At 52.0% G+C, this 278215-nt stretch overlaps 12 protein-coding genes, 1 long non-coding RNA gene and 1 pseudogene across 22 annotated transcripts in view; 8 read left to right on the top strand and 6 right to left on the bottom strand.

The window, feature by feature from the left end:
- The window catches only part of Lonp1 (lon peptidase 1, mitochondrial), an 11956-nt gene extending 9431 nt beyond the window's left edge, over positions 1-2525 (bottom strand). The window contains exon 1 of the mRNA XM_075942603.1: positions 2088-2525. Coding sequence (XP_075798718.1) covers positions 2088-2492 — 405 coding nt within the window. The 5' untranslated portion in view covers positions 2493-2525. The remainder of the gene's footprint in view (positions 1-2087) is intronic.
- Positions 2526-9005: 6480 nt separating this feature from the next.
- LOC142832420 (small ribosomal subunit protein uS5 pseudogene) lies at positions 9006-10288 on the top strand (annotated as a pseudogene).
- A 17775-nt stretch (positions 10289-28063) lies between these two features.
- Catsperd (catsper channel auxiliary subunit delta) lies at positions 28064-80957 on the top strand. The gene is made up of 23 exons (XM_075942820.1): positions 28064-28093; positions 28241-28317; positions 29366-29438; positions 33587-33704; positions 37398-37462; positions 43093-43206; positions 54654-54737; positions 60539-60689; positions 61874-61972; positions 62598-62680; positions 63526-63702; positions 64558-64671; positions 66769-66858; positions 67614-67672; positions 71314-71392; positions 72199-72251; positions 73236-73310; positions 74948-75076; positions 76644-76833; positions 77049-77206; positions 77744-78041; positions 80123-80243; positions 80713-80957. The coding sequence occupies exons 1-23, from the start codon at positions 28064-28066 to the stop codon at positions 80955-80957; spliced, it is 2682 nt and encodes an 893-aa protein (XP_075798935.1).
- Positions 80958-83054: 2097 nt separating this feature from the next.
- Positions 83055-85388, bottom strand: LOC142832818 (uncharacterized). Its single transcript, XR_012907278.1, has 2 exons — positions 84686-85388; positions 83055-84183 (listed from the first exon to the last, which is right to left on the bottom strand). It is a non-coding gene; the product is annotated as an uncharacterized LOC142832818 (long non-coding RNA).
- A 166-nt stretch (positions 85389-85554) lies between these two features.
- Positions 85555-137014, top strand: Ranbp3 (RAN binding protein 3). 4 transcript variants are annotated; one of them, XM_075942597.1, is made up of 17 exons: positions 85614-85734; positions 97730-97785; positions 110509-110709; positions 114920-114956; positions 115037-115108; positions 126477-126542; positions 126902-126994; positions 127970-128097; positions 130389-130502; positions 131678-131781; positions 131937-132012; positions 132706-132808; positions 133014-133123; positions 134011-134131; positions 135322-135464; positions 135804-135996; positions 136079-137014. In XM_075942597.1, the coding sequence occupies exons 1-17, from the start codon at positions 85713-85715 to the stop codon at positions 136120-136122; spliced, it is 1683 nt and encodes a 560-aa protein (XP_075798712.1). In that variant the 5' UTR covers positions 85614-85712; the 3' UTR covers positions 136123-137014. The 4 variants fall into 4 exon arrangements, with proteins under 4 accessions (XP_075798715.1, XP_075798716.1, XP_075798712.1 ...); XM_075942600.1 differs by lacking the exon at positions 110509-110709 and having other exon boundaries at positions 85555-85734; XM_075942598.1 differs by lacking the exon at positions 126902-126994.
- Positions 137015-137147: 133 nt separating this feature from the next.
- Caps (calcyphosine) lies at positions 137148-138294 on the bottom strand. Its single transcript, XM_075942602.1, has 5 exons — positions 138216-138294; positions 138021-138121; positions 137758-137935; positions 137468-137674; positions 137148-137369 (listed from the first exon to the last, which is right to left on the bottom strand). Exons 2-5 carry the CDS (start codon positions 138101-138103, stop codon positions 137268-137270), a joined length of 570 nt encoding a protein of 189 aa, XP_075798717.1. The 5' UTR covers positions 138104-138121; positions 138216-138294; the 3' UTR covers positions 137148-137267.
- Positions 138295-139471: 1177 nt separating this feature from the next.
- Vmac (vimentin type intermediate filament associated coiled-coil protein) lies at positions 139472-143024 on the bottom strand. 2 transcript variants are annotated; one of them, XM_075942593.1, is made up of 2 exons: positions 142104-143024; positions 139472-141178 (listed from the first exon to the last, which is right to left on the bottom strand). In XM_075942593.1, the coding sequence occupies exons 1-2, from the start codon at positions 142292-142294 to the stop codon at positions 140866-140868; spliced, it is 504 nt and encodes a 167-aa protein (XP_075798708.1). In that variant the 5' UTR covers positions 142295-143024; the 3' UTR covers positions 139472-140865. The 2 variants fall into 2 exon arrangements, with proteins under 2 accessions (XP_075798708.1, XP_075798709.1); XM_075942594.1 differs by lacking the exon at positions 142104-143024 and adding an exon at positions 141830-142079.
- Positions 143025-143053: 29 nt separating this feature from the next.
- Positions 143054-146670, top strand: Ndufa11 (NADH:ubiquinone oxidoreductase subunit A11). 2 transcript variants are annotated; one of them, XM_075942595.1, is made up of 4 exons: positions 143054-143270; positions 145517-145609; positions 145761-145883; positions 146519-146670. In XM_075942595.1, exons 1-4 carry the CDS (start codon positions 143138-143140, stop codon positions 146629-146631), a joined length of 462 nt encoding a protein of 153 aa, XP_075798710.1. In that variant the 5' UTR covers positions 143054-143137; the 3' UTR covers positions 146632-146670. The 2 variants fall into 2 exon arrangements, with proteins under 2 accessions (XP_075798710.1, XP_075798711.1); XM_075942596.1 differs by having other exon boundaries at positions 143060-143234.
- A 20471-nt stretch (positions 146671-167141) lies between these two features.
- LOC142832252 (3-galactosyl-N-acetylglucosaminide 4-alpha-L-fucosyltransferase FUT3-like) lies at positions 167142-174727 on the top strand. The gene is made up of 2 exons (XM_075942592.1): positions 167142-167192; positions 170457-174727. The coding sequence occupies exon 2, from the start codon at positions 170468-170470 to the stop codon at positions 171554-171556; it is 1089 nt and encodes a 362-aa protein (XP_075798707.1). The 5' UTR covers positions 167142-167192; positions 170457-170467; the 3' UTR covers positions 171557-174727.
- Positions 174728-179215: 4488 nt separating this feature from the next.
- On the top strand, positions 179216-181223 carry LOC142832251 (3-galactosyl-N-acetylglucosaminide 4-alpha-L-fucosyltransferase FUT3-like). The gene has a single exon (XM_075942591.1). The coding sequence runs from the start codon at positions 179216-179218 to the stop codon at positions 180302-180304; it is 1089 nt and encodes a 362-aa protein (XP_075798706.1). The 3' UTR covers positions 180305-181223.
- Positions 181224-186328: 5105 nt separating this feature from the next.
- Positions 186329-194962, bottom strand: Nrtn (neurturin). Of its 2 annotated transcripts, none has more exons than XM_075943576.1 (3): positions 194592-194962; positions 187245-187426; positions 186329-186842 (listed from the first exon to the last, which is right to left on the bottom strand). In XM_075943576.1, exons 2-3 carry the CDS (start codon positions 187411-187413, stop codon positions 186418-186420), a joined length of 594 nt encoding a protein of 197 aa, XP_075799691.1. In that variant the 5' UTR covers positions 187414-187426; positions 194592-194962; the 3' UTR covers positions 186329-186417. The 2 variants fall into 2 exon arrangements, with proteins under 2 accessions (XP_075799691.1, XP_075799689.1); XM_075943574.1 differs by lacking the exon at positions 194592-194962 and adding an exon at positions 191967-192093.
- A 2824-nt stretch (positions 194963-197786) lies between these two features.
- Dus3l (dihydrouridine synthase 3 like) lies at positions 197787-202287 on the top strand. Of its 2 annotated transcripts, none has more exons than XM_075942587.1 (13): positions 197787-197989; positions 198557-198842; positions 199373-199870; positions 200177-200218; positions 200417-200479; positions 200610-200726; positions 200883-200948; positions 201030-201140; positions 201304-201400; positions 201517-201592; positions 201699-201887; positions 201979-202107; positions 202182-202287. In XM_075942587.1, exons 1-13 carry the CDS (start codon positions 197895-197897, stop codon positions 202252-202254), a joined length of 1842 nt encoding a protein of 613 aa, XP_075798702.1. In that variant the 5' UTR covers positions 197787-197894; the 3' UTR covers positions 202255-202287. The 2 variants fall into 2 exon arrangements, with proteins under 2 accessions (XP_075798702.1, XP_075798701.1); XM_075942586.1 differs by having other exon boundaries at positions 200327-200479.
- A 24-nt stretch (positions 202288-202311) lies between these two features.
- Positions 202312-204406, top strand: Prr22 (proline rich 22). 2 transcript variants are annotated; one of them, XM_075942589.1, is made up of 3 exons: positions 202312-202430; positions 202898-202960; positions 203309-204406. In XM_075942589.1, exons 1-3 carry the CDS (start codon positions 202379-202381, stop codon positions 204388-204390), a joined length of 1197 nt encoding a protein of 398 aa, XP_075798704.1. In that variant the 5' UTR covers positions 202312-202378; the 3' UTR covers positions 204391-204406. The 2 variants fall into 2 exon arrangements, with proteins under 2 accessions (XP_075798704.1, XP_075798703.1); XM_075942588.1 differs by lacking the exon at positions 202312-202430 and adding an exon at positions 202611-202817.
- A 3953-nt stretch (positions 204407-208359) lies between these two features.
- Rfx2 (regulatory factor X2) lies at positions 208360-274238 on the bottom strand. 2 transcript variants are annotated; one of them, XM_075942584.1, is made up of 18 exons: positions 274090-274223; positions 239374-239465; positions 236340-236429; positions 234783-234853; positions 233942-234203; positions 228771-228845; positions 224828-225009; positions 223848-223967; positions 223095-223210; positions 222670-222788; positions 222336-222448; positions 221712-221866; positions 220586-220683; positions 219093-219242; positions 218238-218446; positions 211149-211302; positions 210771-210813; positions 208360-209487 (listed from the first exon to the last, which is right to left on the bottom strand). In XM_075942584.1, exons 2-18 carry the CDS (start codon positions 239455-239457, stop codon positions 209375-209377), a joined length of 2154 nt encoding a protein of 717 aa, XP_075798699.1. In that variant the 5' UTR covers positions 239458-239465; positions 274090-274223; the 3' UTR covers positions 208360-209374. The 2 variants fall into 2 exon arrangements, with proteins under 2 accessions (XP_075798699.1, XP_075798700.1); XM_075942585.1 differs by lacking the exon at positions 228771-228845 and having other exon boundaries at positions 208361-209487; positions 274090-274238.
- Between the last annotated feature and the right edge of the window lie 3977 nt (positions 274239-278215).

Here is a 278215-nt window from a genome sequence, read left to right as displayed (position 1 = left end):
TTTGAATGAGAATGGCCCCACAGGCTCCTATATTTGAATGTTTGGTATCAGTCATAGGAATTGTTTAGGAAGGCTTGGGAGGTGTGGCCTTTGTTGGCTGTCTGCCACTGGGGGTAGGCTTTGAGGTTTCAAAAGCCCATGCCAGGCTCTCTCTGCCTGCAACTTGTGGATCAGAAGCAAGTTCTCGGTCACAGTTACAACGCCATGCCTGCCTGCCAACACCTTCGCCACCGTGATGCTCACAAACTACCGCATTAAACGTAAGCAAGCCTTGGTCACGGTGTCTCCTCACAGCAATAGATGGTAACTAAAACAGTGGCTCATGTAGCCAAGAGTAACTCTGAGCCACTGATGCTCCTCCTTTCACCTGAGCACTGGGGTGACACGTTGTTTGTGTGACGCTGGGGCCATCACCTCACGCACGCTAAGTGAGCATTGCGCCCAGAACCCCGGCAGCCCAAGCCACCTCTGTACAATCCCCAGCTGAGGAGAGCCCTTAAGCCTGGCAGCTGCAGACATGAAAGCAGTTTTGCTAACAGATCCATTCACTGCTCCCAGGAGCCCGCTGTAGTTCTCTGATGGAAGCTGCTGGCTAGTCATCTATAAGGTGATGACATCAGAAAGCCATGTGCCAGTGTCTCAAGGCTGTGCGTGCCCTTGATGGCTTAGCTGTGTGTGGCGGACAGCAGAAGAAATGTCTCTTTGCTCTGCTCCCAGAAGCCGAGGAGTAAAGGGAATCCAGAAGGGGCCTCCAGGGCAGTCCTGCAGGATCAGAACCTTCCAGGCATGGCTAGCCCTACAAGGGTCACAGGAACTGTGTCTGGGACTGCCTCTAAGCGGCAAACTGCAGAGGCTTATTACTCAGTAACTCAGGACTATGAGGACACCTGTGACCCCAGAGCTGGGGTGGTGGAGAGGCCGGAGGACCAGGGGCTCAAGGCCAACTTCAACTATATAGCAAGTTTGAGGTTAGCCTAGAACACATGAGAGCCTGCCTCAACCAAAACAAAAAAGCCGGCACACACAGGCCTATGCGTGACTTCCACCGCAGCTCTCCGATTTGGAGAGTGGAGCCTCTATTATATCCACTTTCCAGATGAGGGGAAAAGAGGCCATCGGAAGCAACCTGCAGATAGGTAACGGTGCCATATCATCTTACAGGGTTGGCTGGAAAGTGTGTGTCCTACCAAACAGGCAACATAAATGATGGGCCTTGGAAACATGGGAGAGGAGGTAGATGGAGGAGCAGCCTCTGAGCCTCCCCACATCTACACTGCTGAGGGGAGTTTGTGGGGTGGATATGGCAATGACTCATTGTATGACCTTGGTACTAGGTTAACTGATAACCACTGGCCTCCCTGGACTCTGATTTCCAAGTTTAAAAGGAGAAAAATAAAACATAAAGGCAGTGGGGGTAGGCAGCTGATTAGGAAATTCTCTACTTTTAAATGTCTCTGCTTTCGGGTGATTTCATCATCCTGTTCTCTCTCCCTGCCTCAAGGCTCAGCTGGGATCAGCTTCCTGCACTGGAATTTTCCTCCCTTAGGTAAAGGCTGTTCTTACTTTCTTCTTCAGGGTGGATATGAGGTGGATGTCAGGGACACTGCTGAAATGCTGTCCTTTTCTTCTTCCTTTGGTATGCCTCTCAAACGTCAGTCATTCCCGCTTTCTCCTACTCCTAGAAAAAAGGCCCCAAGGCCTGAAACTTTGTATCTCATAACTGTGCGTGATACAAAGTAACTAAGGGAGTAAAAACTTAAGACGCTTGCTGGCTTGGGCTACACGAGACCCTGTCTCAAGACAGAAGATATAGACTCTCTCAATAAACAACAGACGATTGCACAAGGGAGGCTCAGAAGGTGGTACAAAATGTTCGCCAAGATGAGAGGAAAAGAACTGTAGTCTGCTGCTAGTCGGCCTGGGATTTCTATCACCGAGGGTCCTAGATTCACGGACCCAAGCCCACACTGTCTCAGGTACTGAAGGAACCGAATAGGGGAGAATGTCCAAAAGAGCCACCAAGGACTCTGGCATCCTCCTGCCTCAGACTCCCGAGTGGTGAGGGCCGGGCGCGGCGCTCTCTTTACCTCCACGATCTTGATAAAGCGCGGGAATACCGGGTTGCGGGTGATGGCGATGAGCGGCAGGTGCGGAAACACATCCGGGACGGTCATGGGCGCGAGGGCCGTGACGACCGGGCCGTCCCCGCCGCCCGCCGCGGCCCCGTCCTCCGATCCGCCCTCGGAGGTCTCGTCGCCGCCGCTGCCGCCGCGGCCGCCCGCGTCCCACAGCCCCCGCCACTGACCCGCGCCAGCGGGGACGCGGCCGCCGAGCGCCCAGGGAGCCGATGTGTCGCAGACCCGCCGGCCTCGGCGCAACCACGACCCGGACGCACTCGGGACGCGGCCTCCAGTGACGGCCAGCAGCGGCCGCCGCAGAGCCCAGCACCGCGCAGCGGCCCACAGCCGCACGTAGCCTGTGCTCGCCGCCATGGAACGGCCATACTGAAGGCGCACCGCGCCCACGTCATCTCTGTGCGTCCTGTGGCTGCGCACGTGACGACGCGCGCGTGCTTCAGGCTGGGAGCCCGGCTTGGGGGAAGTGGGCGTGGTCCACGGGGGGCGGGCGTGGCCAGGGAGCCGACCGGAGGCGGGGAAGGGAAGACATAGAGGTGGGGGCGTGGTCCATGGCGGGGGCGGGGCCTGCAGTTGCCCGAGCTGGGGGCGGGGCTCGACGGAGGCCGTTCTAGAGAGCTGTTTTGGAGGAGGTGGACAAAAAGGCAAACGCACCTTAGAACCCCGGAGGAAGAATGACTAGGGGAAGGCGGAAGTGGTGTGTGGTCCCGATGACGAACGCCTTACTGGGCGGGGCTTGGAGGAACTGGAAGCAGGGGCGGGATCGAAGGACGACTCAAAGGGCGGGGCTTTGAAAGGTGGGGACCAGAGTCTTAAAGGGGTAGGGTGGGATGAGACTGGTACAGAGCACCCCTGCTTTAATACTTTTTTTTTTTTTTTCGAGACAGGGTTTCTCTGTAGTTTTTGATGCCTGTCCTGGAACTAGAAACTTCTTATTCTTGTGCACTGGTGATACACGATACACAACAACGGGTTCCACCATCTTCACCTGTGGAGAGATTTGGCCTCTCTTTCTAGTTGGCACATGGCAGGCCTTGCACACGCATGCATGCTTGACGACACCTGTGTGGACAGACATCCACAGGGCACTTACGAAAACACTGAAGCTTCTAGGGAGCATCCCAAGCTACCCCGTGCGCATACTCAAGCTCTGTAAAGCAGCTGGTAGAATTTATGCTTGCCCAAAGCCCTGGTTGCACCACTGCCTGTCGGAATGCACATTCTATGCAGACTTCCTCAAACTCATTCGTGCATGCTCACGAATCTGACTTACGGAGCTGGTAGCCTGGGTATTCAAAATGTGCATGCTCTTCCTCCATATTGCTCATGCTCTCTCCTTCCACTTGCCTCTGCTTAGACCCATTGGGCCTTTTTCGGGGATTTTGTTGCGCACGTCCAAAAGATCCTGTTGGGGCCTTCACACCAGGTGCGCATGCACAGACTGGGGGTGGGGCGCGAAATGGCCTACCCTTAAGTTCAGTGCGCATGTTCAGACTCTTCCTCGAGCTCCTTGGCAGTTGGAAAACCGGTGTTAGCTGCGGACGAGTAGGCAAGATGCTGTTGTTGATGCTGGCAGCGTTGGCCACTGTGAGCAGAGCTCAACAACTGTGCCAGTGAGACTGCCTAACCAGGATGAGATGCAGCTGGGGCTGGGGCGGGGATGGTGAATGCTGGAGCCGAGGGGTGCTCTCCAGCCTCGTGGTAGAAATCAAATTTGACACATCTTCTCCAAGCACAACACTAAAACCCAGTGCTGGGTGTGAAGCCAGGGTCTTGCGCATGTATAAAACCCAAGTTCCTCGTGCAGTCTGAAACCAGTTCCACAATCCATCCAAAAGCTGCTGGCAGCTGAGCTTAGTTAAATGCGTGCTGGGAGGTGTGCTGTGCATGGTGCCATGGTAGTGGCGTCTCTGATCACTGCCATGCGATGACTTTTCTGTGTGTTGCTGAGTGTGCCCTAGGGACCTCGGTTCTCTGACCCTGAACACTGACTCATCACTAGAGTCCAGCAAGGCACTTGTTTGATGTAAAAAAAAAAAAAACAACCAAAGTGGGGGAATTTAAGAAATACTTGCAAAAAAGCAACTGCTGAACTTTGACTAGAGGTCAGCGTGCAGAGATCTGGCCCAGTATCTTAGAACCTGGGTGAAGCCTGGGTCACCTCCAGCACCACAGACACTTGACGTTCTGTGGGAAGATTGGACGATGTAGGCTAGCCTGTCTCTGAATAACCAGGGAAAGGAGCTTGGGGTGGGGGGTCCTCAAGGAAGACCACCCAGTAGCACCAAGGCCCTGGGTTCCATCCCTAGAACTGTGTGCATGGGATGGGGTGGGAATGGGTAAAAGTCAAGGAGCCCAAAGAGCTTCAGGTCCCCTGGGACTGGAGATACAGACAGGTGTGAGCTGTCAGGTGGGTGCTGGGAATTGAACCTGGGTCTTCTGGGAGAACAGCCAGTGTTCTTAACTGCTGAGCCATCTCTCCAGTTCTTGAATTTTTGTTGTTACTTATTGATTTTTGAGACAGGATTTCATCTTGTTGACCAGGCTGGCCTCAAACTCACAGAGAAGCACCTGCCTCTGCCCCCTGAGTGCTGGGATTAAAGACGTGCTCCATACCTGGGTAATTAGTTAAACTATTTGTGGATATTGGTGTCTGTGTGTGTGTGTATGTCTGTGTGTCTCTGTGTGTGCGTCTATGTGTGTATGTGTGTCTGTCTGTCTGTGTCTATGTGTACGTCTGTGTCTGTGTACATATCTGTGTATGTGTGTGTCTGTGTGTGTGTGTTGTGTGATACTTTCAATGTGTTCTGACAAATAAAACTTGCTTGGAGTCAGAGGGCAGAGCTAGCCACTAGTTAGCCATAGAGGGCTGGAGGTCTGTACAGAGAGGAGACAGAAGTGATAAGGTGGGGCAGAGACAGGATCTTGGTCCTTTGGGATGGAGGAATGGAAGAAGTAGGAAGCCACCCCTTCCTTCTCCACAGCTTCTCTGATCCTTCAGGCTTTTAGTGATAAGATTAATTAGATTTACTCTTTGTTTGGCATCTGACTTCTGGGGCACAGGCAGGCCACACAGGAGCAGCACCCCAGAGTCAATGCACCGCTGGCTGGGTTTTCCTTTTCTTCCCCAAGCCCTCTGGGATTTTTCTCTACAGCAATCTCCACAGGCGCTTGGGCTCCAAACACTGCCAGAGTCAGCCCCGCCCCACTGGGTTCGCTCCCTCCCATGGACCCCCTCTTTGGGTTTTTGCTGTACTAGGTATCTTCCTTGACACCTACTCAGGCTTCCACAGTGGGGAAACCGCACACATCGGCTCACAGTACACACTAGCAGCTGCACCACCTGTGTTCCCTGTCAGACCGCAGTCAGCCTCACTCAGCGCCATCGTTGTCAGCAGATTTGGTAAGACAATGGGGAAATTTTTTTTTAGTTTATTTAACTTTATTTTATGTACATTGGTGTGAAGGTGTCAGATCCCCCAGAACCTGTTGTTGCAGACAGCCGTAAGCTGCCATGTGGGTGCTGGAATTTAACCCAGGTCCTCTGGAGTAAGAGGCAGTGCTCTAACTGCTGAGCCATCTCTCCAGCCCCCTGATAATTGGGAATTTTTAAAGGGGGGATTAGTTTTTTGAAAAGAAGAGTTTCCCCCCACATTAAAAAATGGAAAGCACTATAAGGATGGAGTCTCTGTATGATTCCATGATAGATGATGGGGAAATGAACTTAAATAGGATCCACAAAAGGTCAATTTAAACATTAATTGGTTTTGTAATTCTTATTTTATCCCTAAAAAAGTTAGTGGATATGAGCAATGTTGGAGCCTGCCCCAACAAAGTCAGCCAAGGCTCCTAGAAGGGGGCGCTGAGGCTAAAGAAATGTTAGATTGAGAGAAGCTGAGGCAGAAAACACAGGTCAGATAGATTCAGGGGACTGCCAGCTTACTCTGGACAGCCCCAAGTTTATTTCACAGCCTGCTTATATACAAAAACAGAACACAGCACAGCACAGTAAGTCAGTATCTGACCACAAGACCATTCTTGTCTTTGCTCAAGCAGTTTCTTCTATTTGGATGTGCCCTAAGGTTTGGCATCAGCAGTATTCTTTCAACTGGATAGTGTGTTCTTTTCTCATGGGCAAAATGCTCTTTCCCATGGGCTTATTCAGAACTTTCTCACCGCCCTCAAGGATACTGGAGAGATACAAGGATACAAACAGAGCAGGCAAGCTTGAACTCAAATGGCTATAGAACTAGAATGGACTCCAGATGGAAACTGAGTCACTTGTGAGTTACCACAGAGTGTCAAGATACAGACCTTAGAAAAAGTTACTAAAACAGATAATAGAGATATTCAGACAAAGACAGAGGAATTTAAAGGAGAACCAACCTCACCACTACATTATAAAATTAGAGAGGAACAGCCCAAGGTTTTCAAACAAGCGACCTTTATTTACCCAGCTGCCTTATAGGAACAACTGCAAAATGACAAGAATCCCCAAGGCTGTGTAAAAGCTGAGTGGAAAAGTTAGTTTTGAGGAGATTTAAAGACGTGAGAGTCCCATATGGCATGCATTCACGTTTTGTGAAGCTGATGTTAAATTCATAGTCAACTAGTAACAGAATTGTCCCACAAGACTGGAAAGATTTTGTTACAGCAGTATTGGAGCCTAGTGGAGGACCTGGTGGAAAGATAAGGCTAGGACCATTGATCACCAAAGTAGGGATAGAGGTATTGAAATGTCCCAAGACCAACTTCTTGGAGAGGCAAATGATGCTGATGTACAAAGACAGTCTCTGTATGATGACCACACCTTGCCTTTATGCCATGAAGCAGCTTTGAATGCTTGGGACAGAACTAAAGAAGACAGAAAGAGAAATGAGTCATTTACAAGCTAAAAGGAAACTATCACTGTTTGTTTTTGTTTTTTACAAAGATTGACTTCTGTTGTAAATAGAATGATACAAAATTCAGAAACTAGATGAATAATAATCGAACCTCTGGATTTTTAAAATGCTAATTCACAATACAAGAGGAAAATTAAGCCTTTAAAGGCAAGATCAGCACCTAAAGAGGAATGGATCCAATTTACAGTCAATATTGAATGTCATAACCATGATGATAATTGGATAGGACAGGTGATTTCCAGAGGCTTGAAGAAAAAATGTCATGTGTTTTCATTGTGGCATACAAGGTCACCTAAAAAGGGATTGTAGACAGGGCTTTCCTAGAAACAATGTTTCTTCTAATCCTAACAGAAGGTCCTTGCCTTCTGGAGTATGTAGAAGGTGCAGCAAAGACCGACATTGGACCAATGAATGCAGATCAACAAGGGACAGACAAGGAAACCCTTTGCCATCAGGAAATGCCTTGGGAGCCTCTCACAGGCCTCCATATCAAAGTTGGTTCAGTCATTCCCTGTCACCGTGGGGGCAACTTCTCCCCAGAGCAATTAGAAGACCTAATGCCTGTTGTAAAAAACAAAAAACAAAAGCAAAACACATACTGCTGTGGATGATGGAACATAAATTTCAGGAGAAATCATAAAGCAAATATTTTGGCAAATGCCTATAAATAATCAGAGATAAACCTTAAAAATATGTATAAAGGACATCGTATTTGAAGGTCTTGTAGACACAGGAGTAGATGTAACAATATTTGCAGAGTCTTGACATTCAAATTGGCCTCTTCAGTACATAAATGTTGAGCTTTTAGGTTTTCTGTGGTGATTCTAGAAGGAAAAATGAGACTTTATCAATTATCAGGAATATACCTGAAATTGTACAGGAATTTCCTCTTTATGGACAGAAAATGAACATTGGCAAAGAGCTTGCAGTAACTTTTTTGGAGAGATTAACAACAAATATTCAAAAAGTAAGAGACTTTGGCTTTATAAAGAGAACTAACTGGATCCTTCCTCACATTGTACAGGACACACCAATAACCGGAGCCCCTACATTCTGTACTGGTGTAGGAGGTCCTTCTGCATTTGTGTTGCTTTCATTGGTCATTAAAGAAGCCTTGGCCTAGTTGATAGGGCGGAACTCAGGTAGGCAGGGAAGACAGAACAGAATTCTGGGAAGAAGGACAGTGTGGCAGACGCCATGATTCTCCTGCCTGAGACAGATGCTGGTTAGACTCATGCCGGTAAGCCACAGTCAAGTGGCGATACACATTAATGAGATGGGTTAAACTAATATGTGAGAGTTAGCCAATAAGAGGCTAGACATAATGGGCTAGGCAGTGATTTAATTAATACAATTTCTGTGTGATTATTTTGGGTATAAGATAGCCAGGCAGCCGGAACAAGGGGCCCCCGCTCCTTACTACACTATACTGATGCAAATAAATCAGGAAAAGCAGGTTACAAATCAGGAAATTTGGGTAAAGTGGCCCAAAGCCCTTATGATTCTGTATAAAAGTCAGAATTACATGCTATTCTCATGGTATTATTAGATTTTTCAAACCTCTTTTTTAAAATAATTTTTTAATATTTTTATTTATTTATTATGTATAAAATATTCTGTCTGTGTGTATGCTCGAAGGCCAGAAGAGGGCACCAGACCCCATTACAGATGGCTGTGAGCCACCATGTGGTTGCTGGGAATTGAACTCAGGACCTTTGGAAGAGCAGGCAATGCTCTTAACCTCTGAGCCATCTCTCCAGCCCTCAAACCTCTTAATATACTTACTGATTCTCAATATGCAGAAAGAGTAGTTTTACATATTGAAATTGCTGAATTTATTCTAGACGATACAGAATTTATTTTCTTATCCAGTTACAAGAAATAATCAGAAGTATAAATCATCCTTTATATATAACACAGTCTAGATCCCCTATGGGTCTACGCAGCCCTCTAGCACAAGGTAATGATGAAATTGATCCACTATTGGTAGGAAATGTGCTAGGAACTTCAGAATTCACAAGAAACAAGGCAATTGCAAGTGTTTGAAAAATAGATTTTTTCATCACTTGGCCACAAGCCAAGGAAATTATAAGGAAATATCCTACTTGTTCTTTGTACAAGTAAACTATACTAACTGCAGAAAGTAACCCAAAGGGTACTCAAAGAAATTAAATTTGGGGAAGTAGAAAAAAATCAAGATTTCTTGAGTAAATTGGGAGCATGGGGACTATGGGAGAGGGTTGAAGGGGAGGGGAAAAAGAAGGGAGGGGAGCTGAGAAAAATGTATAGCTCAATAAAATCAATAAAAAGGAAATTAAATTTGGCAAATGAGTGTGTGAAGATAAACACAAAAAAAGAAATCCCACACTAGCTCAAAATTGAGTATAATAAAGGGTTAGCTTCTTCTTCTGGAAATCACCAAATGGCGGGTGGTGCCCGTACAGCAGAGGGTCAGGAGGACCTGGGAGCCCAGGATTAGGAGGCTGTGGCGGCTTCCACGGAGGATTCGGCAGCGGTCTTAGGGGCCATGTTCGTGGGGGGCTTGCAGAGGTAAAGCTGAGGACAAGGAGTGGATTCCCGTCACCAAGCTGGGCCGCCCGGTTAAGGACATGAAAACCAAGTCCCTAGAGGAGATCTACCTGTTCTCCCTGCCCATTAAGGAATCCGAGATCATTGACTTTTTCCTGGGAGCTTCCCTAAAGGATGAGGTTCTGAAGATCATGCCGGTGCAGAAGCAGACTAGGGCAGGCCAGCGGACCAGGTTCAAGGCTTTCGTCGCTATTGGGGACTACAATGGTCACGTAGGTCTCGGTGTCAAGTGCTCCAAGGAGGTAGCCACTGCCATCCGAGGGGCCATCATCTTGGCCAAGCTTTCCATTGTCCCTGTGCGGAGAGGCTACTGGGGGAACAAGATTGACAAGCCCCACACTGTTCCGTGCAAAGTGACAGGCCGCTGTGGTTCTGTGCTGGTGCGCCTCATCCCTGCCCCCAGAGGCACTGGCATAGTCTCCATTCCTGTGCCCAAGAAGCTACTGATGATGGCTGGTATTGATGACTGCTACACATCAGCCAGGGGCTGTACTGCCACTCTGGGGAACTTTGCCAAAGCCACCTTTGATGACCCCCGACCTCTGGAAAGAGACTGTGTTCACCAAGTCTCCTTATCAGGAATTCACTGACCATCTTGTGAAAACCCACACCAGAGTCTCCGTTCAGAGGACCCAGGCTCCAGCTGTGGCCACCACATAAGGGCTTTTATACAGGAAGTGAGTAGATTCACAGATTGCCATCCTCTGCACAAATGGGAACAGCAACCAAGTCCGGCAGCCAGAAGAGAGAGCGTGCACAAGTTTTACAGCTGCATTTATAGTATATGAGACCACACTCATGTGATCTGGTATCTTAAAGGCTATTGGCTGAAGGAGTTTCCACAACACCTCCCCCTTTCGTCTAAATAAGAGAATTCTAAGCCTAATACAAAACTATATACAATAAGAACAAATATCAAGTATAAAAATTAGAATTACAACCAACATAAACAATATTAAGCAAGAAACATATGCTAAATGTTTCAATAGTTATCCAGTCCTAAGGAGTCTAAGTCTTGTGTTATAAATAGCTTGGCTGAGTCATGAGATGAAAGTAACTATGACTATCTAGTCTTCAACCCCATCGAAGACCTGAGAAGGGAAATAATATTACCTGAGTAAATAGGAAGTGCAATCAAGCAAATTCCAAAATGTGGAGTAAATGACAGAGACAACTGCCTACCTGGGCGATCACCCAAAGTCTAAATTACAACATTGGAACAACCAACTTCGGCTAAGGCCTAGAGTAACTGACAGACCATTTTCAGAGAATGGAAAATTTTTCAAAACTGTCTTACTCTGTCTTGGTAAGATTTGACAGTCTTTTTTCTTGTATCCTGCTTGGTACTGTGAATTTTGGAACAGGCATGAGCAGTTCCTTGCCCAAAGGCCAGTTTTGCCAAGAAGAAAACAAGCTCCAAGTGGAGTGTCTTTGGTGTTCAACATTCTCTTGGGAATAGATTGGTGCTGCCAGGAGCAATCATGTTTCATGTCAACAGAACCCTAAGTTATTTAAATGCCATATCCTACAGCTCTGTGAAGTGGTTGAAGATTACCTGTCTGTGTGGAATACAATCTCTATGTATCAAAAGAACCTGATTAGTCTAGCTATAAGTGTGAGAAACATGGATGATATTGACCTATAATTCTTAATAACTAGATAGCTTAAAGACTAAGATTTCATATTAGAATATTAAACAATCTTTAAACAATCTTGCAACAAATGAGGACAATGACCTCAAAATATAAACAATGTATAAATATCTTGATCAGAAGTACAAATGTATAGTGCAATATGATAAAAATATCCAAAATTGTATCAATATACAAAATATCTTAAGCAGAGGTAGAAGCATGCATGCATACAATATGACAAAATAACTTTGTCTAGGTATACAAATATTGTAAACAAAAATAGGTACATATTCAATATGACAAATATTATTTGTTATAATTACTATTATTAGTGTGAGTAAGCTCACACTAATATACCTATTATTCCATCCAAATTTCCTTTTTTCTTATTTTTTTTAACAAAAAGGTCCCTGAGCCTATATAAATTCTACCCCAGCCCCCAACCCTATACCAGTTATAATCAATCTCTAATGATGTCCCTAACCCTGAGGACAAACTTTGTTGGGACATGGGACTTTGTCTTCTAGAATTACTTCTACCTGTCAAGGGGACTATGTTTATTCTATGGGATCCTGTGACAGTAAAATGATGGTTATGTTCCAAGGTTACTGTCTGGTATAATTGCCAATAGTCTCTGAGTATTTGGTAGGGAATTTCTGAGGTTCCTATTTGAAGTTCTGGCCAGAACATTAGAAGAAAGTGTGCCATTTCAGCTAACCAAGTCGGAACCATCTTGGGCAGCTGGTACCCAAAATAGGTCTTAAAGTACTGCTATCAGCATCATGACATCATATGAACCAGGTGGAGTCGTTGTCATGGGGCTCATCTTCTTCCTGGAAATTTTAAAAATTACTACAGGAAAATTTATGTTCATTGTAGAAAACATAAATATTATTTATATAGACATATATTCAATGGAAAGTACGATGGAGACAAAAATAGCAATGGAGAGAAGTAAAATATTTCCTAAATTCTTTTTTCTGTCTCATACCAGATGGCTCCTGACATGAGACAGAAATTTTCTTTTAACAACATGCTTGGATTTAGAGAAGGATAGCCACTGTCCAATTCCAAAGCCAGCTTTGATTTTTAAGTGAATTGTGATTATTATTCTACTGGGCAGCAGATATATATTCAGAGATTTTTTTCCCTGCAGATAACCTGTCCTCATAAGTCATAATTCTCTTTGGTGATCCTCTCTGGATAGTTATCTTATTCTCTTTAGGCACCCAAGCATCCAATGTCTATTGACTTTTTTAAAAAATATTTTATTTATTTATTAATTATACAATATTCTGTCTGTGTCTATGTCTGCAGGCCAGAAAAGGGCACCAGGCCCCATTACAGATGGTTGTAAGCCACCATGTGGTTGCTGGGAATTGAACTCAGGACCTTTGGAAGAGCAGGCAATGCTCTTAACCTCTCCAGCCCAAATGTTATTGGCGTCTATTGACTTTTTGAAGATGAGTATTTTCCTGAAAAGACAAAAACAGAACCCTGCCCCAACCCTTATGAGGTTTTCTTTCCACCTGTATGATTGTCACCATTGTGGGTGAGCTGTCATTTCTCTTTCTCAAGAGATTTCTCTCTTTCAAACTGAATCTTTATTACTTTTGTTGGTATCCATAGTTTTCTTCTCCTGTGGAAACAAGAGCAAAACCCCTTCCCCAACCCAGTACATCTCCTGGCTTCCATTGTGAGGTCAGCACATCCTTGAAACACACTGGATGATTTAATCAATTCATAAGTTTTTTTTTAATTATCCAATGTCTCTCTGCTGCCATTGTTCCTTTCTCATTAAGGTTAAGAAAATTCAAGGTTAATAAAACATTATGTAATCTATTTCTGGGGGTATTTTCCATCCCTTTCTTTTTGTTTATTATATCCTTTATACTTCAATTTGATCTTTCTACAACTGCCTGACTTGTAACATGCCTTATATTATAATAAGCAAAAACCTGTTTCATTTTCTTAGACGCATATGCTGGGCTATTGTGTGTATCTTTATTTGTGCAGGTATCCCCACGATGGCCTTAACTTCTAATAAATATGTGATTTCTGAACCACTCTTTTCTGAGCTCAAGGCAGTTTCCAATTGCAAACCTGAATAAGTGTCAATGGTGTGGTATACATATTTTAATTTTCCAAATATTATAAAGTGGAATACATCATCTTCCAGTTTTCATTCCTTTGAGTGCCTTTTGAACTACTCCTTGAAGATAACAGTATTTGGTTATAGAAAGAGCAAGTAGGCCGGGCGGTGGTGACGCACGCCTTTAATCCCAGCACTCGGGAGGCAGAGGCAGGTGGATCTCTGTGAGTTCGAGACCAGCCTGGTCTACAGAGCTAGTTCCAGGACAGGCTCCAAAGCCGCAGAGAAACCCTGTCTCGAAAAACCAAAAAAAAAAGAAAAAAGAAAAGAAAAGAAAAGAAAGAGCAAGTAGGACATCTTCTATAATCTCTTTAGCTTGTTGCCATGTAATAGAAAACTCTTTCTATAAACCTTTGCTATTAACATTAGGTTTCTTATGAAATTCTGAGGTCTTCAGCACACTTCCAATCAATAATCACTCATTTCTGTATCACCTTGAGCTAGAGGTGGTAGACACGTATGAGATCAGAAGTGTGTGATGTATATGAGACAAAGCCTATTCCTGATTATGTCTTGAACCTGAATGAATAATGAAGTCAATTCTGTATCATCTGGTATAAATTCAGTGGTTTCAATATGCAAGATAACTCTTTCTGCATATTATGAATCAGTAACTATATTAAGAAGTTCTTTAAAATCCCTTAGTACCATGAGAAAAGCATTTAGCTCTGCTTTTGGACAGAATTATAAGGGCTTTGTTCCACCGTACTTAATTCTTCTAATCTGTAATCTGCCTTTTCTGATTTATTTGCATCAGTATAAAATTTATGGGCTCTAGTTATTGGTACATCGCATACAATTCAAGGAAGAATCCAAGTAGTTATCTTTATAAAGTGAATTCTACCACTTTTGCGATATTTGCTATTAATTTTTCCCAAAAAATTAGCACAAGCTCTTTGTCATGGTTCATCATCTTCCCATAATTTTTTAATTTCATCAGTAGTAAAAGGCACTATAATCTCTGCTGGGTCTATACCTGCTAGTTGATGAAGTTTCAATTTTACTTTTCAGAGACATTTTCCACATAGGTTTTTAATTTTCTAATTGGTTTATGTGGTAAGAAGATCCAATTTTAAGACAATATCTTCCCTCGACATTAAAATTCCTCTAGGCAAAATTCTGAAAGGCAATATGACTAGAATACAAGGAAGGTTTGGATTCAGCCTATCCGCATGTGCCTCCTGTAAGTTCTCATCAATAGCAATCAATTATTTTTCTACTTCAGGTATTAATTTTCTGGGACTATTTAAGTCTTTGTCACCATCTCAGGTTTTGTTTAAATGAACTATTAGATCAAATGTTATCCCAACAGCCAGCTGTAGACTGGAAATGTCTCCTCACAATCTTTCAATGTCATTAATATACCTTTTAAATCAATAACTGTAGGAGGCCATCCTTTTGGCAACAGAGAAGGCAGAGGAATTCCAGATTGTAGAGGGCCCATAGGTTGAATTACCTTATTGACAGCTCTTAGATCTGTCACCATTTTCCATTTTCTAGATTTCTTTTAAACAACAAATACAGAAGAATTCCAAAGGTTGGTTGATTCTTCAATACAGTGAGCATCTAGTTGTTCTTGTACCAGCTATTCTTTTTTTTTTTTTTTTTTGGTTTTTCGAGACAGGGTTTCTCTGTGGTTTTGGAGCCTGTCCTGGAACTAGCTCTTGTAGACCAGGCTGGCCTCGAACTCACAGAGATCTGCCTGCCTCTGCCTCCCAAGTGCTGGGATTAAAGGCGTGCGCCACCACCGCCTGGCTGTACCAGCTATTCTAAAGCCTGCAGTTTGTCTTCTGTTAAAGGTCATAGTTTAACCCATATTGGTTTTTTCAATTAACCACTTTAAAAGTAGGATCATTAGTACCTCCAAATGTTTGCTAGTTGCTTTGTGTTCTTGTATAGCTTGAATGGCTGGTGACCTTTGTTTATAATATCTTATAATATCCTTACCAGTAACATGAGTTTTGGGGGCTGCAGAAATGTTTATCTGGGTATTCCATTGCTGCAGCAGGTCACGACCCCATAAATTCACTGCGAGATTAGCAACATATGGCCTTAGCCTCCCTCTCTGTCCTTCTGGCCCTAGGCATTCAACCCATCTTATGCTTTGTTTTACTTGAGATAGGGTTCCAATTACTATGAATTGAGCATCTGCCTCTTGAAGAGACCAATTCAGATACCAAGATTCTGGAGTAGTGATAGTCACATCTGCACCCGTGTCCAGTAACCCCTCAATTACAGTGTTATTTATACACACTCTTAGTTTTGGTCTTTGATCATTCATAGAAGTCTGCCAAAATATATGATTCCTATTTCCTATTGAAATTTGATTTATCCTCCATGTTTATTCCATCGTCCAGAACAGTGTTTTGTTTTGTTTTTTTTCAGCAAGCAATGGATTTTTTAAATTTTACTAGTGAGACATGTCCTCTACAGTGACTGGGAATGGCTAGACTACATTTGACTTGGGGACTTGTGAGAGGGCCCGCAAAGAGTTTTCCAATGGTATTGGGTTACCTTGTCTGTTTGTTGATCTACATTCATTGGTCCAAGGTCAGCCTTTGCCACATCTTCTACATAAACCAGAAGGCTGGACCTTCTATTTTTGCCATTCCCAGAGGAGATATTATTTCTAGGAATTCCTAGTCTACAATCCCTTCTCAGATGTCCTATTCTACCACAATTTAAACATTTGGCATTTTGATGTCTCCTCACACCTTTGGGAATACTTCTCCCAACCAAGCCTCAGTATTATAGTCAAATGTCTCAATGTTCACTGTATGCAGGATTCATTCATCCATTTGTGCTGATCTAACCTTTAAAGACCCAAGTATCAAAAAACAAAAGACCCAAGTATCTTTTTGCATTCTAAGATGGCATTTTTAAAAGCCAGAGATTAAGAGTACTCGTATAGCTTTTGGGCCTGTTACTCCTATTTGTATAGCATTAGTTAATCTTTGTAAAAGTCACTAAAGGGTTCACTAATTGTCCCTGTTTAACCCTAATATATGATCCAATTCATTTTCCTGGTCTTGAATCCTGTCTCAAGCATTTAAGGCTGCTGTGTGCCATAGGGACAAGATGAGTTCATCGTAAATGCCCTTGCCAAGAACTTGATCTTGGGAAGTCTCAAGTTCTTTTGCTTTTCCCTGTTGTTCTAAACTTTTTGCTTCTTCTTGCCAATAGTATTTCCACAGTAGTTGCAGCCCATCTTCTAGGACTGCTAAAACTAATTGAAGCCAAGCATGTGGGTTAGCCTTATTGCTGGAAACTCATTTCTTTACCATCTCCTTAACAAATGCTGAATGAAAGCTATAAGATACTAATACATGCCTAATTTCTTTTAGATCGTCCATACCTATATGTATCCATCTACCTTCTTTGGTTCCTTTGGGCATTTAGAACTTGATGCTTTTTCAGAGGTGATTACAGGGTAGGAAGCTAAAACCATCTCTGACTCTGACATGTACTGGTGATGTTAAACCTTTTACCTTCTCTCCCTGCCCATCAGCTCCAATAATTTCCTCAATCATTTCAAATCTTTTTACTACTGTCTGAATCTCTTGGCCTGTATATATTTCTAGCCTCTGGTCCTCATTCTTCGCATGTGATTCCAAGGTCTGAAGATTTCCTTTTTTTTGTTAAAGATTTAATTATTTATTATGTATACAACATTCTGCCTTGATGTATGCCCATATGCCAGAGGGGGGCGCCAGATCTCAGTACAGATGGTTGTGAGCCACCATGTGGTTTCTGGGAATTGAACTCTGGAACTTCGGAAGAGCAGCCAGTGCTCTTAACCTCTGCACCATCTCTCCACCCCTGAAGTTTTCCTTTACAGATAACATCTCATCCTTGGACAATATTTGAATAGCATGCAGATTGCCTTCCTGGAGAGATATTCTATCTGCTAACTTATCATAACTTTAAACAGATGTTGATTGTCAAATCAACAGTATGAATTCTTTCAGATAATTTCTCAGAACAGTTTGACGTGGATTAAATTTTGTCTGTCAAATTAATGTTATCCTTTTTTAATAGTAATAAGTTTTTCAGCTAACTTTTGATTTTCAATGGTATTAATCCTGTCACCAAGCTATTCATTATTAGTCTGTAAAGACTGTATCATTTCTGAAAGTCCCTGATTCTTAGCTCTATTATAAAACCATTTTCTTAAGCATATAATATGAACACTAAAACTAAGTCCCAATATCCAATAAATGGATGTATTAGAAAACCATATGAGCCTTGTAGAATACCATCCATAGTATAAGCAAAATGTTATTAACTTCCTAAATGGTGATGTATAACTTTTTTTTTTTTTGGTTTTTTCGAGACAGGGTTTCTCTGTGGTTTTGGAGCCTGTCCTGGAACTAGCGCTGTAGACCAGGCTGGTCTCGAACTCACAGAGATCCGCCTGCCTCTGCCTCCCGAGTGCTGGGATTAAAGGCGTGCGCCACCACCGCCCGGCGTGATGTATAACTTTCAAATTCCTTTTTTAAAAACATTTTTAAAGATTTATTTATTTAACACAATACCCATCAAAATCCCAGCAAAATTCTTCAAAGACCTCAAAAGAGTGGTACTCAACTTCATATGGAAAAGCAAAACACCCAGGAGAGCCAAAACAATCCTGTACAATAAAAGAACTTCTGGAGGAATCACATTACCTGACTTCAAACTCTACTACAGAGTTACAGTACTGAAAACAGCCTAGTACTGGCATAAGAAGAGACAGGAGGACCAATTGAACCAAACAGAAGACTCGGATATCAATCCACACATCTTTGAACACCTGATTTTTGACAAAGAGCCAAAATATCAAATGAAAAAAAGAAAACATATTTAACAAGTGCTTCTGGCATAACTGAATATCAACATGTAGAAGAATGAAAATAGACCCATATCTATCACCATGTACAGAACTCAAGTCCAAATGGACCAAAGACCTCAACATAAAGCCAGCCACACTGAACCTTACAGAAGGGAAAGTGGGAAGTACACTTGAACACATTGGCACAGGGAACCACTCCCTAAATATAACCCCAGCAGCACAGACACTGAGAGAAACAATTAATAAATGGGACCTCCTGAAACTGAAAAAACTTCTGTAAAGCAAAGGACACAGTCAACAAGACAAAATGACAACCTACAGAATGGGAAAAGATCACTAACCCCACATCAGACAGAGGTCTGATCTCCAAAATATACTCAAGAAATTGGACACCAAAAGATCACATAATCCAATAAAAACAAATGCAGTACAGACCTAAACAGAGAACTGTCAACAAAGGAATCTAAAATGGCTGAAAGACACTTAAGGAAATGTTCAACATCCTTAGTCATCAGAGAAGTGAAAATCAAAACAACTCTGAGATTCCATCTTACACCTGTAAAAATGGCCAAGATCAAAAACACTGATGACAACTTATGCTGGAGACGTTGTGGGAAAAGGGAACACTCCTGCATTGCTGGTGGGAGTGCAAGCTGGTACAGCCCCTTTGGATGTCTGTAGTAATATGAGCAGTGGCAGGGCTGTGTCCCCAAAACCCCAGCCGCCTGCCCGGCTAGCTTTACCCGAAATAATTACACAGACACTGTATTCATTTAATCACTGCTTTGGCCCATTTCTATCTAGCCTCTTCTAGGCTAACTCTCCCACCTGGACTAGCCCATTTCTTATCATCTGTATAGCACCGGTCTTACCGGGAAGATTCTAGCCTAAGTCCATCCTGGGTCGGAGCTTCATAGCGTGCGTCTTCCCTGGAGCAGGTAGCATGGCGTCTCTCCTACGTCTGCTCCGGAGAGGAGAGCTGCGGAGTCTGACCTCACTTCCTCTTCCTCCCGGCATTCTGTTCTGTTTACTCCTCCCACCTATCTCCTAACCAATGAGAGCCAAGCAGCTTCTTTTATTTTAACCAATGACCTTCCTCCATCATTTCCCCTTTTTCGGTTTAAACAAAAAAAGGCTTTAACTTTAACATAGCAAAATTACATATAACAAAACAGTTATCAAGTAAAAGTTACATCAGAAACATTTATACATATAGCAAAATTGACCGTAAATCTCTATCAATAAAGCAAAATCTATACTAATGCAAATTATTCATGTCTATATCATATCCCCCTTTAAATGTAAAAGAACATTTATAAACTATATTTGGGAACATGGGCGCAGTTTTTTCTCTCCAAACTGCTTCCTGCTGAATGGGGGCGTCGTTAATTAGGTCTTTCATGGTATAACCTGTGTGCCAGGGTCATCTCAGTTGGCAGTTGAGCGAAGCAATTTTCTGAAGATGTTCACAGGAACCCTTCAGGAGGACGTGGTCCATCATACCAAATCGGAATTGAAGAAATGAACAGGGTCTCATCCTCTGTGAAAACAAAAGAAGACTCTCTCCAAAGCATCATATCCTTAGACCCAAATTCTGAAATCGTAATACCCTTATATCCATTCTGGTTTAGCTTGGCAGCCCATGTAATGAAATGTCTCTCTGTACTTAGCTCCTTCACAGTCAAAAAATTTAAAGAAAACACAATAATACATAGAATCCAGACTCTCTGTGAATTTTCCATTTTTACGCGGCTTATTTTTATTTATATCTATAACTATCTGTACTCTGTCTCTTTAAAGACTTTACTTTTACTTTTTTCTTTTTACACCATTAACTTTATTCTCTATATTCTTTTTCTTCTCTCTCCCAAGTCTACATACATTCATCCAACAGTGTCACTCATTTAGTGGTCTGAATCTGTCCTATTGTGAATCTGTAACATTTTTTTACTATCCAGGAGCACTTTTGATTTGCGCCTTTAAATCACCAGGCGCTTAAGAATCTAAGCTGTGACATTCCTAAGTTAACTTTTTGCTTTTTGAGCGTATATCTGTAGACCAGGCTGTCTTTGAACTCTCAGAGATCCGCCTGTCTCTGCCTCCCAGGCATTGGGATTAAAGGTGTTTGCTACTACACCTTGAACTCACAGAGATCTGTTCGTCTCTGCCTTCTAGGCACTGGGATTAAAGGCGTGTGCTACCACACCTTGAAGTCACAGAGGTTTACTTTAAGAATTTTAACTTTTAGTCTGCATATATTTTTAACACAGTTTAAACCATTCAGAAATTTTCTCTGTCTTTGAATCTCTCTTTACTGTATATCTCTCTTTTTTTTGACCACAAGAGCCTTTAATTTACCAAGCAATCTCAGTAGGACTATAGGCGTGGCTTTGCCGGCTAAATGTAGCCCATTCCTTAGCTTTCAAGCCTCATGGCTGAGGTACTGGCTGTAGCCATGTTTATAGCATTTCAAGGTCCCTGCCAGCCAGCGAGCTACAACAGACAACACTCAAGTCCTCTCTCTGTAGCCGACCCTCCTGCCTCAAACAGTCAGAGTTTGCCCTGGCAGGATGGCCCAGAAAGCCGGCATTTTTAAATGGCACAGCTTTTTTCCTGCTACGGCTGAAAACCGAAAAGCATGTGTTCAGCTTTTCGTCAATACGGTTTAAGTGTTTCGTGGCAGGACCTCTTAATGAGCTGCAAGCTTTGCAGCTAAAGTTGAGTCAGGAAGCCTCTTGGGGCTACCAGGTAGGAGCGGCACTCAGCATTTTAATTCTGAGACTGAGCGTGCAGCACAGAAATTCTTTTCATCCAAGTTACATCCAAATCTGACACGCAGAGCACTGTGCAGTCTGAAAACACGTCTCTGTATGGCAGCAGGAATCCGCCATGCTCTTCCGCCTGCCTAAGCCTGATTCTGCCTTCTGCCCAGGAGCAGGCGGGGAGCTCTGAGTCATCGTCAAGGTCTCAGAGCACTCTCCTTCCCATCCCAAGCGGGAACACAAACATAAAGCCAGAGTTTGCACTGGCGGCACAGCCCCAGGAAGCCACGCTTTGAAATGACACAGCGGTTTTTTCTGCTGCTGTTGCCGAATCAGGAAATCTCTCTACAGCACGCCACCAATAAACAGCAAAAATCTGTGTTAAACTCTCTCTCCATTATTTTTAAGCCTTCTCAGGTTTTTTAAGTGGGTTTAGTCCATCACGTGGGGTGCCATTTGTAGTAATATGAGCAGCGGCAGGGCTGTGTCCCCAAAACCCCAGCCGCCTGCCCGGCTAGCTTTACCCGAAATAATTACACAGACACTGTATTCATTTAATCACTGCTTTGGCCCATTTCTATCTAGCCTCTTCTAGGCTAACTCTCCCACCTGGACTAGCCCATTTCTTATCATCTGTATAGCACCGGTCTTACCGGGAAGATTCTAGCCTAAGTCCATCCTGGGTCGGAGCTTCATAGCGTGCGTCTTCCCTGGAGCAGGTAGCATGGCGTCTCTCCTACGTCTGCTCCGGAGAGGAGAGCTGCGGAGTCTGACCTCACTTCCTCTTCCTCCCGGCATTCTGTTCTGTTTACTCCTCCCACCTATCTCCTAACCAATGAGAGCCAAGCAGCTTCTTTTATTTTAACCAATGACCTTCCTCCATCAGATGTCAGTGTGGCAATTTCTCAGAAAATTTGGAAACAACCTTCCTCAAGACTCAGTAATACCACTTCTGGGTATATATCCAAAGGATGCTCAATCGTGTCACAAGGACATGTGCTCAACTATGTTCATAGCAGCTTTATTTGTCATAGCCAGAACCTGGAAACAACCTAAACTTCCCTCGACTGAAGAATGGATAAGGAAAACGTGGTACATTTACACAATGGAGTACCACACATCACAAAAAAATAATGACAGCTTGAATTTTTCAGGAAACTGGATGGAGCCAGAAAACATTATTTTGAGTGAGGTAACCCAGACACAGAAAGACAATTGTCACATGTACTAACTCATAGGTGGTTTTTAAACATAAAGCAAAGAAAGTCAGGCTACAAACCACAATTCCAGAGAACCTAGACAACAAAGAGGACCCTAAGAGAGACATACATAGATATATTCTACATGGGAAGTAGAAAAGACAAGATCTCTTGAGTAAATTCGGAGCATGGGGATCTTGGGGGAAAATTGCATGGCGGAGGGGAGAGACAGGGAGGGGAGCAGAAAAAATGTAGAGCTCAATAAATATCAATAAAAATGTATAAAAAAGATTTATTTATTATGTATACAGTGTTCTGTCTGTATGTTTGCAGGCCCAAAGACAGCACTAGATCTCATTATAGATTGTTGTGAGCCACCATGTGGTTGCTGGAAATTTTAACTCAGGACCTCAGGAAGAGCAGTCAGTGCTCTTAACCTCTGAGCCATTTTTCCTGCCCCTCAAATTTTTTTTTCTTTCTTTCTTTCTCTCTTCCTTCCTTCCTTTCTTCTGTCCTTCCTTCCTTCCTTCCTTCCTTCCTTTCTTTCTTTCTTTCTTTCTTTCTTTCTTCCTTTCTCATATTAACTTACCTCTGTTACCAGTTTTTGGTAAATTGTTATAGGTGTAATAATCTTTATTGGCCCGCGCGTGTCACAGCTGCTGCCACGGTGCAGTGAGACGCAGTCTGCTGAAGAACAGTCCTGTGCCACTTTGGTTCTGCATGTTGGTGCCTGGTTAAATACTGAAAAATATGCTTTGCTTTTTGCTTAAGAGCAATTAAATCAATTTCACGCACAGAGAGAGTTTTGGATCACAGAGCCCAGAACTCGAAAACCAGGAGCTGCGCAAGCACTGCACAAGTTGCTGTCTTTCAGGGAAGGGGGGCATCAGGGGTTATGTATTTAGAGATGACTCACAAATCACAGTCCTCTGCAGGAACTGAATCCAGCATCCGGAAGAGAGACCATGCTCAAGCTTTATGTCTATAGTATAAGAGGCCATGCCCAAGAGGGCTGGTATCTTAAATGCTATTCACTGAAGACTTTCCCACAGGAGTGTGTTTCATTTTGCAGAATTTGGGAAATTAAAATATGTACAACATAACATAGATACATATTCAGGATTTCCATGGACACCCGCTCTGAGTTCTGAAAAGATTTTGTAGTCTCAGTTTGTTAGAAGTTATGGCCATTTTGGATATACCTGTACAAATTAAGACTAACAATACTCAAGCATATTTCTCTAGTAAAATGAAACATTTTTTAATATCACAACATAAAGCATATTTCAGGTATACCACACAATCCTACATGGCAAGCACTTATAAGAAGATTAAATCGAACTCTAAAAGATATGATTAATAAACAGAAAGGGAGGACGCGGCGCTGGTGCACACCTTTAATCCCAGCACTTGGGAGGCAGAGGCAGGTGGATCTCAGTGAGTTTGAGGCCAACCTGGTCTACAAAGCAATTTCCAGAACAGCCAGGACTGTTATGCAGAGAAGCCCTGTCTTGAAAGACCAAAAAGGAAAAATAAATAAACAGGAGGGGTAATAAAGATACATGAAAAATAGAATGTACAATGCTTTATTAACTTTAAATTTTCTAAACGCTAATGAGAAAAAATGACAGCTGTGGAGAGACATTGAATAATAGAAAAAAAGAGCTGAATTAAACCAGCCTATATGACCTCAGAATGGAAACCAGGGTACGTGTTATTTTGAGGAAGAGGTTTTGCTTTTGTTTCCACAGGAGAAGAAAAGCTATGAATACCATCAAAATTGATGAAGACTAGATTCAAACAGGAGAGACTTCGTGATTAGAAGAGGTGATAGTTCATCAAGCAATGTGACCATTCAGTTTAAACCAACTTAAAAAACTAACAAATGCTTTTCATTTGATCAGATATAACCTGCCAAAAAAGACTCTCCAAAGTTAGGGTTGGAGGAGGGTTTTATTTTTGTCTTCCAGGAGAATGAAGGCACACAGCTAAGGAATCTGAAGATCACTGGACAAATGAGACACCTGAATAAAAAGAACAAATCATCCTGAGAAAATGTCCCAAGACAAAGCATAAATTGGCTTTTTGGTATATCACATTTCCAACAGGATAAAATTTTATAAATCCTCCCAAATGTTTGTTTCTGCTGTTTCCTACAGACATACAATACAAATGGCCTTTTTGTAGTCCCAGTTCAATTAAAAATTAATGCTGCCTTTGGAGTTGGAGAATGACTCTTGCCTTCTCTAAGCCCAGGCATACTTGTTAAAAGAAAATCGAAAATCTCTGTCTCATGTCAGAAGGACCACCTGATATGGGACAGAAGAAAAAACAAAATTAAGGGACTATTGCCACTAATCTCATTATTCTTTGGTTTTGACTCTTTAAAACATTTTCAAAGATTTATTTATTTATTTATTTATGTGTGTTTGTATTCAGTGTTCTGCCTAACTGCCAAAAGAGGGCACCATATCAAATTATAGATTGTTGTTACTATGTGGTTGTTGGAAATTGAACTCAGGACCTCTGGAAGATCAGTCAGTGCTCTTAACCTCTGAGCTATCTCTTCAACCGAAAACATTTTTTAAGGTATAAATTTTATCTCAAAATTTATATGTATATATATATATTTAAATATATATATATTAAACTTTTGGCATGATATTAATGGTCAATAGAACACTAATTCTAGAAGGTGGCTCCATCTAGCTTCTTGTACATGATTTTGGGTGTCTCTATTAGGTAACTAAGAATTAAGTTTTTGTACTCTGGATTATATAACGAATTATGATCCTTTAACCTCTTCAAGATCTGCTGCGTATACATTTAAAATGTTTTAAGTTTTCTGCAGTGCACCATGGCCATGCCTAACGGTGACCTTTGAAGTCTCCAGAAGGAGAATGGGGCCCTGTGATGCTGAATCCCCTGGACCATGGTAAAGTCAGTACGCTGACAACAACACCCAAAGTTGGGCTGTGGGCTACAAACTGCTCGGGAGAATCAACCCCATACAACAGGAAATAATTTTAAGAACACAATGCCCTCATTCCCAAGAGGTGGGGTGAGGTTTTGGTAGTTCGGGGGTTATAAATATTTGTCATCATTTAGGGAGGTTGGATATAAGTTGTTATTGGTAATGATCAGGAAAAATGTAGAAATAATGAAATTATATTCAGGAATCTTGTTCTTAAATGAAAAAGAAGGGATATAAAAATGATAGGATAAAAGGGTATATTATTGAATATACTTTTAAACTAAAAAAGCAACTACTAACCTGAACTATTTAACATTGGTAATGATTTTTATATATATTGATCAAATTTGAGATTTTTTTATACTAGATATATGTTTTGCTCTTAAGAATTTTGTATATTGATACAAATTTAAGGTTATTTTTGTTAAACCATACTGTACATACTGTATATACTTAAATAAGTTTCTATTCATTTAAGGTATTGTACCTAGACAGCTCATTTTATAATGTAATGTAAATTTCTAGTCATTGAAATTTATTCTACAAACTATTTAGGATAATAAGAAATGCATGTTAGCAGTTAGTTTCCTATTACAATCAAACTTGTCATGTGAGATATGTTTTCAAGGTCAGACAGATGTATTTTAGATGGACAGGTAGTCTTCAAGCACTTCAGATATCTGCAGAATATAGCATTTAATATGTTTTGATAATATAAGTGTTTTCTTTTATGACAGTGAGACATGTCTGCTCCTAGTAATACCAATGAATCTACCTCAGTAAAGGTGATGGGCATCAAAGAAAAAACTCCATGTGGAGTTTACTTCCTTTGTGGCAAAAGTTAGCCACTGGGCAAGAAACTGCCCTTGCCTCGACTGCTGACAGTGTGCTGTCCTAATTGGATAAGCAGGACACAAAAGAATGTTACTGCTGAACTTTGCCAAGACAAAGCAGGACAGTACATCAAAAATTCTGCTTCACAGAAAAGTCTGTCAAATATTCTAGGCTTGTAAGTCAAAGATGGATACATCAATGTCACAGAGAAACCTTGGGTGGCTGTCCAGGTGGTCAGCTCTGTCGGTCATTTCTTAGTTTTGGAAATTGTTTGCTCTGCACTTCCTGTTTACTCAGGTAATATTATTTCCTTCTCAGGTCTTTGATGCTGTTGAAGACTAGATAACTAAAATTTTCCTTGTTAAAAAAAAGTCAGAAAAGAAACTCACAAAAGAGGTGTAAATTGTATAAAGTCGAGAGACATAAAATGATAGTTCTGGATTGGTGATCCAAGTTAGGATAGAAAGTGAATTAATAATTACACTTTGGACTCACCAAGATAGGATAAAAATGGAGTATTTCCTCTGTATTTGTCAAATGCAAAGTACTGGACATTGTTAATGTAGTTATTGCCTTTATGTATCTATATATAGTTATCGTACTTGTTGAATATAGTTTTTCTATGTTAGTTAAAGCCTTCACTTTTTATTTAGACATAAAGGGGAAAATGTTATGTGATATTTTTATTGTGTTCTGACAAATAAAGCTTGCTTGGAGTCAGAGAGTGGAGCTAGCCACTAGCTAACCATAGAGGTCTCTGGGTTCATATAGAGAAGAGACAAAATTAATAAGGTGGGGCTGAGACAGGATCTTGGTCCTTTTGGTCTCAGACCTTTTGGATGGAGTCACAGAAGACGTAGGAAGTCACTGGTGGCCACTCTAATGCTCTCTGATCCTTCAGGGTTTTACACCCGATATCTGACTCCTGGGTTTTTTTTAAATATTTATTTATTATGTATACAATATTCTGTCTGTGTGTATGTCTGCAGGCCAGAAGAGGGCACCAGACCTCATTACAGATGGTTGTGAGCCACCATGTGGTGGCCGGAAATTGACCTTTGGAAGAGCAGGCAATGCTCTTAACCACTGAGCCATCTCTCCAGCCCCCCTGACTCCTGGTTTTTATTAATGAGATTAATTAGATTTACTCTTCATGTGCGTGTCTGTGTATGTGTATCTGTGTATGTATATGTCTATGTGTGTTTCTCTATGTGTCAGTGTGTATGTGTGTGTCTCTGTTTGTGTATGTTCTGTGGGGGCGGGGGTGTCTATGTGTCTGTGTATGTGAGTGTGTCTGTTATGTGTCTGCGGGTGTGGGTGTGTCTCTGCCTGTATATGTGTTTGTCTGTGTGTGTGTCTGTGTATGTGTCTGTGGGTGTGTCTCTGTGTATGTATGTGTCTGAGGGTGTTAGTGTGTCTATGTGTCTGTGTCTGTGTATGTCTGTGTGTGTTTCTCTGTGTGTCTGTGTTTGTATATGTGCATGTATGTGAAGTCAGAAGAAAACTTGCAGGTGTCATTTCTCTTCACCCGGACAAACTCAGGTTGCCTCCTTTGCCGCAAGCTCCTTCATGTAGTGTGCCATCTCACTGACCCAGTCTTTGTGTGAGCCCTGGAGTCTCTGGATTCTCCTGTCTCTGCCTCCCACCTGTGTGGTAGGCATCGGTTGACTGAGCCGCAGCACCCTGGCAGCTGCCACACTGCTCAGGGGACTGTGCAGGAGTTGGCTGAAGCACTCCTAGAACTCTCGGAGATTACATACCGTGCAGTATGTCCAGGGGCGGCATGGTGGGAGAGGCCACGATGGCTCAGCAGTTAGCGCTCTGACTGCTCTTATAGAGGACCCAGGTTTAGTTCCCAGCACCCACACAGCTGGGGACCTGACACTCCATGTTGGCCACTTTGGGCACTGCATACAGGCGGAGCTCAGTGAGATACAGCCAAAACACCCACGCAAGAAAACTATTTAAAAATAGAATAAATGAGATGTCAGAGCATGATGGTTTCTATGTCTTGATCCCTCTAGGCAACGCACGGTGAGGACCGGAAAGATGTTCGGTTCCAGTCCACCACCTGATGGGGTAGGTGGTTCCTCCCATATCCCTGTTCCCTGTGGCTGTGTAACAGGTGTTCCTGGTGTTAGTTTTTCCTTCTCTTGACCTAGGTGGCCCAGGCTGAGGTCCTGAGCTCTGGGCCTCCTCCTGACTGACAGGTCTGTGTGTCTGCAGGTCATACTATCCTATGCCTTTCTCAACCCATACGTGCTCAGGAACTTCTGCAATAGTAACATTGCCCTGTACCTCGGGTGAGTTGCTTCCCTGCCTACTTTCCCCTTCTCTGCCCCCTTCTGACCCTCTCCCTCTCCCTGCCCTTCCCCCCCTTTCCCCTGTCTCTCATTTTTCAAAACCCAACCAATTCTGGCCCAAATTGTTAGTCTGTGTCCCACAGAGTATCCCAGCTGGGCTGGGTATGGATATAGGAAGACCTGAGCACAGTCAAAATCTTGCCACTCAGGGGACAATATGCCAAGCCCGTGGCTTCCACCAGTCACAGGTTTAAACATTTTTAAATTACATTGATTTATTTGTGTACTTATTGTGTATTTATTGAGTGTACATAGCACCTATGTAAAGATCAGAGGCCAATTTGTGGGAGTCGCTTCTCTCTTTCCATACTGTTAGTTCTGGGAATAAAACTTGGGTGGTCAGGCTTGGTGGCAAGCATGTTAACCACCCTGCCCCATCTTACTACTCTGGGCTTTGTTTTGTTTCTTCAAGACCGGGTTTCTCTGTGTAGCCCTGGCTGTCCTACAACTCACTCTGCAGACCAGTCTGGCCTCGAACTCACAGAGATCTGCCTGCCTCTGCCTCCCGAATTCCGGGACTAAACGCGTGCGGCACCTCACCCAGCACCATGTTCTTTTTTTGTAGACAGACTCTGATTTGGTTTCCCAGGAATCCCTCAAGCCTGCAGCACCCACAGGCCTCAGCCTCCAGAGTGCCAGAGTGGATTGCAGGGTGCACCACCACTGCTGGTCACTGGTTGTTAACAAGTTTAATTCTTTGTTTATCTGTTTGCTAGTTTTTCGGGACCGGATCGCATGTGGCCCAGGCTAGCCTGAAACTCTTGATCCTCTGGCCTAGTCTCCAAAGAGCTAAGACAGCAGGCAGTGCAATGCCACAGCTGCCTTGTTTCATCGGTGGCTATTGTGTCTCTATGCAATTGGAAAAAAAATTAGGCAGACACAGTAAAACATTATTCTGGGAGACCCTGGGGTGGCAGGGAACATGGAAGGAGATGGTTTTAGGCTTGTCCAGCCTGAGAAGCTGACTCTACCTTTTTGTTGGTCATAGGACGACAATTTTCATAACCATGGACAACTTTGAGAGCAGCCTCCCGCCACTTGCCATTCCAGGGCATTTAACGGTAAACACTTCCCCAGCTGTGCCAGTGACAGTAGACACTTCCCCAGCTGTGCCAGTGACAGTAGACACTTCCCCAGCTGTGCCAGTGACGGCAGACACTTCCCCAGCTGTGCCAGTGACAGTAGACACTTCCCCAGCTGTGACAGTGACAGTAGACACTTCCCCAGCTGTGACAGTGACAGTGACGGCAGACACTTCCCCAGCTGTGACAATGACGGCAGACACTTCCCCAGCTGTGACAGTGACAGTGACGGCAGACACTTCCCCAGCTGTGACAGTGACGGCAGACACTTCCCCAGCTGTGACAGTGACGGCAGACACTTCCCCAGCTGTGACAGTGACGGCAAACACTTCCCCAGCTGTGACAGTGACGGCAAACACTTCCCCAGCTGTGACAGTGACGGCAGACACTTCCCCAGCTGTGACAGTGACGGCAAACACTTCCCCAGCTGTGACAGTGACGGCAAACACTTCCCCAGCTGTGACAGTGACGGCAAACACTTCCCCAGCTGTGACAGTGACGGCAGACACTTCCCCAGCTGTACCAGTGACAGTAGACACTTCCCCAGCTGTGACAGTGACAGTAGACACTTCCCCAGCTGTGCCAGTGACAGTAGACACTTCCCCAGCTGTGCCAGTGACAGTAGACACTTCCCCAGCTGTGCCAGTGACAGCAGGCACTTCCCCAGCTGTGACAGTGACAGTAGACACTTCCCCAGCTGTGCCAGTGACAGTAGACACTTCCCCAGCTGTGCCAGTGACAGCAGGCACTTCCCCAGCTGTGACAGTGACAGTAGACACTTCCCCAGCTGTGCCAGTGACAGTAGACACTTCCCCAGCTGTGCCAGTGACAGTAGACACTTCCCCAGCTGTGCCAGTGACAGCAGGCACTTCCCCAGCTGTGACAGTGACGGCAGACACTTCCCCAGCTGTGACAGTGACGGCAGACACTTCCCCAGCTGTACCAGTGACAGCAGACACTTCCCCAGCTGTACCAGTGACAGTGACGGCAGACACTTCCCCAGCTGTGACAGTGACGGCAGGCACTTCCCCAGCTGTACCAGTGACAGTGACGGCAGGCACTTCCCCAGCTGTACCAGTGACAGTGACGGTAGACACTTTGTCAATGTGACAATGACGGTAGACTCTTCCCCAGCTGTGACAATAATGGCAGACTCTTCCCCAGCTGTGACAATGACCGTAGACTCTTCCCCAGCTGTGCCAGTGACAGTAGACACTTCCCCAGCTGTGCCAGTGATGGCAGACACTTCCCCAGCTGTGACAGTGACAGTAGACACTTCCCCAGCTGTGACAGTGACGGTAGACACTTCCCCAGCTGTGCCAGTGACGGCAGACACTTCCCCAGCTGTGACAGTGACGGTAGACACTTCCCCAGCTGTGCCAGTGATGGCAGACACTTCCCCAGCTGTGACAGTGACAGTAGACACTTCCCCAGCTGTGACAGTGACGGCAGGCACTTCCCCAGCTGTGACAGTGACGGCAGGCACTTCCCCAGCTGTGACAGTGACGGCAGACACTTCCCCAGCTGTGACAGTGACGGCAGACACTTCCCCAGCTGTACCAGTGACAGCAGACACTTCCCCAGCTGTACCAGTGACAGTGACGGTAGACACTTTGTCAATGTGACAATGACGGCAGACACTTCCCCAGCTGTGACAGTGACGGCAGACACTTCCCCAGCTGTGACAGTGACGGCAGACACTTCCCCAGCTGTGACAGTGACGGCAGACACTTCCCCAGCTGTACCAGTGACGGCAGACACTTCCCCAGCTGTACCAGTGACAGTGACGGTAGACACTTTGTCAATGTGACAATGACGGCAGACACTTCCCCAGCTGTGACAGTGATGGCAGACACTTCCCCAGCTGTGACAGTGACGGCAGACACTTCCCCAGCTGTACCAGTGACAGCAGACACTTCCCCAGCTGTACCAGTGACAGTGACGGTAGACACTTTGTCAATGTGACAATGACGGTAGACTCTTCCCCAGCTGTGACAATGATGGCAGACTCTTCCCCAGCTGTGACAATGACCGTAGACTCTTCCCCAGCTGTGACAATGGCGGTTGACTCTTATCCAGTTGTGACTCCAAAGGAATTGGACTCAGAGGTAACTGTGGGTTTTAGGTCTGTCAGCTGCTAGGCCTTTACAGGACACCCTCTGAGATGTTGAGTCACAGGAAGCCAGAAGAGGGGGCTTTCATTCCATCATTTCATTCTACCCTTCCCTCCTCTCCCCTCTCCTTCCCTACCCTCCTCTTCCCCCTCCTCTACCTCACCTCCTCTCCACTCCCTTCCCTTCCCCTTCCCTTCTCTTTTCCCTCTTCTTTCCCCACTTCCCCTTCTCTCTCCTCTCCTACTCTCCCCTTCCCTTTTCTTCCCCCTCTTTCCCCACCTGCTCTCCTCTCCCCTCTCCTTCTTCCCTTCCCCCGTCTCCTTTTCTTTCCCTTATTTTTCTCTCATCCTTGTAGTTTTCAACCTTCCTCCTTTTCTGTTCTCCTTCCCTTAAAAATGTTTATTTGAGATTTTGTTTATTTTTCTTTTATGCATATGGTGTTTTGTCTGCATGTCTGTCTGTGCACTACGTGCATGTCTTGTCTTCAAGGAGACCCGGAGTGTGCACTGCATCCCTAGAACTGGAGTAAAAGGTGGTTGTGAACCTCTGTGGGTGCTCGGAACCCAATCTCTGCCACCTGCAGGAGTGGCTTGTGCTCATGACCACTGAGTCTCTCTGCAGTCTCTCAGGGGAGTTCCTGCTGAGAGAAAAGGAGGCACACAGGTTGGCAGAGCCCAGCTTTGCCTTCCTAACTCAGCATCTGGGCAGTTGCAGATCCAGTTCCCAGTGAGGAAGAAACAAGTGAATTACTGACTGAGGAGACGGCTCTGTGAGCAAGTGAGGCCATGTCTGCAAACCCCCAGAATCCACAGAGAGGTGTGTACTGCAAACCACCAGAGTCTACGGAGAAGTGTGGTCTGCAAACCCCCAGAGTACACAGAAAAGTGTTGTCTGCAAAACACCAGAGTCCATGCAGAAGCGTGGTCTTCAAACCACTAAAGTCCGTGGAGAAGCGTGGTCTTCAAACCACCAGAGTCCATGGAGAAGCATGGTCTTCAAACCACTAACGTCCATGCAGAAGCGTGGTCTTCAAACCACTAACGTCCATGCAGAAGCGTGGTCTTCAAACCACCAGAGTCCATGCAGAAGTGTGGTCTTCAAACCACCAGAGTCCATGCAGAAGCGTGGTCTTCAAACCACCAGAGTCCATGGAGAAGCATGGTCTTCAAACCACTAACGTCCATGCAGAAGTGTGGTCTTCAAACCACTAGAGTCCATGCAGAAGCGTGGTCTTCAAACCACCAGAGTCCATGCAGAAGTGTGGTCTGCAAACCACCAGAGTCCACGGAGAAGCGTGGTGTGCAGAGGACATGGTGAAGTGTGGTGTGCAAAGGTACACCAGAGTATGCAGAGGCAGAGAGAGGATGGGCCTGGAGCTCTGAGCACCAGCCATACAGAGAACTCCAGGTTCAGTGAGACCTGACCTTGGAATAGGAGATCAGAGGAAACTTGGTGGTTAGAGCATTGGGCTCAATCCCCAGCACCCACAGGTGGCTCACACCACCGCTACTCCAGCTCCAGGGGTCTGACACCCTCTTCTGGCCTCTGATATGCCCAAAGGCATGTGCCAGATACACATAAATGCAAATAGAGAACCTTTTTTTTTTTAAGATTTATTTATTTATTAAGTATACAGGCCAGAAGAGGGCACCAGATCTCATTACAGGTGGCTGTGAGCCACAATGTGGTTGCTGGGAGTTGAACTCAGGACCTTTGGTAGAGCAGGCAGTGCTCTTAACCACTAAGCCATCTCTCCAGCCCAAATAGAGAACCTTTTTAAAAGTTGAATTTGTACCAAGCAGCGGTGGTGCACACTTTTAATCCCAGCACTTGGGAGGCAGAGGCAGGTGGATCTCTAAGATCAAGGCCAGCCTGGCCTACAGAGCGAGTTCCAGGACAGCCTGGGCTACACAGAGAAACCCTGTCTTGCAAAACCAAACCAAAACAAAACAAATGTAGAATTTGCTTTGTGTGTGAGTAACTCCATGTCACAGCGTCTGTCTTTATTCTTAGACGGGATTGCCATCGGTTACAAGCGCATTCTTTGCTCCTGGTTCAATTCTACTGTTCGTGGTGAATAGGAAAGTCTTCATTTACAATTACCGTATGGACAGCTGGAGTGATACTAACGGTTAGTGGTCCCCCATGCCTGAAGCATGTCCCCCGCCCCCTACAGCTCCGTGACCTCTGTGATGTCCCTGTTCCTTTTCTGAACTTGGTCTGGTTTTGTTTTGTTACCGAGTATGTGGTCAATTTTTGCGAAGGTTCCATGAGGTGCTGAGAAGAAGGTCTATTCTTTTCTGTTTGGATGGAATACTCTATAGATGTCTGTTAAGTCCATTGGAGTCATAACATCTGTTAGTCCTCTTATTTCTCTGTTCATTTTTTGTCTGCTTGACCTGTCCAGTGGTGAGAGGGGAGTGTTGAAGTCTCCCACTATTAGTGTGTGGGGTTTAATGTATGATTTAAGCTTTAGAAGTGTTTCTTTGACATATGAGGGTGCCCTTGTATTTGGGGCATAGATGTTCAGTATTGAAATTTCCTCTTGATGGATTTTTCCTGTGACTAATATGAAGTGTCCTTCTTTGTCTCTTTTGACTGATTTTAGCTTGAAGTCTATTTTGTTAGATATTAGGATAGCTAAACCTGCTCGTTTCTTAGGTTCATTTGATTGGCATATTTTTCCCCAGCCTTTTACTCTGAGACGATGTCTGTCTTTGAGGTTGAGATGCATTTCTTGTATGCAGAAGAGAGATGGATTCTGTTTTCGTATCCAATCTGTTAGCCTGTGCCTTTTTATGGGTGAGTTGAATCCATTTACATTAAGGGATGTTAATGACCAGTGGTTGCTATGTCCTATTAATTTAGTTTTCATCGTTGGTGATGTTAATTTGTGCATTTTTTCTTCTTTGGGATTTTCTGTAATGAGATCATCAATTGTCTGTGTATTTGTTGGTGTAGCCATCTTCCTTGGGTTGGACTTTTCCTTCTAGTATTTTGTGTAGGGCTGGGTTTGTGGTTAGGTATTGGTGATATCTAGATTTGTCATGGAATATCTTGCTTTGTCCTTCTATGGTGATCAACAGTTTTGCTGGTTATCGTAGGCTGGGCTGGCAGCTGTGGTCTCTTAATGTCTGCATAATGCTTGACCATGACCTTCTGTGTTTCATTGTCTCCACTGAGAAGTCAGGTGTAATTCTGATAGGTCTATCTTTATTTGTTACTTGGCCTTCTTCCTTTGCAGCTCTTAATATTCTTTCTTTACTCTGTATGTTTAGTGTTTTGATTATTAGGTGGTGAGAGGACTTTTTTTGGGTCCAGTCTGTTTGGTGTTCTGTAAGCTTCTTGTATCTTCATAGGCATATCTTTCTTTAGGTAGGGAAAGTTTTCTTCTGTGATTTTGTTAAATAAAATTTCTGTGTCTTTGAGTTGAACTTCTTTCTTCTCCTCTTCTATACCTATTATTCTAAGATTTGGTCTTTTCATGGTGTCTCATATTTCATGGATATTTTGGGTTAAGCTTTTGTTAGATTTAATGTTTTCCTTAACTGATGAGTCTATTTCCTCTATTGTATCTTCAGCGCTTGAGATTCTCTCTTCCATCTCTTGTATTTTGTTGTTCATGTTGCATTTGTGGTTCCTGATCTTTTTCTCATGATTTTTGTTTCTATGATTCCTTCGGCTTATGTGTTCTTTATTGTTTCTATCTCAGTTTTCAAGTCCTGAATAGTTTCTTTTATATGTTTGAGTTCTTTTTCTTGGTTTTCTTTAAGTGATTTGCATATATCTTTCAGTTTTTGTTTATTTTTTCTTCCATTTCTTTAAGGTAATTTCTCATTTCATCTTTAAGAATTTCAAACATTCTCTTGAGTTTATTTTTTAGATCATTTTCTTCTGGTTCATCCATATTTGGTTGTTCAGGTCTTGCTATTGTAGGGTCTTTAGGTTTTACTGGTATTGTGTTTTTCTTTGTGGTGTAGCGTGTGATGTTACCTTTTCTACTCATCTTTTCCTCTAATAGGTATGGTTGGGCTGTTTGAGATTCTGTTGAATAATCTTCTAGATGCCAGTGAATCCAAAGGTCAGATGGTTGTTCCTCATGGTACAATCAGTGTCACAGTTCCAGTTTCCCTGTTGGTTACTCCTGTTCCTGGAGGTAGCTCAGTGCTCCTGTGCTTGGCTCTGCTCCCTTGGATTTTGCTGTCTCAGGCCTACTTTGGCCCAGGCTGCTGGCTTTGATCTGTTTCTGTAAATCTTGGTCTGGATATCCTCCTGCAGAAGTCCCAGGCTTGGAGTTGGACCTGTTGTGGTGGAGATCACAGACTCTGAGTCAGGTCATTGGCTCAATCCTAGTCTGTCAGTGTCCCATGACTGGGTTGGCTCCTGGCTTCTGCTCCTGAATTCTGCTCCTTGTTTCCTCAGGTTCTCTCTGTCCTAGCGGTCTGGTTTTGTTTTAGAGACAGGGACTCGTGCAGCACAGACAGGCCTCACCCAGTTAAATAGCCAGAATGACCTTGAGTTGGTGGTCTCTGTCCCCGTCTCTGCGGTGCTGGGGTGGTAGGAATGGCGCCACCATGTATAGTTTATGTTGTGCCGAGGTGGAACCTGTGCCCTGTGCAAGCTATGTAGGACCTCTGCCCTGAGCCTCAGCCCCATTCCAAAGTTTGGTGGTTTTTTCCTTTTTATTGTATTGTATCAGTGTTTGCCGCATTTGTTTAAATTTATTTATTTATTTATTTATTTATTTATTTATTTATTATGTAAACAGTATTCTGTCTGTGTGTCTGCCTGCAGGCCAGAAGAGGGCATCAGATCTCATTTCAGGTGGTTGTGAGCCACCATGTGGTTGCTGGGAATTGAACTCAGGACCTTTGGAAGAACAGGAGTTCTTAAATGCTGAGCCATCTCTCCAGCACCCATTTGTTTAATTTTTAAAGATGTGTTCTCTGTCTTACCTTGCCTGCCTAAGGCATCTGACTGGTCTAATAAAAAGCCAAATGGCCAATAGCAAGGGAGGTATAAGTGAGACTTCCAGGCAGGGAGAGTAAGGATGAGGAGGAAGAATTTAGGCTGAAGATAGAAGAGAGACATCAGGGAGATGCTAGGGACAAGCCAGTCAGACATGGAGGAAGCAGGGAAGTAGGACACCCAGAATGAAGGAAAGGTAAAAAGTCCTGAGGCAAAGCAGGTTAAATTAAGATATAAGAGCTAGTGGACAAACCTAAGCTAAGGCTGAGCATTCATAGTTAATAATAAGTCTCCATGTCTTTTTTGGGGGGCTGGTTGGTAGCCAAAGGAAAACTCCAACTTCAGGGTCCCCTGGAACTGGAGTCACAGAAATCTGTGAGCTTCCGTAAGGGTCTCTTCTGTGAGAGCTGTGGTTCTCTAACCACTGAGTCATCTTTCCAGCCCCTGTGTTGTTCTGAGAAGGACCTAACTCCATAGGGCAGGCTGGCCTCAGATTCACAATCCTCCTGCCTCAGCCTTAAGTCGTAAACTAGCAGGCAGGTGCTACCATGCCTGGCCTAACACTTAACTTTGGAGAATTCAAAATATGCAGCCAGGTGTGTTGGTCCAGGACTCTCAGCCCAGCATTTGGGATGTGGAAGCAGGAAGTTTCAGAATTTGCTTGTCAACCAGGGATGGCTAGTCAGTTGTAGGTCCATGAGATCCTGTCTCAAAAACAGAAAGAAAAGTCACAGCTGCCTATGGCTCCACCTCCAGGGAACAATGTCCTCTCCTGGCCACTTCAGGCACCTACGCTGTGCATACACGCATGCACACATATTTACAATGTAACTCTTTTAACTTATCTTCCTTTCAGGTGTAAAAACTCCTGTCTCACATATTAGTGGCGACAGTTGTTGTTATAATAACAGATTTTGCCTGGTAAGTTGGAATCTTTCATTTAAATAGAGCATTCGAGCCTAAGTGCAAATACTTAGAAATGACCTAGGAACCCATAAGTAGAGGTAGCCATAGGTAGTGTCACTTACCCATACTCAGAGGAAGGCTGGACCATGAGGTAACTTCCCTTGGGATTGACCAGTCAACCCGACTGAGTTGCATCTTCCTTTATTGTTGTGTGTTGGGATGCTTTCTTGGTTTTTGAGGAAAGGTCTCGTATAACCCAAGCCAAATATGACTTTCAACTCCTGATCCTCCTGTCTCCACCTCTAAGGAGCTAGGAGGACAAGCATGACCTGAGCACTCCCTTACACTGCCCGACACAGTTTTTGTTTGTGTAATAGACAGGTAAGTCTGGGGGCTGGAGGCAGGCAGATGTGAGCTGTGAGGTCCAGGCTGGTCTGGTGTTCATAGTAAGGTCTAGACTAGCCGGGGCTACCTAGAAGTATCAAGGACTGGGAGAGGCAGGCAGAGAGAGAGAGAGAGAGAGAGAGAGAGAGAGAGAGAGAGAGAGAGAGAGAGAGAGAGAGAATGATTGTCCCTTAGCACCCAGCTGGTGGTCAACACTAGGCAGGATGGCTCAAGCCCCATCTCAGGTCCACACTGCAGTGGCTGTCATCCTGGAAGGTGGTCTTTCCAGCCCCCTTCAGCTGATCTTTCAGCTTTCCCATTCCTGCTGCCCTGCTGTGCCCGGAGAGGGTGGTGTGAGCGTCCTGCCCTTTGTTCTCAGCACCTGGTGCCCTCTGTAAATGGCTGCCTGAAAATAGTGTTTATTTGGCTTTGATAGAAACATATGTTTGGAAGTTGTCAGTGGAGCTAAAGGATAATATTGGGGTCCCACAGCCTTGTGACCCAGAGTTTCCTGCAGGCTTATCAGGCTTGGAGTCCCTCCTCCTGCCCTGAGGGTCTCTCACAGGTGGGGGTGGTGTGGCATACCTGGGCAAGCCCTCTGATGCTTATTCTCCCACCGCACTCGCCTAGCGCTTCCTGGCAGTGAAAGCTGCCAGCAGGAAGGAAGCTTCCCATTAATTTGTTCTCTATCTGTGACTAAGGTGTGTGGAATCTTTTGCAATAGGATCATGTCAGCTAGGTCTAGTAGATGACCAAGAAGCCTGTATTGTTTGGGGCCTCAGGGCCTCCCCGAACAATGGCTCATGTGGAAGCCCCCCACATCTGGCATGAGGCTTTTATGCAACACCCAACAGCTTCAAGGGGTGGCAGTGTGCATGCCTGTAGGCTCTCTTCCCCAATAACTTTTAAAAAGTCATACACACACTTTTTAATTTATTTACTTTTATTTATTTATTTATTTATTTGAGACAAGGTTTCTCTGTATGCCCCTGGTTGTTCTGGAACTCTCTCTTAGACCAGGTTAGCCTTGAACTCACAGAGATCTGCCTGCCTCTGCCTCCTGAGTGCTGGGATTAAAGGCGTGTGCCATCACTGCCTGACTCAAAAACAATTTTTTAAAAGTTAATTGAAACTAGGGTTGGTGCCCAACTCCTGCAATCTCAGTACTCAGAAAGCTGAGGCAGGAGGATAGCCATGACTTTGAGACTGACTAATCTTGGCAAACAGTGAGAACCTCAAATAAAAAAAAACAAATTAAACAGATAAAAGGAAAAACAAAAACCAAGAGCAAAGACCAGCCAAGTGGTTCAGTACGTAAAGGTGCTACCCAAGACTGACACCTGAGCTGAGTTCCCAGAAACCACATCAAGGTGGGAAAAGAGAATCACCTCCACAGAGCTGCCTTCAACCTCCACAATGTATGCACGAGAGAGAGAGAGAGAGAGAGAGAGAGAGAGAGAGAGAGAGAGAGAGAGAGAGAGAGAAGGCAAACAGGCCTGATCACAGCCTGTGGTCAGGATCACAGGAACCATACCAGTGAAGCTGGCATTAGAGACTCCTGAGGGCAGGTTCATACCGGGTGGAAACCGTGGGAAGGAGTGCAGTCAGGCGCATGGGGCAGCTCAGCACGGGATGTAGTGGGAAGCCAAAGGCTCGTTTACATCAGAAATGATGATCCTGAGGTCGTGTTGAGAGCACTGGGCAGGCAAAGCAATTGATTTTATTTGAACCTTGCTAAGTCTGGCATCAGCCTAGAGAAGAGGCAAACGGAGCTGCCAACGTGGTGTGCCATACTGTGGGATAGCCCTTCGGAACACTGTGAATATGTATTACTCTCATTGGTTAATAAAGAACGAACTGGCGTTAGTAAGATAGCCAAACCAAGGATTCTGGGAAGAAGGGTGGAGTGAGAGAAGTCTCCAGGAGACAAGGGATCAAGACAGGACGAGCCATGTGGCGATACATAGATGAATAGAAACGGGTTCATTTAAGTTGTAAGAGCTAGTTAGTAATGAGCCTCCAAGCTTTTATATTTAATAAGCCTCAGTGTGGTTATTTGGGAACTAGCAGGCAGGACAGAAACTTCTCTGACAGTAAGACAAGGGTTTTGATGTCCTGACACCCTTTCCTTGCCGGTGAGTTTCTCACAAGGTGGGTTTTCAGGGAGGGCCCTTCCTGAGTACCCATCCCACTGTATCGGGACACAAGGCTCAAAATGTCTCCCTTTCTGAGGAGTGGCATAGTCCCGTGACAGACTGCCTGTGGTGATTCAGCCCAGGGGCGAGCTGAGAGGTCCAGACCGTGCTAGAGCTGCGGAGGCCGAAACTCTGTGGGGAGCTCACAACACACCTAACGCTATTTCTTATAACTCACTGCTGGATTTTACCTTTAATATTTTTAGACTGTGGTTTACTTGGGAGGGGAGATCACTGAATCCCCCGAAAGAAAATCATGGAGAAAACGTGTAAGGGAGGCGCAATGAAATCCCGGAACCAGAGCATGGCCCCAGGAAAGTGAACAGCGGGACTGGACGGGGATTCGTGTGGAGATTCTGTGAAAGCCCACTGCGTGGGGGTCTCTGAGCTGACGCGGGTGGTTTGGGTTAACCAGGACCCAGACACAGTCTGTCAGTGTGGCAGTGGACAGTGGGGGATGGGAAAGTGATGCTATCCTGACGGAAACTTGAATCCGGGATTCCTGAGGAATGCTGACTTTAAGTTTCTGTTTATCTGGTAGTAATCTGCCCTGGTTTGGGCCTGGGCCGCCATCTTAGGCCACTGTTAATAGCACTGTCATTTGTGGGGTGGGGGACACCTACTCTGTGACTGAAAGACCCTCGGTTTCAAGGGCGTTTGGAGATACCCCCAGACTCAATAAACCAGGCCAGTGGATGCAATCAGCAAGAGGCTTCTTTAATGCTCACAAGCGCTTGTGGGTGACCCAGCAGCTCCCGCCAGCTGAGCACCCTAAGCAAGGTCTCCAACCAGCATTTATAGGATTTTACAGGTTACATGATGGGGGAGCATAGCAACAGCAATTTCACTGGTCCTTTAAATGGCGGGCTTAGGTCATCCTGGGGACAGCATGGGGGAGCATAGCAATCTGACAGTTTTGATAAGGTACCCTAGGGGCTGAATGTTTTTTATGACCAGATGCAACCCACAGATACCCTGTTCTGGCGCCAGTTGTCCATAAGGGAGACAGTGTCTGATCCAAAGGTCACATATCTCTGTCTCCTAAAGGTTAACTCAGTTCACATCTGTCGTTTATCAGGGATGGCCAGGACACTACTCTCAATTTGTAGGGAGAAGCTCTGGCCTTGTAAATAAAACAGCCAGTTGTAAAATGACCTAAGCTTCCCAGACACCTGAGAAAATAGCTCACTGTGAATGAATGATCCTTGATCTGCTGAGAAAGCTGCTGACAGTCTGTTCTCATTCTCCTCTACATTCTTATTTTTGGAATCTATATTTTTATTTTCTTATTCTTGGACGCTTCAGTGACCTATGCAGAAGAAGCTATTGTCCAGAAATGTCCATCTCCACAGAACTGTCCTCCATTCAGCCCGCTGATAGGCACACTCGGCCTCCTGGAGATCACCCGTCTCTGTAACTTCATTGTTTTAACAATTTGTCATAGTGTGTAGACGGACTTTTCTTTCCCGCCCGCCAGTTCCAAATAACCGACCCAGAGACTTCATATTAATTCTATAAATGCTCGGCAATGGCTCAAGCTTGGGACTGTTGGGTCTGTGAGTGTTCCCATACAAGTCCACCATTCACACAGGAGATCAGCAAGTTGCGTCTATTTAGTGCGCCTGTGTGTGTGAGGTCATTGACCTGCAGTGAGTGGTGCCGACCCAGGGGCAGTTCCTGGGCCGGTGATGTCTGAAACGCGGCTGGTTAAGCACCAGCTGTACCAGTGCGCTCCTCAGAGGCTGAGGTTTTATCTTTGGGCACAAGTGTGAGCAAGTCCAGACATGATCCAGAAGAGGGGGCCTAGGACTTGTTCTTGGGACACTGTGGCACCCCCTTGAGCCTGAATGTAATCTGTTGATAAATGGCGCTTTGTTGGAAGAGATGCCTGTTTGTCCCTAAATTCAGGTGTAAAAGCGGGAGAGATTAACCCCTTCAATTACTAGCTAACTCTTACAACTTAAATTAACCCATTTATATCCAGCTACACCGCCACGTGGCGGCACAGCTTCACATCCTGCACCTCCTGTTTCCCCTCTGTGGCTGGTGACTCCTGACTCCGCCCCTCTTCCCGGAGCCCTTAGTCTGGTTCTCCCTCCTAACCTTATCCTGTCCAGCTTTGGGCCAGTCAGCTTCTTTATTTAACCAATTATAGTGACATATATTCACAGAGTGTAGAGGAATATGCCGCAGCAGTTACTGTCCTATTGTCTGGCATGAGATACCACGGCCAAGGCATTTACAGAAGAGTTTGTTGGGGTTCACACGTTCAGAGGGTGAGTCCAAGACCGTCAGGGTGGGAGCATGGCGGCGGGCAGGCACGGTGCTGGAGCGGCAGGTGAGAGCTCCTTATCAACAGGCAGGAGAGGGAGAGGGAGGGAGAGGAAGGGAGGAAGAGAAAAAGGCTAACCGTGCCTGCTGTGGCCTCAAAGCCCACCCCATGCCATACCTCTTCCACAAAGACCATACCTCCTGACCCTTCCCAAGCAGGTCTGACAATTGGGGACCAAGTGTTGAGACAGATGAACCTGGGGGGCACTGAATGTGAGCATGGCAGAACAGCCTTGCAGCTCTCGTCTGCATTAGAGACCCTCACAGTTCTGGGTGGGCGTCGGTCCCACACCCCTCTAAGTGCTGAGTAATTTGGTTGTTTCCCTTTTGACTGTTAAAAGCAACATTGTGCCCAGCACTCTGCCTCAGTCATGTGCTCCCACTAGCTAAATGGGGTGCGTAGGGTAACCCAAGTGGTGAGACCGCGTCTCTGTGGGGGGTGGGAGCAGAAGGCCCCTGTGAGTCCTTGTGTATAGGTTCCCATGTAAGCTCAAAGTTGTCCCGTTTTTGGATTGGATGCCTGAGGATAGGTCAGTGGAAGTCATCCTCGGGTATGGTCAAGGATGACCTAGAATTCCTGGTCTTCTTCCCAAGCTTCAAGATGTGGGCATACACCAGCAACTGGGTTTCTGTGGTGCTAGGATGGCAGCCGGGGCCTCCTGCGCTCTTGGCAGGCCCTCCACCCAATGAGCATTGAACATTCTTGTGACGTCTTCCGTGTGTTCCTTCCCCCAGGAATTAGCAAATAGGATTTTTGTGTATTCCCGTGGAGGCTCGCTGCCTGAGACCGAAATATACTTCTCTGACAACGGAGGATTCTCGTTCCAGGACATGAACAGTGACATTCTGGTAAGTGGCTGGGGAAAGGGAGTCAAAAGCCTGAAGTGGAGGCGGCTCTGGGAGGCCCCACCCTCCTGGTTCAGTGGGTGATTAATGCTGAGGACAAGGAGGGTCACCTGCTTCGGTACTGTGGCCATAGTCAGTGGCTCCTGTAAGTGACCCCCAAGTCACACTCCTGCAGGCCGTCCCGATAGAACTCGTCGGATCACCTGGCACAGCCTAGAGTCATCTGGGAAGAAGCCACCATTGAGAAAACCCTCTGCCAGATGAACCTGTGAGGTGTTTTCTTGCATGACGATTGATGCCATAGATATGGAAGGTCTCTGCGCTCTGGCCAGTGCTGCCCCAGGCAGCTGCGTGAGCTGTGAGGAGCAGCCATTATCCAGTGAGATAAGCCCTTCTCCTCTCCTGGGCTGCTTTTGGTCATGCTGTTCACCAGAGCAGGGGAGACTCGGACTGAGGGAGTCACCTAAGCCAGAATTTTGAAGTTAGAAAGAGGATGGTGATCACTGGGAGGGGACAAGAGTGGGTGATGGGGACATAAAGAGTAGCTGACTAAAAACTAACAGGCTTCCCAGTGGACAGTGGCGCACACCTTTCATCCCAGCACTTGGGAGGCAGAGCCAGGCAGGTGAATCTCTGTGAGTTGGAGGCCAGCCTGGTCTACAGAGCGAGTTCCAGGACAGCCAGAGCTACACAGAGAAACCCTGTCTCAAAAAAAAAAACAAAAAACAAAAACAAAAAAAAAAACAAAAAACAAAAAACCAGAAACAAAAATGAACAGGCTTGGAAATGAACAGGCTTGGGCATGAAGCACCTGTAGTCTTAGCCACTGCAGCATGCACAGCAGGAGGATTACCTGACTGCATGAGTCAGGGTTTAAAGACACATACACACACACACACACACACACACACACACACACACACACACACACACACACACACAGGTACACTGGCTGTTCTTCCAGAGAACAGGTTCAATTTCCAGCACCCACAGAGGGCTCATATCCATCAATCCTCCAGTCCCAGGAGATCCGCCACCCTCTTCTGACCTCCACCAGTACTGGGCATTTGGTGTGCTGTGGTGATATTTTATTTATGCTCTAGCAAATAAAGATTGCCTGAAGATCAGAGGGCAGAACTAGTCACTAGTTAAACATGGAGGCCAGGCAATGGTGGCATACACTCTTGATCCCGGCACAGGAGGAAGAAACAGGAAGAGATATGGCTGGGCAGAGAGGAAGTGGGAAGGCAGGGTAAAGACAGGAGCTTGGCCCTTTTTGGGTGAGCAGTTGGCGAGGTAAGGTCTGTCTGCAGCTTGTTTGTCTCTCTGATCTTCCAGCATTTACCCTGATATCTGACTCTAGGTTTTTATTATTAAGGCCAATTAGAATCTGTGCTGCACGCCTTTAATCCCAGCACTCGGGAGGCAAAGGCAGGCGGATCTCTGTGAGTTTGAGACCAGCCTGGTCTACAGAGCTAGTTGCAGGACAGGCTCCAAAGCCACAGAGAAACCATGTCTCGAAAAACCAAAAACAAAACCAGAAACAAAAGCTGTGTCCATCAGGACCCCAAGAGGTACCTGTCTTAGAGTCTATGGTTGCTATAACAACACACCTGGGAGTGGACGATAGATGAGAAACAGAGCCCACAAAAGGCTAAGAAACACAGAACAGAAACTCATATCTCATGATTCTGGAGGCTGGAAAGTCTCAGTTCAAGGTACCTGCTGGCTCTAATGCCAGGACGGCTGCCCTCTGATGCCTGGTAATGCCAGGACGGCTGCCCTCTGATGCCTGGTAATGCCAGGACGGCTGCCCTCTGACGCCTGGTAATGCCAGGACGGCTGCCCTCTGACGCCTGGTAATGCCAGGACGGCTGCCCTCTGACGCCTGGTAATGCCAGGACGGCTGCCCTCTGACGCCTGGTAATGCCAGGACGGCTGCCCTCTGGTGCCTGGTAATGCCAGGACGGCTGCCCTCTGGCACCTGGTAATGCCAGGACGGCTGCCCTCTGACGCCTGGTAATGCCAGGACGGCTGCCCTCTGGCACCTGGTAATGCCAGGACGGCTGCCCTCTGGCACCTGGTAATGCCAGGACAGCTGCTCTCTGACGCCGGACGGACGGCTGCCCTCTGTTTCGGAGTGAGGTACAGGACAGGAGAGCGAAAGCATGTGAAGGCCTCGAAACTTTCCGTGAGAGATTGCTGTGATTTGAGTTGTGACGTGTTCCCCAAGGTCTTGTTTGTTTGTTTTTACTTTTTGGGGACCTGCCACCAAGCTCTCAAATAAATAGAGACATATTCTTACTTATGAATGCCCAATCTTAGCTTGGTTGTTTCTAGCCTTCTTTTCTAACTCAACCTATCCCCTTTCTCTTTAACTCCATTTTGCCTCTGGGCTTTTACCTTTCATTATTTTAAGTGTCTTTCTTTCTTACTTACTCTGTGTCTATGTCTGTGTGGCTATGTGTGGCTGTGTGTGGTTGTGTGTGACTGTGTGTAGTTGTGTGGTTGTGTGTGTCTGTGTGTAGTTGTGTGGCTATGTGTGGCTGTGTGTGGTTGTGTGGTTGTGTGTGTCTGTGTGTAGTTGTGTGTAACTGTGTGGCTATGTGTGGCTGTGTGTGGTTGTGTGGTTGTGTGTGTCTGTGTGTAGTTGTGTGTAACTGTGTGGCTGTGTGTGGCTGTGTATCTATGTTTGGCTGTGTGTAACTGTGTGGCTGTGTGTAACTGTGTGGCTGTGTGTGGCTGTGTGTGGTTGTGTATAGCTGTGTGGCTGTGTGTGGCCGTGTGTGGCTGTGTGGCTGTGTGTGGTTGTGTGTGGCTGTGTGTAGCTGTGTGGTTGTGTGTGGCTGTGTGTGGCTGTGTGTGGCTGTGTGGCTGTGTATGGCTGTGTGTGGCTGTGTGGCTGTGTGTGGCTGTGTGTGTCTGTGTGTAGCTGTGTGGCTGTGTGGCTGTGTGGCTGTGTGTGGCTGTGTGTGGCTGTGTGGCTGTGTGTGGATGTGTGTGGCTGTGTGGCTGTGTGTGGCTGTGTGTGGCTGTGTGGCTGTGTGTGGATGTGTGTGGCTGTGTGGCTGTGTGTGGATGTGTGTGGCTGTGTGGCTGTGTGTGGTTGTGTGTGGCTGTGTGTGGCTGTGTGGCTGTGTGTGGCTGTGTGTGTCTGTGTGGCTGTGTGTGGCTGTGTGTGGCTGTGTGGCTGTGTGTGGTTGTGTGTGGCTGTGTGTAGCTGTGTGGCTGTGTGTGGCTGTGTGGTTGTGTGTGGCTGTGTGTAGCTGTGTGGCTGTGTGTGGCTGTGTGGTTGTGTGTAGCTGTGTGGCTGTGTGTGGCTGTGTGGTTGTGTGTGGCTGTGTGGTTGTGTGTGGCTGTGTGTGGCTGTGTGGTTTTGTGTGGCTGTGTGTGGCTGTGTGTGGCTGTGTGTGGCTGTGTGTGGCTGTGTGGCTGTGTGTGGCTGTGTGGCTGTGTGGCTGTGTGGCTGTGTGTGGCTGTGTGGCTGTGTGTGGCTGTGTGGCTGTGTGGCTGTGTGTGGCTGTGTGTAGCTGTGTGGCTGTGTGTGGCTGTGTGGCTGTGTGTGGCTGTGTGTGGCTGTGTGGCTGTGTGTGGCTGTGTGGCTGTGTGGCTGTGTGTGGCTGTGTGGCTGTGTGTGGCTGTGTGTGGCTGTGTGGTTGTGTGTGGCTGTGTGTGGCTGTGTGGCTGTGTGTGGCTGTGTGTGGCTGTGTGTGGCTGTGTGTGGCTGTGTGGTTGTGTGTGGCTGTGTGTGGCTGTGTGTGGCTGTGTGTGGCTGTGTGTGGCTGTGTGTGGCTGTGTGGTTGTGTGTGGCTGTGTGTGGCTGTGTGTGGCTGTGTGTGGCTGTGTGTGGCTGTGTGGCTGTGTGTGGCTGTGTGGCTGTGTGTGGCTGTGTGTAGCTGTGTGGCTGTGTGGCTGTGTGGCTGTGTGGCTGTGTGTGGCTGTGTGTGGCTGTGTGGTTGTGTGTGGCTGTGTGTGGCTGTGTGGCTGTGTGTGGCTGTGTGTGGCTGTGTGTGGCTGTGTGTGGCTGTGTGTGGCTGTGTGGCTGTGTGTGGCTGTGTGTGGCTGTGTGTGGCTGTGTGTGGCTGTGTGGCTGTGTGTGGCTGTGTGTGGCTGTGTGTGGCTGTGTGTGGCTGTGTGTGGCTGTGTGGCTGTGTGTGGCTGTGTGTGGCTGTGTGTGGCTGTGTGTGGCTGTGTGTGGCTGTGTGTGGCTGTGTGGCTGTGTGGCTGTGTGTGGCTGTGTGTGGCTGTGTGTGGCTGTGTGTGGCTGTGTGTGGCTGTGTGTGGCTGTGTGGCTGTGTGTGGCTGTGTGTGGCTGTGTGGCTGTGTGTGGCTGTGTGGCTGTGTGTGGCTGTGTGGCTGTGTGTGGCTGTGTGGTTGTGTGTGGCTGTGTGGCTGTGTGTGGCTGTGTGGCTGTGTGTGGCTGTGTGGCTGTGTGTGGCTGTGTGGCTGTGTGTGGCTGTGTGGCTGTGTGTGGCTGTGTGTGGCTGTGTGGTTGTGTGTGGCTGTGTGGCTGTGTGTGGCTGTGTGTGGCTGTGTGGCTGTGTGTGGCTGTGTGGCTGTGTGTGGCTGTGTGGCTGTGTGGCTGTGTGTGGCTGTGTGGCTGTGTGTGGCTGTGTGTGGCTGTGTGTGGCTGTGTGTGGCTGTGTGGCTGTGTGTGGCTGTGTGGCTGTGTGTGGCTGTGTGTGGCTGTGTGGCTGTGTGGCTGTGTGTGGCTGTGTGTGGCTGTGTGTGGCTGTGTGGCTGTGTGTGGCTGTGTGTGGCTGTGTGTGGCTGTGTGGCTGTGTGTGGCTGTGTGTGGCTGTGTGTGGCTGTGTGGCTGTGTGGCTGTGTGGCTGTGTGTGGCTGTGTGTGGCTGTGTGTGGCTGTGTGTGGCTGTGTGTGGCTGTGTGTGGCTGTGTGGCTGTGTGTGGCTGTGTGGCTGTGTGGCTGTGTGGCTGTGTGTGGCTGTGTGGCTGTGTGGCTGTGTGGCTGTGTGGTTGTGTGTGGCTGTGTGGCTGTGTGGTTGTGTGTGGCTGTGTGGCTGTGTGTGGCTGTGTGTGGCTGTGTGGCTGTGTGTGGCTGTGTGTGGCTGTGTGGCTGTGTGTGGCTGTGTGGCTGTGTGTGGCTGTGTGTGGCTGTGTGGTTGTGTGTGGCTGTGTGTGGCTGTGTGGCTGTGTGTGGCTGTGTGTGGCTGTGTGTGGCTGTGTGGCTGTGTGTAGCTGTGTGGCTGTGTGTGGCTGTGTGGTTGTGTGTGGCTGTGTGGTTGTGTGTGGCTGTGTGGCTGTGTGTGGCTGTGTGTGGCTGTGTGTGGCTGTGTGTGGCTGTGTGTGGCTGTGTGGTTGTGTGTGGCTGTGTGTGGCTGTGTGGTTGTGTGTGGCTGTGTGGTTGTGTGTGGCTGTGTGGTTGTGTGTGGCTGTGTGGCTGTGTGTGGCTGTGTGTGGCTGTGTGGTTGTGTGTGGCTGTGTGGTTGTGTGTGGCTGTGTGGCTGTGTGTGGCTGTGTGGTTGTGTGTGGCTGTGTGTGGCTGTGTGGCTGTGTGGCTGTGTGGCTGTGTGTGGCTGTGTGTGGCTGTGTGTGGCTGTGTGGTTGTGTGTGGCTGTGTGGCTGTGTGTGGCTGTGTGTGGCTGTGTGTGGCTGTGTGTGGCTGTGTGTAGCTGTGTGGCTGTGTGTGGCTGTGTGGTTGTGTGTGGCTGTGTGGCTGTGTGTGGCTGTGTGTGGCTGTGTGTGGCTGTGTGTGGCTGTGTGGCTGTGTGGCTGTGTGTGGCTGTGTGTGGCTGTGTGTGGCTGTGTGGCTGTGTGTGGCTGTGTGTGGCTGTGTGGCTGTGTGTGGCTGTGTGGCTGTGTGGCTGTGTGTGGCTGTGTGTGGCTGTGTGGTTGTGTGTAGCTGTGTGGCTGTGTGTGGCTGTGTGGCTGTGTGGCTGTGTGTGGCTGTGTGTGGCTGTGTGGTTGTGTGTGGCTGTGTGGCTGTGTGTGGCTGTGTGTGGCTGTGTGGTTGTGTGTGGCTGTGTGTGGCTGTGTGGCTGTGTGTGGCTGTGTGTGGCTGTGTGGTTGTGTGTAGCTGTGTGGCTGTGAAGCTTTCCCCTGGTGTTTTCCTCCCATATATTGATTGGAGATGGGCAGGGGTTGGCACATGGTCGGGATAGGGAATGGTCAGTAAAGTCCCATAGGAGGGAATGGAGGTGATAGAGTAAGGGGCCGAGCAGGTTATCAGGGAGGAGTGAGGGTTTAAGTGAGAGACAGGGTTTAGAACCCCATACATGAGTCCTGTAATTGAATGACAGTAGAGGAATGGTGTCTAGCAACAGAGACGTTTGGGTGTTCCAGACTTGGGGGTCTACCTGGTAGGTTGGCAGAGGAACCAGTAGGGTGGGTGTCTAGGAGGAGGAGAGGAGCAGCTGGCAAGTCTGGGGTCGGGCAAATGGGGGGAGCAAAAAAGAGAAGCTTCTACTTTGGCTAAAAGATCCCTTCCCAATAAGGGCGCAGGACAGGTTGGCACCATGGAAAGGGGGCGAGTGAGAGGAGCACCCCTGAAAATGCAATTGAGAGGTGGGTAAGGCAGGGAGACGAGAAGGGGAGATGGGTCCCCAAAATTCTCTCAGGACCAAGTATGTGGTACCAGTGTCCAAGAGGAAGGAGATAGATCGCCCTGATACCGTGATTTCTACCTGGGGCTCCCTGTCAGAGCTGACAAGAGAGCCCAGGTCTGTCCAGTCGTCCACAGCCAGGCCCAGAAGGCTGGCTAGAAGGTGGTCTATGTCTGATGTCCCTGTGCTACGAGTGTTCCTGAGGGGCCCCATGGGGATTAGGGCAAGCCCAGGCCCACTGACCTTCCTGACCACATTTGAAGCAGGGGCCCAATGGTCCTTGAGCCCCAGAGGCTGTTGCTGAGGCGGGTTGGATAGCCTTGACCAGCATTTGATATTTTTGCTTAGACTTTCTCATTTCTCCCAAGGTACACACCTTAAAGGCCAGTGCTAGGACTTCTGCCTGGAGGGTTAGGAGCCCTCTCTTTTCTGCAAACACTCTGGGGGAAACTCTGAGAAAAGGAATAGCTCACAAGGAGCTGCCCTCCGGGTTTTCAGGGTCTAGAGTAGTGTAGTATAAGAGGGCCCCTGTGGGGCCTTCTAGGAACTGAGACGGATTTTCCTGTCTGTCTCAACTATTTCCTGAAGTTTTTCACAGTTTACTAACTTAAAGGCAGCCTTACAGAGACCCACCAAGAGGCAGGCTGTAACCTGATCTCTAGTATTATTATCCCCTTGGGGGTCGCAGTTGGGGACCGCCTCTGCCCCACCTGGATGGGGGTCGCGGTTGGGGACAGCCTCTGCCCGACTGGATTTGGGTTGCGGTTGGGGACCGCCTCTGCCCCACCTGTGTTGAATTCATTTGATGGACCGATGTCATCTGCCTGCCCCCAAACTCCCTGCATTACAGTGGATTGTTAGCTAAAATCGGGTCCTTCCGTCAAAGAGACAAGGATGTAACAGATGTATTTGGGAATCCTGACCCAAGGGTGGCACTCTACTAGGTTAATCAAACAGAGACCCTACTTTTCACTGGGTGTTTGTTTGTTTGTTTGAGATAGGGCTTCTCTGTGTAACAGTCCTAACTGAACAGGAAATCATAGAGATCCGCCTGCTTCTGCTTCCGGGGTTGCTGGGACTAAAGGTGCGTGCCACCACTGCCCAGCTTTAATTGTTTTTTAACACAGGGTCTCGTGTAGCCTAAAATGGCCTCAGAGGCACCGAAACACCTGGAGTCCACCAAGGAAGGAAAGCACAGCAGTCCTCTGGGGTTTGTTTGTCCATCAGTGAGCCCAAATTGCAACGCTCCCCTTCTCTCCCTGTGTATCTGTTGGTCTAGCCTGTGGTTACTAGTCTATCTGTAGTCTGCCTGTTGTGTCTATGCCTGCTTGAATGACTGTCCCCACGTCATTCAAAATCTTAAATCCTTGCCAGGCGGTGGTGGCACACACCTTTAATCCCAGCACTCGGGAGGCAGAGGCAGGCGGATCTCTGTGAGTTCGAGGCCAGCCTGGTCTACAAGAGCTAGTGCCAGGACAGGCTCCAAAGCTACAGAGAAACCCTGTCTCGAAAAACTTAAAAAAAAAAATCTTAAATCCTTAAAAAAGATTTTGCTCGGTATTTATTGAACAGTACAGAAAGCAACCTGGGGAAGGGGAGAGGTTTGCTCAGGTTCTGGGCTTGTTTTAAAGACAGGCTCTCATGTGTAGCCCAGACTAGCCTCAAACTCACAGAGTTCTGCCTGCTTTTATCTCCTAAATGCTGGGACTGAAAGTGATCAGCAGATGCTGATAGTACTGTATCACCTCAGATGAAGATGCTTGCCAGTGGGCAAAGGATTCTTTACAGAGATCTCTGACAAGCTTTACAGGCAAGCAGTCATTTCCTGACCCCAGGGGCTCTTCCACACGTGAGCATTCCCAAGCACTATGCAAAGGCCACTCTGATTTCTGTGGCTATCTGTTGTCAGGGTTTGCTTCTGACCTGATGACATTACCCTATGTCAGGGACATGGGAGAGTACACGATTTAAGATTGTAGCTATGGCTGGGCATGGTGAAGCACACTTTGAGTGTGGACATGCCATAAAAAAAAAGAAAGAAAGAAAGAAAAAAAGAAAAGAAAAAAGAATGCAGCTACCCACCTACCACACATGGGAGCCCTGAGCACAGCAAGGCTGGCTTTACATGGTTCTCTTAAAGGCAGGTTGAACAGACAGGCCGAGCACATGGGAGGACAGCAGTCTTAATTCTTCTCGCTGTTGTTCTTGAATTTTTGAGACAAGTTTACTCCATGTAACCCTGGCTGTCCTAGAACTCCCTCTGTAGCCCAATTTGGCCTCAAACTCAAAAATGTGCCTGCCTCTTCCTCCTGAGTGCTGGGATTAAAGGGGTGTGCCACTAAGCACCCTTAAGTTTTAAGGACTTCAATGTGTGTTATGAGCTTGGCTGTGAGGTCCAGCAAAAGTTCAGTTTTGGGGAGGGGGTCCAGAGATAATTTCATAATATTGTATCACCTCAGACACGAAATCTTGATCCTCCACCTCCTAAGTGTTGAGGTGATATGCCAGCCCCACCCCCGCCAACTTGGTTTATGGGATGCTGGGCATGGAACCCACGGTTTTGAGTTTGTACAGCTACTGAACCCCAGCTTCAAGCATTGGATACCTTCTGTCCAGTCAAAACCTGTGCCTGGAAAGATGGCTTCCTAGCTCAGCACTCTGGCTGTTGCTGCAGACAACCTGACTTTAGTTCCTGCTGCCTTTATCAGGCAGCTCCCAAACAGACACAACTCCAGCCCCAAAGGACCAGAACCTCTCTTCTGGTCTCCAGTGGCATCTTCACCCACTCACACATAGATACACACACATAATTAAAAAAGAAAAAGTAAATCTTTTAAAAATATCTGCATCAGGCTGGAGAGATGTCTCAGAGGTTAAGAGCACTGGTTGTTATTCCAGAGATCCTGAGTTCAATTCTCAGCACGCACATGGTGGCTCACAACTGTCTGTTAGGAGATCTGCTGTCCTCTTCTGGCCTGCAGGGATACATGCAGAGAGCACTCAAACACATAAAGCATATAAGTAAATCTAAAACATGTATCTTAGAAAATGTGGGGCTGACAGATTCAACGCAATGCCCATCATAATCCCAGCAAAATTCTTTAAAGACCTCGAAAGAACGGTACTCAACTTCATTTGGAAAAGCAAAACACCCAGGATAGCCAAAACAATCCTGTACAATAAAAGAACTTCTGGAGGCATCACAATCCCTGACTTCAAACTCTACTACAGAGCTACAGTACTGAAAACAGCCTGGTATTGGCATAAGAACAGACAGGAGGACCAATGGAACCAAGTAGAAGACCCGGATATCAATCCACACATCTTCGAACACCTGATCTTTGATAAAGAAGCAAAAAATATCAAAAGGGAAAAAAAGCATATTTAAGAAGTGGTGCTGGCATAACTAGATATCAACATGTAGAAAATTGAAAATAGACCCATATCTATCACCATGCACAAAACTCAAGTCCAAATGAATCAAAAACCATAAAGCCAGCCACACTGAGCCTTATAGAAGAGAAAGTGGGAAGTACACTTGAACGCATTGGCACAGGGAACTACTTCCTAAATAGAACCCCAGCAGCACAGACACTGAGAGAAACAATTAATAAATGGGACCTCCTGAAACTGAAAAGCTTCTTTCTGTAAAGCAAAGGACACGGTCAACAAGACAAAAAACAGCCTACAGAATGGGAAAAGACCTTCACTAACCCCACATCAGATGGAGGTCTGATCTCCAAAATATACAAAGAACTCAAGAAATTGGTCACCAATAGATCACATAGTCCAATAAAAAAAATGGAGTACAGACCTAAACAGAGAACTCTCAACAGAGGAATCTAAAATGGCTGAAAGACACTTAAGGAAATGTTCAACATCCTTAGTCATCAGAGAAGTGAAAATCAAAACACCTCTGAGATTCCATCTTACACCTGTAAAAATGGCCAAGATCAAAAACACTGATGACAACTTATGCTGGAGACGTTGTGGGAAAAGGGAACACTCCTGCATTGCTGGTGGGAGTACAAGCTGGTACAGCCCCTTTGGATGTCAGTGTGGCGATTTCTCAGAAAATTAGGAAACAACCTTCCTCAAGACCCAATTATACCACTTCTGGTTATATATCCAAAGGATGCTCAATCGTGCCACAAGGACATGTGTTCACCTATGTTCACAGCAGCTTTGTTTGTCATTGCCAGAACCTGGAAACAACCTAAATGCCCCTCGACTGAAGAATGGATAAGAACAATGTGCTACATTTACACAATGGAGTACTACACAGCAGAAAAAATAACGACAGTTTGAATTTTGCAGGAAAATGGATGGAACTAGAAAACATTATTTTGAGTGAGGTAACCCAGACACAGAGAGACAATTATCACATGTACTAACTCATAGGTGGTTTTTAAACATAAAGCAAAGAAAACCAGCCTACAAACCACAATCCCAGAGAACTTAGACAACAATGAGGACACTAAGAGAGACTTACATAGATCTAATCTACTTGGAAAGTAGAAAGTATAAAAAGACAAGATCTCCTGAGTAAAATGGGAGCATGGGGACCTTGGGGGATGATTGAAGGCAGGGAGGGGAGAGACAGGGAGGGGAGCAGAGAAAAATGTAGAGCTCAATAAATATCAATTTTAAAAAAATGTGGGGCTGAAGAAGCAGGGAGATATGAACCACAGAACTGGGTATGTAGTGTGACTGGTGTCACACCCTGTCCTCATAGAAGACAGCTGCTGTAGCTGCTCTGTCCCAGAGGCAGATTTGCTGTCCTGAGCTAGACAAATGATGTAGATTATATCAGGGCTAAATGTCTCAAATGATGAATGTGTTACTATCACCAAATCTCATTCACACACACCGTTTGTTTGTTCCACAGGAAAGGTTTACGGGAACGTTAGGAGGCATATTCTACCTCAATTCCCTGTCTCAGGTGGGGATACTCGTGGTTAAAGACAAAAAGGTAAGTACAGCGTAGTATGTGGATGGAGCTCTCAGAGACTTGGGAGCAGAGCTGGGGTGGAGGGGACATGGCGGTCACAGCTCTTTGGGATTTTTAAGTTTATTACTTTCTTGGTTTGAGATAGGACCTCACATAGCCAAGATTGTCTTGAATTTCTCACCCTCCTGTGTCTGTGTCCCAAATATTTAAAGGACATGGCCTGCTAGGCAGGTAGTCTGAGATACCCCGATCCTTCCATTTGTCTGCCCCTTCGGGAACCGCTTGTGCATCTCGTCATCTGCCAGCTAACCAGCTAACCATCCATCCACATACCCACCTACTCACCAATCCATCATCCATCAACCATCCATCTACCCACCCACCCATTAACCAACCCACTTATCCACCCACTTACCCATCTATCCTCCTACCCAATCAAAATTCCATATACCCACCCACCCATCCATCTACCCACACATCATCTCTCCATCCGCCCATTCATTCACCTACCATCCATCTACCCACTAATCATAGTTAGGGTTTCTATTGCTGTAAAGAGATGCCATGACCATGGCAACTTTTTTTTTTTTTTGGTTTTTTGAGACAGGGTTTCTCTGTAGCTTTGGAGCCTGTCCTGGAACTCCCTTTGTGGACCAGGCTGGCCTCGAACTCACAGAGATCCGCCTGCCTCTGCCTCCCGAGTGCTGGGATTTTTTTGGTTTTTCGAGACAGGGTTTCTCTGTGGCTTTGGAGCCTGTCCTGGCACTAGCTCTTGTAGACCAGGCTGGCCTCGAACTCACAGAGATCCGCCTGCCTCTGCCTCCCGAGTGCTGGGATTAAAGGCCTGCGCCACCACTGCCCGGCTCCATGGCAACTTTTATAAAGGGAAACATTTAATTAGGGATGGTTCACAATTTCAGAGGTTTACTCCATTGTGGTCATGGTGGGAGGCATGGAAGCATGCAGACAGACATGGTGCTAGAGAAGGACCTGAGAGTTCTACAACTTAATCTGCAGTCAGCTGAAGTTAATTGTGAACAACCAGGCAGGCCTGAGCTTCTGAGACCTCAAAGCCCACCCCCTAGTGACACAGTTCCTTCAACAAAGCCACGCCCACTCCAACAAGGGGACACCTTCTAACAGTGCTACTCCCTATGGACCTATGTGGACCATTTTTTTTTTTAAAAAAAATGATTTATTTTTACTTTATTTCATGTGCATTGGTATTTTGCCTGCATGTTATGTCTGTGTGGGAGTCAAATTCTCCTGGAGATGGAGCTGTGAGCTACCGTATGGGTGCTGGGACTTGAACGCAGGACTTCTGAAAGAATAGCCAGCACTCTTAGCTACTAAGCCAACTCTCCAGCCCCTATATAGGGGACATTTTTATTCAAACCACCACACCACCCACCTACACACTCTTCTACGGATCCATCTATCCATTCGTTCACCTACCCATCCACCCACCCACCCACCCAAGCACCCATCTATCCACCCATCCACCCACCCACCCATCCACCCTCATTGGGGATCCTTTGCGGGTCTTCATAGCTAATCCATACCCCTGGCCAAAGCAGAATATTAAAGGTGATTTTCTGCCCCCTAACTCTCTACCTAGTACTTTTTTAAATTGTTCTTTATTGAGCTCTACATTTTTCTCTGCTCCCATCCCTGCCTCTCCTCTCCATTCTTCAACCCTTCCCCAAGATCCCCATGCTCCCAATTTACCCAGGAGATCTTGTCTTTTTTTTTTTTAATTTATTATGTATACAATGTTCTGTCTGTGTGCATGCCTGCAGGCCAGAAGAGGGCACCAGACCCCATTACAGATGGTTGTGAGCCACCATGTGGTTGCTGGGAATTGAACTCAGGACCTTTGGAAGAGCAGGCAATGCTCTTAACCTCTGATCTACCTCTCCAGCCCAAGATCTTGTCTTTTTATACTTTCTACTTTCCAAGTAGATTAGATCTATGTGAGTCTCTCTTAGTGTCCTCATTGTTGTCTAGGTTCTCTGGAATTGTAGTTTGTAGGCTGGCTTTCTTTGCTTTATGTTACTCCCTTGTACCTGTTCTGGTGGAGATCGTTGGCTCTGGATCTGGTCACTGTGTCAGTCTGATCTGCCCGTGTTCGGACTGAGTTTGCTCCTGGCTTCTGCTCCTGGAACTTCTTGTACTTTTCTTTTCCTCACCCCATGATCAGCCCTTGGCCTGTGGACTGGGAAAACTGCAGGTAGTCTATGTTCAGGACTCCCTCGACACGGGTGCTCACTGTGGTCGGCACCCTTAGGACTCCCTCCACACAGGTGCTCACAGCGGTCGGCACCCTTAGGACTCCCTCGACACGGGTGCTCACTGTGGTCGGCACCCTTAGGACTCCCTCGACACGGGTGCTCACTGTGGTCGGCACCCTTAGGACTCCCTCCACACAGGTGCTCACAGCGGTCGGCACCCTTAGGACTCCCTCCACACGGGTGCTCACTGTGGTCGGCACCCTTAGGACTCCCTCCACACGGGTGCTCACTGTGGTCGGCACCCTTAGGACTCCCTCCACACGGGTGCTCACTGTGGTCGGCACCCTTAGGACTCCCTCCACACAGGTGCTCACAGCGGTCGGCACCCTTAGGACTCCCTCGACACGGGTGCTCACTGTGGTCGGCACCCTTAGGACTCCCTCGACACGGGTGCTCACTGTGGTCGGCACCCTTAGGACTCCCTCGACACGGGTGCTCACAGCGGTCGGCACCCTTAGGACTCCCTCCACACAGGTGCTCACAGCGGTCGGCACCCTTAGGACTCCCTCCACACGGGTGCTCACTGTGGTCGGCACCCTTAGGACTCCCTCCACACGGGTGCTCACTGTGGTCGGCACCCTTAGGACTCCCTCCACACGGGTGCTCACTGTGGTCGGCACCCTTAGGACTCCCTCCACACGGGTGCTCACAGCGGTCGGCACCCTTGACCCATTACTGGGGCAGCTCCATGAGAAAAGCTGAATTGGGGCAGGAGCGATTTGGACTTGCAGGTCAGCTCTCTGTAGTCAGCTTGGCATGGTGCTGCATGTCTGCAGGCCTTGAAGAGGTAGTCGGCTCCTGCATGCAAGGCCTGGAACAGCAGGCTGCCCATACCAGAACAGGGATGCTCAGTTAGTCTTTCATGCTTTGTGATTTCCAACATCCTGAGCCCCATGCTTCTGCATCCCAGATACTGGGCACAGTCAGCCAAGTGCTCAGCGCGTAAGTATGAGGACAGAGTTCATCTGCCACATACAGTCCCAATCGGGATGGCTTGCGCTGGAATGCCAGAACATGGGACGTGGAGGCAGGAGGATCCCCAGGGCCTGTGGGAATTGTTATTCTTGTTGTCTTTCTTGTCTTGTCTGCGGGGTTAGAGAGTGGAGACGTTATGCGAGACACACGGCCGTGCGGGGTTAGGAAGGAGACACGGACACGCGGCAGTCCCACGTGGGTGCACTTTAATGGGGGAGGGATAACAACAAGTAAGGGACGGGTGTGCAGAGACGAAAGGAGAGAGAGGGAGAGGGGGGGCTCGTGGCGACCCCCGCTTTTAACGGGGAATGCAAGGGCGTCTGGGAGAAATGCCCTGTGCCTTTGTGGCTTCCAGTCCAGGGGGATGCTGGGAGCTGTAGTCTGCAAAAGGAACAACAGGCATCAGCCTGGTCCATGCCAGTGAGGGACTCTGCCTCAGAAAAGAACAAGGCAGGGAACAAGACACGATGGCTCACACATCCGTGAGCACAAGGCCAGCCTGATTTGTGTGGTAAGAGCCTGTTCCTGGCACCCACGTCCCGCGCACAGCCCACGGGATCTGTCTTCTGCCTAGTCTGCACATGTGACAGACACTCACATAGAAGTTTACATGTGAATTAAAATAGTTCATGCCTGTGATGTGATTTCAGCAGGCCCACCTCCTTTGCACCCCAGTGGGGCGCCGTGGGTAGCCCCTGGAAGGCTTTGATCCTACTCCCAAACTTCTGCTTCCCAGTCAAGTGTGGAGCAAACATTCTTGCTAATGCTTTTCTTTTTTATTGTTTGTTTTTTTTGTTGTTGTTTTACCACCATGCTCAGCCTTAGCCTTTTCCCCACCACCACCACCCCGCTCCCCACAAGACAGGGTTTCTCTGTGTAGCCCTGGCTCTCCTAGAACTCACTCTGTAGACCAGGCTGTCCTCGAACTCAGAGATCCGCCTGCCTCTGCCTCCCAAGTGCTGGAATTAAAGGCATGCACCACCACCACCCGGTGATTTTTGCTAGTTTTTAGAAAATGTTTACTGGTGTATTTTATATATATGAGTATTTGCCAGCGTGTTTGTCTGCAACACATGTCAGCAGTGCCTGGTGCCCAGAGCAGCAGTGCTCTCTAGATTCCCTCTCCTGGGACACCATACACAAATCACAGCTAACCAATGTTCTCCTTGTCAACGTTGTCAGTCTCCCACTCCAGAAAGGGAACCTGTGCAGAGAGAATAGCATCCAGACTGCCCTGGAAGGGAGCAGGGTGTTCCCAGGGCAGGCCTACTTCCAGCTTTCTCAGCCTCAGGGTTGTGGGTGTACTTCAGGTGCCTGGAGCATCCTCACTGCCCCTCCATTCCAGCTTACCCCAAATGCCATCTCACAGAGCCATCACGGACCCCCTCCCCAGTATCCTGCCCTATCGCTCCCCTAGGGCACAGACTATGCAGGGGGAGGAGCTTGCTTCCTTTCCAGTTTCCTTCTACAGCTGTGGCAAACACTTTGACCAAAAGCCATTTTGGGTGTGTGGTGGTTTGCCCCTCCCAAAGGGAGTGACACTTTTAGGAGGTATGGCCTTGTTGGAGGAAGTGTGTCACTGTGTAGGCGGGTTTTTGAGGTCTCATATATGCTCAAGTCATGCCCAGTGAATCAGGTGACTTCCTGTTGCCTACGGGGCAAGACCCCTCAGCTCCTTCTCCAGCACCACGTCTGCCTACATGCCACCATGCTTCCTGCTATAACAATGGGCTAAACCTCTGAACCATAAGCAAGCAATTAAATGTTTTCCTTTAGAAGAGTTTCTGTGGTCATGGTGTCCCTGACTGAGACAGGGAGGACAGGGTTTATACGGCTACACTCCCGGGTCACACAGTTCGTCACCAAGAAAAGTCATGTTTGGAACTCAGGGCAGAAGCATATTTCAGTGAGCTGCTGGCTCGTTCTTGCTCAGCTTTCTTAGATGCCTAAAACCACCTACCTAGGGAATGACACTGCCCATGGTGGCTGGATCTCCCGCCTCCATTACCCTAATCAGCACACTTTCCCACATTCAAACCCAGAGGCCAAATACTCCCTCCCCAGGGTGCATGGAGGCTGATCTTCTCAGTGACATCCACTGACCCTCAGGGCCAGAGAGGTGGCTCAGCTGACAGTTAGTGTGGATTCCCAGTCTTGAAGAGGACTTGAATTTAGTTCTCAGCATCCATACTGGGTGACTCACATGCACCCATAACTCCAGTTTCCTCTGGCCTCTGTGGGTACCTGCACTTATATGCACATACCCCATACACACACACACACACACACACACACACACGCATACAATATGTATTTAATTCTTAATAATTTTAATCATTAATTTTTTTAATTCTTAATAAGAACTACTCTCCATTACTTCCCCCTTAGTCAGACACTGGGGAAGGTCTTTGAGGATCACGGGAGGGCTGAGGCTGGGCAATGTCCTTGACCTCTCGAAGTCCCTGCCTTAATACCACTTGAGGGTGCTGGTTGAACTGAGCAGGATTGTCCCAGTGGATTTGGGCCACAGTGACTTGGTTGCGTCTCTTACCTCAGGGTACATTTTACTACCTGGAGCACCCCCTGAACAACAGTGAAGGGATACCTTTTAAGTACAATGAGTCTCTTGACGTCATCATCAAGCCAGGCCAGACGGGTTTTCTGATCCTCTATGGTCAGTTAAGTCTGATGGTGTCCCCCAATGCAGGTGAGCCACACCCCACCTTGACCTCCACCAGCGGGGATGGATTTAGACTGGAGACCCCAGATGTTTGTATGTGCACACGGAGGTCAGAGTTGCTCATCAAGTGCTCAATTATTTCCTTCATTTTCAAAGAATATAATTTTACCCATCCTGGGAATGGTCAGCAAGTCCCAGGGATCCCCCTGTTTCTGCCTCCTTACTGCTAGGATTAAAAGCTGGGCTAGACTTTTAGAGAGATGCTATGAAGGTCTGAAGGCAGGCAGGGCTCCAACCTGACCAAGCCCCCAGCCCCTCTGTGGGGATTCTAGGCAGGGGCTCCACCCTGACCACACCCCCAGCCCCTCAGTGGGGATTCTAGGCAGGGGCTCCACCCTGACCACACCCCCAGCCCCTCACTGGAGATTCTAGGCAGGGGCTACACCCTGACCACGCCCCCAGCCCTTCAGGGGGTAAGGGGGAGGGAAGGGATTCTAGGTGGGGCTCCACCCCTCACTATGCCCCCAGCCTCTTAAATTAATTTGGTATAGAATCTCACTAAGTTGACTAGGTTTAGCCTTGAAGTCATTTTGTAACCCAGGCAGGCCTAGAAGTCTGGAACCTCCTGGGTGCTCCTCCTCTCCTAGGTTTTAGTTTCCTTGACATCAGGGATCCATATGCATGCACACACACGCACATACACACACAAACACACACGCACATATACGCACATGCACCTATACACGTGCACACACACACATGCACTCACATATGCATACATACATGCACACACACATACATGCACGCACACACAAACACATGCATGCGCGCGTGCACACACACACCACACCTTGCTGATTGGTCATCAGCCTTGAGGCAGTTTTATTCTTGGTAGATTTGCCCTGTGGCGTCCCCTTCATGAACACAGAGCATTTGCTCTCTGTTGGGTCCAGTTGTCACTTTTCAGAGCTCCATTACCAAAGAGACTCAGATGGGTCGCCTTTCCCAGAGCCCACGTGTTTCCTGGGGTTTGAACAATCAGGTGTCTACTGGGTTTTTCTCCTTGGGTTTTTGAATAGCAAACCAAAGGCAACTCATAAAAACTCAGTGAAGGCAAAGGAGACATGGTGTGGGGGCCATGCAGGGAGGCACAGAGGCGTGGTGCATTTGCACGGGACACATGTCATAATTGTCTACCTGTCCCCTCCTAGGCCAGATCATGCAGGCTGTAGAGCTGTGGAAAGGAAAGAGACTTCTCTTCACCGATATCTCCTCCTCCGGTGGCTTCACCGTCCACAGCGTTGCCTCGAGTATGTGGCCGAACTGTTGCTGGCAGTTTGCTTTTATCAAGCCTCTTGCCTCACTTCAGCCACCCCCCCCCCCACCCAGGATCCCACTCCTCAGCTTGGCTGTGATTGGCCTGCGACCCACTGATGCTGGGTGGGGTTGCAGTGAGGGAGGGATAACTGATCTTTGACTTTCGCTGTTTGTTGTTTGTTTCTTTTTTTAAAAAAATATTTATTTATTATGTATACAATAGTCTATCTGTGTGTGTGCCTGCAGGCCCGAAGAGGGCACCAGACCTTATTACAAATGGTTGTGAGCCACCATGCGGTTGCTGGGAATTGAACTCAGGACCTTTGAAAGAGCAGACAATGCTCTTAACCGCTGAGCCATCTCTCCAGCCCCACTGTCTGCTTACTTCTTGCAGCTGTGGGTGTGAAGATGTTTGCATGTGCACCTGGGTGAGTGTGTGGAGGTCAGAAGACCTATGCAAGTTGAGTCTAGCCTTCTGTTATGTGGGTCCTGGGAATTGAACTTAGGTCTTCAGGCTTGGGAGCGAGTATCTGTACCTGCTGACACTTCACCGGCCCCTTTGCTTTGCTCCTTTCCCAGAACCCGACCTCATCTTTGCTTCTGCTTTCTCTTTCCCAGATGTTTTTGAGTTGGCTGTGTTCACACACAGCAATCATCTGTACTACGGAAGTCAGAGTTACCTGAAAACCTCCGTAATCCAAGTATGTCTGGGTCCTCAGCCACAGCTGTGATGTGAGCCTTCCTTCTTAGGCCCCAGTCCCTCGTCGAAGCCTGAGCATCCCACTAGGGAAATGTTTTGTTTTGAGGCCAGGTCTCGTGGAACTAAGGCTGGACTGGAACTCCACTGATAGCCGAGGATAACAGTGTAGTTCCCATCCCCGAGAGTGCTCCAATGGTAGGCAGGCACCACCATGCCCAGTTTTGGGGAATTCTGCATATGGAATCCAGGGCTGTATGCATGCTAGGTGAACAGTTCTACTCACTGTGACCTACCCTACACAGTTACAAACAAATTATTCAGCACCAGGTCTCAGGTTCAAACCCCCAGAGCCACAAAACAGAACAAAGAAAAGCAGTGAAATATACATATGAAGCCACTGGCTTGTTGCTCCGGAGAAAGAGGATGCTTGCTGTGGCTAAGGTTCCATTCCAAGCAGCGTTATATTCGCACATAAGCAGCAACCAGAGCCTGGGCGGGGGCGGGAGATCAGAACGGTCCCCACCACCAAGCCTGATGACCTGAGTATGAAGCCTGGGACCCACCTGGTGGACGGAGAGAGCTGCTTCCTGACCAGTTGTCCTCTGCCCTGCACTGTGTGAGCTTGTATACAATAAGTAAATAGAATAACATTTTGTTTTTTAAAGTAGTAGGCTGGGCATGTTATACTGAGTCTACTCTTCATCCCCAGTTCTCGGGAGGGTTGAGACAGGAGGATTGCTGTGTTTGTGAGGCCTTCTGGGGCTACTAAGACCCCGTGGAAAGAAACAAAACGAAAAGAGAAGCAGGAAGGCGAGGGTTGGGCCTCAGACCTGGCTTTGCCCGCAGCTGCCGAATCCGCCTTCCTGGAATTCACTAACGGGCATCTCCTTCACGGACACTGGCATGCTGGAGTTCCTCACGCCAGTGCAGGACCCAAAGGACCCAGCCTTTGACTTCGAGAAGTGCACCGTGAACGTGCAGGCCGTTCTCATGCACCCCAAGTTGGATATTGAGCCATGTAATGTAGGTGACTCCGTGATCTAAGTCAATTCCCAGTGACCTTTGTGGTTATTTCTTTCCGGGGTGGGTAGCTGGTGGCACTGTGGATGCCACCTAGCACCTCATACAATGGAGGAGAGTCATGGTCCAGTAAGCCACTCCCTGAACCCATCTCTGCCTTTAGAGTAGGGGAAACGGAGAGAGAAAACTTGAGCGAGAGATGGTGGTAGAGGTCCGTCATTCTAGTTTCTTGGGAGGTTGCAGTAAAAGGATTTCAAGTTCCACTCAGCCTGTGCAACTCAGCAAGACCTTGTGTTAAAAGAAAAAGTGAATATGAGGCTGGGGCGTGGTCAGGGTGGACCCCCCCCTAGAATTCCCCAGGGGGCTGAGGGTGTGGTCAGGGTGGAGCCCCGCCTAGAATTCCCCCAGTGAAGGGCTGGGGGCGTGGTCAGACTGGAGCCCCGCCTAGAATTCCCCAGGGGGCGGAGGGTGTGGTCAGAATGGAGCCCTGCCCAGAATCCCCCAGGTAGGGGCTGGGGGCCTGGTCAGTTTGGAGCAGCTGCTTAGCAAAATTAAATATCAGAGTACAGGTTTAGTTCCCCCATATTGCAAGATACATGGGGGAAAAAAAGGAGGAGGAGGAGGAAGAAGAGGAAGAAGAAGAGACGAAGATGACAACATTCTGGAAGGACTTGGTTCCTGTAAAAGTGTGGTGGAGATGCTTGTCTACATCAGGTTCTCTGGGGACACAGGGTCCAGCTATGGCTCTCAGCATGAGGATAAGATTCTGTGCCTAATATGCCACATAGCCCACTTGTCCTTTGCTTCTGGAGACGGGGCTGGGAACAGTATTTCCTTATGTGCCATCCTCTTCCCCAGATGGAGGTTCTGGAAAGCACCATGGTAAATAAAATGTTCACAATAGACATGAACACCAAGCTGGATCTGTCTGCCCTCATGATACCCCGGCGGGGAAAGACCCCCATACCACTGGTGAGTATAGGCCAGCCTGCACACTCCAGCCTGGACCACAGGCTCCATACTCCACAGTGCTGCCAGGCCACAACCCCAGAAGTCCTTGTTTGTTGAAACTTCCTCTCTTCTCTCTGCCCCCTCCACATTCCTATTTCTCTTCCTTCTTTTCTCCCTCTTCCTTCCTTCCCTTGTCCATCTCATTCCCCATCTCCACCTTCTCCTCCACTTCCTACATCTCCTCTTCCATCTCCTCCATCTCCTCCTCTGTCTTCTCCATCTCCTCCTCTGTCTTCTCCATCTCCTCCTCTGTCTTCTCCATCTCCTCCTTCTCCAGCATCTCCTCCTCAATCTCCTCTTCCATCTCCTCCATCTCCTCCTCTGTCTTCTCCATCTCCTCCTCTGTCTTCTCCATGTCCTCCTTCTCCAGCATCTCCTCCTCCATCTCCTCCATCTCCTCCTCTGTCTTCTCCATCTCCTCCTTCTCCAGCATCTCCTCCTCAATCTCCTCTTCCATCTCCTCCTCCTCCATCTCCTCCTCTGTCTTCTCCATCTCCTCCTTCTCCAGCATCTCCTCCTCAATCTCCTCTTCCATCTCCTCCTCCTCCATCTCCTCCTCTGTCTTCTCCATCTCCTCCTCTGTCTTCTCCATGTCCTCCTTCTCCAGCATCTCCTCCTCCATCTCCTCTTCCATCTCCTCCATCTCCTCCTCTGTCTTCTCCATGTCCTCCTTCTCCAGCATCTCCTCCTCCGTCTCCTCTTCCATCTCCTCCATCTCCTCCTCTGTCTTCTCCATCTCCTCCTTCTCCAGCATCTCCTCCTCAATCTCCTCTTCCATCTCCTCCATCTCCTCCTCTGTCTTCTCCATCTCCTCCTCTGTCTTCTCCATGTCCTCCTTCTCCAGCATCTCCTCCTCCATCTCCTCCATCTCCTCCTCTGTCTTCTCCATCTCCTCCTTCTCCAGCATCTCCTCCTCAATCTCCTCTTCCATCTCCTCCATCTCCTCCTCTGTCTTCTCCATCTCCTCCTCTGTCTTCTCCATGTCCTCCTTCTCCAGCATCTCCTCTTCCATCTCCTCCATCTCCTCCTCTGTCTTCTCCATCTCCTCCTCTGTCTTCTCCATGTCCTCCTTCTCCAGCATCTCCTCCTCCATCTCCTCCATCTCCTCCTCTGTCTTCTCCATCTCCTCCTTCTCCAGCATCTCCTCCTCAATCTCCTCTTCCATCTCCTCCATCTCCTCCTCTGTCTTCTCCATCTCCTCCTCTGTCTTCTCCATGTCCTCCTTCTCCAGCATCTCCTCTTCCATCTCCTCCATCTCCTCCTCTGTCTTCTCCATCTCCTCCTCTGTCTTCTCCATGTCCTCCTTCTCCAGCATCTCCTCCTCCATCTCCTCCATCTCCTCCTCTGTCTTCTCCATCTCCTCCTTCTCCAGCATCTCCTCCTCAATCTCCTCTTCCATCTCCTCCATCTCCTCCTCTGTCTTCTCCATCTCCTCCTTCTCCAGCATCTCCTCCTCAATCTCCTCTTCCATCTCCTCCTCCTCCATCTCCTCCTCTGTCTTCTCCATCTCCTCCTCTGTCTTCTCCATGTCCTCCTTCTCCAGCATCTCCTCCTCCATCTCCTCTTCCATCTCCTCCATCTCCTCCTCTGTCTTCTCCATCTCCTCCTTCTCCAGCATCTCCTCTTCCATCTCCTCCTCCTCCATCTCCTCCTCTGTCTTCTCCATCTCCTCCTCTGTCTTCTCCATGTCCTCCTTCTCCAGCATCTCCTCCTCCATCTCCTCTTCCATCTCCTCCATCTCCTCCTCTGTCTTCTCCATTTCCTCCTTCTCCAGCATCTCCTCCTCCATCTTCTCCTCCATCTCTCTCTTTGTCTCTTCTTCTGCCACTCTGGGTTCTTCCAACAACCCCCACTCTCCCTGTTTTTCGTGACATCCTGCTATGTCTTGCAGCTCAGTGGTCTCAGTTTCTGAGGCTGCAGCTGATAGGCAGATATTCCCGGTGAGTGTGCTACAACCCAGAAGCTTGTGTGCATATGCAACTTGTCTGGTCTGAGGGTGAATAGGGTTCCCCTGGGTATCTGTCACAAAGGGACAGCTGTCTGTGTGTTATGTCTTAGGTGATGGTCAGCAACCCTCACTCCCTGGGCTTCGAAGCACACACCAGCGAATTTGGCAACACGTTCGACGGCAACATTAAGCACAAATTGGTGTGTGTCTGTGGCCATGGCGGGGGGGGGGCTTGACCAAATCCCAACAACACTCCGGGCACTGCTTTTTTGTTTGTTTGTTTTGTTTAGTGTTAGTGAGACACGGTATCCCTCTGTAGGCCAGGGAAGCCATAGAATATGTTATCCCGCAATGGCTTCCTAAGGGCTGGACACGGGGAGTGTACCACTAACACCTGACCCTCCATGCTAGCATTTCCTTTGTGCCCAGACTCCTCTACCCTGACAGGCAGCTACCACACAACCACACACACACACACACACCCTGTCACACAGGAGAGGCTGGGGTGCACCAGGTAGACGGAGGGTGAGAGCTGAGTTATCTGGGTTCCGGTCAGGGACCAGGTAGGGGGCCAGTTGTCCCCCCTGCACCTGTCTGCCTCAGAGTCATGGCAGGACTTGCCTGTGGTCCCTAGGATCAGCCTACACGATGTCACCTGAGCAGGCAGGACTCAGCCAAACCCACACTTCAGGCAATCCTCGTGACATGAGATGTCAGTGAGGGGCGGACAAAGTTGCAACTCATAGGGGAGACCAAGGATTGGGCCATGAGGGTTAGAGAAGGTTTCCCTGTGACATAGAAATAAGACATAGTGGGGCTGGACAGCTGATGGGCCCGCCAGTCACCCTTCTCTTACTAGCCCCGTCCCATTTGGGGGTGACATCTGTGCGGACCCCTGCTGCAAATGGCTGTCTCTCTGTGTGTCTGTCTGTTGCTGTCTCTGCCGCTGCTGCAGGAAATTGAACTCCGACAGCAGCACCACTGGGAAAACGCGGACATTAACTTCACCTCCAGGTACTGACGGTCTCAGCGCTTGAGGGTCGTCCCTGCTCCTACCTACAGGAGCCACGGTGGGAAAAGTAGGGCTGAGTTCCAACACTACCTCTGGAACACTGTGATCACATTAGCCTAAGTTCTCCATGGGGACAGGGCCTAGAGCTGGGGAACAGTCGCCCAGGAAGCCGGCGACTCTGGGTCTCATGCCCAGCACCTCAGGTCCTGAGTGCCACGGCATGTGGAGAAGTGGGAGCAGGAAGGTCGTGAGTTTGAGGTTAGCCTGCGCAGATGAGTATGTGTGTGTCTCTGTGTCTGTGTGTGGCGGCATGGTATCATAGTCTGCTCTCGGATACTGTGGGAGACACCATGACCAAAAGGAACTTGGAGAGGAAAGGGTTTATTTGGCTTACACGGGCTGACCACAGTCCGTCCTCGAGGGAAGCCGAGGAAGAATCTGAAGACAGGGACTGATGCAGAAGCCATACAGGAGCGTAGCCTCCGGGCTGCTCCTGGGGACTCAGCCGGCTTTTGGTTTTGTTTGTTTGAGTTTTTGTTTTTCTGAGATGGTGTCTCTGTGTAACAGCCCTGGTTATCGTGGAACTCATGCTGTAGACCAGGATGGCTTCGAACTCAACAGAGATCCCCCTGCCTCTGCCATCAGAGTGCTGGGATTAAAGGTGCCCACAACAGTCCAGCGCTCAGACTGCTTTTTTTTTTCATGTTATCATAGCATTTAATTTGGGCCTGTAAGTGCAATTGTGGGGTTTTTTTTAATGCAGTTACTTATAATAGTTATCTTTTATTTTATTTTATTGATAGTTATTGAGCTCTACATTTTTCTCTGCTCCCCTCCCTGTCTCTCCCCTCCCCCTTTTAATCCTCCCCCAAAGTCCCCATGCTCCTAATTTACTCAGGATATCTTGTCTTTTTATACTCTCTACTTCCCATATAGATTAGATCTATGTATGTCTCTCTTAGTGTCCTCATTGTTGTCTAGGTTCTCTGGGATTGTGGTTTGTAGGCTGGCTTTCTTTGCTTTATGTTTAAAAACCACCTATGAGTGAGTACATGTCAAAATTGTCTCTCTGTGTCTGGGTTACCTCACTCAAAATAATGTTTTCTAGTTCCATCCATTTTCCTGCAAAATTCAAGCTTTCATTATTTTTCCTGCTGTGTAGTATTCCATTGTGTAAATGTATCACACTTTTCTTATCCATTCTTCGATTGAGGGACATTTAGGTTGTTTCCAGGTTCTGGCTATGACAAATAAAGCTGCTATGAACATAGTTGAGCATGTGTCCTTGTGGTATGATCGAGCATTCTTTAGATATATACCCAAAAGTGATATTACTGGGTCATGAGGAAGGTTGTTTCCTAATTTTCTGAGAAATTGCCACACTGACATCCAAAGGGGTTGTACCAGCTTGCATTCCCACCAGCAATGCAGGAGTGTTCCCTTTTCCCCACAACCTCTCCAGCATAAGTTGTCATCAGTGTTTTTGATCTTGGCCATTCTTACAGGTGTAAGATGGAATCTCAGAGGTGTTTTGATTTGCATTTCTCTGGTGACTAAGGATGTTGAACATTTCCTTAAGTGTCTTTCAGCCATTTTAGATTCCTCTGTTGACAGTTCTCTGTTTAGGTCTGTACTCCATTTTTTTTTATTGGATTATGTGATCTTTTGGTGACCAATTTCTTGAGTTCTTTGTATATTTTGGAGATTAGACCTCCATCTGATGTGGGACTAGTGAAGATCTTTTCCCATTCTGTAGGCTGTTGTTTTGTCTTGTTGACTGTGTCCTTTGCTTTACAGAAGTTTTTCAGTTTCGGGAGGTCCCATTTATTAATTGTTTCTCTCAGTGTCTGTGCTGCTGGGGTTCTATTTAGGAAGTGGTTCCCTGTGCCACTGGTTTTTGATTCATTTGGACTTGAGTTTTGTGCATGGTGATAGATATGGGTCTATTTTCATTTTTCTACATATTGATATCCAGTTATGCCAGCACCACATGTTAAATGTGCTTTCTTTTTTCCATTTGATATTTTTTGCTTCTTTATCAAAGATCAGGTGTATTTGAAGATGTGTGGATTAATATCCGGGTCTTCTACTTGGTTCCATTGGTCCTCCTGTCTGTTCTTATGCCAATACCAGGCTGTTTTCAGTACTGTAGCTCTGTAGTAGAGTTTGAAGTCAGGGATTGTGATGCCTCCAGAAGTTCTTTTATTGTACAGGATTGTTTTGGCTATCCTGGGTGTTTTGCTTTTCCAAATGAAGTTGAGTACCGTTCTTTTGAGGTTTTGAAGAATTTTGCTGGGGTTTTGATGGGCATTGCATTGAATCTGTAGATTGCTTTTGGTAAGATTGCCATTTTTACTATGTTAATTCTGCCTACCCAAGAGCATGGGAGGTCTTTCCACTTTCTTGTGTCTTCTTCAATTTCTTTCTTCAAAGAATTAAAGTTCTTGTCATACAAGTCTTCCACTTGTTTGGTTAGAGTTACTCTGAGATATTTTATGCTATTTGTGGATATTGAGAAGGGTGTTGATTCTCTGATTTCTTCCCCAACCTTCTTATTATCTGTGTACAAGAGGGCTACTGATTTTTTTGGGGGGGGGGTTAATCTTGTATCCTGCTGCATTGCTGAAAGTGTTTATGAGTTGTAGAAGTTCCTTGGTAGAATTTTGGGGGTCACTTATGTAAACTATCATATCATCAGCAAACAGTGACAGTTTGACTTCTTTTCCAATTTGTATCCCCTTGATCTCCCTTTGGTGTCTTATTGCTCTAGCTAGGACCTTAAGAACTATATTGAATAGGTATGGAGAGAGTTGACAACCTTGTCTTGTTCCTGATTTCAGTGGAATCGCTGGGAGTTTCCATCTAGTTTGATGTTGGTTGTTGGCTTGCTGTATATTGCCTTAATTATATTTAGCTATGTTCCTTGTATCCCTGCTCTCTCCAAAGACCTTTATCATGAAGGGATGTTGTATTTTGTCAAATGCTTTTTCGTCATCTAATGAGATGATCATGTGGTTTTTATTTTTCAGTTTGTTTATATGGTGGATTACGTTGACAGATTTTCGTATGTTGAACTATCCCTGCTTCTGTGGGATGAAGCCGACTTGGTCATGGTGGATGATGGTTCTGATGTTTTCTTGGATTCGATTTGCTAGTATTTTATTTAGTACTTTTGCATCAATGTTTATAAGTGAGATTGGTCTGTAATTCTCTTTCTTAGTATTGTCTTTCTGTGGTTTGCATATCACGGTAATTGTAGCCTCATAAAAAGAGTTTGTCAGCCTGATTTCTTATATACCTGGTTGGCAGCCCAGCCTATGAGCCGTATCTCCAGCCCAGGCTGCTTTCTCATACAACCAGGACCTACTGAGGGGTGGCACCACTATCTGCTGAAGCTTCCCACATCAATCACTAATCAAGTAAATGCCACACTGGCCAATCTGATGTGGCAAAATCTCAGCTGAAGTTTCCTCTTCCTGACTGTGTCAAGTTGACAGCCAAAAGTATTCCTGGCAGATCCTGGCAGGTGGACAGCAGAGGATGGGGAAGTACCTGGGCATGCGAATGGATGGTCGGCAGGGTGAGCGCGCCAGCATCACCGTAATGCAGACCTTCCATCCCTAGTGTCCCTGTTGCTTCGCAGCATCAAGCATCACAGCGTCTCCTCCCTGACCGTGGACATAGCTGACAAGACACTGGCGTGTGTGGACCTGAAGCCCCTGGTATGTGCCGAGTCTCAGAGCTGGTCCCACCACCCTGGGTGGACTCTGGTTCAGAAATGACCCTGATGTCCTGATTGCTGGGGTCACTGTTGCCATCTCAGGGAATCCCTCACAACCCTCTGGGGGAAGTGCTCTTTCTCACTGGGCATCTCTAGAATTTTCTCTGTCCAATTTGAGGAACTACAGCTTCTAGATCAGTGGTTTTCATCCTCCCAGACGCTGAGACCCTTTAACACAGCTCCTCATGTTGTGGTGACCCCAACCATACAATTATTTTCATTGCTATTTCATAAGTGTAATTTTGCTACTGTTATGAATCATAATATAAATACCTGTGTTTTTTCCAGTGGTCTCAGGTGACCCCTGTGAAAGAATTGTTTTACCCCATGGAGTTGCGACCCACAGATTAAGACCCACTGTTCTAGGTGCTTCCAGAGACTTGAAAATGAAATGCCTGCATGCAAGAACTTATGCGTCCTTCATCCACAGCCTCGTCATTCACAGTGGGCGGCCGTGGGAACCAGTAGACGGATGGGGAGAGCGTGGCCCATTCATTCGGTTGATATTATTCAGCTGGGAAAAAGAACACAGTTCTTACCATAATCCCAGTGTGGGGGACTGTGTGCTTTTGAGGGCGGGGATGAAGAGCTAGGTGTTTGCTGTGGGTGGAGCCTCGACTTGACACCGAGAGCCACTGTGTGGGAATCAGGCTTGGGAATGTGTCCCAGACAACGTTCCTCGGCAGCAGGACTGACGGTGGCTCTTCATGGCTTGTTTGACCACTTCTCCGCCTCTGTCCCTTGCAGACCACACTCATTTCAATCGGCTGTGACCAGTCCAAGAGGATTATTGTGCAGAAGTGAGTGTCACAGCCCCGGGGATAGGGTAGGCAGGGCAGGGCCGGCAGAGTCGCTATAGTGAGGTGACATTATTCTATCTACTTTTGTATGTCTTTAGTAGTTCCATAATAGGGGATTCGGGGCCTGGAGAAAGCCATTAGAACAACAGCTGCTCTTGCAGAGGACCGGGGTTCGGTTCCCAGCAACCACATGGTGGCTTACAACAGGTCCAGGGGACCTGACACACTCACATGATATCTGTGGGCTCTGCACACACATGATGCACAGACAGACATGCAGGCAAATAAATAAGCAGACATTTAAACACTGAAATATTGAATTTAGACTATGTTATTAAATGTTACATTTAAATATTAGCATCAAAGTTCTGCATATAATTGACAGTTGTGCTACAAATTAAAACACTGAAAACAGCAAATCCCTGGAAGTAGCCGTCCATCCTGAGCCAGGAAGAGGTTGGCTAGTGGCATGCAGAGGTGTCCATGCTGTGCTCTGGGGCCCTAGTGTGCATGACCTGAGCTTGTTGATGAGGTGATACCGTGACCTTCCTATGAAGATCTGTTCTTTCTTGTGTTAGACTGTTTTTACTCTGTGTGTGTCTGAGAGTGAGTGGGTGTGTGAGGAGAGTTGGTGTGGGTGTGAATGGGAGGAGAGTATTGGTGTGTGTGAGTGAGTGTGGGGGTGCAAGTTCTCTCAGAGTCCAGAAGGCTCAGATCCCCTGGGGCTGGCAGTACACACAGCTGGGAGCCCCTCCCCCACGCGCACCATCTCTGCAGCCACAGGTTTTAATTTCTAAGGAAGGATTTGGAACCCTCCCTAAGGTGACTACAGGCCCCCACCCTCCACCTCCACAGCTGGGGCCAGTGCCCCACCGTCCCCCTCCAGCTTTTGTGTCCGTTCCCCCATGCCCACCCACCCCTCCAGCTCTTGTGTCCGTTCCCCCATGCCCACCCCTCCCCTTCACCCACTTCTCTCCATTACAGCAAAATCTCTGCTTGCTCCATGGGGATCCTCGACCCGGTGGAGCTGCAGGACAACTACACTTACATCATTGAGAAGTAAGTGGGGTGTTGCCCACCTCTTGTTCCTCCACACCCTGGGGATAGAGACGCCCAGGAATGAGGAAGAGTGATTTAAAACTGGGGCCTGGCCCAGGGCAACCGTGCAGTCGCAGGAGCTAGCGGGATGCAGTGGTGTAGGGAGCCCGCACATTGTGCCAGGCACTGAAACCCATCAGGAAGCCTCTCCTTTTTTAATGTGATACTTTGAGTCAGAGCCAGGCCTTAGCACTGACGGTAAGTTGTCTCATTAGCTATGTGTTGCTATGGTAAGACATTGTGACCAAAAGCAACCCAAGGAGGAGATGATGCAGAGGCCATGGAGGAACGCTGTTTACAGGCTTGCTCCTCATAGCTTGCTTGGTTTGTTTCTATTTGTTTATTTATTTTTGGTTTTTCGAAACAGGGTTTCTCTGCATAGCTTTGGAGCCTGTCCTGTTACTCACTTTGTAGACCAGGCTGGCCTTGAACTCAGAGATCCGCCTACCACTGCCTCTGAGTGCCGGGAGTGGGTGAGTGTGCACCACCACCGCCCAGCTCCTGGTTTATTTTCTTAAGCCCAGCTGCCCAGGCGCGGCATGTGCCTGGGGTGGGCTGTCACTCGGGAGTGTTTCTCTGATGCAGTCCCACACTCACTCCATCTTAGCAGTTTATAGACAACGGAGGTTTGTGACTGAGGCCCTAGAGGACGTAGTCTAGGTGCTAACCTGAGCCCCTCCTCCGTCTCTCACTGGGGTTCCAGGTGGGGCTTCTCCTGACCCACCAGAAGGGCAGATATAGACCAGCAGTCCCCACACACCATTGCTGACATGGGGCTTACATGTCTGTGGATTTTAGTAGCCACTGGTGGTCCAGAGCCAACTGAGGGACTTGGGAGAGAGAAACACTGTCCAGATGATGCTTCTTCTACACAGCCTGGTCTACAGAGCTAGTTCCAGGACAGGCTCCAAAGCCACAGAGAAACCCTGTCTCGAAAAACCAAAAAAAAAAAAAAAACAAAAAAAAAAAAACAGATGATGCTTCTTTATTCAGTGTGGCATGTGACAGAAAGAGGACAATTTGGGTGTTACTCTCTTCCTTTCAGCGTGTAGGTCCCATGAGCTAGGTGGCCCCACTGTGTCCCCTCACCGCTTTAGTCTGGGCCTCTGTGTAGCTGTCAGCTATTGGCTGGGGCCCCTCTCAGGAGACTCTTGAGCTTGGCTTAAAATGCAACACACGGGCACACACACAGGCATACACACGGGCACACAGAGACAGATACACACAGATAGAGACATTCTCATACATACACCGTGTACAGAAACACATAAATGTAAACCTGAGGAAAAGACCTTTGTATGTCAGTCCTGGCATGAGAGGACCCAGCAAAGACTGCAGCTGCCAGGACCTGAGTTCAGATCCCGGGACCTGTGATGTAAAAACAAAAAGCGGGGCGGTGGTGGCAGTGGTGGCACTAGGCAGGCAGAGGCAGGTGGATCTCTGTGAGTTGGAGGCCAGCCTGATCTACAGCGTGAGTTCCAGGCCAGGCTCCAAAGCTACAGAGAAACCCTTTTTTAAAACAAACAAACAAGCAAAGAACAAAACAGTGGTGGGGCAGTGGTGTGGGCTTCAGTCACCACGTCATTGTTTCTCCAAAGGGAAGCGTATAAACCAGTGAGCCATGAGGCGGAGGCCCAGGCTGACTTACTCGTGTACTACCAGTACAAGGAGCTGGGCTGCCCTCGCCTGGTCTACTACGACAAGCCATGGAAGCCCGTGGTGGAACTGTAAGGCCCCAGGCTGTGCCAGCACCCCACCCCCAGCCACCCCTTCTGCCCCGCCCCCGCCCCACCCCCCCCACACCCCATCCCACTCAGCCCCAGCTATGGAGCCCAAAGCTAAGGAAGCTTGGCCCAGGTCTCCGTGTGAGAAAGGCCTCTATTGCCACGGCCTTGGCTTGACTTGGCAGGTGTACACAGCAGGCCTTCTGACTTCTCCTTTTATGGTTCATATCATGCCAGCCTCTAACCCACGATGTAGCTGAGGCTGGCTTTGGGCTCTGCGTATTCCTGCTGCAACCCTCCAAGTGCTGGCATCTCTTGTGCCATCACACCCGAATACATCGTCTCCTTCTGACCCCATCTGTGCAGCCTGTACTCTCCCAACTCTGTCCTTGCCCGAAGCAAGGTCTCTGTTTCTATGAGTGGTTGTGGGGTTTTGAAGGATGAGCAGGAGTTTGTCAGCATATATGATAATTGGAGGCACAGCTAGATAGAGACTAGCAACACTCAGAGACAGGTGCAGTCACACACACCTATGATCCTTGCATTCAGGAAGCTGAGGCAGAAGGATTGAGAGTTTAAGGCTAGTCTGGCCTACACAGCAAGACTGTCTTAAAGAGATTATCTTGAGTTGGGTGGTGATGGCACATCTTTAATCCCAGCACTCAGAAAGTTGAACGTTGGCGGACTTCTGAGCAGTGCATGACTGACTGCTCAAGCTTCTTTGTGGAACGGGAGCTTCTGCAGTCCCTGGAAGCAGTCATCCCTGAAATCTCTGGAGGCTCTGAGGACCAATGTCACCACGGGCTCTCTTTGGAACATGACTGTGCTTGTGCCGCTTAGATGGCTTCCAGACAGTGTCCCCTATAGCGCAGGCTGGCCACAAACGTCCCCCCATGCTTCACCTCCCCAGTGAGGTGACCCTGGGTGTGGATGAACAGGCTTCTCCACAGCAACCGCGACGCTGTGCACCTGCTCCTACACTGGGCCTCTCAGGGAGCAGTGTCGTTCCTGAGGCCAGGGCTCTTCTTCCCCTCAGAGCCTAACCCTGCCTGTCAAGGTTGGTTCCATGTCTGTGTGTCCAGATGGTTTTGATCCTCAACTGCCAAGGCAAAGTCAAGCCTAAAAAGAGAAGCTTGGCTCAATATTCAGATGACACAGCCCTCAGATGTCAGGGTGCTTCCGACCTTAGGTGCAGACCTAAGATTTGGGGAGGTATCCACAGACATCATCCAAAACCTCTCAGGGATGGATAGGGTGCAGGAGTTCTGTTTGCTGGGGCCAAATGGTAGAGTGCTCGCTTGGCTTCACAAAGCCCCAGATCCCGTTCCCAGCACCCCATGAACCTGTCACCCCAGCAGTGCAAAGGTGGAGACAGGGATCAGGAGTTCAAGGCCAGCCTGGGCTACAGAAACAATAAACAAAACCCAAACACACAACATCACAAGCTTATCCCTTTTTAGGAAGGACCCTCATTCCTAGTGGCTGGATCCCTTCCCTCTACTTCTCTCCCATTCTTTTCCCACACCTTCCATCGAGGCGTGGAACCCCGCTGCCTCACCTTGTGTCTCAGGTGGAAGGACGAGGATCTAGAAGAAATAATGAACGCTGAGTATGTGATCAGTGAGGTCAACGGGATAATGACCTATTCGTACTCCCTGACGGCCGCCACTGCCAACTGCCGGTCACAGCCTCAGAACTGGAGCGCCATTCGGGCACAGTGGGACAAGCGCACAGGTCATCCATCCCTCTGGAACAGAGAGGTAGGCAGGATCCCGCCCATGCTGTGTCTGCCGGCCACCCCATCACTGCGGAGCTGGAGGCTGACGGACCCACTACAAAGCAACTTGGAGGGCAGTCTAGGCTGTATCTTGCCAGGAGTCCCAGGAAGGGTGAAGTAGAAGGTTGGGAGGGTTAGGAGGACCGAGGGCCAGCATCATCCGGAATGGCATCCTGTATCCTTCTCTCCTTGCCCCAGAACTATGTCAGCTGTCACGACGACAACGATGACAAGCCCCTGCTGTGGCCAGAGGTCGAGTATCAGATCTTAGGTGGCCAGACAGACAATAAGGTTATTTTTGGTCAAAGAAATGGAATCTACATCTTTCTTCTCACGGTGGTGGATCCATACTACAGGTGAGCGGAGGGAACACTGTGGCTGGGGGGTGTCAAGGAGAAGTGACACACAGGTTTGGCGACAGAGCAATCTGGCAGATTCTGGGGATGGTAGTGTGTGTCTGTCACCCCAGCAATGGGGAGATGGACAGACACAGGAGGATCAAGAGTTCAAGGCCATCTTTGGCTACAGAACTAGTTTGAGGCCACAAACTGGGCTACAGGAGATCATGGTCAACTGTGGGCTGTGGCCGCATAAGGGTGGTCATCCGCCTGGCTTCCTGGATGCTTGCCGGGCTGCAGGCTTTCACTTCCTCCCTCCCCTCGCTGAGTCTGTTGGTCCTCCACGCCCCTGACCTCACTAGGCTCTCTCACTGTCTGGCAGCAGCCGAAGTTCAGCTATCCTGTCATGTTTTTCTTTCAAATGGTGATGTAATTGTCCTTAGTCCCCTTTCCTCCAAACAGAAAAACATATCTTAGTACCCATGCACAAGAGAAAGCTGGCCTTGTGAACAGGAGTGGGGACCCAGGACAGTCTATGCCCACTGTTCCCTGCAGCTACTGCAGCCTAAACACCGTATTCAGTGTGTACGTGTACGGGGCCTTACCCATGGCGATGTTCCCGCCGGTGCTCAGCATCATGCTGCTGGTGGTTACAACACTACTGAGCATATGGCTAGCCTATGCCATCCCCAAGGAGCTGAGCACTGAGAGGGGCCAGCGCTTCAAGAACTTCTGGTACTGGCTGTTCCATGGCTGCTTTAAGATCTGCAACTGTTTCTGGCTGTGGGACAGACTGAGACAGTGTCTGCGCTCCAGGAAGGTGAAGGACCAGCCAGGGGGACTCCCAAGCCAGGCAAGATAGACAGACGTTGAGAGACAGCCAAACACATAGGGGCTGCAGGGAGGGACCTCTGACCTCCATGTATGTACATATTGTCTCCTGCCCCAATAAACTGTTAACAATAGTGACCAGACAGTATCCCTGGCAACCCGGTGCTCCACCCCCTGACCACACCCCCAGCCGTCTTTATATATCAAAAACAAACATGTTTGTTCCCACACTAACAAGATTTTCCCATCCTCCAATGTTAACCTCCAGCACAAATATGTCAAATATGTTTTCCCCCAACTTTTACATCAAAACATCTTTTTTTAAAAAATATTTATGTATGTATGTATGTATGTATACAATGTTCTGTCTGTGTGTTTGTCTGCAGGCCAGAAGAGGGCACCAGACCTCATTACAGATGGTTGTGAGCCACCATGTAGTTGCTGGGAATTGAACTCAGGACCTTTGGAAGAGCAGGCAATGCTCTTAATCACTGAGCCATCTCTCCAGCCCCTCAAAACATCTTTAAACGAAAAACAACACTTAGCATTTTTTTTCTAGCTTGGCCAAATTGGGCCAGGTACATTCTGTCTTTACAAATCTAAAAGGTGATTGACATGAGCACACCTTTTCAAGAACAACCATCTCGGGCTGGAGAGATGGCTCAGAGGTTAAGAGCACTGGCTGCTCTTCCAGAGGTCCTGAGTTCAACTCCCCGCAACCACAGGGTGGCTCACAGCCATCTGTAACGAGATCTGCAGGTATACATGCAGACAGAACACTGTGTACATAATAAAATCGTGAGATTACAGAGTGTCTCTGCAGGTGCCTGGGATGGGATCAGGTAAGAAATAAATCAGGGTGGGGCGGTGGTGGCGCACGCCTTTAATCCCAGCACTTGGGAGGCAGAGGCAGGCGGATCTCTATGAGTTCAAGGCCAGAACTAGTTCCAGGACAGTCTCCAAAGCTAAAGAGAAACCCTGTCTCAAAAAAAAAAAAGAAAGAAAGACAGACAGAGATCCTCCTGCCTCTGCCTCCAGAGTGCTGGGATTAAAGGTGTGTGCCACCACCACCTGGCTGAGAAACCCTGTCTTGAAAAAAAGAGAAGAAAGAAGTCAGGAGTCACCAGGCTTGTACATGGGACTTGGGAGATGTCTCTGTCACTGTTCTACTGTTATGAAGAGACACCATGACCAAGGCAGCTCATTTCTTTCTGTTTTGGTTTTCTTTTTTTTTTTTTAAATGTGTAGACTAGGCTGGCCTCGAACTCATGACCCTCCTGCCTCTGCCTCCTTCAGCAAATCCTACTGGCGTGAGCCACCACAACCGGCGGGTTTTTTTTGTTTTTGTGATAGGGTTTCTCTGTGTAACCCAGGCTGTTCTAGAACTTGCTATGCAGACCAGTCTGGCTTTGAACTCAGAGATCCGCCTGCTCCTGCCTCCTGAGTGCCAGGGTTAAAGGCGTGCACCGCCACCACCACCTGGCTCCAAGGCAACTCTTACAAAGGAAAGCAGCTGAGGGTTTGCTTACAGTGTCAGAGGCTTAGTTCATGATTACCACCACGGTGCTGGAGAGCAGCCAAGAGCTACATCCTGACCTGCCAGCAGCAGGCAGAGAGACCCTTTGAAATCTCAAAGACATACCTTCCAACAAGGCCACACCGAATCCTTCCCAAACAGCTCACCAGCTAGGACCCAATCACTCAGATGTGGTTCTCCAGCCGTTGTCACGCACACGCGCACACCGTAGATGTCTTTCTGGTGGGAAGCTGAGAAAATGCGGGTGTATTGAGGGGGTGGAGGGAAGGAAAAGGCCGCATGGACTTAGGCTCTCTCAGTTCTCGATGGCTCTGTAAACCCACAGCTGTCTGTGAGCCGAGGCTGGACCCCGTGAGTGGTGTCTAGCATGCACCAAGCCCCGATGGATACCCCAAGCACCTGAGCTGAGTGTACTAACACATGCCTGTCATCCTGGCAGGAGGCAGAGGACAGGCCTCAGCTACATACTGAGTTTGAGGCCATTCTGGGTCATATGAACCCCTATCTCAATAATTACTATTCTGTCCGTGCAATCGTCAATAGTGTTGAAGTTCTGGAGGCTGTAGCCAGATTCTGGGCATTTGGGGTTGGACAGTGTGAAGAAACTTGGCTCTCGCCTCACAGGGCAGAAGAAGACTTTTTCTGGAGTGGCATGTGACCGCGACTCAGGGACACAGGTTTCCACAGGTGAGCTGTTTCAGGAAGTGTCAATAGTAACAGGGTAGGGTTGTCACAGTCCAGCGCTTCTCGGGGACATTGTTGTGAACCTCTGCTGCTGTGGGCCTGCGATGACATCATTCTTCGCATCGGGACTGGCAGAAGCCAGGGCCTGCTTCTGCATCTCCAAAAGCTCGCCTAATCAACACAAGGCTGTCAGTGACACACGGGCGAGGAATGAAAGGCCGCGAAGGGATAATTTGACTGTGAACCTGCACCATTCCAGCCCTCCGCTCTCAGGTCCCGGGCTAGGTTTCCTTACCAAGCCCTCACTAAGATCCCAGCGGGGCTAGTTCAGTGAACACGTGATGGAGAGGCAGGATTGCCTGGAGGGTGTGTGCATCTTGCTGCAGCGGCCCAACTCACCATTCATTCCTCCTCAGATTCCAAACCCTAATATTCCGAACTGACCCGAGGCTCCCTTATCTCCCTTGAACAGTACACCCTCGTCCTGGGGGATTTTGGGGTCCAGGAAGCTCTCCAAGGAATCAGGGAGTCCAGTTAGACACGGAGCAATCCTGGTGCGGGCAACTACAGCGCCTAGAGATGTCGCCCAGAGACCTGGGCGAGGCCTCTGCGTGCAAGCGCAGGCCGTTGGGTTCGGATCCCCAGAACCCACACGGAAGCAGCACTGGGGAGTCAGTGGGAGACCCTGACAAGAAGCTAGAGGGCGGGACTGTATGATCTCAGGCCTGTAGTTTGGTCCCAGCACAGCTGCGGGATGGGAGCGCACGGGAGATCCGGGGTCTGCCGGACCGGGTGCAATTCTGCACGGCGTGGGAAAGTGAGAAAGACACCTGCGTTGACGGGTACAAACACGCACGCACACATTCATGCGCGTGCACGCGCAATCGCTAAAATCATCGCAGTTCTCTGCTGCCCCCCAGTGGTCATGTGTGCAACCCTCTTCCCGGAATTTGTGCAGGCTTGGAACTGGACCGATTCTGTCCAGCACAGGAGGCTGTGAGGCAGGAGGATCACCCACAAATTTGTGTCAGTCTGGGCTAAAGAATGAACCCTGAGCCAGGCGTGGTGGCGCACGCCTTTAATCCCAGCATTTGGGAGGCAGAGGCAGGCGGATCTCTGTGAGTTCCAGGACAGCCAGGACTGTAACAGAGTGAAACCCTGTCTCAAAACACAAGGAAAGAAGGAAGGAGGGTGGGAGAGAGGGAGGGAGGAACTTTGTGTCAGAAACATAACCGAGGGGGCTGGAGAGATGGTTAAGAGCATTGCCTTCTCTTCCAAAGGTCCTGAGTTCAATTCCCAGCAACCACATGGTGACTCGTATGTCTGTTGCCCTCTTCTGGCCTGCAGGCATACATATAGACAGACTATTGTATACATAATAAATAAATAAGTAAATAAATAAATAAATGAAAAACACAATCGAGAATGAGGATAAAGACCACTATGCAGGCATGCACCCGGCACCCTGGGCACGGGCCCTGGGAGAGCAGGACCATCTCCAGCTACATAGGGAGTAGAAGACCAGCCTGGGCTACATGAATCTCTGACTAATAAATTAATAATAGTTAATAATGGGACAAATTTTCCCACAAAAGAAGGAAGCCATGTCTATCTCTCTTCAGTAGGAGCTATCCTCACACGCTACACACCGAAGATGAGCTGTATTGATTGTACTCAAGATAAATGGATCCCCATTTCTGGATGAGAAGAGGGTGAAAGAATTTACCCCCCCCCCAAAAAAAGTAGCCTGCTTTTAATCCCAGCACTTGGGAGGAAGAGGCAGGCGGATCTCTGTTAGTTCGAGGCCAGCCTGGTCTACACAGTGAGTTCCAGAATAGCACTTGGGAAGACAAGACAGAAGGACTTTGAGTTCATGACCAGACTAGACTCCACTGTGAGAGTTTCTCCCTGCCCCTCATGTTTGTAGAAGTGTCCCTGAAGATCCAAAATACTCAGTAAGCTGCTTTTAGGTGTCTAGTCAATATGTGAGGGTAAATTTAGGCCTGACTTGCCACCCCTTCCTCCTTCCTTTCAGGAATGTTTACATTTGTTTGTGTGCACGAGAGTGTGTGCACACACACGTGTCTGTGGAGGTCGGAATACAGTGTGCGGGAGTCAGTTCTCTCCCGGCATCGTCTGGATCCCAGGGGTCAAACTCGGGTCCTCAGCCTGCGGCCTTGACCTGTGGAGCCCCTCACCAGCCCCTTTCTTACCTTGCTTTGGTTTTGCAGTGCAGGGCACTCAGTCCAGCCATGCGTTTCTTGCTTTGGTGCAGACTCTCTCTATACCTTGAAGCTGTCCTGCACTGGTATGATAGGCGTGGCCTGGGATCCATACCCTCTTCTGGGTGATGCTGACACAGTGGTGTGTGGACCACACCTAGGAAGGGGCAGGTGCATGGAGAAGACAGTGCCCTCTGCCACTGTGGGTACACAACAAGCAAACTTGGAAGAGGCTACAGACCCGCAGTGTGTGTGTATGTGTGCGCACATGCTTGCAGAGGCCAGATGACACCATCGGTGTTGTTCTGCAAGTACCACCCATCCCATGTTTGTTTGTTTTTGTTTTGTTTTTTAGCGCAGTCGGTTTTTTCTTTTTCTCTCTTTTTTTTTTTTTTTGGTTTTTCGAGACAGGGTTTCTCTGTAGCTCTGGAGCCTGCCCTGGAACTAGCTCTTGTAGACCAGGCTGGCCTGGAACTCACAGAGATCCGCCTGCCTCTGCCTCCTGAGTGCTGGGATTAAAGGCGTGCAAGGCGTTTATGTTTCATGTTCTTTTTTTTTTTGTCCTCTTGAGCCATCACAGAACCTCCAAAAATTGATTAGAATTTTGCTTTATTGATATAGATTTAATTATGTTTCATGTTCTTGTTGGGAGCATAGCACGAAGGTCCTTGTGCCCCAGATCTCCTGAGAGACCAGGAATGTTAAACAGGCAGGACTCATTGACGGTCTTTCTGACAGGAGAGATGAAAACCTGCTCTTTCTTCCAGAAAGCTGGGAATCGAAGTAATCAACAGCCTGATCTGCATCATCTGTTGGTCCACATCAAGCTCCTACAACCAAGGCTGGAAGCGCCAATAGCCCAGAAGACCTCCAGACTAGGCCAGACCGTGGGTCCTTAAGCTAGTGCGGGTACCCTGTCTCTGGAACCCATCTTCTTGGAAGAAATGATGCGTATCAGCTCCCGGAAGTCTGATCCAGGTTGACAGAGTCAGTCTGCACCTGTTTTCATTCTCATCTCTCCAGGCAGTTCATTTCCCCGTATGACACCTGGAGGGATCCCCTCGTGTTCTTCATGCAGATTTCCACGATTCCTGAGCCTGCTACTGTGTGCGGGACAGAGCCCGAATGCCTAGGGAGGGCAAAGAAATGGGGGCAGTTTGGGAACAGGCAGTGCGAAGGGTCTGGATCTCAACTGTGTTTGGAGACGAAGGGCTCAGGCATAAAGATGGTGAGAGATGAGTAGTAGTGATTCTAGAACCAACCCTATTCAACGTGATCATGAGCTCAAGGCGCCATTTACAGAGCTGAGAGAGTAACAGAGCCAAGCCTAGAAGCCCCCAGAGAGGGACTGGGAGCGTGGTTAGGGTGGTGCCCCCTCTTAGACTCTCCCAGTGATGGGCTGGGGGCGTGGTCAGAGTGGAACCCACTGCCTACACTCTCTCAGTGAAGGGGTCTGGGGGCGTGATCAGTGTGTGTTTTGGGGGAGGTCTTCTAGAATACCCCACGATAGGGCTGGGGCACCTTGTGGAAAAACTGGGTTCTTGGAAAACAATCCTTAGCACTGTGAAAGCAAAGCACAAAACCAGGACTCAGTAGTAAGAGCAGTTGCCACTTTTTCAGATGGCTGGACTTGGTTCTCAGCACCGACACAGTTGGCTGACAGTCGTCATCTGCAGTCCAGTTCCAGGGCAGTCAGCACCCTTTCTCAGCTTCTGTAGTCACTGCAGAGTGCACAAACATACTTTCAAGCATTAACACTCACACACATAGAAATAAATCTTTTTCAAAAAAACCTACAAAAAGGGCTGGAGAGATGGCTCAGTGGTTAAGAGGTCCTGAGTTCAATTCCAGCAACCACATGGTGGCTCACAGCCCTCTGTGGTTAGGTCTGGTGCCCTCTTCTGGCCTGCAGACGTGCACACGGACAGAATATTGTATACATAATAAATAAATATTTTTTTTTAAAAATAAACCTACAAAAAATTACCTGGTGATGGTGGCACACGCCTTTAACCAAGCACTTAGGAGGCAGAGGGAGGCAGAGGCAGGACAATCTTGAGTGTAGGCCATCCTGGTCTACAGAATGAGTTCCAGGTCAGCCAGAGCTACACAGAGAAACTCGGCCTCGAAAACCAAAAATAAGTTGGAAACAAAAACGATAAATTTGTAGTGTTGATATATTGCAGTTTCGAGACATACAAACAAATTAACTAACAAACCCACCTTGCCCAAGGGTTTTGAGTGTATTTTAAAGATGGTGGACGGGCGGCCAGTCTCCCGTCTCTCTCACAGACATCCATACTGATGCAATTTTGATGCCCGGCTCTTTTGTTCTCTTTCTGTCTCTCTCTCTTTCTTTTTTCTTTTTCTTTTGACAGGGTTTCTCCGTAGCTTTTGGTTCCTGTCCTGGAACTAGCTCTTGTAGACCAGGCTGGCCTCGAACTCACAGAGATCCGCCTGCCTCTGCCTCCCGAGTGCTGGGATTAAAGGCATGAGCCACCACCACCCGGCTCTCTTTCGTTTTTCGAGACAGGGTTTCTCTGTGTAACAGTCCTGGCTGTCCTGGAACTCGCCTTGTAGACCAGGCTCCCAGGCTGGCCTGGAACTCACCTGAGTGCTGGGCTAAATGTGAGCGCCAAGGCGCTCAGCCAGATGCCCAGGCAGGCTGAGCAGACTTCCTTCGCGCAGCCTGTGTCTGAAGCCCGGGGGTCAACCCTCCCACATAGCTTTAGCAAAGCCGTGTGAACGGGATTGGCTCCTGACTCGGGGAAACTGAGGCCTGAGATACCGGTCAACCCTGCGTGCATGTGAAAAGCGCCTCACGGCCATAAGGAAGGAGTCACTTAGAAGTCAGCCTCGGCTGTCACCAGAGAAACAAACAGGCAAAGTAGCGGGATCGAAGTCAGCACCTCAAGCAGCGGCGCGGCACCCGTGCGCATGCGCGAAGTTCGGACCCGCCCCTCCCTTAGCATCCTGCCAACGCCAGGACCTGAGAACCGCCAGCAGGCTCGCTCTGCCTGCGCGCATGCGTGCCGCGCTAGCCCCGCCCCCTTCTGCGGGCGGGAAGAGGCGGCGGGCGGAGAACCGTTAGTGCGCAGGCGCGCGACCGGAGCGAGAGCCGGTAGGAGCTGCCCTCCTCCTCGCCCCAGCGTCGGCTGGTGGAATGCGCAGGCGCAGGAAGTCTTCGCAGAAAGCAGGCCGAACCCGGGGGCCGGGCGCGGGGCCTTGTGGGAGGGCTTAAGGAAGTAAAATGGCGGACCTGGCGAACGAAGGTAGGGGAGGCGCCGTCGGAGGCCTGCTGGCGGCGGGCGGCAGGGGGGCGGGAGGTCGAGGGAGCCCTAGAGCCGAAGGGTGAGCGCCTCAGGCTGCGCGAGTCCGGCCTCATCCGGCCTGGGGACCCAGCGGGCCCCCCTCCATGGCGTCCGGTTCTCGGCTCGGTGCCTCGCGGTAGCGCCGGCTTCTGCCTCCGCCCGGCCTCGAGGCTCCTGAGCCCCTCCGCGACCGCCACCTTAGGCCTTTCCGCCTCGTAGGCCTTCCCGGGAGCCCAACGGGCAGGAAAGGCGGCCCCGTGGTCTCGGGTGGGGCGAGACCTCGGGGCCTGCTCGCCAGCCCAGCGCGCCACGCTCCCTTCCCCGCCCCCCTCGCCTGGGGCCCGGGCCTCCGTCCCCGGCCTGGCCTCAGGCCCGGCTCCCGGTCATCCCACTACGTCCTCGGCCACCCCGACCTGTGGCCTGCATTTCGAGCTCTGCTCAGACCCGAACCCTGTCCTCCTATTCCTGCCATTGGCTTCCATGCCCTTTGGGGTGCAGCTCATGTCCCCTAATTTGGGCTTGGCTACCTGATCTGCGGGTCCTCATTGCTTCTGTACATCCCTTTTCTTTTGCCCTGTGAACCCTCCCCGGTGGGGCTCTGACTCCCCATCTGAGCACTTGGGGCCATGTCACACTTCCCCAGTCTCACAGTCGGTCGCCCTGCAGCCTGATGCTCTCTGATGTTCTCCCTTTGGGGCTGCTCCTGGCTTGTAGTTTGGGGACTTCAGAGGTCTATTTTTAGCTCTGTCCGTTCTCACTGCACAACTACCGGCAGGCTAATCGCAACAGGGACCTGGTTCTTCACCGTGCAATATTCCTTCCTGCTGGTGATATGTGGCCTGGGGCTTCTATAGAAAATCCAGGGATGTGGGGTTCTTCAGAGAGCACACTTGAGCCTGGTGGGTAAAGCAATGGGATGGTGTCCAGACTGTGGAGGTAGTGTTTACACCTGCAATACTGTCTATCCAAGCCTTGAAAGGTGGGTGTATGTAAGTCGCTTGAGGCAGGTCAGAAAGCAGCGCTGTGTGAACCAGGGCAGCCTGGACTGAGGCCCCACTCGGGTCTATTTTACCATGGTCTCATTTATAAGAAGCCTTTGTGGGTGTAGGGAGACCAGAGAACTAGAGGTTGAAGCGGCATACTCCGGATGTGTTTTAAAGCCATACTTCTTAGCCGGGCAGTGGTGGCGCACGCCTTTAATCCCAGCACTCGGGAGGCAGGCGGATCTCTGTGAGTTCGAGGCCAGCCTGGTCTACAAGAGCTAGTTCCAGGACAGGCACCAAAAAAACTGTAGAAACCCTGTCTCGAAAATAAAAAAAAAAAAAAAAAAAAAAGCAAGCTATACTTCTTTCAAAAATGGTTAGGGTTTTATGTCTGGTGTTTTTTGTTTGTTTTTGAGACAGAGCCTCACAGAACCCATGCTGCCCTCGAACTCACCTTATAGCTGAAGCTAGCCTTGAAGTCCTGGTCCTCCTGCCTCCACCTCCCAGGTGTGCAGTACTGCATGGGGGTGGTGTCACGGAGATCCCCTTTAGGATTGGTCGTGTCCTGCCTGGAACAGAGTTTCCTCCCAGAAAACAGGCGGTCTCTCAATGGGACCTTCCCTCTTAGCCCAGAACCACCACCACTGTTTCCATGGGGTGTCTCCCGCTGCACCTTACCCAGAAGCTAGAGTGACTCTCCTGCACAGGCCTCCGTCCCTGCCTGGAGCCTGAAGTTCCTGCTCGAGCAACCCCCCTCCGCCCCAGCCCACCTTGGTGGTCTGTCTTCACGCTCCTTTACTCTTGAGGAATTTCTTGGCTACCTATTTTCCTTGGTGGCCACCTTTGCTGTTCCCTCTGCCCTGCTTTATTGTCCCATTGCGGCTGTCAGTCAGCAGGCTAGGTCGTGCTCCGCTGGAGCTGAAGCACTGCCAGGGCGGTAGTTCTTCCTTCCCCATCATTCGCGGTTCTAGAGCAGTGCTTGGTACAGAAGCCATCCGAGAGCTAGCTGTTCTGTGAGCAAGGACCAGGGAAGGAGCTTGTTGGTGAGGGTTCTCATTGAGAGGGGCCTTGGAGCAATTTAGGTTTGCTGCCCCTGGGGGCTGTGTTTTCTTGTGGCTTTCACACAGTAAATTGCCTACTTGGTTGTAAAATTGAAATGGGGAATGTTTGGCACTGAAGTTTGTGCCTTGGAGGGGCTGTACCCACCTGCTGTTTTGTCCAGACAAGAGTCCTGTCAAAGCCAGGTCCAGGAGGTGCATTTTTGTGCCTCAGATCTATTGTTTCTGAATCAGTCACTGTGTTTCCAGAACACTCTGTCTCTTGGGCATGTTCCCAGCATGGTGTTTGATGTCTTGTCACCTTTGTAAAGTAAGTGTGTGGTGTTGGTTTTGTTTTGAGACAGTGTCGTGTAGTCCAGGCTGGCCTTGAACTTGCTGTGTAGCTGAGGATAACCTTGAACAATTAATGATTCTGCCTCCATTTTCCTAATGCTGGGAAGACAAGATGTGGCTGGCATGACGTTTGTTGGGGATGGAGCCTAGGGCTGTGCATACTGGGCTAGCGCTCAGTCCCTTAGCATTGGCTCTGTTGCCTGTGTGTTTTGAAGCTATGGAGTACCTACCCCATAGTCATGAGTGCCCTAGATTCTTAGTGCCCCCTGTTCCCCGCCTTCCCCTCCCCTCCGTCCATTACATTTCTCTGCCGTGGGCCATCCCATTGCAGGCATTCTGAGGTAGTGTCTCTCTTAACATGACTAGGCGGTCAGAGTCATCTCACCTGCTCTCCCCATCCCTCTTCAGTTCATAGATGCTTGATTTCCATCCAGTATGGCGCTTGGGTCGCCCCATACCCCCAGATCTCTGGACCTCTGGATCCTTGCACTATCAAGGGCAGGCCAGCATGCAGAGCCCTGCTCTGTGCAGCTCGGGTGAGGTGCACCATGCTCGCATGTAAGGAAGCAAGCATCCTTAGTTGTAGTCCAGTGCTGCATCCTGCAGGCTCTTGTTGCCATGGTGATCTCATAGAAGGACCGGCAGCATTCACAGCCCTTCTGTGGAACTTCTGTAGTTCATGGCTTTGAGAAGTTCCCTTGCACTGCTTCTCTCCTGGGAGAGAGACAGAGACTGGAGCAGGGCTTTCCCACTCAACTCTTTGTCCTGTTTTGGGATCCCTCATCGCTGGACAGGAGGGTGGAAAAGACAGTTTGATTGTGGTGCAGGAAGGGAGATAGGAGATGACACAGAAGATTGGTACCCAGCAGGACCAACAGTGGCCTCCAGCTATTCAGTGGCCAGCTGTGTGTGTGCGTGGTGGGAACAAGGAGCCATCTTGGGCTAGATAGTGCTGTCCTGTGCACTTGAGGTTTAGCAGCACAATAGTGTGACCAAATGCACTTACTGGATACTAGTAGCACACCCCATCTTCAGTTTCCTGCCCCGGGGTCCTGACTTTCTAAAATACTTCCATACAAAGCCCCACCCTCTGAGTTGGGGTAGCTGCAGAGTCATCCCCCAGGGGGGATGGTGGGCAGTCTCTACCCTAGAGCAAACCAGGCTAGTGCTCTTATTTTGCTCTGAACTGAGGCCTCAATTTCCCCACTAGCAGGTCACAGCCCCCATCTCATGGCATTGTGAGCATTGATGAGGCTCTGCCTGTGACAGTAAGTGCTCACTGTCAGCTGGTGTTCCCACCCTGAACCCCCATTTCAGACATGGGCAGGTCAAAGGCTCAGAGGAGAAAGGGACAGAGGAAAGGAAGAAAAACACTGGGTGTGATTGGTGGGACTAGGGTCTGTCCACAATATCCGTCACTTGGGTGGGTGGAAGAGAGGAAGTAGTGAGTCTACGTTGTGGGGGTTCTACTCCACTGAGATGACCCTGGCTAAGTGGTTCATGGGAGCCCAGAAAGTACACCTCTGTCCCCTGAATCCTGTCTGCATGACCCTGTAGCCCAGGGCTTCTCAACCCAGGCACTGTGAACACCTGGGCTAGACTCCTTGGTTATGGAGGGTGCTGCTCCAGGCATTACAGGTGTCCAGTCCTTAGTTGTGACAGCTGTGTGGCCTCAGATGTCACCTGTGACCCTCAGAATTGGGCTTGGTGCCTAGCCTCTCTTTACCTCCTTTCATGGCCTACACTTAGCCTTTAGGTTAAAGGAGAGAGCAGGACTGTGCTGGCGTTGGTGGATGTGTGTCCTGGGATTGTGTGTCTGGCTTTGACTCTGCCTCTCTGGCAGAGGTGGAGTGGTGGCAGAGGGGCTGAGACAGTGTCGTGTGTCAGGAGCCAGTCGAACTGCCTGTGTTCAGTGGGGGCTGAATTGGAGTGAATGGAGGCAGCTAAGCTTGGAGAAGCTGGGCCCAGTGGCCCAGGCCTGTTATCCCAGAACTTGGGAGGCTGAGGCAAGAACATCACAATTTCATACCAGCCTGGGCTACATGCTTAGTCATTTCATGGCTAGCCTGGGCAACTTAGCAAGATCTTGTCTCAAAATTCAAAAAGGAACAAAAGAATGATGTTCAGAGCGGAGACAGGAAGGGAAGGTGCAGATCATTTCTGGCTTGGCGGGCAGCTCTCCAAGGCACTTCCCAGCCGCTGGCTGTCACTGCAGGTTTGTGCCAGTGGCTTAGGCCCCTCCATCTGTTCTAAGGGCATTGGTTTCTGCTTCCTCTGCTCAGGCTTCTACTTGGGCTGCCCTCAGTGTGGTGGGGAGAAGTATCACCCACATTTCTCCTCTGTGCCCAGGCACCCAGAAAGTTGAAAAATCTCCAGAAATCCACTCAGGCAGAAATTGTCACCTTACCTGGGGCCCAGTGGAGGGGCCACTCACTCCCATTGGGGCTTCTGCACGTGTTTTTAATTAGGAAGTGGCCGGAGATTCTGTAATTTCAGGGAAAGCTTCAAGTTTCTGACTTGTTTTGAAAATGAGGAACCAGTCTGGGCCAGCTTGCACATTTGAGGTTTGACAGATGCTACCTCTTCCCTAGAGAGACTGAGGACTCGTGGATATCTCAGTCCCTACCGTGCTGCTCTCCTTTCACCCAGCCCAGCCTGCATGCCCTGGTTAAGTGTTCTTTAACTTCCCAAGGGTCTGTGGTGACTGCAGGGTACCATCTGTCCTTGTTTTGCTACTGCTCAGAAGGCGGCAGCCAACAGGCTTTACTGTGTCCAGGGGCCCAGGACCACTGCAGGGCTGCAGTCACAATGACCTCACCCAGCTCCTGGTAGCTGGGACGACAGGCTTGTGCCAGCGGGCTCAAATACTTTTCTTTTTTAATATTTATTTATTATGTATACAATATTCTGTCTGTGTGTATGTCTGCAAGCCAGAAGAGGGCACCAGACCTCATTACAGATGGTTGTGAGCCACTATGTGATTGCCGGGAATTGAACGCAGAACCTTTGGAAGAGCGGGCAATGCTCTTAACCACTGAGCCATCTCTCCAGCCCCTCAAATACTTCTTAAAAAGTTTAAAGAGTGTATACAAATGTGTGTGCGAATACACACACACACACACACTGATGGGGTGTGACTCTGAGCACTTGGTTGGCAAGTACAAAGGCCCTGGGTTCACTGCCAGCACTAGAAAACTTGGTTACCTGTTAGCCTTACCCTAGGTGAATTTTAGTCCTTCCTCATGGGGCGAGGGCCTCAGTAGCCAATGCCCCTTCTGTGCAGGTAATTACAGCCTCGGGTCCTGCACTGGCGTGGCACTGGGGCCTGCTGCTGCTGCAAAGCTTGAGAGCCTGGGTATCTGGAGCCGGAGCTTGTGTCCTGGTGGCACCCCAGGGTGTTTTGCCTGGCCTAGCCAGCAGACTCCCATCTCATCTCATTTCCTGCATCTGGATGCTAGGCAAGAAGGGGAGCTGGTGGTAGGGTGTGGGACAGCCATTCTGAGTGACTGGCCCCTTGGAGTGTGGGACTACATTTGGGTCCTGCTGGCAGCAAATCGAGATACCCGTGTTCCCTGTTATACTAGGGGAAAGATGGGGCTGTTGCTGGGGCTAAGTGTAGGATGATTGGCAACTTCTGTGGCCTCTCCTCCCAGTACATCAGTCATGCCCACTCACTCTGTCATCAGAACTAATTCCTTAAGGTCTGGGTCACTTCTGATAGAGAGCTAGCAGGTTAGGGGAGATCTAGTCACCCCAGAGATCTGCCCTGCAGAGGCTATAGCAGAAAAGGAGAAAGGTGTCCATACGCCAGGCTCTGCTGGGTGATGCCATCTGCCCTAGTCAGGTCTGATTAGGACAGGGACCTGACCTGCTTTCTTCCCATGATGTTGACTGCGTGTGGTGGAGCTGGGGGTTGATAGCTCCCTGGGCCTGGACTTTGGGCAGTGATCCGCCCCATCTCCACCAGCCACACCCACTAAGTGTCATGAGCAGCCCTTTGTGGCATTGAGTTGGAGTCATACCATGGGGCAGCTCCCTTGTCATCCAGGTGTGAGGTTTCCTGCCCTTCTTTTCAGTGTCTTGGCTATTGGCAGCTCTGTCAGTGTTGGGTCCCTCCCGTGTCAGAAGTGCAGCCCTCTCGCCTCCTGGCAGTGCTCAACCAACACCTCCTTCTGTGTTCCAGGGTGACCAACTCTACCTAGTCCTTCTGTGGCCCAAGACTCAAGTGACTTCCATGAGAACATGCCCCTCTTTGCATATAGCTACTCTGTAGTTGCTCGGTTCTGGCACCTACAGGCTCTCAGTACATCTCACGGCCCCTCAGAGTCTGCCACAGGCCTCTGGGATTTCCAGCCAGCAAGCAGTGCTTCAAGCGTATCATTGTAGGATACCGAAGGCTAGCAAGTGCCTTTGCACACATGATCCACGTTTCTAGATGGCCTCAATGTTTTGTCATGTGGTCTTGAGTGTGATTGCAGTGACAGGAATCAAGTGACATTGCCTTGGAGCTTGGAGTGGATCCCTGTGTTCTCGAGCACTGAACAAAGCTCTTAGTTACCCTTCCCTGTTTCAGGTCTCAGACTCACCCAGGATCCAGGTGGTTGAGGTGGCCTTGGACACACCCATACCCCCACTGCCAGCCTCAGACAACTGCCCCAGCACCACATATTCCAGAGAACTTGCCTTCCAGCTGGGTTACAGGGGCTTTTCCCACCAGCCTTCCCTCACTTCACTTCACCATGTCTGTGATAGGCCACGCAGGCCACATTCCTGTGTTTGTTAGGCTGGGGGACTCCATGTCACTTCCCTTTCTTCCCTTTTGTGATCTCTCTGGGGTTTGGCCAGACTCGGTGTGAGCAGGTTCCTCCCTAGCTGTAGGGACGGTAGGGTGGAGGTGGTGACATATGTGGGGCATCCTCAGGGTCTCCTGACCAGAAGCTGAGCCACTGGGCACAGGCTTCACTCACCCCAGAGGCCAGTCCACTGTTGCTGTTGGTACTCCAGTGGCCAAGGCCTCCTAGACTCTCAGGAGTTGGCCACACAGTGCAGTGAATTAGCCACGAGAAGGAGTGACAGGTGCTCCTGTGTCAGCCACAGGTCTTGTGCTGCCTCCACTGTGCTGGGTTCTTATGGTTCTTATGGACCATATGTGCTGGTTCTTATGGACGGTGTTCACATAGAGCACAAAGCGAAAATCATTCTAGGAAAAGCAGGTGGCATGAAGAGTGCATGACCCAAGGAGTGCCCCGCCAATACCTCAATGGGGCCCGCTGGGAACTTTCTGAGAAGTCACAGGAAGATGTTTCCAGGAGCCACCCTCTTGGTGCAGGGCTAGGAAACCTGAGACACATGGGCCAGAGGCCTCATTCCCCACCACAGAGCTCAGAGAGGACCAGCACCGACAAGTGAAGACTTGTACTGTGGGGTTTGCCTCTGCTCAGTGCAGAGTTGTTCACACGACAGCTGCCTGCTGGCAGTTGTCACCGTCCTCACTGGATTAAAGCAGCTGGCACAGGGCCCAGGGTGCTGAAGGGATATTTGCCGATGGTGTTTGAGGATAAGAAGGTGGAGACACGTGGTGTTGGCTTGTTGGCAAGGTGCTGAGCCCTTCAGTGACTGTCCAGCTGCTGTGGCTGCCTGGCAAATGAGGTGCCATCAGGAGGCAGAAAGGAAGTATGGGTTCCTTCCTCTTTCCTTCTGCCTGTCTTTGCTGTGCTGTGGTAACCCCGGCCCAAAGCTCCTCCTAGGTATCTGTCCTCTAGGGTGTTAGGTGATAGATGCTTTGTTCTGGATGCCACAACTCTAGAGGAGGATGGAGGGGTGACCCACCTCCAGAGGCCTTGGGGTCACAACTAACACATTGAGGCTGGCTGTACAGAGCCACTAGCAGTTTGGATGAAGCGCTGGAGGTTTGGGGGATTCCAGAGAGGATATGTCTGCCGTGGATGAGCAACAGAGGCCACAAGAAGACTCAAGACAGCACCATGCAGCCAGCTACCTGTACCAGGCTGCCCTCTCACTCCCTTTTGAAGATGTAGCAATGGGTTCCAGCAAGCCAGGCCTTGAGGCCAGGTGGCATGGATAGGATGGCTTCCCGTCACCAGTCCCAGATGCAGAATTCACTGGCCAGGCTTCTTGCTAGGGTGACTTGGAACCTTGAAGCCCACCACACTGGGCACAGGTTTGTGTTTGATATATAGCAGATGTGAGTGCTGTGCCCATCAGCTCCTATAGCTGCCTGCCAAGACCTGTCCTGCGTGCTGAGACAACACAGCATCTACCCCTTCCTCATAACAAACCAGAGCAGCTTCCCCAGCCTGTGAACTCCATCCCTCTGGAGACCCAAGCCCTCAGTCATTTAGGGCAGAATTGCATAAAGAGCGGAGAGGAGGGGCTGGTGTCCTTCCTGTAGCCTCCTGGGCAGTGTGTCAACTCATGGAGACTAAGATGCCCATGAAGCCAGCAGCTGTTTTGCTGGGAGTCTGTAACAGCTGTGAAGCTCTATGGTGTAGAGGATTCTAGGCACACTCCTGTCCCCCAACATTGGGTTCCTGGTGTGCCTGCAGCCTGTCTTCCTGCCTTAGCCTCTGTCCCTGCTGTACTGCCCTGCGGAGGAAAGCCAGGGTGTCTTTCAGTGCTCTGTCTGCATGTGCACCTACAGGCCAGAAGAGGACGTCAGATCCTGTGGTTGTGAACCATCATGTGGGTGCTGGGAATTGAATTCAGGACTTCTGGAAGAGCAGTCAGTGCTCTTAACTGCTGAGCCATCTATCCAGCCCTTTTTATTTTTTTAAGAGATGTTTTAATTATGTGTGTTGGTTTGTACACATGACAGCAGTGTTGGTAGAGGCCAGAAGAGGATGGTGGGTCCTCTGTAAGAGCAGGAGTTGTACCCAGCTGCTGAGCAGCTCTCCAGTACTCAGGACAGCTCTTCCAGTGTGTGGATCCGATCATGCCAGCAAGCATCTTACCCCACTGAGCTATTTCAACAGCCAGCCTTATTTGTTTTTGAGGTAGTCTCATGTATCAAGTATTAGCCCAGGCTGGTCTTGAACTCCTGATCCTCCTGCCTCTACCTCCCAAGTGCTAGTTAGAGTGCAGGTGTGTGGTTTCTGCATCTTTGTGCATGCTAAGTGGATGTTGTACTCATGGAGCCACGTGCCCTGCCTAGAGAGTGGGTGGGTTGTAGGTGTCATACATTGATTGATGTGCTGACCACAGACCTATTGGGAGCTTGGAAGGCTGGCTTGGTGTCCCTGGGCTGATATAAGCCAGACTCTGAGGGAGCTCCTGTCTCTATGGGAGGCAGTGTGGAGCAAGGCAGCCAGCAGGGGCCTGTCTACCTGGTGGAGCTCACACCCTAGTTGCTTGGAGGCATGGTGGCTTTGGCTATCTGTCACACCTGGGACCTTGGGAAGGAAGGTCTGTGATGTGGGAGTGTCATATATTAATCTGTTGATTTCATTGGTTAAGCAATAAAGAAACTGCTAGGCCCATTTGATAGGCCCACCCTTAGGTAGGTGGAGTAAACAGAACAAAATGCCGGGAGGAAAAGGAAGTGAACAGCTCTCCTCTCCGGAGCAGACGCCTCAACGCCATGCTCCCCACTCCAGGGAAGATGCACGCCATGAAGCTCTGACCCAGAATGGACTTAGGCTAGAATCTTCCCGGTAAGACCGGTGCTATACAGATGATAAGAAATGGGCTAGTCCAGGTGCGAGAGTTAGCCTAGAACAGGCTAGGTAGAAAAGGGCCAGGCAGTGATTAAATGAATACAGTTTGTGTGTTGTTATTTCGGGCATAAGCTAGCCGGGCAGGCGGCTGGGGTGTTAGGGACGCCGCCCCTGCCGCCGCCCCTATTACTACGGGTGGTTTCAAGTCAGAACCAGGCCAGGGTGGATCTGGTGTGCGCTGTTGTCCCTAGCTGAGCACGCCTCAGATTCTTGCAGTTGTTCTTAGGGCTCTCTGTGCCTCGCCCCAGGGGCCTGACACATGCCTGTACCTAGGGAACACATTGCCCCTCAGTACTGAGGGACTGTGCTGGGGCTGCAGTCCTGGGAGTAGGTGGCAGGTGCACCTGCCTATCAGCCTCACACGGGGTCTAGGGACTGGAGTGCCAGTACTCCATGTTGTAGGTGCCCTACTTCAAGGTACCAGGAAGTGACAGGTGGCTAGGCAACCCTAATAGACTGTCTCTTCTCATAGCTCCAGTCATGTCTTCATGAGCCAGTCTTTGGGGCCGAGGTGCTGTTCTCAGCAAGTGTGGAGAGAGGGTGGCTTGAAAGGGACCAAGGTGGACAGTGTGTTGGCTCCTTACACATCTCACTGGTGCGTGTGTGGAGGTGGAGCTGGGGCTGGGCATTGGCCCAGCTGCTCAGCTGGGCACAGAGGTGCTGACAGGGCTCCAAGAACCTGGTACAGACTCTGGTGAGCTACTCCTCTGCCCAGCCTCCTCGTAGCTCACCACACCTCCCCTGCCGTCATTTGTGTTGGCTATGGTGGAGGAAGTGTGAGCCTGGCTGGAAAGTATGCCATTTTATGGTGTCACTTGGGCTTCATCTTGGGCTGTGCAGATAGACCAACACAGATGGTTATGGGAACACTGGGCGGTGGGGACCGAGGTAGTGAAAATGTCATCCTTTAGGCTACCTGCTTAGAATCTATGGTCCTGGTGTTCTTTTCTCTAGGACTGGGTGTGGGTATGGGTCTTGCTGTGTGTCCCTCCTTAAGCTTGCTCCCTGATGGTGGCCTTGTGCTCCTTTCCTCTCCATGTCTTCTCCATGTGCGCCAAGCATGGACACATACATATCTGCCACCCCAAGGACTGTGGCTTTCTCTGGCACTGTGCCCATATAGTGCCCAGGCCTACTTCTACACAACCTGAGGGCTTGTGGTGCTCATGAGAGTTAGCCTAGCCACAAGGACATCACCAGTCGCACATCCTGTCCCATCAGGTGCAGACCCTGCCACTGTCTGCCTCTGGGTAGCACACATGCACTGCTGTAGGAGTCCTTTTTAATTAGCACCTCTGGGCACCAGGTTGGTTGGGTTTCTAGGGTTGCTGTCAAAAGAGCAGGAGCCTAATGGCCAGCTGCTTGCTAGTCGAGCAATGGTGCACACCTTTAATCCCAGAACTTGGTGGGCAGGGGCAGGAGCATCTCTGTGACTTTGAGATCATCTTGGTCTACATAGCAAGGCTCTGTCTCAAAAATAAAACAAACAAAATCCAAGTTGGTGCCCGGTTCTTAGGCAGGAATCATATGATGCCCTGGTGCCTTGTGCCCCACCAACTTCTTGAACCCTGTCCTGCATTCTTGTCCCAGTAATACGCATGCAGAAAGGGACAGGACCATGTATGTCACTGAGGGGCTCCACATGCAGGTGCCCCTGACAGCCTCTGAGCAGCTGGGTGTTCTATGAGCTGCTTTTAAATGTATTTTTGTGCATGTCGCATGTGTGCGTGTTGTTGGGTACCTGCGCACACACTGGCATATTTAAATGTGTGTTTAGCTGACTAGAACTAAGAGCCGTGTTGACCGTTCAGATCTAGCATTGGGAAAACACTGATGTTTCTCTTTGCAGAAAAGCCTGCCGTCACGCCGTCCGTCTTTGTGTTTCAGAAGGACAAAGGACAGAAGGTAAGGGACCACTGTGCTCTCTATACACCTTCCTCAGACTTGCTTTACCCCCTGAGAAGCCAGAGAAGGCTTGGCTGACAACCAGAGCATGGGCTTGTGACAGGTCTCCAGTGTTTCTCCTTCCCCATCCCATCCCATCCCATCCCATCCCATCCCATCCCATCCCATCCCATCCCCCTGTCCCAATATTGTGTTCTAGAATTGTCTCCCTGTCCTGGGAAAACCAGAGCAGAGGGACTGTTCGAAGGACAGAGCTTGGTGAGTTGAGGAGTAGCAAGTACTGTGCACATTTTGGGGTACATGTGGCATACATTTAACCTACAGTCCCCATTCTACCCCCAGCACCCCAAGAAAGTGTTCTAGTTGACTGTCCCAGCCCGGGCATGTCACAGCATCTTACTGTCCCTGCCTCTTCTCCCTGTCTGTGGGGCTGGCTTCTCCTTCTCTGAGGGCATATCACCCCAGAGGCCATGTGCTGCATGTCTAGTGGGCACTGTGTGTGGGCCTTTCCTACTATGGAGAGGCAACAGCTAAGGATACCACTGTCCACCTGACTGCCCTTCTCAAGGCCATCCCTTTGTAGTCTCCTGGATGTGGCTGTGTTCGCGGTCAGAGGCAGTCAGGAGACAGAGGCTGCTGGTGGCTCCCAGCCTGTGTGACTCCTGTGCATTTGCATCCTGTTGGGAGACTGGGTAACCACTGGGGGCTGCTGCTGGCCAGATAATGATGCTTTGTTGCCACCACTGCTCTGTGGGTCTGTGCTCAGGAGGGCAGCCGCTGCCTGCCCCACCTCCATGCCTGCCAGGGAGACGGTGGTGTTTAACCACTCGGCCGTCTGTTCTGTCTTTTGCTGAAGCATCTGGAGGCCCCAGGAAACTGCTGGTTTGTTTTGGTGACAGAGTGCTTTTCAAAATGCCATGCTTCCTTCTATCCCCAGCCTGGTGACAGCTGTGCCCTGAGGTCAGAGTGGCGTGAGGTCCATTTGGGTTGTTTTCTGTCCAGTGTTGGTGGTATCTGGACTTTTTGAGACCCTCCTGCAATTATGTGCCAGACAGCTTTAGTTGGCTGTGTTGGAATCCCCCCTCCCCCCAGTTTCCAGCTGTTCCTCTGCTGCTGTGTGCACAGACCCACGGTGAGTGTAGGTGCTACTAGGACAGCTTGGTGACTCTGCAGTTTGTGTGCCGTTGCCCAGTATTCCATATGCAGAAGATCCTTGCTGTCTTCCTGTGGAGGAGGAGGCCCCCAGTAGGAACTGCTACAAGCCTGGAGCCAGCGGAATTCAGCTCTGAAAAGGATGCTAAGGGTCTGGCAGCTAATTTTGAGCACATCCATCCCGTAATGTCATTGTCCCGGGGAGTCACATAAGATTACTGGTTTGGGGGGCTGGAGAGATGGCTCAGTGGTTAAGAGCATTGCCTGCTCTTCCAAAGGTCCTGAGTTCAATTCCCAGCAACCACATGGTGGCTCGCAACCATCTATAATGAGGTCTGGTGCCCTCTTCTGGCCTGCAGACATACACACAGACAGAACACTGTATACATAATAAGTAAATAAATAAATATTTAAAAAAAAAAGATTACTGGTTTGGGCTCAGTTTCTCCAAGAGGTCCACATGACTGGCCTTAGGCTCTGGCTTTGGTACCTCTGAATGTGCCATGTGTTCTTTCCAAAGCCATGGGCTTCTCAGTGCTGCTTCTCAGTGTGACCACCAGGCAGAAGTGATGGCTAGAGCCAGCCTGAGCTACACTTTGAAGGCGTGTCCTTATTTTGTATGCAAGTACTTCTGTGCACCACAGTGTGTTTTGTGGAGGCCAGAGGAGGGTGTTGGGTCCCCAGAACTGGAGTTGGAGGTGGTTGTGATCTGCCTGATGTGGCTACTGTTACAGATAACATGCCTTCCCCGTGAGGAGTCCCTCCACACACTTAAGAGTTAGTGGAGGGACTGGCTCTTTACCAGAGCTTCTCCTGCTCTGGCTACTGCTCGAAGAGCCGCCTACTAACCCACACCTCAGACTCATGCATTCCACTTACATCCATCATCCTTAGTCTCCCTCAGGGCCTGGCCCAGGTCAGACTTTGAACAATAAACAGGAGACGCAAGTCTGAGCATTTGGGTAGATGGGGGATTCTCACAGCAAAGATAGTGCCAGAAGTATTTCTTAAGTACACCATGTTACTTGGGTCATCCTGCCTACCTGTGGAATTAGGCTTTTCTTCAGAAGAAAGAACCAGGGATTTTGGGGAGGCCAGGACATGGCATTGGCTGTGGCTGTGTTGCCCCTTGAGCTGTCTGTAGAGCTGTGTTCCTGCTCAGTCCTTGCAGCCTAGCACAGGGTCTGCTTAACCTAACAGGCCTGGCTGCTACTCCTCATTTCTGCCTGCCAGGAGCGTCCACCTCTCATTACTTGTGCATCAGTGGCAGTGGTGTATTGGCTTTGTTGCCCAGGGCAACAGGTGGTCACCTCCTGCTGTTGACTGGAATAGGCAGTCAGCCTGCTCCTGTTTGTTTTATGGGTGTTGTTTGTTGCTGTCACTTGGTTTTGGAACGAGGAGCTTCTGTGCCAGCTGAGCATCTAGTACCAAAGCAAAACCCTAATCCAAGCTTTTAGTAACTTGCTTATTTATTTTTATTTTATTTTTTTACTCTGTGTAGCTTTCTTTATTTTCTATGAACAGTGAATATTTCGGGTGGTTTTGTTTGCTTACTTGTTTTGTCTTTTTTCGATATTTTTTGAGCTCTACATTTTTCTCTGCTCCGTTCCCTGCCTCCCCCCACTCCCCCTTCAATCATCCCCCAAGGTCCGCATGCTACCAATTTACTCAGGAGGTCTTGTCTTTTTCTACTTTCTACTTCCCATGTAGATTAGATCTATGTAAGTCTTTCTTAGTGTTCTCATTGTTATCTTAAGTTCTCTGGGATTGTGGTTTGTAGGCTGGCTTTCTAAAACCACCTATGAGTGAGTACATGTGATTATTGTCTTTCTGTGTCTGGGTTACCTCACTCAAAATAATGTTTTTTAGCTTGATACATTTTCCTGCAAAATTCAAGCTTTCATTATTTTTTTCTGCTGTGTAGTACTCCATTGTTTAAATGTACCACATTTTCCTTATCCATTCTTCAGTCGAGGGGAATTTAGGTTGTTTCCAGGTTCTGGCTATGACAAACTAAGCTGCTGTGAACATAGTTGAACACATGTCCTTGTGGCACGATTGAGCATCCTTTGGATATATACCCAGAAGTGGTATTACTGGATCTTCAGGAAGGTTGTTTCCTAATTTTCTGAGAAATCGCCACACTGACATCCAAAGGGGTTGTACCAGCTTGCATTCCCACCAGCAATGCAGAAGTGTTCCCTTTTCCCCACAACCTCTCCAGTGTAAGTTGTCATCAGTGTTTTTGATCTTGACCATTCTTACAGGTGTAAGATGGAATCTCAGAGTTGTTTGGATTTGCATTTCTCTGATGACTAAGGATGTTGAATATTTTCTTAAGTGTCTTTCAGCCATTTTAGATTCCTCTGTTGAGAGTTCTCTGTTTAGGTCTGTACTCCATTTTTTTTTTAATTGGGTTATGTGATCTATTGGTGACCAATTTCTTGAGTTCTTTGTATATTTTGGAGATCAGACCTCCATCTGATGTGGGGTTAGTGAAGATCTTTTCCCATCCTGTAATGATGGAGGAAGGTCATTGGTTAAGTAATAAAGAAACTGCTTAGCCTCATAGCTTAAAACATAGGTGGGAGGAGTAAACAGAACAGAAGGCTAGGAGGAAGAGGAAGTGAGCTCAGAGAGACGCCATGCTCCCCTCTCCCGGGAAGATGCAATAGCTCTGCTCTCTGAGGCACACACGATGAAGCTCCGACCCAGGATGGATGTAGGCTAGAATCTCCCTGGTAAGCCACCTCGTGGGCTACAGCAGATTATTAGAAATGGGCTAGTCCAGGTGCGAGAGTTAGCCTAGAAGAGGCTAAATAGAAATGGGCCAAGCAGTATTTAAATGAATACAGTTTGTGTGTTGTTATTTCGGGCATAAGCTAGCAGGCAGCTGGGGTGCTGGGGACGCAGCCCTGCCGCTCCTATTACGACACTGTAAGCTGTCGTTTTGTCTTGTTGACTGTGTCCTTTGCTTTACAGAAGCTTTTCAGTTTCAGGAGGTCCCATTTATTAATTGTTTCTCTCAATGTCTGTGCTGCTGGGGTTCTATTTAGGAAGTGGTTCCCTGTGCCAATGTGTTCAAGTGTACTTCCCTCTTTCTCTACTATAAGGTTCAGTGTGGCTGGCTTTGTGTAGAAGTCTTTGGTCAATTTGGACTTGAGTTTTGTGCATGGTGGTAGATATGGGTCTATTTTCATTCGTCTACATGTTGGTATCCATGTAGGTAAATACACTAGTTAAATGTGCTTTCTTTTTTTCCATTTGATGTTTTTTGCTTCTTTATCAAAGATCAGGTGTTTGAAGATGTGTGGATTGATATCCGGGTCTTCTACTTGGTTCCATTGGTCCTCCTGTCTGTTCTTATGCCAATACCAGGCTGTTTTCAGTACTGTAGCTCTGTAATAGAGTTTGAAGTCAGGGATTGTGATGTCTCCAGAAGTTCTTTTATTGCCCAGGATTGTTTTGGTTATCCTATTTTTTTTTGTTTTTTTTTTTCCTTTTCCAAATGAAGTTGAGTACCATTCTTTCAAGGTCTTTGAAGAATTTTCCTGGGATTTTGATGGGCATTGCATTGAATCTGTAGATTGCTTTTGGTAAGATTGCCATTTTTACTATGCTAATTCTGCCTACCCAAGAGCATGGGAGGTCTTTCTACTTTCTTGTGTCTTCTTCAATTTCTTTCTTCAAAGATTTAAAGTTCTTGTCATACAAGTCTTCCACTTGTTTGGTTATAGTTATTTTATGCTATTTGTAGATATTGTGAAGGGTGTTGGTTTTTTGATTTCTTCCCCAGCCCATTTGTCATCTGTGTACAGCAGGGCTACTGATTTTTTTTGGGTTAATCTTATATCCTGCTACATTGCTGAAAGTGTTTATGAGGTTCTGGTAGAATTTTTGGGATCACTTATGTAAACTATCATGTCATCAGCAAACAGTGACAGTTTGACTTCTTTTCCAATTTGTATCCCCTTGATCTCCCTTTGGTGTCTTATTGCTCTAGCTAGGACCTTAAGAACTATATTGAATAGGTATGGAGAGAGTGGACGACCTTGTCTTGTTCCTGATTTCAGTGGAAACGCTGGGAGTTTCTCTCCATTTAGTTTGATGTTGGTTGTTGGCTTGCTGTATATTGCCTTAATTATGTTTAGGTATGTTCCTTTATCCCTGCTCTCTCCATGGCCTTTATCATGAAGGGATGTTGTATTTTGTCAAATGCTTTTTCGTCATCTAATGAGATGAACATGTGGTTTTTATTTTTCAGTTTGTTTATATGGTGGATTACGTTGACAGATTTTCGTATGTTGAACCATCCCTGCTTCTGTGGGATGAAGCCGACTTGGTCATGGTGGATGATGTTCTGATGTGTTCTTAGATTCGATTTGCTAGTATTTTATTTAGAATTTTTGCATCAATGTTCATGAGTGAGATTGGTCTGTAATACTCTTTCTTAGTATTGTCTTTCTATGGTTTGGGTATTGGGTAATTGTGGCCTCATAGAAAGAGTTTAGCAGTGTTCCCTCTGTTTCTATTGTGTGGAATAATTTGAGGAGTATTGGTATTAGTTCTTAAAGTCCTGTAGAATTCTGAGCTGCAACCGTCTGGTCCTGGGTTGTTGTTTTTTTTTTGTTTTGTTTTTTTGTTTTTTTCTGTTGGGAGACTTTTGATAATTTTCTATTTCTTCAGCACTTATAGGTCTGTTTAATTTGTTTATGTGGTCTTTATTTAATTTTGGTAAGTGATATTTATCCAGAAAGTTGTCCATTTCCTTTAAGTTTTCCAATTTTGTGGAGTACAGTTTTTCAAAATATGACCAGATGATCCTCTATATTTCTCCGTGTCTGTTGTTATGTCTCCCTTTTCATTTCTGATTTTGTTTTTTTTTTTTCTGCGCGCTGTCAGGACCCTCTGATTTTGTTAATTTGGATATTCTCTCTCTGCCTTTTGGTTAGTTTGGATAAAGGTTTATCTATTTTGTTGATTTTTCTGGAAGAACCCACTCTTTGTCTCATTGATTCTTTGTATTGTTTTCTTTGTTTTTGTTTTGTTGATTTCAGCTCTCAATTTGATTATTTACTGCTGTCTAGTTCTCTTAGGTGAGTTTGCTTCTTTTTGTTCTTAAAGTTTTCAAGTGTTCTGTTAATTCACTACTGTGGGATTTTTTTTCAGCTTCTTTATGTAGGGATTTAGTGCTATAAACTTGCCTCTTAGCACTGCTTTCACTGTGTCCCATAAATTTGGGTATGTTGTGTAGTCATTTTTATTGAATTTAAGGAAGTCTTTAATTTCCCCCTTTATTTCTTCCTTGACTCATTTATGATTCAGGTAAGCATTGTTTAATTTCCATGTGTTTGTGGTTTTTCTGGAATTGGTATTGCTGTTAACTTCTAGTTTTAAACCATGGTGATCAGATAAAAGGTACATTGGGTTATTCCAATCTTTTTTTTGTATTTGTTGAGGTTTGTTTTGTTACTGAGTATGTGGTCAATTTTTGTGAAGGTTCCATGAAGTGCTGAGAAGAAGGTATATTCTTGTTGTAATAAGGGGCGGAGGGCTATGTTCCTGGCACCCGGCAGCCCGCACAGCTAGTTTTATACCTGAAATAATTACACGGAAACTGTGTTCTTTTAAACACTGCTTGTCCCATTAGTTTTAACCTCTTATTGGCTAGCTCTTACATATTGATCTGACCCATTTCTAATATTCTGTGTAGCACCACGAGCTGGCTTACCAGGAAAGATCTTAACCTATGTCTGTCAGGAGTGGGAGAATCATGGCGACTGCCTGACTTGCTTCTTTCTCCCAGCATTCTGTTCAGTCTACTCCACCTACCTAATTTTCTGTCCTATCAGGGCCAAGCAGTTTTCTTTATTAGTTAACCAATGAAAGCAACAGATAAGACCCACCTCCATCATATTATTTTCTGTTTGGATGGAATACTCTATAGATGTCTGTTAAGTCCATTGGAGTCATAACATCTGTTAGTCCTCTTATTTCTCTGTTCATTTTTTGTCTGCTTGACCTGTCCAGTGGTGAGAGGGGAGTGTTGAAGTCTCCCACTATTAGTGTGTGGGGTTTAATATATGATTTAAGCTTTAGAAGTGTTTCTTTGGCATATGAGGGTGCCTTTGTATTTGGGGCATAGATGTTCAGTATTGAAATCTCTGTTGATGGATTTTTCCTGTGACTAATATGAAATGATCTTCTTTGTCTCTTTTGACAGATTTTAGCTTGAAGTCTATTTTGTTAGATATTAGGATAGCTAAACCTGCTCGTTTCTTAGGTTCATTTGATTGGCATATTTTTTTCCCAGCCTTTTTACTCTTGAGACGATGTCTGTCTTTGAGGTTGAGATGCGTTTCTTGTATGCAGAAGAGGGATGGATTCTGTTTTCGTATCCAATCTGTTAGCCTGTGCCTTTTTATGGGTGAGTTGAGTCCATTTACATTAAGGGATGTTAATGACCAGTGGTTGCTATGTCCTGTTAATTTAGTTTTCATCATTGGTGATGTTAATTTGTGCATTTTTTCTTCTTCAGGATTTTCTGTAATGAGATCACCAATTGTCTGTGTATTTGTTGGTGTAGCCATCTTCCTTGGGTTGGAGTTTTTCTAGTATTTTGTGTAGGGCTGGGTTTGTGGTTAGGTATTGGTGAAATCTAGATTTTTCTTGGAATATCTTGTTTTGTCCTTCTACGGTGATCGACAGTTTTGCTGGGTATAGTAGTCTGGGCTGGCATCCATGGTCTCTCTTAATGTATGCCTAATGCTTGACTTTCTGGCTTTCATTGTCTCCACTGAGAAGTCAGGTGTAATTCTGATAGGTCTATCTTTATTTGTTACTTGGCCTTCTTCCTTTGCAGCTCTTAATATTCTTTCTTTACTCTGTATGTTTAGTGTTTTTGATTATTATGTGGTGAGAGGAATTTTTTTGGGTCTAGTCTGTTTGGTGTTCTGTAAGCTTCTTGTATCTTCATAGGCATATCTTTCTTTAGGTAGGGAAAGTTTTCTTCTATGATTTTGTTAAATAAATTTTCTGTGCCTTTGAGTTGAACTTCTTTCTTCTCTTTCTATATCTATTATTCTAAGATTTGGCCTTTTCATGGTGTCTCATATTTCATGGATATTTTGGGTTAAGCTTTTGTTAGATTTAATGTTTTCTTTAACTGATGAGTCTATTTCCTCTCTGTTCTCTTCAGCGCTTGAGATTCTCTCTTCCATTTCTTGTATTCTGCTGTTCATGTTGCATTTAATGTTCCTGATCTTTTTCTCATGGTTTCTTTTTCTATAATTCTTTCAGCTTGTGTTTTCTTTATTGTTTCTATATGTTTGAGTTCTTTTTCTTGGTTTTCTTTAAGTGATTTGCTGATATCTTTCAGTTTTTGTTTGTCTCTGCCTCAATTTCTATAAGGGAATTTCTCATTTCATCTTTAAGAATTTAAACCTTCTCTCTTTTTTTTCTTAAATATTTATTTATTATGTATACAATATTCTGTCTGTGTGTCTGCCTGCAGGCCAGAGGAGGGCACCAGACCCCATTACAGATGGTTGTGAGCCACCATGTGGTTACTGGGAATTGAACTCAGGACCTTTGGAAGAGCAGGCAATGCTCTTAACCACTGAGCTATCTCTCCAGCCCCCTAAACCTTCTCTTGAAGTTATATTTCAGGTCATTGCTTCTGGTTCATTTATATTTGGTTGTTCAGGTCTTGCTATTGTAGGGTCTTTAGGTTTTACTGGTATTGTGTTTTTCTTTGTGGTATAGTGTGTGATCTTACCTTTTCTACTCATCTTTTCCTCTAATAGGTGTGGTTGGGGCTGACTGAGATTCTGTTGAATAATCTTCTAGGTGCCAGTGAATCCAAAGCTCAGATGGTTGTTCCTTGTGGTACAGTCAGTGCCACAGTTCTAGTTACTCCGTTAGTTACTCCTGTTCCTGCAGATAGCTCAGTGCTCCTGTGCTTGGCTCTGTTCCTTTGGAGTTTGCTGTCTCAGGCTTATTTTGACCTATGTTACTGGCTTTGATCTGTTCCTGTAAAATCTGGTCTGGATCCCTTCCTGCAGAAGTTCCTGTCTTGAAGTTGAACCTGTTCTGGTAGAGATCGCTGACTGCTGGGTCAATCCTGGTCTGCCAGTGTCCCAGGACTGGATTTGCTCCTGGCTTCTGCTCCTGGTGGAGCTTGTTTCCTCTCGCTCTCTCTGTCGTAGGAGTCTCCACTCTGTTCCACTCTGTGGAATTTGTTGCCCAAGGTGGAGTTCCTTGCCTCAGGGCAACTTTCACCTGTAAATCCTGATCTGGATTCCCTCCTTCAGAAGTCCCTGGGTTGGAGTTGGACTGAAAAAGTTTCTGGTTCCAGTCTACTGCCTGGGAGTCCCAGGCTTGGGTGTGCCCAGACCCGCAGAGGACCTGCTTACTTCCTCAGAGGTCCCAGACTCAGGCTTGGACCCGCAGGGGTTCCATGTTCCTGCCTATTCCCTTTGATGTCCCAGACCAATGCCCTAACCCACAGAGGTCCTGGCTCAAGCCTACTCTCTCTCTGAGGTCCCAGACTCACGGCTGACCTCTCCGAGATCTCTGGTTCCTGCCTATTCCCTGGGAGGACCCAGGTTCACTCATGCCCAGGCTGACAGAGGTCCTGACTCAGGCCTAATTCCTGGGTCTAGACTCATGCCTAGACCCCCGGGGTGTTGGTTTAGGTCTTCTTACTTCAAGGTCCCAGATTCCCTCAGACACTCTGGCTCACTTGCTCAGCGGTCACTCCCTGTACCTGTTCCAGTGGAGATTGCTGACTCTGGATCTGGTCGCTGGCTAAATCCTGTTCTGCCCGTGTCCCAGGACCAAACCCGCTCCTGGCCTCTGCTCCTGGTGCTCCCTCTGTCCCAGGCAGCCAGCTCAGTCCCACTCCGGCTCCAGCAGTGATCACAGACTCTGAGTCCAACTTGTTTATTTAGTAATTAATAATTACTACTTTTGTTTAGAGACAGGGCCTTCCTTCACTTTATAGTCTTGGCTGGCCTAGAACTTGATATTTTGAGCAGGCTGTTCTGAACTCACAGAGATCTGCTTGCTTCTGCCTCCTCCCCCAGGTGCTGGGATAAAGGTGTGTACCACACACCTGGCTTATTGTATTTGAGAGTAGAAATCTCATGCTTGGGGGCAGCGAAGGCCCAACAGTTAAGAACATTAGCCACTCTTGCGGAGGACATGGATTTAGTTCTCAGTGCTCACATGGAGATTCACAATCATCTGTACTACGTTCTTTTCTGGCCTCTGGATTTATGGTACACATATTATATGCAAGTCGACACACATGAAAAATAAAAATGAAACCTTTAAAGAAAGAGTCTCATTGCCAGGCAGTGTGGGGCACACCTTTAATCCCAGGACTCAGGAGGCAGAGACAGGATCTCTTTGAGTTTGAGACCAGCCTGGTCTATAGAGTGAGTTCCAGGACAGCCAGAGCTACACAGGAAAACCCTGTCTCTAAAAAACAAAACAGCAAAAGTCTCATGGTCTGCTGACTGAGCTGAGTGGTCTGTCTTTCTTTTTCTTTCTTTTTTTTTTTCATTTATTTTGTAGTTTATTTTAAGTGTGTGTTTTGCCTACTTGCATCCAAGGAGGTCAGAAAAGGTGTCAGGTCCCCTGGAACTGGAAGTTTATACAGTTGTGAGTTGCCGTGAGGGTGCTGAGAGTTGAATCTAGGACTTCTGGAAAAGTAAGCTGAGTCATCTCTCCAGCCCTGTGGTCATTACTTTTAATACAGAATCTCTTGTAACCCAAGGGGTCTTTGAACTTGCTGTGTAACCCGGGCTAACCTTGAACTCTTTAACTGATCTTCCTGAGTGGGAGTGTGTTGTGGGAGCTGGGAGTGGAACCCAGGGCCTTCCACGTGTGAGGCCAGTGCTCTGTGATGAGCCACAGCCCGGTTTTTTATTTTATTTTGAGACAGTCTTGTGCTGTAACCTAGGCTGGAGTTCAAGCTCTAAGTGCTGGGGTAACAGTTGTGCACTCCCACAGACTCCAGACCTTTGATACCTGAAGACTCATACCAGACTGGCATCACATGATCCTCTTGCTCTCCTCTGTCCCATGCCTTGGGGATGCTGTTTGTGAGGCTTTGTGTGTATGTGAGGGAGCTGCTTCTCTTTCTCTGTGCTGGCTGTGTAGCAGGTGATAGGCTGCCGCTCTCGGTGGTGTCCGCTCGCAGCACCTCTAGTGGTAGCTCTCGGAAGTCAGTGCCACTCAGGCCCATCACTGGCTTTGGACATCTGGTGCTTTGGACAAGCTGGACCATATGGTACTTTAGTGTGGCTGTCCCTGAGGAATACAGGGGCCAGAAGACGGTGGCAGGCTGGTGTGATAGGGCTCAGTACTGGAAACAGGTGGAACCTTTCTTGTCTTTGCCCTGGCCCCCAAGAGCCCACTGTGCGCCTTCCATGTGACTCTAGTAGCTGGCTCCCACTTTCCCAGAGAGGTGTTAAATCTCACTCTAAGAGTAGCAGTAGGTGCTGGCAGTGGCCATTATGCTTCTGGGAAGACCTTGCCCAGGAAATTGGTGTCGTCCCTTGATGATGCTCAGATCTGAGCATGAAGTGACCTTGTGTAGAGAAGCTTTGTAAACTCTTCCTGCCCCTCTGGGCCAGGGTCTCATTATATAGCCAAGGCTGGCCCAGATCTCCTGGTCCTCCTGCCTCTGCCTGCGAGTGCTAAGATTATAGGCTTGTGCCACCACACCTGGCCTTAGGGAGTGTGATGGAGCTGTTTCCTTCCACAGGGTTCTGTGTTTGTTGTATTTTCTTTTGATGGGGGTCATGTTTCAAAGTAGCACCCATGCCACATCTAATGATACAGTCCTACGTCCCAGCCACCCGGGAGGTTGAAACAAGAAGGCCTCTGGAGCATAGGACTCAAGGTGACCAGGCATCACAGCAGGACCTTGACTCAAGTCCCAGCACAGCTCTGTGGGCAGGTCACACCCTCGATATTGCCTTTGTTTCTGCAGTCAGCCACAGGCATTTCAGTTACAGCTGAGAACCAGCTGGTGGGCAGTGCTGTGTGGGGCTTGGGGCCCTGGGCCACTGTGGCAGGGCATCACCTGTGATTAAGAGTTGGCCACAGATGCTTGGCCTGGATGCCCGCAGAGTCCCCAGATCTACCTCCAAGGCTGCCAGGCATTAGCTTTTGCATTCCTTGGCCCTTGCCAAATAAGCCCACACCCAGGATGTATGGGATGAGCTTGGGAAAACCAGAGGCCAAAGAATCTGTGGATGTCCTGGCCCCTCTCCCCTGTCCTGTCCTGTCCTGTTCTGTCCTGTCCATTGACAGCATTTTAATGTTTAGCTGGAGTGGCAGGATCCTTGGGATTTAATCTCTAATAGCATGTCTACTTCCTTGTGCCAAGAGAGGGGTCTCCTCATGCTGGGCCCACCATTGTTCTAAAAAGGAGGCTCAGACCCTACCTACCCAAGAGCCCTATTCATGGGAAGGCCGAGGTAGGGACAGGGACCCTCCCCTTCCCCACAGTGTGGCCTTTGTGTACATTGAAGGAAAATTGTCTTTTTTGCCCCCCAGTCCTCCACAGAGCTCAAAGACTTGCCGGAGTCGGGAGAGGAGCCTCGGGGGGAGGCGGAGGCGCCCCGCCCTGATGCGGGGCACCCCGAATCTGCTGGGGAGTATGCCTTAGATCCTCCTGCCCCTGCTAGCGCTTCCACCAGCTCTCCTCCGCCCCCTACTCCTGCAGCCCAGCCTCTTTGTGTGCGAGAACTGGCAGGGGTAAGTGTCCACAGCCCAACCAGGTCCCAAGGCCCTATTCCGTTAGCCCCTAAGCCACCCAAAGCAGCTGGGACTTATTTGGCTCATTTTAGTTATGCCACTGACCAGACAGAGGGACTGAGCCCACTCTTGACTATAGCACAGTGAGAAATGGGAGATTGGAGGAGCCCTGAGAGGAGCTGGACAGCACTATTACCTTTCCAGGTTACTCCTTGTCCCTTTGGCCACCTCCCACTTCTCGTGAATCTGAGTGTTCAGGTTTAAGGTCTTAGGAACCTAGAGGCTCTGGAAACTCTGAGCTTGGGCTGCAGTGAAGCAGGAGGAGAAAAGCCCCATCCATCCTTCGAGCATACGTGCAAGGCGTGGGTAGATGGGTAACTTACACCTTAGTGGCTGAAGTGACTGCTTTGAAAGACAGTGAGAGCTGGGGAGGTGACTCAGTAGATAGGAGCATTTACTGTCAAACCAGAATGACCTGAGTTCACATCGCAGCACCCATATCAATAGCCAGACATGACTGCCTGTGCTTTAAAACCCCCAGCATTGTGGGAAAAAGGGTGAGACAGAGGATCTTGGAACTCAGTGGCTGGCCAGCCTAGCCCAAAACGGTGAACTTCAGGTTCAGCGAGAGATTGTTTTAAAAATAAGTTGGAGAGGGCTGGAGAGATGGCTCAGCCGTTAAGAGCATTGCCTGCTCTTTCAAAGGTCCTGAGTTCAATTCCCAGCAACCACATGGTGGCTCACAACCATCTGTAATGAGGTCTGGTGCATACACAGACAGGATATTGTATACATAATAAATAAATAAATATTTAAAAAAATAAGTTGGAGAGCGCACAACAACTGTCCTGAACTGGTCTCCACATGCAGGCACACTCCAAGTTAGATAAGAAGAGGCTAGAACTGTCACTAAGTCACCAGGTGTGCGATAACAGCAGGCCTGAGTGGTCCCCATCTTCATGCCAGCTGCGACCCCCCAGGCCCAGATCATGCTGGGAGAAGGTTTAACCAGGGTGAAGCTGTGGTCCTGCCCTGTCATTTGAGGAGTCAGGGTGTGAGGGGAAAGGAGCAAGATTTACAGTGTGCACGGGTGAGGAGGGAAGAGTCCTCTGTGATGCAGAAGAGGGGTGACAACAGAAGCCACATGGATTGGAGTGCTCCACTTTTACTCTGGATAGAACCCCCTTGGGAACTGTCCAGAAGCCTCTGGTCTGTGCAGTCTCTGGCTGAGGAGAGCAGCCTGGCTTTGCAGCCACCCCAGAACCCTCATGACAGCGGCTGCTCTGCAGAGAGAGGCGCCTTGTATGGCGACCTGGACCCACAGAGCCTGGCTTCTTGATTCTCACGGGCTGCAAACTTGAGCAACATAGCCCCCAAATGATCCAGGGAAAGGGGCCTCCAGATTAGGGGAGCAGGAGGTACCTCCTCCCCCAAGTGATCACAACTTCACAGTGCCTGGTGCAGCACTGTCATACCACTTGGTGACAGCGCTGAGCCACCAGGCCAGTGTAGAGCTCTCAGTGGGGAAGCTGGGCTGGCTGCCAAGGGTGTCTCGTGGCTGGCTCATTGCACAGACATACTGTAATTTGGGTCAGTTGGGCTGTGAATCCAGTTGGGTGGAACCTGAACCTGGGGATACCAGGCTGAGCTCACCAGCCTCTGTACAGAGCTGGCTTTCATCTTGCTGTGCTCTAAGTCTCAGTTGAGAGAGCCACTTGGTTACCCAGAGGGCTCCTTCACTTGTCTAGTCTGTCTGCAGTCCATGCCATGCTTCCTGGGTGTGTAGGGCGAGGGTGAGCCTATAGGATGAGCAGTTGTCTGCCAACGGCTGTGAGCAGCACCCACGTGCACTTAACTCTAGAACACCAGCCTTGGGGACAGCTTTTTGTGGTCTTGAGGGTGACCTCGTGTGTGTCTGTGTGTGTATGTTTAAGTTATATATAATTATACACACATATGTGCACGCTCTTTTAAAATGCTGTATACATGTGTGGGCCAGAGGTACATGTGAGTTCTGTGCTCAGATGGCAGAGGCTGGGTGTCCCTGGAACTGGGGCATGTGGGTGCTGGGAACTGGACCCCATCCTGTAGAAGACTAGTGAGTGCTCTTGACCACTGAGCCATCTCTCCAACACTGAGGGTGGCATCTCTAATGTGTCGGGTCAGCTGGCCACCTCCACAGCAGCCAGAGTGGCTTGTGTGTGCTGCTCATCTGCGCCTGTTTGCCAGCACCAGCTAGGTTCATGCTCTTTCTCAGCAGGGTCTCAGGTAGCTCAGGCTGGCTGTCGACTCCTGTTTTTCCTGCCACTGCCTTCCACCTCCTGCTTCTGTGGCTCCTGAGTTCCTGCTGGCATAACTGAACAAGTCCACAGATTCAGCGAGCATTACTCTGCGCCTCTTTGCCCATGTGAGGTGGTACGGGAATCAGTTGGACGCTTGCCTGGCCTTCCTCCTTGGCTCCCTGGTTAGTGAGGCAGATGCCTCATCCAACCTGTGTCATCCTGGAGCCCTGTCCTGGGCTGTTTCCTCCCCTCCGGGAACTCCCGTCCCCACATGCACCCTCGGTGATGTCTCAGATAGATCCCTTGATGGAGCTGAGCAGCCACAAAGTGGCCATGACATGTGAGGATGTTAAGGGCTGTTTTCTCAACTGTCCGCAGCTGTCCCAGGTGTGTGTCTGTGATGCAAGGCCTTCACCACTCACCAGTGCCCACAGAGTCCCCAGGGTGACTCACCCTTGCAGTTTGAGCATGGATACAGCAAGGTAGCAAAGAGCGTTCTCAAGGCATCCCAGAGAGCAAGAGTAGGCTTTAGGGCTCACAAAAAGTATGGCTCCCAATATGTTCTAGGTTGTAGGCCCTTGCTGGTTCTCTGAGGTATAGAGTTCACTGGGCAGGTTCCCGGCAAACGTCAGTTGTGTGGCCAGGTGCCAGTCTGGGATGCACTTGGTCCAGTGGGATAGTACCCCAGGTCAGGGTCTGTGTCCTACAGGGGTAGTATGAGCATGAAATTTGCTGTGGGGTTGGTGCCCTCCTGGGGGCAAGTGGTGGACTCACATGATCAGGCCCCGAGCTACTCCTTTTCTCATACCTTATCACGTGACCCCAAGTTCTGCAGAGCCACTGAGCCCTCAGCTCAGCACGCTTTTCCTGATATCCTCTGCAGCCCCCAAAGATCTGACATCATATGAAAGGCAAAGCCTGGGTTAGTTCTGGTGATGGACTCTTAGGGTAGGGGTAGGGAGCCAGTACTTCCTGGGGATCATTGTCCCTGTCTTATGAGTGAGAACTGGGAAGGAGAGGTGGTCTTGCTTCTCTGACACAGACCCGAGCTATCAGCTCATGCTGAGGAAAGCTCCCAGGTCTGTTAGAGATTTTGCTGTGTGGCACTGAGTAAGTGTTCACCCTCTCTGGGCTTGCTGCTCCAGACTCCAGCACCCTGCCTGTTTGCGCAGTTCCTGGACTGAGCCAGTGTTTACATTGTTACAGGATTATAAGCAAAAGGGAGCAGATGCAGCCTGTGAGCCAAAAGCGCTGGCTTTCTGGCCCTTTATGGGAAAAAACGGGCCAGGGCCCGCTCTGCGGGAGGGTCTCTGCTGGCGCTCACCGTCTTTGGGTTTATTGATTGCTTCGGTCGTTGGAGCATTCTCTTGTGTCGTCTCATATAACCCTCGGAAACTTCTTGGAGCCATCACCCCCCTTTTGGCTCAGTTTGGGCCCAGGGCATTTGGGGACCATAGGGAAATGGGATTTGTGCCTTCCTAAATGGCCAGGATCTGCCAAGGGTGCATGTCCACCACTGGCCTTTGCTTCTGTCTGCAGGGTCTGAAGGGCGACATAGTGGACCCAAGAGAGAACTGTGTTGGGCAGGAGCTGGGGAAGGCCCCTGGCAGCCTGGCACAGCCTTGAAGCACTTTGGCCCAGACATCAGAGTTTGCTTGTACTGGAACCGACAGCCCCTGAAGCAAGCATGCACATGTGCTGTAGAATGTTCCAGGGCAAGGATGGGAGCCAGTATGCTTTTGTGCCTAGGCATTCACATGAAACTTGTGTGGGATGTGCCAAGGGCCATGCTAATGCTCATGGCGGGCCAGGGTGGGTTGTACTGGAGGGGGGCCATGTGAGGAGCGTCCTTAGGGTAGGCCACGGGGAGTTGCAGGCACAGTCTGGGACACAAGGGGCCTCTCACCACTTCTGTGCTCTCTTTGCAGAGGTCTGCTGGCAGCTCTAGCCCAGAAGCCGGAGAAGGTAAGGTAAACTCTCTAGAACATTCGACCGCCCTGGAGCCAAACCAGAATGCTCCCTGACCCTGCCCACTCTGTGTCTAGATTCTGACCGTGAGGATGGAAACTACTGCCCTCCTATCAAGCGCGAGCGGACATCCTCTCTAACTCACTCAGGTGAGTGACCCCCGTGTGGGTCTGGGGCCCATCTGGGCTGAAGGAAGCTGACACAGTTGCGCTAAGGTGGAGTTGGGAGGTTCCTTGTCAAACCCTGTGGGGACACCAACCATGAATGTCACTGCCTCTGCAGGGACATGGTCGTTGCTGTGGACTGGAGGGGACGGTGTCCCCACCCATCAGGTATCATGTGTGCACTCAGGCAGAGCCAGGGGCTGTCACTTGTGCTTTCAGCTGCGGCACATGGTGAGGCCAAGGGGGCAGCATCCACATGAATGCCAGCCTCTGGCTCCCAACCAGTGCGGGAAAGAGGCTGATCTAGGCACAGAGACTCTGGAAATGCTCTGTTGGAGGCTGGCAAAGCCCAGCAGCCCGCTTACCCATAGACACTCTTGGATCTGATGTCTGCTGCCCTCCAGGGTGTGGTCTGGTGGCAGGGCCTGAGTCTCCATCTGTGCTGTGAGGGGTGTCACCTAGACCACACATGTATACAGAGGTCCATCTCCTGTGCAAACACAGCTGGAAGATGTGGTCTGTGAACACTGCTTTCCCCTTCAGCTGACAGACCTGGATCCTCTAAAACAACACAGCTCTTTGCTAGAACTTAACCCAATCAGAGAGTCTTTTTTATTATTATTATTATTTTTTATTTTTTTCACTTATTTTACATACCAACCAGTGTCTCTTCCATCCTCTCTTCCTGTTCTCTCCTTCTACCTCCCATCAATCCCTCCTATCTACTCCTCCTCTGATCAGAAAGGGGTAGTCCTCCCATTAACAAAGCCTGTCATATCTTGTTGAGGCAGGGCCAAGCTCTTCCCCCTGCATCAAGGCAGGGTGAAGCATCCCTGCATGAGGGATAGGTTCCAAGAAGCCAGCTCATGTGACAGGGACAGGTCCTGATCCCACTGCTAGGAGCCCCATTAACAGACCAGGCTACACACCTGTCATCTATGCAGAGGGCATATGTTGGTCCCATACAGGCTCCTTAACTGTTGCTCCAGAGTCCATGAGCTGTCTCTCTGTGAGTTCAAGGCCAGCCTGGTCTACAAGAGCTATTTCCAGGACAGGCACCAAAGCTACAGAGAAACCTTGTCTCAAAACAAACAAACAAAAAAACCAACCCCTCCTCCTTCCTTTCTTCAGCTGAGCTCCCGGAGCTTGACTCAGTGCTTGGCTGTGGATCTCTGCATCTGCTTCCATCAGTTAGTGGATGAAGGCTCTCCCTTGACAGTCTGGGTGGTCGCTGGTATGACTACAGGAGAAGGCCAGTTCAAGCACCCTCTCCGCTATTGCTAGGAGTCTTAGCTGGGGTCATCCTTGTGGATTCCTGGGAATTTCCCTGGTACCAGGTTTCTCTCTAATCCCAAAATGGCCCCCTCTGTCGAGATATTTCTTTGCATTACTCTTCTCCCATCCCAACCCCAACTCCACCAACCTAATCCTTCCCCCTCCCATTCTCTTCCCTCCCCTTCCCCACTACCAGTTTACCCAGGAGATCTTTTTTATTTCTTCTTCCCAGGGAAATCCATGTGTCTCTCTTAGGGTCCTCTTTGTTACCTAGCTTCTCTGGGGCTGTGGATTGTAGCCTGATTATCTTTTGCTTTACATCTAATATCCACTTATGAGTACATACCATGTTTGTCTTTCTGGGGCTGGTTTACCTCACTCAGGATAATTTTTTTTTTCTAGATCCATCCATTTGCCTGAAAATTCATGATGTCATTGTTTTTTACCGCAGAGTAGTACTCCATTGTGTAATTGTACTACATTTTCTTTATCTATTCTTTGGTTGAGAGGTATCTAGGTTATTTTCAGGGTCTGGTTATTACGAATAATGCTGCTTTGAACATAGTTGAGCACATGTTCTTGTGGTGTGATTGAGCATCCTTTGGGGGTGTGTCTGTGTGTGTGTGTGTGTATAACCACATACACACACACACACACGATTGCTATAGCTGGGTCTTGAGGTACATTGATTGCCAGTTTTCACACACACACACACGATTGCTATAGCTGGGTCTTGAGGTACATTGATTGCCAGTTTTCTGAGAAACCACCATACTGATTTCCAAAGAGGCTGTAAAAGTTTGCAAACCCCCCCCCCAGCAGTGGAGGAGTGTTCCCCTTACTCCGCATCCTCTCCAACATAGGCTGTCATTAGCATTTTTGATCTTATCCATTCTGACAGGTGTAAGATGGAATCTCAGAGTCATTTTGGTTTGCAGTTCCTGATGGCTAAGGATGTTGAACAATTCCTTAAGTGTATCTCGGCCATTTAAGATTGTTCTGTTGAGAAGTCTCTGTTCAGATTTGTACCCCATTTTTTAATTGGAGTATTTGGCATTTTGATGTCTAGTTTCTTAAGTTCTTCATATATCTTGGAGATCGGCGTTCTGTCAGATGTGGAGTTATTGAAGATCTTTCCCATTCTCTGGGCTGCCGTTTTGACTTGTTGACAGTGTCCTCAGTTTCAGGAGGTTCCATTTATTAGTTGTTGATCTCAGTGTCTGCTACTTGTGTTATAGTCAGGAAGTTGTCTCCTGTGCCAATGTGTTCAAGTGTACTTCCCACTTTTTCTTCTATCAGGTTCAGTGTGGCTGGCTTTATGTTGAGGTCTTTGATCCACTTGGGCTGGAATTTTGTGCATGGTGATAGATATGGATTATTTGCATTCATTTACATATTGACATCTAGTTGTACCAGTACCATTTGTTGAAGATGCTTTCTTTTTTTCCATTGTATAATTTTGGCTTCTTTATCAAAAAATCAGGAATTCATAAATTTATGGATTTATGTCAGGGTCTTCTATTTGATACTATTGATCCATCTGTCTGTTTTTATGCCAGTACAATACTGTTTTTATTACTGTAGTCTATAGTAGATCTTGAAGTCGGGGTGGTGATGCCCCCAGAACTTCTATATTATACAGGATTGTTTTAGTTGCCCTGGGTTTTTTGTTTTTGCATATGAAGTTGATTATTGTTCTTTCTTTTTTTTATTGATATTTATTGGGCTCTACATTTTTCTCTGCTCCCCTCCCTGCATCTCCCCTCCCCCTTCAGTTCCCCAAGGTCCCAATGCTCCCAATTTACTCAGGAGATCTTGTCTTTTTATACTTTCTTTTAAGATTTATTTACTTATTATGTATACAACATTCTGCCTCCATGTATGCCCGCACGCCAGAGGAGGGCACCAGATCTCATTACAGATGGTTGTGAGCCACCATGTGGTTGCTGGGAATTGAACTCAGGACCTCTGGAAGAGCAGTCAGTACTCTTAACCACTGAGCCATCTCTCCAGCCCCCTTTTTATACTTTCTACTTCCCATGTAGATTATATCTTTTTGTTGTTGTTGTTGTTGTTTTGTTTTTCGAAACAGGGTTTCTCTGTGGCTTTGGAGCCTGTCCTGGAACTCGCTCTGTAGACCGCTGGTCTCAAACTCACAGAGATCCGCCTGCCTCTGCCTCCCGAGTGCTGGGATTAAAGGCGTGCGCCACCATCGCCCTATCTATGTAAGTCTCTCTTATTGTCTACATTGTTCTCTAAATGTCTAAGTACTTTGGAATTGTGGTTTGTAGGCTGGCTTTCTTTGCTTTATGTTTAAAAACCGCCTATGAGTGGAATTTCTCTGATGGCTAAGGATGTTGAGCATTTCCTTAAGTGTCTTTCAGCCATTTTAGATTTCTCTGTTTAGGTCTGTACTCCATTTTTTTTATTGGATTATGTGATCTTTTGGTGTCCAATTTCTTGAGTTCTTTGTATATTTTGGAGATCAGACCTCTGTCTGATGTGGGTTTAGTGAAGGTCTTTTCCCATTCTGTAGGCTGTTTTTTGTCTTGTTGACCGTGTCCTTTGCTTTACAGAAAGAAGCTTTTCAGTTTCAGGAGGTCCCATTTATTGATTGTTTTTCTCAGTGTCTGTGCTGCTGGGGTTCTATTTAGGAAGTGGTTCCCTGTGCCAATGCGTTCAAGTGTACTTCCCACTTTCTCTTCAATCAGGTTCAGTGTGGCTGGCTTTATGTTGAGGTCTTTGATCCATTTGGACTTGAGTTTTGTGCATGGTGATAGATATGGGTATTTTTTTTCATGATTATTGTTCTTTCAATGTCTGAAGAATTGTTTTTGGAATTTTGATCGGGATTGCACTGAGTCTGTAGATTGCTTTTGGTAAGATGGCCATTTTTACTATGTTAATCATACCTATCCAAGAGCATGGGAGATTCTTTTCATTTTCTGATGTCTTTTTCAGTTTCTTTCTTCAAAGACTTAAAGTTCTTGTCAAGCCGGGCAATGGTGGCGCACGCGGGAGGCAGAGGCAGGCGGATCTCTGTGAGTTCGAGACCAGCCTGGTCTACAGAGCTAGTTTCAGGACAGGCTCCAAAGCCACAGAGAAACCCTGTCTCGAAAAACCAGAAAAAAAAAAAAGAAAAAAAAGTTCTTGTCAAACAAGCCTTTCACTTCTTTGGCTTTGTTACCCCAAGATATTTTATGTTATCTGTATCTGTTATGTAGGGTGATGTTCTCTGACTTCTTTCTTAGCTTCTTTATCATTTTATATGATAAAGGAGAGCTACTGATTTTGTTTGTTTGTTTGTTTGTTTGAGTTGATCTTGTATCCTGCCACATTACTGAAGGTGTTTGTCAGCTGTAGGAGTTCCCTGTTATAATTTTTCAGGTCACTTACTTTGTACTATCATATCATCTGCAAATAGCAAAAGTTTGACTTCTTTCTTTCCAATTTGTATCCCCTTAATTTCCTTTTGTTGCCTTATTGCTCTAGCTAGAACTTTGAGTACTACATTGGATAGATCTCTAGAGAGTGGACAACCTTGTCTTGTTCCTGATTTTAGTAGAACTGCTTTGAGTTTCTCTTAATTTAATTTGATGTTGGCTGTCAGCTTGCTGTATATTGACTTTATTATGTTCCTTGTATCCCTGACCTCTCCAAGACCTTTATCGTGAAGGGATATTAGATTTTGTCAAAGGCTTTTTCAGTATTTAATGAGATGATCGTGTGTTTTTATTTTTCAATTTGTTTATATGGTAGATTTCATTGACAGATTTTCATATGTTGAACTATCCCTGCATCTTTGGGGTGAAGCTGGCTTGATCATGGTGGGTGATGGTTCTGATGTGTTCTTGGATTTGATTTGTCAGTATTTTATTGAGTATTTTTACATCAATGTTCATGAGTGAGATTGGTCTGTAATTCTCTTTCTTAGTAATGCCTTTGTGTGGTTTGGGTATCAGGGTAACTGTAGCCTCGTACAAAGAATTTGGCAATGTCCTTTCTATTTCTATTGTGTGAAAAAATTTGAAGAGTATTGGTGTTAGCTCTTTGAAATTCTGATAGAATTCTGTGATGAAACCATCTGGCCCTGAATGACTGTTTCTATTTCCTTAGGGGTTATGTTTTTATTTCCTTAGGGGTTATAGGTCTATTTAAATTGTTTATCTGGTCTTGATTTAATTTTGGCATGTCATGTACCTATCCAGAAAATTGTCCATTTCTTTCAGATTTTCTAATTTTGTGGAGTAAGATTTTTGGAGTATGACCTAATGATTCTCTGGATTTCTTCCGTGTCTGTTGTTATGTCCCTTTCCATTTTAGATTTTGTTAATGTGTATGTTCTCTCTCTGCCTTTTGGTTAGTTTGGATAAGGGTTTGTCTATCTTGTTGATTTTTCAAGAAGAACTAAGTCTTTGTTTCATTGATTCTTTGTATTCTCTTTGTTTCTAATTTATTTATTTCAGCCCTCAATTTATTTCCTGTCATCTGCTCTTCCTGGGTGAATTTGCTTCTTTTTGTTCTAGGACTTTCAGGTTTACTGTTAAGTTACTAGTGTGAACTTCTTCCACATTCTTAATGTAGGCACTTAGGACTATGAATTTTCCTCTTAGCACTGATGTCCCATACATTTTGGGTATCTTGTGCATCCATTTTCATCGACTTATAGGAATGTTTAATTTCTTTCTTTATTTCTTCCTTGACCCAGTGGTAACTCAGTTTTCATGAGTATGAAGGTTTTTGTAGTTTGTGTTGTTATTGAACTCTATCTTTAAGCCATGGCAGTCAGATACAGGGGGTTATTACAGTTTTGTGTGTGTGTGTGTGTGTGTGTGTGTGTGTGTGTGTGTGTGTGTGTGTGTGTGTGTATGTGTGTGTGTGTGTGTCTGTTGAGGTTTTCTTTGTGACCAAATATGTAGTCAGTTTTAAAGAAGGTTCCATGAGGTTCTGAGATAAAGGTATATTCTTTTGTATTTGGGTGAAATGTTCTGTAGATGTCTGTTAAGTCCATTTGAGTCATAACATCTGTTAGTTCCCTTATTTCTCTGTTAAGTTTCTGTCTGGCAGACTTGTACATTGGTGAGAGTGTGGTGTTGACGTCTCCCACTGTTAATGTGTGGGGTTTGATTGTGGTTTAAGCTTTAGTATTGTTCTTTTATGAATGTGGCTGTCCTTGTATTTAGGTCATAGGTGTTCAGAATTGAGACTTCATCTTGATGGTTATATGAAATGTCCTCCATCTCTTTTGATTAGTTTTAGTTTGAAGTCTATTTTGTTAGATATTAAAGTAGCTACACCAGCTTACTTCTTAGGTCCATTAGATTAGAAAATCTTTTTCCAACCCTTTACTTTGAGGTAATGTCTGGCTTTGAAGTTGGAGATGGATCCTGTTTTTGTATCCCTTCTGCTAGCCTGGATCTTCTTATTGGCGAATTGAATCCATTGATGTTAAGAGATGTTAATGACCAATGATTGTTAATTCCTGTTATTTTTTGGTTTTGTTGGTGGTGGTAGTGTGTGTTTCCTTTCTTTGGATTTTTCTGGTATAAGATTATCTATTGGATGTAGCTAGCTTCCTTGGATTGAAATTTTTCTCCTAGTTCTTTCTGTAGGGCTTGATTTATGGCTTGATTTAAATCTGGTTTTGTCATGAAATATCTTGTTTTCTCTGTGGTGATTGAAAGTTTTGCTGGGTATAGTAGTCTGGGCTGGCATCTGTGGTCCTTTAGTGTCTGTAAAACGTCTGTCTAGGACCTTCTGGCTTTCAGAGTCTCCATTGAGAATTTGGGTATAATTCTGTTAGGTCTGCCTTTATATGTTACTTGATTTTTTTCCTTTGCAGCTCTTAATACTCTTTCTTTAATCTTTATGTTTAGTATTTTGATTAATATGTGCCGAGGGGACTTTTTTTGGTCTAGCTTATTTGATGTTCCGTAAGCTTCTTGTACCTTCATAGGCATTTCCTTCTTTAGGTTGAGAAAGTTTTCTTCTGTGATTTTGTTGAATATGTTTTCTATGCCTTTGAGTTGGAATTATTCTCCTTCTTCTATCCCTATTATTCTTAGGTTTGGTTTTTTCATGGTGTCCAGGTTTCCTGGATGTTTTGTGTTAGGAATTTACTGGATTTCACATTTTCTTTGACTGATGAACCTGTTTCCTCTATCGTATCTTCAACAACTGAGATCCTCTCTTCCATCTCTCGTATTCGGTTGGTGATGCTAGAATCTGTAGTTCCTGTTCACTTCCCCAGATTTTCCATTTCTAGAATTTTCTCCATTTGTGTTTTCTTTATTGTTTCTATTTCAGTTTTCAAGTCTTGAACTGTTTCCTTCACCTGTTTGACTATTTTGGCTTTCTTTAAGGGATTTATTGATTTTTTTTTCCTATTTTTTTTGTTTGTTTATTTGTCTTTTCCTTGATTTATTTAAGGCTGTTTTCGTGTGTTTGAGCCGCATTGGAATGTTCAGGTCTTCTGCTGTGGGATCTCTGGGTTCTGGGTGCCATATTGCTCTTCTGGCTGTTGAATGTACTGTTACACTGGTGTTTGCTCATCTGTTCTTCAATTGGTGTGGTTTGCACCTTGCCTGTATAGTCTGCTGGAGTTGTGGGAGAGGGCTGGCCGTGGGGAGCTTGTTGAGCTCCGTGGGTTGGGTTGCAGACTGGGTCTGGGTGGGTCGCAGGGGTGCTGGTGCAGCCTGGAGGCTTACAGGCTGCTAGGGACTGCCTTGTATTTTTAAAAAACAACAGAAAACCAAGCTGAGGCTTAGTGAGTAGTACACTTGTCTAGTGTGCAGGAGACCCTGGGTTTGGATCCCAGGAGTGTATAAACCAGGCATGGCGATGAGCACCAGTCAGCGGAGCACTCGGGACCAGGCAGTTGTGCTCTTTGGATACTGTGTCCCCAGGTTTCTCTGCACCCGGCTTGAGTCCAAGCACTGCCTTTAGCCACAGCTGAGGGGCACACAGGGCAGCCTTTTTTGGTCTTTTCTCTGTAACACCAGCCCTGAGACGTCCTAGGCTATAAACGATCTCCCTAGTCAGGCTGACAGAGGCGGTATAAACACTGAAGCTCCACAGGCATTCTGATGCTTTGTGTGGTGTCAATGGCCGCCGAAGGCCAGGCAGCCGTTATAAGAGCATTGGCCCTACTTCCATGTGTGACCTCCCTTTCTGGTCTAGAAGCCAGATTCTCTAATCATCCTTGGCTTTGCCCTGAAGAGCTAGAGCATTCAGGGCCCTGACCTCTGCTGCCTCTGGTCCTCGTCCTGGTGGTCCATCCCAGGGTGGCAGGTGTTGCTTCTGCTCTATGAGGAGGTGCGGTCCAATTCCTGATAGCCAGGCCCCTCCTTGCCTTCACTCCACATCTAGAGCATAGTTGCCCTGCAGAACAGGCATCCCAGGCCCTTCCAGCTGCACACACCTTTGGTTTGAAGGCCCCATGCCAGTTTGTGGGTATGTAGAGGTAGCACAAAGGGGATTTGTAGCTTTGCGGTTGGCCTGCCTTGATTCTGTGTGTGTCTGTCTTTGTATGTGAATGCTGAAGATGCAAACTCAGGCCTTAGACTTGCAGGGCAGGGCTTCCTCATAGGAGAGTCTTCAGACCCAGGGCTGACTTTTGGGGATCCACAAGAGTGACTTAGTATCTTGGGCACAGTTTCCATACTCTCTCTGGTGTTACTACTGTCCATCTTTCAGTCGGGGCCCTGTGCTTCCCCAGCATGGTCATGCTCTGCCCTGGGTAGGAAGCTCTCGTTCACCCCACTCTTCTGTCCCACCTATAGCCCCAGAGCCTTCCCTCCCTGCCCTGTTCTTGGGTCTTGGAGCAAGGCGGATATAAATCTGGATCATCTGCTTGAGCTGGTGGCTTCTGGGCTGTCATGAATCTGATGCGTGGGTGTCAGCAGTCTGAACACTCCTAGTCCCTTTACTTTTGGTCCTCCCAGGGACTTTGCTCACCACTCCATCTCAGCCCTGGAATCTGCCTTGCTTCTCTGTTTGGGGTGTGGCCTCTAGAACCAGAATCTTGGTGTTCAGGGTACCCTGCTTGGCCCTGTTCCTGGGCACATGGAGCCCACACTGATAGGGTTCTAATGCCCTAACCCTTTTTCCTGACATGAAGAAGCCTGGTTTCAGCCAGACGTGGAGGCATCCATTCTTTTTTGCTTGTTTGTTTTTGTTTTGTTTTTCGAGACAGAGTTTCTCTGTAGCTTTGGAGCCTGTCCTGGAACTAGCTCTTGTAGACCAGGATGGCTTCAAACTCACAGAGATCACCCGCCTCTGCCTCCCGAGTACTGGGATTAAAGGTGTGCGCCACCACCGCCCGGCCTGTCATCATCCTCTGCTCTTAGGAGGTGGAGGCAGGAAGATCAGAAGTTCAAGGCCATCCTCAGCTACACAGTGAGGAAGAAACCCGGTTCTGCCCTTCATCCTCACATCATGCCATCCCAGCCAGCCGCATCCTTGCCCAGCCCACAGCCATGTCAGCAGCTGCTCTGGGAGCTTTGCCAGTCTCTGGCCAGCCTGGCTCAGTCCCCAGTGTAGTCCCAGTTAAGCAGGGATCTCCCTTGGGTGAGCAGTTTCCCCCATCAGCCAGCACCCCTGCCTCTCAGGTAGCATATATCCAATAGCCAGTTATGTGGGAGGGGGTGAAGCTGGGTTTTCCAGGTCCCAGGTGAGTCACATACAGCAACACTGTTAGCAAAATGAGTCTCCAGAGGACCTGAGAAGAGCCCTGGGTGTCCCTGTGGATGGGGCCGGGGATAGAACTCTGAGCCTCCACTGCTCATTGAGTGTTGACAAGTGTCTGTCCATCTGGTCATAGTGGTACCCTGCGTGAATCCCTGTATCCTAGCACAGTGGCCACGCTAGTACACCAAGCTGGTGCAGGTGAGTGGCTGCAGTCCCTATGGCCAGCTGTTGAGATTACTTCTGTAGGGAACAGGACCCTGAGAGACCTATGGCCAGGACACAGCTGCCCAAAGCTAGCCTTTGGGTTTCAGTTAGACCATTTCTGAATTTAGTCTCTGGTTTGAAAAGTGTGGTCCAGCACTCATCCTCTGGAAGCTTCCCTGCCCAGCTCCATGGCTGGCTCTAGTGGCCCCTTTGTCACACATGCAGGTCATGTTTGGCTTGAGTGCTGCTCTGACTGGGTGATCCCCAAGGCAGCCCTTGAACTTTTCTGTGTGGCCAGTTTCCTGTCAGTGTTCCCAGTGTTTAGCTGTCAACCCCAAATAAGCTCCATCCTCATGAGTCCTGGCTCCAGTCCCCCTCAGTGTCCTCCCTCCTCAGCTGCAGGCATCACGAATCCCCTTCATATTTCTGAGTCCACCACTTCTGAATATTCCCCATTCGCATTTCCAGCACTGTGGGACCTTCTGTTCACCTAAGACCTAGACAGTTTCTTTTTCTGTGTATGTGGAGCACCATGTTGCAGGGGTGCTGGTGTTCTCACCTGTGCCTGTCAACACACTGTCATCGTTCATTGCCCCAATCTCACCAATTGGGCTGGCCCCGCTGGCCAGAGATCTCTGCCTGCACTGTGTGTGCTTTTGCTGGTGTATGGGGATCTGAACTCAGGTCCTTGTGCTTGCACAGCAGGCACTCTACCCACTGAGCCAGCTCCCCAACCCGACGTTTTAGGGTTATCTTCTGTTGACCTTTTCCCAAGGATTTTGTTGTTTGATTCCATCAGGAGGATCATGGGTATGGGAGGAGGGGGTGGAGTCTGCATTCCCCATGCCTGATGATTGAGCCTCCAAGACTGCCTGTGACCTGTGCATCTTCCCACACCTTCCTGTCCTGGGTCAGGTTAGACCAGCTGGCACTGAACTCCAGGCATGTCCTGGGGGCCTGTCCAACAGTACCATCACTCCCTCCCCTGGGAGGAAGAGCCAGGCCAAGTGAATATGTTACCCTGCCTCAGCATCTTCAGCCTCCAGGTCTCCTGGGCTGGTCTTGCTGCAGTCACACCTCTAACCCGGGGCCTCCTACTTGCGCGACGCAGCCTAGACCATGCTCAGGGTCTCAGACCCACTGTGCTCCCTGTTTCTCTGAGCTCAGCTGTGTCTTGTGCTTGCAGAGGAGAAAAGCAGCAGCTTCCGGCTGAAGCCCCCAACGCTCATCCATGGCCAGGCGCCCAGTGCAGGTAGGTGACGTTGCCAGGCCTTTACCTAGCCCCAGGATCCTTGCTGCAGGCCCCAGTCTGTCTACAGGGACGTAACTGACATAGACACAGCTCTGAAAAGCTGCTCAGACCTGCGGGGACAGGGTGTCTCCTACCTGGGAACTCACTGTGACCCTGCACCAGCTATGGGCATCTCCCCTTGCACTGGGTCAGCTCTCAGAGTGTAGCAGTGACCTGGGCCTCATCACAGATCCCAGTGGCAGGTGACTGTCACTATAGAGAAAGGGCTGGTTTTGAGTGTGGCCTCCCATGCACGACCATTGGAGTTGATGTGCCCTGGAGCAGCAGGGACAGGGTTCCTAGAATCCACTGTGTTCCAGGTCTGCCCAGCCAGAAGCCCAGGGAACAGCAGCGTGGTGTCCTCCGCCCAGCTGTGCTGCAAGCCCCACAGCCCAAGGTGCTGTCACAGACGGGTAAGGGACCAAGTCACAGTCTGAAGTACAGAGGCGAGCGGTTCCTTTGGGCCAGCTCCATTCTGGAGAGCCAAAGTAAAGGAATGGAACGCTGCCCACCTCTCTTGTCAGCCTCCCAAGCCGTGCTCTGTCATCCTTGCAGAGCAGTTTCCAAGCCACCTGGGGCTCGCTGGGTTCTGGTCTTGTCATTCAGAGCTCAGCAGTGACCTAGGACCTGACTCATGCTGACTCCAGTGCTCAGAGCCAGCCAGATCGACAACGCCATAGCACCTTCGAAGATTCTTGTCTTGTTTTGTCCCAATTTGGGGGCCAGCAGGATGGCCCAGCATGTCAGGGTGATTGCCGTTTTGTCTTGGTTTAGTTGGACTTTTGTGACTCAGCATCTCAGTGTGCAGCCCGTCTGCTCCTGGACTCACTCTAGCCCGGAATTCTCAAGCATGGGGTAGTAGGCACGTGCCACTGTGCCAGCTCCCTTCTGGCTTTGTGAGTGTGTGCATGCACAGACGGGCTTTCTCCAATTGCACAAGACCTGTCTTTGCTAGGTTTTCTTTTGCTCATCATTTTCTGGAAGCCAGTTCTTGTTTGTGTCTTGTTTGGGGAGGGGAATAGTACTGAGGATGAAACCCAGCTCCGTGCGTGCCGCCTGCTGGTGTAGTATATCCAGAATAAAGACAGCAGCCCCTCATGTGGGAGCTTTGGGCATGTTTTGTTTTTAATCTAAGAATGCATGTTTTTTTTTTAATGTACCCCTGATTGACATAGAATTTTCCATGTTGCTCTGTCCTTGAACTCATAGCTCTGCTTCCCAAGTGGAGGGATTAAAAGCACTTACCACCATGCCCTGCCTAAGATGAATGGACTTTAGAAGCCTCTTTCCAAAGGAGCCTAGACAGAGCCCAGCAGCTCGGGCAGCTGCCAGAGGGCTGAGGAGGGGATGCATACATGTGCCACCTGCCAACTCTCTCCCTTTTGCAGTCCCCAGTAGTGGCACCAATGGGGTCAGCATGCCAACAGACTGCACAGGACCAGCCACGTCTGCATCACCAGAAAACCTCACACAGAGGAGCCCCTCCGAGTCTGCCGAGGGGACAAACACACTTGAGGTTGGTGGGTCATGGGATTGCTGGAGTGGGCTGCAGCTCCAGGCCTGGTGTGATTTCTGCTCAGGTTCTCCAAGCCTAGACGCCTTAAGTGGTTCCTAGCGCTTGGCCTGCCTGGGCTTGCTCAGTGTCCTCTGTGCACAGTGGAACACAACACCCAGGAGGGGCCTGCAGAGGCTCCCAGCATGGGGCTAGGCAATAATGGAGAGGACAGCAGAGAGCCAAGGAGGCTCAGTCCTTTGCGGGGATGGTGCTCCTGTGGCCTACCCACTTCCACAGGGCCCCTGCTAAAAGTCCTCTCACACCACACCAGGGACTGAGACCTTAGCCACTGGACACCTGGCATTGGTTGGTGGCTGTCAGTCAGTCAGGATGGGCCCCACTACCCAAGAGCCCAGGAGCGACTTTTGTGGCTTTGTCCTCACCACAGTGTGTCTCCAATACAAGGTCCTACGTGTGTCATCTCCCCCTTACCCCACTCCCAGTCACAGATGGGCCCTCAGGTGCACGTATGGTGGTGCTGGGGTGTCAGCCCTGGAAACATGAGGGGAGAGGGCCCTGCAGCCCAGGGTTTCAAGGCCACCACCCCTGCCCCACCTGCTTCTCAGGCTGTCTGCTCTGCTCTTGAATTTATCCATGTGGCGTCACAGTCAAAGCCACATGGGGACATACTCATCCCGCTCCCACAGCCTGCTTCTTGTGAGTGTGACTGAGACACAGGAGGGAAATCAGGTGCACTGTTCCAGCCAGGCTGTGCCAGCATCCAGATCCACTTGAGTCACCCTCTGCAGTGCCCAGCCTGTCTGCCACAGTGCACGCCCCTCCCATCCCTTAGCGGAGGACATGCTGGTCCACCTCTCCAGCAGGCTGGGTGCTCAGTGCTAACACTGATCTGACTCTGGGTCTGTCCCTGTGGCGCCCAGATTTCACCCCAAGGCTCCACCTTTCCGATGGACAGGATCACCGTGCTTATTGTCCCTGATGTGATGAGAGCAGGCAGAACCCTTCACAGCATTCCTGGCCACATGTCAGACAGGAGGGCTTCTTGACTCTGTGAACCCTGAGACTGGGACTCCTCCATGCGGGTAGAAACCCTGGTAAAGTGACAACAGACCTGGGGACTAGTTCTCAGTAGGGTGCCCAACAGGGATATGGAGGACTATGCATACAAGCCATGCTCCCTGTGTAGGCGTAGGACCCATGGCAGAGCAAAAATGGAACCAGATGTATAGTGTCAAGCCGGGGGGGGGCTATTGTTCTCGTGACAGTCTCGCAGAGAGCGCAGTTAGCGCTGTGCCACCCTTCCCACCACTGAAGGCTGCTGCCACAGGAATAGTGGGGCTCCAGAACTGAGAGCACCACCCACACACCTTCCATGTGCAGCCAGGGCGTCAGCCCAGAGGTCTCCTGGCAACACTCCAGATTCCCCTCATCTGAGCCACATGGTTGAGCAAGTCCCTGAACTCAGGGAGTCACACTTGCAAGACAGTATTTAGAGGGACCAGTGACAGGACTTAATGGACTAAAACTGCTTGTTGCAAGCCTGATGACCTGAGTTGAAGCCCAGTGGAGAAAGAGACCAACCAGTCCAGGGAGTTACCCTCTGGTTTTCATGTGCATGCACACACATACACACACACATGCTTGTACACACACATAGTCAAAGAAATTAATTTGGAAAAAACAAAAACATAAGTTGGTGTAAAACAGTCCAGGAAGCTGTGTTGGAAGTGTGGGAGTGGCCTGCCATATGAGGTCCCCAGCCACTGGCTCTGTGCACCGTGGAATCTCACATCTGTGTCCCACACCACACCATTTCCTCTCACGACTGATGGGGGCTCATTTGGTCTGTCTCTTGGTAGCTGATGCCCCATTTCTAGTGTATATCAGGACCCTTGGTTCTGATTCTGGCTCTGCTGGCACCAGGGTATGGTGACGTGTCTGGCCCCGCTGACAGCCAGTGTCCTCATTCCTGAGTAGAGTCCCCGGGAACAGGTTCTTAGAAGTGCCTTCTGAGCCCCAGGCAGACTGCCTAGGACCAGAAGCCAGTCTACTGCTCAGAGGGTGCCCTTGGGTCTTGAGCTCTCCATATCTACCCTCTGTCAGCTCCACTGAGGCAGGGAACTTCTGGTGTTGGACAGCTGCCAGGCTTCAGGGCTTTCTCTAACGCTCCTCACCCCAGGAGAATCTATCATAGCTGCCAGCCATGTGCGCGCCTGGCTGACTTCAGACTCCTGGACGTCCTGTTGCCATCGCTTCTAAGTATGATTGGGTTCTTTTCTTATTCCCTGTAGGAGAAAGTGTTTCAGAAAACCCCACGTGGCACCTCAGAGGAGGGGCACTGTGAAGAGGAGCAGGCGGCCCCACAGGCCTTTGTGTTTGGACAGAACTTGAGAGACAGAGTGAAGGTATTTGCTGGGTGGATGTGGGACAGTGGAACTGCAGCAACCAGTTCTTAAGGAGAGTGGCCTGGGGTACCCGCGACAGCCACACATCTACCCAGACATCCATTGCCCAGGGCACCGTTCCACTGAGAATCCCTCCCCACTCTGAGGTAGTGTTTCATGTGGCCCTGGCTAACCTCAAGTCCTAGGATTTTGGGCTACCTCAGGTCATCTTTCCAAGAACAACACTAAAATGCTGGTTGCGTGATTGATTTGGCATGGGTTTGATTTGAGATAAGGTCTTGAACTCACTGTGTGGCTTTGGATGACCCTGGACTGATCCTCCAGCCTCAGCCTCCTGATTGCTGGGATGGCAGTTGTATACTAGCCAGCCTGGCTTTGTGATCTGGGCCCTGGGCTCAAGCAGCTCCCAGTGGGGCGACCACAGAATCCTCAGCAGAGCGGTCAGACTGCTCCTGGAAACCAAGTCTGATGCCTGCAGTGCCGGAGCTTGGGGTCTGGGGCAGTTCTCAGTACCCACAGGACCCAGGATGCCCCTCAGAGAGTGATTTGGCCTGGGCTGCACAGCAAGACCTTTGTCACCACATTGAAATGCTCCCCCATGCAAAAGACTCCAGCACACCTTCTGTCCCCTGCCCTCTGATAGGCACCTCCTTCTTGGGGCTGGGCACCCATCAGGCACAGCCATGAGCCAGGGTCGCAGGATCTTCTAGTGTCAGGAGTGACACCTACATCATGGCTTTTAACAGAACCACGGAGAAACTGTGGTTGTCATGGTACCATACCGCCATTATATGGCTGGCTTCTAACAAGGTAGAAAAGCTCTTAAAGCTTTGCGATCCTCTCTGCAGGTTTCTCTTCCCCACTTATTTTGAGTGCAGCCCAGACCAGCCTTGAGCCTCAGCCTTCTGCAATGTTGAGATGACAGGTGTGTGGGTCCACACCAGACAAGATCTCACTGTGTAGCCCAGGCTGGCCTAAACTCTTAGGATTCTCCTGCCTCTCCCACCCAGTGCTGAGATTAAAGGTGTGCACCACCACACCCATCTTGTCTTTGTGTCTTCACCACTGTGTCAGGTGTGGCCATGTTGGTGGCAGATGTACCTTGTGCTCAGTGCATCCTCAAGGCAGGACTTGTCAGACAAGACCACGTGAGCAGCCCTTCCCTCTCTCTGCAGTTAATGAATGAGAACGTCGCTGTGGCGGATGCAGACAGCACTGCGCATCCCAGCTCAGAAACACCTACTGCAACCAACTACTTTCTGCAGTACATCAGCTCCAGGTGAGTGCGCTGTTGTGCACACATGCCACCAGGACTCTCCATCTCGAAGAGAGGTCCAGCTGGCCTGTGCGGCAGGCTGTGGGCCTGAGGGGGCGGGGGAAGACAGGCATTTGTGTGTGCCTGTGGTGCACACTGACGGTGCCACTCCTCTCCAGTGCAGACAGCTCAGCCCACAGTACTGACACCTCCAACAAGTTTGTGTTTGGCCAGAACATGAGCGAGCGCGTCTTGGTGAGTGGCCCTGGCTGGCACTGTTATCTACTTGGGGGCTCACAGCATGTGGCTGTCATGCTGTCTCCTGTGGAGTCAGGACAGGATTCTCAGGTACAGGAATGAGAAAGACCAGCTCCAGCTCACATTCGCTACAGGCTTCTGTTGCCCCTCAGAGGCTACTAGGGGGCCAGCTTCACCCTGTCTTTACTCTTCACTGACACAGGCATTCCTGTGGCCAGCGCCACAGCTGGCCCCAAAGCTACACCACTGAGATAGGTGGCCTGTGTCCCTGTTCACAGAATCAGCCATGCCTGCCACTTCTGCAGGACAGGGGCAGCCAGGATAGCAGGCGCATGCATATTCCCTGCTTCTGAACACTCATAGCCCAGGACTCAGAGTCTAGCCATCACCCACTCCTCTCGGCCATTTTCTCCCTCTGGGTGTGCGCCCAGCCCCACCATGGTGTCCACAGACTCTGGTCATGCCCCTGGCACCTGGTACGGTCGCCATGCTGCAGCTTATTCCTGTTGGTCTGCCACAGCGTGTGGTCCTGAAAGGAGGGCCTGATTAGGAATGGCTGTTGAGGACAGGCCCCTGCAGGGTGCTCAGGTTTCAGGCCTCCGGGAAGTGCTGAGCAGCCGTCCCTGCTGGGCCTCTCACTCTGTCCTCAGCACCCACAGCAGCTCCGCCCTGGCACGCTTGTTTCCTCAGAGCCCCCCCAAGCTGAATGAAGCCAACTCAGATGCCAGCAGGGAGACTACGCATGTCCAGTCAGGGTCTGAGCCATCGTCCCAGGAGGCTGCCCCCAAGAAAGGTAGGGCACAGCTCTGCACACACCTCAGGAGACTCCCGACCACTAGGCAGGGACAGCTGTGGCCCCAGTAGATGTGAGAGGTTGGCTTGAAGTGCCTGGGATGGATGGCGGGTGGCCATGCTCTGCTGACCAGGACAGGGCTCCTTGGGTCCCCAGGAGCCCCAGGCCTGCTGACTCGGTTGTGGTTTTGGGTCCTCTCATGCAGAGTCACTGGCCGAGTCAGCCGCTGCCTACACTAAGGCCACAGCGTGGACATGTTTGCTGGAGAAAGTGGAGGTCATCACGGGGGAGGAGGCGGAAAGTAATGTGCTGCAGGTGAGAGTGAGCGTGCTGAGCAGGGCGGCCAGGAGTGGGCTGCGTAGCAAGACCTGACTTCCAGAACAGCCAGTGAAGGCAGGGAGACGTCTGTGAGTTCAAGGCTAGCTTGGGCTACTGAGAGGGTTCCAGGACAGTCAGGAACATTTTTGCCTAAACCAGTTGCACAGCCATTGTCACAATTGGAGCCCCGTCCAGTGAGCTAGCACCCTAGCACCCGCAGGTCTTCCCCTTGCCTCTGGGTTTCCCAGTTCTGAACACTTCTGGGATTCTCCGAAGTGTGGAATTTTGCCCTGGTTTTGTCACTGAGTTTGGCATCCTAGGTCGGTTGTTTCTGTTCCTGATTGGGTAACACCCCAAGGGACTGCATGGTGCCAGTGAACTAGTACTCGGCCCTTTCTGCTTTGGAACCCTCATAGGCAGGATGACACGTGCATGTTTGTAAGGACATTCACTTGCTTTCTGGGTCGGCAGTGGAAGGGACTGCCATGCTGTTGTCTTCCCAAGCACTGTGGGATGTCCCTGCAGCCGGGCAACTCATAGCAACACCCAGCACTCATTCCCGTGGCATCTCTGTGTGTTGGGTTGCCAGAGTTCTCATTGCTTATGCACTTGGGCAGGGTACATGGTTCCATAGTAGAACATAGCTTGCCGGAGCTTGGCTTCCATTCCCAGCACCACAGAAACCGAAACACATAAAGAGATGACTGTGCATAAAGAACAAAGCTGGGTGCTGGCTGGCAGTGTCCTGACTATAGGACTGGTAGGCAGGTGGGGTAATGAGATACCCAGCATCATTGGTAGCTTTGGTTTGAAGTGGAGCTTGAGTTTGGTGGGGTACAGAGGGTGGGTACCCATACCCTGCTCACTGACCCCATGTGTTACAGATCCAGTGTAAGCTGTTTGTGTTTGACAAGGCTTCACAGTCATGGGTGGAGCGTGGCCGGGGACTTCTGAGGCTCAATGACATGGCATCAACTGACGACGGCACGTTACAGTCCCGGCTGGGTGAGCACTGGATAAGGGTAGACCCTCCTAAAGGTGGCCCTGGGGTCATACCAAACCAGAAGTGTGGGGGCCACAGCTGGGACAGGGCATGGCTGTGAGCAGGGCCCTCTGGCTGGGGCCTACTGCTCCTGCACACCCACTCTCTGCTCAAGCATCCTTCATGGAAACAGTACAGCTCGGAAGCAAGGTGGCGGCAGGAGCATGTCAGCCTGGACTGTGAGTCCTCAGAGCAGCAGGCACTGCTCCAGTGTCGGTCAGAGCTGCCCTCCTCCTGTTGGGGCCTTGTGAACATGGTCTCTCTGTAGCCCAATCTGACCTGGGATCCACTGTGAGCTCTTCCAAAGAAATGGGGAACTCCTGTCCCATTTGGTTACTTTTCCCTTGAAAAGTCAACTTAAGCCCAGAATTGGGAGGTGAGGCAAGAGGACTGCTGTGAGTTCAAGGCCAAACCCAAAACAAAAACACAAAAGTTGGTGGAAGCATTTATAGTACTGCTCTAGGCAGTGACCTGTGACCCTGTGCATATGGGGTAGTGGGGACTTGTTGTTCTTTTTGTGTTTGTTTTATTTTTAAAATTTATTTTATGTGTTTTGCCATGGGTGTTGGGTCCCCCTGGAACTGGAACTACAGACAGTTGTGAGCCACCATGTGGAAATCGAACCCTGTTTCTTTGGGAGAGCACTTGGTGTTTTTTTGGTTTTTTTTTTTTTTTTTTTTTTTGAGCCTGTCCTGGAACTCACTCTTGTAGACCAGGCTGGAACTCACAGAGATCCACCTGCCTCAGCCTCCTGAGTGCTGGAATTAAAGACTTGGCCCACTACTGCCCAACACAGTCAGTACTCTTAACTACCGAGCCATCTCCAGCCCTAGTTTTTTTTTCCCCCCATAACAGGTAGCAAGCCAGGAACTACCTGTATGATGCTTGTTCCTGGAGCCTCAGATGAGCTCCTGGCCTTGGGGGAAAGGGAGGATGGGGCTCCTAAGCCTGACTGGGTGGGGAGAGTTGGGATCCGCCTCACACACGTAGTGCGCTTGGGCTTGAGGTGGGAGCAGGTGGTCTCCATCTCAGGAGGGCTCTGTGAGAGCATGCCTGCCCTGTTCCAGACCTGCAAGGGCATGGCTCCCCTGGTCTTCTGGAGGTGGGCTGCAGGTTGGGGCACGTGTGAAGCTAAGTGGCCTCCTTACTGCAGTGATGCGGACCCAGGGCAGCCTGCGGCTCATCCTGAACACGAAGCTGTGGGCACAGATGCAGATGGACAAGGCCAGCGAAAAGAGCATCCGTATCACAGCCACGGACGCCGAGGACCAGGGCGTCAAGGTCTTTCTGATCTCGGTGAGCTCAGGGGAAGGCTGGCGTGAAACACTGGCTCAGTGCTGGTCACTGTCCTAATGTCACAAAGCAAGGACACAAACCTCCTCCCTGGGCAGTTCCCGATAGCTGTGTGCACACCATGCTGTCCCCTCTACTACACATGTGCAGGGATGACAGACCCCACTCTGACCTCATTGTCCAGCCTGACTCTCCAGGGCCTTCCAGCACTTGTAGTCCCTTGTCAGAGAAGTCAGCTGATCAGGCCAGTGTGGCCCAGCGGCAAGCCAGGGTCTACATGTGTGGATGCTGCCCAGCCTGGCTACCAGCTACACACTGCCACCTCACACACTGTCTCCCCAGGCCAGCTCCAAGGACACTGGCCAGCTGTATGCAGCCCTGCACCACCGCATCCTGGCACTGCGTAGCCGGGCTGAGCAGGAACAGGAGGCCAAGGCTCCCGCACCTGAGCCAGGGGCCACACGGGCCACCGAGGAGGAAGACAGTGATGAGGATGCGGTGCTAACTCCCTCAGGGGTCACTCCCTCAGGAGCCGGTGAGCAACACGGGGCCTGTGGGAGGGACTCCAGCTGGCCACAGTGGCTGTGCTGGGGCTGAGGGACCCACTCTTCCCACAGGCGCAGGTGATGAAGGAGATGGCCAGACTCCTGGGAGCACATAGCAGCGGAGCCACTGCGCCAGGCTGCTGCTTTGTCGTCTGTCCGCTGCCCGTCCCTCCCTGCAGGCCGCGTCATGGTGGTGTCTATTGCTGGGGTGGCCGCAGGCTGGATCCGCGTGTCCCCTCTGCAGCAGACGGGGATGCCAGGATGCGGCTTGGGACTCAAACCTCATCATATTGATGAGCAGAAAGAACGATCCCTGCCCTCCTCCGATCGAAAAGGCACATTGACACTTGTCACAGCTTCCGCTGGCTCTCAGACCTGGCCTGGTCACCCAGCCTCGTGGTGACCAGCTCTCCCTCCCTGGGCAGCAACAGTTCAAACTCTGAGCTCAGCGTTCTATTGAGAGCAACCTGCTGTCTGCTCAGCTTCCCACTCTGCCAGGTTCACATGGCTGATGCCTCTTTCATTTCTGATGGCCTGGCTTCCGAGGACCTGGGTGAAGCTGCTCTTTGGCTGAGCTGACTTGATGTCCGTGTGGGAAGCGTCCGGCCCCCACAGCGACTCCCTAGGTCTGGGCCTGAGAACGCCTGTCTGGACAATGCTGGCCCAGGAGGGTTCCTGTGCTCTTGTTCACCTGCACCACCTGGGCCTCCCTAAGCAGCATGGCCCTGAGGGATTGACCATCTAGGGCCTCTGAAAGGCAAAGGGCCTGTCCTCAGGCAGAAGGTGACACCCCCACCATAGACTATGTGGTTCCATCTCTGCCCGGGCCACACCCGGGGAGCCAGCAAGGATACCAGAGCTGCCTGGCAGATGGGTCAGTCACGCTGCTTCCAGCCTTAGCCAGTCAGTGACAAGTGACTCCAGACGTCGCCCATGTGTTTTGGAACATTTATGTAAGATTGTCATATGAAATGTATTTGAGAACTGCATTAAAACTTTTAACTAAAACCCCGACCTCCCGTGCACCTGGCAGCCAGACAAGCTGGGTGTGGCCAAGGGGGGCCCTGATGGGGTCAGTGCTCAATCCAGCCAGGCCTGCGGGTGGCCCTGCCAAAGACCTGGTCCAGCCGGTTCTTCAGCCTCCCATTCTCACATATTCCCCTCCCTGTGTCTAGTTGGGGCCCCAGGACAGTGGTAACAGTAGCAGATGTGTCAGGGGACTAGGCTAAGGGCAGTTGTCAGGCAGCTGAGGGCTACAACATCAGAGGCGCCAGGCATTGCTCACCATGGCCACGAACTCTGAATCAGTGTCCACTGAAGCGCTGAGTCCCCTGTAGTAGTCTTGGAACTCGGCCAGTGTGACCTATGGGGGGGGGGGACGACAGGCTATGAGGGGGGGAGGGCTATGAGTGGGACCCAGGCCAGGGAAGCTGCCCTGTGGAAGGTACCAGGTGAACACACCTGCCCATCCTTCTCAAATGTGTCAAAATTGTCGAGGAATTGATGGAGGGCCTCATCCTCTGTCCACTCTCCACTGCGCACCTTAGGGTGAGCGTGGCCAGAGTACACCCCTCGCAGGTCGTCCACAGTCACCACACCATCCCCTGTCTGGTCCAGCTTCGCAAAGGCAGCTGCAATGACAGCTTCTCGGGCCTTGGACATAGGGGGCTGTAGAAGGGGACAGTGACTGAGGGGTGCTGGGGCTGGCCACTCTCACTGGCACCCCTCACAGTGTCTGAGGCCAGCCTCACCTGTAATGCCCGCAGGAACTCCTCCAGGTCCAGCGTCCCACTGCCATCACGGTCCCAGCGCTTGCACAGTGCCTCTGCCTCTGCCTCCCCCACATCCAGCCCCAGCTGTCCCAGGCCCTGCCTCAGCTCCTCTGCATCCAGGGACCGGCTGCCATCTTTGTCCAGGCGGCGGAAAAACCTGGGGAGCAAGATATCAAGTTGGATTCCATTGATGGGAACCGCCAGGCCAGAAGGTGCTGAGAATACCGGGCATGAGGGCTCACCTGGCCAGGCCCTGGATGCCCGAGGCCCCTCTGGATAGACACTGGGCTCTCATCCTTTCTATGGTGGCATTCACGGTATCCATTATGAGCACAAATGAACACTGCAGAGACAAGAACTTGCAATGGGTTTCTGTACTCGGCTGGCCTGACAGAGCTGCTAATACCACACAGCCCAAGATCACCCCAACCACTCACCTGGCTTGCCTGTGTCAGGGTCTGGCCCGTGGAACTCCAGGGAGGTCTGTGCGTCCTGCCTGGCACAGCTGTTGCTAGGCAATACAGATGGCTCTGGGGACAGGGAGGGGCCCGACTGTAACTCTTTCTGCGCCAGATACATTAGCTTGCCAAGAAGGGCAGGCACTGTGACTGACTCCCAGACCCCTGTCCACCCCTGGAGCCACAGTAGCTTCAAGCCTGGCTGGAGACTTGGGACACACAAGCTGTCTCACTCTGGACTTCAGGGGTACCCCAGCTATTTGGGTGACTTGAGGTGGGGACAGAGCTGAAAGTCTGAAGCCAGTTTGGGCTACAGACTGAAACCTTTGTCTTTTTTAAAAAAAAAAAAAAAAAAAAAAACGGGGCCTGGTGGTACACAAGTATAATCTCAGCGTGCAGGAGACGGAGGGACAGGAGTTCCAGGCTATGTGAGGCTGCCTCAAAATCAAAACAAACATTGTCCATGAGTTTGCAAGCTAACCAGTGTCGTGATTGAGTTAATGAGAAACTGAAGTGACATTTTGCTATCCAAATGGATGGCCTGTTGTACTCCAAACATTGGCGAGTATCAGAAAACTAGCTCATTGTTTTCAGTTTTTGGTGCTGGGGATGAAACCCAGAGCCTTGGCATGCCAAGCAAATGTTGCTAAGACACCCCTCAGGCACCATTGCTTTTCTATAGAGAAATGTAAAATATAATCAGGAATTGCTGGGAATGTTCCTTTTCACAGTGCTGGGATAGAAACTGGGGTCCCAACCCATGGCAAGTAAGCCCTGCCACTGAGCTACAGCCCAAGCAATTCTGAGTCTTAAGATGCAAGGCTGGCCACAAATCACAATCCCAGAGAACCCAGACAACAATGAGGACCCTAAGAGAGACACGCATAGGTCTAATCTACATGGGAAGTAGAAACAGACAAGATCTCCTGAGTAAATTGGGAGCGTGGGGGCCTTTAAAAAAAAAATGCAAGGCTAGGAGATAAATCTCAGCATTACAAACACTCCCCCTCAGCCCCCTTCCCCCACCTGGATAGTCACAGGCTGGGGAGTGGAAGGTGGGGCATGGGTAATAAAACCAATCCTTGTCCCCCTAAATTCAAAGTTGCTTTGGTACACAGAGCATTTTCCCTTCCCTTTGGTCTGAGTTTCCTCAGCTATCACAGCCTGTGCAGAGTTGCAGGGCTCCTGACTCCAACCCCAGTCCCCACAAGAAGGACAGCCCAGGCTTAGAAATAACTGGTTTATTCTGGTGCGTCTCCCCTGTACAAACAACTCCCTTTTCCCCTCTGTTTCCTCTATTGAGGGTCCCAAGCAGGAAGTCAGCTCCATGCAGGATTCAGAGACCAGCTGGATGGAGCAGCCCCTATCTCCCCCCACCCCACCCCCTCCACACACACACTTGGTGGCTGCTCCAGGACCATGAAACTCAACAGACCAAGCGCTGGTTGCATACTGGCTGCAGGGGCGTGTGAGGACTCTTCTGCTGCTCTGACGAAGACAACACACCCTCACCATTGCAGGCCCGGGACAGCACCGAAACCAGAGTTACAAAATAGATCCTCTCAGGGTATCAAAAGAAGACTTGCTACAAACACCATTGTCCCTGGGAACAGGGCAAGGGCTCATCAGATGTCCAGGAGGCTCCTGGCTGTTGGGGGCCTCATCAGCTGTGGCAGGCACTGATGAAGATAGAAGTTCAAAGGCAGCCCCGGCTACATAAAAGGGCAGAGGCCAGCCTGGGCTACACAAAACTGCCTTTAAAAAGCAAAAGAAGCAATCACAGTGGAGGGCAGCAACCAGGCTGTAGTAATTACTACAGGGATGCTGGTCAGAAGGCCCCTCTGAAAGGGGACATTGGAGAGAAACCTGAGTGTCATGGGAGAAGGCTGAGGCTTGGACTGTGGTGTCAAAGAGGGAATGGAGGCAAGGGAAATGGATCCTGGATTCATGATTTGTCTTCCTACACAGAAGCAACAGAGCATGAAATAAAGAGGAGATTCTGCCTCAGGAAGAGTGATGGGTCAGGACTCATGTCACCTGGGCATGTGACTTACACTTGTATTCAAAGCACTTGGGAGGACTCTGGGTTCCAGAGAAGTCTGGGCTGTGGAGGGAGACCCCATCTCACAGCAAAAAAAAAAAAAAAAAAAAACCCACCAAGATAGGGCCTGGTGTTGGGTGCCAGGCATTGGGTGCCTGTCATCCCAGCAGGGCTCAAGGTCACCCTCAGCAAGTTAGGGGCCAGCCTGGGCTATGTGGAACCGTGTCTCCAACAGGAAGCAGAACGGCCTCGGAGTCAAGCTACTGTTAATTCACTGGTGCTGGGATGGCAGGTGTCCTGTCCCTCTGTCAGTTTGCCAGTATGTCTGCATGCTGGGCAGGGGCTCCACCACTGAGCCACTGCCTCAGACTTTGTTTATTTTTGAATTATTTAAAATCAACTGAATGTAGCAGATGCCCCAAGCGCTGGGGGAGGGAGGTGGGACTGTTTTAAATGGGATCTTGGCTTTTCACTTGTTCCAGTGTTTATGAGATCCCAATAATATCCCAGGACCCTTCAGGGACACTGGTGACATCTGGGGCTCTGGGCTTTGGCCACACATTCTGAGATCTGATCCGCCAGGGCAGCTCACACTGTGGTCCCAAAGACGGCAGGCTGCAGGTCATCCTGGCCCTCCCCAGTGCTGTTGCCCAGGGGTGGGCCGGGCCCATCGGGAAGCAGCTGTGTCTGGCTGCTGGCTGGCGAGGGGCCCAGTCTCTCAGCCTCCTCCAGGGCGGCCAGCAGCGCAGCCAGGGGTGGTCGACGGCGAGCGATGTCTTGCAGCAGGTCAGCCTGGGGCTGCAGCTGCTGGATCAACTGGTCCCTCTGGTCCACTGCAGCCTGCAGACTGCGGACAGTGGCCTCCGAGTTCAGCAGCTGCTCCTGGAGGGCGGAAATCTCCCTGGTGAGGGGGCCAAAGGAGGTAGTTACTACTGGAGTACAGAGGCTCTGCCTACCTCCACTGCCTCTTTATTTGCATGCTTGTATGTGTGCCCAAATGTAAGTTGGGGTACAGCTTGTAAGAGTTGGTTCACTTCTTCTACCCCATAGGATAAAATTCTTTATCTTTCTTTTTGTCTTGCTTTGTTTATCGAGAAGACAGGGTTTTTCTGTGTAGTCCTGGCTGTCCTGGAACTTGCACTGTAGACCAGGCTGGCCTGGAACTCACAGAGATCCTCCTGCCTCTGCCTCCCATTCTTAATGGCAAGTGAGTGCCCTTACTCACAAAGCCAACTCCACAGCATTGGTAAAGTACCCCAACCCCACAGCATGCCTGGAGTCAGGGTTCTATCCCTAGCACACCATTATCCCAGCACTCCAGGGGATCAGGAGTTGAAGGGTATCCTGGCTACACAGTGCCTTCCAGGCCAAAAACAAAACAATGCCAGTTTTGTGGCTCCTTCAATAGAACTTCCTTGTGGCCCAAAATGGTTGCCACAGCAAACTCTTGACTACTGTATATGGGTTCTGACATCGCGGTCCTCGGGTGCGCTGTGCACCTACCGATAGGCTCCTACCCAGCAGCCCCTGGGACATGCTCTTCACTTCATACCTCCTCCGATCCTCAGACGGGCACAAAACTCTAGGGCCCCCAGGGCGGACAGTACCAGGGGACCAGGCCTTGCGGGACAGCTGGCCCCGTTTGAGCAGTCTGAGACACTCATACAGCCGAGGCGGTACTCCTAACTCCTGATCCGCCGGCCTCAGCCTCCTCATGCCGCGATGCCAGACACGTAGAGCTCTGGAAATTTTGGCTCCTGGTTCCCAGCCCTTGCCGCCCGCCTCCTCCGGGAAGTCCGCCGGCCGCGCCTCCCCCGGGGCCTCACCGGTCCTTGACGCGGCCCAGCTCGTCCAGGGCGGCGCGCAGCTGCTGGTCGTGGTGGGCCAGGCGCTCGGCCTGCGCGCGGACCGTGCGCTCCGCCGCCAGCAGCCGCGTCTCCAGCTCCGCCGCGCGCCGGTGCACGGCCGCCAGGTGCGCGTTCGCCTCCCGGATCTGCAGCGCGGGCGGCGCAGACATGGTCCCGGGGCCGCCGCACAGGCCCCGCCCCGTCCCGCGAGGCTCCGCCCAGCGCGCAGGGAAGGCCCCGCCCCCTGGGAAAAGCCGTGCGCCTTCCTCTTGGACTCTCGCTATTGGCCACGGTTCTGAGGGGGCAGGGCTAAGGCAGGTCACGCCCTTTAGGTGCCACTCAAGTCTTTCAGAGTCCGCTTCCGTTTGCCTTCGCCTCCGAGCTCAGGGCGATCTTGAACCAGCGCAGAGGAGGCCTTGAGATCCGCCAATTACGTCCTCCTCGACTTACGATTGGTCCCTATGCCGATAGTCCCCGCCCAAATAGGCCACGCCCCCAAATAGTCGCACGCGGTTCTGATTGAGAATGCGAATAGCCACACCCTACACACATCCCGGGTCCCTGATTGGCCGAAGCGCTGTGCTCTGTAAAACCTGCATTACGATTGGTATATCCGCTGTCAATCTCGCCTATTGACCCGCCTTACGCCGCAATCACTGTACTGCAATTGATCTGGCAACCTGTCAATCTCTTGGATGGCGGGTTGTCAATGGCATCGGCATTCTGTCCGCTAGGAACGCCGTCTTTGCTAGGACAGGCTGCATTTTCCTTGGTTGACAGCGGTGCTCCTCAGTTTACCTTTCCAAGAATGAAGTCAAGGGTGTCCCTACCCAGATTCGCTCGTGGGGACGCGCACGACACCGTTCCTACGGCGTGAAACGGAGCCGTCCACGCCCAGCCCGCTCCGCGCGCATGCGAACAAGCAGTGTCCGCTGTAAGCCTCGCGAGAGTTGGTCCGGCCGGCTGCCCTTGACGCGGAAAGGTCTACGGAGTGCGCACGGCCCGGCGCAGCCATGGCCCAGCGGCTCCTCCGGGCCTACGATGAGATCCCCGACGGCACCCAGTGTCACCGCAAGACCTACATCACCACTGCGTTCGGCGGCCTCATCGGTGAGCGCGGACCCCTAGAGCGGAGGGCACGCGGAGGTCAGGGGGGCCGCGGTGCGGGGCTGGAAGGTGCAGAAGCTTGAGGATTCTGAGAAGTGTAGACCTGTTTGCGCGCTGCCCCTAAGATTTCAAGGGGCCATAAGCCATTATCGCGGAGCCCGGAGAAAATGTGAAGATCTTTTTAGGGTCATGGAGTGATCAGACCATTCGAGGTTTTGAAGATACTAGACCGCAGAGTCTCTGTGTAGCCGAGGGTGGCTCTGAACCCCTGATCCTCGTGATCCTCCGGCCTCAGCCTCCGAAGTGCCTGGATGACAGGGCTACACCCCGGCTTAATCTCTGGTTTTGTTGTTGTTATTTTTTGTGTCTGTTTTGAGGTATTTCAGGCAGGGTCCCACCGTCTATCCCAGGCTGACCTCGGACTCTGAGAACTGTCTGTCCCTGCCCCTCGAGCTCTGGGATCAAAGGCGAGCGCCAGCACGGGAGATATTTATTTGTTTACTCTTATTTTGAGACAAGATCTTCCTCCGTAGCACTGGCTGGCCTGGAACTCAAAGAAATCCTCCTGCCTCTGCCTCCTGAGTTCTGAGATTAAAAGCGTGAGCCGCCATGAGGACTGTAAGATTCTTGATGGGGCACACTTGTTAGGAATGTCAGACATCTTTTTGGGGTGACTCTCACTGCACCCACAAGGCCTCAGTCACTCATGCTTTCGCAGTGTGTATACAGGCCTCATTCATGAGTCCTCCCCAAGGCTTTGCTCCCTCCAGGCAAGTGCTGTGGGGTCAGATGAGTGGGAGAATTTTTGTTTTAATTTTTTTTTTTTTTCGAGACAGGGTTTCTCTGTAGCTTTGGAGCCTGTCCTGGAACTCGCTCTGTAGACCAGTCTGGTCTCGAACTCACAGAGATCCGCCTGCCTCTGCTGAGATTAAAGGGGTGTGCCACCGCTACATGGCCATGGATTTGGGGGCTTTGAAAACTGACGGAACGTTGGCATTGGGGCCAGAGGATGAGCGCGTGCAGCGTGGGGTAGGGCTGGAGTGTCTCAGGTGGATGCTGAGCTAAGCTGGCCCTTGCCAGAAGCATTGCTGGGGAGCCAGTGCGGGAGGGGGTGGGAAGTTGTAGCTGCTTGAGCAATCGTCCCTGTATGCCTTCTTTGTCCCCAGGCTTCTCATTCCCCTGGGGGGGGGACTGGTTTCCTGTCTGGCTCCCCTCAGAGTTCATTGCAGGAGGGCAGTGAGCCTACCTTCCCAATGGGGTCTCACAACTTGGGGAACTCATGAATGAATGAATGAGGCCCTCAGTGAGTGGGTGAATGAATGAATTCCTGCCTTGGCAGCATAGCCCCCATAGGGATGGTGGCTGGTGGGCACAGCTGCTCCTGGAGGCTCCCATGCTGCCGGTGGCACCGAGGCTATGCCTGTTCTGGGCCGTGGGACAGTCACCGCAGTGGCAGCAGCTAGAGGAGGTGGGAGGCAGTCAGTCTGGGAATGGGTCTTAGGACCCCTGGCTCATAAGGCATGGTCAGTGAAGTCACTCAGGGTCCCTGTGTCCAGACCCGTTCTTCAGCCCAGCGCCAGCTCATAATCTCTGAGGCCCAGCTGGAGGCCTCAGTCAGTAAACTCTCAGTGTTCAGCTCGGAACTCCCAGAGCTCACCAGGAAAGGCAGGAGTGGCACACCCCCTGGGGCTGGAGGATGGCTGAGAGGCAACACCCACTGTCCCGTGGCCAGCTGTGCCAGACTGGTGGCTTTGCTTCTCTGGGGCCGCTTCGCCATCTGTGAATGGAAGTAACGGCAGAATCCAGCCAGCCAGCCAGGAGCGGCGCTAGCCCTTGTCATCAGTTTCCGTGTAGCAGGAAACCCTTAGCAGCTGCTCCAGGGAGATGTGGATAGTAACTGGGGCTGCCCTGCCGTCCACCCAGACCTGGGCTGGCTCAGTACCCACCCTGGCCTCAGCTCTTACATAAGCCATGGTGTGAAGTACGGGGCAGTAGGAAATGGAAAAGCTGACCAGCGTGGGGGCAGGGTGGGCGTGGAAGGCACGGAGCCAGCCAGGTGTGGAGACGCGTCTTGGCGGAGCCACTGGCACATGAAAGGTCTAGCCTCTCTTGTGCCTAGTTGCTGCCAAGCCGGATTGGGCCCAGGTCCCAGCCCCTTGGAAAATCTGGCCTTTGATGGGAGTGGAGGAGGCACTGTGACAGCTGTGCCGTTGATGGCACGGGGCCCTGGGTCGGGGAACAGCAAGAGGTGGGTCTGGGTTTGAGTCCTCTGCCCTTCTCCACAGGCGCCATAGGCTCAGCCTACAGCGTTGTACTCAACCCTGCAGACACCCACCTGGAAGCAGTGGCCAGGGCTGGCCGGTACACGTTCACTGCAGGTGAGCTGGCAACGGGTCCCTGGACACTGACCCTGGCCTGGCTTAGAGGGCAGAGAGTGGTGGCACCCAGCTTTGTCTGCACAGGGACAGCCAGGTGCTGGCTCAACACCGCCTCCGTTTCCCCACCTCCAACCCCCACCGCCCCTTACAGCTGCTGTTGGAGCTATGTTTGGCCTCGCCACCTGTGTCAGTGCTCAGGTCCGTGAGAAGCCAGATGACCCCCTGAACTACTTCATTGGAGGCTGCGCTGCAGGCCTGACCCTGGGAGCGCGCAGTGAGTATCGTCGTGTCCCCCCACACACACAGTGCGTGACCCCTGATGACTCCAGCCTCCTCCCTCTGTTTTACTCCAGACAGGCAGTTGCTGCCATTTCAGCACCAGGCAGTCCTTCTACCTAAATGCCCTCCTGGATGGCTGTCCTGCCCATGCCACCCTGTGTCACAGACACTCAGTAGCCATCTCCAGGGTGGGACGAGGCCTGCCTCCCCCCTCCCCTCCACTCTTCTACCATTCGCATGTGCACACTGGGAACTGGGGGCCCTGTAAGGTCTGGGTTTGCCCACAACCCAACTTTGACTTCAACCCCAGGCCTCCTCATACTCTGTGTGGTCCTGGGCGTCTGGCCAGGGGAAAGCCGTGCTGGCCCTCAATTCAACCATGGGGAAAGGCTGTAGCAGGGAGGTGTCTTAACTGCCAGGAGCCAGTGCTGACTACATCCCCTCCCAACATGACCTGGAGTGGGGGAATAGTTGGTACAGGGTAGCCGGGCCTTGGTATCCCCATTTCCACAACTCACTGCTGGGCTCTATAGGTCTCTGAAAAACCCTAGTTCCGTCAGCCCTATCATCGTGGGGGGCTCCAGGGTCACACCTAGAACACCCTGTGCCTGATGCCATCTTTCCCCACAGCTCACAACTACGGGACTGCAGCTACAGGCTGCGTATACATGGGCACCGCAGCCGCCCTGTTCAAGATGGGAAAGCTGGAAGGCTGGGAGCTCTTCGCCAGCCCCAAGGTGTGAGCGGAACCCTGCGGCAAATAAACACAGTGTGTCCCTGTGCGCAGTGTCCTGGAGACTTCCTTGCAGCCATGCACCGACCACAGGGGAGGGGTGTGTGTGTGTGCACGCTCGTGTGCAGAAGCGGATAAGATGACACAGGTCCAGACTTGCTCTGGACACATAGAACTCAGGCAACCAGGGAGAAGACCGGAAGACCACACGTGCCCAGTGTGGGTGTGCCGAGGCTGCTGACCTGGCCCTGCAGTGGGGGAGCTGCCCACTGGGGCCAGAGGGAGCTAGGGTTGAGAGCTGCGTTGACACAATCCACATTCCCGTGGTCAGCCACCAGCAAGTGGAAACCTGGCCACCCCCATGCTCAGGTTGCCGCCATCGCCTCCCGGGCCTGCCCCCAAAGCCAACAGCTTCTGGTAAACACTGGGCCCACACACCCGTTACTCCAAGTTCCTGGGCAATGGAGCAGAGAGTCCTGGATGGGCTGTCCTGTGCTGCAGGCCACCGCAAGCCTCAAGCCCAGAATGGAGCCCATCAGCCTGGCCAGGTGACATGGGGCTCAGTCCCTGCCTAGCAGAATCCTTGCCCAGTGCCTGACAGCCCCATGATTTAGGTGGCCCCGGAATGCTGGCGACGCCCGGCCCAGCACTGGCTGAGCTTCCTGGCAATTGTGGAGGAAGCAGCGGGCTCCAGCAGGCCGCAGCGGCCATAAATCAAGCTCTATGTCCTGCCTGAGGAGCTGCTGGGCCCAGGCACTCCCTGCTGGGGGCCCAAACAGGCACGCGTCCCCTGCAGCTCCAGGTGCCATCGCAGGGTCATCCCCAAGGCTGTTTGGGCTGGACTTGGGGCTCCCTGAGAAAGAACGGGGACACCCCAAGACATGCAAAGGACACAGCTCAGGCCCCAGAATGCTGGAATTCATTTGCTCTCTGGCTTTGAATCCTGGGTTCCTGGCTTTATCTCTCAAAACATGCATGGAGCCTCAGCCCTGCCCTAGCACACGGGAAGGATGACTTTCCTCCGCACAGCAGGTCCCTCCCAGCTTCCTGGTTCTGGATGTGTGCCCACAGAGGTCTGAATGGACCTGGGTGGTCACCATCTCCCTTTCCTTCACTCTGCCTGAGCTCCAGGGACAGGAGGGCCTCCGCCGGGGCCTGCCGTGGTGCTGCCCTGCCCACTGGTCACTATTGCGTCTTCCATAGGTTTGGGGGCGGGGGGGCGGTGTTCAAAGCTAATGCCTGTTCCCCCTCTTGGCTTCCAGGGTGCTGCTGACTCTGCTTGCAGCCCACCCAGCCCTTTCTGGGCTAGCTGCCAGGGCTAGAGTGGCCTGCCAGGCTCCCCGCCTGCAGTCCAGACCCCCAGAAAGGGGCAGGATGGGGTGGCTGCTCACCGGGCTCCAGGGAACCCCAAATCCAGGCCCCATTGGCAATAAACATTTACTAGCCAGCGAAGGTTGACGTCACCCCCACACAGAGGCCCTCATCCAGAATGCCCTGCAGCCTCCCGTATGGAGCAATGGGGACCATCAAGACAGGCTCCCTGGAGGCCTGGAAGAGAAGGTCATCCTCGGGTCAGAGCAGGTGCTGGGGACGCTGGGACATACCTTTTCCTAGAATACATCCTACACATGTGGGCACAGTAACAATAAGTGTGGCCCAGTGGCGTCTGCTGGCAAACCAGAAAAGTGTCAGCAGGACACAGGGTTGAAGTGTGGCTGAGAACTTCCACCCCTGCCCCACAGCCCTCTTCCTCCTCTTCCTCAGGACCAAGGCCCAAGTCCTCCCTGCAGCCCACAGTGCCTGCTCCAGCCACACAGGCCTCCCCCGTGCTCCAGCATGCCGGCTCCATCCTGCCCCAGTCCCTTTGCCCACCGTGAGCCCTCTGCCCAGTGGTTCTTCCCTAGCTGGCACTTACAGCTTCTGCGTGTCTCCTCTAGGGGATCCCTCATCCCCTTCCCTCTGCTGCTCTCATGGGTTCCATCCTGGCTGCTACACCCCCTGGTTCTGACCCAGCAAGGCTCAAATAATTCCACATGGAATGACTGAGAGTGAAAGGTCAGGTTAGCTGGTGGCTATGGTGTAGCCGGCCAGGAGAGCACCCAGGCCTGAGATGCTTACCTCTGGTGTGGGCTTGGCCCAGGGTCCTGCCTTCTCCAGCAGGTGAGACACACAGGGTAAGAACAATACACGGAGCTCAGTGCATGGCAGACAGCACCCACAACAGGCCATTCACAGTCTCGCCCCAGCCGCAGGGAACCTGTGGGCAGCTGCATCTACACCACACGTGCAATTGAAGATAATAAAGATGGATCTTTAAAAAGCAAGGGGAAAGGTGCCTGCTGCCGAGCCTGGTGCCCTGGGTGCGATCTCTGAAGCCCACACAGCTGGGAGCAGAGAACGGACTCCCATGGGTTGCCCCGACCTTGGCACCAGCACACTGGATGAATATGTATGTGGGCTTTAAAGGACCAGGACATGTAGGAGTCTGGGTCCTATGGAACCCAGGGCGGTGGCCAGCGCCTGAGTCCACAAGACAGGAGTGGGTCTGTGAGGCAAGCTTAGGGTGTGTTTCCCACAGAGCATGGCTTTCTGGGAGGGAGCCACTCAGGCCAAGGGCATAGCACGCCAGGGCCGTGGGTCCCTCAGTGAGGGTCCTGTCTGCCATCCCAGCAGCAGAGATGGAGTCAGGAAGATCCCCTGCTACACAAGGACGTTAAGGCTAGCCTGGGCTACAGGAAACCCTATTCTTAAAAGGGAACGGTCAAAGGAAAAACATAAACATTTCATCTTGGTAAAGCCCCCTTGCGGGGGAGGGGCAGCACCTGCCCATTAACCGGAGGGAGTCATCGTCTACTGGGAAACTGAGGCACAGAACACCCCCCCTTCCAGTTCCTCTCTGAAGCAACGCCCCCCCATCCGCCCACACAGACCCAAGCTTTCCAGGAAGAGCTGGGTGGTCGGTAGTCTGGAGCCTGGGGGCTGTGGGCTCTGACCCTGAACCTCAGAAGGGAAGGTGTGAGGCGGGTAGTGGGAGGGGAGGGGGACATTCCGCCCACACGGAGGGGCCCAGTCGCTCTGGGGCCTGCCAGGCTGGCTGGAAATCCACAGACCCCACTCATTAAAGAAACAAAAAGCTGAACCTGCTTGTCTTTTTATATGTCTAAAATGTACTTTATGGTTTTTCTTTCTTTCTTCTTTTCTTTCAATAGGTAAAACAGACGTGGGCTACCCAAAGCTTCCTAAGCTGCCGAGAACAGACCTCAGCATCCCCTATACACACCTGCCACCAGTCCGGTGTCTTTGTGTTTTCTTTCCTCTGGCCTCATCCCCATCCTTTCCTGCCTGGCACACGGAGACCCACCTGCCTTTTTAATGGCAGCATACTATTCTAGCACTCTCTCCCATGCCTCTCCCCCACCCTCACTAAAGCCACATCCTGGGAGCTGCCCTGTGCCCACAACCTCTAAAGTGCTAATTAGCAAGCCAGTTTTCAGTTTACGGAGAAGCCGAGCCACAAGGATAAAGCTCCCGTAAGTCACTGTCCTTGTTCCTTAGTCCACGCAGGTCCCCAGCTTGCACGAGCGGCAATGTTTATTGCCACCAATGGCTAGTGTCCATAGCTGTCAGAAACCAAGGCTTGGCAGAACCCTAGAGTTCTCTATACCCCGCCTGACCGCCGCCACCCAACATCCACCCAGGCTTTCCCTCGCCGTGTGCATTTTAAGGGCTCCTCTAGTCTTTATGCCTGCTGGCTCCTGCTTAGACTTGTTTAGTATCCCACTTTCTGGGTAGACCACAGGCCGTCCCATTTGGTCTGGAAAGGACATGCCGGTATTGCTACCATTGTTCTTGCCTTTGTGCTCTGAGATCCGGCCTTACTGTGTAGCCTAAAACTCATCCTCCTGCCTCCAGGGTGCCGAGACGCCGGGTGTGTGCCACCACTGCCCATCTGAAGGACATCCTGCTTGCTTGCAAATCCTAGGGATTATGGAAACGGTTCCACAAACATCCGTGCACGTGGGTTTGGTGTAGGCACAAATCCTTTACCTCCTTTGGGTAAACACTAAGGACGTGACTGTGGACCCTGTGGGGAGTCATCGTTGCTCTCACCCCAGCAGCGTGGCAGGGTGTCCGTGGCCCCAGGTCCTCCATGGTATTTGGCTGTTGGCAGCACCTGCCATTCCCGCCCCTCTTGAGCTTTGGCTCCCTGGAAGCACAGGCATTATTTATGCCACTGAGGACAGTCACATTCCTAAGGTCACATGGCAGATGGACAGAAAGCCAGGATGTCCGAGTGGCACTATGGTACTACTGCCCACTGAGTACCCTCATATGCAGACGCCCATGGGTAACGGGTGTTGAAGCATGTGTCGGACTCACAGAAGAGGAGAACGTTAGAGATAGCATGGGAGAGGAGATGGATTTGAGGAGAGAAAGGGACAGGAGCAGCTGCTGGGGAGAGCCCTGGGTGCTGGTGCTCAGGTCCTTCTCTGGGCTGAGTCTCTTTCAAGTCCCCTGAATAGCTGTGAAGATCCAAATGCCGCATCTGGCACCTGTGCAGCCTCGCTCAGGGCCACAGCAATCCCTTCGGCAACTACGGGTCCAGGATCTGGTCCTCATCGGGATGATCTGGGGACAGCTGACGGCCATCTCTGGTCTCTTCCCTCTTAAAGAAAACTGGATGTGAGGAGGGGGAGGGGGCATGGACACTTCCTGCCCCAGACTGGCCCTCTGATGACAGTTGCGGACTCCCTTTCTTCCTAGACTGTGCTATTCCCATCTGACCCTGATTATCCAGCCACCAGCTACAGGAGTAGGTCTTCCCCATCCTTCCCCCGCCATCCTATCCCCCACCATCCTGCCCCAACCATCCTGTCCCCACCATCCTGTCCCCACCATCCTGTCCCCACCATCCTGCCCCAACCATCCTGTCCCCACCATCCTGTCCCCACCATCCTGTCCTCACCATCCTGTCCCCACCATCCTGTCCTCACCATCCTGTCCCCATCATCCTGTCCTCACCATCCTGTCCCCACCATCCTGTCCCCACCATCCTGTCCCCATCATCCTGTCCTCACCATCCTGTCCCCACCATCCTGTCCCCACCATCCTGTCCCCACCATCCTGTCCCCACCATCCTGTCCTCACCATCCTGTCCTCCTGTCCCCACCATCCTGTCCTCATCATCCTGTCCTCACCATCCTGTCCCCACCATCCTGTCCCCCCACCATCCTGTCCTCACCATCCTGTCCTCACCATCCTGTCCTCACCATCCTGTCCTCACCATCCTGTCCCCACCATCCTGTCCCCATCATCCTGTCCCCACCATCCTGTCCTCACCATCCTGTCCCCACCATCCTGTCCCCACCATCCTGTCCCCATCATCCTGTCCTCACCATCCTGTCCCCACCATCCTGTCCCCACCATCCTGTCCCCACCATCCTGTCCCCACCATCCTGTCCTCACCATCCTGTCCTCCTGTCCCCACCATCCTGTCCTCATCATCCTGTCCTCACCATCCTGTCCCCACCATCCTGTCCCCCCACCATCCTGTCCCCACCATCCTGTCCCCACCATCCTGTCCTCACCATCCTGTCCTCCTGTCCCCACCATCCTGTCCTCATCATCCTGTCCTCACCATCCTGTCCTCACCATCCTGTCCTCCTGTCCTCACCATCCTGTCCTCACCATCCTGTCCTCACCATCCTGTCCCCACCATCCTGTCCTCACCATCCTGTCCCCACCATCCTGTCCCCACCATCCTGTCCTCACCATCCTGTCCTCCTGTCCCCACCATCCTGTCCTCATCATCCTGTCCTCACCATCCTGTCCCCACCATCCTGTCCCCCCACCATCCTGTCCCCACCATCCTGTCCCCACCATCCTGTCCTCACCATCCTGTCCTCCTGTCCCCACCATCCTGTCCTCATCATCCTGTCCTCACCATCCTGTCCCCACCATCCTGTCCTCATCATCCTGTCCCCACCATCCTGTCCTCATCATCCTGTCCCCACCATCCTGTCCTCACCATCCTGTCCTCACCATCCTGTCCCCACCATCCTGTCCTCATCATCCTGTCCTCACCATCCTGTCCTCACCATCCTGTCCTCACCATCCTGTCCTCACCATCCTGTCCCCACCATCCTGTCCTCACCATCCTGTCCCCACCATCCTGTCCTCACCATCCTGTCCTCACCATCCTGTCCTCATCATCCTGTCCCCACCATCCTGTCCCCACCATCCTGTCCCCACCATCCTGTCCCCCACCATCCTGTCCCCACCATCCTGTCCTCACCATCCTGTCCTCACCATCCTGTCCTCCTGTCCCCACCATCCTGTCCTCACCATCCTGTCCTCACCATCCTGTCCTCACCATCCTGTCCCCACCATCCTGTCCCCACCATCCTGTCCCCACCATCCTGTCCTCACCATCCTGTCCTCACCATCCTGTCCTCACCATCCTGTCCTCACCATCCTGTCCTCATCATCCTGTCCTCACCATCCTGTCCTCACCATCCTGTCCTCACCATCCTGTCCTCACCATCCTGTCCTCACCATCCTGTCCTCACCATCCTGTCCCCACCATCCTGTCCTCATCATCCTGTCCTCACCATCCTGTCCTCATCATCCTGTCCCCACCATCCTGTCCTCACCATCCTGTCCCCACCATCCTGTCCCCACCATCCTGTCCTCACCATCCTGTCCCCACCATCCTGTCCCCACCATCCTGTCCCCACCATCCTGTCCTCACCATCCTGTCCTCATCATCCTGTCCTCCTGTCCTCACCATCCTGTCCTCACCATCCTGTCCTCACCATCCTGTCCTCACCATCCTGTCCTCCTGTCCTCACCATCCTGTCCCCACCATCCTGTCCTCACCATCCTGTCCCCACCATCCTGTCCCCACCATCCTGTCCCCACCATCCTGTCCTCACCATCCTGTCCTCACCATCCTGTCCTCACCATCCTGTCCCCACCATCCTGCCCCCACCATCCTGTCCTCACCATCCTGTCCTCACCATCCTGTCCTCACCATCCTGTCCCCACCATCCTGTCCTCACCATCCTGTCCTCACCATCCTGTCCTCACCATCCTGTCCTCACCATCCTGTCCCCACCATCCTGTCCCCACCATCCTGTCCTCATCATCCTGTCCTCCTGTCCCCACCATCCTGTCCCCACCATCCTGTCCCCACCATCCTGTCCCCACCATCCTGTCCCCACCATCCTGTCCCCACCATCCTGTCCCCACCATCCTGTCCTCACCATCCTGTCCTCACCATCCTGTCCTCACCATCCTGTCCTCACCATCCTGTCCCCACCATCCTGTCCCCACCATCCTGTCCCCACCATCCTGTCCCCACCATCCTGTCCCCACCATCCTGTCCCCACCATCCTGTCCTCACCATCCTGTCCTCATCATCCTGTCCTCCTGTCCTCACCATCCTGTCCTCACCATCCTGTCCTCATATCCTGTCCCCACCATCCTGTCCCCACCATCCTGTCCTCACCATCCTGTCCTCACCATCCTGTCCCCACCATCCTGTCCTCACCATCCTGTCCCCCACCATCCTGTCCTCACCATCCTGTCCTCATATCCTGTCCCCACCATCCTGTCCCCACCATCCTGTCCTCACCATCCTGTCCTCACCATCCTGTCCCCACCATCCTGTCCTCACCATCCTGTCCCCCACCATCCTGTCCTCACCATCCTGTCCTCACCATCCTGTCCTCACCATCCTGTCCTCACCATCCTGTCCTCCTGTCCTCACCATCCTGTCCCCGCCATCCTGTCCCCATCATCCTGTCCTCACCATCCTGTCCTCACCATCCTGTCCCCACCATCCTGTCCCCACCATCCTGTCCCCCACCATCCTGTCCTCACCATCCTGTCCCCACCATCCTATCCCCCACCATCCTGTCCCCACCATCCTGTCCTCACCATCCTGTCCTCACCATCCTGTCCTCACCATCCTGTCCTCACCATCCTGTCCTCACCATCTGTCCTCACCATCCTGTCCCCACCATCCTGTCCCCACCATCCTGTCCTCACCATCCTGTCCCCACCATCCTGTCCCCACCATCCTGTCCTCACCATCCTGTCCTCATCATCCTGTCCCCACCATCCTGTCCCCACCATCCTGTCCTCACCATCCTGTCCTCACCATCCTGTCCTCACCATCCTGTCCTCACCATCCTGTCCTCACCATCCTGTCCTCACCATCCTGTCCTCACCATCCTGTCCCCACCATCCTGTCCTCACCATCCTGTCCTCACCATCTGTCCTCACCATCCTGTCCCCACCATCCTGTCCCCACCATCCTGTCCTCACCATCCTGTCCCCACCATCCTGTCCTCACCATCTGTCCTCACCATCCTGTCCCCACCATCCTGTCCCCACCATCCTGTCCTCACCATCCTGTCCTCACCATCTGTCCTCACCATCCTGTCCTCACCATCTGTCCTCACCATCCTGTCCCCACCATCCTGTCCCCACCATCCTGTCCTCACCATCCTGTCCCCACCATCCTGTCCCCACCATCCTGTCCTCACCATCCTGTCCCCACCATCCTGTCCTCACCATCCTGTCCTCACCATCTGTCCTCACCATCCTGTCCCCACCATCCTGTCCTCACCATCCTGTCCTCACCATCCTGTCCCCACCATCCTGTCCCCACCATCCTGTCCTCACCATCCTGTCCTCATCATCCTGTCCTCACCATCCTGTCCTCCTGTCCTCACCATCCTGTCCTCACCATCCTGTCCTCACCATCCTGTCCCCACCATCCTGTCCCCACCATCCTGTCCTCACCATCCTGTCCTCATCATCCTGTCCTCACCATCCTGTCCTCCTGTCCTCACCATCCTGTCCTCACCATCCTGTCCTCCTGTCCTCACCATCCTGTCCTCACCATCCTGTCCTCACCATCCTGTCCCCACCATCCTGTCCTCACCATCCTGTCCTCATCATCCTGTCCTCACCATCCTGTCCTCACCATCCTGTCCCCACCATCCTGTCCCCACCATCCTGTCCTCACCATCCTGTCCTCACCATCCTGTCCTCACCATCCTGTCCTCACCATCCTGTCCCCACCATCCTGTCCCCACCATCCTGTCCTCACCATCCTGTCCTCATCATCCTGTCCTCACCATCCTGTCCTCACCATCCTGTCCCCACCATCCTGTCCCCACCATCCTGTCCTCATCATCCTGTCCTCATCATCCTGTCCTCACCATCTGTCCCCACCATCCTGTCCTCACCATCCTGTCCTCATCATCCTGTCCTCACCATCCTGTCCTCACCATCCTGTCCCCACCATCCTGTCCCCACCATCCTGTCCTCACCATCCTGTCCTCATCATCCTGTCCTCACCATCCTGTCCTCACCATCCTGTCCCCACCATCCTGTCCCCACCATCCTGTCCTCATCATCCTGTCCTCATCATCCTGTCCTCACCATCTGTCCCCACCATCCTGTCCTCACCATCCTGTCCTCATCATCCTGTCCTCACCATCCTGTCCTCCTGTCCTCACCATCCTGTCCTCACCATCCTGTCCTCACCATCCTGTCCCCACCATCCTGTCCCCACCATCCTGTCCTCACCATCCTGTCCTCATCATCCTGTCCTCACCATCCTGTCCTCCTGTCCTCACCATCCTGTCCTCACCATCCTGTCCCCACCATCCTGTACTCACCATCCTGTCCCCATCATCCTGTCCCCACCATCCTGTCCCCACCATCCTGTCCCCACCATCCTGTCCCCACCATCCTGTCCTCACCATCCTGTCCCCACCATCCTGTCCTCACCATCCTGTACTCACCATCCTGTCCCCATCATCCTGTCCCCACCATCCTGTCCCCAACATCCTGTCCCCACCATCCTGTCCCCACCATCCTGTCCCCACCATCCTGTCCTCACCATCCTGTCCCCACCATCCTGTCCTCACCATCCTGTCCTCACCATCCTGTCCTCACCATCCTGTCCCCACCATCCTGTCCTCACCATCCTGTCCCCACCATCCTGTCCTCACCATCCTGTCCCCACCATCCTGTCCCCTCACCATCCTGTCCTCACCATCCTGTCCCCGCCATCCTGTCCTCATCATCCTGTCCTCCTGTCCTCACCATCCTGTCCCCCACCATCCTGTCCCCACCATCCTGTCCCCACCATCCTGTCCCCACCATCCTGTCCTCACCATCCTGTCCTCACCATCCTGTCCTCACCATCCTGTCCCCACCATCCTGTCCTCACCATCCTGTCCTCACCATCCTGTCCCCACCATCCTGTCCCCACCATCCTGTCCCCACCATCCTGTCCTCACCATCCTGTCCCCACCATCCTGTCCCCACCATCCTGTCCCCACCATCCTGTCCTCACCATCCTGTCCTCACCATCCTGTCCTCCTGTCCTCACCATCCTGTCCTCACCATCCTGTCCTCCTGTCCTCACCATCCTGTCCCCACCATCCTGTCCCCACCATCCTGTCCTCACCATCCTGTCCCCACCATCCTGTCCTCACCATCCTGTCCTCACCATCCTGTCCTCCTGTCCTCACCATCCTGTCCTCACCATCCTGTCCCCACCATCCTGTCCTCACCATCCTGTCCTCACCATCCTGTCCCCACCATCCTGTCCCCACCATCCTGTCCCCACCATCCTGTCCTCACCATCCTGTCCTCACCATCCTGTCCTCCTGTCCTCACCATCCTGTCCCCACCATCCTGTCCTCACCATCCTGTCCTCACCATCTGTCCTCACCATCCTGTCCCCACCATCCTGTCCCCACCATTCTGTCCCCACCATCCTGTCCTCATCATCCTGTCCTCACCATCCTGTCCCCATCATCCTGTCCTCACCATCCTGTCCCCATCATCCTGTCCTCACCATCCTGTCCTCACCATCCTGTCCTCACCATCCTGTCCTCCTGTCCCCACCATCCTGTCCTCACCATCCTGTCCCCACCATCCTGTCCTCCTGTCCTCACCATCCTGTCCCCGCCATCCTGTCCTCACCATCCTGTCCCCCACCATCCTGTCCCCACCATCCTGTCCCCACCATCCTGTCCCCACCATCCTGTCCCCACCATCCTGTCCTCACCATCCTGTCCTCACCATCCTGTCCTCACCATCCTGTCCCCACCATTCTGTCCTCACCATCCTGTCCCCACCATTCTGTCCTCACCATCCTGTCCCCACCATCCTGTCCCCACCATTCTGTCCTCACCATCCTGTCCCCCACCATCCTGTCCCCACCATCCTGTCCCCACCATCCTGTCCCCACCATCCTGTCCCCACCATCCTGTCCTCACCATCCTGTCCTCACCATCCTGTCCTCACCATCCTGTCCCCACCATCCTGTCCCCACCATCCTGTCCTCACCATCCTGTCCTCCTGTCCTCACCATCCTGTCCTCACCATCCTGTCCTCATCATCCTGTCCCCACCATCCTGTCCCCACCATCCTGTCCCCACCATCCTGCCCCCACCATCCTGTCCTCACCATCCTGTCCTCATCATCCTGTCCTCACCATCCTGTCCTCACCATCCTGTCCTCACCATCCTGTCCTCACCATCCTGTCCTCACCATCCTGTCCCCACCATCCTGTCCTCACCATCCTGTCCTCACCATCCTGTCCTCACCATCCTGTCCTCATCATCCTGTCCTCATCATCCTGTCCTCACCATCCCCACCATCCTGTCTCCACCATCCTGTCCCCACCATCCTGTCCCCACCATCCTGTCCTCATCATCCTGTCCTCACCATCCTGTCCTCACCATCCTGTCCTCACCATCCTGTCCTCACCATCCTGTCCTCACCATCCTGTCCCCACCATCCTGTCCTCACCATCCTGTCCTCACCATCCTGTCCTCACCATCCTATCCTCACCATCCTGTCCTCACCATCCTGTCCCCATCATCCTGTCCTCACCATCCTGTCCTCACCATCCTGTCCTCACCATCCTGTCCTCACCATCCTGTCCTCACCATCCTGTCCCCACCATCCTGTCCCCACCATCCTGTCCTCACCATCCTGTCCTCACCATCCTGTCCCCATCATCCTGTCCTCACCATCCTGTCCTCACCATCCTGTCCTCATCATCCTGTCCTCACCATCCTATCCTCACCATCCTGTCCTCACCATCCTGTCCTCACCATCCTGTCCTCACCATCCTGTCCCCACCATCCTGTCCCCACCATCCTGTCCCCACCATCCTGTCCCCACCATCCTGTCCCCATCATCCTGTCCCCATCATCCTGTCCTCACCATCCTGTCCCCACCATCCTGTCCCCACCATCCTGTCCCCACCATCCTGCCCCCACCATCCTGGGCCACCCACCCTGCCACCCCACTAAGAATGTGGAGAGGCTGTGAGTGACAGGCTGTGGAGTCCGGGTGGCCTGCTCCTCCCTCCCACGCAGCTGGTCTCCGCGGCACATGGAAAGCCCATCAGCAGTCACCTGACTGACACCTAGGAGGCCCCTCTGAGCCTCTCACTAAACACCACAAGGTCTGCTTTTCTGCATTGAGACAGGCTCTTGCACAACCACCCAGGCTAGCTTGGCACTTGCAATTCTCCTGCTTCAGCCTCCTGTCTGGATGGCAAGTACTTGCCACTGCACGGGGCTCGGGCCTTGCCTAAGCATGGATGGATGACTCTGGGAGCTGCAGCTGCCTGACTTGGGGTGCAGGAGTCAGGTTGAGGAACAAGAGAGGGACCTGGGCCTTGCTCCCTCCGTCTGCTGGAGACTGAGAGGGAACAAAAGGTCGCAAATGTGTGCATACTGGGACACACTCGATGACTGACAGTCTGTCACGAATGCAGGGTCACCTCTACATCCTTCTCCAGGCAATCTGGATCTGAGCCACAGGGGAGGAAACTTAGGGACCCTGGTAGAGCAGAGGCTCCATCACACCTCCGGGAATTTGCCCAGAAAAACCCAAAGCTACTGAGTTTAAAGTTCAGAGGTGGAGCTCCTACCTAGAATCCCTCAATGAGGGGCTGGGGGCGTGGTCAAGGGTGGAGCCCCTCCTAGAATCCCCAGTGATGGGCTGAGGGCGTGGTCATGGTGGAGCCCCGCCTAGAATCCCCAGTGAGGGTTTGGGCGTGATCAGGGGCAGATCCCTCAAGGCCCTGGGTCCCTTAGGCGGCATATCACCAGAGAGAAGGGACCCTACCATCCTCCTCTTCTGAAGAGTGGCCGCAGCAGGGTAGAGGGCCCTCTGCCTCCCCAGGTCACTTTACTGTGGTTCTCCAGCCTTCAGAGAGCTGTCAAAGGCAAGGCTGCAGCCTCTGGACCCTGGATCGAATCCGGGCTCTGCCACTTTGTGCACGCATGTGACTCTGAGACCATTACTGTCTCTGTGCCTCAGTTTCCCTGTCTGTCAAATGGAAATAACAGGCCAGCAATAGCTGTGCCGACACCGGGTGGCTTGGTGGCTGACACTGATTTATGCTGGTGTCTGCCCGCCACGCCATACAGTGTGCTGCTTAGGGGCCCCGCCAGGCCCCGGCCTCCCTCCTGGCCGGCGGGGAGGGGCTGAGCGGGAAACAGGCTAATTTTAGTTCTGATGACACCCCCCTGGCTGCCAGCCTTGTGCAAACATCCCCAGCCAAGCGTCCCCCACCCCCAGCCCGCCGCCGAGGAGCTGTTTATTCATTCTTGTTGGCCCAGCTTGCCTGTGCCTGCCACCCAGGACTCTGTCCAGAGCCCGTGTCCCACCGTGTCACCCCGGGGGGGGGCGCTCACCTGAGGCTTCTGCAAGGCCTGGAGACTGTCCCAGCCCACTCAGACATTGTCCCTTCAGGGTCCTTCAGGTCCAGGTCGTGCCCCACGGGTCTGGGGGAAGAGTCTGTCGAGGCGAGGAAGATTTGGACTGGATCTTTGACTGCCTATCCATTCATCCATTCGTTCGTTTGTGCAGTATATTTCCAACTCTGTCAGGGGGCACTCCAGTTGTCAACGACAGAGACAAAGTAGCTGACGAGATGGGCAAGCTAGGATAAATGAGGGACTAGAACGCAGCCCCGAGGAGAGGCTAATTTCCCTGTGTAAATCCGGTCTCAAGTAGCCCAGGCTGGCCTCCAGCTTGCTCTGCAGCTGGGGAGGAGCCCTGGGGCCCCATGCATGCTGGGTAAGCGGCGGTATCCACGGAGCCTCAAAGCCCGGCAGAAATGCGAGGCACTGGTGCGTGTCGGGGCACGTGCAAATATCCTGGGGTCAGAATGCTGAAAAAGCAAAGGGTCCTGGGATGGTCGGGAACGGAGGCCGGCACATACCCAGCTACCCTGTTACCATGCCAACTTGGGAGGTGACGGGACTGAGGACCGCAGTTGGGCTTGCTAAGTCTCAGTAGCTGGCAGGTGGATTCCAGCTGTAAATGAGGGCTTCCGGAACATTCTGAGAGTCCCGGGAGGGGAAATTATGGCTCTCAAGAGAATGCTAATGGGGCTGCAGGGCGGATAGGGACAAATGCCAGAGTGTCTTCAGCACGTGGCATCTCCATACGTTCCCCGCGGTGCTGGGCCTGTTGCCCAGGTTGTTGACATGACATTCTAGATTTTTTTTCTTTTACCCGAGTGTGGGACAGGTGTCCTAGAAAAAACAAGTCGCCCAAATAAAAGCCCTGAAAAAACCCCGTGCTTTTAACCTCTTCCTCACAGCCTAGCTCTTCTCCTTCTGGCAAAATTCTTGACGACTTTTTTTTTTTTAACTTTTCAAACCACCATACCTCGACTCCCCAAAACCTGCCGGAGAGAAAGGCCCCTTTGTTCTGGCCCTGCACGGTCTCTGGAATTTTTTCTGCCAGGTACCTACAAGGTCTTGTTTCTTCTCACACTCCTTGGCAAGGGGCTTTTTCTTTCTTTTTTCTTTCCCTCTACTTGACAAAAGATGTCCTGGTGACATTTATTTTCAGAAACTGGAAATCAAGCCTGCCTGGCCCGCCTCTTCACCCACTATGAGCTGAAACTTAAGCTTCGTGAACCCGGCGGGTTTGGGGTGTCAGGGCAGGCAGACCCCGACGTGCCAGGGGCCCCAGGGTGAGGACAGGATGGGGGCGGGTGGCAAGGCCATGCCAGGTTTCTGTCACCTGGATTTTCCCGGGCTCCGGGTGCATTCCACCGCCCCCAGCCTGGAGAGAGTCAAGGAGAGGTTGAGCTCTTATGTGTGTGTATATATATATAGACAGGGTCTTTACATTTCCCTGACTGCCCTGGAACTCAGTCTGTATTCCAGGCTGGCCTCGAACTCACAGAGATCCTCTTGCCTCTGCCTCCTGAGCACTGGGATTAAAGGGGTGCACCACTACTGTCCAGCCAGGCCTGTTCTTAACAGTAATGCGGGAGGGGACACCGAGGCCATGTTTCTTGGCTCATGCTCACAGTGGCGTAGGAAGACATGTGAAGGCCTTTCAGGTTCTCGGATGGAGAATTACTAAACCCCCCACCCCACAGATCACGCTGGCACAGACTAGGCAGGGTACGTTCTGAGAAGTTCTGGGATGACCCCCAAAGTCACATAGCTTTCAGGGACAGGTCTATACCCCAAAGTCAAGAGACCTGAGGGAAAATGGATCCAGATTTCAGACAGATCACCTGTTAGGTACTGCAGGGCTAGGAGTGTAAATGAGAATTTCTGGAATGTTCTAGAACACTCTGTGTCTGGGAGGATTGCTACTCTCAAAAATGAAGAATGCCAGGTGATGGTGGCGCACGCTTGCGATCCCAGCACTCTGGAGGCAGAGGCAGGTGGATCTCTGGGAGTTAAAGCCAACCTGGTCTACAGAGTGAATTCCAGGACAGCCAGAGCTGCTACACGCAGAGGGACAATGGGTTTGGATGAGCCTCAGTTTCCCCACTTTCACAGTGAACGCACAGCGAAGCCAGAGGCACGTATTCATTTGGCCCAGGTGGAAAGCCAGAAGGAGCCCTGACAGCTGACAACGTGGGGGGCCAGGGTGCTCTGACAAGCCCACCAGTGACCCCAGGCCTGAGCCAGCTCCTGCGTACCCATGGCTCCTGAGCCACCCACACAGCACACCTGGCTCCCGGCGTGCGGGAGGGGCGAGGAGGCCACGGCTGGGGCTTGCTTGAACAGCAGGGGAAGAGCAGGTCCTGGGTCCATGGGGGATGGGCATGGGTTTGAACCACAGGGTGGTGAACAGTCCCCAGCCTGGGAACAGACCCCTCCACCATTGCAGCCCTCCAGGTCTGGAGGATGAAGTTCCAGCAGGTTTGTAAGCTGGGGCTGAGGGGAGCATTTTAGGGCCTGAGGAGACCTAAGACCCTCAGAACACATGGATGGCCCACCCCAGCCTGGAAGTTGGTCCCAGCTGGCCCTGAGCCTGGGGGAGGGACTTCCAGGGGCCCTACTCTGTACATTGGCACCTTTCACTCAGAGAGGGTCAGAGGAAGCCTCTGGGCTCACAGCACTCTGGGGAGGAATGCTGGCCCCCAGTTGCTGGACAGGCGTCCCCTGACCCCAAGGACTGGCCCTGTCACGTCAGTGGCTGGTCCCTCTGCCTCTCTCAGGTTCTTGACCACTTTGCCCAGCTGTGTGACTAAGGTGGGGACCAGGAAGATCAGGCAGAACAAACATTTCTGTAAAGGAAACTGTACAGGTGGTGTGCAGGCATAAAGCCGCAGTGGTGTTGGGTGGCGGCTTGAAGGATGGGGCAGGGTGCTCAGCAGAGAGGTGCCTCCTGCCGTCAAAGGGCTAGGGCAAGCAGGGCAGTGGTGATGCACGCCTTTAATCCCAGCACTCTGGAGGTAGAGGCAGGCGGATCTCTGTGAGTTCGAGGCCAGCCTGGTCTACAAGAGCTAGTTCCAGGACAGGCTCTAAAGCTACAGAGAAACCCTGTCTCAAAAAGGGGGGGGAGGGGCTAGTGGACGACTCCAGGCAGGATGCTTACAGTCCACACCATGAGGACCTGAGTTAGAATCTCCAGAACCCAAGGAGAAAGCTACACTTAGTGGTGTGTGCACCTGTAACCCAGCCCTGGGGTAGACACAGGAGGATCCCGGGGCTTGTTGACCACTGGCTCAGCTCAGGCCAGTGAGACCCTCAGAAAACAAGACAGAACAACTAGGCGGACAGCCAAGGATGACATCTGGTCTTCATGCGTGTGCGTGCACACACACACACACACACACACACACACACACGGCTGCTGGCTCATTTCCAGTCATGCTCACACACTCGTATATGCATTTGTGCACGTGCACACACACACACACACACACACACACACATGTACACACAGGAATACAGGTCATTTCCAGGCACTCAGGCACACATACATGCATACATAGGATTTCAGAATAATTTCTAGTCATGTACACACACACACACACATGCACACACACATGCACTCGTGTGTGCACAAACATGGACAGATGGCATTCTCTGGGACGGGTCAGAAAGGGCCTGATGGAACAGAGGTTCTGAACCCCAAGCCTCCCTTATCTACAGTTGAGATTCAGAGTTGGGGCTCAACTAGGACCTGGGCTCAGCCTAAATTAGGAGTTAAACAATGATCAGGGCTCAGCCTGGGGTCAGAGACTCAGCCTGGGGATCAGGGTTCAGCCTAGTATTCTGGTACTGTCCTTGGGGACATCACCTTTCCACCGTCCTGGTAGCCTGGCCTTCACCACCGTGCTGGGCGGCACCCAGGGGCTTCCAGGCTCAGCAGGTTGGGTTTAGGAGCGTGGAAAATTCCTGCCAGCCCTGGGGCCTGCTGGATCTCACCCACTGTAGCCCACACCCCACAGTGACCTGCTGATGGATGCCTCTCGCTCCAGGGACTTTAGGGGCCCTCACACCTGGGTGCTGGTGTGTGATGCCAGCACCCCCACAATCCATCTGGCCATGGGTCAAATGAGAGAGTCTCTTTCTGCCAGAGGCAGGTGGGATACCCGGAGGCCACCACATACCTCCTCTGAGGCAGAAAGGCCTGCTGGGACGGCCAAGCTCCCTTTGTGGCTTTGGGGACATCTAGAAATCAAACATCCCCTGCTGCTATTCTTTGGATTGGCATGCTGTGTTGAAGAAGCTGGAAACAGAGCCCAGCTCAGGCTGCCTCTGTGACCAAAAGTCACAACCGCACATATAGACTACACACCCATCTTAAATGACAAGAGCCCTTTGGCCTCCACTGGCTCATTGCATTCATGCCGGGCGGTGGTGGTGCTCGCCTTTTATCCCAGCACTCGGGAGGCAGAAGCAGATGGATCTCTGTGAGTTCGAGGGCAGCCTGGTCTACAGAGTGAGTTCCAGGACAGCCAGCACTGCACAGAGAAACCCTGCCTGTCTCAAAAATGAACAAACAAGCAACAATTATCAACAACAAACCCCAGATAAGTAAATAATTCATTTTTATTCTGTGAAATATGATCGAGTATTTCCCAGCCCTTCTGTCTTATCCTCCTTAGCCCAGGCAGAAAAAGCAGGCTGAGCCATCCTACACCCAGGGAACTCAGAAAACTGCAAGGACAGGGGAGTTATAGGCTGGGGAGGTTTCCTGGAAGAGGTGCCTACCCACAGAGACTGCAGAGTCCAAAGCTCACCCATCCAGTGCCTGACCACGGGCCTATGTCACCGTGACATTAAGACTGACCGCCCAGAAGTCAGACTAATCCAGCCAGAGAGAGGGCAAGAGAGCCGTCACTTCCTTCAGCAAACCAAGTCCTGGGACCCCACCCACCTGGCACGGTGAGACTCGGGGTGACACAAAGCGGAGCAACTCGGTAGAGTGGAGATTTCCACCAGTGGTTCCTGTCCCTGGAGCAGACAGATTCGGACTAAAAAACCAACCGTCCAGAACACGTCTCCATCCACTAGGAGAGGAAAAAAGTTTTCCCAGATAGCCAGAGCTCGTGGAAGGAGACACTGGTTTTACAGTCACAAGCACGTGACCTTCCTGTGCCAGAGCCCCTGCCTCTGCCAGGGTCAGCCACTGACACCACAAGCCTCATAGGATAAAAGGGCAGATTATTGAATCTACTCTGAAAAGAAAAAGGGAGGATATAGGTACGATAAGACAAAAAGACAGATTACAGAATCTACTTTTATTTTATTTATTTATTTATTATATATACAATATTCTGTCTGTGTGTATGTCTGCAGGCCAGAAGAGGGCACCAGACCTCATTACAGATGGTCGTGAGCCACCATGTGGTTGCTGGGAATTGAACTCAGGACCTTTGGAAGAGCAGGCAATGCTCTTAACCACTGAGCCATCTCTCCAGTCCCCCAGAATCTACTTTTAAAAAGCAACTACTAGTAGTTTTAAATGTTCTACATTGGATTGGATTTTTGTATGTTGTATACAAATTTTGTATATTGTTACAAATTTGAGATTAATTTTGTTAGAACATTCTGTACATACATTTCTACTCTTGTTCAAGGTGTTATACCTATGCAACTCATTCAACAATGTAATGCAAATTTCTAGACCTTGAAAATTATTATTACAAACTGTTTAGGGTAATAAGGAAATACAGGGTTAGTAATTAGTCACCTAGTATAATTGAACTTATGGTCACATTTAGGTATGCTTTCAAGGTCAAACAAATATATATTTTAGATAGACAAGTCATCTTCAAATGCTTCAGAGATCTACAGAATATGGCATTTAAGATGTTTTAATAACCTATGTTCTCTTTTGTGACAATGAGACATGTCTGCTCCTGGCAGCACCAACCTACTTCAGAGAAAATAACGGACATCAAAGAAACTCCATGGGGAGTTTACTTTCTTTGTGGCAAAAGTAAATCACTAGGGGCTGGAGAGATGGCTCAGAGGTTAAGAGCACTGACTGCTCTTCCAGAGGTCCTGAGTTCAATTCCCAGCAACCACATGGTGGTTCACAGCCCAGCTATAATGAGATCTGGTGCCCTCTTCTGGCATTCAAGCATACATGGAAGGAATGTTGTATACATAATAAATAAATCTTATTAAAAATAAAAAGTATATCACTAAGCAAGAAAATGCCCTTGCCTTAACTGCTGACGGTATGCTGTCCTAATAGGGCAAGCAGGACACAGAAGAAAGTGACTGCTAAATATTGTCAAGACAAGGAGGGACAGTCCTTCAGAACGTCCTGCTTCACAGAAAAGTCTATCGGATATTCTAGGCCTGTAGAGCGAAGATGGATGCCCCAACATTGCAGAGGAACCTTGGGTGTGTGTCCAGGCAGCCAGCTGATTCTGTCATTTCTCACATTTTTTGGAAGTCGCTTGCTTGCACTTTCTGCTTACTCAGTTTGTGTTTATTTGTATTTTAATAAGTAAAGCTTACCTGAAGTTCAGAGAGTAAAACAGCCACACTGATCAGCCTTACAGACCAGGCACCTCAGGAGTGGTAGCTCAGAGGCTGGCTCTTAGCCAAGCAACCCGGACCAAAGATAGAGGTTGGACCTTAAACTTAGAGCACCGTTCATCTGGAAGCTGTGGGCTGGGTCATAAAGAAAACAATTGTAATACACTTCCTCCTTCCTTTCTTTCGGATCATCATCATTCTGAGAAGGATCCTGCGCTGACCAGGTCTGGGCTGCGGCTGCTTCCTGCTCCAGGTAAGGCCATTTGGGAAGACCATTTCACCTAGCCTACTCGGGAGCACTTCTCTTGGGAGAAACCTCTTTAGCCTGTCCTTCCTCTTGTCTACCCTTAACTGGCTTACATTTTATTCCCAGTAAAGCCGGGGTTGGCCCAGGACTGATGGCCCAGAGCCAGCAGTTCATACCCACGGGCAGGGGCTTAGCAGTGGCGGGGATCTGGGTTTGTGGAGCAGGAAGCGGGTCCTTGACTTCATGCTGACTCAGGTCTGGTCTGGAAGTCAAACCATCCACGGGCCATCCTGGCCCTCGCCCCGTTTGTTCACACATGACAAAGAAGGGACGATCCCAGATGTGGGCTGTGTCCATTTGTGTCTTAAGTTGTTGCCGTTGTTTTTATTTTCTTTCTGAGGGTCTCACATAGCCCAGGCTGGCTTCAAATTCCTTACGTAACCAAGGATGACCCTAACTCTTGATTGTCCTGCCTCTATCTCCACCATGATTGTTTTGGGGGACAGAACCCAGGGCTCCCTGTGCTGGGTGAGCACTGCCCACAATCCCTACTCCTCATTCTCTGTTTTGTTTGGTCCGAGATGGGGTCCAGGTTAGCCCGAATGCTCCTCTTTCCTGCCTCAGTGTCTGGAGTGAGTGCTGGGATCATGAGTGTGTTGCCATGCCAGGGTGAGAATTTACGGCGATCTCCCCCCACACTGTTGGTTTTTGAGACAGGGTTTTTCTGTGTAGCCCTGGCTGTCCTGGAACTCACTCTGTAGACCAGGCTGGCCTTGATCGAACTCACTGAAGCCCACCTGCCTCTGCCTCCTGAGTGCTGGGATTAAAGGCGTGTGCCACCACCACCTGGCGTTTCTACTGACACAGGAAGTCACCCTCCTTTGTCCTCTTCAGGTGGCTGTGTAAGTCGTCACTGCCTGTCCCTTAGGGCTGCCCACACCAGAACCATGTGACACTGGCGTAAAAACCAAACATTGTAATCTGAGGCACATAATCCCTCAGAGTAAAAAACAGCAGATTTGAGGGGATCCACCCAAATTCAAAGCTGGGCCAACTTGTCACGCTGCTTTCTTTCCAGACACCTTGCTGGGGCCCAGATGGGAACATCACCCACCCACCTGCCAGGGTTTACAGCGCACAAACCTCCAATTCAAATTATATATGGCAGGAAATGTCAACAAGATCACTATGGGATGGAGCACCCCCAGGACCCCATAGTGAGGGTTTGGGGTGTGGTCAGGGTGGAGCCCCGCCTAGAATCCCCCCGTAAGGGTTGGGGCGTGGTCAGGGGTGAAGCCCCTGCCTAGAATCCCCAGTGAGGGGCTGGGGCGTGGTCAGGGGTGAAACCCCCACCAAGAAGCCCCCAGTGAGGGGTTGGGCGGTGGTCAGGGTGGAGCCCCGCCTAGAATCCCCAGTGAGGGACTGGGGCGTGGTCAGGGTGGAGCCCCACTTAGAATCCCCAGTGAGGGGCTGGGGCGTGGTCAGGGATATTTTACTATTTGTGTTGCGTGCTTGTGAGTGCAGTGCCTGAAGAGGCCAGCAGGGGGCTCTGGGTCTCCTGGAGCTGGAGCTACAGGTGGTTGTGAGCTGCCTGCTGTGTGGGTCCTGGGAATGGAACCTGGCTCATCCACAAAAGCAGCCTGTGCTTGTAACAATTCAGAAATCTCCAGTTCCAAGTATCAATATTTACAGGATTTGTAATGCAGGCAGGGAGGAACCGCACAGCACCCAAGGTGGCCAAAATAGGGAGATCACAATGGGTCTGACGTTAACCCTGGGATACGTGAGGCCTTATTGGAAAAATCCAAGAAATAAAGGCTGGGGAGCTGGCTGAGTCTATAAAGTACTTGCCACCCTGAAATTAGGACCTGAATTCAAATCCCCGGTCTTATATAAAAAAGCCAGTATATACCTCAAATCCCAAGGCTGGGGAGGTGGAGGCGAGAGAGGATCGCTGGGGTCCCAATCAGGTGAACCATCAGGTTCCGCCTCCCATCCAAGTACTAAGTATTAACCGGGCCCAACCCTGCTTAGCTTCCGAGACCAGACGAGATCAGGCACGTTCAGGGTGGTATGGCCAAAGACGACTCCGTCTCTAAATAGAAGGCAGGAAACAATTGAGGAAGATGTCTGACAGGGACCTATGCAGCCCCCGACAGCCACGCTGAAAGGGCTCTGTGGGTTCCTCGTTAGAAGGCACCTATAGACCCGAACTGTCTGTGGATTGGGCTGACAACTGATAAATGGGGGGCAGTTGGGGTAGAGGAATGCCATTCTCTGAGCCTCAGTTTCCCCTTTTGTTAGACAGACGGTTCCAGGGTGTATAGGTCAGAGACGGTACGTCTCTGAGAGCAGAGGTCCCTGAAGAGCATCATCTCCTGGGTGAATGAATGTGGGACCCTCTTCCACAGCCTCAAGCCTTACCATATCACCCTTCCAGCCAGAATCCTGGAACCGAAACTCCAGAGACGTCTGTGAGATTTTCTGTTCGGGTCTAACTTCCCTGAAACTGGAGAAGAAACTGGGAAGAGGTGGAACCCAGGTGGGACCAGAGTAGAGAGAGGGTCATTTCTCCAGAATTAAGAAAGAGGGGGGCCGGGCGGTGGTGGCGCACGCCTGTAATCCCAGCACTTGGGAGGCAGATGCAGGCGGATCTCTGTGAGTTCGAGGCCGCCTGGTCTACAAAGGGAGTTCCAGGACAGGCTCCAAAGCTACAGAGAAACACTCACTGTCTCTAAAAAAAAAAACCAAAAAAAAAAATAATAATAAAAAAAAAAGAAAGAGGGGGACCCACAGGGGCAAGACCTTGGGTCTCTGGATTTTTTTTTTTTTTTGATTTTGGTTTTTTCGAGGCAGGGTTTCTCTGTGGTTTTTTGGAGCCTGTCCTGGAACTAGCTCTTGTAGACCAGGCTGGTCTCAAACTCACAGAGATCTGCCTGCCTCTGCCTCCCGAGTGCTGGGATTAAAGGCATGCGCCACCACCGCCCAGCTGGGTCTCTGGATTTTTGCTCTAAGTGTCATTGTTTGAGTTCTGTCTTCTGACATAGATGGAACGCTAACAGCGTCTATCAAGACTTAGTTGGGCATAAGGGCACATGCCTGTCATCCCAGCACTCGGAAGATGGAGGCCAGAGATCAGGCATTAACGTCATACTTGACGACTAAGCTATTATAGGCCAGCGTGGGCTACATGAGACCCTTTTGAAAATGTCTAATGACCGTGAATAATAACGTTGGGCCTCATGTTCCTATCCTTCCCTCCCTTCCCAGGTCCCCAGGCCATGGATATACCCCGAGCAGTAAAGGCGCAGTGTCCCTGGCGCCCATGCCTCTTCGGCCTGCTCCTGCAGCTGCTCTTTGCTCTGGGTTTCTTCTCCTACACCCGAGTGTCCTATGACCGACCTGGACCCCCAGCTCCTGGTCACTCCCCGGGACCAGCCTCCACCCCGACTCCCCCTGCCCCCAGACCCCTCCTCATCTTACTGTGGACATGGCCCTTCCACACACCAGTGGCTCTGTCGCCCTGTTCCAAGATGCTCCCGGGCACCGTCGACTGCCAGCTGACCGCCAACAGGAGCTTGTACCCCCAAGCAGACGCGGTCATCGTCCACCACCGCGAAGTCAGCGCCAACCCCGGGTCACAGCTGCCACCTCAGCCGAGACCACCAGGCCAGCGCTGGGTGTGGTTCAGCTTGGAGTCGCCCAGCCACTGCAGCCATCTGTCAGCCCTGGATGGTTACTTCAACCTCACCATGTCCTATCGCAGTGACTCTGACATCTTCACGCCCTATGGCTGGCTGGAGCCGTGGCCGGAGCCTCCAGGCCAAATCCAGGTCAACCTGTCTGCCAAGACTGACCTAGTGGCCTGGGCTGTGTCCAACTGGAACTCCAAGTCGGCCCGGGTGCAGTACTATGAGAACCTTAAGAGTCACCTCCATGTCGATGTGTATGGCCGAGGGCATAAACCGCTTCCCCAAGGCAACATGACAGAGACACTGGCCAGATACAAGTTTTACCTGGCGTTCGAAAACTCCCTCCACCCAGATTACATCACAGAGAAGCTGTGGAGGAATGCTCTGGAAGCCTGGGCCGTGCCTGTGGTCCTGGGGCCCAGCAGGAAGAACTATGAACGGTTCCTGCCCCCTGATGCCTTCATCCACGTGGATGACTTCAAGAGCCCAAGGGACCTGGCTCGGTACCTGCAGGAGCTGGACAGGGATAGCCTGAGCTACCAGCGTTACTTTCACTGGAGGAAGACGCTCAAGCCTCGCTTGGGGAGCATGGCCCTGGCCTTCTGCAAGGCGTGCAGGCAGCTGCAATGGGACCAGAAGTACCAGACAGTCCCCAGTGTGGCCTCTTGGTTCCACTGAGGTGGCTGGCCAGAGTCCTGCAGGCAGTGTCCAACCCAAAGTCACTGTCTGTAGCACCTACGTGACAGACACCCCCCTTTACCTGGGACCCCTTAATGGGCACCTTAGCTTCTCAGAACCTTGGTTCTGAAGTCTTCATCTAGAACTTTGACCAATGTGGGTGTGGGTAGCTAGAAGCCTGAGCCATAGGAAGAGAACCTGCTGCTGACACACTCTGCTCCAGACAATGACTTCCCAGGTCCCTCCCACTCGTGGGTAGGGGGTCTGCCTCAATTGCTTGCTGTGTTTATGAAGCAGCTATCCCTGCAGCGGCAGCTGTGGGTGTGGAACAGACACAGCCATCTACACGAGACCTTATTCTATGAGTCTCACTCAGGGTGGGAGTTGGTGTGATCGGGAGGCTCAGCCCTGTGGGTGGCCCTGTGTGGCTCCTCAGCCTGGGTGCAGAGCTGAGGCTGTGGAGACGCTCTGTTTACGTTTCCATCTCCGGTAGGTTCCACCCTGCTCTGCGGCTGGCATGCTGGAAGTGGGTGGGAGACAGGACGCCAAGGTCCCCGCGGGCCTGGGTGGGAGCTGCTTCCCTGAACACAGGGACACACACCCACCTGGGCAAGGGAGCCTTGGGGAGCACAGCTTTGGACTTCCAGACCAACTCTGAGGCTCCATAGTCTGACCACACTGGGGAAACTGAGGCCAGGAACAATCACTACCAGTTACTGGGTTCCACGGCACATGGTGGTTCTGGCCTTTCAGCCACCACTAGCTGATTCAGATGAAACGGAATGGGAAATCCATCTCCTCACTCCTGGTGTCTCCAGAAGCTGGGGTGCTGGACAGAGCTCAGGGGCAGGAGTCTGAGTCTAACCTTGGTTCCGGGGTCTTTATCTAGAACTTTTTCTCCAATAGAGAACACCCATGGGCTGGGGCCAGCACCACGTCCTGCAGGGCAGCGGGAGGTCTTGCTGCAAATATCTGGGTAAAGAGGGGTGCCTATTGGAGCCCCCACTCTGGAGCACGGGGCAGAGGTGCATCTTCATCCCACTGACCACTGGGGAAGCTGGACAGGGACAGAAATCCCTAAACCCCCAACCTGAGAGTCTGTAGATGCCAGGGTCATAGCAAGCTGGGATCAAAGTGTCCTCACCCTTTGTGAGGTTCACCACAGAACCTCATCTCTGGGAACACAATACTGCTTGGCACCCTTCAGGCCTTCCAAGGGTCAATGTGACACCAAGGCAAAGACACTTGCACCCTAGGCCATTGTACCCCTGTCCTTCCACATCCAGACAAGGTTTTAGGGTACAGGATATGGGTCCTTGGGGACCCAGCTGTGCCCAGTAGATGCCAGCTTGGACTGGATGGGGGCTGACACCCAAACCAGACCTGTCCCCTGCCGGTGGAAGGAGACAGTCAGTGCCATGGGAGCCAGTCCAGTGTAGGGGTCCGGGGTGCACTCAGACAGCGGCAGAACGGTCCTGGCCTCCACTCGTGGGCCCCAACCGGTATCTGTCACAAGTGGCTCGAATGAGCACAGGAAAGGACGACATCACTGTCCCCTCAACTTATTTTCTCTGTAGGGGTTTGGTTCGAGTCTCGGGTGAGTCTAGAACTCGAGACATGGCCAAGTTTGGTCTCGAACCCCTGATTCTTGCGCGCCTCCCGAATGCTTAGATGACAGGCCTGTGCCAGCCCACACCGGTGCCACTACACCCAGCCTCAGCCTTCGCTGTCATCTGCCTGTGTGGTCTCTAGCGTGTGCAATCCGCGCATGCACGCGTGCCAGTCCCTGCTGGGGTAGAAGCCAATGGCGTTGCCTTTGGGGAATAGGGTCTCTGGCTGCACCTGGTGCGCTCTCCTTCCAGGATGCTGGGTTTCCGGGAGCTCCCCAGTCCCCGGATCCTGTCATTCCCAGGTCCCCAGCCTCCTGCAGCTTTTCACGTGGGCCCTGAAGATCCAAGTCAGGTCCTCGTGCTCGCAAAGCAGATGCGGAACGCACTGGGGCACCGTCCCAGCCTTCTGGTCTCCCTTTTCTCCCAGGACACTAGGAAGCCTCCCACTTCCGCCATCGGGCGAGGCCTGCAGGCAAGCGCACATGGGTATGGCGGCACTGTCTGCCACGCCCAGGAAGGAAACCCACACGCACGTGGACGTGGGCTTGCACGTGCACTCACCCCCTGCACATACATTGCCTGTCTGTGCTGACACTGCCGGCCTGAGAAATTCTCAAAGATCTGCAGCTTCGAATCTATCGTTCAGCCTGCTGAGGATCTAGAGAGACAGACAGTTCAGGGGTGAGGGATCCCTACATCGCACCCTACCCCCACCCTGCTGCAGTGCGCACGTGCCCTTAGGGCCATGCCTAGACCCCTGCCCCCAGTCGGCTCTTCACCCTCCCATCCCGGATGTTGACCTCCCTGTATCTGGGCCCCAGTGTGGCTGCCATTGCCCCTGCCCTCTCTCCAGATCCGTCTAGTTGGGCACAGTGTGCCTGCTCTAGGAGGGAATGCCTTTTTCACTTTTGTAGAAATAAAGGGACCCAGTAGCACGTGTCCCTCACCCTGACACTTGAAAATTTGAGGCAGGAGAATTGGGGGAAGTTTGCCAATGGCAGTTTGGAATGGAGCGACCTTTTGTGTTTTGTTTTTAATCCTCCAAAAAAAGTTGAGTCAGGTGGATCTCTGTGAGCTCAAGTCCAGCCAGGTCTACACAGTGAGTTCCAGGTCAGTCGAGCTACAAAAATAAAGAAACCCTATTTTAAAAAAGAAAAAAAGAAGACATGTGGGGCCTCCAGGTGGCTCGGTGGGCCAAGACACTTAAGGCAGGGTAGCCCAGGCTAACCTGGAATTCTCTCTGTAGCCCAGGCTGGCCTCTGCCTCCCGAGTGCTGGCAGTAGAGGTGTGTGACAGTGTGCCAGCACACCAACACTTGCTGAAGTCTATCCTTGACTACTGACAGATACCATGTGCCTTAGGTGTTGCTGTAACAACACCATGGCCATAGCGACTCTTATAAAAACAAACATGTAGTTGGGGCTGGTTTACAGTTCAGAGACCGAGTCCATTGTCATGGTGATGAAGGGACACATGGTGGTGCAGCAGAAGTGCCGCTGGCGCTGGCACTGAGAGACAGAAAAGGCAAGTGCGTGTCTCTCTCTGTGTGTGTGTGTGTGTGTGTGTGGTGAGAGAGAGAGAGAGAGAGAGAGAGCGTGTGAGTGCTGGTGCATGTGTGTGTGTGTGTGTGTGTGGTGAGAGAGAGAGAGAGAGAGAGCGCGAGAGAGAGAGAGCGTGTGAGTGCTGGTGCGTGTGTGTGTGTGTGTGAGAGAGAGAGAGAGAGAGAGAGAGAGAGAGAGAGAGAGCGTGTGAGTGCTGGTGCGTGTGTGTGTGTGTGTGTGTGTGTGTGGTGAGAGTGTGAGTACGTGAGTACGTGTGCGTGTGTACACGGTGCGCATACATGGGCGGGTGCGTGTGTGTGTGTGTGTGTGTGTGAGAGAGAGAGAGAGAGAGAGAGAGAGAGAGAGAGAGAGAGAGCGTGTGAGTGCTGGTGCATGTGTGTGTGTGTGTGTGTGTGAGAGAGAGAGAGAGAGAGAGAGAGAGCGCGTGTGAGTGCTGGTGCATGTGTGTGTGTGTGGTGAGAGTGTGCGTACGTGAGTACGTGTGCGTGTGTACACGGTGAGCATACATGTGCGGGTGCGTGTGTGTGTGTGAGAGAGTTCGCGTGCGTGTGAGTGCGGGTGCGTGAGTGTGTGTGTGTGTGTGTGGAGAGAGTGTGCGTACGTGAGTACGTGTGCGTGTGTACACGGTGCGTGTGTACACGGTGCGCATACGGGTGCGTGTGTGTGTGTGTGTGTGAGAGAGAGAGAGAGAGAGCGGGTGCGTGTGTGTGTGTGGTGAGAGTGTGCGTACGTGAGTACGTGTGCGTGCGTACACGGTGCGCATACATGTGCGGGTATGTGTGTGTGAGAGAGTTCGCGTGCGTGTGAGTGCGGGTGCATGAGTGTGTGGGTGTGGAGAGAGTGTGCGTACGTAAGTACGTGTGCGTGCATACACGGTGCGCATACATGTGCGGGTGCGTGTGTGTGTGTGTGAGAGAGTTCGTGTGCATGTGCGAGTGCGGTGTGTGTGTATGTGAGAGAGAGTTCGCGTGAGTGCGGGTGCGTGAGTGTGTGTGTGTGTGTGGAGAGAGTGTGCGTACGTGTGCGAGTGCGGTGTGTGTGTGTGTGGTGGTGTCAGGTGGTGGCGCACATCTGTCACACACACACACACCCCACACTTGAGGAGGATCTGTAGTTCAAGCCTGCCCCATAGAGCCGACCTGGCAAAGTTAATATATCAGGGGCTGGGTACTCATAATGCTACTGCAGAGGACTTGTGTTTGGTCCCAGCACAGACACCTGCCCATAACTCCAGAGACCCAACAGCTTTGTGATCCGTGGGTTCCCATGATCACGTGCACACACCAGCGAAGGCAGGTGCACGCAAATTTTTTTTTTTTTTTTTTTTTGGTTTTTCGAGACAGGGTTTCTCTGTGGTTTTGAAGCCTGTCCTGGAACTAGCTCTTATAGACCAGGCTGGTCTCGAACTCACAGAGATCTGCCAGCCTCTGCCTCCCGAGTGCTGGGAATGCAAATTTTTTAAAGGCAAAAATTCCATATCCATAAGAATGAGGGTTCACCATGTGAGTAACTTAAGAGTAGCCTACCACAGAACCCTGTGTGGGCCTAGAGGCGTGGTCAGGGTGGAACCCCGACCAGAATCCCCCAGTGAGGGGCTGGGGGCGTGGTCAGGGTGGAGACCCTCCCTAGAATCCCCCAGTGAGGGGCTGGAGGAGGGGCTCAGCCCCCCATTACTTGCCCCAAACCCTAGGTTCCATCCCTGACAGAAGGAAAGAACAGCTTTAGGAAGGAGATGGCAATGAGGTTGCTACCAGCAGCCGTCCCTGGCTGACTGTCACAAGAACATTCTCCTCTCCCCAGTTGCACCACAGTTCACCAGGCCCACGATATTCCCACGTGTGAGCCATGGAGAAAGTTATTTACCTGTAAGTGCACACGCCTTTGGGTTTTTTAAAAGTATGTTTATTTATTGTGTGCATGTGTCTGTTCATTTATGTGTGTATTTTTTTTTGTTTTGCTTTGTTTTTTTTGAGACAGGGTTTCCCTGTGTAACAGTCCTAGCTGTAGTTGTAGACCAGGCTGGCCTCGAACTCCTCGAACTCTGCCTCCCGAGTGTTGGGATTAAAGGCGTGCGCCACCACCGCCCAGCTGTGTGTGTGCATTTGTATGTGTTTGCGTGTGTGCATATGTGTGTACTGGTGTATGAGTGTGTGATTGTATATGTATGTGTAAGCGTGTATGTGTGTGTGTTTGTGCACCTGTATATAAGTATGTATTATGTATGCATACACACACATGGAGGGCAGAGTCAGCTGTTGGTTCTACCCCCCCCACCCCCGCATGGATCCAAAGGATCACCCTCTCTCCCCGGGCTCAGGTTCTGCATTTTTATGCTCTAGAAAACATCTCTAGGTGATAGTTTCCTTTGTTAGAATAAACTGGCTCATACAAAACCAGCAAAATTTGATTTTATGGGGAAGCATTTTGAGTTTGTGAAGTTTCAATTTTTAATTAAATTTTTTTTTTCAACACGAGGCACTGATTGTGGGGGGGTGCACATGGTTTGTCCTGTACTTGGGAGCCCGGGGCAAGAAGAATAGGAGTTCAAGGCCATCCTGGGCTACCAGGCAGTTTGGCATGATGGTGGGCCTAAAATCCCAATATTCAGGAGGCAGAGGCAGGCGGATCTCTGTGAGTTTGAGACCAGCCTGGTAGAGTTACAAAGTAAGTTCCAGGACTGGCTATGTAGCTACTGAGAAACTCTGTCTCGAAAAACCAAATAAATAAGTAAAAATAAAAAGAAAGAAAGAAAAGACAGAAAATGCCCTTGGCTATGTGGCATAGCAGGTCAACTACAATTAGTCAATCAGTCTTTGTAGAAAGTGAGGCTAAGCCAGCTCGCTGCTCCTGCCCCACACAGGATCCAAGGACAGAAACCAGGCTCCAGTATCATCCACCCTCCCCCGGCAACTTCTTGCTAATAAGGGTGTGACATCATTCCCTCTTTTCTTCCTCTTTTCCCTGGTTTTTAAAATTGGTTTCCCAGTTGTCTTTGAGTCTGGGTCTGGCCTCCAACCCACTCTGTAGCTAAGGAAGCTTTTGGGTCAGATCTATGTACTGCCATTCCAAATGCTGGGTGCGGTGTGCCACCTTGAGGGTTGTGGGTTTGTCCTCATCGTCCTGTGGTGTGTGGGGTGCTGAGGTTTGGACTCAGGATGCTTGCCCATGCTCAACAAATGCTCCACAGGTCCCCTGCTGCAATTCTGGGTTTGGGGTTTGGCAATTATATTTCTTCTTTTCTGTTTAAAGATTCATTTGTTCTACCTGCATTGGTGTTTTGTCTGCATTTATGTCTCTGTTGGATCCCTTGGAGCTGGAGTTACAAAAAACTGTGAGCTGCCGTGTGGGTGCCGGAAACGGAACCCGGATCCTCTGGAAGAGCCGTTGTGCTCTTGACCACTGAGCCACATCTCCAGCCCACCAGGCAATCCACATATCATATGACTAGGAGGAAGTAATACAGGTTGGCTTCTCTAGAAAATAAGGTTCAGTCTTGCACCTCTGGAGGTCCCCAGGGAACGCAGGCCTACCCTCGCAGCTCCCTCTCTGTGGACGATGTCCCGATGTCTCCGCTGGAAGGCATCCCCATTCAGGAAGTCTCAGGTCACTCTGGTTTGGGTTTAAGCCCTGGATATGTGAGCAGTCCCCATGGCCAGAGATGTTTCATTCTCTGGAACGCTGGGTCTGAGGAGCTGGGAATGGACCCAGGGCTCCGTGAAAGCTGTGTGAACTCTCTGCCCACTGAGCCCCACCCCCAGGGTCGGCCCAAGATGGGCCACTACAAGTCTGCCCCTGGCCATAGGCCTGTTCACACTTGCAGCATTAGTGACATGCATCAGCAATGTGCAGCCAGCCCTCGGTGCCGGGAGAGAGCCAGCAGCAGCGAGGGGTCTTGATGCATGTCTAGCACCCAGGGTTTTAAAAACTCTATTGCACAAGGATCAAAAAATATAATATTCTCGCTTTTACTTCTAAATGTTTTTCAGAACACAATGAAAGCATAAGAATTTCTTGATTCTGCTTTTAGAGACAGGGTTTTACTCTATAGTCCAGGTGAGCCTGGAACTCACTCTGTGGACCAGAGGTTGATCTGCCTCTGCCTCTCAGGTGTTGGAAATATACAGGTGTCCACACCACATCCAACCAAGTGCCAGGCTAAGAGACAGAAAACTGAGGCAAAAGTCATATTAAGCTACATACAAATACGGAGGCTAGCCTGGGCTACAAGATACCTTGACTGAAACATTTTTAAAAAAATGTAGTGTTGGACATGGTGGCACATGCCTGTCATCCCAGCACTCGAGAGGCAGAGGCAGGTGGATCTCTGTGAGTTTGAGGACAGCCTGGTCTACAGAGCGAGCTCCAGGACAGTCAGGGCTGCACAGAGAAACCCTGTCTCGAAAAAAAATTTGTGGAGTGTTTAACTTGACCATTTTCCACAGAGATGATTAGTGACTTCCTTCCCTCTCTTCACAGGTCCCCAGGACATGGATATACCCCGAGCAGTAAAGGCGCAGTGTCCCTGGCGCCCATGCCTCTTCGGCCTGCTCCTGCAGCTGCTCTTTGCTCTGGGTTTCTTCCCCTACACCCGAGTGTCCTATGACCGACCTGGACCCCCAGCTCCTGGTCACTCCCCGGGACCAGCCTCCACCCCGACTCCCCCTGCCCCCAGACCCCTCCTCATCTTACTGTGGACATGGCCCTTCCACACACCAGTGGCTCTGTCGCCCTGTTCCAAGATGCTCCCGGGCACCGTCGACTGCCAGCTGACCGCCAACAGGAGCTTGTACCCCCAAGCAGACGCGGTCATCGTCCACCACCGCGAAGTCAGCGCCAACCCCGGGTCACAGCTGCCACCTCAGCCGAGACCACCAGGCCAGCGCTGGGTGTGGTTCAGCTTGGAGTCGCCCAGCCACTGCAGCCATCTGTCAGCCCTGGATGGTTACTTCAACCTCACCATGTCCTATCGCAGTGACTCTGACATCTTCACGCCCTATGGCTGGCTGGAGCCGTGGCCGGAGCCTCCAGGCCAAATCCAGGTCAACCTGTCTGCCAAGACTGACCTAGTGGCCTGGGCTGTGTCCAACTGGAACTCCAAGTCGGCCCGGGTGCAGTACTATGAGAACCTTAAGAGTCACCTCCATGTCGATGTGTATGGCCGAGGGCATAAACCGTTTCCCCAAGGCAACATGACAGAGACACTGGCCAGATACAAGTTTTACCTGGCGTTCGAAAACTCCCTCCACCCAGATTACATCACAGAGAAGCTGTGGAGGAATGCTCTGGAAGCCTGGGCCGTGCCTGTGGTCCTGGGGCCCAGCAGGAAGAACTATGAACGGTTCCTGCCCCCTGATGCCTTCATCCACGTGGATGACTTCAAGAGCCCAGGGAATCTGGCTCGGTACCTGCAGGAGCTGGACAAGGATAGCCTGAGCTACCAGCGTTACTTTCACTGGAGGAAGACGCTCAAGCCTCGCTTGGGGAGCATGGCCCTGGCCTTCTGCAAGGCGTGCAGGCAGCTGCAATGGGACCAGAAGTACCAGACAGTCCCCAGTGTGGCCTCTTGGTTCCACTGAGGTGGCTGGCCAGAGTCCTGCAGGCAGTGTCCAACCCAAAGTCACTGTCTGTAGCACCTACGTGACAGACACCCCCCTTTACCTGGGACCCCTTAATGGGCACCTTAGCTTCTCAGAACCTTGGTTCTGAAGTCTTCATCTAGAACTTTGACCAATGTGGGTGTGGGTAGCTAGAAGCCTGAGCCATAGGAAGAGAACCTGCTGCTGACACACTCTGCTCCAGACAATGACTTCCCAGGTCCCTCCCACTCGTGGGTAGGGGGTCTGCCTCAATTGCTTGCTGTGTTTATGAAGCAGCTATCCCTGCAGCGGCAGCTGTGGGTGTGGAACAGACACAGCCATCTACACGAGACCTTATTCTATGAGTCTCACTCAGGGTGGGAGTTGGTGTGATCGGGAGGCTCAGCCCTGTGGGTGGCCCTGTGTGGCTCCTCAGCCTGGGTGCAGAGCTGAGGCTGTGGAGACGCTCTGTTTACGTTTCCATCTCCGGTAGGTTCCACCCTGCTCTGCGGCTGGCATGCTGGAAGTGGGTGGGAGACAGGACGCCAAGGTCCCCGCGGGCCTGGGTGGGAGCTGCTTCCCTGAACACAGGGACACACACCCACCTGGGCAAGGGAGCCTTGGGGAGCACAGCTTTGGACTTCCAGACCAACTCTGAGGCTCCATAGTCTGACCACACTGGGGAAACTGAGGCCAGGAACAATCACTACCAGTTACTGGGTTCCACGGCACATGGTGGTTCTGGCCTTTCAGCCACCACTAGCTGATTCAGATGAAACGGAATGGGAAATCCATCTCCTCACTCCTGGTGTCTCCAGAAGCTGGGGTGCTGGACAGAGCTCAGGGGCAGGTGTCTGAGTCTAACCTTGGTTCCGGGGTCTTTATCTAGAACTTTTTCTCCAATAGAGAACACCCATGGGCTGGGGCCAGCACCATGTCCTGCAGGGCACCAGGAAGTCTTGCTGAAATTATCTGGGTGAATATGGGTGCCCCTGAGATTCCCTACTCTGGTGCATGGGTCAGGGGTGCATCTGTCTTCCATTGGAAGCTGGACAGGGACAGGCATTCCCTAAACCCCCAACCTGAGAGTCTGAAGATGCCAGGGTCATGGCAACCTGAGAGTAAAGTGACTTTGCTCTTTTCTGGGCAGTAATTCCCTCCCAGATGAAACAATCCATCCTGCAGGGAGGCTCCCCGAATTGGAAGATAAACAAAACAGCTTCAGGACGTCCCTGAAACCCACCAGTTTCACCAGGCCCCTCCTCACCAGAGTGAGCAATAAAAGCTGCGAGTCATCTCCTCGGGAAGCCGAGCTGCCTGGAGGAGGCTCAGAGCAGCTGAGGCGTCTGCAAAGGATGCTCTCCAGCCTGTTGTGGCCTGCAGGCTGTGCAGTGTGCTCCAGATGTCCAGCTCTGTGAGCTGTCACCTACACTGGGGTGGCTTTGGGGGTGCAGCTGTCTCTCCTCACCCACAGGCCTGTCAGTGACCCCAGTAAAGCTCACGGTCCACCAAGTGGGACTTGGGTGGTGTCTGTACTCCGTCTGCTGTGGGCTCCCTACCTGGTGAGTTGCCCTGAGTGCTGCACCTCCTCGGGAAAAGTCTTTCTGGTCACACAACATTGGCACCTGACAAGGTTCTGCCACACCAGAACCAAAGATGAGTTGAGGAGGAGTGAGTGCATGGTCCAGGGTGTGGGTGGCAAGGCATTCTGCTGAGGTCCGTCAGCCTGAGAGGTGGACATGGAGGAGGAGACTCTGGGAGAGCTGTCCTCCCCTGGGTTCTGTATGTTGGTGTGCTGTGGTGGCGGCTGCATGGTTTTTCCTGTGGGTAGTGAGATGTGGACCTGAAGCGGAACCACCATGATCAGGAGTGTCCGCAGGAGGAATCCCAGCATGACAGACAAGTCTTCCTCTGGGTGACATGAGGTGGCGGCCTACTTGATGAGTGGGGTCCTCCACAGGAATACGGAGATGCCCTGAAGACACTTCAAGGTTTAGAGGCCATTTTGTAGCCAAGTGGGAAATGGTTTGTGTAAAGGACCAGTTGCAGCAAGGGAGATGCAGCAGCATTCTCTGTTAGCCCGGACCTGGCAAGTGCATTACATGAAGGAGAGGATGAGAGGGAGGTGACGATGGCTCACGGCTTCTTACGGCTTAGCAGACAGAAGGGAAAGAGCACAAGTCAGACCCATGCTCAAAAGCCCTTCCTGGGATCCTTGGAAGCTGTGTGGAGATGCAGAATGAGGAGAACATGGAAAAAGCACCAGAAGACACCCTTTAACAGAAAAACAGGGGAAGCCTGTCATCCAGTGTGCAGATGGGGCGTCAATCACAGTCCAGAAGCTTCAGTGACCAGGGAAAGCTCAGCATCTGCACTGGAAGACTCTGTGGCAGCCTGACTACGGGCCGCAGGAGAGGATGGACTGCTCTGACTGTGGTGTGGACAGGGAAACTGAGTCATATGACTTCCCCTTAAGGCAAAAGCTGCCTTAACTTGAGCCATTGTGAGGGAATTAATTAGTCCCAGATGGACTGGCTTTTTAAATCCTTAGAAACACCTGAACTGGAGTCCCCACAAATATCAGGGGAGCATAGAGCAGGGCAGACACTATTGAGGGAACCAGGGACAAGAGGAGCTGTGTTTGAACTGTGTTCACAGTGGGGACCTCGGAGCCCGTTTGCAGCTTTAGTGGCTTTGCTGAGCCAGACGGGGGAGCAATGTCTTTATAGAGCAGGGAAGGCTTTGACAGCTCTCAGTGACTCACTAGCAGGTAAAGAGCATCTGCATATTGAGAGCAGTCTAGCAGAGATGCGAAAATGGCAATGCTGAGGAAGGTCTGTCCTGTGTCTGCTGAAGCTCCTACGGAAGAACTGAGAGACAGAGCAACACTGTGTGCTGAGGAGCCTCTGGAAGGCTTGCGGAAGACATTCTGATAGGACCACGGGTTAAGACGATTAAGCTATGTCCACTGTGCCAACCTGTGCCAGCCTTGGGGGACAGCAGAGCCTTAGTCCCCTTGGCCCTGGGCAGATGTGAGTGGATTCAGTCAGGCCCTCCTCAGCTCAACAGAGGGAGAAATGCAGGGAGGCTCCAGAACACAAAGGCTCAGAGAACAGCCGAGGTTCTTGTTCCACTTTAGAATCTCCTCAGATGTGAGCTCCCGGGGTCACCTGACACTGCTGATAACAGATGATGGGAATTCGATGGCACCTCACTGAGTTTCTGCTTGTGACCCCACTGTTTATTATGGGACTTTGTGGTGTCCTACTCATCTGGACACGGCTACATAGGAGCCATAACAGCAACCCGAATGTCTTGTGGACTTGGAAAACCATCGCAGAGACACCCAGGGTCAATGGTGCCTCTGCCTGTCTCACAGTCCTGCCAGGGCTCGGTTAACTGGAAGGAAAAATGCTCTTTAAGAGAATAGCTAAGAATTTAAATCCAGAAAGCACCCTCTGTGGGTGGAATGAGATGTTCCCTGAAGTAAGGTTCCTGAATGGAGACCCCTGTTGTGGAATAATCTTTTTGTACACTATGAAGATTTGCCACTCATATTGGTTTAATAAAAAGCTGAACAGCCAATAGCTAGACAGGCTCTTCTGGGCAGGGGACACTGGGAAGAGAAAGGGCAGAGATTCAGGCAGTCAACAGCCAAAAGGAGAGGAAGCAGCAAGGGCAGTACAGAGTAAAGGTAATAAAGCCAGGAGACAGCAGATTGGTAAAAATGGGTTCAGTTATAAGAGCTAGTTAGTAAGAAGCCTGAGTTATTGGACAAGCTTTTATAATTAATAAGAAGTCCCTGTGTGGTTATTTGGGGGCTGACGGGTGGAACAAAAGGATCTGCCTGCAGACCCCAGTGCTTGGGGCTCCCTCCCTGTGAGCTGTTGGCCTGGAAAGACCCCGAGGTCCCACAAACATCAAGGCTGTGGCTGCTGCCCTTGCTTTTATGCTAGGACTAGATGGTGAGACACACTGTGCCTACCAGACGGGACTGACCAGGAAATCCCCACCTTGCCAGCTGGCTTCCACAGCTGGTGGGGGCCACTTGGGTTCCTGGTGGAGAACTGTCACACTATCTGCTTGGCTATGGGCCGTCCATGCTGAGACACCACACTCCAGGCAGGGTGTGCCCGATGTGCAATAGTGGCTCAGCTGTCGTGGGCAAGACTAACAGCCTTTAGATTGGGCTTAAGGACTGTTCCACAAAACGAGCTCCCATCTGGTCCTGTACGCCAGGACAGCACCTGCAGCTGGGGAGGTCCTAGGACCCAACAGGGGAGCATCTATGGTTTTTCTACATAGATGTAATGTGCCTGTCAAAACATCCTCAGTATTAGTTTCCTCTGATACTGAAGCATCCTATCTTGCAGGAAGCTCCTTAAGCAGGAAAGTAAACAAAACAAAACAAAAACCTTAGGAAGTCCCTGAAACGTACCAGATTCACTAGGCCTCTCTCCCTGTCAGAGTAAACAGTGTCTTGACACCCTGACCATAGATGGTCATGGTCAGCCTCAAATCATAACCACTGGTGATGTTCCTCAACATGTGACCGCTACTGTGCCATGGCCTGATTCATGGCCACAGGTGGACGTCTACAGTCACCCCTTCCATGGCTCAGCAACCACTGCAGAAGATGGGGTGCAAAGGATGTATGAGTGGAGAAAGGGGTAGCACGTTGTATAAGTGTTTCCTCCAATGCTGAAGCATTCCATCCTGCAGGGAGGCTCTTTAAATAGGAAGGTGAACAAAACAGCTTCAGAAAATCCCTGAAGCTGACCAGTTTTGCGTGTATTTGTGTCCCACTCCCAGAGAGCTTCAATAAAAGCTGAAGGTCAGTCCCCTGGGGAAGCCGAGCTGCCTGGGGAGGCTCAGAGCAGCCAAGGCATCTGCAAAGGATGCTCTCCAGCCTGTTGTGGCCTGCAGGCTGTGCTCCAGGTACCCAGCTCTGTGAGCTGTCACCCACACTGGGGTGGCCTTGGTGACAATTGTCACCTCACCCATATGCCAATAACCCCAGTAAAACTCATGATGCACCAAAGAGAACATTGATGGTGTCCATACCTGAGGTCTGTACCTTGTAGGCTCCTTCCCTGAGGCGGGTGGACTGTTGTGTTGAGCCACCCCAAGGAAAGTCTTTGTTATCACCCACCTATCTCCCACCTTGAGACCCACACCCCCATCTCTAGGAACCCAAAACTACCAGCAACTCCAGGCCTGCCAGGGGTCAAAGTGATACCACGGCACAGACACCAGCATCCCAATCCCTGGTGCTCCCAGCTTTCCACATACAGTCAAGGTTCCAAGGGTCCTTGGGGACCCAGCTGTGCCAGGCAGGCGCCAGCTTGGGCTGGATGGGGCTGGCACCAGCCCCAGACCTGTCCCCGCCGGGAGGTGGGCAACAAGTTATTTTTAAGCTTGTGGAAGGAGATATGGCTCTGGCTCTCTCTAGACAACAGAGCGGCCCCCAGGGATCCAGTCAGTCACTCTGTGACCCAGGTTGGCCTCCAACTCACCATCCTCCTGCCTCAGCATCTCCAGAGCTGGGAGAACTAGCTTCACCTACCATACGGGCTATCTTCCTATTCTCTCCTTATTCCCTACCCACCCTTTTCCTCTCTCTCGACACTGTGTGTGGTGTTTTGTCTCTGTGTCTTGTGCACAAGCAAGCTGCTCCCACGGTGTGGGGAAGGAGCATCTGAGCTGGAGTCACAGGTCGAGCCTGGGTGCTGGGAAACGAACGTGTGGCTCTGACCACTGGGCCACCCTCCAGCCCCCACCAGTGCCTTTGTGTGTGTGTGTGGTATAGCCAGGCGTGGGTACTGAACTCCACCCTGGGCCTCTTCTATCTGTCCATCGGCGCAGATGGCTCCTCCAGCAACGCCATCTCCCACAACTGGGCTTTCTTTCATTGCATCTATCCCCCCCCCCCCCCCCCCCCCCCCGTCTCTCCCAGGCCATCGGGAACCGCGACCTCCCACAGCTAGCAACCCACTTCGCGCAGAGTGAATGAGCAGCGACCAGGGCAGTTCCCACACTTTATGTGAACTCAGTTCTCGCGAGGGTCGGCGTGGCCTCCAGGCAGGCGCCCAGGGCTGGGGCGTGAGGTAGCGTCACACGCACGCGCACTCCCGCGCCGACAGCTCTTGCAGCGTGTGGTAGCGGCTATGCACGTCCAGGAAGGAGACCTCGTCCTCGTAGGCCGTCGGGCGGCAGCACGGGTGCGCGCGCACCCGCTCCTTGCGCACGCGCCTCCGCTGGCGCAGGCGCCGCAGGCCCAAGTCGTAGATGCGCAGGGCTGCCTCGCACGCGCCTGCGCAGTAGCGGAACAGCACCGTCTCGTCCGACGTGTAGCCCAGGCCCAACTCGCTCACGCGCACCTCGAGCTCGCGCAGCCCGCAGGGGCGCGCGCCCGACCGCGCACGCGCACGTCGTCGCCGGGGACCCGCTCGACGGCGCGGGCCCGGAGCGCGCGCGGCCCAGGGGGAAAGTTCTCGAAGCTCCACCGCGTCTGGGGCGCCCTGCAGCAGAGCTCGGTCTGTGGCGGGAAAAGGAAGACAGAGGATTGGACCGTGAGAGCTGGCCCCGCCCCGCGCACGCCTGGGGCTGCGGAGGAGACGTGGCTAGGGACGCCATGATAGCTGGAGCTGCGGCCAGGAGACAGATGATTGGCCGGTTAGAGCTCCGCCCCTCGCTGCACGAGGCACCCGAGTGGTCCCAGCCTGGCCTTGGCTGCCATTGCTCCCCACTCCATCTGTAGTTGAGGGATGTGCGGACAGGACGGGGTTCAGGAGGCAGAGGCAAGGGGAATCACGTCAGGGGCATCTTCATCTACTCCTAGAGTCTGAGGCCAGCCTGGGCTACATGAGACCACACCCCCAAGCTAAGTGGCCGGTCCCTCCCGGTTCCCGCCCCCTGGCCTCTCTGGGGCGGGGCTTACACTGTGCCAGGCGGGCGAGGCGAGCGTCCAGGGTGCGTGGCGGGCGTCGCAGCGGCGCGAGCGCAGGTCCCAGGCGGTGGCCCAGCAGCAGACCCTCCTGGCACATCCAGACCGACAGCAGGGAGCTGCAGACGAGCGACACCAGGGCCGCCGCCTTCCAGCGCCTCATCCTGGGCCTTGGCCTGCGGGGACACGGGGTGGTGGGCGCCGGCAGGTGGGGGCGAGGGTGTGCGGCCATCTCGGGGCAGCAGTGGGTGCAAAGGCCCTGAGGCTGATGGCGCCTAGCGTATCCTAGCAACGAATACCAGGCCAAGCAGGGAGAGGTAGACAGCAGGAGGTGCCCCCAGCAGGTGGCTATCGAGAGGGGCTGTCCTGCATCTCATCTGCCCTTGGTCACTTACTGCGTACCTCAGATACCAAGCCACATCTTCCGGGAAGGCTGCCCATCCCAGCCCCTCGGGGATGTCCCTCCATCAGGGCACCCATACTTCCTGCTTACCGCACACAGTAGGTGTGTAATAATCTGCCACCCTCTAGTTTACCCGGAATCCCCTGCTTCGGCCTGAAGTCCCTTGCATTCGGTTTGCATGGCCCCACCACAGCACAGGCCACTACACGGAGCCCCAAGTGTGTGCCAGGCCTGACCCTGCACACACTTGGAGGCGTCTGTGTCAAGCTGGGGAAACTGAGGCACAGAACAGGCGGAGGCCTGCTGACCCCGAACTCTGTCCCTCCTGTCCGCCTTGGACCCCGCCCCCTGTTATTGAGTACACTATCCATCCTCTCAGTAAACGACGCGTGAGTTTGTCCACGGCTGACATTTATTGAGCGGGAGGAGTGTGTGCCGGATGGACAGCCGCACAGGTGCCCGTATTTGCGCACATCCCTGCACCGCAGTGCAAAGGCCCGGGAGCAGGAGGAGCGAGGGTGGGCACGTTACTATAGTAAGTCCGGGCTACGCCACTGCTAGGACCCGGCTATCGCCCAGTAGCCGAGGCTAGCTCGGGGTCTCCGGGGCCGAATGCCAGGGCCCGAGCGCTGAGTGCAAATGCTGGGAACCAAGCCCGGGTCCTCCGGCGCCCACAGGCGGGAATTAAACTGTCCATGGTCTACAGCGGTGGAGTCTCTGTCCTGGCATGCCTGCCTCACCCCCACCCCCGCTGTACCTCACCCCCACCTCCTTCCTGCTAACTCCGGACTAAGCATCCCAAGCCCCAAGGGCTGTTTCTCCGTTCACCCTTACCTTCCTCCTCTCGTGGGCTGTACCTGCATTTCTCCCCCCTTCCACCACCTCCTGTGGCCTGTGCCTCCGTCCCCCCTCTCCCACACGGTGGGCTGCGCCTGTTTCCCCCTGTGGACTCTATGAGGAAGCATGATGGCAGAGAAGACCGTGGACCCCCAGCCGAGCTCCGAACCCGTCAACAATGGCCTGTCTGTCCCGGGTCACCAGACTGGTTTGTCTGCCACGGAAGGGGGTACTGGGGGACGAGGTGAATACGCAGAGGCCCAGTGGTCACCGCGTCCTCCTGTCCCCGCCCTGTTTCCCCATCTGCAGTGGTATCTAGCAGACCCACTCATGCACACGACCCGGGGCCCCATGGCGCTCAGCCTCTTCAGTCCCCTATGATCCATAGGGTCTCAGGTAACCCAGGTTGGCCTCCTGCCTCCACCTCCTGAGTGCTGGGGTGGCGTGGCACCGCTTCCGGTCTGGGGGGGTTATTCAATTTTAGAAAATCATTGGGGCCCCGGGGGAGGGGGGTTCTATACATATGCTTTAGGCAAAGTCCGTGCCTCAGTTTCCCCGTCAGCACTGACAGTTTTTCCTCTGGTCTGTGAGGAAACTGAAGCCTCCCGGAGCTCAGGTCCTCACCTCCCTCTGAGGGCCCCACCCGCCGGCGGGACGCACATCTGGGGGCAAAGCAACAACATCTGCAGAGCGCAGCTGGTTCCGATGAGTTGTGGGGGCCGCGGCCTGGGGTGCTCTTTGGGGTTTGGTGGGTTGGGGGGCGCAGGCAAGAACTCAGGGCCCCTGGCAGCCCCAGGGACTGAGTGAGGCCTGATTTGTTCAAACTCCTGCTCGTACCTTTAAAGCCCCAATTTCAACACGTCCCCCAACACACACATTTTCGAGATTTCATCTTATTGTGGTCTGCGGGAGCACGCGCTGCAGAAGCGTGAGTGCGTAGGTCAGAGGGCAACTGTGGAGTCAGTCTATAGGTTCAGGTGACCAAGCAAGTGTCAGCGCAGGACACTGACCGCTCAGCGTCACACAGCAGATGGGTTTAAACGTGTGGGAGGGGGCCCTCGGTGACTGCGACTTCTGGGTAGTGCGCCACCCCACCCCCGACACCACGCAGGCAGGGCCAGAGAGGTGGACTGTCACCGCAGGACACACAGCGCCCCCCGCCCCCGTCCCCCAGGCCTGGCTGTGCGCATGCCCCGCGGATAACCGGATCAGGCTAATACGGGCTGAGCCGCTGGAGCGGGGCGCAAAGACGGCAGGAACCCCCCTCCCCCGTCCCAGTCTGACCATCTGGCTTGGAAAGGAAACTGAGGCAGGCTCCGCGGCTACCTGCCCTCTCCCTTCTTCCCAAATCCAAAGTTCGGCCTCACGTCCTAGATGAAGGCATCGCCGAACATCAGTTTCCCAACACCGGAGCCGGCGCTAGGAGCTTTATCGTCTTGAATTAGCCTCGTTACTTTAAATGCACGTATTTGCGCAAGGCGGGTGCAAGGGGCGTCGACCTCTGGCACGGGGTCCCCAGGGAGCACTCTGCCTTCATTGACTTATTCTAACATTTTCTCAGTGTTTCTTCTCGTTTGAGTCAATGTAGCCCAGGCTGGACCTTGTGTGGCTAAGGCTTACCTTGAGCCCCTGAGCCCCTGATCCTCTGCCTCCAGTTCCTGACTAGCAGCGGCGAGGACAGGCTCAAGGCGCCACACCTGCTCCCCATGCTTCCCCGGCCAACCTTCCAGAACATTTTCTCCTCATCCGTCACTGGCTCATCCTGATTGTCCCCACGCGAACCAAGCTTTCCCAGATGTAGTGTCCTCCTTCAGGAAATCTTCCCTGAGCCTCCCACCTGGCCAGAGTGCCCGTGTCCGTGGAAGGCAGTGTTGCTGCTTCTAAGGACAGCCCACGGGACTGACATCTGTCGGAGCATCTCTGGGTTTTGTTTTGGTGCCTAGCTTTGATGGGTTTTATTTAATTCTAAGAACATGGTGGTGGCGTTTCGGACAGGATGCCCGGATGAAGGGATACCGGGCTTGGGGCCGTGCCCGACTGGGGGTGTTCCCAGCTGAAGGGGGATGCCTGTGGGGTGTGCCCGACTGAGGGGTGCATGGCTGTGCGATGTGCCCAGCTGAGGGGTGCCTGGCTGATGGTGTCTGGCTGTGGGGTGTGCTTGGTTGAGGGGGGTGCCTGGCTTAAGGATGCCCGACTGGGGAGTGCTGAGTTGAGGGGGGTGTCTGACTAGGGAGGGGTGCCTGGCTGTGGGATGTCCGCAGTTGAGAGGGGTACTTAGCTGTGGGGTGCTCAGCTAGAGTGTGTGTATTTGACTGGGGGGAATAGTTGGGGGGTGCCCAACTGAGGGGTGCCTGGCTGCAGGGTGTGCCCTGCTGAGGGGTGCTCTGCTAGGGTGTGTGTATTTGGCCGGGGGGATATCCGGCTGAGGGGGTGTCTAGCTGTGGGATGTGCGCGGTTGAGGGGGGTGCCCTGCTGAGGGATGCTAGGCTAGGGTGTGTGTATTTGGCTGGGGGGATATCCGGCTGAGGGTGAGCATTTGATTTTCACCGCACTGCCACAGTCAGCCCTTTGTGGTTGCCTAGGGGTTTGGAGCTGGCTAGGGACTGGGACCCTCAGAAGTCCCCCGGATGAAAGAGCGGGAAGAGGTGTCCTGCCCGGGGCAAGGGGCTGGAGTGGGACGAGCTGGTCAGGCTGGAATCCGCCCGTCACTGACATCCTGCCCGTCACGCCCCATGGGGCTTCCTCAGCCCGGGGCGCTGACACACAATGGGTGTCCCAGAACACCAGGGTTGTGAGGCTCAGCGAAGGAGGCGGGACGGAAACCCAGGCGTCCAGTGCCCAGCACAGCCCCCACCCAACCACTGTGTCAGGCAAGTGGCAACCTCCCCACCAAGCCCCCCAAATCCGCATCTCAGCATCCAGCCTGGGCTTCACGATTTCTGCCTCTGGTCCCACCTGAAGTCTGCCCACTCTGCAGCAACCCTGGACCTGATGACTTCTCACCCATAAACCGAATTATCCGGAGTAATCTGGAGCAAGAACTCGGAAAGTGGGGAACACATACATGGTTTCCAATCTGAGCTTTGCCCTTAAGGGACCCCCCTCCTCCAAAGAGCCCCACGCCCTCTTGTGGCTGAACAGCGACTCAGGAGCCCAGCAGCCCGGCCCTTACCGGGGAGGACACGGTGTCCCCAGGCACGCAGCGAACGCGCCCCTGACGTGTTTACTTCTGTGCGCCGCGGGGCTGCGCCGCGGCTGGGCCCCCTCCTGGGACTCACTGCGACCTCGATGTCATCTCTCCATCCTCCCTGATTGACGGAGAGCTCACGGGGGTCCGGGGGTCCAGCAGCTTAGCACAGGAACCGTGGACGCAGGAGCCAAAAACGCGCCCCGTCGGGTACGGAACCCCGCGGTAACCCGGGAGGGGGACCTTGGGGACTCCCCCCCACCGCACTGCGTCCCGGGACTCAGCTTACCTGTAGGGGTCTCCAGATGACCCGGTCAGTGGTGACTTCTCCGACCACCCGAGCCCGGCCCGGCCCCAGCAACCGCGTGCGCCATCCGGATCGCGGGGACCCAAGGCAACCCGGGGACCCCGTGCCGGAGGAGGCCACCGCGCAGGGTGCGGGACGCGGGCCGGGCCATGGGGTTTCCCCCCCTGTCCTCTCTCTCTCTGGCTTCCCCGGGCTCAGTGAACCCCGGGGAGGCACGCGTGGGAGGCTGGAGCGCGCTCGGGACGCGGGGCCACGCGGGGAGCGCGGGGCGCACGGACGGAGCCACCGCGCGCTCTCCCTCCGCTCCCGCCGCGCACCGCTCAGGCCGGCTGGGCTAGAGGGGGCGTGGTCTTCCCGGAGGCGTGGATGTGGGCGTGGCGTAAGGTTTCCCGGGCTTGGGAGCCGCCCTCGTCCTGCCCACAGCCGGAGGGGCGCGCCGGGAGAGCAGGTGGCTGGAACGCGGGAGGCCCTAGACGGCCACACCGATCGATCTATCGACTTTCCCGGGACTCTCCTTCATCCGAGACTTTGCGCCCCAAATCTAGTACACACTAACTTTGCGCACCCCTTTCCCATGTTCCCAAATCCCCCACCTAGACTCCCCACGAGGGTGAACCCCTAGAGTATCGGGTGCCCCCCAAATTGCTGTTCCCAGTGCTCTGTGGCCATCTACGTTGTAACCTAGAGTCCCTGGACGCCCGTCTGGTCAGCCAAAGGCCACTCTGCACCCACTCATGATCCTCCACGAGTCCTTCCCATCCCTCTGTCTGCCCCAAGGAGCCTTCCCAAGGAAACTGGGTTCAAGATTTCTGCTCAGGCACCCTGGATTATGTAGTACTGCCCAAGAGTCCGTGGTCCTCAGTGAACCACACCCATCGTCGCTTCCCGTCACCCTGCGCCTCAGAGTCCCGTGAAGAACTCTATTTGGGACGGTTTACCCCAAAGCACCCCACCACCCCATCCCGGACCCCATCACTGAAGTCCACCACACCCTACTCCACCAGCTGCCACTCGCGAGCGCTTCCTAGTGGTGCCTGATCACTCAGGGGCAGGGCAGGCGGGGGCGGGGTGAAGGATGCTGTGACCACGCCCCTCCACACCCAGTTGCCGAGAAACCAGTGCCCTAAGGTCCCGCCCTCGACATTCAGAGCCGGCTCCTTCACAGCACCCTTGGCTGCCACCACTTGATGTGGGTAGGTGGGCTGACTTAAAGTCAACTTATCCCAGAAGCCTTTTCATGACCAAGCCCCAAAACAATTCTACCTCTTGCCCAGGGCCTGTGCTGGGGATCCCCCATGCCGGTGGAGTGTGTGCGCATGTGCGTGTGGGGTACAGAGGATAATGTGGGTTTGACTCCATGGGTCAGAACAGCAGACTTCTAAAGTCACCTGTGCTCTGAGACCTGAGGCAGCGACTCCTCCCTGTGTCTTTGGCTTCCAAGTGGTGAAGGGTATACCGCAGGCTTCCCAGGGGTGAGGGTATGCCGCAGGAGCGGGGAGATGGGCAAGGGCCTGGTAAGGGGAAGATGGGGTGAGGGCATGGCAAAAAGGACATGGGCGAGGAACTGGCACCAGGGGAGATGGGAAGAGGGTGTGGCACAGGAGAAATGGGGCGAGGGTGTGGGTGGGGGAGATAGGTGAAGACCTGGCACTGAGGAGATAGAGTGAGGGTATGGGTTGGGAAGATGGGAAAGGATGTTAGACACCGGTGAACAGCACGCTAGCTGTACATGCACATGCATGTTTGGTGGCAGGGCACTCAGCTGTAGGTCCCATAGACACTGGACGCACACACCCACACTAACTTTACACACACACACACACACATTCTTCTTGGCCCGCACAGAGGATCTCCCCTGAGGCTCAGCTCATTTACAGACACCCCATTCCGGTACAGCCAGGTGCTGGTTGACACACACAGACTCACACGAACAATACAGATGCTCCCTTCTGTGTCCTCTGTCACATTCATCACTGGTGCAAAGGCCCACACTGACAGATTAGCACAACATGCAACACATGCAAGAAAAGCTCCAGCAGACACACACATGACACACATGGGGGGCTGGTATGGCAGACCAGGTCCCCCTTGCACACACAGCTGGCCAGAGTCCACCCCCACTGGGCCAGCCACCATGAAGCTGTCACCAGTCACCTTGTGGCCACCTCTGCTCCCCCGACCCAGCCGTGACTGGGGGTGGGGCAGGCAGACACATGGGGAGCAGGACACACACATGTGCCCACCATGTGGACACTCATAAAATGGTTGCCCTGGCAACAGCAACTTGAAAGACCAGGCTCTTCCTCTGGGATAGATAGGGGTGCAGGGGTGGAGCTGACACCAGCAGGCAGGACAAGAGCAGAAGGTGGGGACACAGGACCCGCACCCACCTATGACCCCATTTCTGGGACACGTGGTTTGTTCTAAACACCCACGGGGATCTCATCAGAGACACAAAGTGGCTGCCACGCTCAGGGCTGGAAGCGGTCACACCAGAAACTCAGGTGCCATCTATCCCAACAGCCCCCCAAGACAGATGCCTTGTCGTGCTCTGAGTCACGCTTCAGCTGGGAACCGGGGCACACATGCATGCACACACGCACACACCTCTCTTACCAGCATTCTCCACCCCCAGTGGAGGCCGATCCCCCACTGGGATCTTGTTGGGTGAGGGAGACGCTCCATGGAGACCGACACTGTTGGTGCCACCCCCTTCAGAGAAGGGTCACAGCCACAGCCGTGTTCCTGTCCGGGAGGCTGAGCTCAGGGCTAGGCTGGGGGTGTTTACAGTGCTAAGTCCTCTTGTCCAGATGCAGGCCATGTAGGACTAGGGACCGGTGTCAACATCTGAACTTCCCATGCCAGGGGGACAACTGAGGTGAACTCGGTGTCCTACCAGAGCCTAGACATGGGGAAACTGAGACACAGCTGTATGCAGGCCCTTTGATCCATTTTAGTGAAGATATGGGGCCTGAATTGTGGCCCCCATCCCGTGTTTACCTGGACTTTGTTCCTCTTTGGTGTCCCACATCGCCAGGCAACACCCCCTGCCCTGCCACACAGCCTGTTTGGTGACCAACTGGGTGGTTGTGAAACTTGGGGCTCAGAGAGATCATGCAGCAGGCCCGGTCACACAGCAAGAGGCTGTGGCTTGGGGACTTTGCAAAATGTCCTACCCTGTCCACCCACCCATCTCCCCCTGCTCCGGAGTGGGCCTGACCTCCTGGAGGTCTCCATTCCCAAGGGAAAGCACTCTGTTCTTGGGTGGAGACCCAGGCCAAGGCTTGGGCGGCTGGTGGCCTCTGGCCAAAACATGAACTTGGCTGGTGGGGAAGTTTCCATCTTAGCGTCAAGAGTTGGTCCAGGTTCAACCGGCTGGGGGCTAGACCCTCGGGGGACCCCTGAGGGACTAGCCCAGCGGGGTTGGAAGTGCCTGGGAACTCAGTGTGTCCTCTCTTCCCCTAGGCCACCTCTATGTGACTGGGAACTTCACAAGCACCATCCTGCAGAGTGTGTGGAGTCACGGTGAGAGACTGCTCGATCTGTTTCTTCATTTGTGAAATAGCTCCTAGGTGTGTTGTGGACCTAGTCTTGGATACCCCCTGTATGACAGGAGTGTCCTTGGGCTTTCCTTCTAGTATGGGCTTTCCTTTTGAGAAAGGCTCCCATACCGTAGCCCAGGCTAGCTTAAACTTAACTTCTGATCCTCCGGGTATGTTCCCATGCCCGGATGGAACCAGAACTTCAGCTGTTCCAACGAGGGCTCTACCCACTGAGGGCCCAACCCCAGGCTGACCCTGACAAGGCTTTGCTGTGTACTGTGTGCATAGCACAGGCTGGCCTGGCGCTCCCCCATCCTGTCCTGTCTCAGTTTGCAGCATTGGCTTCTGGGACTTTGGGGTGATTGTCATTTCAATGTGGGAGCCGCAACTGGGCCTCCGACTTCACCTGATACTCTGGTGGGAGTGGGGAGTCTCGGGCAAACAGAGGTCAGGCAGGGACCCTGGGGGCCCGTGGGCGGTAGGAAGGAACGGGACTGCAGATCCAGGCGGGGATGGTAAAAACAGGACCGGGCAGTTCCCCTGGGGGCCATCGACAGCCCAGGATCAGAGGTCAAGGCCTGGTCCCCACGGATCCGGGGTCAGGAAGGTGGGAAACACATCAGGCCGGCCACCTGGGCAGCGAGCGACTCCCGCGGAGGGAGCGGGGAAAGGGGCGGGCTTACTCCCGGGTGGGCCGTTCTGCGCACGCGCACAGCACACTTGCACGGGCGCGAGCTCTCCGCCGCCGGCTTGGCCCCGGCTGCTTTAATCCCCCTGCTCCCGACCTGCAGCCCGGAGATAAGGACCCAGCTGCAGACTCAGATAAAAGAATCGCTGCCACACAAATCCGGGAGGCCAGCCGTGGGCACTCGGCCCGGGCTGCACCTGCTAGACCTGGGGGAGGGGCGGGGGGAAACCCAGGCAGGCACAGACCTGGAGAGAGATAGAAAAGAAGGGAGACAGAAAAAGAAAGGAAGGAAGGAAGGAAGGAAGGAAGGAAGGAAGGAAGGAAGGAAGGAAGGAAGGAAGGAAGGAAGGAAGGAAGGAAAGGAAGAAAGAAAATCATTGAGGCTAAACAGGAAGAGTAGGAGAGACAGGCAGAGAGGAAGGTGGAAGGACGCAGCAGCTGGGACCCGGAGTCTTCCCTGCGCCCACTTGGTGCCTCAGTCTCCCTCCTGACCCCCTTGTTTCCCGGTGTGAGCCGAGTTCAGGCCTGGATACGGCTTTCCACAGCTCCGGGGGATTATCCGGATCCCACTGTTCAGGAAGCACGGACTCCCCAAAGGCGACGCCGGGGTGCCTCTGGGTGTGGAAACTGCCAGGGAGAAAGGGGCGGGTGTGCGGTGTCCCTGGAGGAGGGAACACCGTAAGCGTGGGGTGGAGAGGACTCTGGCCGTGCTGCGGGGCGGGGCGGCGATGGCGGCTCGGGCCGGGGTAGGAAATCGAGGCCCGGTACGCGGTAAGCGCTCGCCAACGGCGCCGTCGCCGCGGTTAACGTCGGTACCGTACCGCGGCGGCGGGCTGCCTTGCGCGGAAGGAGGGGTCGCCCTCTGCGGGCTTCAGTTTCCCCCACTGCGTCCTCGTCGCAATCCAAGGGACACTACAAGGAGCCCCAGCCTTTCCAAGCGCATCGTGTTATCCCCACGTCGTCCTGCAGGGAGAGGCAGAGAGCAACAGGCCACCACCGAGGTCTCAGGCTTATTAATGCCTTTCTCTCTCTGGGCCTGTTTCCCCTTGTGTCTGTTTCGTGCGTTGAGGGCCAGCCTGGGCTACAGAGTGAGATCCCCTGACTCCAAGAATTAAATGAATATACCTATTGATTTGTTGGACTTGGCTTCGGTTTTTGAGACGTGTAGCTCAGGCTGGTCTCGAACACTACCAAACCCGGGATGACCTTTGAACTCCCGATCCTGCTGCCTCCACCCCCTCCCCCAGGTATCCGGATGGGGTGGGCACAGGGCCTCGTGCGCAGTGGGCTCCATCCCGAGATCAGTGGGAAGGAGCGCCTGCTGCAGCCCGCGCGGGAGAGCTGAGAAGCCCACCATACACACGTGACACAGGGGGGAAAGGAAAGGCGATAGTGGCGCCCGTCTTTACTCCCAATACTCCGGGGACAGAGGCAGGAGGATATCTGAGAGTTCGAGGTCCACCTGTGATCGGTGTGCGAACCCCGCGGGAACCCTCGGACACTTCCGGTTCCTGCTCGAGCCAACGAGCCGAGGCCCCGCCCCCTGGACGGCCTGCGCACGCGCCCCTTAGCGCCATTGGTGCGGTCTGAGCATGCGCACTCCGCTCGGTAGGCTTTGGCGGACACGCGCGACCCGGAAGACTTTCGTGCCACACTCCAGAGCTGCCGTAAGGGGCGTCGATGGCGGAGAATGCAGAAGCGGCAGCCGAGAGAGGTGGTGGCGGTGACTCCGGAGTTGGCGCGTGCGAACGGGGCGTAGCGCCCATTAAAGCTCAGTGAGTCACTGGTGCGGGACGGCGAAGCTGATGGGGCCATCCCGGCGTCCTTAGCGCGGCGAACGCGGTGCATGCCGGGAGGTGTGGCGGCCCCACTGTTTCAACAGAGAGTACACGTTGGCTGTCACACGCCTTAGAGACGGCTGTGCTCGTGCGCAGTGTGAGGACGCAGACTCGAGGCCGCGGTGCATGCTGGGGCTTGTAGTTTCTGGGCGCGGGCCAAAAAAATGAGGCGCTGCATTGCCACTTCCCGATGCGGTTATAGACTGCGTCTCTGTAAGCGGGCCGAAAGGCTACCTGGGAAGCGTGGCAGCTCGAGTCTAACGGCCAAGCGTTCTGGGACTTGTAGTTTCTCTGTAGTCTAACGTGCTGGTGTTTATGCATTACAACCTGTAATAGTGCAATTCTCTGAACAGAGACACAAATAGGTGTCCCTCAGTCGCTGGGGTGCCCCAGTGTGAGAGTTGACCTAAGCAGCGAGCCTCTGGTCTATAGAAGTGTGTGAGCGAGGACATTGGTCGCCAGGCCCCTTTCCCTATGCCAACCAAACCTCTCCCTCTCTGGCAGGTACCGCACCACCAAGGAACAGTTCCACCAATACCTGGACGCAGACAAGCCGGAGGATGTGTGCCAGGAAACGCGCGCCGGAGTCCCTGATGGCAGTGACCCAGCCGAGCCCAAGGCCAAGAGGATACGCCTGGAAGATGGGCAGGAGAACGGGAAGACAGAGGAGGCCCCTGAGCCTCCCGAGCAACGACAGGTGCCCAAGAGGGCCCGAGGCCAAAACAAAAGCCGGCCCCACGTGAAGCCAACGCACTATGACAAGGAGCGTCTTTGCCCGTCCCTCCTCCAGGTGAGAGGGGGTCTGAGGGTGCACTATGGGCCTGTCATCTCAAAGCCTGCTGCCGCTGTGCTGGGACATGCACACAGGCCCTTGGCTTCTCGCCTTCTCGCGGGGGCAGAGTGTTGCCTTCAGGAACTTCTGCCCTTAGCCTGCTCGCTGCCACGCTGGCATCTGAGGCCACACTGGCCTTTTTGTGTCTTCTGTGGCCCATTTTGGTCTGATGAATCTGTTTCAAGTTTACCATGATGCTGTTTCTAAAGAGACCTAAAACTTACCTGTCCTTTAAAGAGGGCTTTGGCCACCCTGGTACCCGAGTTACAGGCTGTTGTGAGTTGCCACACGGTGTGGGAATCAAACCCGGTCGTGTGCAAGAGCAGCCGGGGCTCTTGGTCACTGCTGAGCCGATGTGATCTCCAGCTCACGTGAGCCTGACACGGTTCCAGCTTTAGAGCTGGTGACACAGGCACGCTAGGGTTGCTCACACACAACCACCCTGGCCACTTTCTCCTCTCCCGGCCCCTCCCTCATGTCCCTCACAGGAGTCGGCCTCGTGTGCCTTTGGTGACCGGTGCCGCTTCCTACACGATGTGGAGCGCTATCTGGAGACCAAGCCAGCGGACCTGGGCCCCCGCTGTGTGCTCTTCGACACCTTCGGCCGGTGCCCCTACAGCGTGACCTGTCGCTTTGCTGGGGCACACCTTGGGCCCGAGGGCCAGAACCTGGTGCAAGAGGAGGTAGTGGCCCGCTGTGCGGACCTCCCGCCAGTGCGCAATGGCCTCAACAGGGCCCTGCAGCAGCAGCTGAGGAAGCGCCAAGTGTGCTTCGAGCGGGCGGAGCAGGCTCTGCGCCGCCTCACCCAGGGCCCCATGCCCATCCCTGAGACCTCTGTAGCCACGGTTACCCCGGAGCAGAACAGTTGCCATGCCCCGCTGGACACTGCGGGAGGGGCCAGCACCCCGCATGGCAGCCCTGTGTCCACCTGTGGCCCCTTGACGGACGAGGACGTCATTCGGCTGCGACCCTGTGAGAAGAAGCGGGTAAGGATGCCAGCATGGGAGCTGGATTGTCCATAATCCTGTCTTTGGACGGAACCTGAGGGGTGAAGGGAACAGCATGGAAGGCTCCTGAAGGGAGGCCATTGAGACTGGGGTTTTAAAGGTTGAATAGAGCCCTCCAGTATAGGAGCCTGGGCGCTGGCGAACTTGTCTCCTGAGAGACACGGACATGGTGTGCACAGAGGGAACAGTAGCAGGAGGCCCGGGTGTGGAGGGAGCATCGTTGTGGACGGCGGGGAGGGGGAGGAGGGGAGGCCTGACTCCAACAGACGCTCTCCTCCCCTCCAGCTGGACATTAGCGGGAAGCTGTACCTTGCTCCGCTCACCACGGTAGGAGGTGGCTATGGGGGGCGGCTCAGGGGTTTTCTGGGCATTGCCGGTGGCTGGTGTCCTGGCTTTGCTGACTTCTGAGGCCTGAGCCTGCCCCTGTCCTGGCAGTGTGGGAACCTACCCTTTCGCCGCATCTGCAAGCGCTTCGGTGCGGATGTGACCTGCGGTGAGATGGCCGTGTGCACGAACCTCTTGCAGGGACAGATGTCCGAGTGGGCCTTGCTCAAGCGCCACCCCTGTGAGGACATCTTTGGAGTACAAGTCAGTGTTTGCCCTGAGGGAGGTTGGAAGGCGCTGGAATGTTGGAAAACAATGCCTCCCCATTCTGGTGTCCATGGGCTGCGTGCTGACCCTAGTGGGCTGGTCACTAACTACACTTTGCCTGGGGCAGCTGGAGGGCGCCTTCCCCGACACCATGACCAAATGTGCTGAGCTCCTGAACCGCACCATTGACGTGGACTTTGTGGACATCAATGTGGGCTGCCCCATCGACCTTGTCTACAAGAAGGTGATGAGCCGGGGAGGGTGTGGCCCGAGCCGAGGACCCTGTCCTCCTGGACGTGGAGCACATTGAGCCAGATGGCAGGCGATTCAGCTATGTACAGGTGCCCATCGGGAGAGTCTGCGTTTCTCAGGGAGTCACCAGGGTGTCCGTGTCCCACAGGGTGGCGGCTGTGCACTCATGAATCGTTCGGCCAAGTTCCAGCAGATCGTGCGGGGCGTGAACGAGGTAACCTGGGCTCTTGGGATGTGCCCCTCCTCCCCCCCACAGGGTCCTGCCGCGTGCTCCCCCTCTGCCCTGTGCCCACAGGTGCTGGATGTGCCTTTGACTGTGAAGATGCGCACAGGTGTCCAGGAGCGTGTGAGCCTAGCGCACCGTCTGCTGCCTGAGCTGCGGGACTGGGGTGTCGCACTGGTCACGGTGGGTGTCAGGGGCAGTGTGGTCCTGTTTTGGAGTCACTATGGCTCTCCTGGTCCCTTGCTCTCTGTCTCTCTTTGGTTCCTCGCTGTCTCCCTTGCGCCCCCCCCCCACTCCACCCTTGGCCCCTCCACCTTCCCTCCTCATCACGGCACCTCCCTCCTAGCTCCATGGCCGCTCCCGGGAGCAGCGCTACACCAGGCTGGCTGACTGGCCCTACATCGAGCAGTGCGCCAAGGTGGCCAGCCCCATGCCCCTGTTCGGTAGGTGCCCAGAGCTTCCGGGGCTACTCACCCTGCTGTGTCTCTCAGCTAGAAAGACGGGGGGACATTGGGTCCCTGGGAAATCCCACTGCCAAGACCCCACTCTGTCTCTTAAGGAAATGGAGATATCCTTTCGTTCGAGGACGCCAACTGTGCCATGCAGACAGGGGTCGCAGGGGTCATGATCGCCCGGTGAGTGACAGCAAGTTTCTACACCTGGGGCTGCTGGGTGGACGAGGCGGGTGCTGAGGTGGCTGGCAGGAGGCAGCGGGTCCCCACTGACCGCGTCCCTTCTCAGTGGCGCCTTGCTCAAGCCCTGGCTGTTCACGGAGATAAAGGAACAGAGGCACTGGGACATTTCGTCCTCTGAGCGCCTGGACATCCTGAGGGACTTCACACACTATGGCCTGGAACACTGGGGCTCCGACACGCAAGGAGTGGAGCGGACCCGGCGCTTCCTTCTCGAGTGGCTGTCCTTCCTTTGCAGGTGGGCATCAGCCAGGGAGCGGGCTCAGGCTGGGGGTTATGGGCTCAGGCCTTCCTGGCCTATGGCCTCCTCTGTCCTCCCTGGTCCGCAGGTATGTGCCCGTGGGCCTGCTGGAGCGACTCCCACAGAGGATCAATGAGAGGCCACCCTACTACCTAGGCCGTGACCACCTAGAGACACTCATGGCCAGCCAACAGGCTGCTGACTGGATTCGCATCAGGTACCCACTGGCCAGGGTTCTGCGGGGTGATGCTAGGAGGCCCGGACCTGACCTGTCTGTCACCCTCCTCACAGTGAGATGCTGCTTGGACCAGTCCCACCTGGCTTCGCCTTCCTGCCCAAACACAAAGCCAACGCCTACAAGTAGCCAACTGAGACAATAAATTTTATTCTTCTACAACTTGTTTTTCTGTATTGTGTTTTTGAGATAAAGCTTCGAGTTTCCTGGGGTGGCCTTGAACTCCTGGAACCCTGGGCAGGCACCCGCCACCATGCTCAGCTTTCTTTACATGTCTGAGGCAGCGTCCTTCCCTCTTCCTGCAGGTCTCCGTTTGCCCTGTTTCCTGACTCCTGGTTATCCTGTTCTGCTGGCCAGTGCCCTTGTAGTTGTGAATTGGGGTGACCTGGCCCAGGGTGTGTCTGCCCAGGGAGTGGAGGGAGTCACCGTCCTGTCCACCCCCACCCTGGAACCTGGGTGGTGTGCCCACCCTGACCTGGAACCCTCCACTTAGCAACAAGGCAAACAGAACCCAGTGGGACTCTGTCCCCAAGGTGCCTCTGCTGCCACCCGGCGCCCCCCGGGGTGGCCTGTCTCCCCCATGCAGCAACCCAAAACCCTTTACCCCCCATCCATACCCCAGGAAGGCTTCGGCCCACGGGGCCTGGAGGGCACTGAGGTGCCAGCTGTCCCTGAACCCCTTCCCACCATAGGTATGATGGTAGTGGTGGGCGGGGCATTGATGGCCCTGGGGCCCGTCTCCGTCCCACCCACCGGCTGCTTTTGTTCACAGGCAGCGCCAGCTTGCTCTATCAGACTCCCGCAGACCAGGATGCGCTTTCAGGGCCTCCAGCAGGTACTGGCCAGCGCCCTGACCTTGGGCCGCCTCTGTACCCCAGACATCCCCCCCATACTAACCCCTGTGACACTAGAGACCAGGCCGAAGCTTGCCTTGGTGACAACAGCTGCACCTAGGTAAGGCTTTCCGCAAGGCCTAGCCACTCACAAGTTCAGGTCGCGGGTCCCCTAAGAATAGAAGTCACCCCAACAGTTCCAGAGTGTCGTGCCCCCACAAGTCCCCAGATGACTACTGATCAAAGCCAGTATATATGCAAGGCACTTTCGAGGTGAGGGCTATGTCCTCTGTGCCCCCATGCCATGGCCTGGTTTCCCCATGGACACTCAGGGTGTCTACCACCTACAGGTTTCCAGATGGCTCCCTGTGGCTGCTTCTTCGACCCTCGCATCTACCGGATCGAGTGGGCCCCCTCTGACTTCGGCCAGTCATCTCTGTACAAGGTGGCGGTGGCTGGGGGTCCCACCTTGTCTGGCGGCTACGTGCTGGAGGCCCCATCCTACCTCAAGGCCCCAGGGCCTCCGCCTCCTCTCTACCCCCACTACCAGCCGGCTCCTGGCGGGCCGCAGTACCTCACACACTACCTTCCACCTGAGGAGCCTGGTCCCGAGGCACTGGGCTTTGTGGGGGACGGAGGGCCCCTCAATTTCATGGAGATGCTTAGAGACGGCCTGGCACCCCTCCCAGCTCCCAAAGAGACTAAGCCGTCTTCCTTGCTCATCACTGTCCCCACAGCACCCGGCCTGCCACCTGGGCCCTATGGCCATCTCAGTGGCCATGCCAGTCAGTTCCCAGGGCCCCAGGTGACCGTGAGGCCCATTGAAGCCCCCAGGGAGCTGCAGGGCAATGCTGTGGCCAGGCCGGGTCTGCAGTTCCCTCCTGGGCCTGTGGAGCCCAAGGTGGTCGGGACGAAGGATGTCACCCCAGTGGGCTCGGGTGAGACCATGCCTCCCGAGGTGGCCCGAGCGTTCTTCCTTCCGGACAAGGTCCTTCTAGAAGATGCCATGAAACTTTTCGATTGTCTCCCTGGTGGCACTGAGCCAGAGGCAGCCCTGCGCAGGGGCTCTGGGCCTGGCCCACGAGACAGTGGTGGCGGTGGGGATGATTGCTCAGCTGACATCCGCTCCCTGCACCTGCCGGATGAGCTACTGTCCTTCGACTATGGCGTCCCTGAGGTCTTGGATACCGTGGCGAGTGTGGATTATGTTTTCAGCTTCAAGGCCCTAGATGATGAGCCGCTGCCCCATGTGGGGGTCCCTGTCACTGACGTGGCCCCCGGCCTGCAGTCTGATCAGTTGGGGAAGAAGACTACCGCATCCACCAAGAAAGGGAAACCAGGTGGCAGACACAGGCAGACCGTGGGCCTGGCTGGACCCGCTGGCCCTGCTGCCACAGGACCCAGGCTGGACCCGGGAGCTGCCCCCAATTAAAGCGATTTGATCTCTGCTGTGTGTGCTGCTCAGACTGCACGGCGAGGCCAGGAGGACCTGGCAGTTGCCAGACGCCTTCGGAGTTCAGCCAGGAACCTCAGGTCAGGGTTGACCCTGAACTCTTACCCTACATTCAGGAGGCTGGGACAGGGGAGATGGAGGTCATTCGGGGCCACAAAGGACAGCCCAGTCTAAAAGAAATGAGGACATAGGGGTTGGACTGTACCTCAGTAGGGTGGGGTGTTGGGGTTCAGTTGGTAAAGTACTTAGGGCTCAGTAGCTTGGGCTCAGTTGCTACACACAGGCCCTGGACTCCACCCACAGTGTTACATGAAGCACTCGTGGTGGTTCACGGCTGTAACCCTAGTGCTGCGGAGGTGTCCCTTGTATGTTCCCTTGGTAGTCCAGAGAGCGGTGGACACCTGCCCAGAGCCACACAGTGCGCAAGGGAGGTCCTGGAAGGTGGCTCTCCCCCACTCCCGCCAGCTGTCCACACCTCGTGTCCCCATGAGGGATCACGGGGAGGTTACTGCTGCTATTTGGGGCTATGGAGTATCTGGGGAGCTGGGTTCAACCTCGGTGTGATTGCTGATATCCGTGTCATGGGGGACATGACTGCCAGAGCCACTGGCTTGTTTGTGGGGCAGGCATAGGCTGTGGGAGAGGGTGCCGCGCTGTGGGAGCTTTTCCCAAAAAGCTGAGGGTGCCAGAAGAGTGTCTGTCTCCAGGGATCCCCAGACCAGACCTGTGTGAAGGTGGAGAGAGCCAGCTCTACAGAGCAGTCCTCTGACTCCATACCCCCTGTTCTGTTGCGCTCAAGCCCGAGACCGCTGTCCCACATGGCTGTCATTCTCTCTTAAGATAGGGTCTCAGTGTGTAGCCCTGGCTTGGCCTGGAATTTACAGGGATTGGACTCCCCAAGGCATGTGCCACCATGCCCAGTTTGTTTTTCCTTTTTCAGACAGGTCTCTTGTAGCCCAGACTGGCCTCAGACCTCCGGAGTTGAGAATGACCTTGAACTCCTAATCTTTCTGCCTCTACCTGTGGAGTGCTGGGTTGACAGGTCCTGTGCCTGAGCTCCGGAGATCCTGGGTATGGGCAAACGTTCTGCCCGCTGAGCAGCCCACCTTAATTCCGCTGTGAAGAGAGACTGCCATCTCCTGGCACCTCCCTGCCTCCAGTGCTGGCTAAGCACAGGGGTGACGGGATTGGGAGATATGGCTGTTTGACTGTAGAGCAATGGCACACAAGAGCTGGGAATCCTGGGTGGGGAACACCGTAAGGCATGGAAGTGCTCCTCATTGGGCTGGGGGACCCCCAGGAAGCTCCCCCAATGAAGTGCCAGTTGAGATAAATTATGAAGGGGCTGGGGTGCAGTGGGGAGACCTTTGACTGGCAGGCACCCCCCAGCACCACAGAGCTAAGTGGGAGCAGGAGGTCAGGAACTCAAGGAAATCTGCAGCTTCAAGACCAGCACACGGGAGGCAGGGGCTGGTGGCGCTCTGGGAGTTTGAGGCCAGCCTGAGCTACATAGTTCCAGCTACATAGTGAGTCCCTCTCTTTGAAGATAAAAGCTGCAGCCAGATGATTCCAGCACCACAGGGATGGAGATAGTGCCGGTGGGAGTGGGGCTCGGTGGGCATCACCTACTTCCAGTTTCAGCCAGAGACCTCCTCCAACATCCTCCTGTGCCTTCCACATCACACACCATTTGGGGCCGATTAGTGCTCTAAACTCCCCGTGAGCTTGCCCCAGAAAACAGGAAGGGGAGACACTCTGCTGAAGGGCGATGCCCAGCTGCTGGTCCTTTGAGTGTCTGAAAGGCAATGCCACACCCGTGCCACCCCACCCCTTCCCCCACTCCAAGAATCCCCGGCATTTCTTTTTTTTTTGTTTTTTTTGTTTTTCGAGACAGGGTTTCTCTGTGGCTTTGGAGCCTGTCCTGGAACTATCTCTTGTAGATCAGGCTGGTCTCGAACTCACAGAGATCCGCCTGCCTCTGCCTCCCGAGTGCTGGGATTAAAGGCGTGCGCCACCACCACCCGGCATCTGGCATTTCTGAATTTCTGTGTGCTGCTGCTGAGAGCCAGGTGCTGGCAAGCCCAGCTTTCCTGAGAGTGGATACCGCTATCCCTAAAGGGGGTGGGGGTGGGGCAGGGCCTGGAGTGGGACCCAGGGATGGAGACACACACCAACCAGAGATGGGAGGAGAACCAGGGGCAAGGGCATGCTTCAGGAAAAGAATGTTTCCCTGGGAGTGCACATCTTGTTTATTAACAAGTTTTTTTTCTTTTTTCCCCCCTTCGAGACGGGGTTTCTCTGTAGCCTTGGAGCCTGTGCTGAAACTAGCTGTTGTAGACCAGGCTGGCCTCGAACTCACAGAGATTCGCCTGCCTCTGCCTCCTGAGTAAAGCTGCCTTTGTCACGGTGTCTCCGAGTGACCACACAGTGACTAAGACACAGAAGGGCCAGGCTTCCATCTTATCCCTACCAAGGGACTTCCGTCTAGAGGCCCAAGGTGGCTGTTGGTGTTCCAGCCATCGTATCTTCATTCCAGTGAGCCCGTCCTTCTTGGGACAGCATGGAAATGGTGTGCAGCCTGCTGTGCTCACAGGGCCTCCCAGAGGCTTTCTGTATGAGGTCCCAGCACCCTCAGTCTTGCCAGTGTCCCTGCCTGGGACCTGATGGGTCGTGGACCCCAGTGTGACCCTGTCTCAGAAGCCTCCATTCCCTTACCGCTCACAGAGCACGCCTGACTCTGAGGGAGGCTGGGGGCCGCTCTCCTCAGGCCACATCGAGTTTCTGACTTGGCTTTGCCGCTTCAGTGGGAGACGAGGATGGTCTGAGCCTGTTCCCCAGGAGGAATGAAGGGCTGTTTGGGTTCCTGCTGGACAGTTTGGAGAGTTCTGGTGTGAATTGGGCTGGTGAGATGGCTCAGTGGTTAAGGGTGCTTGCTGCCAGGCCAGATGACCTAAGTTCAATTCCTGAGACCCACATGAGGATGAGAGACTGACTCCCGAAAACTATCCTTGAACCTTCACACACTGCACACACAACGCACATGCGCACACACTAAGTGTGAAGCAGGCTTCAGCCAGCTGAGAGCCCAGAGGCCACCATGCCTTCCTGCATGCCTGGCTGCATTCCGTGAGCCACATCAAACCCAGCCTTCGGTCACTTTTGCTGGTTGGTTTTGTCACAGCAGCCAGAGAAGGGACTAAGATGTCACCTCTGTCCCCACTGGGGATTCCCCAGGGCTCCCTTCCTGGACTAGAGGGTCTGGGCTGGCTGAAGCATGCTGTCTCAGATGTGTGGACCTGGCCCCTGAGCAGCGGTTTGGGGGTCATGTGTCTACCTTCCTGGGGTGTCCTGTAAGGAACAGGGGCCACCCCAGGAGCCTATTCTAAGTTCCACCCTGAAAAGCTCTCCATGGACAGAGCCACTTCTGGGATACATATTCACCCCAAATTCCTACCTAGGAGAGCCGACATTTGAGCCCACCACAGCACAGACAAAGCCCTAAGAGGTTCCTGTCTGGTGCTGGGGACAAGAGCGTGCATTTATTCTGTTGTGTCTGGAAGGGCCACCCCATGCAAGCTTGTGTCCTGCTGTCACCAGCTCGGGGCTGACCTTGCTAGGGTCACCAGCCTGTCACTCCTGGAAGCAAGAGACCCAGTGGTCAAAGGGCTCGGCCTCCTCTCTCTGGCGAGCCAGCTGGCCAGTGCAGGGGGCTGGTTGCCCAAAGCAAGGTGTTTTGGGGGTACCTACATGATCCCCTGAGACTGGAGCACAGGTGACCCACCTACCCGACAAAGGACAACACAGTGCAGGGCAAAACACCGGTGTGTATTGGTTTCCACAAGAGGGCGGGCCTGGCCAGCACCATGTCCCCAGGATACTGTCCTTGAGAGCCACTCTGAAGGCTCCACGTGACCGGCGCCGCGTGAATGAAGACAGACAGACTCTGGGTGTGTTGTAATGGACACATTCACAAGAACTTTCCAAGAACAATTACGGCACAAAACTATTGGGGAAACATTTTTTTCAAAAAGAGGAAAACTATCGTATTTCATGAGGCGCTTCCTAGGTTGTGGGAGGAGCTTGTGTTTGGGGCAGAATTCCCATCCTGGCAATGTGGTGAGGTGGCACGGCCCTGTGCTGGGCGTCTAGAACTCAGGGCCCACACAGCCTTGGTGAGCATTCGTCCCCAGAGATTTTGGGGTCTGGGGTTGAGAAGGGGTCAGCCACAGGCCAGAGAAGGCATCATAACTTGTTTGGGGTGTTGTCTGGAAGACTTCAGGGACCCAGGCACTGTGGTGTACACAGGTTGTAGGATGCTGCTGGGAGGTGTGGACATGGTGCTGACCACTGCGGCCAATTGGGCAAACCCAGCCTAGACCCGGCCCTGGGCTAGTATGGTGTCGACCTTGAACTGGACAGCTTGACAGGCTGACACAGGTGGGCCAAACACGGAGCCTGTTTTCTTCTTGGACTTGGACCTGTCCAGGGTAAGACAGGATGTCTTAGCATCTGTGACCCATCTAGGGCCAGGGCCTGTACCTGAGGCCTCGCCTGTCCACGAGAGGCCATGAGGTGCACGGAACAGAGCACGGGGTCAGTGCCCAGTGAGGGTTAGGTTTTCTTTGAAATGGTGGTCTAAGTTGAGAGCAGCTGAGTGGAAAAGCCATGGGGGTGGCTGGGTCTATTCAGAGGGATATGCCTCACAACTTGTACATGGAGCAGGGAAGGTGCTGGGACAAGGGACAGATGGGTCCCTGTATCTCCTGGGGATACCTTAGCAGGGTGTGGGCAGCTTGAGCGGCCACCAGCATTCCCCACAGTCTCTGGCCTCTGGGGTGGGCACCGTGGGTCACAGTAAACATGGCATTGTCTAAGAGGCACTAGTGTGAGAGGCTGAGAGTCCAGATCCCTGGAGGGCTAGGCGACGCCTTCCGGAAGCGCGTGGAAGGCGCCAGGGAAGGGGCTAGATGCCCTGCAGTGGGTGATTGGCGTCACTCCGTTCCCGTTTCACCAGAGGTTCGCCCAGGCTGCGGCCATCCACATTTGCCTCACTGCTGCGTCCATCCCCAATGTCCTCTGCAGGGGTGAGGGGACAGAAGGGACAGTGAGAACATAGTGGCCTGTAAGACTTCCCACCTACCCCCACATCCTGCCTGACCATGCGGGGGCACCCCACATCCTGCCTGACCATGCGGGTGCACCCCACGTCCTGCCTGACCATGCGGGTGCACCCCACGTCCTGCCTGACCATGCGGGTGCACCTCACGTCCTGCCTGACCATCCGGGGGCACCCCACGTCCTGCCTGACCATGCGGGTGCACCCCACGTCCTGCCTGACCATGCGGGTGCACCTCACGTCCTGCCTGACCATCCGGGGGCACCCCACGTCCTGCCTGACCATGCGGGTGCACCCCACGTCCTGCCTGACCATGCGGGTGCACCCCACGTAATGCCTGACCATGCGGGTGCACCCCACGTAATGCCTGACCATGCGGGTGCACCCCACGTCCTGCCTGACCATGCGGGTGCACCTCACGTCCTGCCTGACCATCCGGGGGCACCCCACGTCCTGCCTGACCATGCGGGTGCACCCCACGTCCTGCCTGACCATGCGGGTGCACCCCACGTAATGCCTGACCATGCGGGTGCACCCCACGTAATGCCTGACCATGCGGGTGCACCCCACGTCCTGCCTGACCATGCGGGTGCACCTCACGTCCTGCCTGACCATGCGGGGGCACCCCACGTCCTGCCTGACCATGCGGGTGCACCCCACGTCCTGCCTGACCATGCGGGTGCACCTCACGTCCTGCCTGACCATGCGGGGGCACCCCACGTCCTGCCTGACCATGCGGGTGCACCCCACGTCCTGCCTGACCATGCGGGTGCACCCCACGTAATGCCTGACCATGCGGGTGCACCCCACGTCCTGCCTGACCATCCGGGTGCACCCCACATCCTGCCTGACCATCCGGGGGCACCCCACATCCTGCCTGACCATCCGGGGGCACCCCACGTAATGCCTGACCATGCGGGTGCACCCCACGTAATGCCTGACCATCCAGGTGCACCCCACATCCTGCCTGACCACCCGCGTGCACCCCCACGTCCTGCCTGACCATCTAGGCGCACCAGGGTCTCCTGTGGCCACTAGCCTGGGGTGCTACCCAGTCTGGCCAGCAATGAACTCTTCTCACACCCCATTGAGCTATTACAGGGTGTCACAGGGGCCACAGCAAATGGCCAGGATTCCCATCACCTGCACTCCAGCTCCTGGGGTCCCCAACCCACCCCAGAGGCTGTCACAGTTGCTCTGCTCATAGTCACGTGCAAGGGAGCAAGCCAGGACACACACCCACCTTTGTCCAGCAGGGTCAGCGACAGGGAGGCCAGATCATTGAACTGTAAGAGAAGGGAGGGGCCTGAGATGTCAGTCAACCCCCTGTGACATAGCCAGAGCTGCCTCTGCCGGGTCCTGGGGGTGACTCGAGACTACTGGGCAGAGTGACACAGTGTTCTTGGGGGTCCTGATGCCGGCCTGAACAAATTACAAGCATGGCTTCATTTCTTTGCCTTTAGACTAAGTGTGTGTGTGTGCAATACCTACAGAGGCCAGAAGAGGATGCTGGATCCCCGGGAGATGGAGTTATAGACAGGCATGAGCTACTTTGTGGCGAATTCCAGGGGCTTTGCGAGACCTGAGCCAGCGTGAGGGTGTCTGGTTGGATCTGTCTCACCTCGCCCATGACAGCAATGGGCGTCTCCCCAGTGGCCTGAGCCACACGGTGCTCCACCAGGTAGAACATGTACTCATCATACAGCAGCCGGATGAGGTGGAAGGAGCCAAAGCTGGCGGCACTGCGAAGGGTCAGGTCCCGGATCACCATGGAGCTGGGGGCAGAGACAGAGAAAGCTCTGAGCCTGGAGCCAAGCACTGTAAAGACGGCCCCAGGAGGTCTCAAGGTCCCCAGGACAACCTCCACAGGCGGGGGATGCCTGCCCACCCCCAAAAACACACAGGGAAGGAGGGGGACACGGGTGGGTAGAAGGCAGCAACCCCAGTGCTTCACTGTCACCTTTCTGCTTTGTTTTTAACTTTTTAAAAAAATATATTTACGTCGGGCGGTGGTGGCGCACACTTTAATCCCAGCACTCGGGAGGCAGAGGCAGGCGGATCTCTGTGAGTTTGAGGCCAGCCTGGTCTACAGAGCTAGTTCCGGGACAGGCTCCAAAGTCACAGAGAAACCCTGTCTCGAAAAACCAAAATAAATAAATAAATAAATAATACATTTATCTGTCTGTCTGTCTCTTTCGCTCCATAGACCAGGCAGGCTTCGAACTCACAGAGATTCTCCTGCCTCCTAAGTGCTGGGATTAAAGGCTTGCGCCACACACAGACACCTACTTTTTAAATTAATATTTATTGAGCTCTGCATTTTTCTCTGCTCCCCTCCCTGCCTCTCCCCTTCCCCCTTCATCATCCCCCAAGGTCCCCATGCTCCCAATTTCAGGAGATCTTGTCTTTTTATACTCTCTACTTCCCATATAGATTAGATCTATGTAAGTCTCTCTTAGTGTCCGCATTGTTGTCTAAGTTCTCTGGAAATGTGGTTTGTAGGCTGGCTTTCTTTACTTTATGTTTAAAAACCACTTATGAGTGAGTACATACGATAACTGTCTTTCTGTGTCTGGGTTACCTCACTCAAAATAATGTTTTCTAGCTCCATCCATTTTCCTGCCAAATTCAAGCTGTCGTTATTTTTCTCTACTGTGTAGTACTCCATTGTATAAATGTACCACATTGTTCTTATCCATTCTTTGATGGAGGGGAATTTAGGTTGTTTCCAGGTTCTGGCTATGACAAACAGCTGCTATGAACATAGTTGAGCACATGTCCTTGTGGCACGATTGAGCATCCTTTGTATACCCAAAAGTGATATTACTGAGTCTTTATTTTATTTATTTATTATGTACACAATATTTTTCCTGCGTGTATGACTAAAGAGGGCACCAACCTCATTACAGATGGTTGTGAGCCACCATGTGGTTCCTGGGAATTGAACTCAGGACCTTTGGAAGAGAAGGCAATGCTCTTAACCACTGAGCCATCTCTCCAGCTCCTGTTGCATTTGTTTAATTCTGGGTCTTGAGGAAGGTTGTTTCCTAATTTTCTGAGAAATTGCCACACTGACATCCAAAGGGGCTGTACCAGCTTGCACTCCCACCAGCAATGTAGAAGTGTTCACTTTTCCCCACAACCTCTCCAGCATAAGTTGTCATCAGTGTTTTTGATCTTGGCTATTCTTACAGGTGTAAGATGGAATCTCAGAGTTGTTTTGATTTTCACTTCTCTGATGACTAAGGATGTTGAACATTTCCTTGAGTGTCTTTCAGCCATTTTAGATTCCTCTGTTGAGAGTTCTCTATTTAGGTCTGTACTCCATTTGTTTTATTGGATTATGTGATCTATTGGTGTCCAATTTCTTGAATTTTTTGTATATTTTGGAGATCAGACCTCTGTCTGATGTGGGGTTAGTGATCTTTTCCCATTCTGTAGGCTGCCATTTTGTCTTGTTGACCATGTCCTTTGCTTTACAGAAGCTTTTCAGTTTCAGGAGGTCCCATTTATTAATTGTTTCTCTCAGTGTCTGTGCTGCTGGGGTTCTATTTTGGAAGTGGTTCCCTGTGCCAATGTGTTCAAGTGTACTTCCCACTTTCTCTTCTATAAGGTTCAGGCTTTACGTTGAGGTCTTTGATCCATTTGGACTTGAGTTCTGTGCATGGTGATAGATATGGGTCTATTTTCATTCTTCTACATATTGATATCCAGTTATGCCAGCACCATTTGTTAAATATGCTTTCTTTTTCCATTTGATATGTTTTGCTTTTTTATTAAATATCAGGTGTTTGAAGATGTGTGGATTGATATCTGGGTCTTCTATTCAATTCCATTGGTCCTCCTGTCTGTTCTTATGCCAATACCAGGCTGTTTTCAGTACTGTAGCTCTGTAGTAGAGTTTGAAGTCAGGGATTGTGATGCCTCCAGAAGTTCTTTTATTGCCCAGGATTGTTTTGGCTATCCTGGGTGTTTTGATTTTCCAAATGAAGTTGAGTACCCTTCTTTCGAGGTCTTTGAAGAATTTTGTTGGACATTGCATTGAATCTGTAAATTGATTTTGGTAAGATTGCCATTTTTACTATGTTAATTCTACCTACCCAAGAGCATGGGAGGTCTTTTCACTTTCTGGTGTCTTCTTCAAAGATTTAAAGTTCTTGTCATACAAGTCTTCCACTTGTTTGGTTAGAGTTACTCTGAGATATTTTATGCTATTTGTGGCTATTGTGAAGGGTGTTAATTCTCTGATTTCTTCCCCAGCCCTTTGATCAACTGTGTACAGGAGGGCTACTGATTTTTTTGTTAACCTCGTATCCTGCTGCATTGCTGAAAGTGTTTATAAGTTGTAGAAGTTCCTTGATAGAATTTTTGAGATCACTTATGTAAACTATCATACCATCAGCAAACAGTGAGAGTTCGACTTCTTTTCCAATTTGTATCCCCTTGATCTCCCTTTGGTGTCTTATTGCTCTAGCTAGGACCTTAAGAACTATATTGAATAGATAAGGAGAGAGTGGACAACCTGGTCTTGTTCCTGATTTCAGTGGAATCACTGGGAGTTTCTCTCCATTTAGTTTGATGTTGGTTGTTGGCTTGCTGTATATTGCCTTAATTATGTCTAGGTACGTTCCTTGTATCCCTGCTCTCTCCATGGCCTTTATCATGAAGGGATATTGTTTTTTTTTTTTTTTTTGGTTTTTCGAGACAGGGTTTCTTTTTTTTAAAAAAATATTTTTATGGTTTATTTAACTTTATTTCATGTGCATTGGTGTGAAGTGTCAGATCTTAGAGTTACAGACAGTTGTGAGCTGCCATGTGGGTGCTGGGAATTGAACCCGGGTCCTCTGGAAGAGCAGTCAGTGCTCTTAACCACTGAGCCATCTCTCCAGCCCCGAGACAGGGTTTCTCTGTGGCTTTGGAGCTTGTCCTGGAACTAGCTCTGTAGACCAGGCTGGTCTCAAACTCACAGAGATCCGCCTGCCTCTGCCTCCCGAGTGGTGGGATTAAAGGCGTGCACCACCACACCCGGCAGGATATTGTATTTTATCAAATGCTTTTTCGGCATCTAATGAGATCATCATGTGGTTTTTATTTTTCAGCTCATTTCTGTGGTGGATTATGTTGACAGATTTTCGTATGTTGAACTATCCCTGCTTCTGTGGGATGAAGTCGACTTGATCATGGTGGGTGATGGTTCTGATGTGTTCTTGGATTTGATTTACCAGTATTTTATTTAGTATTTTTACATCAATGTTTTGAGTGAGATTGGTCTGTGATTCTCTTTCTTAGTATTGTCTTTCTGTGGTTTGGGTATCAGGGTAATTGTGGCCTTATAAAAAGAGTTTGGCAATGTTCCCTCTGTTTCTATTGTATGGAATAATTTGAGGAGTATTGGTATTAGTTCTTCTTTGAAAGTCTTTTAGAATTCTGACCTGCAACCATCTGGTCGTGGGCTTTTTTTGTTGGGAGACTTTTGATGACTGTTTCTATTTCTTCAGCACTTATAGGTTTGTTTAATTTGCTTATCTGGTCTTGACTTAATTTTGGTGATATTTATCCAGAAAGTTTTCCATTTCCTTTAAGTTTTCCAATTTTGTGGAGTACAGGTTTTCAAAATATGACCTGCATATCCCCTGTATTTCCTCCGTGTCTGTTATTATGTCCCCCTTTTCATTTCTGATTTTGTTAATTTGGATATTCTCTCTCTGCCTTTTGGTTAGTTTGGATAAAGGTTTGTCTATTTTGTTGATTTTCTGGAAGAACCCACTCTTTGTCTCATTGATTCTTTGTATCATTTTCTTTGTTTCTGTTTTGTTGATTTTAGCTCTCAAGTTGGTTATTTACTGACATCTAGTTAGTTCTCTTAGGTGAGTTTGCTTCTTTTTGTTCTAAAGTTTTCAAAAGTTCTATTAATTCACTTAGTGTGGAATTTTTCCAGCTGCTTTATGTAGGAATTTAGTGCTATGAACTTGCTTCTTAACATTGATTTCATTGTGTCCCATATATTTGGGTATGTTGTGTGGTCATTTTCACTGAATTTCAAGAAGTCTTTAATTTCCCCCTTTATTTCTCTCTTGATCCAGGTGAGCATTGTTTAATTTCCATGTGTTTGTTGGTTTTCTGGAATTAGTATTGCTGTTGACTTCTAGTTTTAAATCATGGTGATCTGATAAGGTACATTGAGTTATTCCAATTTTTTTGTATTTGTTGAGGTTTGTTTTGTTACCGAGTATGTGGTCAATTTTTGCGAAGGTTCCATGAGGTGCTGAGAAGAAGGTCTATTCTTTTCTGTTTGGATGGAATACTCTATAGATGTCTGTTAAGTCCATTGGAGTCATAACATCTGTTAGTCCTCTTATTTCTCTGTTCATTTTTTGTCTGCTTGACCTGTCCAGTGGTGAGAGGGGAGTGTTGAAGTCTCCCACTATTAGTGTGTGGGGTTTAATGTATGATTTAAGCTTTAGAAGTGTTTCTTTGACATATGAGGGTGCCCTTGTATTTGGGGCATAGATGTTCAGTATTGAAATTTCCTCTTGATGGATTTTTCCTGTGACTAATATGAAGTGTCCTTCTTTGTCTCTTTTGACTGATTTTAGCTTGAAGTCTATTTTGTTAGATATTAGGATAGCTAAACCTGCTCGTTTCTTAGGTTCATTTGATTGGCATATTTTTTCCCCAGCCTTTTACTCTGAGACGATGTCTGTCTTTGAGGTTGAGATGCATTTCTTGTATGCAGAAGAGGGATGGATTCTGTTTTCGTATCCAATCTGTTAGCCTGTGCTTTTTTATGGGTGAGTTGAGTCCATTTACATTAAGGGATGTTAATGACCAGTGGTTGCTATGTCCTGTTAACTTAGTTTTCATCGTTGGTGATGTTAATGTGTGCATTTTTTTCTTCTTCAGGATTTGCTGTAATGAGATCACCAATTGTGTTTTTGTTGGTGTAGCCATCTTCCTTGGGGTGGAGTTTTCCTTCTAGTATTTTGTGTAGGGCTGGGCTTGTGGCTAGGTATTGGTGAAATCTAGATTTGTCATGGACTATCTTGTTTTGTACTCCTGTGGTGATTGACAGACACCTCCTTTTTTTTTTTTTAATCACGTTGCCTGCCTGCAAGCTCACCCTGAGGATGCAGCGCCCCAGGAGGCCACTGCCTGGAACTGCAGTTACAGCTGGGAGCCCCATGTGCGTGCTGGGACTCCAGAGCAGCTGCTGCTGGGCATCTCTCCAGCTCTGTCTGCCTCGTTTGAGATGGGTTTGTCTGCACCTGGGCTTGGTGACTTGGTGGTCAGGGAGCCCTGGGGTACCTTCCATCCCACCTCAGCACGGACATTACAGGCGTGGGCTGTTGTGCGGGCTGCTCGCTTGGGGTCACGCTTGCTCAGAGGCCCCTCCCTCGCCTACTGTTTTTCTCTTCTTTCACATCCCCGCCTCTTTCTTTCTTTTTTAGGGAAAGGGCAGTGTCTTATTCTGTGGCCCAGGCTCATGTTGAACTTAGATCCCCCTGCCTCAGCCTTGCAAACAGCACCTTGGCCAGTTCATGTTTTACTCCATGAACCCTTCCCTATTGACTTTCCCAGTTTCCCGTGGCGCATGTGGTTGAGGGGCCCTGCAGCCGTGACTGAGGGAGCAGTCTGGTGCTGCATCTCACCCGCCCTAGGAAAAGCTCACACAGAAACAGCCGTTTCCCCTGAGCTGCAATTCTAACCCCAGCCTGAGTTTCTGCCCCGCCCTGCTGACTCATTTCATGTCAATCTGACACAAGCTGGAGTCATCAGAGAGGAAGGAGCCTCAGCTGAGGAAATGCCTCCATGGGATCCAGCTGTAGGGCATTTTCTCATTTAGTGATTGATGGGGGAGGGTCCAGCCCATGGTGGGTGGTGCCATCCCTGGGCTGGTGGTCCTAGGTTCTATAAGAAAGCAGGCTTGGCCTGGAGATGGCTCAGTGGTTAAGAGCACCGGCTGCTCTTCCAGAGGTCCTGAGTTCAGTTCCCAGCAACCACATGGTGGCTCACAACCATTTATAATGAGATCTGGTGCCCTCTTCTGGTGTGCAGGCAGACATGCAGAGCACTCATACATAAAATATAAATAAATGAACTTTAAAAAAAAAAAGAAAACAAGAAAAGAAAGCAGGCTGAGCAAGCCAGTAAGCAGCACCCTCCATGGTCTCTGTACCAGCTCCTTCAGGTTCCTGCTCTGTGTGACTTCTTGTCCTGACTTCCCTCAGTGATGGACCTGGACGTCTAAGACACAGAAACCCTGTCCCCGCAGTTGCTGTGGTCACGGCATGTTGTCGCAGCACTAGTCCCTGACCAGGATGCCGCCATCCCTGGGGTTTTCTGATCTGCTGGCCCACAGTCTCATCTCTTGTGTTTCCACAGGGTTTTAATGTATTTGAGGCTAATTGTCACAGATGTGCACCTGGTGTGCCAGACCTGGCAGGGTGACTGAGGGGACAGCGGAACTCAGGTGCCCCGCCCTCCCTGGCTTTCTCTCTCCCTGCATCTTAGAGTCTTCAAGGCCCTAAAGCCAGCTCACCATCCAGAAGTTTCAGGTGTTGTTTTGTATGGTCCCATAGGAGACAGTGTTGTCTGAGGCTATGCTGGGTTCCAGTCCTCCCTCAGCTCACACGGCCCTCATCTGCTACAGGCTCAGGGGCCCAGAAGGTGTGTGGACTTCAGGGGTGGCACCTCCCACTACCCAGCTCACCTGTAGAAGGACCACTTGAGCAGGAACTGGCGGGCGGCCTTGGGGAAACTGGGACTGCCTGCATGCTGCTTCAGCACCTGGGTGACCACGTTGTCCAGCCAGCTGGCCCACTGGTCCAGCGAGCTCTGCTGCTGCAGGGTCACCTTGAAGTCATGCTCCAGACGCTGCACCAGGCTCTCCTCACACTGGCACACCCACGAGGCCTGCTCCTGGAAAGGGGTAGTGTGTGAGGCTCTGGGGGATTCTCTGCTGTGTTTACTTGAGGCTGGGTCTCACGTAGCCCAGGCTGGCCTTACATTGTGGGTGTAGCCGAGGGTGACCCTGAACTCCTGACCTGATGGGTTGATGGAGCCCTGCGTGCTAGGCGGGACTCTGCCCACTGAGCCTCACTCCAGCTTTCCTTACTTATCAACAGAGTCTCAAGAGGAAGCCCAGAGGTTGGCCTAAGACTTCCAACCTTCTGTCTCAGTCTCCTGAGTGCTGTGACGACAGGAGTGTGTCACTGAGCCTCACAGGGGTCCTTCCTCAAGGGCACAGATGTGTGTGCTGACAGACTGGCGTCAGCCTTGCCACGGTGTGCACATTTCTGGCAAGACAGAGTCAGGCACATAGGGGCCAGCGACTGGGAGTGTTTGGAATGTGAGCAGACAGGAGTGCTGCTGGCTAAGCCGGCTACAAAGCGGATCTGCAACACAGCAAGGCGGGCAGGTGGGGCACAAGCCAGCCTCAGGCTTCCCACTGCCGATGTACAGGCCAGGGAGGGATGGCCGCCCACTGCGGCGCAGCTGTGGGTTTGTGGGCCAGCCTGCGCGGTGAGCACCCAGTGGAGCACAGCAGACAGCACTGCCAAGTCACCTGAACGTTGGCAAAGTCCACGCGGTTGAGGTCGCTCAGCATCTGGTTGATCTGCGACGTGTTCTGCAGCACAGCACGCGCCGCCTGAGCCAGGTGGTTGAGGGACGTGTAGCGCCGCAGGGTCTGTGCAAAGGCGCTCACGACGCCCACCTGTGAGGGACGCGGTAACACAGTCAGCAGAGGCCCTGCATGAGGGATGTGGGAGCAGGCAGCAAATGCTGGCACACCTGTGCTCACCTCATCACCCTGCTCCCGGCAGGCCTGTGGGACTCGGGATGTCAGAGGGAGGAAGGGGCGGGGCAGAGGAACCTGTAGGTAAGGGGGCCTGTGACACCACCTGTGTGGGCTGTCTTACATGTTGGCCTAACAGAGACACACTTCATTCTGCCCTTGAGGAATTGCAAAACTGAGACGAAAAAAACCTATCCTACTGTGAGCAGAGCAGCTCCACCGTGGCAGACTGTCTCCAGGCACTGCTCAGTGCATGACCCACTGTGCCTCCAGCCACACTCCATGATAAGCCCTTCCTCCACAGCACTGCTACGGCAGGCAAGGGACCCATACATAAGGACTGGGGGCGGGAGGCATGCATGAAGGTCTCAACTGCCGCCAGCTGGCTCATCATGGGGAACCTCTAAGGGCTTTCCTTCCTGGTGGTGTGGTTGTCCCTGCTTCTAGAAGCCTCAGTAGATGGTAAAGATGCAGATCCTGGTGCAGTGGGATGTCCTAGCACTCAGGGCACTGAGGCAGGAGGATCATGAGTCGGAAAAACTTTTGGACTAAGGAGAGGTGGGGGCCTAGAACCCTCAGGCCCACCATGCGTGTGTGTGTGTGTGTGTGTGTGTGTGTGGTGGTCAGAGGCTGGGGGTCTTCTCTCTCCACCCTAGTTTTTCTTATGTGTGTCCGGGTGCACACATGTAATGGTATGCATGTAGAGGTCAGAGGGTGAGGAGCTGGTTCTCTTCTTCTACCATGTGGGTCCCAGGAATTGCATGCAGGTCATCAGACTTGGTGGCAAGTGCTTTTACCCACTGAGTCATCTCATTGTATTTTCTGAGCCAATCTCCCTGAAGCTGGCCCGGCGAGCCCCCGGGAACCGTCTCTGCCTCCCAGCTCTTGTGGTGCCGGGGCTCAAACTCAGGTCCTCACATTTGTGTGGCAAACACGTTATTTCCTGAGCTGCCTCCTCAGCCCCGGGCCCCCGCGGCCCTGTCCACACGTCCTGGACTGCCAGGGCCTCACTTGCACTTCACGCCGAGGCCCAGGTTTATAGTGAAGACTCTGATTTAGGGCTGGGAGGAGATGGAAGTCGGAGCTGTCCACTCTGCAGTGACCCAGGAGCGTCACCTCTGTTGCCTCCATGGCCTTCTCCCCGCCAGCTCCTCTACCCTCACAACATCCCCAGACACACAGGGGAGGTGACCTGAGGGGCACAGGGGTATTCCTGTCACCATAAAGGCCGAGGGGCCCCACGGACACATTTGTGCTGGTACCTTAGTCTGGATGACCTGCTGAGGGAAGCCGCTCATGGCACTGATGAGCCAGCCCTCTAAGCTCTTGGCGAAGTTCCTGATGGCCTGGGTCAGAGAACCTGGAGGTGGAATCAGAGGCTCAGGGTAGGTGGGGGAGAGCACACACGGCGGTCACGGTTACGGAGCTCCTGGCATGGAGACCAGGGACACTCGCCCAGCACCCAGCACTGCCTGAGTTGCCCTACAATCAAGATGCACACGTTCCCAGTATCACGGCCTCAGGGTCAGACACGCATGCACACACACACACACACACATGCACGCACACTCACTCATAGGTACATTGCATATAGACATACACATGCACACACGAATATACAAAGTGTATTCTGTCAATATCCAAATTTATTTTATCCTGACCTGCTGTAAGAAGAAAACTGGACTTCCTGTTTTTGTTTTTGGGAGAGGGTCTCTCTACTGGCTATCCTGGAACTCACTCTGTAACCCAGGCTGTCTCGAATGCAGAGATCCTCCTGCCTCTGCCTCCTAAGTGCTGGGATAACAGGTGTGTGCCACCATGCCTGGATTATCAGGTAATTTATATTTTCAATTTTGTTTTTCTTTTGATTTTAATTTATTTTCAGACTGATTTTAGTGGGTTTTTTAAATTTTAATTTATTTTATTTAAATAATTTAATTTATTTAAAGAAAATATGTGTTCAACTTACTGAGAGGCAGAATGGCACCCTGGCCAAGCCCCACATACACACAGAGCTTGCCTGCAGAGAAGGTGTTCAAAGCTGAAGCTGGGCTCCTTGCCCACTCTGGGGTTGTGGCACTGAGCCCGGAAGGGCCTGTGCAGGTCCTGGCTGTCTCTAGCAAACATCCCTTGTGCCCATGATGGCCTGGCAATGCCCTTAAAAATGAGATGGCCACAATGGCTTTCCTAATAGGTGACTCTTGGCTGCCCTTACCTGCCCTTCAGGGAACCTTCTGGAAAGCCCAGGCACCTGCCCTGGCCAGCTCTTGGCACCCTGCTGCCTGGCAGAGTCCCTGGGGGTCAGGAATGGGGAGGAGTCGGCAGGTGAGGGAACCACAGGGCTGAGTGGTGGCTCTGGGGATAGGGCCTGAGGACGGGGTGGCTTACTGGGGACAGGCCGCAGCACGTCTGGGATAAGGGTCTCCACCAGCGCCTGGTACAGGATGTGGTCGCAGCTGCGCATCCACTGCAGGATTGGCTCGCACCTACACAGACAGATGAGCTTGTCCTTTGGGAGGAGGGTGACTTCTGGCTCCTCGTCGCTGTGGGAGGGGGAGAGGACACGGTGAGCACAAAGTGACAGGGCAGGGACCAGGATCGGGGCCTCTGGTTCCCCATGAAGCAGCACTGCTCCCTCTCTGCCTGTGGCTCGGGTAACACAGTCACTGCAGTTGCTACACCAGCTCACAACATGGTAGCCCAAGGCCATTATCCTGACTCTCAGGAACCCGAGGCAGGAGGATGAAAAAGCCATCCCCAATCTGGGCTATGGCAAGAGAGCTGGGGGCATGACTCGGGGTAAGATGCCCTGCCCAGCCTGTGCCAAGGCCCTGGCTCCCCAGTCCAGCAGCAGAACAGGGTGCTGGAGAAGGAAGGCGCTGGCAGGACGTGGGAGAAGGGGTGTCTAGGCGATGTCGCAGGCAGCTTAGACATAGGGAAGGGATCAGGAGATTGACTTGGGGTTAAACTGGGGAGCATACAGCCTGCCCTGTCCTGAGTTTGGGGTGTCACCTGGAAGGCAGCGAGGCACGGCCATCGTTGGAGGTGGCCTTGCAGTTCCAAAAGGATAACCACAGCTTCTCAATGTACTGAAACTGGAGGTTCATGACGACGTCTAAGGTGGCCTAGGAGCAGAACGGCCTGTCAGGGGATAGGCCCAGTCACATGCCTGGTGCACTGGGAAGCAGTGGGACTTTCTGAGGTCCCCAAAGGGGCTAGTGAAAGAGAGTGGGCAGAGGCGGTGCCCAGGAGAGGGCCCTGTTGGAGGGGGTTACGGGACCCAGATCTGGCAGTGGAGCCTGGGAGCTGCAGGTGGGGGGGTGGGTCTGGCCAAGTAGGGCGTCACCTCACAGTGCCTGCGATACACCAGCTGCAGGGCCTTCACATCATGAGGGGTGATACTCTCCTGCAGCAGCGCACTGCTCAGGTCAGGGGCTGGGAACTCTGGGAAGACGTGGGACACATCTGGAAGAGACAACACATGCATGTCATGTCACACATACAGGCTCCAGGGGACGACACAGGCTGGGCTTGGATCCTGGCTAGAGCACTTGCTGCGATGCATGGGGCCCTGGGTCCCACCCGCAATACCACAGACCCGTCACCCCAGCACTCGGGAGGACTGGGGGTTCACAGTCAGCATGGGGTACAGAAGGGTCAATAATAATTAGCTGTTGTTTGGGCACACAGCCATCATTCCGGAATCCCAGTGATAGCAGGAAGACGGTTCATCTAGAAGTTCCTACATGGCGGAACAGGTCCCATGCTCACCTATGTACTGCTGGTGATGCTGGCCCTGAGTGGCCATGGCCTGCTCGGGTGTGCCATGCAGGCTGCCATGAGCGCCGCTGTCCCCAAGGCTGTCTGACTTCTGGGTTGGTCGGTACCTGGTCAGGGGACATATGTGCCACCTTGAGGCCTAGGCAGCACTATGTGGGATGGAGGTGCTGAGGCCTCCTGGGGGAGGGAAAATGTACTCGGAGGTGCACATGAGCTATCTGGAAGGTCCCTTGACAAGGGTGAAGGCTTGCTTCTGTCTTGCTGGTTCTGGAAGGAACCAATGAGGGGCTGGGGGCGTAGTCAGGGTGGAGCCCCGCCTAGAATCCCCAGGGAGGGGTTGGGGTGTGGTCACAGGTGTAGCCCTTGTCTTGAATCATCCTGTGAGGAGCTGGGGAGCTCTGCCCCCTCTTAGAATATTTGAGGTCCTCAACACCTCAATAAAACAAGACAATTAGGGTCTGTGGTTTCAACTATGTGGTCTTCTAGAAAATATCAGAAATATAGACACCCAAAAAGAAAATAAATGAAAATTTAGTGTTGGCAAGGTCTGAGTGGGAGGTGGCACAGGCGGAGGACAGGATCCCTGCATCTGACAGCACACGCCACTGTGTATTTGCCCAAACACACAAGAGACAGAGCAGGAGACTTGGAGAATGGCCTGTCTTGCCTGCCATGTTTGGGAGACACTGTGGTGGCACCCTAGGTCTGGGCTGCGGGTCCGGCAGCATGGCCGGCGTCACCTACCTGGGCTTCTGGTGTGTGGGCTGCTGCCTCATGGCCATGTACTGTGTGTCATCCTGCAGTCGGTTCAGAGGGGAGTCCGGCTTCAGGCGGATCCCATAGTAATGGTACTTCGAGTTGCCCCTGGAAACAAATCAGCAAAAGGTAGGCACTGTGTGGGGACATTCTCCTTAGGTTTGGCGCTTATGGGGACATTCTACATGCAGCAGCCACTGATGGGGAGGCAGCTGACATTGTAGGAAAGGCCAGCTGTGTCTAGCCCAGATCTGCCGACTATGTTTATGGCTGACGATTCTTCCCCAATCTCCCCAGTCTCCCGAATCTTCCCCAAACCCCTGTCTCCCAGCTGGCCTGAATGCACTGTAGCCCAGGAACCTGCCCACAGGTCCTGAGTGCTGGGAGGCAGCTGTGCAGCACCACACTAGGCAGGAGGAGGTGACCCTGCCACGCTCGGGCAACACACGGGCAGATGAGCCCCAGCCTTGAAGCTGGCCTTCATGGCAGAGATGGCTGTCCTTTGCCACTGTCCCCCAGTGCCTCCCTCCTTCATCTGTTCCCAAGGAGAACCCACTTTTGCTAGTGCATAGTGACCCCGTGACTGGACAGCATGCAGGCTGGCTACCGCAGCACTCAGGAGGGCAAGGCAGAATGACTGCCGGTTTCAAAAAGAGCTGTGAAGCTGGGTGGTGGTGGTGCACACCTTTAATCCCAGTACTCAGGAGGCAGGAATGGGTGGATCTCTGGGAGTTCAAGGCCAGCCTGGGCTACTTAGTGAGGTCATGTCTCAAAAACAAAACAAAACATCAAAAAAAAAACACAATACAAACAAACAAGCAAAAAACACAACAACAAAATTTACAAAATGAGAGTGAAACCCTCTTCTCCTAGCGTACCCCACCCCCACTCTGGGCGACTGCAAGTCAAGAAGCTTCCGCTGGAACTGGGCCTGTGGGCTCTGGGGAGCCCTGGTCGCTGTCACCCACCTGGTCCCCAGGCGCCGCGTGCGCAGGCCCATGAATACAGAACGGATAAGCTTGCCGAAGGACGCGGCATTGACAGGCTCCAGCTTGTGCTCCTGGCAGTGGCGCAGGTAGTGGTTGTACAGGGAGCTGCGGGGCAGGCTCACGCCCTCCGCTGTCTCGTAATTATCCAGAAGCCACTGGAGCTGGAGGACAGATGGGCATCAAAGGCCTGGAGTCCCAGGACAGCGGCTCACTTCCCTGTGCTGGCAAGGGTAGTGACAGAGCCACCTGTGTGGTACTCATGTCTGTCCCCTGAACACACATGTCAATCACTTCTGTCCATTCATCTGCCCACCCACCCACCATCCATCCATCCACCCACCCACCCACCCATCCATCAATACATGCATCTGTGCACCCACCCATCAATGCATGCATCCACACATCCATCCACTCATTGATTCTATGCATGTACACTTTGGCCTCTGTGTTCTCTGTCATATTTTATGAGCCCCCATATGATGGAGACAGATCGGCTATGTCTCCAAGCCGAAACAGACACAGCACCACATACCCAGGAACACCAAAGTCTCGAGGACCCACAGTACAGTGACAGATTCGATGCAGAAACAGGACAGTGGACATGGAGTCTTGCGCTCCAGGCCACAGGAGTCACTGATAGCCTGCTGCCCCAAACCCCAAAGTCAGAGGGCTCTGGGTAAAACCCACACCTAGGGGTGGCTCGGAGGGTCAGTGAAAGGCACAGGCTGAGGCTGTGCACAGAGGCAGCAGCTTCGGGAGGCGCCAGACTCTACCACCTGCTCCCTGTGGGTGCTGCACCCTCCTGTCTTGATTCTGTCTCAGGAGTCAGTCATGTGACCTGACCCAGTGGCTATCCTGTGACTATGTGTGTGCAAGCTACGATGCTGGCAAGGAGGCCCAGTCCTTCTCCACGTGAGGTCACTGTGGCTTGTGAATGGTCCCTCCCAGCCTGGTGGCCCCTGTGCCCGTGCGTACGCATCCCCTTGGACCCAGACTGGGCAGCATCTCCAAGGGGAATCACTGTCAGGGAACAGGCTGGCAGGTGCATCGCTACATGGCTGGGTCCCCACTGCAGAGGGGAGCAGGTTGTGATCCTCTCTAAACAGGGGGTGTACTCTGGGGTCAGGCAAGTGTCCCTGGGACAACCACTGCACACCCATGTGGCCTCCCCCTGGCCTCCTTCCTCCCGTGTCCCTCCTCCCTCACCCTGGGAACATGCTCATCGTAGATCAGAAACCCAAGTCAAAGGGCTGCCCTGGGGACACAGCAGAGGTTCCAAACAAAAATGCTGGTGCCATGCTTGCAGGGCAGCTGGCAGAGTGGATGGAAGGCTGGAGCCATCTGTGTCTGGAGAGCTCAGAAGGCCCAGGCATGTTTCTCTGGCACTACAGAACCAAGAGTTGGCTCTCTGGAGATGGCAGGCCACAGTCTGGGAGAGAGGTGGAGGCCTGGCTCTACCTCTGGGTATACCAGGCGGGCTTAAGGGGCTGAGTAGGAGCTGGCCTCCAAGGCTGCTCACTCATCAGAGGCATGCAGATCTCCAAGCACTGAGCTAGGGCTCCCGGCCATACTGCCACCCTGCTCGCCCAGGCCAGCAGCTACACCCAGCCCTCCTGTCACAAGTCTTCCATGGCTGGTACTGATCAGGGTGCCAGGCTCTCAGCTGTGCTGCGCCTCAGGAGTAGAGGTCCTGGGGACAGAGTGCTAGGGCTCTCACTCCATCCTGACGCCTAACAGTTGGCTTCACTGCCCATCTCTGACCGGCTGGGGACAGTGTCCTTTTCTCCTCCCCATCCTGATGCAGAACCCAGTACTTCAGGGCCATCCATGGGCCTCCCACATGCTAGAACACTGAGGACCGCCAGGCCAGCGCTAGCCCAGTGCTAGCTATGCAGTCATTTCACTCTTCTGGGAGCATGATCCGGCCCGAGCACAGCCCGATGCCACAGGGCCCATAGCTGCACAAGGATCCAGCGAGAACTTGGCTCTCACACATCAGGGCCCTTGACTTCCTCACAGCTCCGTGAGTTGTTCATGCAGGTGCCCAGCACCTTGGCACGAAGGACACGTAAGGACCAAAGTCCAAGGTAAGGGGTCGTAGAAAGGAGGGGACACTTGTCCATAGAAGCCTGCAGGGAATCTCTGGGGTGGAGGCTGCAGGTGTCCCCGCAAACGTTTTGAATGTCCTACAGACACAACACCTTAAGGGCTCTGTCCCCCCAGATGGCTTTCCCGGAGTGCCTCCTCTGGTTGTTGGTGGTCACAGTCATTTGCCTTCAGCCTAAGCCTGTGGCCAATCCCAGGTTTCCCCTCAAGGTGTAACCTGGGTGGTGTGTGGCCCTTCCCTGGAACATGCCAAAGGCTCCTAGGACGCTGTCCCCAGGAGGACACCATCTAGCAGTGGAGGGGCTGTTCATCCTGGAGGGGTCGAGCCAACCCCACAGGAAGGAAATGTCCTTGTCATTGCCTCCTGAGACAGAACCACACTGCCTGGGACAGCACCAACCTTATAAACCCTCAAGACTTCTAGACCTTTCTCTAGATCAGCATCTGCCCCTCTTCCCAGAGAGTCACAGCCTCCTACACCAGTTCACTGGGAACCTGGGCCATCAAGAATGTATGGGGGGGGGGAGGTTTCACAGGATCAAGCTGGACAAAAAGCAGATGTTAGAAGCCTCGGGGAAATGGTGGCACACTCCTGTCATCCCAGCCCTCAGGAGTCTGGGACAGGAAGCTTGCAAGTACAAAGCCAGCCTCAGACACATAGTGAAACCCAGGCCAGCCTGGGCCACAGGAAAGTCTGTCTCAATAAACAAAAAATCAAATACCTAACAGTCAGGCCCGTGGTCCCAGCAGCTACACCCGGCCCTGGGTAGGAGTATGTGGAGTTTGGGCTACATAGCAGGGTCCTGCTTCTGAGTAAATAAATACCAAAGCACGAGAGGCCCACCCATTGGACAGGAGGCATTTGGGGTGTTAGAGAGCTGAACATTCCCTCTCAGCCCCCCAAACACCGAGCCCTATGGTGTTCTAGTCCCATCCAGCCATGCTGAGTCTGAACCAGGGCGCTCAGCTCCCTGAGAGGCCTCCATCACAGAGCAAAGCCAAAAATGTCTGCCGCCTGTCTTACATTTCCAAACTACACAGCTGAGGGCCTTCATGGCCACCCAGTCCCAAACCACCTTTCCCCTTTAGAAAGTTGTATTTTTGCTTCATTATTTAATTTTTATCATCACTGTTTTTAGATGTATCTTATTTCATGTATACAGGTGTTTGCTTGCATGTAAGTCTGTGTACCACGTGCATGCACTGCCCTCAAAGGCCAGAAGAGGGCATGAGATGCCCTGGAAATGGAGTCAGTTGGCTAGCCTCAGACCTGCTGTGCTGTGGAGGGTGACCTTGACCCCTGACCCCAGACCTGCTGTGCTGTGGAGGGTAACCTTGACCCCTGACCCCAGACCTGCTGTGCTGTGGAGGGTGACCTTGACCCCTGACCCCAGACCTGCTGTGCTGTGGAGGGTGCTGGTGACAGTGTGAGGTATGAGCTGCCAAGACCTGCTTTGTGATAGTAGCAAGAATGGATCCCCAGGTCTTACACTTGGTCCATCTTTTCCATTTTAAGACAGGATATTGTTATGCAGCACAGTTTAGCAGAAGACCTGCCAGCCTTTTGTCTGGGTTGGCAGGGACAAGCCTGGGACATGGGGGTCATCCTCAAGTCTAAAACCCATGCAGCAGTGTGAGGGCGGGCATGGGGTCTTCCTCACCAGCTAAGGCTTCTGGGATCTTTGGCTAGTGTTTTTCTCTCTCCCGTTAGTCTCTGCAAGGCTAACCACCTTAGCCTTCTGTCACAGCCCTAGCTTTTCTAACATCTGTGAGCACTCCAGACAGAGCAGGGTGTCCGGGGCCCCAGCGCACTTACGTGGCTGTTGAGTAGGCCGCCTTTGTGGGGGGCGAGGCCTTCGCTTTTTTGGAGAGTCTCAATCGCCATTTCAAGCTACGCAGATGTGTACAGAGACAGGACAAAACCAAAGAGGTGGTGGGGTGGGGTGGGTGGGGTGGTTGGGTGGGTGGGGTGGGTGGGGAGAGAAGGAGATCAGATGGTTAGCGGCAGGCAGCCACACCAGCCCCAGCCTGTATTAGCAGCTAAACAACAGCAGCAGCGAGCGGCAGGCGTTAGCACGAGTGAAGCTGTGGCAGGCGCAAGGCCCTGCACCATGCTCCTGAGCCCAGAGCCCAAGACAGCAGCAGATGGGACGGCCACTGGTGGCTGACATCACATCCCAGCACAGGACACAAGGCACCAGGAGCCCAGCTTGAGCATCTCTCTGCAGGCCGAGGAAGCAGGGTCCTCCTCAGTGGGTCTCCTCACTCACTCGTGTTGCTCTTTATGTATGTGGGTGTTTGGCTTGCGTGTCTGTCTGTCAGTGCAGTAAGTGCATGTGCCTGGTGCCTGCAGAGGTCAGAGAGGGTGTCAGATGCCCTGCAACTGGAGTTTCAGATGGCTGTGAGCCACTGCAGGCCTGGTCCTCTGTGAGGGCCACTGAGTCCCTTCTCCCCCTTATCTTTTGACACAGGGTCTCTCTCCTGACCTGGGGCTCGCTGACTCGCTAGCAAGCTCCTGGGACCCTCCTCAGCATTGGGGCCACAGGCAGACCCCACCATGCCCAGTTTCTTAGGTGGGGGCTGAAGGGGCCAGAAACGTCACCGCTAAGCCCTCTCCCCAGGCCCTGAGAACCAAACTTCTGTACAGTTGTGTGAACTCAGATGTGAGCCAGGCCAGAGCTACACATCCCAAACCACCCCATTGCTGGGGACAGCAGGTGACACTGAGCCCTGCTCAGGGACTGGGGGTCATGCCTGATGAGGAGCTGGGGGACACAGTGGGGACAGAGTAGGCTTCCGGGAGCTGTGACCTGGGCTGAGGCCCTGGGTGGGGTGGAGGAGGGGCGAGGTGCAGTTACGATGCCTGGCTGTGGCAGTGCCATGTGACTGTGGAGTATGAGCTGGCCCTGCAGCAGGAGCTAACATCCGGGACAGCAGAGGCTCCTGCTGGGTTTCGTTCACCAGGCTCCCTAGAACCATGTTCAGGAGAGGGGGGCCAGGCCTCAGCCTGGTGACCTGAGTTCAATCCCTAGGATCCCCATGGAAGGAGAGAGTCCACTCCCACAAGCGGCCCTCTGACCTTCTGACCTCCACAAGTGTGCACTGGCACGTGCATGCACACACACAATAAACACAGTGTGATAAGAAAAAGTAAGGCCACAGTTTCGGAGGCCCTGGAGTCATGATGGCCCTGTGATCTCCCACAGTGACACTGGATGAGCCAGGACATGAGCTGTCACACAGCACAGAAGGCACTGTGGGCAACTTCTGCTCCTGCCAGTGTTGGGCACAGGTGGGCATGCCAGCAGCAGAGGGCAGCAGGGATGACTGGGTGAGTATTTGAATGTGGAGGAGCCCTTCCAGGTGGCGTCCAGGAGGGGGACAGTGAGCGACAGCAGGTTTGAGCCTGAGCTGATGACTCGGTACACTATTAAAACTGCAGAGGCCCCAATGAAAGAGAGCTGGGGGGATTGCGGCGGGGAACCTACAGCCTGCTAACTCTGCTGGGCTTGCCTGCGGGCCCCAGGGACGCTCCTGTCCCCGGTTAGGATGACACCTGTGCACCTCCATGCCTTGCTTTCATACGGCCCATGCTTGCTCAGTAGGCACCTTACCATCCACTCCCCAGGCCCTATGTCTGTCTGTCTGTCTGTCTTTTTAAATTTGAGACAGGGTCTCACTGTACAGCGCTGGCTGGCCTGGAACTCACAAAGATCCTCCTACCTCTGTCTCCTGAGCACTGGGATTAAAAGTGTGCACCACCACACCTGGCCCAAATTTTGTTTTTTAAGGGTTATATTTATCAGGTCAGATGTGGGGGAGGATGAGGCACGAAGATGGCGAATGTGTCTCTCCCAAAACAAAACCCAAACCTCTCAAGCAACAAGAAGGAATTAAACCTAACAATGTTTCCCACAGAATTTATGGTGGAACAATTAAATCTATGTATTCACTCTTTTAAAAGTAATTGGCCCATTAAAAGTCACCATTAATAGTATTAAAAATAACGATAACTATCTTCTCTAGTTATCAAAAAAACCAGAGGACTTGAAAGTGTACATCTGTGCGGATCTCCTCTATCTCTGGGTCTGGAGGGTGGCGAAGCCTCTGCTCTGTGTCCCCACCTGCTCTCCCAGCTTACAGGGACTGTGTGGAAAGAACCCTATCCTCACAAAAGCAAGCAGCTGTCCTTCCTCACTGCGAATCGCCGTACCTAATATCACACTCAGACTGCAGGGCTGGCAGTCTCTAAACTTAGCTGCAACATGGAGTCTTGCCACATCTGAGAGCTCCCCACTCGGCATGTAAAATAACCACATCTGGAGCGAGGGCAAAGTTGGGACCACCTCCCCTCCCAGGAGAGCAGTGGATACCCAGGAGACCTCATTCAAGTGACTAGTGTGCAGTCACTGGCTGACACCTCATCCAACAACAAGACGGCGGCAGCAAGAGAACCCAGACGATCCACATGCCCCGGCTGGCTCTCGGCTCCCAACAGATTGCAGGGCTCGCCATGACAAAGAATACAGATTTCACTGTGGCCCAGAAAGGTAATCAAACAATTGATCAGCGACAACTGCTCCAACAGCAAGCCCTGGGAGGACGGAAGGATGGGGCAGCTAGGGCTTCCACACAATGGTGCTGAAGAAACTCTTTGCTACAGAAAATGATGACACATCCAAATACGGACAGATGAGTCTGCACACAGGGCCATCCTGAGGGCCCAGGGCAACACAGTGGGCTTATGACCTAGGTCAACTTTCTATGGCCAAGGAGCTAAGAGCAGAAGGACAAACAAGGACGGGGTCCCATAAAACAAAGACCCCACCAATAGTTCCAGAGCAGGGGAAGGAGAGCAACTTGGAATCTGAAGAAATAATATCTGAAAACATCCCAGACTTGAGGAAAGACACCAGTCCACACATTCAAAGTTTCCTCCATGTCAAACTGCCAATGATAATGATAACAACAATAAAAGACTTGAAAGATAAAAAAGATACAAGGAAACAAAAAGAACTGTTAACTTAAAATACTGTCTACCCCTTTAAAGTATGTGCTTTTGATGTCAGTGTCGACCGCAGCTGCTCCAAGCATCCCGTCTCCCCCTCCAGAGGCAGAAACGACTGGTGGGCCCCATGCCCATCAGTCCATCTGGCACTTTCATGGGTTCTGGGGACCCAGATTCAAGTGCTCATGCTTGCACATTCGAGACACACGGTGGACACTGCAGTTCCTGGGGGGTCTGTGACACAATGGCCAGCGTGTGGGACAGGCTGCCCAAGCCGACGGCATCTTATGGAAATGCTCTAGGCTGTGAGAACTCCACAGCAAGTTCCCCAGCCTGCCCACTGAGGGACAGGGTCCTATGTGTCCCATGCTGCCAGGCTCAGGTGTCGGCCGGAGCAGCAAGCACAGCACTGGGACCTCACAGCCCTCAGAAAGCAAGTGGCCTGGTCTCACACCTGTCCTCGGGGCTGGCTGCTGGGGTCTCGATGGATATAGGAAGAGAGAATATATGGAACTGGCGTGAATATTTGCACATGTGTGGTATGTACATTTGCACGTGTGTGCGCACACGGTTAGGACAAGGTCCACAGTAGGAATGATGCTTTAGGTTGCTCTTCCACTGTCTTCAATGAGGCAGGCTCTTTCAATCAAACTCAGAGCTCACGGATATGGCTAATCCTTAGAGAGCTTGCCCCAGGGACCCTGGAGTTACAGATGTGCCTCCCCAGCACTCACAAGCATTTGGGGAGCCAAACTCAGGTCCCTGTGCTTGCACATTTAAGCACTGAGCCGCCTCCCAAGACCCTCAATTTAAACAATTTAGAAAAGAAAGCACAGACACAGGAAATGTTTACAAATCATGTGTCTGACGGGAATTTGTTTCTGGGACATAAAGACTTCTCCACACTCAGGAGCAGGAAGACACCAGCTGAGCCTTAAGCAGACTATTCAAGTGACGCTCAACCACAGGGCAAGCGCCTGGCTGGCTATCATCTCCAGCTAGAAAAACCCAAATTATCACCACAGAGAGGCTCCATGACTCGCCTGCCAGGATAGAGAGAATGAAAAGAAATGTTAACAGCTCCAAGTGCAGCAAGGAAGCAACTCTGACTCCCTGACAAGGTGACTAAAAGCACCACTGGCCAGCGGGAGGTGGACTGCACAGCAACCCCACTTGGAGGCATTTCCCACCCCCGCCCCCCAGGAGCAAAGACAGCACCCTGACTGCTCAGCCTGAATTGCTCACTGTGCTCCCAGCCAGAGGCCTCCAGCTGGGCACATAAGGAACTGTGGAACTGTGGACTCAAGTCAGGGGTCTGATGGCCGCATGGTGAGGGCAGGAAGCCAGCCCCAGGGCAGCCAGCGACTCTGCTTCTGACAGCCATAAGTGTCAGAGCAGACACAACAGACCCACAGCTGCCAGCATCTAGGCCAGGGTGTTTGTGGGGTTGGTGGAGGATGTGCCACAGGAATCCAGGAACCTACACACACCGAGTCCCACAGGGCTCTGCGTCAGAGAGCGGGTGTGAGTGTGTGGCGATTTAAAAAAATGATAAAATAGCAATAAACATCAAAAGCAGAGATGCACCTGGATACCTGGGAGGCTGAGGCAGAGCACGGGGTCTGAGGTCAGCCTACACTTCAGGGGAAGTTCTGGACCAGCCTGGGACACAGCAAAACCCTGTCTCAGCTCCCCTTTCCTATAAAACCCCAAAGTCCAAATGAAGTTTTGTAAAGCAGGAGAGCAGTGAACTGAATTGCATCAGGAGGCTGCAACCTGCCGCGGCACAGCCTTGTGTGTGTGTGTGTGTGTGTGTGTGTGTGCGGGGGGGGTGGGGCCTGGTAGGCTGCCAGTGAGAACCACCAGCAGGGGCTCTGCTCCCCAACATTCTCACAGCCTGGTCCTTCCTGCTCACCTCCCCGCACATTGGATGCCTAGGCTAGCAGGGCTACAGCTGCCCGTAGGGCCTCTGTACATACCGTGGCAGGCGAGGAGCGTGCAGTGTGGGCCAGGGAGTGTCTTGTGCTGTCCATGCCCCCATGGATGAGGTAGGCTCCTGCTCCAGACACGATGGGAGTCCCTGCAACATCCATCGTGATGCCCACCATGCCGTGGGAGGGGACTGCCGGTGGGGACGAGGCTGCCACTGTCACCTGAGCACCACCTGGAGTCTCAAAGTAAGACGCTGCACTGCTGGGGGCGTAGAGCTGAGGGTCTGGGTTGTAGGCATAGGCCGCTCGACTGTGGGACAGAAAGTGCCACCATTTTATAACAAATATATGCCAAGAAGACACAGGGCTGGAGGGCTTGCTGCTCCTGCAGAGGACCCAGGTTTGGTCCCAGCACCCACTCCGCAGCTCACAGCCACCTGTGACTCCAGCCCCAGGAGACGTGACACCCCTGCTGGTCTCGATGGGCACTGCACTCATTCTCTCTCTCTCTCTCTCTCTCTCTCTCTCTCTCTCTCTCTCTCTCTCTCTCTCTCACACACACACACACACACACACACACACACACACACAAAAGAGAGATAAAAGAAAGAAAATTCTAGAAAGTTTCAGAACAGCTTAAAAATTGGAAAATAAGCTTTGTAAATGGCCTAGAGGAAAAGTTCCCGGGCTATTGTTCTCCAGGGGACTGTGGCTTTGGTTTGATATTTTTATAGAGTTGTCTAGAAGCCAAGAGCATAAGGCCAGTGGTTCTGAACTCAGATCTCAGGATAGGGAGGGACATGACTCTGGGGACATGATTCCACACGAGCCCCATAGAGACGCTGGAGTCGAGAATCTGTGGTGTCCCGGCCCCACGGGAGACACGTACATGGCTCCATTGGCATAGACTGCATCCCCGCCCTCCACGTACTGCACCTGCGCCGGGTACACATGCTGCACCTGCAACGACATGTAGGTGCAAGTCACACAGGGCCTCGCCATGGGTGATGCTGCTCGGGTCCATGGACACAGAGCTTAGTCATGTATGCATGTACCTAAGTACCTAATGTAGCTGAGGATGACCTTGAACTCCTGACCCTCCACCTCCTAAGTGCAGTGCTGTGCCTGGTTTAGGAAGCAGCTAAGCAGCCTCTGTCCCATGTGGGTTGGACTAGGGACACTGTGGCTGTCATGGAGGAAAGCTACCTGTTTCAGGTATGGCAGAGGGTGTGTGGTCCCCTGCAGGGGTGGGAGATGGGGAAGATGAGGACTGGGCTGGAAACAGAGGCAAGTCTGGAGAGGGGTTGAAGAGGGATAGAGGCATCTGTGATACCACCCCACTGCCACCCACATCCTGCCTCTCCTCCCTTTCCCCCCTCCCCTCCACATCCCCCCCTCTACTGCCCCATCCCCACAACCTCCTCTCCCCTGTGGTGGGCAGCCCAGCCCAGGGCAGAGGCCTTAGAGTAGATGTCCAATGTGCTGTGGCCCAAACTTCAGCCTCTTCCCCAGCCAGTCTATGGGGAACCATCTCAGCGGGCTTGGTGGTGACTTTCTGGGGTCCCAGAGTACAATGCCCACACATAACTTGGGTGCTCTGAGCTCTAAGTGGAATCCCCAGGGAGAGGGAGGGAGAGGAAGCCTGGCTGGGGCAGTCCAGACCTGGGGGGGGTGGGGCCTCTAGGCTCGTGCTGGTGTTGGTGTACCTTCCTCCTACAGTGCCACTGGCCAGGTCCTGGTGATCCTGTAGACCCCTGGTGCTTGGTGCTTTCTGGGAATCTGTACTTGTTCCCCAGTCTTTGACAAGGTCACGGTTATCCACTCCCTGCCTACGGCCAGGCAGCCCCTCAGAAGCAAAGGCCACTTAACCCTGGGACTTTTTGTTTTGTTTTTCCAGATAGGGGTTTCTCTGTGTAGCCCTGGCTGTCCCGGAACTAGCTCTGTAGACCAGGCTGGCCTCGAACGCAGAGATCCTCCTGCCTCTGCCTCCCGAATGTTGGGATTAAAGGTGTGCGCCACTGCCCGGCAAGCCCTGTGCCTTTTACAGAGCTTCTGGTGGCCCGAGGCCAGCCTGGCCAGCTGCGGTGGGCAAGTGCCTCTGAGAACAAAGGAGAAACCACTTTCCTTCACTTACTGCATGGTAAGTGGGTTTTCCTTCTTCTTCTTCTTCTTTTTTTTTCTTTTTGAGACAGGGTTTCTCTATATAGCCATGGCTGTCCTAGAATTCTCTCTCTAGACCAGGCTGGTCTTGAACTCTCAGAGATCCACCTGCCTCTGCCTCCCAAGTACTGGGATTAAATGCGTGCCTTACAACCACCCAGTGGTGAATTTTTTTCTCTTTAACACGGCTTCCAGAGCTTCCTGGTGACCCTAGACACTAGTAACAACAGGAAACAGCTCACAAGCCAGAGGCTGCTCACAACTGCTAGGTGCCAAAGGTCCTTACCTGGGGTGGCACTGGCTGGACTCTGGGGAGTGTGAGTGGCTGCATCGGGGCACCCTTGGGAGTTGAGCCCGTGGCTTGGACCAGCACCCTCTGAAACAGACAATGGGACAGTCAGACTTGCTGGAGATTAGCACTGTGGAAGACCCACTCAGAACCATGGCTCGGCTGTCCCACTCCTACTGGGACCCACGGGAATGCAGGCACAGGTAGGCACACAAGCCACATACGTATGGACACACACAGAAACATCCCTTTGGGAATATGAAGTTCAGGCCCAGGAGCTGGGGTAGGAGGTGGATCTTTCCTGCAGGGAATCCTGTCCTGACCCTGTCCCTCACTGACCAGAGCAGTAGCTTGGCTGTTAGAGCAGATGTAGGGGCAGAGGCAGCAGGGGAGGGGCCCACACACACTTTCTAAGTAGTGCTGAGAGAAGGAGGACTTGTTGCTCTCTGGGGTGCAAACAAGGTCCTGTCAGGACTGGCTGGGCCAGTGGGTGAGGGGCAGCCATTATGAGCGACAGTCAGACAACCCCACAGGGACCCAGGCCACGTAGGACCCCAGCACATGAATGCAGGCACACATGGTGTCTGTCCTCACTGCTGGAGGAGGCGGGGCTCTGACACCCACCACAGCATGGAGAAAACCTGAGGACGGACGTGGGGCTCCAGGACAGAACCCAGAGACAGGAAGTCATTTGGGACAGGGAAGGGAGGCACAGCTGCTGATGGGGGAGAGTGATGGAATATTCTGGAACTAGAGAGAAAGGATGGCTGACTTCTGTGAATACGATAAAAACCAGTCTACTCTCAAGTGGTTCATTTTATATTGTGCCAATTCCACCTCAAGTAAAGCATAGGGTGGGGTGGGGGCTGGAGAGATGGCTCAGCAGTTAAGAGCACTGGCTGCTCTGTCAGGAGTCCTGACACAAGGTGGCTCCCAACCATGTCTAATAGAACTTGATGCCCTCTTCTGGCCCTCAGGCACACATGCAGACAGAGCACTCACACATAAAACAAATACCTAAATCTTTACAAGGAAGAGGAATTAGGAAGGGCTTGGAGAGGGCTCTGGGTAAGAGCCCTCGCTGTCCAGTGAGGACATGAGTTCAAATCCTAGTACCCACACAAAAAGCCAGTGTGACCTCAGGACACAGGAGGTGGAGACTACAGGGACTGGGACTCGCAGGCTGCCTCCAGCCTAGCTCCTGTGACAGACCGTGTCTCAGGGGAATAAGGTGGAGAGGGAACGAAGCCCCACACTCTCCACCTGGCAGCCACACACTACACACATGTGTGTGCCCGTGTCCAGCACACTCCCTCCTACTATGGCAGAGACACACGCTAAACACACGTGTGCCCGTGTCCAGAACACTCCCTCCCACTATGGCAGTCACACGCTACACAGGCGTGTGTGTGTCCGTGTCCAGAACACTCCCTCCCACCAAGGCAAGCACCTGTAATTCAGCACCCAAGAAACAGAGGCAGGAGAATTAGCTGCGAATTTGAAGCAAGTCCGCACTAAAGAGTGGGAACTCATTTAAAGCCCCACAAAGTATGGTGGCCACACTTGTCTAACATGAAGAATGCTCTGGCCACCATTTGCAACACCGTACAAATGGGGCTCAGGCACCATCAGGCCCTGTCTCAAAACCCAGAAACCACAAATAATAGGGATAAGGTGGTGTGATGGTGACCTTGTGACCCCAGTATTCAGGGTCAGAGAAGGAGTGAGGCTGAGGCAGGAGGATTGCTGACAGTCCCAGGTCAGCCCTGGCTACATAGTGAGATCTCATCTCAACAAAGTAACAGAACAGAATCCCAGAGTTTGTACCCACAGTTGGGCAGTTAGAGCCTGGCAGGGAATGGGCATTGACTCAGAACCCGGGTGAGACAGGCGGCTCATATCTAGGGTGAGCTTTCCTCTGTGCCAGGAACCAGGGACCTGAGCTGCGGGGAGTGGTCATGGCCTGGGGCAGCTTTGAGAGCAAGCTGAGTGACAGCCCCTGAGAGCACCAAGGGCCACATGCACAGGAGCCTTCCACCTCTGCTGCCCTCAGAAGAGAAAGCTGCGGGGCACAGTGCTGGTGGAGACCCACAATTTCAGGCCCTAGGAACTGTGGAGGCAGGGCTGGGTTACAGATTGAAATTCTGTCTGAAAAGCCCAAGACCTGAGGAGGGGAGGGAACTGGGGAGGTGAGGAGGTGAGGGACTGGGGAGGGGAGGGGAGGGGAGGGGAGGGGACTGGGCAGGGGAGGGACTGGAGAGGGGAGGGGACTGGGGAGGTGAGAGGACTAGGGAGGTGTGGGAACTGGGGAGAGGAGGGAACTAGGGAAGTGAAGAGGTGGGGTTGGGGAAGAGATGATGGGTTGAAAAACACTCAAGACCTTGGGCTCTATGCCTATGTGGGAGGGGGCTAGAGAGGGAGGAGAAGGAGATGGGAAGGAAGGGATGGGGAGGAGATAGGGAAAAGAGGGGGAGGGGATGGGGGAGGAAGAGATGGGGAGGGGATGGGAGAGGAAATGGGGGAGGAGGAGATGGGGTGGGGATGGGGAGGAGGAGATGGGGTGGGGATGGGGAGGAGGAGATGGGGTGGGGATGGGGAGGAGGAGTTTGGGAAGGAGATGGGGAGGAGGAGATGGAGTGGGGATGGGGAGGAGGAGATGGGGTGGGGATGGGGAGGAGGAGATGGGGTGGGGATGGGGAGGAGGAGATGGGGAGGAGGAGATGGGGTGGGGATGGGGAGGAGGAGATGGGGAGGAGGAGATGGGGAGGAGGAGTTTGGGAAGGAGATGGGGAGGAGTTGGAGGAGAAGAATGAAGGAGGAGGAAGAAGGTGGAAAGAAGGAGGGAAGGTGCCATCCCCAAGAGTCTGTTCACAGCTGTGTTTTCAGGTTTTTTCCTAAGGCACACAAGCTTCCAGTGCAGGAGAAACAGTTGATGGCTGGGGTCGGCCTCTTCTGATCTGTGTCCTGGTTCCTTTGGTGGCACCTTCCAAACCCCAGTGGGGAGCGCGGAGGTGGGGGCAGGCACAGTCACCTGTGGGGAGGCTGGCACCGGCTGGGCTGTAGGCCGCAGAGCCACGGATGCTGGTGAGTCTGCTCCACCCTCGGAGTTCTGCATGCTCGGACCTAGAGTGGAAGAGAACCGTGGTGAGGAGGCAGCCACACCCCTGGGGTTCCCCAGGAACTGACCTCTGCAGTTGGCTTCTAAACCAGAGTTGAAGCTGAAGGACCCTGGCCACTGAGACTGGGAGACGCTCCATGGATAGAGCACCTACCCCAAAACAGTGAGGACCTGAGTTCAAATCTCAGAACCCATGTATTCAACAGGCCTGGACTTTGCAGTTGCAGCCCAGCCCTGGATGAATAGGCGACCTGGAGTCCAGGCTTAGTGAGACGCTGTCTCAAAGAAGACAGCAGAGGTTGGCTCCCGGGCCACACGAATGTACAACTAACCAATACACTTACACTCCTTTGCGTGTGCATGCACATGCGTGTATTGTGCATGGGGGGGGGTGCCTGTGAGTGTGGGGGGAGGGCACCTGCAGGAGCCGGTCCTCCCCTTCCGGAGTTGATCCCAGGCCTCAGGGCCAGTGCCTTTCTGTCTGGACATCCCGCCCACAGCCTTCCTTGTTTCTGAGGCTCCTGGTCAGTCCCGAATTCTACCGCAGAGACTCCGCCAGGCCGCATCCACTGTCCCTGTACCGAGTTCTGCAGTGCCGGCGCTTGCACTTTGCCTGCCTAAAGTTGATTATTTAATTTTTATCTTTAAAAAATCTTATTTATGCTGAGCAGTGATGGAACATGCCTTTAATCCCAGCACTCGGGAGACAGAGGCAGGCAGATCTCTGTGAGTTCGAGGCCAGCCTGGCCTACAAGAGCTAGTTCCAGGACAGGTTCCAAAGCTACAGAGAAACCCTGTCTCGAAAAACAAAAACAACAAAAAAATCTTATTTATTTCACGTGTGCAGGTGTTTGCGTGCATGTGTGTACGCACCAATCTGAGTTGGGTGTGAACGGAACCAGATCCTCTTGAAGAGCAGACGGCGCTTGTAACCGCTGAGCCGTCGTCTCTCAGTCCCTAATCCTAATGCTTTTTTTTTTTAATGTTTAAAGACATAACAGATTAAAAGAGTGTGCCCCCACGATAAACCCGCCGGGTTCCACGCCTGCCTGCGCTGCCCCAGTGCGAACACTAGATGGCGCCAGAGCAGCGCAGAGCAGGGGCACAGCCACGGAGGACCGAGGAGATGGAGACAGAAGCGTGAGGCGGTCAAGATAAGGGGTCTGAAGCTAGCCTGGGCTGCATCAGACCCTGGGCTAGAAAAGCGAAACAAAACATTTTGTAAGAAAAATCTCTTGTATATACATCCGCAGGAGTAAGAAGCTTTAAGAAGTGCTGAATGAATGAGTCGGAGAAAGCACGAGCTTAGCTTCCCAGCGACTGGGGTGGAGGTGGGGGTGGGGGATGAGATGCGGGGGAGGGCTGGAGTTAATAGCCAGCCTGGGCTACTGAGTCAAACAAATAAAACTTGTCACCAAAGTCACACAAGAATGAAATGACTGGGGAGGCAGAAGCAAGCAGATCTGGTCTACAAGAGCTCCAAAGCTACAGAAAAACCCTATCTCGGAAAACAAAAACAAAATAACAAAAAAAGAAGGAAATGACTATCACCTGGCTACTTCCATGTCTGAGTAACAAACACCTCAGCGCCTCTCCAATCACCTCAGCGGCTCTCCAGACAGGCACCTCAGCCGCTCTCCAGACAGGCCTACTGAAATTCCCTCTTCCTCCAGCTACTTTGCGGTGTTCATCTGAGAGACTTGGAGACAGTGTGTGAGCATGGGCTCACCCAGGCGGGTGTCTTACTCACCCTGGCCAAGAACAAAAACTCCTGAGTTCTTCCTCAGAAAATGGATGAGAACTGTGGACTGAGAACTTTAGTTCTGAGCCAGGTCTCCTGTAGCCTACGTCGGCTTCAAAACCCTATGTAGGCCAGGCATGGTGGGCACACCTCTAATCCCAGTACTCAGGAGGCAGAGGCAGGTGGAGCTCTGAGCTCGGAGCCAGCCTGGGCTACAGAGTGAGTTCCAGAACAGCCAGGACTACACAGAGAAACGCTGTCTTGGAAAAACCAAGTCCCTATGTAGCTGAGGTTGACCAAGCCCTAATCCTTCCTGTCTCTACCTCCTGAGTGCTGGAACGGCAGGCGTGAGCCACAGCACCTGCTTTCTGTGAAGCGGGGACTGAAGCTGGGACTTCACACCTTGCATGCTCCACCCACTGAGCCCAGCAGGTCTAACAGTGGACCATGCCTCTGGTCCCAGCACGAGGAAGGACCAAGGGGGTCGGGTCTCTGAGTGCCATGCCAGCAGGGCTTTTCCTGAGTCCCTGTCTCAGAAACAAACACTACAAGGGGAGAGGGTGGTGAATGGCCGCCAGCCCCGAGGGACAGACCAGGTCTCCCTGACTCAGTGTGGGAGCCCTCTGTCACTGGGTCCTCTCCTGGCCCAGGACGAGTGATGCTGGAGACGACAGGCGAGGAGTGTGTGATTCGAGTGTGTATGTTCAAGCTCAGCATGTAATAAGGGAAGGACATGGATGCACACCACAGGTGACAGGCTACACATGAGGTGTGTTTGCATGACTGCCTCTGCGTGTGTCTGTATGCGTGTCTGTCCATGCACGAGTGTGAGGGTCTGAGGGACTCAGCCCCAGTGTGAGGCAGGCATGGGAGTCTCCCGCACAGGTACTCAGCTTCTCTGCTTGTCTTGACCCTGGTTTCTCTCCGGAAGGGCTGTTAGCACCCTGCCATCCTGCCTCTCTGAGTCTCGATCATGGTTCCCGGGTGGCCCAGCTCTGTCACGCACTGGTCAGTGGTCCAAGAGGAGTCTGGAATGCCCCAAGCCAGTCCCGAGTCCACCCCTGCATTTCTCCTTGACCTTGACAGAGTGCCAAGTGCAGCGACTGCACTGCAGGTCACAGTGGCCATAGCCGCCTGCGGCCTCCAGGCGACTGCAGGGGCAGTGGCTCTCTCACCAGCCGGTTGCAGTGAGCTGGCTGGGGCTGGACGGGGGCCAGGTGGATCTGCTGGGGAAGCGCTCTTTGTTTACAGGAAAACTCTCCGGTTGCCTAGCAACCAATGGGCAGGCAAGGAAGGGTGGGAGGCTGCAAGCCATTTCTGGGCTGGGTTCCTGGCTGCCCTGACTCACTGTGACCTTAAGCAATCTCTCCCTCTTCTGTCCCCACCCCTCCGTTCACTGACTGGGAAGCTGTGACCTCATCACACCTCACCTGGAATCACTGGGATGGAGTCTGGCTGGTTAAGTTCTGCTTGGGGGACCCAGGCCTCAGTTGGTCTTAGTATGGTCTGGTTGGCACCTGGAGAGATGGCACTTGAGGTCCCACTCACTAAGAATGCAGCCGGTATCCCCCACTCTCAGCAAGAGGGGACAGACCCAGCCAGGTGGGCCCAGGCTCCAACTCCCCATCAGGCCTTCCTCCATGCTCCTGATGTAAAGTCTCAGGAGCTGGTGGCCCAGATGTGAGGCAGGACAGTGGCGGCCTGTTGGGGGGAACTGCCCCCTCAGCACAGATGACATGCTGGATTTGAGGAGGTAGCCTTGGTGGTCCCTTCTTGTCAGAGAGTGTGTCTTCTTCCGCTCTGTGGACCTAGGCTTTTCTCTTTCTGGGGCTCTGTCCCCCACACCTCAACTGACTCCAGCAGACATCCAGGGCTGAGAGTGCTGAGTGGCGTTCACACCAGGGTGAGAGTCACACATGTCCCTCAGATGAGACCTCCAGAGACTCAGCCTTTCCTAGTCATTACCTGCCATAGCCAGAGGCCAAACCCACATGGAGACCCACACTCTGAGGGAAGGAGACAGATCTGAGAGCTGGGGTACCCTAGCCAATGTCTGTCTCAGGCACCCCCTCATCTTTCCTTCAATTGAGCTTTTGGGGTGCCTGACTCCACTCCTATTTTTGTTTCTTAGATTTTTGGAGCCTGGGTCTCCAGGAGCCCTGCTGAGGCGGACCTTGAACTCCTGACCCTCCAGCATCCACTACTCCAGGGCTGCAAGGGCAGGTGTGTGACATCCATCTCCACACCTGGCTTACGCTGGGGGCAGAACTGCCCGCCGAGCCACAGCTGTTTTGTCTTTGGCACTAGCAGGGTTTTCCAGCTGGAAGTGACAACTATTCCTCCGCTCTGAACCTGGAGAGCCCGTTCTTCTTTCCAGCCCACGAGAGGGCTCAGTAGCTCAAGGCACTTGCCTCCAAGCCTGACAACCCAAGTTCAATCCCAGGGCCCACTGAAAGCTGCGATCTGTCTTTTGACATGTATGTGTGGCACTCCCCAACACACACATAATATATAAATATAACAAACAAACCAGGCAATATTGGTGCATGCCTGTAATCCCAGCGCTCGGGAGGTAAAGCCAGGTGGATATCTGTGAGTTCAAAGCCAGCCTGGTCTGCAGAGCAAGTTCCAGAACAGGCTCCAAAGCTGCAAAAAACCCTTGTCTCAAAAAAAACAAAAAACAAAAACAAAAAAAGTGAGTTCCGGATAGGCAGGGCTACACGGAGAAACACTGTCTCAAAGAAAAACAAATGTTTGTGTGTGTGCGTGTGTGTGTGTGCGCGCGTGTGTGTGTGCGTGTGTGTGTGTGTCTGCCATGAGGGAAAAGCCGTACCTACAGAGGTGAGTGATGGGTTTCAACACTGTGGGAAGTTGGAGTGCTGCAAGTCCTAATTACAGTTTTTCTTGTGCCAGACTTAGCTCCTGAGAGGCCATTTTTAGCCTTTCTGTATCAAACTTAGCATCCAGACTAGAAAACCTTTGGTCTGTATCAACTTAACAGAACCCTGATTCCCACCAACCCACAGGCTGAGTCACTAAGAACATCAAGGTCCACAGCTGTGGCCTCCACTCAGGCCTCCGCCAGTGTGCGTGGGGACCCTCAGCTGGGATCCCCTTTGTTCCGTCACCACAAAGCTTCCTGGAATGGCTTCCACATTTGAACATGGAACGCCAGGTAACCTGGTCCTTGGTCACTCACATTTGGTTTCAGAATAAACTCCCCTGTCTGAGTAGAGAGCCATGTTTTTGTGTCAACATGGGAAATGTAAACTCACCCCTGGGTCAGGGTGCCCCAAGGCCACCATGCTGGTGACGGGGTTGGGGTTGGGCTGGAGGACACCAGAGTTTTGCCCTGAGAGAGTGGGTAGCAGAAATGTCGCATGGACAAGCTCGAACACAGGCTCTCCACCTAACGTGGTTGAGCACTCCAGAACATGGCTGTTTCCACCTGCAGACACTTGAGCTGGACCCTGGGCTGGGAAGCTGAACAGGGCACTGAGCCGAGGTGACTTCTGACCTTGCCCAATGGCTGGGCAACTACCTGCCAGACCTCTGCCCACAGAGCTACCATCCGAGGGGGACACCTCTCCCAGCCCGCTGCTTCCCCAAGCCCTGGTGCTGGAGTTCCTGCATCTCTGGGCTGGCACCCGATCCTGTCCCCTTATTCCCACCTCCATCACCGTGGCAGCCACTTTAGGCGGGCCTGGCCTCTTTAGACCTGGGATGGCCATGCCCCTTCCCCTCCATGCCTGCCAGCTCCGTTGCTCTGTGAAGACTCAGGAGATGGAGAGCCTGGAGGGATGGTGGAGGATAGGCTAGCGCCCAGGACTGCACCCAGCTAGTGAGAAGAACGTCTTCTCAGAGCAGCGAGGAACTTCAAAAGGATTTCTTCTCTATTCTGTGGCCTTTTGGAGAGCTTGCGTCAAGGCCGCCTCCAGAGTGTGCAAAAAATCCACAATGTGGCAAGGGCTAGACTTTTCTAACTGAGGAGTAAATAAAGAAAGCATGCTTTCTGATGGTAACCTTCTCTTTTACTTCATCTTGAATAATCTCTCTTGACAGTCTCTCTGCAGCTACATCTCCTCATATACAGGCATCTTTCTCCTGCATAGCCATGCACTTCTACACACAGTTCCACCTCCACACGCATCTCTTCTCCATACAGCTACATCTCCTGAATCTACCCACTCAGCTAATCTATTTCTCTCTGCACCTTCAGCGCATGTGCGCACACTCACACACACGCGCGCGCACACATGCACACTCACACACACGCGCGCACACATGCACACTCACACACATGTGCGCACACATGCACACACGCATAGCTCTCACATCTCCCACCTTCCTACGTCTCTCACACTCCCCATCACACATCTCCCCTCACAGCAAAGCCTCTGGACAAATATGGATCACATCTGCAGGGTCACACAGAGTCACTTCTAAAGTAACAATAGGAAACAGTAAGACTGATCACACAGTCTCTCTTAGGCCAGAGAGTAAAGTAAGCATGTAGCTCTGAGTGCTCAGGGCTCCCCGACAAGAAGTGACATCGAGATTCAGGACTTAAACAATAAACAGGCAGTTGACTGAACCTTGAGGTTGGGGAGTATGTGCAGAAAGTCCATTGCTAAGAAAGTTATGTCTTCTAAAGTTGCTTCATGCCTGACCTTGAACCAGCAATAAAAACCTGGGAAATTGACCTCATATAAACATCTCCAGGGGCAACCAATTTGCTTTGAATTTGTTCTGAAGTCTGAAATTAGCTGTCTTAGTGATGGAGAAGACTATTACTTCCCTGTGTCAGTCTGAGTCATGAAAGATCTCCTAGTGTTGTTTCTGTCCATCAGAATTACACAGGTAAGCAGAGGTCATCTTCCTGACCACCCACAGCTACATGTGTGCCCAGCAGATGGAGATAAACACACAGGCAGCGGGGAATCTATAGCTGTTTTTAGTGGCATGTGAGAAAAGTTACAAATAGTCACCTACACTCAGTGACCCCACGGCTTTCCCAATGGGGCTCCATCAGACAGTTACTCACCTGGCAAATACTAGCTGTCACCTGCAGTATACTCTCAGTGGCCTTTGGCAAACAGCCCTTCCCAGTGACAGACATAGCAGTCCTACATGCCAGGTATGGTGGTGTACGCCTGTTGTCCCAGCACTGGGGAGGCTGAGGCAGGAGGATTGCCATTTAAAGCCAGCATGAGCTACATAGTGAGAAACCATTTCAAAAAAACACAAATGACAAGGCTGGGAGCCCTGGGCCAGCTGGAGAGGGGACAGAGGATGGAGGGCAATGAAGACATGGAATATTGTGTCATAAGGAATCTGCCCCAAGCCTGGGTGGGAGAGCTTTATAGGACCCTATGGGGGTCAGAGGTCAAGAGCCAAGGTGGCAGTAGGGGTGGGGTGGGGGCAGACAGTGGTCATGGTGAGAGGGATGGGGCCGGGGCAAAGCCTGCTAGGCAGAAATGACAACCTGGTGCCACTGCGTACACCTGAGAGGCAGATGAAAAACTTGAGGGACATGAGATAGGGCTGGTGGAGCTGACTCTGGCTCCTGCTTCCACCCTGTCCTGAAGGAAAACAGTGACCTTAGTTGCTCCCTTTGGAAGTTTCTTTTTTTTTTTTTATAAATATTTATTTATTATGTATACAATATTCTTTCTGTGTGTATGTCTGAAGGCCAGAAGAGAGCACCAGACCCTATTACAGATGGTTGTGAGCCACCATGTGGTTGCTGGGAATTGAACTCAGGACCTTTGGAAGAGCAGGCAATGCTCTTAACCGCTGAGCCATCTCTCCAGCCCCCCCTTTGGAAGTTTCTAGAGCTACCTGTGGAGAGATACCTGTACACCTCCTAGCATTCAGGAGATGAGACAAGAAGGAACTCTAATCAGGGCTACCCTGGGCTACATAGAGATGTCCAGGTCAACCCTGGGAAGAACAAAAGCTATTTGGAATGTGGTAGCTCCTATCTGTCATCTCCATACCCAAAAGGCTGAGACAGGAGGATTCCTGCAAGGATTGTGAGTTCAAGGCCAGCTTGAGCTACATAATAAGTTTGAGGCCAGCCTGGATTGCAGATGAGACCCTAGCTAAAAAAACACTGGCTACTTTTGTAGAGACTCAGTTCTCAGCACCCACATTGTGACTCACAACCACCTGTAACACTGGCTCCAGGGAATCCAGTGCCTTCTGACCTCCGTGGACATCAGGCACATGCAGGGAACAGTCATGCATGCAGGCAAACACACACACATAAACAAAAAGGGATGCTCCGGAAGTCAGCTCATGTTACAAACACTGAGTTAACCGAAGGAATGCTTACAGAGCCCAGAGGGCCAGGACGCCCCGTCTTCATACCCACGAGAGATTTTCTCAGAGCAACACTGGCTTGTGGCTGGGTCCCACAGGCTTGTGAGGTGTGGAACGGCACGCTGGGTGCCTGCAGCTCCCCTTCACTCCCACCATGACCCTCAAGGATCCCTGGGGACAGAAACGCTGGGCTGACAGCCATAGACCAGGCATATTTGTTCACTTCTCACTGTCTTCCTGTGTTCCTATCTGTCACACCTTCCCCCTCGAAGGCAATGACGGGGCCCTGTGGAGTCTGGGCCCTGAGCTCAGCTTGTTCATCCATGAGCCCTGAAGCCTGGTCTTGCCGAGGGGCAGCCTGCCCGGGGCCCACTGCCTGCTACTCCCTGGAGCACCACCCCTCCTGCTCGCCTGACTCCTGTTCCTCACACTTCTGCCCTGGCCCCATTGTCCCTTAAGGCAGCTGGGACAGTCAAGGAGAAGGTGGAGCAGGAGTCACTGTCCCCCGCCACCACTGTCCCTCCTGTCTATGGTGGTGACCACAGGTCACAGCATCTTCCGGGGTCTGAGACTAGCAATGGTGGCGAGGGTCATGTCTATCCGGTGACAAGGTCTTGGCTGGCCCAACTGGTACTTCCTGCCCACTAGGGACCTCTCTGACCATGCGGCTGTGCCAATGATGGGGCTGGCTCTCTGGACTCCCTCTCTCCACACTTGCATTGAAGTAGAGCAGCCAATGAGTCCTGTGCAGGGATTCCCACCTGGAAGCACTCTGAAGGAAAGGCCCTAGGAGATCACATAGGACTCTACACTAGACACGTGGGCTCCATCACTAGACACGCGGACTCTATCACTAGACACGGGGAGCCCCACCACTAGACACGTGGGCTCCACCACTAGACACGCGGGCTCCACCACTAGACACGTGGGCTCCATCACTAGACACGCGGGCTCCACCACTAGACACGCGGGCTCCTCCACTAGACACACGGACTCCACCACTAGACACGCGGGCTCCACCACTAGATACGTGGGCTCCACCACTAGACACGCGGGCTCCTCCACTAGACACGCGGGCTCCACCACTAGACACGCGGGCTCCACCACTAGACACGCGGGCTCCACCACTAGACACGCGGGCTCCTCCACTAGACACGTGGGCTCCACCACTAGACCCACGGGCTCCACCACTAGACACGCGGACTCCACCACTAGACACGCGGACTCCATCACTAGACACGCGGACTATCACTAGACACGCGGGCTCCATCACCAGACACGCGGACTCCACCACTAGACACGCGGGCTCCACCACTAGACACGCGGGCCCCACCACTAGACCCGTGGGCCCCACCACTAGACACGTGGGCTCCACCACTAGACACGCGGGCTCCTCCACTAGACACGCGGACTCTATCACTAGACACGGGGAGCCCCACCACTAGACACGCGGGCTCCACCACTAGACACGCGGGCTCCACCACTAGACACGCGGGCTCCTCCACTAGACACGCGGGCTCCACCACTAGACACGCGGGCTCCACCACTAGACCCGTGGGCCCCACCACTAGACACGCGGGCTCCACCACTAGACACGCGGGCTCCACCACTAGACACGCGGGCTCCTCCACTAGACACGCGGGCTCCACCACTAGACACGCGGGCTCCACCACTAGACCCGTGGGCCCCACCACTAGACCCGTGGGCCCCACCACTAGACACGTGGGCTCCACCACTAGACACGCGGGCTCCACCACTAGACACGCGGGCTCCTCCACTAGACACGCGGGCTCCACCACTAGACACGCGGGCTCCACCACTAGACCCGTGGGCTCCACCACGAGACACGTGGGCTCCACCACTAGACACGCGGGCTCCACCACTAGACACGTGGGCTCCATCACTAGACACGCGGGCTCCATCACTAGACACGCGGACTCCATCACTAGACACGTGGGGACACTTTGCAACCCAGGGTCTATGCAAGTGGCAAAGCCGGACTCACAAGGAACAAGAATTTCCACAGGGAATAGAAAAACAAAAATCAGACGCAGTGGGATGGCTCAATACTTTCCCCAGACCTTACACCCTGAGTTCAGTCCCTGGGACCTGCATGGTGGAAGGAGGGAACCAACTTTCAAAAGTGGCCCTCTGGCTCCTACAAGTGAACTTTGGAATGCCCAGGTACACACACCACACACACACACACACACACACACACACACACACACACACACTTACCATAAATAGAAAATGTAAAAAAAATCAATAATAACAATAATAATAATGATGTTTTATTTGGTTATTCCTCTTCAAGGCTGACTCTCACATAGCCCAAAATGCAAAAAAAAATCAATAGTAACAATAATAATGATGATGTTTTGTCTGTTCCTCCTTAAGACTGAGGCTCACACAGCCCAGGCTGGCCCCAAACTCATGATGTAGGGGAGGCTGGGTGTGACCCCAGGTGCCCCACCTCCACTCCACCTCCCAAGTGCTGGGGTGACTGGGGTGCACCACCAAGCCCAGCCCACTAGACCTTAACCATGGTATATGACAGAGGTGCTGGTTTGCCCTTTAGTTTTTCCTGCAACAAGCTGGCTTGGGTTTTTAATAGGACACTGCCACGTTCAGCGGTAAGAACAACCCTGAAAGCTGAGAAACTCCTGCAAGGCTGCTTTTAAATGTCCCAAGACAGGAGCTGAGCCACTTGCATAAAGGTTGGGGACAGCCCCCACTTAGCCATCAAATGGTGTCTTTTGAAGGGGGTGACAGGCCCTGGGGATACTGTGGAAGCAGCTGAGACGCAGGTAAATGCCCCGCACCCTGCCCTGCTCTGCAGTATCGATTTATAGCCCCCCCCCCGCCTCGGGGGCAGAGCGGCTGGAGGAGGGCAGCAGCTGTGTCGCCAGCCCAAGCTCTGGGACAGCGAGTGTTTACCTCAGCAACGGGGCCGGGTAAATAGTCCCCATATCCAGCTAGAGCGAGTGGGAGGGTCGGATCCTGATCCAGCCAGGGCTGGAAAGTGGCCTGCAAGGGGCACCTGTCAGCGAGACTGTCCCCAGCATTTCAGCATGCCGTGTAGGGTCACTCTGGGTTCGGATTCCAACACCAGCTGGTCCTGAGTGGGACCTGCCTTGTCTGCCATCGGGGTGGCCCTGATGGAGGCTCTAGAAACACCAGGAATTAGATATTCTTTAAAATTCCACCAAAAACTTAACTTCAAAGTCAGCAGGGCAGGGCAAAAACTCGAGTGTGCACAGGGACATCAGCACAGACCCCGGCAGACACCAGCTACCTGCCACCCCGAACCCCCACATCATCTAATCAGAGAAAAACACATGCAGATGCTGGATGGGAACCAGGCAGGCTTCTGGCGCCGCGTGCCCAGCCCTCATTGTTTGCTGAGTAACAACAGTTGCCAGGGGCAACGCAGTCCACTCCCGTTTCCAAGCGCCCGTTGCTCAGCAACCAAGAGAATACTTCCCAAACCAAACAATGTCATCCCCAGGGCAACTTCTCTATCTCACGTTAACCAGATCTAAAATAAAAAAATAAATAAATAAAAAGAAAGCCCTTCCAAATATGTAATCTATTATTTTCAGAGGCCTGAACAGCAAGGCAAATAATTTCTTCTCTATAGTAACCAGGGAAGGCCGACAGCTCACCAGATCTGTTCTGAGGCCAGAAACCCAGGAACCCAACCAAGGCAGCTCCCAAGGATCCCGGGACTGACGGGCTGCCACCCTGCCTAGCCCTGGGCCGGGGAGGAAGCAAATCACACACAACTGTTCTCTAGGCAAAGAACCAGGGCTTCTATCTGAGAAAAGCGTGAAACCAGAGCAGTTGTCTAACATGAAGGACTCCATGGGAGCCCAAAAGTGTGGGAAGAGTCACTCAGCACCCATGGCTCAGGGTGGCCCTGCCCCAGGGGACTCCAGGAGGGTGGGGACAGTCACTCCACCTTCCACCCTCCCAGAGAGAGGAACTGGGTGACTTCAGAGCTCCCACTGGACAGGAGGCTCGAGGGCACGGTCTTGAAGGTCCTCGTGAGGGACAGCCCTGACCCATGCTCCACGCCCAGTGAGCTTGTCTTCAGGGACAGGGCCAAGGCTTTAAAGCAATCTCCTGTTTGTTCCCTGTTAATTACATTTACTTACATGCATGCATCCAATTTGCATGTGGAACTCAGAGAACTTGTTGGAGTCTGTTCTCTCCTTCCACTAAGGGGATTCTGGGGATCAAACTCTGGTCTTTTAGTGTCTTTACCCATGAGCCATCTCTGCATCCCTGAAAGCATTCCAGTCAGACAGAGGCAGGGACCCCGCCCCCTGGCCGAGGCTGACTCAGGCACCCCCCAGTAGACACGGGCCAATTGAGCATCCCTATGGCTCCCGGCACAGAAAAGTATCTTTAAGTTTCCTCCTGGGAGATGAATATACATGAAGGAATGGCTGTCCCTTTAAAGATCTGGGCTGAAGCGCTGCTCAGTGAATGTGGGGCGGTCACAGGCTGGGGGTCACTGCTGCTCTGCACTGGGAAGGAGGCATTGGAAGTGCAGTGGTGAGGCCCCTCAACTTCTGACCCAAAGGAGGAACAAAGTTGTACTTAGGCATCCACCAAAACCAGGACTGGGGCAGCAGCAAGGTGGCTCAGAGGGTAGGGGTGTTTGCTGCCAAGCCTGAGGAACTGAGTTTGACCAGAAGAAGCACATGGCAGGAGAAGAGAACCAGCTCCTGAGAGTTGTCTTCTGACCTCCACACAGAACCATGACACACATGTACATTCACACACGAATAATTACAATAAATACAATCTGAATGTCTGCATGACCCAGGCTTTGCCTTGAGATCAGAACACACAGACAGACAGACGCACATGCACGTGCCTCTGTGAAGCAGCTCCTCTGTGTGCAGTGTGGTGCCAAAGGGGTGCAGACACTGAGACAGGTGACAAAAGCCACAGTGCAAGGTGGCAGAGGGGAAGGGAGCTGGTGTAGGGCATAGTGGGCTTGTTGGGGTTCAGCGCCCAAAGGGTGGCCTGCTGCCTTCCTGAGCAGCAGGAACAGACACAAGAGCTGAGATGGAGCTGAGGGAGGGGTGGCCCTGGTGGAGGGTTGTGGCTACTAAGCAGAGCAGATTGGATCAGAATGTCACCACAGGTCAACTCAGGGTGAAATCAAAGTGAGCAGGTGTGACTGGCACTGTAAGCAGCCCGAGGCTGACAGCTTAATGGAAGGAGACGGAGGAGGACGGGCCCGGAGCAGGGACAGGAGGAGGACGGGCCCGGAGCAGGGACAGGAGGAGGACGGGCCCCGGAGCAGGGACAGGAGGAGGACGGGCCCCGGAGCAGGGACAGGAGGAGGACGGGCCCCGGAGCAGGGACAGGAGGAGGACGGGCCCCGGAGCAGGGACAGGAGGAGGACGGGCCCCGGAGCAGGGACAGGAGGAGGACGGGCCCCGGAGCAGGGACAGGAGGAGGACGGGCCCCGGAGCAGGGACAGGAGGAGGACGGGCCCCGGAGCAGGGACAGGAGGAGGACGGGCCCGGAGCAGGGACAGGAGGAGGACGGGACCAGGAGCAGGGACAATGATGGCCGTGAAGGAGGCAGACCACCCATGGGGCAGGAGTGGTACAGGGGTTCACAGGGGCAGTCACCTGCTCTCTGATTTGCTGTAAGGCCAGTTCTACAGGCCTTAAAGTTTACCAACTCACACCTGGTAAACCTGGCCAAAGACCCATGGCTGGGTGCCTACAGGCCTCATGGGCAAGCCTATTTCTATCATCTTGCTACTACATGGATGTAGTATCAACCTGCACCATAACAAGCAGCCTTCTCTTTGCAGACGTGAGCCCAGAGATGAGGACAGTTCTCAGACCTAGACCTCATTGGAGAAGTGTCTTCATGTAGCGGACAGTGGGCATCACAGAAAAACACAACCAGCCAAAGCACAAAGAGCAAGAGACCAAGGGGTGCTCAGCTAGGGATGGGACATCTATGCCACACCCCTCCCCTCTAGGGACCACCAAAGAAGACAGTAAGAGCCAGGGGTCCGGCAGGACCAGAGCAAACTGATGTGTTCTGGACAGGATGGGACCCACAGCAGATGCACTGAATCAGGCCAGTCATCCCCGAAGCACAGTGGGGGAGAGGGGCTCAAGACCACACTCCTGACTGAGGAACTATGGACAGCTGATGGCAGGGAGCAAGAGACAGCTTTCTTAAGGGATGTGGCTACCAGTAGGCCAGCATGTCCCGCGGTCAGCCCCACACCCAGTAGGCCAGCATACCCTGCAGTCGGCCCCACACCAGGAATGCATGAGCAGCACACAAGAAGACAGTGAGTTTAGTGTGTGGGGTGAATCCGTGAGGAGTTGGAGTGAATGTGATCACGACAAACACTTTATTTTAAAAGGAACCCGGTTACATGTAGATCTGAGAACAGACATCTCCCCTGCTCCACCTTCCCCAGGACAAGCAGGACACACTGTGTGACCCTTGTGCTGCCCAGGGCAGGCTCAGGTCTGCTTTGTTCTGTTTTTGGTGACTCCATTTCTAGCTCTGTATTAAATCAGCTCCCAAAGAGGAGCTCAGGATAATTTGAGGAAAATGGGATAAAATGTTCTAAGCCTCTGGAAAGTCAGAAAGAGACATGGGGACTCTTAGAAATATAACTGGAAAATGCTGTTTGTTTCCATGATGAGACAGTGTCGCACATAGCACAGGTTGGCCTCAAACTCTCCATATAGCCCGGGATGACCCTGAACCAACCCCCTGCCTCCCAAGTGTCCGGATGACAGGTGTGCACATGCACATTAAACTTCCTCCACTGACCATGTTCAGTTCACATTTAAAACTTTACACAGCCAGGCAGGAGTTTGAGGCCAGCCTGGTCTACAGAGTAAGTTCCAGGACAGCCAGAGTTGTGAAGAGAGACCCTGTCTCTAACAACAACAACAAGAACAACACAGTGCTGGGGACGCAGCTTAGGGCTCAGCACTCAACTGGCATGCAGGGCCCGGGTTTGATTCCAGGCACCACACAAGAATGGCAGCACTGTGGCCGACACATGATTGTCTTCACACTCACTGGGGCTGAAGGCTTCTCACCTGGCTGTTGGCTGCCCATCCTCCTGCCACCTCCTAATGGCCTGTGTGGGTTTTGTCCAGACACATGGGTTGCCATGGATAACAATTCAGCACTGTAGCATCTCCAACAGCACTGGCCAGGGAGCTGGCATTGGGCTCTGTTGCTGCAGTCACGCCAACTGCCCATGTCAAGGTCATCAGTGAAGGGAGTGAGCATGGCAAGACAGTGGGTCACACAGACACCCGAGACTGTCGCTGAAGTCAACATGGGGATGGACACACAAGGGACACAAGGAGCAGTCTGTCATCTTTCCCTGCCTCTACCCCGTGCTTTGCTCACCAGGAGGCAGAACATCAGCACCTGCCACTCACGCACTCGTGTCATTGCAAAACCTTCTTATGTCCCTGTGTGTCCAGAGCCCTAAGACCTCCCACAGCACATCACATTCGGCAGGTATTTGCCATGTGCTGCTCCAAGTTTACAGAAACCTGATAGGAATAGAGCAGACCATCCTGAACTTGTGATATTCCAGGGAGGAGACAGGTGACACCAAGGTCATGGAAAGTCAGGTGACAAACATGCTCTGCAAAAAAAAAAAAAAAAAAAAAAGATGGCAGACGGAAGGAGATGGAGGAGGAGATGAAAGAGGAGATTAAGGAGGAGGAGATGGAAGAGGAGGAGGAGGAGATGGAGATGGAGGAGGAGGAGATGGAGGAAGAGGAGGAGGAGATGGAGGAAGAGGAGGAGGAGATGGAGGAAGAGGAGGAGGAGATGGAGGAGGAGATGGAGGAGGAGGAGATGGAGGAGGAGGAGATGGAGGAGGAGGAGGAGGAGATGGAGGAGGAGGAGATGGAGGAGGAGGAGATGGAGGAGGAGATAGAAGAGGAGATGGAGGAGGAGGAGGAGGAGATGGAGGAGGAGATGGAGGAGGAGGAGATGGAGGAGGAGGAGATGGAGGAGGAGGAGATGGAGGAGGAGGAGGAAATGGAGGAGATGGAGGAGGAGGAGGGGGAGGAGGAGATGGAGGAGGAGGAGATGGAGGAGGAGGAGGAAATGGAGGAGATGGAGGAGGAGGAGGAGGAGGAGGGGGAGACCAAGGAGATGGAGAACAGGGAGATGGAGGATAAGATAGAAGGACATACATGGATCCCCATGAAAGCTCCCCCCGCCCCCCGCCATGGGTGTGGTGAGAAGCCACTGGAAGGTGTCTCGGGACACTGTGGTACACATTTAGAAGTATCAGCAGCTGCCATGCGGAGAACGCTGGCTGGTCCAGAGCCCACAGGACCTTGGCAGTGCCACACTCTGGTTCCAGGAACTCCAAGGCCCCAGGCAGGGGGAGAAAGCAGGGGAGGCTACCCTGACACCAGACATTAGAGGGATGGAGAGAGAGATGAGGCGGGACCAGGCACCCATGCAGCAGCAAGAGCCTAGAGTGTTGTCAGCTGACACTCAAAGGTAGCTGCCCAAGGGGTAGACACTGAGTCTGGAACTTGGGTACAAGCCAGGTTAGAGGCTGAACTTAAGGAAGAGGCCGGGTTTGCTTCTTGAGAGCCATGGGGTCCCCAGAAGAATAAGGCAGAGGACCCAGAAGAGAGTGTTCCTCCCAGCCAATGGTGCAGCGGCTAGAAACTGACAAGAGGAGGTGGAAGATGGGAGGGAATAAGGAGAACTATGGCCATGGGGAGCTGGACCCAGGGTCAGAGGATGCACAGCTCAAGGTCACCTGATCTGTATTTCGGCTAGGTGACCTTGGCCAGTGTCTCAAAACTCCTGTCCCTTCGGCTTCTTTCATGATTAGTGGAGAAAATTAAGCCAGCTTTGGGGGTTGGAGTTGGGGGTTGGAGTGCATGGGAGGCGGTGAGCACATGACCACAGCACAGAGGCTGCCTGCGGGCTCAGCACAGAGCGGGTGCCCAGTGAGTGCATGCTGGGGACACCAATGGGAACTGAACTCAGTCCTCAGTGCTGGAACCCAGCTCATCCACTGCACCCCACCCCAACACACACAGGACGTGTTCTCGAAGCCACAAGGCAATTTCAAAAACAAACCATCCTGATAAAGGGTTGGCCAGTGGATATTGGTGTAGTTCATCATCCACATGGACTCCCTCAGCGTTCTCTCACCCAGCATCAGGCTCACAGCAGCCACTCAAGTGCAGAGCACCGAGCTGTCCTTGGAGGGACCCTTTTCTGAAGGACAGCATGCACTGTCCCATCTGCAACAGAGGGAGGAGAACACATGGGGCAGAGGGAGTTAGAGCCCACGGAGAGCAAGGATTTACTTCCTCTCTCCAAATGAATTCTGCCCCTGCCTCCCCACTGATCCCAGGTGGAATTAGAGAGCCTTTGCCAGAAGAGCCAGGATGGCTCCACCACTCAGGAGCTGCCCTAAGCCAGGTGGGAGGAGTCAGCTGGAAGGGATGCACCCCAAGAAACACACTGGCCAGGAGATGTGGGCCACGCTCACCAGAGTGCCTTTCCACACTGGGCCAATACTGGAGGATGGAAGGGCACCCAGTATGCTCCATCCCCACTTGGAATATCACTCAGCCATGAACAGCAAGGCCCTGACATACACAGCTATGTGCAGCCAACATTGAGGCCACCACACTCAGTGAGAGATCCAAACACAAAAGACCAACCTCAGAACAGGAAGTAGACCTGTAGGGCTGGGGCTGGAGAGAGGAGAGCAGGAAGGTGCAGCTCATAGGGATGGAGTTTCCTTGGAGATCATGGAATATTCTGGTCAGTGGTGAAGACTGCACATGACTTTGTGAATATACAAAAGTGCAATGATCAATATATTTCTTTTTTTGTTTTGTTTTGTGTTTTGAGACAGAGTTTCTCTGTGTAGCTTGGGTGCCTGTCCTAAAACTTGCTCTGTAGACTAGGCTGGCCTCGAACTCACAGAGATCTACTTGTCTCTGCCTCCCAAGTGCTGGGATTAAAGGCATGAACCTCCACTGCCCAGTGAGCAATATATTTCAAATGGCTGGATTTTGTAGTCTAAAATATACCTCATAAGTCTTTTTTTGTGTTATATTTTGTGTGTGCATGTGTGTGCTTCTGTGTCTCTGCGCATGGGAACTTTCAGGAACTGGCTCTCTGCTTCCACCATGCGGAGCCTGGGGCTGAACTGGTAGCCAGTGTGGGCAAGCACCCATACACACTGAGACACTTTGCTGGCTGCAACAAATCTGCTTTGAAAAATACATATATGGGACCCAGGAGTGGTGGTGCACACCTTTAATTCCAGCACTTGGGAGGCAGAGGCAGGAGAATATCTCTGAGTTCTAGCTCAGTCTAGTCTACAGACAGAGTTCCAGGATAGCCAGGGCTACAAGAGAAACCCTATCTCAAACAAACAAACAACAACAAAAAAGTTTTGAGTGTGCTAGGTGGGACTCTACCCCTGACCATGCCCCCAGACTTCTTTTTATCATGACATAGCATCTAACCAAATGGCCCAGGATGGTCTTTTTTTTTTTTTTTTTTTTTTTTTTTTTTTTTTTGTGAGACAGGGTTTCTCTGTAGCTTTGGAGCCTATTCCAGAACTAGCTCTTGTAGACCAGGTGGCCTCGAACTCACAGAGATCTGCTTGCCTCTGCCTCCCGAGTGCTGGGATTAAAGGCGTGTGCCACCACCACCTGGCCCAGGCTGGTCTTCCGAATTCTCCAGTGTAACAGAGAGTCCTGCTGGGCTAGCGCTGGAGGGTAAACAAGCTTCTTTCTCTATCCAGTAGCCACAATCCCTGCTGGGCCATAGCTGGCCTAGCTCTGGAGTCAGCACCCAGCCCCTAATCCATCCTTTGTGTTACAGATACCTAAGTGAATCTTGTCTGGGAGTTTCCCTGGAAACAAACCCAATGCAAAACTTGGTTTAGAGGAAACCTGGAAAACCGTGGTTCCTCATGAGTCAGGGATTTGCACTTGGCATTGCATTTTTGGAAGCTTCATTCAGTTTGTCTTGAGATATGGAAATCTACTAGCTAAAGTGTAAACACAGGAAAAAATAAAGATGCTGAAGGGCCAGGAAAGCCTTCAGTCCACAGAGGTGGAGCTCCTGCGGCCAAGAGGCTAAATTCACACTCAAGTGTCTCCTAGGTGAGGCCACACACCTGCACCATCAGGTGCCAAGGCCTGTCCCTCAGCATCCTACAGGGCAGCCAGCTAAGGGTGAAGTAACTAATCATGAACTTAGATGGAAGCAACGGCGGCTATGTGTTTTAATGGGGGTGATTACATTCACGGTAAAATCATCACAGCACAAAACATTAGCGAGCTTATTAATTCAGTGTTAAATACCTGATTGTATTTCAAATGTCTTTCGAAAATTAAAAAATCTGTGTGCACAGTACTTTTTATGTAAAGAGGAGGTAGATGCCTGTAACTTTGGCATCTGAAAGCAGAGAAAGACTGGAGGATCATAGTAAGACCCTGTCACAGAACAAAACAGGAAAAGGACCAGGGAGCTGACTCAATGGATAAAGGGCTTGCTGCCAAGCCTGAGGGGTGGGAGTTCAATCCCTGGGACCCCCATGGTAGAAGAGAGAATGAATTGAAGCAAGTTGTCTTTTGACCTCTGCACACATGTGGACGCACAAATGCAGAAACAATTTAAAGGTTAACTTTATTTTATATGGATTTTTATTTCCATATGTTGACTAAGTGTTGAGGATCACTAACCCCCAGAGCAAGGTAGCTGTTTTCCTCAGAGAAGGCACGCATGCATCACCGGTGACCAAGAGACAATCCGGCATGAGAAGTCAGAGTCAAAATCCTTCTGACCTTTGCAGCAATGAACCTGGGGACCAAACAAGTGCAGAGGTCTTGGGGGAGGTCTCCTGCAGAAGGGGAGGGAGAGGAGGGGGGCGGCTGACCTGTTTTAGAAAGGCCACTTGGGCTGCCAAACACTTGCTTAGGCAAGGCCCATAAATAGCCTAGCCCAAGGAGTGAATGGGGAGGAGAGTGGAGGGGGAGGGGGTACTGCACAATGAGGATCCCAAAACAAGCCAAGCCAAGATTTCCAGCCTCTGGGTCAAGCTGCAGTGAACCTTACCACTGGAGTGGCAGTGGTGGGGGATTGAAACTGGTAGTTTCTGGAAGATTCTACAAGTTTCTGGAAGATTCTAAAAGTTTCTAGGTTATTTATGGGCAAGTCAGAAGAAAATATTTGAGATTAGTGTCTTAGAATGAACGTATTTTCAAAATATTATCAATTGACTTTTAAAACGAGAGGGGACAGTTGACACTAGGGCTGTGTTTCTGTCACCTGGGGCAGCAGGCGCATCTGTGCAGAGCCCGTCACTGGGCAGGACACTGTGGCAGGGTCCGCAGGCTGCAGGTGACCGCACTCACAGGAGGACTGGAGGGACAGGAAGCCTGGCTGCTCCTCCAGCTCTGGTGTACTCAAAGTGACAAGCACGGGCCTGTGGCGTGGAACCAGCCTGGCAGGGGTGCAGTTCCTACTGAGGAATGTAGCCAGGCACGTGGGGGCCATGAGTGGGTGGGGTGGACCTGACACGGTGAGGTGTGCCTCAGGGAGGGGCCTCAAGGGCTCTAGAACCTTCTCTTGTGCCTTGCTGGGGATGGCACAAGTTTTCACGAGCCGGTCACAGGACTTGTTACCTGACATTTTGGAACAGGTAGAAAGCAGGGAGCCAGCCGGGCGGTGGTGGTGCACACCTTTAATCCCAGCACTTGGGAGGCAGAGGCAGGCGGATCTCTGTGAATTCGAGGCCAGCCTGGTCTACAAGAGCTAGTTCCAGGACAGACTCCAAAGCTACAGAGAAACCCTGTCTCGAAAAACCAAAAAAAAAAAAAGAAAGCAGGGAGCCATGAACGGGAAAGAACACACATGTGGTGGGCAGGGAGCCATGAGCGGGAAAGAACACACATGTGGTGGACATGGAGACATGAGCGGGAAAGAACACACATGTGGTGGGCAGGAGACATGAGCGGGAAAGAACACACATGTGGTGGGCAGGAGCCATGGACGGGAAAGAACACACATGTGGTGGACATGGAGCCATGAACGGGAAAGAACACACATGTGGTGGGCAGGGAGGCATGAACGGGAAAGAACACACATGTGGTGGACATGGAGCCATGAACGGGAAAGAACACACATGTGGTGGGCAGGGAGCCATGAACGGGAAAGAACACACATGTGGTGGGCAGGAGCCATGAGCGGGAAAGAACACACATGTGGTGGGCAGGGAGCCATGAACGGGAAAGAACACACATGTGGTGGGCAGGGAGGCATGAACGGGAAAGAACACACATGTGGTGGACATGGAGCCATGAACGGGAAAGAACACACATGTGGTGGGCAGGGAGCCATGAACGGGAAAGAACACACATGTGGTGGGCAGGAGCCATGAGCGGGAAAGAACACACATGTGGTGGGCAGGGAGCCATGAACGGGAAAGAACACACATGTGGTGGGCAGGAGCCATGAGCGGGAAAGAACACACATGTGGTGGGCAGGGAGCCATGAACGGGAAAGAACACACATGTGGTGGGCAGGAGCCATGAGCGGGAAAGAACACACATGTGGTGGGCAGGGAGCCATGAACGGGAAAGAACACACATGTGGTGGGCAGGGAGCCATGAACGGGAAAGAACACACATGTGGTGGGCAGGGAGCCATGAACGGGAAAGAACACACATGTGGTGGACATGGAGCCATGAACGGGAAAGAACACACATGTGGTGGACATGGAGCCATGAACGGGAAAGAACACACATGTGGTGGACATGGAGCCATGAGCGGGAAAGAACACACATGTGGTGGGCAGGGAGCCATGAGCGGGAAAGAACACACATGTGGTGGGCAGGGAGCCATGAACGGGAAAGAACACACATGTGGTGGGCAGGGAGCCATGAGCGGGAAAGAACACACATGTGGTGGACAGGGAGCCATGAGCGGGAAAGAACACACATGTGGTGGGCAGGGAGCCATGAACGGGAAAGAACACACATGTGGTGGGCAGGAGCCATGAGCGGGAAAGAACACACATGTGGTGGACATGGAGACATGAGCGGGAAAGAACACACATGTGGTGGGCAGGGAGCCATGAGCGGGAAAGAACACACATGTGGTGGGCAGGGAGCCATGAGCGGGAAAGAACACACATGTGGTGGGCAGGGAGCCATGAACGGGAAAGAACACACATGTGGTGGGCAGGAGCCATGAGCGGGAAAGAACACACATGTGGTGGGCAGGGAGGCCATGAGCGGGAAAGAACACACATGTGGTGGGCAGGAGCCATGAGCGGGAAAGAACACACATGTGGTGGGCAGGGAGCCATGAACGGGAAAGAACACACATGTGGTGGGCAGGGAGGCCATGAGCGGGAAAGAACACACATGTGGTGGGCAGGGAGCCATGGACGGGAAAGAACACACATGTGGTGGGCAGGGAGCCATGAGCGGGAAAGAACACACATGTGGTGGACAGGGAGCCATGGACGGGAAAGAACACACATGTGGTGGGCAGGGAGCCATGGACGGGAAAGAACACACATGTGGTGGACAGGGAGGCCATGAGCGGGAAAGAACACACATGTGGTGGACATGGAGCCATGGACGGGAAAGAACACACATGTGGTGGACAGGGAGCCATGGACGGGAAAGAACACACATGTGGTGGACAGGGAGCCATGAACGGGAAAGAACACACATGTGGTGGGCAGGAGCCATGAGCGGGAAAGAACACACATGTGGTGGGCAGGGAGGCCATGAGCGGGAAAGAACACACATGTGGTGGACATGGAGCCATGGACGGGAAAGAACACACATGTGGTGGGCAGGAGCCATGAGCGGGAAAGAACACACATGTGGTGGGCAGGGAGCCATGAGCGGGAAAGAACACACATGTGGTGGGCAGGAGCCATGGACGGGAAAGAACACACATGTGGTGGGCAGGGAGCCATGGACGGGAAAGAACACACATGTGGTGGGCAGGGAGGCCATGAGCGGGAAAGAACACACATGTGGTGGGCAGGGAGCCATGAGCGGGAAAGAACACACATGTGGTGGGCAGGAGCCATGAGCGGGAAAGAACACACATGTGGTGGGCAGGGAGCCAAGGCAGCAGTGGAGTCACCTCATCCGCAGGGCAGGAGGAGGAGGTGGGCCAAGGCAAGAAGGTCCGGAATCAGTTGCTTCCTTCTGGACACAGGTAGTGCCACAGCTGCCTCTGATCCGGAGCTTGGTTGGCCACCCCAGGGCACATCCGCACAGCAGAAACACAGGCAGCAAGGCTGGAGCACAATCAGCAGAACAGCCAGGAAAGAGGGTAGGAATGTGGCCGCCAGGCTGCCAGAGGTGCATTCTTTCCATGCACAATAACAAGGCAGTATCAGTTCAGCCTTGGGTGCCTGCTACAGCTCTGACCCCAAGGACATCGGCTTAGGAAGACTCAGATACCAAAGGCCAGAGGGCGTGGGGGTCTGCGACACATGTCCAGGAAAACCCAGAGACAGGAAGTGGATTCATGGGGTGATGGATGGAGAGGGCTGTTCAGGAGATGGGGTTTCTTTGAGAGTGATGGAATGTTCTGGAATTAAATGGTGGTAATGGTTACACAAAATTGTTGTGACTATATCAAAAGCCACTGAGCTGGGCCTAGAGCAGGAATGTTAGGCCGAGGGCCCTTAGTGGGTAGAGTCTAGCACACATGAACTCTTAGGTTCATCCCTAGCACCACTTAACGATGGGGTCCATGCCAGTCATCCAGCACTCGGGAGGCAGAGGCAGAGTTCAAGGTCAGCCTCAGTTACAGAGGGGCTTTGAAGCCAGCCTGGGAGGAAGGGAGGAAGGGAAGGAAGGAGGGAGGGAGAGGGGGAAAGGTGTAAGTTTCCCTGGGATGTGGCTCAGGAGTTAAGGGAGATCATGAATTCTGATCCAAGATTCTGACCCACCATCACCATAGACAGTCACCCACCATCTGACCCACTGTCACCATGGACACAGTCACCCACCATCTGACCCACTGTCACCATGGACACAGTCATCCACCATCTGACCCACTGTCACCATGGACACAGTCATCCACCGTCTGACCCACTGTCACCATGGACACAGTCATCCACCGTCTGACACACTGTCACCATGGACACGGTCACCATGGACACAGTCACCCACCGTCTGACCCACCGTCACCATAGACACAATAATCCACAGTCTGACCCACTGTCACCATGGACACGGTCACCATGGACATGGTCACCCACCGTCTGACCCACCGTCACCATGGACACAGTCACCCGCCATCTGACCCACTGTCACCATGGACATGGTCACCCACCGTCTGACCCACCATCACCATAGACACAATAATCCACAGTCTGACCCACTGTCACCATGGACACGGTCACCATGGACATGGTCACCCACCGTCTGACCCACCGTCACCATGGACACAGTCACCCGCCATCTGACCCACTGTCACCATGGACATGGTCACCATGGAGCCATGGCTGCTGTACAAATCTGGCTACCAGCTGTTTGTTTCTGTATCATCTGCCAGCTACTTAGGGTTTCACATTTCTTTCAAGTGGTTGGAAGGCATCAAAAATCAAAACGTTTTGTGACAAGTTCAAATAAAGGAAACTCATAGTTCAGCATCCACAAATAAAGTTTTATTGGCACACGGCCCTGGCTGTGCCACACACACTGCTTTTAGCTACAACTGAGAAACACCAGTGGCAGTGGTATGGCCCATGGGCAGTGGAAACTGGCAGGAGGATGGACAGGAATTTGAAGCCAGCCTGGGCAACCTAGTGAGACACTGCCCCATGAAAAGATAATTTCCTCCATTCTGGTGAGCAGCTCAAGAGGCAGAGGGTCACAAAGTCAGCCTTAGATACCCAGCTGCAGCACCTCATCCAAGACCCAGGAACATTGCTAACAGCCATGGAGGACTTTAAGAAGCCAGACCAACAAGACGCCAGGAGCCACAAGGCACAGGGGTGCCAAGGGCCAGCTGCAGGAGTCTGTCTCCTGCGCCACTGGAAAACAATCAGTATTTTGCTATCCTTGAACTTGCTGGGGTTTCTTGTTTGTTTATTTTGCTGTGTTTAGACAGAACTCAGGCCTCACTTGTTAGGTGGCCACCTTGCTGAGCCACGCCCCCAGCCCCTCACTGGGGGATTCTAGGTGGGGCACCACCCTGACCATGCCCCTAGCCTCTCACTGGGGGATTCTAGGGGTGTTGCTCAACTTCTGAACTAAACCCATCTCTATCTTTTTTTGGTTTTTCTGTGTAGCATCGGCTGTCCTGGAACTCACTCTGTAGACCAGGGTGGCCTTGAACTCACTGAGATCCTTCTGCCTCTGCCTCCTGAGTGCTGGGATTAAAGTTGTGTGACACCACTGCCTGGCTTCAGCCCATCTCTTTAACTGTTTTCTACTTTGAGTATCACAGGCTGTGGCCCATGGGGAGAGAACGTGCGAGCATGCGTGTGACCCTGGCTTCCATCCCCAGCACCGCATTGCATTACGTCTGGCCCTTGGGAGGTGGAAGCAAAGAGTTCAGGGTCATCCTCAGCAACTCAGAGGTCAGTCTTGGGCTGCGTGCTATCTATGATCTGGAGTGGGCATTCGCTAGGCAGCAGATGCTGGGGTTTGAGGTCTATAAACAGCAGCAAACCAGACACTCAAGCAACTTTACAGCAATATGAACACTTGGTAGAGATTTTTTCTTTCATAATGGACATCTAGCTCTACAGGGAGTCACAGAGAGGAGGGGGATGGGGAGGGGGGCTCTGTGTGTCTAACATCCCAAGACCCACACTGCAGGGCAAGAGAGAGCTGAGTGGTGAGGGAGAGTGCAGATCCGGGGGTACATAGCCAGGGGCAAGATCTGGTAGCACAGCCCAAGAACTCCGATTTACAAAATCAAATAGAACTTTAAACAGCTCTCTCCAGTCCAGCAGCTACTTCCGCCCAGGACACTGCCTGAATCAGGACCAACTTCCGAGATGACCCTGCAGCTCTTACCAACCTGCCAGAGGGCTCAGGGGGAAAGACGCTTGATGCTAAGCCTGCCGACCTGAGTTCTGGCCTTGGGACCCACATGATGGAAGGACAGATCCAATTCCTAAAAGCTGTCTCTGACTTCTACACACAGACACCAAAAGAACTTTCAAAATGCAATAAAGTATTACAATGTCAACAAATAAATGGAAAAGATGTAATGAAGAAATAAAACTGCAATCCTTGGGAGTTTCCTCCCAACTTCTTTTGACTCCAAGTCAAAAGAAAATCTCCCCTGGCCAGGCGACGGTGGCGCATGCCTTTAATCCCAGCACTCGGGAGGCAGAGACAGGTGGATCTCTGTGAGTTCGAGACCAGCCTGGTCTACAGAGCTAGTTCCAGGACAGGCTCCAAAACCACAGAGAAACCCTGTCTCGAAAAAAAAGAAAGAAAGAAAATCTCCCCTGGTTTCGGAATGGACGGATGTCAGATGCGTGGATAGACAGAAGACAGAACTGCTCTGTCTGCCCAAGGAAATCTCCCCTGGTTTCGGGACGGACGGATGTCAGATGCGTGGACAGACAGAAGACAGAACTGCTCTGTCTGCCCAAGATCTGCATTTGTCCCACGTTCAGTTTTTAAACAAAGTGAAATCTCCGGAAACTCCCAACCTAGACCAAGTGGAATGTGGGCACTGCCATTGGCCAAGCATAACCAAGCACTTAATAGCCTCCACTGTATGCTCAGACATCTGTACTCGCATACTAGGACTTCATACGCGCTTTGAGACTCTGGGAACTTTCTGGAAAAAGAACTTGTAACTCTGGGCACCTGCCCTCCACGGTGTGGGCATGAGCACATATGCCACTGAGGGCTCATCAATAAAGGTGCCTGCCGCCAAGCCTCACACCCAGGGTTCCATCCCTGGTCCCCAGAGTGGAAGGTGCCCTGACCCACAGGTCTTCTGGCCTCTGGTACTCATGCGCGCATTTGAGGCAGAAAGACCGGTCCAGATAGGAAATTGCTGGGGGCACCATGTTTGGCCTATGAGAGGCTAGGAGCGTGGTTGGCAGTCCCTGGCTGGGAAGACTAGGCTTCTGCAGGTCTTTTAAGGGCGCACACAGCACGCACTCCTGTAGCACAGGCCCGGCTCTCACAGGGGTTGCTAACACGCAACCGCCTCCCTAAGCACCTTCTGCGCTTAGCTTACCACACGGTGAAACACAGGCAGTCACTCAATTTAAGGACCTCAGATGATGGCTGATTGGGCACACAAATATTTGCTGAACAGACACTGGCTTCAGAACACTGGACAGAAAAGAAAGGCCCGAAGGAGTCTTCTAGAAAAGTAGGGGGGAAATGTGTTCAAATCAGAACTTTATCGTCCTGGGAACCCAAAGCTCCTATGCATTTCTGATCTGCTGGTGACGCCCCAAGACGAGGGACAGGAAAGAGGCAGGTACACGGAGAAAGTAGCACGCATTTCTAGAAACTTCTTTCAAGAACATAGCCTACAGACCACCTCTTGGACCGAATGTATTCTGGACAATGTGGTGTTTCTCAGAGGTAAACGGTTTGCAGGAACAAGATGGCAGGGCTAGGAGGAGCTTGATACCTGCGACTTCCACAAGTGAGCCAGGGCTGAGGCAAGCGAGCCACCTTGTCTTTTGGGACACAGCCCCTTCCCCTCTGGAGATTTCTCTGCTTTGATCTTTCTGGTCTTCTTGGTGTTCAGTCCAGGAAGAGATTTCCTCCTTCCTCTGCCATCTACTCTACTCAGTTCCTTCCGGTCAGAGACCTCGGTTCAACGTGACTCAGTGTCCGGGTGGAAACAGTGGTGGATGGACGGGTGGACCGATGGGCATGACTGATGGATGTGTGGGTTGTGAAATGATGAGCAGAGGGTGGGTGGATGGACGAAGGCACAGGCATAATGTAGCCCATCCACACTCAACCATGAGAATGAAGAAAAGTCTTACACTTGATCCAGCCGATTTCCCAGGGTTCTCTAAGGAACAGAGCTGACAGAATGAACACACACATACATGGGACTGATTAGAGTTGCTCACAGGCTGTGGTCCGAGTCGTCCAACCGTGCTGTCTCCTGATGTGGCCGCAGCAGTTCTTTGGTCCCCGAGACCGGACATCTGGTGCTGGAGGCCAGGGAGGTCCCAGAGCTGCCAGGTTTCAGTCCATGGGATCCTGAAGAAGTAGGTTCCAACACCATCAGAGGAACCATCAAGATAAATAAACTTGCCAACGAGTCTGAGGGTGAGCAACAGAAAGAACAGCCATTCTGCCCCTTCACACGTTGTGCTACCTGAAGATTTGGCCCGGATTCAGGGTGGGTCTGAGCTCACAGTGCCCAGCTGCTCAGGTTCTAATCAGCTTCGGCTGCAGTCGAGTTAACAAGACGAGCCATCCGGCCAGCAGAGAGGGACCTTGAGGCCACAATGCTCATTTAAAATGAGCCAGACATAGGAGCCTGCCTCCGGGGGGGGGGGGGGGTCCCAACATCCCCAGATCCACAGAGACAGGGGCTGAGAGCTGGTGCTGAGCTTCCGAGCTTCATCAGGGCAGAAGGGGGCTCTGGAGATGAAGGTGGTCACAGTGATGACATGGGCCTGCCGTGAGGTGGGTGGACGTCACTGATTCCTCCGTCCTTGTTTCTCTCATTGTCCACCCATTCTGGAACTTCGTGCACATCAGCATACACCCCTGAAGCCTGACCTCTGGCTTGGATACCCCTCATCCTATAGATGCTTCCCCCCCCTTCCAGCTCCCTATATCACTGCTGCCCCTCAGTGTCCTGAGCACACAGCTGGCTGCATGGCCCCTGCTGGCTCCTAACCCATCCCTCCACATTTGAGGTCACTGAATTGATAGGCTTTGCCTGGCCCTGAATCCAAACACCCAGGAGGTCACTTTGCTCAGGGTCTGGGACACCGTGGTGAGCACCCAGACCCTGGAGAGCCCTTGGGAACTGACATCTTGGTCCTTGTCACCTCTCCCACTGCGGCTGCAGTCTCCAGTGCAGATAGCAGAAGCTCTGACCCCAGAGGCCTCCAGCCCAGCAAGACACAAAGACAGCGAAGGGCCGGATGGTCACATTCTTCTGTGTCACAGATGCTCATGTCTGTCACTGCCCCTTACATGAAGGATTCTGGGGTCTGGGGCTCCGTGGTAGAGTACTTATCACGTAAGGAGCCCTAAACAGGGTGTGGTGGCATTTGCCTGTCATCCCAGCACCCAGGAAGTGATGAGGAAGTCGAAGGTCATCCTTAGCTACACAGCAGGTCTGAGGCTACCTTGCTATACAACAGCCACCCTGCCACACACACAATTTAAAAATAACCACCAGGCTTTGACCCAAGAGTCATCATTAACAACTCCTGCTTAGGCAGTTTGGGAAGTTTCCTGAAAACATGGTTATGTCCTCTCTCTCCATCAGCCACTGGCAAACACTGTGAGGTTTGCTGAAGCCTTGGCTACCTTCCCACTTGTCCTGGTCCTCTAGGCAGAATGGTGGCTGGCATCTGATGAGCCCTTCCGGGACACAGCTCAACACCCCCACCTCACACATGCCAGCCGATCTCCATGGCTCCACCCCTCCCTCATCTGCCTCCAATCAGCAGGTGGTCCCCAGCCCCCTAGTGGATCCAACACAGCACTACCCCAGGGCTTTTGCCCTTCCTGATCTTCATGACCTAATGTGTAATATCTAATCATGTGGGGCCACAAAACCTCTATCTTGGGGGTGGTCTCATGTAGCCCAGGCTGGCCTTCATTATTTAATCAAAGTTGATCCTGAACCCCTGATTCTTCTGCCTCTGCCTCCACAGTGCCGGTTAACAGGCATGCTCCACACACCTGGTTTCTGGAGCCCGGGGCTTTGTGTATGGCAGGTAAATGATCCCCTTACTGAGCCCCACTGGGTACTTTATCTTTACACTTTATTACTTTATGTGCACGGACGCTATGCCTGCCTGCATCTGTGCATCAAGAGCATGCCTGGTGCCCAGGGAGGGCAGACGAGGGCATCAGACCCCCGGGACTGTAAAGGGTTGTGTGTGGAAGCAGGGACCAAACCCAGGGCCTCCACAAAGGCAGCACGTACGTGAGTGCTCTTAACCCCGAGCTGTCCTCCATTCTACCTGTTCTAACGGCTGTATACTATACTCCTTGAGTTAATCAGGGCATCCTTGGGTGCGCACGGCAGCAGCAGCAGGCCCTGACTCTATAAGGAATTAGGGGCCAGTCAGCCATCTTGGCAGGAAATCACAGGATTCGCTAGAGCCCAAAAGAAGAAGCCAGAGTTGCCAGGATGCTGGGCAGGGTGGCAGAACCTGCCAGGCCTACACCTCATATAACAGGAATGTGGCTGTAAGAAAGAGCTGAGGTGCACAAGGCTTGGTGCCTGGTCCTGGGGGCTGAGTTCAAGTCCTGGCATGAGCCAGCCAGCCTGCCTCGCCGTGGCTCCCTTCCAGACATCACAGTATTGGCACTGAAAGCTGGTAAACTCAGAAGTCAAAGCCGCCCTGCTGAGTGGGCTGGCCACCCAGCAAACTTATGGTCACCATGATGCCCGAGGCCAGGGGGGAGGTGGGGGGAGGACACTCAGCACTGGTGGTGAGGTTTAAGTTCCAGTAGCTTTTTTGTAGCTGGGGCCATGGCTCAGGGGTGAGCACCTGACCGGCTCATTTGCGGTCCTGACTCAGTCCTCAGCCCTGCAGATAAACTGTGCACACGCAGAACCCCGGAGAGACGAAGCAACATGAAACACTGTCATTTTCCAGTATGGAGACAAATGGCACTGGAGGGACGACGTGTCTTGGGAGCAGCTGGTGGTCCCTAGGTCAGCTGGAGGGCTTCACAACCTGAGTACCCAGCTGCTGCTCACTAGTAGAAGAGTAAGGAATGGGAGGAATGGACTTGGGGGACCGTGGGGAGCTGGACTTGGCACCTCAGGTATCAGGAGCAATCTACAAAGGAGCAGTCACCCACCCATCCACAGATTAATGCTGGACGTAGGTGGGCACTGAAATCCCGGTAAAGGGTTGGGGTGGTGGCACATGCCTTAATCTGAGCACTTGGGATGCAGAGAGGCAAGCAGATTTCGGTGAATTCGAAGCCAGTCTAGTATACACAGCAAGTTCTAGGACAGCCTGGTCTAAAAGTGAGACACTGTCTCAAAAAATACAGTAAAAATAAAAAGAACAGCTGGGAATACTTGCATAGCATATGCAAAGCCCAGCACCTCAATAAATAAGTGGGCAAAAAAAAAAAAGAAAGAAAGAAAACAAAGCATATAACATGCGATTTCTTCTAGCTAAGGATTTAACAAGCTAACCAATCATTAGTTTATAGATGAACTAATGAATATAGGAATATATTAGCATGTGCTAATAAGCATATATGAATACTCGTATCACCACTGGGACTGGGAGAGGCTTGCTGCCCAGCCTGATAACCTTTGTTTGATCCCCAAGTGAAGGAAAGGGCAAACTCTCATAAGTGGTCCTCAGACTTCGGCACGTATGCACAACAGGTGCTGCACACTCACTTAAACAATAAAGATTAAAAATACCACTACCAGCCGGGTGGTGGTGGCGCACGCCCTTAATCCCAGCTCTCGGGAGGCAGAGGCAGGCGGATCTCTGTGAGTTTGAGGCCAGCCTGGTCTACAAGAGCTAGTTCCAGGACGACAAGCTCCAAAGCTACAGAGAAACCCTGTCAGAAAGAAGGAAAGAAAGAAAGAAAGACAGAAAGAAAGAAAGAAAGAAAGAAAGAAAGAAAGAGAAAGAAAGAAAAGAAGGAAAAAAGCCGGCGACTAATGCAGTTTAAGGCACCAGGGACCCTTCATGCAGCAAGGGAATTAAAAGCTGTATTTTAAAGGCTGAGAGTGGTGACATCGTTTATAACCCTATTGTTTCCCTAGGGCTCAGGGATCCACACAGAGACCAACCTGACAGGCAGTAGAACATTGTAGCATTGTTAAACCATCACTGATTCAAAGTATCCAAAATCCTCTCTCTGGCTCCTGCCCCTCAGTGTGTAATCCCCTGGATACGGCTGCCTGGTGGTAGGAGCCTTAGATTCCTTTCCCTGAGGCCGAGCTCTCGCTCTCGCTTCTCCAGTGGAAGTGGAGAACACCTGGGTGTGGCATGCCCAAGTGGATTTTCCAGTCCATTCCAGTCCTTGAACCCAAGCGGGAGGAAGGGTAGGTCAGCCGCCAGACTCACTGAGCCCTCCCAGTAAACAAGCACACTCCACAGGCTGGCCAAAGAGGTTAAAAAGACGACAGGAAAGGTTTTTAAAAAGTTCTGTGTCATTATTTTATTATTAATACCATGACTGCTCTTGGAAATATCTTTACTTCACTTTCAATTAAATCTCATTTCACAGCCCGGAGGTGGCTAGGCAGGTAAGGGCTCTTGCGGCCAGGCCTGCTCAACCGAGGTCCCGAAACCCATGTACCCATGTGTGTGTGAGCGCACGCGCATAGTCACACTCAATAAATAAATGCATGTTAAAAGTTAAACAAAAGTGAATCACTTGACAATAATCATCTGATCCCTGAGGACATTTAGGCAGTTACCACAGCTGCTGCAGAGGGAGCCATTGTCCCCCGTTTGAACCTGTCTCCCTTTTGAACCTGTCTCCCTTTCCATCCTTCTGATAGCCAGATGTCCTAGGCTATCGGTATCGACTGGACACAGAAGGGTGGGGTCCTTCTCGTGTGGCAAGATTACTTTTGTTACCACGGTTACTGGATGCAGCCTTCCTATCTGGCAGGGCCAGATGGGTGTGGCAGCCTCTAAGTGGGCAAAAATTGCTCTCTTAATATTTCTCCTTAATAATTTTCTACTTCACACAATTTCTTACTTAATTTTCTATTTTCTATATTGTACTTATCCTTATACTATAGATTTCTTACTTTACCTACACTACAGATTCCCCTTTTTTTACTCATTCAGAGGGATCTGTTTCCATGCTCATTACAACTCTCTTAGAGGAAAAAAAGGCAAAAAGTAGAGGAGGGTCTGGGAGGAGGGATCATCAGGAGTGGGCGGGAGTGCGAGGTGAGTGGTGGAGGATATGATCAGAACACATGCATGAAGGTAACGGTTAGAGGCCACACTTGCACAAGTAATACAAGCTCATAAAATTATTTAACACCCAATTATCGTAGGATTTTTCTCGGCGGAACAGGATTCCCGTGTTAAGCTGAGAGCAAAGCAAGGCAATGACTGGGGACTATAGTGTCCCCTAGACGGCTAAAGTAGGGATGAGGTCTCCGGAGTAGAGCCGCCAGCTGCTTTAACAGTGCCCCCCCCTCCCGCCCCGTCCCCCGCGGGCGTCAACCCCCTGAGGTCTGTCCTGAGGCGGCTGAGCTGGGGAGGGGGGAGCGGAGGAGACAACAGAGGTTCTAGCGAATCCCGACTGCCGACACGGCCCATGGGGAGGGGCGAGGAGAAACACGGGTGTTTTGGAGTGAGCGTGCGTGTGCACGGGTGGGGTCCACACGCACCGGCGCGCACGCACTCGCACTCTCCCGGCCGGCCTCCCGGCTTTCTGCAAACGGGTCACACAATGTTTTCCTTCGGGAAAGTTTTCTGGATTGCGGATCCCCGCGACGAAGAGGAAGCTGCGGATGCGCGTGAGCTTCCCGGGGCAGCGTGGGAAAGGATCGTGGGTCCCGAGATACCCCCAAACGCGTACTGTGGGGTTCCACGCGGCAGGGGAGGGGGATCCGAGGATCTGGGGCGCCGAGGAGTTTGGGATGGACAATAGAGTGCGAAGGGCGGGGAAGAATCCTTTCCAGAAGAAACACACTGACTATTTTGGTCAAAGCAAAGCACAAGAAAGGGGTGCCGGGGGCGGTGTCCCCCAAACCAGTGTGCCTGAGTCAAGGAGGAAACCGGGTGCTCCGAATTTCGGGGACAAACAGAAGGATCCCCTGGGAGTCAAGTTCAGGGATGACAGCCGGGGTCCCAGTGTACCCCGATTTCAGAAGTGTAAAAGGGAGATGATGCCCCTGATTTTCAGAGTTGGGTGAGAATGGCTGGCTCTGTGGGAGCCCTCAACCCAGATTTCGGGGATATGACAGTGAGGAGCAGACTTGGGGGAGTCTCCAATCCAGGCTTTGGGGTTAGTGAGAGTGAGGAATACTTTGGGGGGGATGCCTCCGCGCTCCCGGAGTTTCGGGATAAAAAATAAGAGACAAGGGGGTCTTCTGGAGTCCTCACCCCTCAAAGTTAGATTTAGTGCGTCAAACGCAAGAAGAGATCGCTACACTTCACAAACTTTGAAGAGTGTGAGCGGTGTTCCCCTCAGTCCAGGGATCCCCAAATCATTTGTAAGGACCAGAAGTGGGCGACGTTGGCGTCTGCAAAGTTGGGGCGCTGGGTCCCGCTGCGCCCGCCCCCGCGACGCCCCCAGCGGGGTCCCCGACAGTCGCTGCCCCCCTCCCGGGCCCGCAGCGCTCACCTGGAGTTCGGCGGGGAGTTCTGGTAGCGGCTCCCGCCGCGGCGGCCGCTGCGTGTCGCTCCGCGTTGGCAAGTAACAGTCTCCACGGCTACAGTCTCTATGGCGGCGGCGGTGGCGGCGCCGGCCGCTCCTCCTCCGGCTCCCGCCGCCCGCCCGCCCGCACCTAGCGCCCGCCCGCTTCGGCCTCGCGCCGCACTTGCAGGGCGGGGCGTTGCGCCAGGCAACGGTTACCAAGCTGCGCGCCCCGCCCCCTCCAACGGCCCGCCCATGCCCGCCTCCAACGGCCTCTGAGAGGGCGGGCGCTCTTACCATTGGCTGCTCGTGGTGCCCGTCAGGGATGAACCGGTAGGCCCTCGAGTAAAAGCTTGGCCAATCGTTGTAGGGAGGGCGGGGCCTGGCGGGAGGTGCGCGGCTCCGGATTGTCTCCCAGGAGGCGCGCGAGGGTCGGCGGGCTGAGCGCGTCGGTGGAGCGCGCGTTTTCCAAGTTGCGGTGACTCGGTCAGACGCGAAGGCGTTGACCATCTAAGAGGAGCAGCGGACTCCGGCTTTCCTCCCTTCTTCCACGACTCACAGACTGAAAACCTTTTTCTTTTTGGATAGTTTTTTTGTCGCTGAGTGTGCGTGCAATGCCCACGGGGACCCGAAGAGGGCGTCGGCTCGCCTAGCGCCGGAGTGACGGGCTGCTGTGAGTTGGCTCCGGAACTCGGGTCCTGGGCAAGAGCAGAAATTGCTGGTCACCTGGAGCCTCCTCTCCGGCCTCCTCGTTTTTTGGAGACGAGTGTTCTGTACCCAAACTCACTATGTGGCGGAAGCTGGCCTCCAACTCCTAATCCTCCTGCCTCTCTACCTCCCTAGTGCTGGGATGAGGGGTGCGCGCTAAACTGAACCCCCGTTCCCCCCTCCCTCTCCCTCCCCCTCCCTCTCCCCCCCCCCTCTCTCACACACACACACAATTTATGTATATGTATGCATGTTAAGAACAGGTCAAAACGTGGGACCGTCACAGCTTTTATTTTGGTGACACCGACAACTCAGGGACACAAGCTGTGAGCAGGGACAGGCAGGAGGTTGAGGCCCCTTCGATTTTAATTCCACTCTTCATTCATTCGTTCCCCGAACAGGCAATTGCGCTGGTGAACACTGGCTCGCATGTGCTTAAGTGCCCAAAGCAATCAAGCTTTACTTTTTCTCTGAGGCTAAGTAGCCCGAGCTAGACTAGATTCCCCTCAAACTCATTATCTTCCTGCCTTAGCCACGACTGCTGGGGTGACAGACGTGTGCCAAGCGTTTTCACACAAGTGAGCCTGAGAGAGACCACAGACTCTGTTCCCAGGACTGAAGCTTCCCTTCCTCAGGAAGCCTGAGGCCATGGTGCCAGGTTGTTGGCTGCCCACCCTACTGAGAGACCCGGTCCCCAAAAACTCACCCATAACTGCTCTTGCAGGCAAATGGCTGCACAGGCGAGAACGACAATCTGTGTTTCGACCAAACGGAGCCCCTCACCAGTCAATGGCTTTGGAGACTAAGGGTGCATCCCCGAGGGTCCATGGTTGGAAGCCGGGTGTTTGGCAAGGGGACTCTGGGAAATGGTGCCTCAGAAGCATAGAAAGACCCGAAACACTTGAGGGCAGGAAGGGAAGACAGAGGGGCCCCTCACTAGCGGACGGCAATCTGTACATTTCTTACATCCTTTAGGATGTGGCACACACATGTCACGACACACATCGATGTCAACCTGAAGATGTCACTTTTTACCTTTTGTCTCAAGTGTTCTGAGGAGCAACTCAGGTCATTAGCTTGGCCTCTGAGCCCTCTCTCTCCAGTCCCTCTGTCCACATATACATATTTCATGTCAGGCTGAAGTCCTTATTGTGTGTGACCTTGAACGGGGCCTCGTTTACCTGGTCAGCCTGGACAGTTTCTGAGAACCTCAAGGAGGACCTTTGTTGAATAAAGATGTCAGACCAGCCTGTGGCCGGGAGCCAGGTGTTTTCTTTACTGGTTGTTCTCCTGTGGATGCCCCAGGAACCCCCTGTGAACTCAGGAGCTTTGACCCCACCCAGATCCTGTGAAGACTTGGAGCCATGGTCCACATCAGAGAAGCTGGCTCCTGAACGCTCTTGGCTTTCTCTCTCTTACCCCTTGTGCTTGAAGTCTTCGGTGCGGGATCAAGACAAGGTTTCTCTGTGTAGCCCTGGTTGCCCTGGAACTCACTCTGTAGACCAGGCTGTCCTCGAACAGAGATCCACTTGCCTCTGCCTCCCCAGTGCTGGGATTAAAGGCGTGCACCACCATGTCTACCTTTAAAGTCTTATTCTAAAGTGTCAGCTGGAGAGATGGCAGCAGTTAAGAACACTGACTCTTCCAGAGGACTCAGGTCCAATTCCCAGCAGGGTGGCTCACAACCAAAAATAAATACAGTTCCAGGGGATCGATACCCTCTTCTGTCTTCTGTGGGCACCCAGGCATGAATTTGGTGCCCAAATACACATACAAGAAAAACACACATGCCCAGAAAACAAAAACGAGTCTTTTTCAAAAATTTAAATTTAAATTAAAAAAATCTTTTAGGGGCCAACGAGATGGCTCAGCAGGTAAAAGTGATTGTCGCGAAGCCTGAAGAACTGAGTTCGATCCCTGGGACTCTCATGCTGGAGGGAGACGACTTACACACGTCCTCCAACCTCCACCTGTACCCCAATACATAGATCAATTAACAGACGTCCTTCCAGTGTCTTCTAGTACCAGCCTGCTGCCTCATCCTGGAATTCTGTTCTGGACCAGTGAGTCTTGGTGTGCTTGAGCCAACACCCCCAAATATTAAGCAAAATGCTCAGGCTGCTGTGGTTCTCTCCCACTACTACTGCCAACAGACCTTCAAAAGTGAGGTTGTGGGCCAGCCCTGGGAGCATAGGACTTTACTTATAATCAGGAAGCAAAAGTCATCTTGGCCTACATAGGGAGACTGCTCCCAAATCAAGTAAAAGAAAAGAGTGGAATTTAGGAGTTTGGAGATGACTTAGTGAGTGAGCATGGAAGCCCCACCCCCAGCGCTTATGGTTAAAGCCCAGAGAGGCAACACTGGCCTGTGACCCAGCACTGTGGGAGGGGGCAGTAGATCCTGGAGGCTCCCAGCATCCAGCCTAGCCAAAACAGTGGCTCCAGGGTAAGGGGAATGTCCACTGGCTTATACATATACATACAAGTACACACATACACACACACACATGAGTGCACCACATGCAAGGGAACTAAAGGATTTAGGTCAAGCCTGGTGGTAAGACACACTTGCTACAATAGCCCTGGGGAGACTGAGGCAGGACCCTGAGTCCAAGCCTAGCTCGGGCCAGTTGTCTCTTCCCGCCCCTTGTTAGCCGTTTGCCGTTGACTCCTGGGTAGGGGGGCTACATCAACAGGATCTTGGAATTCGGCCTCCATAACTGCAAGCTAATTGAACTTTGTTCCTCAGCCCCAGAGATTTCGTGCCAGCATCAGAAAATGGAGAAGGCCATGCACTCAGCCAGATTTCTGCCGTGCTTCCGTTTCACCAAGGTTGATGCCCATGTGCACTTCTGGCCAGCTTGAATGTGAGGTCTGATCTGAATAACCATCCCCTTGGGGCAGACTCATTTTGTTTGTTGGTGAGTTGGGTTTTGTTTTGTTCCTTCGTTTTGAGACAGTATCTCGCTCTGTAGACCAGGCTGGCCTTGAACTCACAGAGGTACACCTGCCTCTGCCTCCCGAGCGCTGGGATTAAAGGCGTGGGCTGTGAACTGGCTGCGCCTTCTTAGTTGGCTCTGCTCTGCCCACTGTGGTGGGCACTCAGGGTGGTGGGCACTCAGGATGCTGCCTAGACAGACTGCATTTGGGAAGTTCACCATGAGGCGGGTTTTTGATGGGCAGGTGGGCTTGACTCCCTGGCCAGGGAGATGGCTCAGGGTTCAATTCCCACCACCCACATCTGTCAGCGCACAACTGTCTGCAGCTCCCGCTGCAGGAGATCCCAGTCCTGAGCTCCATAGGCTCTGCACACACCAAAAGTAAAGTGAACCGGACATCACCAAAGCTGAACATGCTCAGGTATTAGAGGATGCTACCAAAGTGGGAATAAGCTGAGGCGGGAGAT

This window comes from Microtus pennsylvanicus, chromosome 12 (assembly GCF_037038515.1).
Source record: "Microtus pennsylvanicus isolate mMicPen1 chromosome 12, mMicPen1.hap1, whole genome shotgun sequence".
Taxonomy (NCBI): Eukaryota; Metazoa; Chordata; class Mammalia; order Rodentia; family Cricetidae; genus Microtus; species Microtus pennsylvanicus.
The sequence above is the reverse complement of the archived record's forward strand: the minus strand, read 5'-3'. Positions and strand labels throughout refer to the sequence as shown.

What these genes read in the sequence shown, in the direction of transcription:
- LOC142832252 (XM_075942592.1), top strand. Translation starts at nt 170,468, where the DNA reads ATGGATATACCCCGAGCAGTAAAGGCGCAGTGTCCCTGGCGCCCATGC.
- LOC142832251 (XM_075942591.1), top strand. Translation starts at nt 179,216, where the DNA reads ATGGATATACCCCGAGCAGTAAAGGCGCAGTGTCCCTGGCGCCCATGC.
- Prr22 (XM_075942588.1), top strand. Translation starts at nt 202,706, where the DNA reads ATGCAGCAACCCAAAACCCTTTACCCCCCATCCATACCCCAGGAAGGC. An exon ending in TGAACCCCTTCCCACCATAG is followed by an intron (nt 202,818 to 202,897) that starts GTATGATGGTAG and finishes TTTTGTTCACAG; the next exon opens with GCAGCGCCAGCTTGCTCTAT. An exon ending in GCTTTCAGGGCCTCCAGCAG is followed by an intron (nt 202,961 to 203,308) that starts GTACTGGCCAGC and finishes TACCACCTACAG; the next exon opens with GTTTCCAGATGGCTCCCTGT.
- Ranbp3 (XM_075942597.1), top strand. Translation starts at nt 85,713, where the DNA reads ATGGCGGACCTGGCGAACGAAG. An exon ending in AGAAGGACAAAGGACAGAAG is followed by an intron (nt 97,786 to 110,508) that starts GTAAGGGACCAC and finishes TTTGCCCCCCAG; the next exon opens with TCCTCCACAGAGCTCAAAGA. An exon ending in TAGCCCAGAAGCCGGAGAAG is followed by an intron (nt 114,957 to 115,036) that starts GTAAGGTAAACT and finishes CTCTGTGTCTAG; the next exon opens with ATTCTGACCGTGAGGATGGA.
- Nrtn (XM_075943576.1), bottom strand. Translation starts at nt 187,413, where the DNA reads ATGAGGCGCTGGAAGGCGGCGGCCCTGGTGTCGCTCGTCTGCAGCTCC. An exon ending in CCTCGCCCGCCTGGCACAGT is followed by an intron (nt 186,843 to 187,244) that starts GTAAGCCCCGCC and finishes TTCCCGCCACAG; the next exon opens with ACCGAGCTCTGCTGCAGGGC.
- Caps (XM_075942602.1), bottom strand. Translation starts at nt 138,103, where the DNA reads ATGGATACCGTGAATGCCACCATAGAAAGGATGAGAGCCCAGTGTCTA. An exon ending in GGCATCCAGGGCCTGGCCAG is followed by an intron (nt 137,936 to 138,020) that starts GTGAGCCCTCAT and finishes CTTGCTCCCCAG; the next exon opens with GTTTTTCCGCCGCCTGGACA. An exon ending in CATTTGAGAAGGATGGGCAG is followed by an intron (nt 137,370 to 137,467) that starts GTGTGTTCACCT and finishes CCCCCCCCATAG; the next exon opens with GTCACACTGGCCGAGTTCCA.
- Ndufa11 (XM_075942595.1), top strand. Translation starts at nt 143,138, where the DNA reads ATGGCCCAGCGGCTCCTCCGGGCCTACGATGAGATCCCCGACGGCACC. An exon ending in AGAGCGGAGGGCACGCGGAG is followed by an intron (nt 143,271 to 145,516) that starts GTCAGGGGGGCC and finishes CCTTCTCCACAG; the next exon opens with GCGCCATAGGCTCAGCCTAC. An exon ending in CCGGTACACGTTCACTGCAG is followed by an intron (nt 145,610 to 145,760) that starts GTGAGCTGGCAA and finishes CGCCCCTTACAG; the next exon opens with CTGCTGTTGGAGCTATGTTT.
- Vmac (XM_075942593.1), bottom strand. Translation starts at nt 142,294, where the DNA reads ATGTCTGCGCCGCCCGCGCTGCAGATCCGGGAGGCGAACGCGCACCTG. An exon ending in CTGGGCCGCGTCAAGGACCG is followed by an intron (nt 141,179 to 142,103) that starts GTGAGGCCCCGG and finishes CCCCCTCACCAG; the next exon opens with GGAGATTTCCGCCCTCCAGG.
- Catsperd (XM_075942820.1), top strand. Translation starts at nt 28,064, where the DNA reads ATGTTCGGTTCCAGTCCACCACCTGATGGG. An exon ending in TGGATATTGAGCCATGTAAT is followed by an intron (nt 63,703 to 64,557) that starts GTAGGTGACTCC and finishes CCTCTTCCCCAG; the next exon opens with ATGGAGGTTCTGGAAAGCAC. An exon ending in TACACTTACATCATTGAGAA is followed by an intron (nt 73,311 to 74,947) that starts GTAAGTGGGGTG and finishes GTTTCTCCAAAG; the next exon opens with GGAAGCGTATAAACCAGTGA.
- Rfx2 (XM_075942584.1), bottom strand. Translation starts at nt 239,457, where the DNA reads ATGCAGAACTCCGAGGGTGGAGCAGACTCACCAGCATCCGTGGCTCTG. An exon ending in GCGGCCTACTCAACAGCCAC is followed by an intron (nt 225,010 to 228,770) that starts GTAAGTGCGCTG and finishes TCTGTCCTCCAG; the next exon opens with CTCCAGTGGCTTCTGGATAA. An exon ending in TGTATCGCAGGCACTGTGAG is followed by an intron (nt 222,449 to 222,669) that starts GTGACGCCCTAC and finishes TTCTGCTCCTAG; the next exon opens with GCCACCTTAGACGTCGTCAT.
- Dus3l (XM_075942586.1), top strand. Translation starts at nt 197,895, where the DNA reads ATGGCGGAGAATGCAGAAGCGGCAGCCGAGAGAGGTGGTGGCGGTGAC. An exon ending in TTTGCCCGTCCCTCCTCCAG is followed by an intron (nt 198,843 to 199,372) that starts GTGAGAGGGGGT and finishes TGTCCCTCACAG; the next exon opens with GAGTCGGCCTCGTGTGCCTT. An exon ending in TCGTGCGGGGCGTGAACGAG is followed by an intron (nt 200,949 to 201,029) that starts GTAACCTGGGCT and finishes CTGTGCCCACAG; the next exon opens with GTGCTGGATGTGCCTTTGAC.